The sequence below is a fragment of the Brassica napus genome, chromosome A8 (genome assembly GCF_020379485.1).
Source record: "Brassica napus cultivar Da-Ae chromosome A8, Da-Ae, whole genome shotgun sequence".
Taxonomy (NCBI): Eukaryota; Viridiplantae; Streptophyta; class Magnoliopsida; order Brassicales; family Brassicaceae; genus Brassica; species Brassica napus.
This window is the reverse complement of record NC_063441.1, coordinates 1,773,171-2,057,018: the sequence shown is the minus strand read 5'-3', so window position 1 is coordinate 2,057,018 and position 283,848 is coordinate 1,773,171. Positions and strand designations below refer to the sequence as shown.

General features: G+C 34.7%; 32 protein-coding genes, 1 long non-coding RNA gene, 2 other non-coding genes and 3 pseudogenes across 52 annotated transcripts; 16 read left to right on the top strand and 22 right to left on the bottom strand.

Moving 5' to 3' along the window:
* Window positions 1-872: 872 nt before the first annotated feature.
* LOC111200003 (cyclin-dependent protein kinase inhibitor SMR9) lies at window positions 873-1,792 on the bottom strand. The gene has a single exon (XM_022690692.2). The coding sequence runs from the start codon at window positions 1,549-1,551 to the stop codon at window positions 1,237-1,239; it is 315 nt and encodes a 104-aa protein (XP_022546413.1). The 5' UTR covers window positions 1,552-1,792; the 3' UTR covers window positions 873-1,236.
* Window positions 1,793-26,763: 24,971 nt separating this feature from the next.
* LOC111198031 (protein DETOXIFICATION 42-like) lies at window positions 26,764-30,499 on the bottom strand. Of its 2 annotated transcripts, XM_022689749.2 has the most exons (14): window positions 30,229-30,499; window positions 29,809-29,861; window positions 29,541-29,701; window positions 29,330-29,451; window positions 29,024-29,245; window positions 28,762-28,934; window positions 28,537-28,672; window positions 28,343-28,439; window positions 28,157-28,257; window positions 27,760-27,923; window positions 27,607-27,678; window positions 27,425-27,541; window positions 27,129-27,346; window positions 26,764-27,045 (listed from the first exon to the last, which is right to left on the bottom strand). In XM_022689749.2, exons 3-14 carry the CDS (start codon window positions 29,621-29,623, stop codon window positions 27,003-27,005), a joined length of 1,548 nt encoding a protein of 515 aa, XP_022545470.1. In that variant the 5' UTR covers window positions 29,624-29,701; window positions 29,809-29,861; window positions 30,229-30,499; the 3' UTR covers window positions 26,764-27,002. The 2 variants fall into 2 exon arrangements, with proteins under 2 accessions (XP_022545470.1, XP_022545471.1); XM_022689750.2 differs by lacking the exon at window positions 30,229-30,499 and having other exon boundaries at window positions 29,809-29,959.
* A 1,796-nt stretch (window positions 30,500-32,295) lies between these two features.
* On the top strand, window positions 32,296-38,182 carry LOC106427425 (tRNA-specific 2-thiouridylase MnmA-like). Its single transcript, XM_048738492.1, has 10 exons — window positions 32,296-32,637; window positions 35,692-36,108; window positions 36,183-36,257; window positions 36,387-36,440; window positions 36,521-36,599; window positions 36,675-36,790; window positions 36,919-37,002; window positions 37,103-37,186; window positions 37,268-37,570; window positions 37,644-38,182. Exons 1-10 carry the CDS (start codon window positions 32,608-32,610, stop codon window positions 37,974-37,976), a joined length of 1,575 nt encoding a protein of 524 aa, XP_048594449.1. The 5' UTR covers window positions 32,296-32,607; the 3' UTR covers window positions 37,977-38,182.
* Window positions 38,183-40,357: 2,175 nt separating this feature from the next.
* Window positions 40,358-42,598, top strand: LOC106427463 (annotated as a pseudogene).
* Window positions 42,599-49,354: 6,756 nt separating this feature from the next.
* Window positions 49,355-52,924, top strand: LOC106427464 (annotated as a pseudogene).
* Window positions 52,925-69,663: 16,739 nt separating this feature from the next.
* LOC106427481 (2-oxoglutarate-Fe(II) type oxidoreductase hxnY-like) lies at window positions 69,664-74,972 on the top strand. Of its 4 annotated transcripts, none has more exons than XM_022689746.2 (16): window positions 69,664-70,254; window positions 70,329-70,427; window positions 71,353-71,404; window positions 71,536-71,657; window positions 71,743-71,840; window positions 72,064-72,122; window positions 72,250-72,306; window positions 72,431-72,476; window positions 72,633-72,712; window positions 72,807-72,900; window positions 73,016-73,197; window positions 73,383-73,564; window positions 73,648-73,787; window positions 73,889-74,057; window positions 74,161-74,326; window positions 74,536-74,972. In XM_022689746.2, the coding sequence occupies exons 1-10, from the start codon at window positions 70,116-70,118 to the stop codon at window positions 72,892-72,894; spliced, it is 840 nt and encodes a 279-aa protein (XP_022545467.1). In that variant the 5' UTR covers window positions 69,664-70,115; the 3' UTR covers window positions 72,895-72,900; window positions 73,016-73,197; window positions 73,383-73,564; window positions 73,648-73,787; window positions 73,889-74,057; window positions 74,161-74,326; window positions 74,536-74,972. The 4 variants fall into 4 exon arrangements, with proteins under 4 accessions (XP_022545467.1, XP_013723663.1, XP_022545468.1 ...); XM_013868209.3 differs by having other exon boundaries at window positions 69,665-70,254; window positions 73,012-73,197; XM_022689745.2 differs by having other exon boundaries at window positions 69,670-70,254; window positions 73,056-73,197.
* A 9,590-nt stretch (window positions 74,973-84,562) lies between these two features.
* On the bottom strand, window positions 84,563-89,532 carry LOC106427487 (UDP-glycosyltransferase 89A2-like). The gene has a single exon (XM_022690689.2). The coding sequence runs from the start codon at window positions 86,065-86,067 to the stop codon at window positions 84,697-84,699; it is 1,371 nt and encodes a 456-aa protein (XP_022546410.2). The 5' UTR covers window positions 86,068-89,532; the 3' UTR covers window positions 84,563-84,696.
* Window positions 89,533-95,816: 6,284 nt separating this feature from the next.
* LOC106427465 (homeobox-DDT domain protein RLT3-like) lies at window positions 95,817-100,713 on the top strand. The gene is made up of 14 exons (XM_048738489.1): window positions 95,817-96,251; window positions 96,321-96,494; window positions 96,568-96,627; window positions 96,689-96,887; window positions 96,973-97,073; window positions 97,156-97,242; window positions 97,339-97,470; window positions 97,554-97,697; window positions 98,005-98,133; window positions 98,224-99,015; window positions 99,111-99,674; window positions 99,776-99,880; window positions 99,979-100,196; window positions 100,414-100,713. The coding sequence occupies exons 1-14, from the start codon at window positions 95,988-95,990 to the stop codon at window positions 100,415-100,417; spliced, it is 2,973 nt and encodes a 990-aa protein (XP_048594446.1). The 5' UTR covers window positions 95,817-95,987; the 3' UTR covers window positions 100,418-100,713.
* A 702-nt stretch (window positions 100,714-101,415) lies between these two features.
* Window positions 101,416-104,386, top strand: LOC106411874 (annotated as a pseudogene).
* Window positions 104,273-105,542, bottom strand: LOC106427432 (zinc finger A20 and AN1 domain-containing stress-associated protein 2-like). Of its 9 annotated transcripts, none has more exons than XM_013868163.3 (3): window positions 105,370-105,542; window positions 105,231-105,267; window positions 104,273-104,981 (listed from the first exon to the last, which is right to left on the bottom strand). In XM_013868163.3, the coding sequence occupies exon 3, from the start codon at window positions 104,972-104,974 to the stop codon at window positions 104,438-104,440; it is 537 nt and encodes a 178-aa protein (XP_013723617.1). In that variant the 5' UTR covers window positions 104,975-104,981; window positions 105,231-105,267; window positions 105,370-105,542; the 3' UTR covers window positions 104,273-104,437. The 9 variants fall into 9 exon arrangements, with proteins under 9 accessions (XP_013723617.1, XP_013723615.1, XP_013723613.1 ...); XM_013868161.3 differs by having other exon boundaries at window positions 104,273-104,976; window positions 105,370-105,539; XM_013868159.3 differs by having other exon boundaries at window positions 104,273-104,976; window positions 105,116-105,267; window positions 105,370-105,500.
* Window positions 105,543-120,885: 15,343 nt separating this feature from the next.
* Window positions 120,886-122,828, bottom strand: LOC125577251 (trafficking protein particle complex subunit 1-like). The gene is made up of 4 exons (XM_048738488.1): window positions 122,480-122,828; window positions 122,275-122,389; window positions 121,306-121,424; window positions 120,886-121,219 (listed from the first exon to the last, which is right to left on the bottom strand). The coding sequence occupies exons 1-4, from the start codon at window positions 122,701-122,703 to the stop codon at window positions 121,168-121,170; spliced, it is 510 nt and encodes a 169-aa protein (XP_048594445.1). The 5' UTR covers window positions 122,704-122,828; the 3' UTR covers window positions 120,886-121,167.
* A 9,593-nt stretch (window positions 122,829-132,421) lies between these two features.
* Window positions 132,422-137,758, top strand: LOC106427466 (protein ETHYLENE INSENSITIVE 3-like). The gene has a single exon (XM_048738487.1). The coding sequence runs from the start codon at window positions 134,610-134,612 to the stop codon at window positions 135,711-135,713; it is 1,104 nt and encodes a 367-aa protein (XP_048594444.1). The 5' UTR covers window positions 132,422-134,609; the 3' UTR covers window positions 135,714-137,758.
* Window positions 137,366-137,482, bottom strand: LOC125577514. The gene has a single exon (XR_007315923.1). It is a non-coding gene; the product is annotated as a U5 spliceosomal RNA (small nuclear RNA).
* A 20-nt stretch (window positions 137,759-137,778) lies between the features above and the next one.
* Window positions 137,779-140,676, bottom strand: LOC106427467 (AP2/ERF and B3 domain-containing transcription factor At1g51120). The gene has a single exon (XM_048738486.1). The coding sequence runs from the start codon at window positions 140,218-140,220 to the stop codon at window positions 139,201-139,203; it is 1,020 nt and encodes a 339-aa protein (XP_048594443.1). The 5' UTR covers window positions 140,221-140,676; the 3' UTR covers window positions 137,779-139,200.
* Window positions 140,677-140,847: 171 nt separating this feature from the next.
* Window positions 140,848-142,049, bottom strand: LOC106427436 (protein PYRICULARIA ORYZAE RESISTANCE 21). Its single transcript, XM_013868171.3, has 3 exons — window positions 141,770-142,049; window positions 141,530-141,611; window positions 140,848-141,428 (listed from the first exon to the last, which is right to left on the bottom strand). Exons 1-3 carry the CDS (start codon window positions 141,779-141,781, stop codon window positions 140,998-141,000), a joined length of 525 nt encoding a protein of 174 aa, XP_013723625.3. The 5' UTR covers window positions 141,782-142,049; the 3' UTR covers window positions 140,848-140,997.
* Window positions 142,050-159,949: 17,900 nt separating this feature from the next.
* LOC106427440 (probable histone H2A.1) lies at window positions 159,950-160,686 on the bottom strand. Its single transcript, XM_013868174.3, has 2 exons — window positions 160,431-160,686; window positions 159,950-160,340 (listed from the first exon to the last, which is right to left on the bottom strand). The coding sequence occupies exons 1-2, from the start codon at window positions 160,617-160,619 to the stop codon at window positions 160,128-160,130; spliced, it is 402 nt and encodes a 133-aa protein (XP_013723628.1). The 5' UTR covers window positions 160,620-160,686; the 3' UTR covers window positions 159,950-160,127.
* Window positions 160,687-165,743: 5,057 nt separating this feature from the next.
* On the bottom strand, window positions 165,744-168,005 carry LOC106359652. The gene is made up of 2 exons (XM_048738485.1): window positions 167,524-168,005; window positions 165,744-167,273 (listed from the first exon to the last, which is right to left on the bottom strand). The coding sequence occupies exons 1-2, from the start codon at window positions 168,003-168,005 to the stop codon at window positions 166,856-166,858; spliced, it is 900 nt and encodes a 299-aa protein (XP_048594442.1). The 3' UTR covers window positions 165,744-166,855.
* LOC125577250 (myrosinase 4-like) lies at window positions 167,365-172,555 on the bottom strand. The gene is made up of 13 exons (XM_048738484.1): window positions 172,140-172,555; window positions 171,952-172,012; window positions 171,776-171,834; window positions 171,603-171,678; window positions 171,404-171,481; window positions 171,228-171,315; window positions 170,860-171,103; window positions 170,633-170,751; window positions 170,278-170,495; window positions 170,164-170,195; window positions 169,950-170,046; window positions 169,757-169,859; window positions 167,365-169,672 (listed from the first exon to the last, which is right to left on the bottom strand). Exons 1-13 carry the CDS (start codon window positions 172,326-172,328, stop codon window positions 169,504-169,506), a joined length of 1,533 nt encoding a protein of 510 aa, XP_048594441.1. The 5' UTR covers window positions 172,329-172,555; the 3' UTR covers window positions 167,365-169,503.
* A 3,830-nt stretch (window positions 172,556-176,385) lies between these two features.
* Window positions 176,386-181,455, bottom strand: LOC125577248 (myrosinase 4-like). The gene is made up of 13 exons (XM_048738481.1): window positions 181,040-181,455; window positions 180,852-180,912; window positions 180,676-180,734; window positions 180,503-180,578; window positions 180,304-180,381; window positions 180,128-180,215; window positions 179,760-180,003; window positions 179,534-179,652; window positions 179,181-179,398; window positions 179,067-179,098; window positions 178,853-178,949; window positions 178,660-178,762; window positions 176,386-178,575 (listed from the first exon to the last, which is right to left on the bottom strand). Exons 1-13 carry the CDS (start codon window positions 181,226-181,228, stop codon window positions 178,407-178,409), a joined length of 1,533 nt encoding a protein of 510 aa, XP_048594438.1. The 5' UTR covers window positions 181,229-181,455; the 3' UTR covers window positions 176,386-178,406.
* Window positions 181,456-183,039: 1,584 nt separating this feature from the next.
* Window positions 183,040-186,291, bottom strand: LOC125577249 (myrosinase 4-like). Its single transcript, XM_048738483.1, has 13 exons — window positions 185,872-186,291; window positions 185,684-185,744; window positions 185,508-185,566; window positions 185,335-185,410; window positions 185,136-185,213; window positions 184,960-185,047; window positions 184,592-184,835; window positions 184,366-184,484; window positions 184,011-184,228; window positions 183,897-183,928; window positions 183,683-183,779; window positions 183,490-183,592; window positions 183,040-183,405 (listed from the first exon to the last, which is right to left on the bottom strand). Exons 1-13 carry the CDS (start codon window positions 186,058-186,060, stop codon window positions 183,237-183,239), a joined length of 1,533 nt encoding a protein of 510 aa, XP_048594440.1. The 5' UTR covers window positions 186,061-186,291; the 3' UTR covers window positions 183,040-183,236.
* Window positions 186,292-199,789: 13,498 nt separating this feature from the next.
* Window positions 199,790-199,896, bottom strand: LOC125577524. Its single transcript, XR_007315932.1, has one exon. It is a non-coding gene; the product is annotated as a small nucleolar RNA R71 (small nucleolar RNA).
* A 5,030-nt stretch (window positions 199,897-204,926) lies between these two features.
* LOC111200148 lies at window positions 204,927-205,553 on the top strand. The gene has a single exon (XM_022690839.2). The coding sequence runs from the start codon at window positions 204,927-204,929 to the stop codon at window positions 205,551-205,553; it is 627 nt and encodes a 208-aa protein (XP_022546560.2).
* A 101-nt stretch (window positions 205,554-205,654) lies between these two features.
* Window positions 205,655-208,879, bottom strand: LOC106359486 (myrosinase 4). Its single transcript, XM_013799175.3, is given in 15 exon segments — window positions 205,655-205,954; window positions 206,039-206,067; window positions 206,070-206,146; window positions 206,237-206,333; window positions 206,451-206,482; window positions 206,565-206,782; window positions 206,918-207,036; window positions 207,144-207,387; window positions 207,512-207,599; window positions 207,688-207,765; window positions 207,887-207,962; window positions 208,060-208,118; window positions 208,236-208,296; window positions 208,424-208,492; window positions 208,494-208,879. Coding segments are annotated over 15 exon segments (1,551 nt in total). The 5' UTR covers window positions 208,629-208,879; the 3' UTR covers window positions 205,655-205,785.
* Window positions 208,880-211,046: 2,167 nt separating this feature from the next.
* Window positions 211,047-212,902, bottom strand: LOC106360497 (RNA-binding protein Y14). The gene is made up of 4 exons (XM_013800105.3): window positions 212,575-212,902; window positions 212,175-212,311; window positions 211,597-211,751; window positions 211,047-211,322 (listed from the first exon to the last, which is right to left on the bottom strand). The coding sequence occupies exons 1-4, from the start codon at window positions 212,837-212,839 to the stop codon at window positions 211,277-211,279; spliced, it is 603 nt and encodes a 200-aa protein (XP_013655559.1). The 5' UTR covers window positions 212,840-212,902; the 3' UTR covers window positions 211,047-211,276.
* A 383-nt stretch (window positions 212,903-213,285) lies between these two features.
* Window positions 213,286-215,942, top strand: LOC106359485. Its single transcript, XM_022689741.2, has one exon. It carries the CDS (start codon window positions 213,604-213,606, stop codon window positions 215,620-215,622), a length of 2,019 nt encoding a protein of 672 aa, XP_022545462.1. The 5' UTR covers window positions 213,286-213,603; the 3' UTR covers window positions 215,623-215,942.
* Window positions 215,943-216,144: 202 nt separating this feature from the next.
* Window positions 216,145-218,676, top strand: LOC106360492 (KH domain-containing protein HEN4-like). The gene is made up of 7 exons (XM_013800099.2): window positions 216,145-216,791; window positions 216,885-217,265; window positions 217,336-217,587; window positions 217,658-217,871; window positions 217,955-218,016; window positions 218,090-218,275; window positions 218,373-218,676. The coding sequence occupies exons 1-7, from the start codon at window positions 216,201-216,203 to the stop codon at window positions 218,508-218,510; spliced, it is 1,824 nt and encodes a 607-aa protein (XP_013655553.1). The 5' UTR covers window positions 216,145-216,200; the 3' UTR covers window positions 218,511-218,676.
* Window positions 218,534-221,995, bottom strand: LOC106360494 (mannosyl-oligosaccharide 1,2-alpha-mannosidase MNS1-like). Its single transcript, XM_013800102.3, has 14 exons — window positions 221,634-221,995; window positions 221,417-221,464; window positions 221,179-221,340; window positions 220,959-221,071; window positions 220,817-220,882; window positions 220,487-220,661; window positions 220,188-220,277; window positions 219,914-220,038; window positions 219,760-219,825; window positions 219,572-219,680; window positions 219,392-219,490; window positions 219,230-219,310; window positions 218,986-219,156; window positions 218,534-218,902 (listed from the first exon to the last, which is right to left on the bottom strand). Exons 1-14 carry the CDS (start codon window positions 221,790-221,792, stop codon window positions 218,684-218,686), a joined length of 1,683 nt encoding a protein of 560 aa, XP_013655556.2. The 5' UTR covers window positions 221,793-221,995; the 3' UTR covers window positions 218,534-218,683.
* Window positions 221,996-222,630: 635 nt separating this feature from the next.
* On the top strand, window positions 222,631-224,893 carry LOC106360491 (GATA transcription factor 28-like). 2 transcript variants are annotated; one of them, XM_013800097.3, is made up of 7 exons: window positions 222,631-222,875; window positions 223,120-223,459; window positions 223,537-223,629; window positions 223,766-223,899; window positions 223,970-224,104; window positions 224,227-224,332; window positions 224,444-224,893. In XM_013800097.3, the coding sequence occupies exons 2-7, from the start codon at window positions 223,145-223,147 to the stop codon at window positions 224,591-224,593; spliced, it is 933 nt and encodes a 310-aa protein (XP_013655551.1). In that variant the 5' UTR covers window positions 222,631-222,875; window positions 223,120-223,144; the 3' UTR covers window positions 224,594-224,893. The 2 variants fall into 2 exon arrangements, with proteins under 2 accessions (XP_013655551.1, XP_013655552.1); XM_013800098.3 differs by having other exon boundaries at window positions 222,632-222,875; window positions 223,537-223,623.
* Window positions 224,894-230,240: 5,347 nt separating this feature from the next.
* BNAA08G01890D (protein MANNAN SYNTHESIS-RELATED 2) lies at window positions 230,241-232,360 on the bottom strand. Its single transcript, XM_013800096.3, has 6 exons — window positions 232,044-232,360; window positions 231,697-231,841; window positions 231,540-231,610; window positions 231,382-231,467; window positions 230,732-231,305; window positions 230,241-230,650 (listed from the first exon to the last, which is right to left on the bottom strand). The coding sequence occupies exons 1-6, from the start codon at window positions 232,143-232,145 to the stop codon at window positions 230,372-230,374; spliced, it is 1,257 nt and encodes a 418-aa protein (XP_013655550.1). The 5' UTR covers window positions 232,146-232,360; the 3' UTR covers window positions 230,241-230,371.
* Window positions 232,361-236,982: 4,622 nt separating this feature from the next.
* LOC106359484 lies at window positions 236,983-239,146 on the bottom strand. The gene is made up of 2 exons (XR_001272537.3): window positions 237,908-239,146; window positions 236,983-237,800 (listed from the first exon to the last, which is right to left on the bottom strand). It is a non-coding gene; the product is annotated as an uncharacterized LOC106359484 (long non-coding RNA).
* A 1,534-nt stretch (window positions 239,147-240,680) lies between these two features.
* LOC106359483 (ATP synthase subunit epsilon, mitochondrial-like) lies at window positions 240,681-241,648 on the top strand. Its single transcript, XM_013799173.3, has 2 exons — window positions 240,681-240,932; window positions 241,382-241,648. Exons 1-2 carry the CDS (start codon window positions 240,749-240,751, stop codon window positions 241,408-241,410), a joined length of 213 nt encoding a protein of 70 aa, XP_013654627.1. The 5' UTR covers window positions 240,681-240,748; the 3' UTR covers window positions 241,411-241,648.
* A 5,890-nt stretch (window positions 241,649-247,538) lies between these two features.
* On the top strand, window positions 247,539-248,991 carry LOC106360489 (mitogen-activated protein kinase kinase 4-like). Its single transcript, XM_013800095.3, has one exon. It carries the CDS (start codon window positions 247,732-247,734, stop codon window positions 248,791-248,793), a length of 1,062 nt encoding a protein of 353 aa, XP_013655549.1. The 5' UTR covers window positions 247,539-247,731; the 3' UTR covers window positions 248,794-248,991.
* Window positions 248,992-253,964: 4,973 nt separating this feature from the next.
* LOC106358698 lies at window positions 253,965-255,938 on the bottom strand. Its single transcript, XM_013798514.1, has one exon. It carries the CDS (start codon window positions 255,936-255,938, stop codon window positions 253,965-253,967), a length of 1,974 nt encoding a protein of 657 aa, XP_013653968.1.
* Window positions 255,939-261,599: 5,661 nt separating this feature from the next.
* On the top strand, window positions 261,600-265,141 carry LOC106360487 (serine/threonine protein phosphatase 2A 55 kDa regulatory subunit B alpha isoform). 2 transcript variants are annotated; one of them, XM_013800092.3, is made up of 14 exons: window positions 261,600-261,773; window positions 262,026-262,129; window positions 262,224-262,322; window positions 262,409-262,528; window positions 262,816-262,929; window positions 263,170-263,261; window positions 263,381-263,499; window positions 263,594-263,717; window positions 263,796-263,919; window positions 263,993-264,061; window positions 264,149-264,240; window positions 264,312-264,389; window positions 264,487-264,545; window positions 264,614-265,141. In XM_013800092.3, exons 1-14 carry the CDS (start codon window positions 261,668-261,670, stop codon window positions 264,748-264,750), a joined length of 1,437 nt encoding a protein of 478 aa, XP_013655546.1. In that variant the 5' UTR covers window positions 261,600-261,667; the 3' UTR covers window positions 264,751-265,141. The 2 variants fall into 2 exon arrangements, with proteins under 2 accessions (XP_013655546.1, XP_013655547.1); XM_013800093.3 differs by having other exon boundaries at window positions 261,613-261,773; window positions 262,816-262,926.
* Window positions 265,142-266,325: 1,184 nt separating this feature from the next.
* On the top strand, window positions 266,326-267,583 carry LOC106360486 (dof zinc finger protein DOF1.7). The gene has a single exon (XM_013800091.3). It carries the CDS (start codon window positions 266,658-266,660, stop codon window positions 267,258-267,260), a length of 603 nt encoding a protein of 200 aa, XP_013655545.1. The 5' UTR covers window positions 266,326-266,657; the 3' UTR covers window positions 267,261-267,583.
* Window positions 267,584-268,833: 1,250 nt separating this feature from the next.
* LOC106360484 (ubiquitin carboxyl-terminal hydrolase 6) lies at window positions 268,834-272,719 on the bottom strand. The gene is made up of 17 exons (XM_013800089.3): window positions 272,508-272,719; window positions 272,186-272,331; window positions 272,076-272,111; window positions 271,895-272,002; window positions 271,404-271,504; window positions 271,194-271,320; window positions 271,054-271,113; window positions 270,847-270,965; window positions 270,415-270,523; window positions 270,185-270,273; window positions 270,009-270,078; window positions 269,857-269,937; window positions 269,692-269,778; window positions 269,553-269,601; window positions 269,334-269,462; window positions 269,172-269,246; window positions 268,834-269,059 (listed from the first exon to the last, which is right to left on the bottom strand). Exons 1-17 carry the CDS (start codon window positions 272,515-272,517, stop codon window positions 269,004-269,006), a joined length of 1,452 nt encoding a protein of 483 aa, XP_013655543.2. The 5' UTR covers window positions 272,518-272,719; the 3' UTR covers window positions 268,834-269,003.
* A 2,544-nt stretch (window positions 272,720-275,263) lies between these two features.
* Window positions 275,264-279,836, top strand: LOC106360483 (NADP-specific glutamate dehydrogenase). Of its 3 annotated transcripts, XM_013800087.3 has the most exons (17): window positions 275,312-275,493; window positions 276,180-276,234; window positions 276,343-276,990; window positions 277,065-277,194; window positions 277,287-277,488; window positions 277,560-277,646; window positions 277,729-277,788; window positions 277,867-277,953; window positions 278,055-278,126; window positions 278,220-278,275; window positions 278,387-278,472; window positions 278,646-278,736; window positions 278,808-278,965; window positions 279,055-279,146; window positions 279,270-279,350; window positions 279,438-279,511; window positions 279,598-279,836. In XM_013800087.3, the coding sequence occupies exons 3-17, from the start codon at window positions 276,435-276,437 to the stop codon at window positions 279,671-279,673; spliced, it is 1,908 nt and encodes a 635-aa protein (XP_013655541.1). In that variant the 5' UTR covers window positions 275,312-275,493; window positions 276,180-276,234; window positions 276,343-276,434; the 3' UTR covers window positions 279,674-279,836. The 3 variants fall into 3 exon arrangements, with proteins under 3 accessions (XP_013655540.1, XP_013655542.1, XP_013655541.1); XM_013800086.3 differs by lacking the exon at window positions 276,180-276,234 and having other exon boundaries at window positions 275,264-275,493; XM_013800088.3 differs by lacking the exon at window positions 276,180-276,234 and having other exon boundaries at window positions 275,284-275,470.
* Window positions 279,837-279,911: 75 nt separating this feature from the next.
* On the bottom strand, window positions 279,912-282,146 carry LOC106360485 (RWD domain-containing protein 1). Of its 2 annotated transcripts, XM_013800090.3 has the most exons (11): window positions 281,994-282,144; window positions 281,825-281,890; window positions 281,683-281,750; window positions 281,476-281,512; window positions 281,310-281,379; window positions 281,160-281,217; window positions 280,862-280,990; window positions 280,696-280,787; window positions 280,507-280,585; window positions 280,338-280,419; window positions 279,912-280,249 (listed from the first exon to the last, which is right to left on the bottom strand). In XM_013800090.3, the coding sequence occupies exons 1-11, from the start codon at window positions 281,998-282,000 to the stop codon at window positions 280,191-280,193; spliced, it is 747 nt and encodes a 248-aa protein (XP_013655544.1). In that variant the 5' UTR covers window positions 282,001-282,144; the 3' UTR covers window positions 279,912-280,190. The 2 variants fall into 2 exon arrangements, with proteins under 2 accessions (XP_013655544.1, XP_048594436.1); XM_048738479.1 differs by having other exon boundaries at window positions 281,310-281,512; window positions 281,994-282,146.
* Between the last annotated feature and the right edge of the window lie 1,702 nt (window positions 282,147-283,848).

The window sequence follows — 283,848 nt, the reverse complement described above, 5'->3', positions numbered from 1 at the left end:
AGATAGTATTGTCGGTTGTCGAATTGTCTATGTAATTTTTCCTATATTATAATTGTAAGATCTAATAAATCAACGTTAAAAAAAAATATTAGTGACGTAGGAACGAATAAATAATGCACGGATGGGCGTGAGTTTTTTAATTTCAATCATATGATGCGTGCGTCCTTATGCTAAATTAGTGAAGTTTGAATATATTATAGCAAAATATATTTTTATTCAAAAATATTATTATAAAAATAAATCGAAAGAAATAAAATGATGAGAAAATTAATTGTAAAATTATTTATAGCTATTATGTGGCCTTTTTTTTTTTGGTCAATATTTGGCCTTCTTACCTACTCTATTTATCGATATAATTCTATACAATTCTTCATAACTCGTAATTATTATTTTTTTCCTTAAAAGGAAGTGAGAGGAAAAGAGAGAAAATGATGAAAAATGCCGCACGAGTCATTTCATTGGATTCCCTTCAAAGATGGTATCATCTATTCCAACATTTTGTACATGTTTTAACATATCTTTTTTTTTTTTTTTTGTGAACTTCTTAACATATTCTTTATTGTCTTTTTCACTAACTGAATTAAACCTTTTAAAATTTGCAGTATACATTAATAAAGTAATTTCTTTAACTTTCAGATAGATCTACACAGTACTTATTTCAAATTTTATTAACTTTAAAACCAATATTGGAATCGTTCTTGTAAAAGTTTTCGATTATATCCAATAATCAGAACTTTCGTCTACGTATTTTGCATCCACTCCTTTCCTAACGAACTTATTAAAGATTTAAATTTGAGCTATCACTCTGATAAAAACAGTATCAAGTCAGGACTAAAGCCAGTAAAATTGATGCCTAGCTAAAGCCAGTAAAGTATGTAAAACATCAACCCAGCTCGTCATTAACTCAAACCAAAATACAAACAAAACTGCAAAGCTAACAATCCCGAAATGTTAGCAAGCATCATTCCATTACAGCAAACATAATTTGAAAGTTACAAAATAACTAATTAAAAATAGATAGGGTGTTCGATTAATTATCAGAACCTACCACAAATTCAAAATTATCAGAACCTAGAAAATACCAAAGAGAGAGCGAAAAAAGCAAGTCAAAAAGAAAAGAAGCAAAACATCACACTACACTCCCTATAATATACCTTCAATTATTGTATTTGAACCAAACCATAAGCTTGAGATTGATCATACCATGAGAACATCCACTAAGCCCTAACTATAAACTTAACTTATTTTTTTGATTTGTTGACCATGTGCGAAAAGTAAGAAAAGCTCTACATCTGGAGGAGCAAAGAAAGAGATTTGTCTCCTACTCAAAGCAAAGTTCTGAGCCACCTTTTGCTTCTTTGGCGCCGGCGGACACGTCAGCATCTCCGGTATTCGTGACTTCTTAGATATCGGAGTACAACATCCACTGGCTGGAATCGTCGACGTTGAAGTGACGTCACTACTGATACTACATGGAGGAGATGGGTTCTTGATTCCTTTTCTGCTTCTTGTAGTTGTTCTTCTTATTGGTTTCTTTCCTTTTGATGCCATTTTAAGACCAAACTAAGAGAGAAGAGACGATAGAGAGAAAAGAAAGTCTGTGAAACTATTGTATCTGAGGAGCACATATATGTATTAAAAACATTATTGGAAGTTTTACTTTAAAGCTCTTAATTTTGACTGAAAAAGTTTCTATCAGGAGAGAAGATAAAGCCAAGAAAAAGAGATTGATAAGTATTTGGAAACTAAAGAAAAAGGGTTTCTTTTTTGGTAGAGGATATCAATGCATGTAATAAGTCACTGTGAAGTGTGAAAGGGGTACGCTTTATTTTACTTAAATATTCATAAAATAAAACAAGAGCAAAATAATGAGTATTTTAGGATTATCTCAATTCATGGACATTTTATCAAAACTTGTAGTTCATCACCATGTAACTTTACATGATTTATCTCTTCATGCATGTTATAAATTTATCAATGATTTAAAGTAAACTAGATTCGAACCCGCCCTCAAAGGGCGGGTATATATATTTAGAAATTTAATTTCATATTTATGTTTTTCTTTAAAATCATATTTATGTTTTTCTTTGTAATTATATATGTGTATAAATCTTGACCAAAGTCTATTTTATAAAATAATAGCAATTTAAAAAATTGATCCGACATACACTCGGTTCTTTGTAATAATATGCATGTATGCCCGTTTTTTTTTGTAATCATATGCCGGTATGCCCGTGCGCTTTTAAAGTGTGGATTTATTTCCAAAACAAATCAAATTTATTTGATATAAATTTATATTTTTTTTTATTATTTATATTTATATGCTACAAAAAAATTATTATAATTGTGCAGATTATAATATTTTGACATTTTGACAGAAATAACTTAGATGATGAAATATGTAATTAGGTTTAATAAAATCATGATATTTTACATTTTTAGCATTTTGAATTATTAATATAATTAATAATATTCATACTCGGAAACTAATGTGGAGTCTACCCGTAAGTATGGGTCCCGAATCCGATTAAATCCAACCTATATACTCAAAAATATTAATTTATTGTATTTATCTAAATTTTGCTACATTTAATTTATAATATAATTTTAGATCTTTTCGTGATATTTTCATATTTGATCTGAATCGACTATAAAAATAGTAAATCGAGTGATCTGCATATAATCCAGCTCAGATTTTGGATTAAATTATAAAATTTCTATTTAAAAACTCCATAAATCCGGTTAAAAGCCCAACCCAAAAAAACCAAGATAAATCTAATTATTTTTTATTTTTTTTTTAATTTAAATTTATTTTAATTTCATGATAATTATAATTTATTTATTTAAAGGCGAAATCCTAATTTGGTAGATAAATTAGTCAAATAATTTGCATTTCATGAAAATGAAATAAAATTCTAATTGTATTTGGTAAATAAAAAAATATTTTTATATTAACTATTTCAATGGTAAATAATATTATACTACTATATTATATATTTTATTAAAAGGGCAGGTTAGTAAATATAAAGCATAAACTTAGATTTTAAATATTAGTAGTCATAATCGTAAGAATAAATATGGATATTAATTCACTGGATTAACTAATGTATAATGTATAAGTAAAGTATTATCTATACTATTAAAAGGAAAAGAGTTTTAAAAAATCTACCTATGAAAAGTTGTTGGACCCTTTCATTAGATTTAAATGTTTTTTTGGTCTCACCTTATTTTTCTCTAACTATACAATATTTTTAATGAAATCATTTATTACTTCTCATTGTTTAGGAAACTAAATATAAAATGATATTTATGAATATAAAAATAGACTCTATGAATTTGGTAATATTTTATCAAATTAACTTTCCGTAAATTTTTTTTATCGTATTCTTTGAATATGAAAATTTCACAAACCAATTTTGCATTCTAATATAGCACTACATAATAATAGAAATGTTATTATTGAATTCTATGTTGTTGTATAAAACATAGGTTTCTAAGATAACTTTATCATAACATATTTATTTGTATAAGTTTGTAGACAAGTGTTTGAGCACGATTTATAACTTACATGAATATATAGTCATTCTTTTTTACATATAGATTCAGTAGTATTCTAAAATAATGCATTATTGATAATTGCTAACCTATTTTACCAGCTACAAATTCATATCATGTAAACCCAATTATTATTAATGAAAATTGATGATGAAATTTAAATAATGTATATACAATGTATATATAATATTAACTGACTTTTATACAATTTATATATAATCTTACTAGAAGTGCAAAATATCCTATATTTATATCAAACCAAATATTTCATATAAAACAACTAATTAAATATAAATTTTAAACACTTAAGTTAATAAACAATCATAAATTTAAAAATATATTAGAAGTTTCATTCATCTCTTAAAATATTTTTGAAGATTATTTATTTTTTCTACCAGGTCAACGAAATGTCGGTCACACTTGATTGCGGATTTTTTCGAAGTTTACATGCTTTAAATTAACGAGTTTTCATTAATCCAAACCAGTTTATGTAAAAGTCATCATGTTTACCGGTTCGACCACGGACCCAAACTCGATATAAAAGTATTGTTCTCATCTAATTTAAAATAATTTATTTTAAAATAATAGATATTGAGCCTGATCAAACCTTATAATGTTTAAAAAAAATCAAACGATTAAAAATATAATTACATTAACTAACTAAATAAAAATAAAAATTTTATTTTTTGATATATTACAATTTTGTCACATAATAATGGATAACAACTAACAAGACTAAAATACTAATTCATATCATATATTTTTATCAGAAAAATAACCCGCGCTTTTCAGCGCGGGTCAAAATCTAGTTTGTTGGTTATAACATATATTGTCTGTAACAAAATGTGTAAATGTTTTCAAAAAAGTGATGTAGTTATTATGCAGATTTGAATCAAACGTATATCAATTGTTTATTTGTACACTCTGGTAAACATAGTAGTTATGGATCCTAGAATATAGGAATAAAGGTAAGCAGTTATAAAATATATGGTTTAATTTTTGAATATATTGCATAGGAAAACAATAAATTAGACATAACTTTTTATCAATTGGTCATGTTGCTGTTTTAATAGTATTGATATAGAAGATCTCGGTTCATAATTAACAATAAAATCCTAATTGATTAAAGTCATTTGTAGATCATATATGTGAATGAATGTGTTTGTTGAAAAATATTAGCTACTTTAGTGGGATGTTTAAAAATAAACGTATAGTTTTTTTTTATGTCCCATAATAAAGTAAAAGAAATAAATAGATAAAATCAGTTATCGAAGAAGAAAACCTTTTCCCGAAAAGAGAATATCATAGTACCGAAGAAATTATTTAATTGTGTTGTTGTTTCAAATGCAGTTTTAGATTCGCGGTTAAAGACAACACATAATAATTCATATTTTATTTGCAATTTTTTGTAAGCTATGTACATTCAATGCATGTGAACGTAATTATGCAGGAACATATACGTTAGTTCATTCTTACTATTATACATAGATATTCTGTCACACGCATATACTATTTACAAAAACAAATTCAATTATACACAGATTAAAACATTTAAACATAAGTGTATTGTTAAACTAAAAATAAGACAATAGTCTCCCATTTGATGATGAAGATAATTGTCTTAAAACACTATTTGGAGGTATTAGGTGCAGTATATAATTTTGCTTATTTATCTATTTAGCCTTATGATTTGTTTAAAAGAAAAAATAAATTGCAGAATGCAGGCAGAATAAAAAGAAAACTGAAGCAAAACTTCCATGTAATATAAAAATAATTCACGTCGGATGACATTTAACTTCAATGCAATTCATATACATGCATGTGGATTCCAACTAACACAAATATTTTATAAATTAGAGTAGAAATTATATCACACGACACACATACTATTTACAATAACAAATTATACCCATTTAAAACATCTAAACATACGTGTATTATTTCACTAGACAAGATATATACAAGTCACACATTTATTCTATACTATTAAAAATGAAATAATTAAAAAATCTACAGAAAAGTTACTGCACCTTTTCATTAATATTTCAAAATAAGGCAAGCTAAAATAATATTTGTAACATCTCTTTTAATATTAATCCTATATGTACGCTTCTTATTTGGAATATCATTAATATCCTTAGAATATTATTATAACAATCTACGGCAACTACGTAAATATGTTATTACCTTTTTACTATATAATATAGTTACCATGTAATACACTACTATTTCGCGTGAATTATATAGTAGTATCCCTATTCTAATCCTGACGGACGGCTGATACATAACCAAACCTAAAATTACAGACATAATCGTATAATAATTTATGTATATACACAATTATGAATAAACAGTTTAAGTATGTGCATTTCATTTCGGGTCCTATACATTTAGATTTAATTAGATACTTGAAAATTTTCGGTTTAAGTTTGGATAGTTTCTTTTGGATTCAGTCCATAATTCAAACACCTGTAAAATACAAATAATTTTTGGATAAATAATGAGTCCAAATCGGTTCAGATATTTAAAATCTGAAATAGATTTGAAATACTTGAAAATCCAAAATATTCAAATATCCAAAAGGCCACATTTTATTTGAAATTTGATCCGAAGAACCAAAAATATCTAAAATTTTATCCTAATATCCAAAATATATTTTATAAAATTTGATATTGTACCCAAAATCCAAAACTCTAACCGAAGACCCAAACCTGGAAATAAAAAAATTATCCGTAATACCAAAATCATATTTAAAATATCCAAATATATTTAATATACATAAAATATTCGGGTATTTTGGATACCTGATCGAATCCTGAATAGAACCTGAACTCGACAGAGACTCGCGGATCTAAAAAATACCCAATATGTACTTTGTCCTGGATCTGAACCAAACCGAACATGTACTTTTGGGTAGTTTTGATTTATTTTTTCTGATCCAGGTAAAATACATAGGCTTAAGAAACAATTACACAAAAGTATATATATAAAACTTTAAATAAACTAATTTATAAATTATACAACTTAAAAGAATTACTTTTTGATATAATACGACTTTAGTAACATAATAATCTAAAACAATTATAAAATACTATTTTATATCAAAATTTGTTTATAATCCAAACTCTAGTATTAAAATAAAATAATAATCTAAAACAATTATAAAATACTATTTTATATCAAAATTTGTTTATAATCCAAAATCTAGTATTAAAATAAAACACTATTCCCTTGGATGTATTAGGTGGTATATAATTTATCTTATTCATCTGCTATTTACAATAACAAATTATACCCATTTAAAACATGTATTATTTCACTAGACAAGATATATACAAGTCACACATTTAGTATTAAGATAAACAAAAAACACTATTCCCTTGGATGTATTAGGTGGTATATATAATTTAGCATATTCATCTGTTAAGCCTTCCGATTTTTTCCCTAAAGCAATAAGCAAAGACAAAAACACTTCAGAACGCAGGCAGAATAACAAAATAAAGTTGAACTTCGATGTAATATAAAAACAATTCACGTGGGATGTCATTTAAATTCAATGTATTTTATATATGCATGGTGTTTCTACACTCCAACTAACACTACTCTTTTCATATATTTTAACCGACTCCTTTTGGGTTTAGTTGAGATTCTCTCAGTAAATCAATTCACGTGGGATGTCATTTAAATTCAATGTATTTTATATATGCATGGTGTTTCTACACTCCAACTAACACTACTCTTTTCATATATTTTAACCGACTCCTTTTGGGTTTAGTTGAGATTCTCTCAGTAAATCCTTTAGGGTTTAGTAGTTTCGATGAGTATATACGGAAATATACATATACTATAAAAATGCTAATTCCCTAAAGAAAGTACACAGTAGTCGAGGCTGGATCTTATCATGGGATCCAAACATTGGATTCACTGCACACAAACGGCGACTTAGATCCTGAAAGGCCAAATTACACAATAGTCTTCTTCTTTTTTCTTCATCTTAGTTTAATAATTTATTTAAGTTTCTTCTTAGTTTAAAAACTAATTTATATTTTACTCTTAAAATTTTCAAAGTTAAGATTTTAGTGTTCCAGTTTCTGTTATCTACAGCCAAATGAAGAAAAAAATGAATCTTTGAAAAAGTTTGTAAAATATAATTACCAGAAGAGATTTGGTAAGGTTTAAAAATACTGTCGTTGCAACTTGTAAAGACTCTACAACACTTGTCAATCAAACCAAATATCTCCCATATCATTTTGGTTTAGTGTGAACAATATTCCATTATTTATAGTAAATCTAATTTTTAGTATGTCAAAATGCTGAAACTAACCGGAAATTGGCATAATGGTTAAATCTCTTCCATTACCTAACATGAATTATCACATGTCCGAATAAATACCATATTTTGGAGAAAAAAAATGATAAACTTAAAAATTCAATTGTCATAATTCAAAACAAAAATAATTGTAGTTTGTAAATCCGTTTTCGATCAATAAATGAAAAACAGATAAACTCATGCTTTCTAAGCGCATGTCAAAATCTAGTAATAGTTAAATCTCTTCCATTATCTAACATGAATTTTAAGATCACATGTTCAAGTTCCATTGGGAGATGTATGTTCTTCGTGTAAAAGAGTTAATTATGGTCGGAATCTTACCATAAAACAGAACCTCTTAGTTATTTTGAAAAAAATGCTGAAACTGGAAAGTAATAAAAAAATATAGATACAAAAATCATGTGTCTCTAAAAAAAATATAAAATCAAATGTTACAACAAATTGAAGTTCTTTTTAAGGCAAAAACATATAAAAGAAAAAATGTGGTGGATATAATCTAAGTGTGAGTGTGGCACAACAATACAATCCTTTCTCACCGCTTTCACCTGCACACAGAATCAGACACAATACTGTTTTGTTAACCAAAGCAGTAACTGAAACACAAAATCTCCTTGTCCTATTCTGATATATGAAGAAATGGTAAGCAGATGAATAGATAATCTCTTAGCATTATGCTTTTGAACAGCTCCAATTGCAGTTTCATCTATAGCCAATTCAGGAAACCAAAAATGAGAAGAACAAGCCTGAGAAAGTAAGTATTGGATGCTAAGTGTGTCTGGAACTGGATATATAATCAGTGAACATGATCATAAATTCTAAGGCTCTGTCTCATTTTTGCTACATGGTGAAAACTGACTCAAAGCTAAATAACTATTGATATGTTCAATGCATATAGTCTGTGGGATTGGGTGTAGCAATATCTCTGCGTTTGTTAACTATCACCAAAAGACACTGACTGGCCTAACACGGCTTTGATGCGAATCTACAAGCAAAAAAAGATCGAAGTATAGCTTGAGTATAGGAAACAAGGTATTAAAAAATTGAAACTGCTATAAAGTTTACTTCTTTGTTATGACCTTAACATCAAGGCAGGGATCGTTGACCATGCTTTTTAACTGAAGAATGATAACAGCACTCCGCAGTTTCACATGCCGATCAAGTGCACCAGGACTTGAAGGAATAATGAGGTTTATGATAGTCCAGACTGTTGCTAACCGTAACTGGCTCTCGTAGCTCTGCAAAAGACTTAACCATGAAAATGTCTGATTCAGCTTCCCCTTGAGGAAACGGGTGCAACATAATAGATTCTTTATGTAACTTGGTGCCACTCACCATATTTGTGAGCACATACATTCTCTCTATTGCCATTAGGTAAGAAACCCGTGCGATATCGCACGGGAATTTATTTTGTAAAAAAATACTATGTCAAATTTTATATAAATGGAAAGATACTTACTCATATATTTTGATAACATTTTTTAAAAAATGACATTGTAAAATGAAAAATTACAACCTTTGACATTTATTTGGAGAAAATATACACTTTTAGACATTTAAACAATTTATTTTTAACAAAAGAAACTTCTGAAATGGAAAGACATATCCATATACATTTTAACAACTTCTTTTAGATAAACACAATTCTTAAAATGAAAAGAATATTGTTAAGATGAATAGATATATACTTATATATTTTGAGAACATTTTTTAAAATAATGTCATCGGAAATATATTATTCAATCTACTTATTATAAAGGTTTGGTATAATCCTTCTAAAAAATTTGGAGATAATATTTAATTTTTCATGTTTTACATCTACATAGATGGTAGCCGGATTTTTTTGTCCAAAAAGATGGTATCTGAATTTTTACATAACTGCTGCTCACCCCACAAACCTGCTGTTCACCCAACAAACCTGCTGTTCTTTCTTCTTTTTTTTTTTAAAGACGTGGCTTTTTTTTTTTTGCAATTCCTGTAAATTGTATATTGATTTCAAGTTTACAAAAAACAGATGACTTATCTTAGAACGCGATCAATAATTAAAAAGCAACCACATATATATAAAACATATTTCTATCTATCTCCCTGATCATATCTGTTTTTTTCAGTAACAATATTACCTAAATAGGATTTGATGGCAGAGGAAGCAATGTAACAAGTGACCATTTAATGGCAGATAGAATTTCTGGGATTGTGCACAAACACACATGCCCTGTAATTTGATACAAGTGCCCATTGTATGAACTCACAACCGCTGCAAGGGATGGCATTACAGGATCGCCAGGGGAACCATGAGATACATCCTTCCCCACAATAATAGTAAACTTGGGTTACTAAAGGTGATGTTGGTTAGTGTCCATAGTTAACATGGAACTCAGTCCACCAACTTTGGCATTTATACGTGTACAATCTATACAACATCTAAACACATAAAATCTCTTTGTTTGGAAAATTTTGTAAAATCAGAAAATTTTAGTTGAAAAGCTCCTTCTAATCATTGGTGTTTCTCCACTATGGACGCCAAATCAGTTTGAAAGGTACCTTCTGCTACTATGATAGGAAAAGACTTGTATTGAACTGTGGTTTCTATCGTTATTCTGAATGGGAAGAATAGAAAACTTAACAGGGACAGTAAATTGAGTAATTGCAGATAAATACATCTGAAAACGCAACAGGGGACAGTAAACTCAAACATAAAACGAAAATTGTAAAGGAAGAGATACAACTTTTAATCAAAAGACATTTTAATGAACAAACACAACCTTTGACAAAAATACAATTTCTATAAAAACACACAACCTTTGAAATTAATTGGGATTGCTATTATTAGTAGATTTGAGATTGTGGAGCTTTTCTCAATTGTCTTCCAACAGTATCTAAGATAAGTCCATCTTCTTCAAACACAAACTCAATGGAGTTGATGCATCCATCAACAAGATTACGAAGAAGGGCCAAAGCTTGCTCTTGCACCAGAGACTCAGGATCTGAGTTGCAATGAGTTTTGTTTTGTTGTTATTTGAGAGCATAAGAATGAACCATATGGTTTTGGTTTAGAGGAATGATTTACTACTGATGAGGCAAGCACTTCTTCCTTGAGGTCGCCATTGAGAAAGGCTGACTGCACATCCATCTGATACAATCGCCACTTCATCTGAGCCGCATAGGCAAGTATGGCTCGTATTGTATCATGTCTTGAGACAAGGGCAAATGTCTCAAGGTAGTCAACACCATATTCTTGAGAGAACCCTCTTGCAACTAGTTGCGCCTTGTGCTTGATGTGATTGTCGTTTGCATCGGTTTTGATCTTGTAGATCCACTTCACACTTATCACATTCTTCTTCTTTGACTTGTCCACTAGTTCCCACGTCTTGTTCTTCTCAATCATGGCTATTTCCTCATTCATCGCTTCTCTCCATTCCTTGGTACCACACGCTTCATCATAAGTGTATGGTTCTTCATGTGCATGAAGACAAGCTTCTACCGCTTGAGCTGCTTCATCAAGCTCTACTCTCAGTGCCCTTTCCATGATATCAACTATGGACTTGAACTTCCTTGGTGCCTCAGAAGCTTCTTCATCTCCACTACTAGTACCATGATCATTATTTTGAATGAAAACATGACTGAGAATACCTTCGGATTGTTCCTCAAGGCTGGATGTACCTTCGGTTTGTTCCTCAGGTAAGTGAGAGTCTTCCATAGACAACTCCAATGTCTTCCTCACTTCTTCTTGCCTTTTCCAATCCCACTTCTTGATTTCTTCAAACTTGACATCTCTTGATACTTCAATCTTCTTATTCTCCAAGATGAGAACTCTATAGCCTTTGGATTGGTTGCTATATCTAACAAAGACTCCACACTTTGCCTTGACGTCTAGCTTCCTCCTTTTTTGATCCGGGACATATATGTAGTATATGCTACCAAACATTCTCATGTGTGACACATCTGGCTTGTGTCCACACCATTTCTCTATAGGAGTGAAATCTTCTTCTATTGCCTTTGATGACAGATATTTTTGAAGATATGAAGCAGTGTATACTGCTTCTGCCCATAACTTGAGCGGTAAGTCTTGCTCTGCCATCATTTATCTAGCCATCTCCACCAAGGTCCTATTCATGCACTCCGCTGCACCATTTTGTTGTGGTGAATAAGGCAAGGTGACTTGCTTATTGATTCCTTCTTCTTCACAGAACCGGTTGAATTCTTGTGAAATGAACTCACCACCTCCATCTGATCTCAGCGTCTTGATGGTACAAACCGATTACTTCTCCACCATTGCTTTGAACTTCTTGAACAGTGAGAATGTCTCTGACTTTTGCTTCATGAAGTGTACCCAATACATGTGAGTATGATCATCCAAGAATAGCAAAAAGTATCCGTATGTACAAACTGGTGCTACATCGGCCTACATACATCTGTATGTACAATCTCAATCTTTTCTTTTGTCTTAGTTTGAGATTCTTTTGGAAAGCTTTTATGTGATTGCTTTCCAAGTCTACATGCCTCACACGCTTCCTTCTTGACTTTAAACTTTGGTAATCCCTTTACCAAGTCTTTGTCTTGCATTTGTTGCAACCTTTTGTCGTCTACATGACCAAGTCTCTTGTGCCATGTCTCCATCTTTCCTTTCTCACTAGCGCTCATGGCTTCTTCTTCCTGAGCCGAACACATCATAATTCGATAGCTTTTGTGAATTATAGGGATATCCATTATCCTCCTTCCTTTTGCATCCTCTATGATGCATCTTTTTTCTTGGAATCTCAACCGGTATCCGCTTGAAACAATTTGTGGAACACTCAACAAATTCGTTTCCAAACCCGGAACCAAGAACACATTTTTGATGGTCCTCTTGCCACCTTTAATCATGACGGTAATATCTCCTTTACCTGCTGTCATGAATGTGCTTCAATTTCCAATCTTTATTGGAACCTTGATACTCCTATCAAGCCGTGAGAAGTAATTCTCCTCCTTTGTCATATGATTAGTTGATCAACTGTCTACTAACCAGACATCTTCCATCACTGTTGTTGCTGCTTCGCTCGCACTGAACAACATGTGATCTTCATTCAAGTCTTCTTCGAGACTTAGATGTGCCTTCTCTTTCTTCTTTGAGTAGCACTGATTTGCAAAGTGGCCTAACTGTTGGGGTCAAAATCGGTCACGACGGAATCAATGTCTGAAAGTCCGTAAAAATCAGCATAATCGTTTTTACGAAAAGTAATCTTCGTAAAGATATCTTTACGAACAGCCTTGCAGTAAAATATCGTCCAAATCTCAATCGAACCACTAAATACCGATTGTCCGAAGGCAACGGGCATGTATCCAAATCGGCCGCGGACAAGCTCGAGTATGGAAATCAGACCGCGGACAAGCCAAGCTCGATCGATACGCGGCAACCAAGCATGCACACAGCTCGTTCGCTACGTAGCGACCGAGCTCGAGCCAAGCTCGGTCGCTACGTAGCGACCGAGCATCCGTCTCGCTCGGTCGCTACGTAGCGACCGAGACCGAGCCAAGCTCGGTCGCTACGTAGCGACCGAGCGATCGTCCCGCTCGGTCGCTACGTAGCGACCGAGCTCAGCCAAGCTCGGTCGCTACGTAGCGACCGAGCGATCGTCCCGCTCGGTCGCTACGTAGCGACCGAGCTCGAGCCAAAGCTCGGTCGCTACGTAGCGACCGAGCGATCGTCCCGCTCGGTCGCTACATAGCGACCGAGCTCGAGCCAAAGCTCGGTCGCTACGTAGCGACCGAGCGATCGTCCCGCTCGGTCGCTACGTAGCGACCGAGCTCGAGCCAAAGCTCGGTCGCTACGTAGCGACCGAGCGATCGTCCCGCTCGGTCGCTACGTAGCGACCGAGCTCGAGCCAAAGCTCGGTCGCTACGTAGCGACCGAGCGATCGTCCCGCTTGGTCGCTACGTAGCGACCGAGCTCAGCCAAGCTCGGTCGCTACGTAACGACCGAGCGCTCGTCCCGCTCGGTCGCTACGAAGCGACCGGGCTCGAGCCAAAGTTCGGTCGCTGTGTAGCGATTGAACCTTTCCGAACGTCAATACGACACCAGTTCTTGCATTCTCGTCAAAACCTTCGAATGCTATCTCCCGAAGACCGTAGCAAGCTCAGTCCATGTTTCCCGCCATTCTAATTCATCGATCAAACTTCGCGGATTAGAAACCGCGGAAAACTCGTAGTAAACGTGTCGAGTCGGAAGACGGCCCAAAGGGACCTAAAACACGACTCGAGGCCCATCCTACGATTTTCCTAATCAAAAGCCCGTAAACCACAGCCTGGTTTACGCTTGGTCCACAAGGAAGGATAAATGTCAAGTTTCCGCGGATAAATACGGAAGTTTTGAAGATAATTGTGAAGATCGGGAAAAATGGAATATCTCCATTTTTATGCTATGACGGCTTAAGGGCAGAAGAGTAAGAGCGTAAACCGACCTTGGAGCTAGTATATAAGGAGTCCTAGGCGAGGAGCAAGAGGGAGAACTTTTTAGATTCGGAATTCTCTGCACTTAGAAACTTTAGGCTTATTCTCGACAAGTTCGGTTTCTATGACTGGCACTCAATTACTAGACGAACTCGCCCAGGCAGTTCGATCTCTTGTCCAGCTCTATCAATTGAACTACGTTCGGCTTGATCCTCGAAAGGGGTACGTAGGCAGCCTTTAACAAGGTTCAGTCCGAAATCAATCTAAGCCTTTTAGATATCTTTTTCGTCCTTTGTTATCGAGCTGCGACTCAACTAGGATTAGGGTTTTATGTTGCTAGAACTAGGTAACTCGCTGACGGCCCCTGCGGCCAAAGCCTTTGTATTCTCTTGTAATGATCGCAACGCTCTTACGCGGACTCGAAATAAGATCTACCGTTTTCTCTAAACTCGTTTGTTATCTTTTCATGATTTCCGCATACATTCGATCACTTGTCGTTGGCTCTCGCAGAGATCCGGGACCTCTGGGAAATTAGGGTTTTCCTAGTTTCCTTATTTAAACGGAAATCGACAGTGCGAATTTCGGTTCCCACAGTTTGGCGCTAGAGGGAGGGGGGGTTACGGATTACTCTTACTCATGGCCACAAAACGCTTGATCGAAACGATGTTTGGATATATGAAAGACAAACTCGCAGCACTGACTGCTCCTATGGCCAACGCTTACGCAAACGCCGTAGTTTTCAACAAAATCGAAAACTTAGTCGCGACCTTCCGCCACAGGAAGATCACTAAAACAAGCTCGCGATTCCTCCCTGTAAACAAGAAGGGAAACGATAAATCTTATCAAAATCCCGTAAACAAATCTCGATGCATAAGGGTTTTACCAAAACACGTTTTCCGAAAACATTTCGGAAGGATAAAACTTGTTCTCCCAAAAAAACCGCTGAAAAACCCCTACATTAATCGCGGAAAAAGGAAACACAACAAAACGATTACACAGCTCGGTCGCTACGTAGCGACCGAGCACACACGCTGCTCGGTCGCTACGTAGCGACCGAGCACACACGCTGCTCGGTCGCTACGTAGCGACCGAGCACTCACACGGCTCGGTCGCTACGTAGCGACCGAGCACGAACACGTTGCTCGGTCGCTACGTAGCGACCGAGCACGCACACTGCTCGGTCGCTACGTAGCGACCGAGCACGCACACTGCTCGGTCGCTACGTAGCGACCGAGCACGCACACGCTGCTCGGTCGCTACGTAGCGACCGAGCACACACACTGCTCGGTCGCTACGTAGTGACCGAGCTCAAGCCAACTCTCCACTCGCTACATAGCGACCTGTAAGGCCTCAGAAAGGTCCTCCTTTGGGTTCTCTTTTGAATCCTCGTCGAAACGCTTTTCGTTTCGTCTCAATCGGAGTTTCCGTTGAGATTTTACGACGAACACAAGTGGAATCTTCTCGGCTTGCTTCCACTCGCTACGTAGCGACCTGTCAGACTGTCAGTCGCTACGTAGCGACCTGTAAGGCCTCAGAAAGGTCCTTCTTTGGGTTCTCTTTTGAATCCTCGTCGAAACGCTTTTCGTTTCGTCTCAATCGGAGTTTCCGTTGAGATTTTACGACGAACACAAGTGGGATTCTTCTCGGCTTGCTTCCACTCGCTACGTAGCGACCTGTCAGACTGTCAGTCGCTACGTAGCGACCTGTAAGGCCTCAGAAAGGTCCTTCTTTGGGTTCTCTTTTGAATCCTCGTCGAAACGCTTTTCGTTTCGTCTCAATCGGAGTTTCCGTTGAGATTTTACGACGAAAACAAGTGGGACTCGTCTCGGCTTGCTTCCACTCGCTACGTAGCGACCTGTCAGACTGTCAGTCGCTACGTAGCGACCTGTAAGGCCTCAGAAAGGTCCTCCTTTGGGTTGTCTTTTGAATCCTCGTCGAAACGCTTTTCGTTTCGTCTCAATCGGAGTTTCCGTTGAGATTTTACGACGAAAACAAGTAGGACGCTTCTCGGCTTGCTTCCATTCGCTACTTAGCGACCTGTCAGACTGTCAGTCGCTACGTAGCGACCTGTAAGTCCTCAAAGGGTTCTTCCTTTGCGTTCTCCTTTGAATCCTCTTCGAAATGCTTTTTGTTTCGTCTCAATCGGAGTTTCCGTTGAGATTTTACGACGAAAACAAGTAGGACGCTTCTTGGCTTGCTTCCATTCGCTACGTAGCGACCTGTCAGACTGTCAGTCGCTACGTAGCGACCTGTAAGTCCTCAAAGGGTTCTTCCTTTGCGTTCTCCTTTGAATCCTCTTCAAAATGCTTTTCGTTTCGTTTCAATCGGAGTTTCCGTTGAGATTTTACGACGAAAACAAGTGGGACTCGTCTCGGCTCCCTTCCACTCGCTATAGCGACCGAGATGACATCCTCACTCGCTATAGCAACCTGTCAGGCCTCAAAGGGGTCCTCCTTTGCGTTCTCCTTTGAATTCTCATCGAAACGCTTTTGGTTTCGTCTCAATCGGAGTTTCCGTTGAGATTTTACGACAAAAACAAGTAAACCTCATCCTAAACTCCTTGGCTTGTTTCTGCTCACCCTACCTCCATCTTTGCGTTCACTTTCGAATCTCGATCGAAACGTCTCTTGTTTCGCCTCGATTGAAGTTACCATTGAGACTTTACGATATAAAAAAAAAAACCGCAAAGACCTATTTTCTCGCATGGATTCAGATTAATCGTATAAAACGGCAATGGTTAACTTAACACCTTAGCCGCCTTAACTATACGATTACGTTGGACCTTTTTACAAAAATCGACGTCTTATCTAAGGAGAAGATAACAGTCAAGTTCGGAAGATAAATGTCAAGTTTCAAAGGGTAAACACCAATATCGGAAATGGCGAACATACACGAGAATAGGAAACGGAAATGAGCACGCAAAACTGAGAAGGGACAAAACTGCATCTTCGAGAGAACTAAGGTATTTCCGACTTGAAATTTTTGAAATCAGACTTGGAATTTTCGTAGGAAATTACTTTGAGGCTGCCATAGAACTTTAGGGAACGTAAAACCTAGGCGGATAGTCTAGCGAACTAAGTTTCAAGCGATTTTTCCTGTCTCGATATATTGTCCTATAATTGTTCATCCAAATCTTGCAAACCGATCTAAACTCTCCGAAAGTCGAGAAACGATCGCCACGCATATCAAGCTCGCTTCCTAAAGAGAGAAAAAGTTAGAGACATGAACGTCGTCTTAAAACCGATTCGTTTCTGGCAATTTTCTCGGAACCGACATATCCCAAGTCGTCAACGTGAAAACAACCAAATCACAGTCCAAGCGTCGTCTATAAATCGTCCCGAATTATCGATCATTCCAAACATCAGGAGAGGAAACGTACACAACCCTTCAAAGTATCGGTTCAACCGTTTTTCTTTCGTAAAAAAAAAAAAAGGGGGAGTAGGTACGTATACTATACTCGTATACTCCCAAACTTCAAAAAACTTCTGCAAATCGTCAAGAATAGGCAAACGACAATCTTAATATTCGTCTAAACGCTAGCAACATATCCAGACGATCATGAACATAATCTCAAAAACTATACATCATTTCTTGTCGCAATCATGCGTACAGAAAACTTGTACCAATATCAAACTGAAACTCGACGATTAGCCAAAGTATTGAAGCCTTTTCCGGCTTCAGAAAGCCAGTTTCGTTTTAAACTTAGCGGCGAGAAATCTTCAATCACCAAAGCATTTCTTTCAGTTTCCGTTGTACCAAGTAAGTCACGGAAAAGTATCGAAAACATTTGCGACGAAGAAAACTCGAGAATATATGTAGCATCGTGCACATTAAAAGGAGCACTTTCCTCCCGATGGTTAGCTAGATCCACTTCTGGTTGACCAATTCGTTCAAGAAACAAATGTGTCATGAGAATCCTCTCGAAAAACCTATGAAAAACGTTCCGCGACTAGATCGTATTGAAATAAACTTCGGTAATACTCCATGGGTAACGCCAAGCAACTTTCACCTAAGATCAAAATCACAGCGGGAACGTTTCTCGTAGAACCCGCAGAAACAATGCTACTTTGACATATGTATACATATCACTGATTTACGACCTTCGTAAAATCGGTTATATGATATGATAAATTATCGTATAGCCCACAATCGGAAATCATATGATAAATTCTTCATAACGAAACTAAGTCCTAACAACCAAACGGTTAACGGAAAATCTAAACTTTTCGAAAATTGACCAAGTTCAATACGCTCCACAATTCACTTTAAGCCCGCAACGTTTTAACCACAATACGCGGCATGTAAGGAAAAATTCGTAACAAAGCTTCTAGAGCTATACGAAACATCCTAAAAAATGCACGAAATACATCTCGGAAGGCCAACTCTTCACAAAGCACCATGAAGGAAAACACTTGTTCCCATGGACAAATTTACACGACACCTCAGTCATAATTCCTCGATCGCAAACAAAACTATTAGCATCCGAGCAGGAACAACAATTTTTGGCTGCGAACATTCTTAGTCAAACCAGAATGTTTCTCAAACACAGGGCTAATACTAAACCCTCGCAACATCGCGAAATATCTTCAAAGCCCGCGAACATTTCAAGCACGAAACGTGGCATACGAAAGAATAACAAATCTTCAGCATCGCGAGACGTCGCGGACGCCTGAAGATTAGTTCTTCGACGAAATTTCCTTCCTCGATAAAAACACCTTCATGGAAGACCAGACAGTCATACGCACTAACATCTTCTCAAAACATATTCTTCGCGAAGACTCAAAATAGTAATTTTTACCATTAAGTTTGTTGCTGATCACAACAAACTCTTAACGTCCTAAACAGACTTAGCCATCTCGTAGAAGATGACTCTCTTACATCCGACACAAGGATAATAGCGCTATAAAAGAAATCCGAAATTTTGGTCCAGCACTTCCGGTCTCCGGAGAGATGCTCGATTCCAACCATACAAGTCGTATAAGCCGAGAACCTATCGCGGACTTTAAATCGGTATGGAATCAGGATGAAACTGAAACGGGATACGTAAGTCGAATTAGTCATCGCACCCTCTAAAACCAGGAGTAAACCTAGGTCTTGCCCTAAACCCAGCGCACTGGTCTCTAACATCTCTAGGCATAGTATCAAACACCCTGATACGAGATCCCAAAATTTGTCTCTTTGCCAATATTCGAACGTCTTCAGAAAATCCCGCAAGTTTACACACTGCGGAAAACTCTCGAAACAGATTATGGATATGGCAATTCACACAGAGTTAGATTACGAGACGACAACTCGTAGTCTTCCCTCTACACCCATACAAAATGCCATCGGCAGCAACACGCCTTATAACCGCTACATAAAAACTAGACCATAAAGGTCCTACTGGAAAACTAGTCATAAGAACCTTAACTCCAAGATGAACTACGAAAGGCTTGATCCCTTCAACAAGGGTACGTAGGCAGCCGTCATAAGGCGCAGCCCCAATCTTATCGCGTTTTCTACTTTTAGGAGAGCGAGAAGATCACTTACCACAGACCTTTTCAACCATTAATTCCGCCTAACTCACCTAACTTGCCTAACTTGCCAAGCCACTCGCTAGAACCTCACGCTAGAAGCTCATGATTCTAACGAGCTGGGGGGCTAACTGTTGGGGTCAAAATCGGTCACGACGGAATCAATGTCTGAAAGTCCGTAAAAATCAGCATAACCGTTTTTACGAAAAGTAATCTTCGTAAAGATATCTTTACGAACAGCCTTGCAGTAAAATATCGTCCAAATCTCAATCGAACCACTAAATACCGATTGTCCGAAGGCAACGGACATGTATCCAAATCGGCCGCGGACAAGCTCGAGTATGGAAATCAGACCGCGGACAAGCCAAGCTCGATCGATACGCGGCAACCAAGCATGCACACAGCTCGGTCGCTACGTAGCGACCGAGCTCGAGCCAAGCTCGGTCGCTACGTAGCGACCGAGCATCCGTCTCGCTCGGTCGCTACGTAGCGACCGAGCCCGAGCCAAGCTCGGTCGCTACGTAGCGACCGAGCGATCGTCCCGCTCGGTCGCTACGTAGCGACCGAGCTCAGCCAAGCTCGGTCGCTACGTAGCGACCGAGCGATCGTCCCGCTCGGTCGCTACGTAGCGACCGAGCTCGAGCCAAAGCTCGGTCGCTACGTAGCGACCGAGCGATCGTCCCGCTCGGTCGCTACGTAGCGACCGAGCTCGAGCCAAAGCTCGGTCGCTACGTAGCGACCGAGCGATCGTCCCGCTCGGTCGCTACGTAGCGACCGAGCTCGAGCCAAAGCTCGGTCGCTACGTAGCGACCGAGCGATCGTCCCGCTCGGTCGCTACGTAGCGACCGAGCTCGAGCCAAAGCTCGGTCGCTACGTAGCGACCGAGCGATCGTCCCGCTCGGTCGCTACGTAGCGACCGAGCTCGAGCCAAAGCTCGGTCGCTACGTAGCGACCGAGCGATCGTCCCGCTCGGTCGCTACGTAGCGACCGAGCTCGAGCCAAAGCTCGGTCGCTACGTAGCGACCGAGCGATCGTCCCGCTCGGTCGCTACGTAGCGACCGAGCTCAGCCAAGCTCGGTCGCTACGTAGCGACCGAGCGCTCGTCCCGCTCGGTCGCTACGAAGCGACCGGGCTCGAGCCAAAGTTCGGTCGCTGTGTAGCGATTGAACCTTTCCGAACGTCAATACGACACCAGTTCTTGCATTCTCGTCAAAACCTTCGAATGCTATCTCCCGAAGACCGTAGCAAGCTCAGTCCATGTTTCCCGCCATTCTAATTCATCGATCAAACTTCGCGGATTAGAAACCGCGGAAAACTCGTAGTAAACGTGTCGAGTCGGAAGACGGCCCAAAGGGACCTAAAACACGACTCGAGGCCCATCCTACGATTTTCCTAATCAAAAGCCCGTAAACCACAGCCTGGTTTACGCTTGGTCCACAAGGAAGGATAAATGTCAAGTTTCCGCGGATAAATACGGAAGTTTTGAAGATAATTGTGAAGATCGGGAAAAATGGAATATCTCCATTTTTATGCTATGACGGCTTAAGGGCAGAAGAGTAAAAGCGTAAACCGACCTTGGAGCTAGTATATAAGGAGTCCTAGGCGAGGAGCAAGAGGGAGAACTTTTTAGATTCGGAATTCTCTGCACTTAGAAACTTTAGGCTTATTCTCGACAAGTTCGGTTTCTATGACTGGCACTCAATTACTAGACGAACTCGCCCAGGCAGTTCGATCTCTTGTCCAGCTCTATCAATTGAACTACGTTCGGCTTGATCCTCGAAAGGGGTACGTAGGCAGCCTTTAACAAGGTTCAGTCCGAAATCAATCTAAGCCTTTTAGATATCTTTTTCGTCCTTTGTTATCGAGCTGCGACTCAACTAGGATTAGGGTTTTATGTTGCTAGAACTAGGTAACTCGCTGACGGCCCCTGCGGCCAAAGCCTTTGTATTCTCTTGTAATGATCGCAACGCTCTTACGCGGACTCGAAATAAGATCTACCGTTTTCTCTAAACTCGTTTGTTATCTTTTCATGATTTCCGCATACATTCGATCACTTGTCGTTGGCTCTCGCAGAGATCCGGGACCTCTGGGAAATTAGGGTTTTCCTAGTTTCCTTATTTAAACGGAAATCGACAGTGCGAATTTCGGTTCCCACACTAACTTGCCATAATTGTAACACTCCTTGTTACTTATGTGATCCTCGATCATCCTTTTTCTGTTTCTTCAGACACTCGGTTTCAGTATGGTTGTTCTTCTTGCAGTAACCACACCACTTTTTGCCTCCTTGGTGCTTTGAGTTGTCTTGTGTGACACCATAATTTTTGTGTCTAACACGAGAATCGAATGCTCCTTCACTGGTACTTTTTTCTCTTGCAGCCAGCCTTGCTTCATGAGCCTTCAAAATCCCGATCAACTCTGCCATCTTTGTTGAAGTCAAATCGCTTTTTGCTCCAACACACTGACTATGCTATCGAACTTGGCTGGGAGAGAGATGAGTATTCTCTGTATGAGTTGAACATATGTCTTTTATTCACCATGATAAGTTAATTGATTTGCCAATTCAACTATCTTATCCGTGAAGACCTTAATGTCTTCATTCTCATACATCTTCAGATTCTCGTACTCCCTTCGCAACGTTTGAAATTTAATCAAACGAACTTGAGGAGAGCCTTCATACTCTTCCTTCAATGCATCCCACGCCTCTTTGGATGTTGATGTTGCTGCAATCCGTGAAAATATATGATCCGATACGGCAGTTTGCAAAATTTGCAAAGCCAATGTATCGTTCATCATCGCTTCTTCTCTAAGCGATCTTGCTCTTGCTGTTTCAGGGGTCTAATCCACTTCTGCTGGTGGGGCAGCTACGCCTTCTTAAACCACAGACCATAACTTTCTGGTCTTGAAAATGGTTGTCATTTTGATGCTCCAGAAGTCGTACTTCTCTCCATCAAATATGGGGATTACTTGATTCTTCATCGTTTTGTGTGCTTCCGAAATCGTATGACAAAATCCTCTAGCCTCCTTTTCTCTACGCCAAGTGTTTCTCTTACTAGTGTTTTGTTCTTCGTCCTCTCAATTTTAAAACTCTGATACCATGTTAATCTTTTACCAATCGCTTGTGTTACACAACGAGCACAGTGTGTTACACTCGAGTTCGAGAGAAAGAATAAGATAGACGTTTCATGCTTATAAGCTTTTCTGAAAATACTTTTGTATTATTGAGATTCTGTGATGTTGTTTACAACAAATGATTGATATATATATAGAGATCGAATCATTACAAGTATAAGACACACAACTTTTTATACTAAAGGACACAACATGAAGAGTTACAACTCTTTGTGTAATAACATAAATAACTAACTTATGTAAATGTATTAAGGAGAGATTAGATTATAGTTTAACACTTACATCAGCGTTTTTGTGTCTTAGCGCATCAAATAGAAGGTCTAATACCTAAAGAAAGACGAAATAGATTAAGTAACAGTATAAACAAGTACTAAACTACTCAAAGATGGGAGAAAAACCTGTAATGACAGGAAGGTACACCTGCAATCCTCAAGTTTAGAACTCAGTTCAGCTAAAGACTGAAACAAGCCCTGAAGACGTTTAGGGTGAAGCTCACTTTCTGTCTTCAGGATGTCAACAATAGTCTTGACTGCATTAGCTTCGTAAGCTAGTTGATGTAGATCCTCTTTTTGGCACGGAGAGAAGACAAACACATTGAACATGATCGTTAAGAAGCTCAAGCAGAATAGTTATCAAACTTGATTTGGTTCCCATGTTTAAGAAACAAGACGGACAAGTGTTGTATATATCAACCAAGCAGAGACAAGAGAGCAGCCTGGTCCTTGTATACCTATCCTTTGTTAGCTCAGTTACAAAACTCAGATATCTCCCACCCTCAAGGCCAACAAAGCAAGAAACAACTTCATGATTACTCTTCAAAACCATGGCTAAAGACTCAAGACAAGCTTCTCTTTGGCTTAGAGAACCATCGAGAAGGACAACAAGCTTCTCCAAGACACCAGCGTCGCGGAGTACCTGTTTCTCTGCAGTTGTGCCACAAGCGTGAGCTATAATGCTCGCACCGAGGCCACTAACTATCGTTCTCTCTGTTCACCAAGGAGAAGAGAAACTTCCATGTTTTTCTCTTGGAGGAAGTCATACTTTGGAGCTAATTTAGATTGATATATCATTCTCAGCGAACGGGCTCCCGCATCAGCTACTTAATGAACATGTTAAAGAAAATCAACATACCTACTTAAATGGCCAATGCTTTATCATAGAGAAATGTTCAAGAAATCGATAGGCCGTTTCTTTTAGACCTATTTGGCACAGGCGCAGCCTAAACTGATTTTTAGAACATTGTCACATGGTATATAATCTAAAGATCGTTCAAGCTTTCTTCTCTAGACCCAACAGAACTTTCTAATAGAAAGTCAATAAAGCTAGTATTTGTATAGGAAGGCGCCTAGACTGATTTTTTGAATGCTTAGACTATAGCATAGGCAGACGTAGTCACCTCCTTTACTGTCAATGTTTCCTTTCTATTTCCATACCTTAGAGTATGAACAAGAGAATCATACTGTATACTATGGAGGAAGATTCATAAGTATCTGAATAGCTTGATCCTCATCAGCAACATAAATGTTCAAGCTTGCAAGATCATGAACAAGCTTTAGGAACATGTCTAGATTTTCTTCAATACTTTTACTCTCCACCATTTTCTAGTTTGCAAAGCTTTGCTTCAAATAGATCCAGTTAGGGAGAGTCTTAGTTTGATAGTCTCCCTCTAGAGCTTTCCAAACTCCCAAAACTGTTGTTTCTTTCATAACTTTTCGCAGAACCATATTGGTTAAGCTTGAACAGATCAAGTTCCTCGCTCGAGTATCCTTCTCCTTGGCGAGAGGATCTTTCTTAGCCACTTCTTCAGTCTTAGAGCTTGAGCCTTCTTCAACCTTAGTATCCTTGACAACCTTTTCGTTTATAACGTTACCAAGACCTTGTAGTTCAAGCTGCATCAGCATCTTAAACTTCCACATCCCGAAATCACCAGATCCATCGAATTCTCTATCTCTAATCTCGTATGAACTGATTCCATCGAGATCTGTCAACAATCACAGAACCAGACACACAAAAAGCAACTAGAACACAACATATTAGATCCAGAATCTCAGAGCCGAGAACCTGGCTCTTATACCAAATGTTAAGAACCGAGATTCAATTCCGATCAATCTTAAACACTCTAGTTCAATTGATTACGTGCTTGATATGAATTGGTTTGTGATCAATCTAAAGCAATAACGAAACACACACAAATTTTTTACCTAGACTTCATTTCCTACTGTCTGGGGAGAGATCGAAACTCTCAAGCTTTTTCACTATTGATTAGTATGATACAATAAGGAAGATGATACCGAGATTGATATTGTTTGCTTTTTGCAGCTATTACAAGTTTCTATACAAAACGTACACTGGAGAAGACTATCACAGCGACTACGATGAGGATGACTCTCTGTCCTCCTCTGAGCCTTCCGACACCAAAGACTAGTAGCCTGAAATGGAGAAAGAGCTTGGATCTCAGAGCTATGAACACTTCAGGATTTCTCTATCTTGATCACGATCTTTCTCACCCAGCTGTTATCGTCTCTCACAATATCTCGCTTTTTTCGGATAATTCTCAAATGCTCTATATCGCTTTCTTTTATATGAGAAAGACGACGTTTGTTACTCTCGGATCCCACACGTAACAAACTTTATCCATCTCAGCACGAGCTCGTAAATGAGTGGGCTCTGGCCAGGCCGACTCATTCTTATCGCCTTTCTGTTTCAAATGATAGGCCCAGTATAAGGCCCAAGACCAAAAGAACACAGTATCCCCAGCTTGACTTCGGAGTCAGAGGAAGCTAGACGAAAGAACACGTCAGTTTGACGATTATAGACGAAGGAGGTGGTGATGGTAGGCATGGCGGAGATTTAGCGCCTCCGTGAATTAAGCAATCTCTCTCTCTCTCTCTCCCCGTTAGATTGGAAAGAATGGCAGAGGAGTTCCATAAAGGTTCCACCTTTTTGTTATTTGAGTTCTTTTTTTAAACTAGAAATTTCAGAATAGCTATCAGCCAATCATGTTAAAGAATAGAGTTTCTAAACATAGGTTCCTCCTATATTTTGTTTCTTTCATTATCGAGGATGAACTTTGGATCTAACTGGTGACCATTATAGGAATATTAGGAATGAGTAGGGAAAAAATGCAGAGGAATAAAATTAGATAAAAGAAAAAGAAATTATTCCTTAAACAAATTTGTTCTATATTCCTTTAAAATAAAAAGAATGCAAATGAAAAATTATTCCTTATAAATGGTAAAAAAAAAAAAAAAAGAATAGCAAAGAATGCATTATTCCTTTTCATTTCTTAGTCATCAGTTACACCTTTTTTTTAAATGATTAATTAGCGATAAATTCTCTACCATTTTTGTTTTTGATGCAATTATTTTTTTTGATCTGATTTTTCAAAGACCAATTAATTAGGTTGAGCTGATGTTGGTCTAGATACATGATTTGAAACCAACCATATTTTCTTTATATTTCATCAAATTTAAAATTTAGCCTAAAATTTGTAAAGAAACTAAAACATAAATAAAACGGGAACATATTATTATACAAACTTTTTCTAATTTTTAAGGTAAACATAACATTATGTATTCAATTTAATATTTGTAACTATTTTAAATAATTTAATTTTAATAAAATTTAAATAGTTTGGATAATTTAGAAGAATTACTAGATTTTAAATAAAATAATTTAAAAACTATTTACAATTATGGAATTTTATATTTTAACTAACGGTTTCAGCAGAACAACACAAAATTACTAAAATCTACCAAAAATCACAATTTAAAATACTCTAGTAACAACATTTCTAAAAAAATATTAAAATCACAAGTTTAACAACACTATCTTTAAGAAATTCATGTCTGAATAACAAAAAAAAATTCATCAATCTAAATCTCAAATTTAGTACACCACATCCATTAACATTTTCAAGAATATTACTAACTCACGTATAATTATTTGCATCACCAAATTCATATTCTTTGTTTTTTATTAAACTACAAGCTCATTAGAAAAGGTTTAAAGAACAATTAAAACATGCCCTCCCCTTTTATTCTCCTTCTTTACCTCCTGAGAAAAGACCATGGTCCTGTGGCTGTCCCAATCCTGTTACAGTTCCAATCACATTCTGTTAGAAAAAAGTTTTAACCATTCACTAGAAGATACAGAGAGATTCATAGATTTTTTACCGCCAAAATCCAACGGCTGCTCTAAGACTCATGTAAATGGTGAGACCAAACCAAAGTCCAATAAATCCATGAGTCGACGAGAGTAGGACCAAACACAAAATGCTAACTATAGCCACCATAACTAATGATGCTGCGGCATAACCGAAATCAGATGCTCCAAAGTTAACTCCATCGAATACAAACGCTAAGGCGTTGATTGGTTGTGTCCCTGCCACAAACTTTAGGAACCAAGAACGTATTTTAGCCACAATATCAAGAACATAATCTTGGTTTAAGGTGAAGTTAAAAGTAATCACCGGAAGTCCTATGCTAATGAGGTGCAAGACTTTATCATCTTTCGTGAATAGTCTTGCTCCAAAATGCAATCCTGCTCCAAGTATAATGGCGAGTAGAAACCCAAGAACCAGTCCCAACTGTCACAAGATTCAGTCCTTTAGTTTTTGGTTTACTTTTGTATGCTTAGGTCCTGAGAATGTACCTGCAGTACACGGGAGGCGGTAGCTGCAGCTCTTTTGTAGTCCTTTTTGGCAAACGCACTCGCTAGTATTGCCTTATAAAAAGACACATTTGTTAAAACATAGAACAAAAAAATATTGAATGAGGAGACAGAGAGAGATCTCAAGGGCTAAACCTGGCCAGCTACAGCAAACCCATCTGCAAGAAGTGAAGTTGCTAACCAAACCTGCAAGCAAACTTGGAAAGCTGCCATAGAAATGGATCCTTCTCGCGCAGCTAGTGATGCAGAAAGGGTTACACAGAATGTCACCGCTATTACTCTCATAAGTAAAAGAAAGCCTGAGAGAGAAAAAAAAACGCACAAAGAAAACATGTTTTTTCATCAGAGGTTTCACTATAATATCAAAGTGAGTAGTATAACACGATAGGAATCAAACAAAATGAACCTATTTTATTTTTAAAACCTGATAATTTTAGTTCAAACAAAGCTAAACATGTTTATTACATTAAAATAGGCATGCTTATTACAAAGTTCAATTATATGCAATACGATCAACAAGTATTTACAATACCATTTTTCATGAACCGAGAGAACTGAAGATGTTTGGTACTCAAGTTAAAGATATCAACTTGACCCATCAATTTCCACAAGAGTATTCCACACATAAGGTATCTGAAAATGAACATATAAACAAGCCTTACAGAAAAAAGTATATTTAAAAAGAAAAATAGCCTCAAAAATGTGAAACTAAACTCACTGGGATAGGACATGAGCAGTGGCTGCTCCTGTAACGCCTAGACGAAAAACGAATATGAAGATCGGGTCTAGTATTATATTTGTGGCATCTCCAATCACTGTGGAAGAGATTAATACAAAATAAAAGTTGATCATCATCATCAGGTTTGTTATGTGACAAGAAATTTTGATCATAATAAAGATAAGTCATGTTACCAGTTGCGTATAATGGAGTTGTTGTGTCTTTAAATCCTCGGAATACACCTTGTGTCGCAAGTGAGAGAAGAACAGCAGGTGCACCAAGCGATCTTAGAGATAAATATCTTTGAGCAGGTCCCAACATTGGAGAATCCTGTAAAAATTAAAAAACATGTTCTAAAGATTTGCAATCTCATAACATTCATATATAATTATATTAAGCCTGAACGATCGATTCTGTACGTGTTTAACTCCCATGAAACTCAAGAGAGGTCTGGCGGTGGATATAAGAAACGCAGCTTGAAGAAGGCCAAGAATGGCTCCAATGATTAAAGCAGATGAAGCTGATGGTATGTTTCTTTTCTTGACTGGGGATTTACTAACACTAAAGATACTACTGCTGATTTTAGATTCATCTGGCAAGGAACAAACTAGTGATTAGAACTTTCAAGAAATCAAATAATAAAAGGAGTGCCGATGTTGCAGAGAATATTTTTATATATACCTTTATTAATTTCAGGAATAAGTTCTTGAGTTTCCTCCTTTGTGTTGTTAATACCAGTTTCAATACATTCTTTATGATCTTGGACTGTGTTTTCCTGAGAACTATAAGCATCTTCCTCTGCTACAAAAGAAGTTGTGATGCTAACTAATGGGAAGATAGCGATTCTTGAAACTTGGTTGAACAAAGCAATTGAAACTCCAACTGCAGCAAGCTCTACAGGACCTGTATACATCACCAAAACAAGAAACCAAAGATTAAACAAAACTATCAAATGATAAAGACTTTTTTTGTGGTTGTTGTCAATACCTATTTGGCCTATGAAGGCTGTATCCACAAGAGATGCTATAGGATCAGCCGTTAAGGCAAGTGCTGCAGGTAAAGCTATTCTTGCTATCTCCAAACCGAGCTCATCAAATTTCAAAACTGATCTGATACATCAAAGAACATCCAGTTTCAAGTTTATTCTTGATCACGCAAAGAAAACAAAATTTTACAAAGTAAAAAAACTATTTATTACCTGAAATCACTTAGGAAGATGCAAAGAGGGTTTCTTGGATAATCACAAGGAGTTTCTTTGTTGAAGCCAACATCTTCAGACATCGTTAAGAGATGTTACTGAACTTTTTTTGTGTGTTCTGAGTTTCACAAGTACATAAAATGTGTGTGTGGATACAGAATCTAGCAAAAGTAAATGATTCTCGGTTAAATAGGTGACATTTCATTAGATGCCCCTCATAATAATAGAGGGAGTTCAATTTTCAAGGCTAACCACACATTGCATATACCTTTAGACTTCAAACTCCAATGTAGTATTGATTCTTGTCTTGCGTCCACAAACCTAGAGGGTTCCAAGAACAAGTCATCTTTAATCAAAGACGGACTTTTTCCACATTTTTAAATAGAGAAAATAAATGAAAGAAAATATGAACAAGAATTAAAGATGATAAAGAAGAAAAAAAAATTAATGAAGAGAAATCTGGTTACAACAAATCTTCTATCAATGAATGTTTGGTTAACGTCAATTACCAAAGAAAAAAAATCGACAAGTGACATAAAACTACCCAACAATCTTATGAAATTTCTATGATTTTTCGGATAAAAAGAAAAGTATTTGGGAAATTAACTCGATTCCAAAATGCGTAAGAATTAAACATGTGATTATGGACGAGGAAAGACAAATGTAACGTAAGAAGAGAAGAACACACCTTTTTGTCTGAACCAAGAGAGGTCAATAATGTGTCTTCACTTTTTCTATTTTTACGAAAATAATTTCCCAGCAAATTATAAACCAAGACAACCAAAAAAAAAAAAGTCACGGCAAATTAAAAACTCATTTTTTTTGTTTTGTTTATTTTCTAGGAGTCTGGAGGATGTAAACACACTGTTTTTCAAATAAATTACAGTGAAAAAGAATCAGGTGATGAAATGGTAACGATCAAGGAGTAGGAAAATTGGTTCTGAAAAATAAATGGTTGAAAGAGAGGGAGAGACTGGGAAGCCGAGGCGTCTAGATGGAAGGTGGAACGTGTTTTAAGTTTTAACTAACAGTCGAGAATAATTTTGTTTTTCTTGTAATGGGGACACATTTTGCATTTAGGAAAATATCAATTAAACGCGCGTCTCCCATCGTTCTCTTTACCCTAAAATCTCCGATTGAAAAGGGTGGAGCCACCGCGGATCTCCGGCGGCCTCGTCGGTGTTTGTAGTGGTCTCCCCCTCAACGGAATCAGCACAACGAGACGGAATATGCAAGATCTGGTGTTTCTAGAGGTGTTCTCGCTTCTCGCTGCGACTCGGGAGAATTTTTGAAGCGGAAATTCCTATGAAGCTCCACCGCTCTGGTGATTCGTCGGTGAATGGTTGGAGTCTACTGTTAGAGGACGACGGCGACCCACCGGAACCGCAAGTCAGTCATCGGGGTAGGGGCTTAATCTCCGATGGGAAGGTTTGGTTTGGCAGTGTCGGTGGATCTCACCTCTGTAGATGGCGGTTCTCTTAGGTCCTGAATCTCGCCGGCTCGTCTTCCTCCTTCCTCCGCCATGAAGAGTTGATGAACACACAATACATCGGACCTGTGAGACGGTGAAGCTGTCACGGTTAACGGCGGTTAGGGTTTTGGAGTTGGCTTCTGTATCGAGGTCGACGTTTATGGCCGCGGGACACTCCGAGGGTGGCTCTGTTGAAGGTAACGGGTACGGATCTGGCGGGCCGTTGACACCACCGCCGTGAGAAGTCACTGGAAACTGGATTATGGGGTCACGGTGTCTATCGGAGGAGGGAGTAGTCTTCCTCTGTCTTATTTCCCATAACCTAAGCTCCTCTCTGTTTTGCTTGAGCTGTGTATTAGTCGAGTCCAAATCACTTGTAACCTATGTATTGATGTTTCTCCGGTACACCGGAACTTGTAAGATTCCGATTGCCCTTCGGGGATGATTTATTAAATATATATATTAAAAAAAAAAAAAAAAAAATCAATTAAAAATCGTAAAGCTTATTATAACTTTCAAATAAAATGACTTTGATTGGTAAACTATATGTATTACGATTCTATGACCAAATGGTTTGTGATTTCTTTACATAACTTCATCATTTTATTATATTTTATTATATTTTTCTTGTTTTTACAAGTTTTTGCAGATATAGTCTTTTGTGAGAAAAATTACTAGTCTTGCATGAAAATTGAAAATTGAGTATAGTCTCGATGTTTAGGGGGGTGTTTGATCCATATTAGATTTATGTAGAATTTGTTGATTTTAACAATTGTGAGATTTATTAAATTTGGAAAGAGTTGTAGAGAATTTTGTATATTGTGAAAATTTAAGAAATAAATTGCTATAATACTTTAAGAATCTCATGGATATATGTATATTCTCAAAATTTTGCTTGATGATTTAAATAGTTAAGAATATTATTCCAATAACACTAACTTTAATAACTAATTTTAATAGATTTATGGAATCACTAAAATTCAAACGTTCTGAATAACAAAATTTTTTGTATGGAATTATAAAATCATCAAACCAATAACATTAGATTTTAGTAAAAAAAATTGAGAATTTATAAACCAATAGCACTAGATTCTAAAATTAGAAAAATTAGGAAAAAGAGACATTCTCAACTTAAATATGTCCCAATATGATTCGTAGAAGATTATTTAGATAACGGAGATTTATATTTTTTTTAATACCATTATACCTTTCAATAAACCTAATTAATATTAATATTTAGTAATTGATTTATATTTTATTAAAAAGGAAAAAAAAAGTAAAAACAGAAGGGAAAAAAAAAGAAATCCACGAAAGAGGTATGGCTCATCCCGACCTCTAATCGTTTTCTTTAGCTCCTCACCACTGTGCTCTGCTCTGTGTCGACTTCGTCTCGTCGAATTCGTGGTCATGCTCTGTTCAATCGCTGCGACCAAGCTTCCTCCACGCCACGGCATCAACTCGTGACGTCACTCCTCCGTTTCGTATCCGAAGGCTCCAATCTCGTCGTGCTCTCTACCTCACTCCACTGTCTCCGTTACGTCGGAATCATCAGCTCTTACCGTCGTGGATCGAACGAAAGCTTGTCGAAGAGCAACAATGGCCGGCTTGGGTAATTTTGCAAGACAGGTCCTCAAATATTTGACTAATCACGGATTTTTCCCATAATTTAATGTTAGTACATATTGCTCCTATAATTAATTCCTTTTTTTGTCAACCTCCTAGAATTAATTCCAAAACTTTCAATTGTGAATCTAGACTAGCCAGTATTCTTATTTTTCAGCATTGATCCCTGAATTTTCTGTTGTTTTAATGTTTTCCCCAATCTTCCAAATTTACAAAAATATCCTTATGATTTTGTCTTAAACTTCCAAATGTGCACTTTTGACCCTGTTATATGAAAATTCAATATATACAAATAACCCATAAATTAATCTTGGATTAATCGATGATTAATTTTAAGATTTTTATTATACTTGATAGTATATAAACCCTAGTATACGTATCAAAGCAGCGTGAATCATGTGTTGTCTAGTGGTAAGTGTGTAGTTTTTTCTTGAACGACTCGGGTTTGAGTGAAAGAAAGAACAGTTTTAATGATTTTTTGACTTGGAAGAAAAGATACTGTACGAGATTTAGGGTAGACTTTGTCTGGATTTTGTGTATATTTAAGAAAGATATTAACCGAAATATAGATTTTTTTATATTTTCGTGATTTGGTTATAATATGTATCCTATATTGTGCAGAACAATGTAGAGAAGGTGTGAAGATTATTCTTCCGAAGGTGTACATAAAGTAAAAACCAGAACATGTTATTACACATAGACAAGAAAAGACAAATTATAGGATCGTGGCTATAAGTTGTAATAAAGCCATAGGTAGACTAACAACATTTTGATAGAATATAAGCTAACAAATTATAACTAAAATAGAATATACAAGAAAGTTTTGTTTGCGTTATATATCCAGGATAAATCTATGTATAATATTTAGTATCTGATTTCTAAACTAAGTAGATGACTATAATGAATATTCTATGAGTAGCTAGAACATAAAAATAAAATATGATTCCAGTATTTAAAAAAATTTAACATATACATAGTCATACTTAAGTTTCCAATGTTTTTCATATTTTTTTATATTTTTAAAATTTAGTTTACTATTTTTTCATTGGAAAAGAGTAAAACGTATCCAAAATAACCAAAAGTATCAAAAATTCTATTGTGACAAATAAAAATGGGGAAATTACATATTTACCACTTTCATGATACCACTTTTCATTTTTATCACCGCTAAAGAGACATTTTTAAAAATACATTCTTCATTAAGTGGCGAAAGACTCTTATGCCCTTGTTATTTTTATATATATTAAATCATTATTTAAATAAAAAAATAAAAAATAATTAAAATAAAAATAAAAAAAAGTAAAATTTTATTTTATGTTTTCGAACTATACTTTTTCAAATTCGAATTTTTTTTTCGATTTTTTTTATTTTTTTCTCAAATTTCGTTTTGAAAAACGAAAATTATGTTTGAAACAATTTTTTAAAATTTTTTAATATATTTTTAAGTATTTATTTATATATTTGTTAGAATCCTAAATTTCACATTCCAAAAACTCTATCTCACCTCTCAACTCTAAACACTAAGGGTATGACTGGTTTTCCCGCTACCACGCGCAAACGCAGCTTTTGCGGTTGGTAGCGGTTGCAGGCGTTTGCGGGAGGATAAAAAAAATTATTTTTTTTCCAAAACAATATAAATACAAAAATAAAAAATTCAATAAAAAAATTAAACTGAAATTATAAAAATGCTAAAATATATCAATTAAATTTTAATTAATATTATAAAACTTTAAAATAAAAATATTTTCTATATTTTTAAAAAATTAAAACTATAACTTTCTAAATATAAATTGTATATTTATTATAATATTATTATTTTTGATATTTTTATAATTGTATAAAATATAAATATTGTTAATTTATTATTTAACTGCTGCTGCATTTGGTAGTTAACCAGTCATAAGTATCCCGCAAACGCATAAATTTCTAACCGCATAACCAGTCGTACAAATCTCTTAAAACCGCTAGAAACCGCAACCATCCGCATCCGCAAACTCCCGCAACCGCAACCGCAACCGCTGCGGTTAAACCAGTCAGGCCCTAAGTCTAGATTAGTTAACCCTAAGGGTATAATTGTCTTTTACCTTCATTAAAAGTGGGGGTAAAAGTGGTTAGTGTAAACCTGAAAAGTGGTACTATGAATGCGTTATTTGTGGCAATTTCCCAATAAAAATTGAAAATGTTTCTTTTTTCCGATTCTCCTTTCTAAAAATTCTAGCAATCATATTATATATCTAACACCACTAACTCCTCTTAATAAAAATGTATTTTTGGGCAAATTAGACAAATTATAACAATTTGCAAATATTAAATAAATTTAGCATAGAGTCAAAAATAGTAATGTAATAACATTGTTGTGCTTATAATTTACTAGGTGTTTTTCTGCACCATGTGCAATAAAAAAATTTAAAAGATTTTTTAACAGATAAATATAAATTATATTTTAAAATAAAATTTTATTAATATTGTAAATTTTATTTTTCGTATCAATATTTTAATATAAATTTGATTTAATTAAACATAAAAATTATATTTAAGAATATGCATGTATATATTTGAAATTATAATCTTAGATAGATTTTCTATCTATTTATTTTAATTAAATATATTAAATACATTTGTAAAAGTTGCATAATTACCAAAAATTAAACAATATTTATAAAATTTGTAAATATATAAAAAATAATGATTTTACGATTAAATTTTTATTATTTTCTAAAAAAATTGTATACATTTTTGAAAATTTTAGTTATAAAATTGTATAATTTAAAAATATATAATAAAATTATATTTCAAAATTTATAATGCCATATTTGAATATATCTATTTTAATGATGATTTATGAGTTATTCTCATATTCTAAAAATATTTCTAAAAATATAAATTGACATTAAATATAATATATGAGTTATTTTCTATATTTTAAAAAGTTTACTAAAAATATAAAACTAACATTAAATATAATTGTCCAAGATATAATATATATCATTAATTTTAGTAATGATGTCACATCTGTTTTGAAATTGATTGTTGAAAGAAATCATTTCGCAAATATAGGTAGGGCAAAGAATTTTGCAAAATAGAGCGGCTGAGACAACCAACCCTCCGGCTAGAACTCATCGATTCCCGATGTTCTCGACGGTTATGAAGCCTTTACTGTCTCCGTCACCGTCGCTGTTTCGCCTTCCTCCCCTTTCTTCTTCTCTCTCAGTCCTCTTTCACGTCTTTCCCTTCTCCTCCTCCTCCTCTCCCTTTCATTCTCCTCATCCGATTACGCCTCTCCGTTCTTCCCGCCGCAACTACATTCCCCACCACGCGTCTCTCTCCGACCACTACCTCTCATGTTCCGTCCCTGAGAAGCCCCTTCGTGTAGCCGTCCTCCTCAGCGGCGGCGTCGATAGCAGCGTCGCCCTCCGCCTCCTCCACGCCGCTGGACACTCCTGTACCGCTTTCTACCTCAAAATCTGGTTCCAGGTCTGTGTCTGCTTCTTCATCTCATGTCTCTGTCTAGAAACATGGGGGTTTGTGATGTTTCTAATGTTCTGTAGGAAGGCTTTGAGAATTTCTGGAACCAGTGCCCCTGGGAAGACGACTTGAAATACGCTAAGCATGTCTGTGAGCAGGTACTTGTTCCTGACTGTGACTATGTTCTTGATTTTTATATTATGTTTTATTAGAAAAGGTTCATACTTTATATACTTAGAGCAATGAAAAGAGGATGTTTAATGCTTCTTGTGGTGTCATTTTTACAGGTTGGTGTACCTTTAGAGGTTGTGCATTTAACAGATGAATACTGGGAAAGAGTTGTAAGTTCTTTTTTGTTTCATTGCTTCTTCTTTTTTATTTAGAGTAGCCTAATGGTTTAGGTTTTCTGATGACATGTCAGGTTTCTTACATTATTGAGGAGTACAAATGTGGGCGTACACCTAACCCGGATGTTCTGTGTAATACTAGAATCAAGTTTGGTAAGCTCATGAAAAGACTTGTGCTTTTAGTTGAAGTGTGTGTGCTACTTTGACTAATCAGCTTTATCTTAATAGGGGCATTCATGGATGCAATCAGTGATATGGAGTATGATTACGTAGCTTCAGGTCATTATGCTAAAGTTGCCCATCCTCCTGCTGGTCCATCTGTTTTGCAACTATCACAAGACATGGTACTTCCACAAACACTCATCACTTAATCTGCCTTTAGTTTTCTGATCAGCATGTTTTAGAGAGAATGTTACTTATGTTGCATTTGCATGCTACTAATGCTTCTTAGGTACATTGCTTTTGTTTATAGGTGAAAGATCAGACCTACTTCCTCTCACATCTCTCTCAAACCCAGCTTAAGCGACTCCTGTTCCCACTTGGTTGCGTAAAGAAGGTGTTCAAACCTCTCAGCCATTTTGAAACGTATGAAAAAAACAATTTGTTTTATTAGTGGTTATCTTCATGCTTGCCTGCCTTTGTTATCTGATGCATAGGACGAAGTTCGGAAACTAGCCACACAATTTGATTTGCCAAACAAAGACAGAAAAGATTCACAAGGAATATGTTTCCTTGGGAAGGTAATTGTTCTTCTTCTGGTTCACAACAGCTTTATCCTTAGTGCAAGCTTGAAACATGTGAAATATGGTGTTCTGTAATAGATAAAGTTCAGCGACTTTGTTGGAAGACACATAGGAGAGAAGGAAGGGATTATATTAGAAGCTGAAACTGGTGACTTTCTCGGTAAGCATCGGGGATTTTGGTTTTACACTATTGGACAGCGTCAAGGCCTGCGTTTACCCGGTGGACCATGGTATGTTGTTGAAAAGGACACCAAGAACAATGTAGTGTTTGTCTCGAGAGATTACTACTCAATCGACAAGAGAAGGAGGGTTTTCCGTGTTGGATCCTTAAGGTGGCTTAGTGGGAAACCTTCAGGCAATGTTAGCCAGCTACGTTGCAAGGTAAAGAAAAGGATATGATCGGTTACTTTTTTACAAACAATGGCTACTTGGCACTGATAAGTTGAGTTTATAGGTGAGGCATGGGCCTGGCTTCTACAGCTGCAGCTTTGAAATGGAAGCGGAAGGAGATGTTGCGGTTGTACATCTTGATGAAGATGACCAAGGCTTAGCTGCTGGACAGTTTGCTGCCTTCTATGAAGGAACTGCTTGTATCGGGTCAGGTGTTATACTGGAGTCATGGGACGATCAATGTTTCCCTGTCTGTGAAAAAGCTCTTCAGCTTGCAGCTGTGGAAGACAAATCCAAACTCGGGAAACCTGTTAAAATCATGACGATGCCAGTGACTACATCTGTTGAGGCTGAGCCAGGAGAGACAAGTAGAGAAGAAAAGCTTCTCAACGCGTGAGACAGAGGAAATGGTGTAGTAGTTCGAAGAGTTGAAAACTAGAGAAGCAGATGTTGCTAGAGGATAAGATTAATATTATTTAGGAAAAACACTTTGTAACATTTGATAGTTTTGTTTTGTCTTCTTATATATATGGTGGCCTCATGGGAGATCATGTGTTGGTCATCTTGATGATTGCAACTATAACAATGCAAGTACTTATTCAATTGTCCGAGTCACAGCGTTCACCTCTTGCCAAGAGACCTCTACAAAGAGCAGCTTATTTCTGCATAGGAGAAGAGAAACATCTGTCTAAGCCAGAGATTGAATTGGCCGAGTCACAGCGTTCACCTCTTGTTCAAATAAGTTGTCACATATGTATCAGTATAATCAAAATTACTAGTATTAGATTTATGATTAGTCATACATATGTTAAGCATACATATTTCATGACTTTTTATAGAATATCTATCAGGTCATATGTATTCATTTTTTTTTCCTGAAAGTATTTTTTTTTGCGAAACTAGACAATATGACCAACAAATGTTACAATTATAGAATATCTATGTCATATGTCCAACAAACACTTTTTTTTGTCAACTTCCAACAAACACTTTGAACATAGAATATGACCAATTAAATTAAATTAAATTAAATTACTAGTATTATATTGGTCATTTTGAATTACTATAATTGATTACTACAAATGTTACAATTTGACCAAGAAACATTTTCAGGACAATACTTTTTATAGAATATCTATCAGGTCACTATGTCATATGTTTTCTCTACATGTAGACAATATATTTTGTAAGAAAAAAATAATATATATATATATATATATATTTTACATAGTAATCAATTATATGTCTAAGAATTCAAAATTACATTTTCATTAACTATCTTAATATGTGTGTGTGAATTTTTTTTTTTTGCGAAATTCCCTAAGATAGCCATTTTTAGTTTATTTTCACAAAATATATCTCAAAGAAGAAAATAACCAAAATAGGTTTTATTAAAGGGTAAATATGCATTTATACCCAAGAGTTAACTAATCTAGACTTAGGGTGTGGAGTTTTGGGATATGGTTTCAAAATTTTAAAAATAAAAAATAAATATTAAAAATTTTCAAAACAAAATGTGTTATTTTGATCATTTTATTTGTTGAGTGCTATTTTTGTGACAAACTTAAAAAGACTATATGAGAAAATTGCCTTTTTTTAAAAAACTAAATACATAATTTATTTAGTAAATAAATTATTTACATAATAAGCAATTAAGGTTACTTTTAATTGCATTTTTGTGCTAATTCATTAATGCACATGTCTGCATGTGTTTGGCAACAAAAACAGAGTATTTTCTCTACGAGTTAAGCAAAGGTTGTTCAAACAACTTAACTATAACTTCACCGAAAAGATTATGAAAGTTTGGCATCTTCTTCTTGTTTGTTTTCTGTTTATTCTCTTTTTCAATCATGGCAATCTTTGCGACTTTTGTTATTTTTTTTTTTGTTGAAATGTTAAATTTATTTGTCAACAAAAGAAAAAAATGTTTACAATACGGGAAAAATTGGAAAAATAGGTAGAGGCATTAGCTTAGGAGAAAAATAATAATTGATAAACTAAGTGGTTCTTCTCATCCACTCCATCATCACAGTGCTATAGAATGCCGCGTTTTTGCTGCGCAGGGACGAGACTCTGTTCCTGATCATCTTATCTATCTGTCGGATGAGTTCGTGGGCAGAGCGGAAGAGGCCGTTGTGTTTGCGACTGTTTCGTTCTCTCCAGACACTGTGGAGCACAGTTTGGAAGGAGAGACGTAGGAGGCAAGTTACAGTGGCGGTTCGTCGGCGAGAGAGGAGCATCGTGATAGTGATGTTCCAATCTGGGTTTGGTCTTGGCAGCAGTGATCCTATCGTCTCTGTCCATACAGTATATGTATACGGACAGGCGAAGAACAGGTGATCTCGCGTTTCCTGTGGCTCACCACAGAGGCGACAGTGTTGGTGTTCTCCCCAAGCTTGGGTGCGGTCACCTGTAGAAAGACGATTCCTAACTGCGAGCCACGCGATGAAGGAGCATCGAGGAATAGCTTGTGGAAACCAAACTAACTCGCTCCAAGTCACTGCAGGACTTCTCACTCGTATCTGGTCCCAAGTTCTAGATGAAGAAAAACAGGCCTTGTAGTCGTCCTCCCGATGTCGCCATAGCAGCCTGTCGCTTTCTGCGTCCACTACCGGAGCTGGAATATCATGGATACGAGCTATCATCGCCCGTAGGTGATAGCTGCGGCATCGTCTAATGCTCCATTGTCCAGACGTGGCTGCATCAGCAACAGTTGCATAGCGAGTAATACCGAGGAGCTGTGTACCAGAGTCACCTGCCACATCGATCAGCTTCCCCATGTTTAACCAATTGTCAAACCAGAATAAAGTTGTCCTCCCATTGCCGATTTCAGACCGGAGAAATGGTGCTGCTTGTTGCCGGAGCTTGAGAAGCTTTCGCCAAATCCACGAGCCAGAACCTGTATCGGTGACGTCCCAAAAGCATCGCTGACACAGAAGATTCTGTTTAGTCCAAGCGACCCACAACGAGCCTGAGTTCGTAAGTAGACGCCATATTAAACTGAGAGCAAAGACCCCTGAAGACTTTTGTTATTGTCCCTTTTGGTTTGCTCTTCTTGGTGTCAGGCCTCATCATCAACCTCATTCAGGTCATTCACTACTTACATAAAAAAATATATTTATTTTAATTTAAATGACTTCTCAATAGAAGAGACTGGTTGATACGTGTTTTCGAACACAGCTTGTGTTATTCATCTTTGTTCGTCCTGTCTCAAGAAATGTGTATAGAAGAACCAACACAAGTGTTGTAGAGTTACTTTGGTTGCAGCTCATATGGCTCGTTGATTGGTGGGCCTTTATGAAGGTTTGTTGATTCGTTTCAGTTTCTTTATCTGTTCTTTAGTAATAATGTAGTGATTGTGATGTTTTGATACTCCAGATAAATTTGTATGCTGATGCAGAGGCTCTTGAACTACTTGGTAAGATGATTATGTAATTCGGCTTCTTATAAGTCTCATGGATATTTAAGCGTTCATGATTATTACAACACCTTCAGGTAAAGAACATGCACTTGTCTTAAGCAACCATAGAGGTGACATCGACTGGCTCGTCGGATGGGTCATGGCTCAGGTCTTGAAACAATACTTCTTCAGGACATTTCTTGATTTCTGTAAAACTCTAGGAAAATCTCTATTCCTGTCTCTGAAATATTGTATATCATTACGATGACAGCGCTCAGGCTGTCTGGGAAGTACTCTAGCAATCATGAGGAAAGAAGCCAAGTATTTTCCAGTGAGTTTGTTTCATAAGTGAGCCTTACTCAAAAAGTTATAAGTTTATTCTTTGGTTTACTGAAACACCTCAATTCTATCACAGATAGATCATAGGTTGGTCCATGTGGTTTTCAGAATACATCTTCTTGGAAAAAAATTGGGCTAAGGATGAAAAGATCCTCAAGGTTAAGATATGTTTCATGTTATTGATTTTTTAATTGAGCTAAAACAATTTTGTGACTTATGTAACTGAATCTAACATCACGATTTTTTGCAGGCAGGTTTTAATCAACTGAAGGACTTTCCTACCACATTATGGTTGGGTCTTTTTGTCGAAGGAACTCGTTTCAATCAAGCAAATCTTGAAGCTGCTAAGAATTATGCATCTCTAAAAGGCTTACCAACTCCTCGCAGTGTTTTGATTCCTCGTACAAAAGGTGAGTTTTACCATAACTCGTGCTTCCCTTCAGGTTATTTTATGAGCTTTTGCTTATATTTACTTGCATGGTTTGTAACATCAGGGATTTGTTTCAGCGGCAACTCACATGCGCTCGTTTGTTCCTGCGATCTATGACTGCACATAGACAGTTGATAAGAAACAGACCACACCAACACTGCTTAGGATGTTCAGTGGCCAATCATCTGAGGTAACAAAAGACTTTATCAATGACTCAATGTGTCAGTTATATAGCTCTTGCTTTAGATTGATCTACTCTCACTTATGTTTCTTCTTTTTCTCTGAAGGTGAATTTGCAGATGAGACGTTACAAAATGAGCCAACTGCCAGAAACCGCAGATGGCATTGCACAGTGGTGCCAAAATCTGTTTGTCGCCAAGGTTTGACAAATTAAACAAATCCTCATCATCAAACTTTTTTTCATATGGTCTCTCATCTCTTTTGTAAAAGCAGGATGCTCAACTTGAAAACTACTTCACAAATGATGTGTTCAGCGACTTGGACGTTCACCAAATTGGCCGGCCAATCAAACCACTGATCGTAAGAACCTATCAGATTATTTGAAACTGTTGCTAGAACTAACCATCTCTCTCTTTGTGGAACCGTCTGGAAACAGGTGGTGTTAACTTGGTTCTGTCTCCTCATATACGGCAGCATCAAGCTACTTCAGTGATTCTCCATGGTCCAGATCATCTGTTTCTTTGTCTTTTTCTTGGTGGTTGCAACTTCAACAGTGGGACTTCTAATCCAATCTTCCTAATCAAGGGGCACAGTTCCTAACAACCTCTACCAGAACTCTCCCCTCCAGACAGAGACTTCACGTTGCCTTGATTATTTTTCTATCAAATAAATAACCCACATGTATATCATGTATATTATTTTATCTCACATAAGCCATCATCATGAAGACACGTAAGCTTTTAGCAGTTTTAGTCAACAAGCTTTTTAGTTGTTTCATTCAAAGTAATGTCATGTCAAGAACTGGACACGCTTTTAGTTGTTTCATCATGTCTTCCAAGACGATGTAAGCAATCATAGATCTTCTCAGACTCTTGTCTCGACCATGTGTCTAGCGATGAATCTCAAGTAAACTCCATTAACCTCAATGAAGCTGCAAGAAGTGTTCTCTACGCCTCTCTCATTCATCCTCCTCCATGCTCCCTTCGCATCTTCCCACATATTAAACTCTCCTGTATGCGTCCACAGGCAAAAGATATTTTGAACCCTTAAAATGTATCTATCCTATTAAAATAGAAGTCATGACTTATTTCATGTGTGATTTTTTTATTTAGACCATCCTTAAATTTTTTATTAAATTTTAAATAACTTAATTATAATATCTTTTTATTTTATTTGAAATACTAATAAATATCTTAAAGAAATGTCTAAGAAATCTATCAAATATCTTTTAGAATCTTTTTAAAATATATTTTCGAAATTAATTAATTAAAATTTTAGTTAACTCAAAGTATAATTAGAAGCTAAATTTTAGTTTAGTTTTGATTGTAATTTTTTTATTAATTATATAAAATACTTTTAATATATTTTAATGATAATAACAATTTTAAATTTATTTAATTTTCAAAATTAAATTTAAGAAGTATTTTAAAAGATGTTTTTAAAAAGCAATATTCATTTCTATTTCTAATTTAAAAATAAAAATTCTTATAGATTAAGCACAGAAATTATGACTTATTTCATATGTAGTTTTTAAAATTTAGACCACTTAAAAGCCACACCTTTAAATGTTTTTACCATGTTTAACTAATTAACTTACACCTTTTTTCATGGATGAAACATTTGATCTTTATTTATATCGTATATGTAAGACTTTACTCTACTGCTATTAATGTCTGTATACTCCATGAGTTAAAAAACAATTGGGTTTATTATTTAAACAACTATACTAAATTGGTTTAATTAATAACTTAATTTAATTTCTAAATATGTTTCAAATTTAGAAATAAAACAACAATTATGCAAATCATTATTTTTACATAATAATGTTTCAAAATAAATTTTGTTGCAAAAATACAAAATTTATAAACTTTATAATAGTAATATTATTCGTCACACAATTATTATTATATAATTAGATAATATATAACGCCAAGTTATATTAATTTATTGATATATTTTATTGCATAATCTAAAATATATTAGTATTAAAAAAACGCACGGTTGTGCGGATCAAGATCTAGTCTATATTATTAAAACTAAAGTACACATTGAAATTGTTTGGAAACATGAATAGCAGTATAAATGATAATTGTTTGAAAAACATGGATTGCAATATAAAAGGAAGTATAATGTACTTTTAGTAATTTAATTAATATAATTACATTAATTATTTTTCTATATTCCATTCAGTTTAACAATTTCATTAATTATATTACCTTAACAATATCATTAATTATATCACTTATTAGTTAATCGACATTAACTTTGCGTTAAGGATTTGGAGATCCTACTTATATGGAGAAGTCGTGGAAGTATTCACAGATCATAAGAGTCTCAAGTACTTGTTCACACAGCCTGATCTAAACCTCCGACAAAGGCGATGGATGGAGTTTGTGGCGGATTACGACTTGAAGATTCAATATCATCCAGGCAAAGCTAATGTTGTCGCAGATGCACTAAGTCGTAGAAAGTTGGCGTCCGATGTTGGAAAGGAAGTGGAAGCGTTATCAAATGAACTCAAGTTGATGACGTTACAGGCAATTGAAGGAGAACCAAGTGAGTCCTTAGGCACGCGTGCCGTAAACCAAGCAGGTTTACTCGCACGGATCAAAAAAGAGCAAGAATGTGATGAAAAGCTAAAGATAATCATCGAGGAAGTCAAGAATCCTGAAGGTACAAACCCAAGTGGTTATCATGTGGCGGCAGATGGTACACTTTTACTTAATGGGAGGATATCAGTACCACAGGGAGAAGGGCTACGAGATGAGATTTTGAAGTCGGCGCATCACTCGTTACTCAGTATCCATCCCGGGAGTACGAAAATGTATCGAGATATCCGAAAGTATTATCATTGGCCAGGAATGAAGAAGTCAGTGGCGCGATGGGTGGCTCAATGTCAAACTTGTCAACAAGTCAAAGTCGAGCATCAGATTCCAGGAGGATTATTACAAAGCTTACCAGTACCTCAGTGGAAATGGGATTCCATATCCATGGACTTCATCACTGGGTTACCGCCGGCTAGAGGAAGATTAAATAATGCAATATGGGTGATTGTCGACAGATTGACAAAAGTGGCGCACTTGTTACCTATGAAGGAAACCGATAAGGTAGAAGTATTGGCAGAGATGTACGTGGATCAGATTGTGAAGTTGCATGGTGTGCCAACAGATATAGTCTCTGATCGAGATCCTAGATTCACCTTAAATTTTTGGAAGGCGTTACAAAAAGCAGTGGGAACTAAGTTGTTTATTAGCACCGCGTATCATCCCGAGACGGACGGCCAAACCGAAAGAACCATTCGAACCATAGAGGATATGATGCGGATGTGTATATTGGATTGGGCGGGAAGCTGGGAAAAGCATTTACCATTAATCGAGTTCTCCTACAACAACAACTTTCATTCTAGCATAGGTATGGCACCATATGAGGCGCTTTATGGGAGGCCATGCAAAACACCTTTATGTTGGACCGAAGTTGGAGAAAGAAGAGAGTTTGGACCCGAAATTGTTGAAGAGACGATGAAAAAGTTGGAGATCATTCAAACCAATATGAAAAAAGCGCAGGATAGACAAAAGAAGTACGCCGATCAATCAAGGCGAGAAGAGGTGTTCAGTATTGGTGATTGGGTTTATCTGAAAGTGTCAGCTCAGAAAGGAAAAGATCGATTCGGGAAAGTCGGGAAACTTGCGGTAAGATTCATTGGGCCTTACCAGATTGAAGAACGAATCGGAGATGTTGCTTACCGTCTCAACCTGCCCGAAGAAATGCGGATACATCCGGTGTTTCACGTATCAATGCTACGGAAGCATGTTCATGATCCCAAAGCTATTGAGACGGAGCAAATTGAAAACTTGCAAACAAATCTCACTTATCCACAGGGACCGATCCGAATAGGTGAACGTCGAATATGAAAACTAAAGAACCGAGAGATTCCTCAAGTCCAAGTCTTCTGGGGTAAGCGAAACCGTGTAATTGTGACCTGGGAGGATGAGTCAAGATTCAAAGCATCGCATCCAGAATTCTTCCATGAAGATGTAGTGATGGAAAAAAAGGGATCATCCTAGAGAATTCGGGGACGAATTCTAATAAGGGGAGGAGGATGTAATATCCCGTCTTTCTGAGAAAGATTTATTTTTAAATAAATAATTCAACATAATAAATTCTCAGAAATAATTTTTTTTTTGGAAAGAAAAATACAAAGCTAAACACAAGAAGTGATCGATGCATTGAAAGTAAGTTAGTAGTTTAATTGGATAATTAAGCTATTTCTTTTAAAAGGAGAAAAGTGATCGATGAGAATGGTGTTTTGATTACTAAGTTTGGGTTAATTAATCAAGCTGAGAAGAAAAGAGGAGATAAAGAAATATTTTATATTTCTTATAGCTTGGCTGCAATCAACGTGTTTGATAGGAAAGAAAGAAGAATGAATCATACAGGCTTGCTTTGTCATCATCAGGTGTCTAAACAAGAAAGGAAGAAAATAAATAATATGCTTACTCATGTTTATGAGTATCACGTGGCCAACTTGAAAGCAAATGACTTCCCTGAGTCATTGTCTTGGAAACGTGGTCAAAGATGGGAAGGAGAGAGTGTGATACTTGTCACCACCTCATAGATCTTAGTTAACTATAAAAGGAAGGTCAACCTCTTCCATTTCTCCACTTACGTGATCAAGAGAGAAGAAACGTGATCAAGAGAGAAGAAAGGAGAGCAAGAAGAGAAAAGAAATAAAGAGAAGAAAGAAAAGAAGAAAAGAAATAGAAGAAAAAATAATAATAATAATAAATAATTTAAGGAGCTGCTTGGAAAGGCAAGACGTGTTACAAAATTGCGGGATTAACGGTACAGAATCAAGACGAGGATTTGGAAGAATAAAAAGGGTTTGGTCAGTTTCCGGAATCAGAAAGTCAAGCCACATCGGTTAATTACTGTGAGTCACGGTTAATTGTTTGTTAACAAATTTTTAATGCAGGTTCTTGACATCGGAGACGGTTTCCGAGCTAGGATAGCCGGACCGGTCTAGGTGTCAGTTTGTGGATCCGAGGCTTGAGACGATATTTGGGCTAAGTGGATAGCAAGACTAGTCTAAGCACCCGGATTATTGTGATTGTGTGATTATTATATGTTGTTATAGTATGTACCTCGTGTTGGTACTGTTGTGTGAGAACCTCGTGGTGGTTTTAGTAGTAGTTTGCAGGTCATTGCTTTCTCAAACGGTACCACTAAGCCGGTCGTGGTCCGGAAAGTGGTGGGCTCGGTTTAACTTGGCTTGATCACCAAGGCCGAGTGTCACACGTGGATGTGACAGCCCCCGGCGAGTCCGATAGAGGACCGGGGCACGGCGATTCCGATTGAGGACCGTGACCGGGTGATTTCCGAGCGCCTACGTCTGTGTGGTGTAATAGTGAAGGGATTGCCGGTGTCCTATGTGGAGGAAGAATGATTCTGTTGGGCCCTAGGAGTACATGTATATGGTTTATTGAAATGACACTCATAAAGAGTGTTTTGATTTAATATGGTTTAAAGCTTTATTGCTTAAATCGGTATTGCTTTACGATCTTGAATACTGATTGTTGAACTACCCGTCTTACTTGTGTTTGGGGTTGGGTTTAGAATGACGGGTAGTTATATATGCTAGATAGGGAACCCTGGCTCACTGAGTGAAACTAGTTCACTCACTCCTCACATCCTTTTGCAGGTGACCAGTAGAAAAGACCGTAGCACTCGCGGAACTGTAGGAGCTTGTGTAGATTGGACATCTTTTGCTAAAGACTCGTTTTCAAGATATATGAATGTATGTTTTACTTTCGACTGCGTCCATGGACCATATGTATAATATTTTGGGCTCGTGAACTTCATGTTTTATATATATGAAATAAAGTATGTTTAATATTCGTGACGTGTTGAGTCTGATATTAGGTTAGTCCAACCTAACACAACTCTATGACTCGGTACGGGTTGCAAAGCCTCAGGCCGAAGATTAGAGGAAACGAGTTTTGAATGGATATTCTGGGTTACAGAATTATGTTTTGTGACTTGGAAAGTTTATTCTAAACCCGTTGTGACACTTCCGGACTTAGCAGAGGAAGGTCGTTCGGGCATGTTCTTATTTGATTGTTGCCCGACTGACTGACCAATGTCTAAAATGGTTCGGGGGTGTTACAGTCACAATGACAATGAAGCTGCATTTTAGAGAGAATGTCACGTGTTGGGTGTAATGTGTGCATTTGTGCCTAGTGTTGTAGGCTAATAATGCTTCTTAAGTACATTTCTTTGGTTTTTAGTAGCTCTACCATTTAATGTGTGTTTTTCTTTATTTTCAGGTGAAAGATCAGACCTACTTCCTCTCACGTCTCTCAAACCCAGCTTAAGCGACTCCTGTTCCCATTTGGTTGCGTAAAGAAGGTATTGGAGGACGTTCTATATTTGCAAAACTATGAAAGATTTTTACTCTACTAGTACTACCTCTCTTCCATTTCAAAACGTTTGAATTAATTTGTTAGTGGTAATTTTCATGCCTTTGTTATCTGATGTACAAGAAGAGGTTCGCAAACTAGCCACACAATTTGTTTTGGTAAATAAACGGTGACGCTCTATTCTACTCCCATTGAGGACCGTGACCGGGCGATTCCCGAGCGCCTACGTCTGTGTGGTGTAATAGTGAAGGGATTGCCGGTGTCCTATGTGGAGGAAGAATGATTCTGTTGGGCCCTAGGAGTACATGTATATGGTTTATTGAAATGACACTCATAAAGAGTGTTTTGATTTAATATGGTTTAAAGCTTTATTGCTTAAATCGGTATTGCTTTACGATCTTGAATACTGATTGTTGAACTACCCGTCTTGCTTGTGTTTGGGGTTGGGTTTAGAATGACGGGTAGTTATATATGCTAGATAGGGAACCCTGGCTCACTGAGTGAAACTAGTTCACTCACTCCTCACATCCTTTTGCAGGTGACCAGTAGAAAAGACCGTAGCACTCGCGGAACTGTAGGAGCTGGTGTAGATTGGACATCTTTTGCTAAAGATTCGTTTTCAAGATATATGAATGTATGTTTTACTTTCGACTGCGTCCATGGACCATATGTATAATATTTTGGGCTCGTGAACTTCATGTTTTATATATATGAAATAAAGTATGTTTAATATTCGTGACGTGTTGAGTCTGATATTAGGTTAGTCCAACCTAACACAACTCTATGACTCGGTACGGGTTGCAAAGCCTCAGGCCAAAGATTAGAGGAAACGAGTTTTGAATGGATATTCTGGGTTACAGAATTATGTTTTGTGACTTGGAAAGTTTATTCTAAACCCGTTGTGACACTTCCGGACTTAGCAGAGGAAGGTCGTTCGGGCATGTTCTTATTTGATTGTTGCCCGACTGACTGACCAATGTCTAAAATGGTTCGGGGGTGTTACAGTCACAATGACAATGAAGCTGCATTTTAGAGAGAATGTCACGTGTTGGGTGTAATGTGTGCATTTGTGCCTAGTGTTGTAGGCTAATAATGCTTCTTAAGTACATTTCTTTGGTTTTTAGTAGCTCTACCATTTAATGTGTGTTTTTCTTTATTTTCAGGTGAAAGATCAGACCTACTTCCTCTCACGTCTCTCAAACCCAGCTTAAGCGACTCCTGTTCCCATTTGGTTGCGTAAAGAAGGTATTGGAGGACGTTCTATATTTGCAAAACTATGAAAGATTTTTACTCTACTAGTACTACCTCTCTTCCATTTCAAAACGTTTGAATTAATTTGTTAGTGGTAATTTTCATGCCTTTGTTATCTGATGTACAAGAAGAGGTTCGCAAACTAGCCACACAATTTGTTTTGGTAAATAAACGGTGACGCTCTATTCTATTCCCACCCCCCCCCCCCCCCCCCCCCCATTGACCATAGTTCCATTTCCCCATCAAATAAAAGTTCAAATCCTATTTTCACACCAATATGAAAGTTCGAATTCTAATTCCACATATATTAGAAGTTCTAATTATATTTTCACACAAACGTAGGTTAACTACGGTTTACTATTTACCAATTAAACCAATTACTTGTTTTATCCAATAAAGTAGCCAATTAAACCGAAATGATCCAATATAAATCGGGTCTTAACTAATCTGACCCGATTTAAACCCTTGTTTACCCGGAAACAAAATTCCATTTTTTTACCTTTCCCCCTTTTGAAACCCTAGATTCAGAGCAGTAAAATTGACGAACCTCCAAATGAAATTCGACGTCGATTTCGAAGGGATTGTTTGCTTATAGTCGAATTAAATGGATGTTACTAGTGCTCAGCAGGATCCATATTTTTCGTGAAGAATCCAATGACGAAGAGGAGATGGAGATAAACGCTTTCCGCATTGAAGAAGCTGTAGTTCCGTTCACCGTCGAGCCTCATATCTGACACTATTGATGATCCACTCAAATCTCCAGAGACATTACTCATCCTTCCCTTCAATCTCTGGATTTTCCCAATTCGATTTTTGTTTTGGGGTTCGTATGTTCTTTGAGATGAGATTAGGATATTTTAAGGGTTGAAATAGGTCGGATCAGGACAATGATTTTGAGTAGGGGTGGGCACTTTACCCGAAATCCGAAGTGGCACCCGAACCCGATCCGAAAAACCCGAACCGAAATCCGAACCGAAGTAGCAAAATATCCGAACGGGTATTAAATCAGGAGAGATTAGATATCCGAACCCGAACGGGTAATATCCGAACCCGAATGGATATCCGAAGATAACCGAACATATGTATAATTAACCTTATATTTTTAATTTACATTTTTCATTTTATATAAAATATTTATATTGATACTACACATACTTTAAATTCATATGATATACATACAATTACGTAGAAGATAATTTGCTATGCACTTAAAATACATGTCAAACTTTTTATTTCAACAATTAACAAAAAGTTACATCCAAAATTTAAAAACAATAACCAAATTAATGTCTTTTTAGTTTGAAAATGTTATGTCCAAATCTAATAACCATTCAATCTATTAAAAATACAAAAAAATAGTTAAGTGAAAGTTATATATTTAAATACAAGAAATTTGAAAAATGAAAATTTTAATTTTTTTTTTCAAAATCTAAATATCCGAACCCGATCCGAAATAACCGAAACCGAACTAAAAATACCCGAACCCGACCCGAAGTACAGAAATACCCGAACGGGTTCTACACCTCTATACCGAAATACCCGAAAATCCGAAATACCCGATCCGAACCCGAACGGGTACCCGAACGCCCACCCCTAATTTTGAGAACTGAATCGGGTTTGTTATTGGTTTGGTTTTGTCCAAATCGGTTTAAGTACGGTGTAATATTAGTTGGCCTAGATTAACCAAAAATATCGTATATATGTGGAATTAGAATTCGAACTTTCATATTGGTGTGGAAATAAGATACAAACTTTCATACGATGGAGAAATGGAACTATGGTCAAAGTATGTGTAGATTTGGTGATATATGATAGTTCTGGGGAAATATAGAGCCTCACCCCGCCAAATAAGGACATAAAACATTCACAAAGAAAATGTTTCCTTGGGAAGGTAATTGTTCTTCTTCTGGATTACAACAGCTTTACCTAGTTAGTGCAAGCCTGAAACATATGAAAATATGGTGTTCTATAATAGATAAAGTTCAGCGACTGTTTTGGAAGACACATAGTGTTGGGATTTATTAAATTCATGTCCAACTCTATACTGTTTGATTAGTACAATATCGTCCACTTTATGGCCCTAGGCAAGCCCGCATGGTTTTACTTTTGGTTTCCTTTCCAAAAGGTCTCGTACTAATTAGAGTTGGACATCTCTCTATATATTAGACATTACTTCGTCTAACTTCCAATGTGGGACATTCTCCCCCTAAACTAAGGACCACACTATTCTCGTTTGTTTTTTTCTTTGAAAATTCTTCTCCACAACGTCACAGGTACCATGATCTTCTGACTAGTCTTTGCCAAACCTCCATTTCCATCTTGAAGGGTCCCCATTCTTACTTAAATGGTATTTTGGTCTTCTTGCAGATCTTCGTCAACCTGGGGCTCTGATACCAATGTTGGGATTTATTAAATCCATGTCCAACTCTATATTGTTTAATTAGTACGATATTTTTTACTTTGGACCTTAGGCAAGCCCGATGGTTTTACTTTTGGTTTCCTTTTCAAAATGTCTCGTACTAATTAGAGTTGCACATCTATTTATATATTAGACATTACTTCTTCTAACTTCTAATGTGGGACTTTGTTTGATATCTCACACATAGGAGATAAGGAAGGGGTTATACTGGAAGCTGAAACTGCAAACTTTCTCAGTAACCATCGCGGATTTTGGTTTTACACAATTGGACAGCGCCAAGGGTTGCGTTTACTGGGTGGACCCTGGTACGTTGTTGAGAAGGACACCAAGAACAATGTTGTGTTTGTCTCGAGAAACTACTACTCAATCGACAAGAGAAGGAGGGTTTTCCGTGTTGGCTCTTTATTAGTGGGAATTAGACAATGTTAGCCAGCTTCTTTGCAAGGTAAAAAGAATATCATTTGTTAGTTTTCTACACACGATAGCTACTTGGCACTGATAACTTGAGTTTTATAGGTAAGGCATAGGCTTGGCTTCTTCAGCTGCAGCTTTGAAATGGAAGCAGATGGAGATGTTGAGGTTGTACATCTTGATGAAGATGACCAAGGTATAGCTGCTGGACAGTTTTTTGCCTTCTAGGAAGGAACCAATTGTACCGGATCAGGCGTTATACTGGAGTCATGGGACGATCAGTGTTTCCCGGTCTGTGCAAAATCTCTTCAATTCGCGGCTATGCAAGACAAAACTAAACTTGGGAAATCTGTCAAAATCATGACCATGCCAGTTACTACATCTGTTGAGGCTGAGCCAGGAGAGACAAGTGAAGAAGAAAAGCTTGTCAACGCCTCACTACAAGAAAACATCGGGATACTGAGGGAAAAAATCGTCGTTATGTCGTCGGAATAACGCTATTCCGACGACATACCGACGAAAAAAGTCCTCGGAAATATCTCCTCGGAAATTCATACTTCCTCGGAATTCCGTCGGAAATTTCCGACGGAATTCCGAGGAAACAAAATTCCGAGGAAACTCCGAGAAACATATGTTCGTCGGAAGGTTCCTCGGAATATACCGATGGAATTCCGATGGTCAAATCCTCGGAAGTTTCGACAAAACATTCCTCGGAATGTTTATCGGAAAATTCCGAGGAACATATGTTCCTCGGACAATTCCGAGGAACATATTTCCCTCAGAATTTTCCGAGGGAATGGAGTTCCTCGGAAAATTCCGAGGGAGTTTTGTCCCTCGGAATTTTCCGAGGAACTCCATTCCCTCGGAAAATTCCGAGGGAAATATGTTCCTCGGAATTTTCCGAGGGAAGAAAGTTCCTCGGAATTTTCCGAGGAACTCCATTCCCTCGGAATTTCGAAAAAATTTATTTTTTTAAAAAAAATTTAAATTTTTTAAATTTAAATTTAAAAATTTAAAATTAAAATTAAAATTGAATAAAACATTAAATAAAACATAGTAGATAATATTCAAAGTTAAATAAAACATTCAGAGTTTTTGGTAAAAAAAAAAAACTACGGGTCTTGGATGTTCGGGAACACCTCGTTCGGGTACATCCTCTTCATCATCTCCATCATCTGCTCGTTGAGCCTCTTCTGGGTCTCATAGCCCGCCTGTTGAGCTGCCATCTGGGTCTCCAACGCAGATATCCGATCATCCTTGTCCTTCAGCTGAGCCGTAAGAACTTCCGGATCAACATATGGCGGTGGTGCAGAAGAAGGAGCAGCCGACCGGGAGCGACGACCCAAACCGACCATACGTCCCTTCTTCTTTGGAACCGACTGAAATATAAAAAACCAAATTTAGATAATATAAATTGATAATAAAATAAAAATCAAGAAATAAATAAATTGAACTTTAAAAAAAAAAACTTACCGATTCAACGATTTCGTTGATTCGAACCCGGGACAAGTTGGTCGAAGCCGTCGAATCGTCATCATCGGTTTGAAGCTGAGACACTTCGTCGTACACCTGAGTTTGGACCAGGTCGACCACGTCCCTCACAAGACCATCATCAATCTGACCGGTCTTCTTGTTGGTATACGCCCTTTTCATTAGGGCGAGATCATCAACCGGCTCGCCCTCATTTTCTTCCGCCTTGAAAAAAAAATAAATTAAACAAACATTAGAAATTTGAAAAAATGCATAAAAAATAAAATTCTGAAACTTAAATAATTAAAGAAAAAGCGGTTGAACTTACCATGCGATCCGCGAGAGTGGCAATAGATTGGGCACCCAAGTTATGCTTGTAGATGCCCTTCCCTTTACGGTCGCTCCTGCGGTTGTTGGAGTTGGTGGAAGAAGTTTCTTTCGTCTCTTCCTTATCCCAATGCTCACACAACTCCTTCCATACCGTGTCGTTCATCGACTTTGGGACCTTTTAATTTTTTTAAAAAAAAAGTTTAATAATTTAAAAAATAGTTTAATAAATTAAAAATTGTTAATAAATTAAAAACTACCTTGTTTACTTCCCACTTCTTCTTCCACTCGTACATCTGCTTCCCATAGTTGTCCATAACTTTATCGACAAAATGGTTATAGATAGAGAGCGTATCATCGGAATTCCAGTTGAATTCTTGCTGAAATAGTTTAAAAATAGTTTTTAAGCACAAAAATATAAATAGTTTAATAATTACAAAAATAGTTTTAATAAATAAAAAATAGTTTAATAAATATAGAAAATAGTTTAATAATTACAAAAAAAAGTTTTAATAAATAAAAAATAGTTTAATAATTAAAAAAATAGTTTTAAAATATTTAAAATGTTTAATAAATATAGAAAATAGTTTAATAATTACAAAAAAAAAAGTTTTAATAAATAAAAAATAGTTTAATAATTAAAAAAATAGTTTTTAAAATATTTAAAATGTTTAATAAATATATAAAATAGTTTAATAATCACAAAAAATAGTTTTAATAAATAAAAAATATAAGTAAAAAATTTGAATTCTTACCGCAAACTGACGAAACCACAGATGCTGCTTCTCGACGGGGAAGTGAGTGAAAATCGGATGTCCCTTGTCGAGGGCAGAGTACATCATACGGTTGATCCATGCGCTGATCCCGTTCCCGGATCGGTTGAACCTAATAAAAAGAACAAATTATTAATAATCAATCAAATTTTAAGGAAAAAAAATAAAAGTTTAATTACCATGTTTGACCATGTCCATGTGGATACTCAGTGAGATAGGGAAGATGGTCACGACCGGGCTGTCGAACCAACTCCGCAACACTCATCACTCCCGGAGGACCCGTAGGAGCAGGAGCGGGTATAGCAGCGGGAGCGGGAGCAGCAGGAGCGGGTAATGGAGAAGGAGATGTATGGTAGGAGCTGTGGGGCGAAACGGAATCCTGAACATGGCTGGACGAACCCCGAGACTGGCTCCCCATACCACCCCGGCTACGACGCTGGCGAGGCCGGATCTGATCATCATTAGACCTGTAAATTAAAAAAAAAAATAGTTTTAATTAAAAATAATTTTTAATCACAAAAATATAAATAGTTTAATAATTAACAAAAAAAGTTTTTATAAATAAAAAATAGTTTAAAAATTAAAAAAATAGTTTTAATAAACCCCAAAAACAGTTTAATAATTACAAAAAATAGTTTTAAAAATATTTAAAATGTTTAATAATTACAAAAAATAGTTTTAATAATATTAAAAATGTTTAATAAATATAAAAATTTATATTTTATATATAAAATACATAAAACGTTTTATTACCACAAAAAAATGATTTTAAATATTATATATATATGATTTTTAATCACAAAAAAGTTTTATAGATTTTAAAAATCATTAATAAATATATAAATGATTTTAAAATGCAAAAAATAGATTTTATATACAAAAAACGTTTTGAATATATACATATATAATTACAAATTCGATTTTTATAACCACAAAATCAATAAAAACCAAAAAAAAATCCAAATCAAGTGAAATACATAATCAAACTCGATTTTACACAATCCTACCATTCAACCTAACAAAAATCTATAAATCTCATTCCAAAATCATCAAATCTACTTCAAAACCATACAAATCTACCCTAAGAGAGTGGGATAGGGTTCTTACATGATTATGGGAGTGGAAATCGCGAGGGAGAAGAGAGAAATCGCCGGAAATCGCAAGGGAGAAGAGAGGAGTCGGCGGAAATCGCAAGGGAGAGAAAGTGAGGCGGAGAGAAATGGGGAAGAAGATCGCGTTCGACCTAATAAAATGACGCGTCCGACGGAAACTATCCGTCGGAATTTCGTCGGAATTATTTAATGCATCCGTCGGAATTTCCTCGGAATTCTTTGATTCAATTTTCGCGAAATATTTGGCGGCTTGGTTTACCCGGTTAAATGAAAATATTCCGAGGAACCATGATTCCTCGGAATACCCTCGGTAATTACCGAGGAAATTCTGAGGAACCAGGGTTTGGGGTTTTAAAACATCGATTATTTTCGCCGTATTTCATTTCTTATACAATTATAATGCATACCATTGAGGATTCTTTGTATAGATGATCATAAACCATGAAATAACACAATTTCAAAAATAATTGTAAGTATTCCCTTTACCGTTTATTAAAGTGTATAAGTGTTTCTCTTATGTTGTGTGGTTTTCCTTCATGGAATCGTAAAAGTGTTTGTTATTGGATAAAACACCAAAGTTCCTAGTTCCAAACATCATAATCTGGTTAAGACACTTAATGAAGGTTATATACATGTTATTCAATCCGTAAAACGTTGTTTTCGGTTTAAAACCCCAAGTTCCTCGGAATTTCCTCGGAAATTTCCGAGGGAATTCCGAGGAAACAATTATCTTCGTCGGGATTTCCTCGGAAAATTCCGAGGAGATTCCGAGGAAAAAGAATCTATAATCAAATCCCCATGTTCCTCGGGATTTCCTCGGAAATTTCTGAGGAAATTCCGAGGAATTCCTTACTTCGTCGGAATTTCCTCGGAAACTTCCGAGGAGATTCCGAGGAAAAGGAATCTATAATCAAGTCCCTAAATCGAGAAGATCTATTCCGAGGAAATTCCGAGGAAAACCTATCTGTCCTCGGAATTTCCTCGGTATTTATATTTAAAAAAAAATAAAAAAAGTCGACGCTAGTCTGTTTCCGAGTCGTCATCACCAGATGAATCTGAATCTGGATCTTGGTGAAACTCTCCAATCACTGGTTCATCCTCTACGTGAACGGCGGCTTCCTCTCCGAAGTCGGTTAAATCGACTGCAAGGCCAACTCCACCTAAATCTTCTGCTGCACTTAAGTTGCCGGATGTGCTTGGTTGTAGTGGGTCTTCCAGCTCAGAACTTCCCTGAACTCGGCCTCTCGGGTTGAGTCTTGTAACAGTAACCCATGGATCATCTCTGTTCCTTACCCGGGGGTACTTGATATAACAAACCTGATCGGCCTGAGAAGCAAGAATGAAAGGATCATAATATTGCAGCTTCCGTCTTGAATTTACTGATGTAACACCAAATGCATCTGTTCTCACACCTCGATCTGGAGTGTTGTCGTGCCAATCACAATAGAAAACAGTACAGCGCAATCCAACCATGCCCAAATACTTGATTTCCAAAATCTCATTTATGTGTCCGTAGTATACATCATCTCCTGATGCAGAACAAACACCAGCATCGTAAGTCGTACTCGAACGTCTCCTCTTCTGAGTTGTGAATGCATATCCTCGAGTACAAAATCTCGGATATGACTTCACAACAAAGTTTGGTCCAACGACCATCTCGCGTATCCAATCGTCAAATGTTTCACCTCTTGCCAAACCATCACTCACATAAGTAAACATCCATCCACCAAATTCTCTCTGCTTCATTTCTTCTAGTTCGTCCTCTGTGGCGTATCTATATTCGAACCGCTTTTCTGCCATGAAAATCCTTTCATATTGAAGAACATCTTCGCAGTTGGTGAGTAAATATGTTTGCAAATGACTGCGCTCCTGATCAGTAAGTCGACGGTCCTTTGGTTTTCCGCTAAGTCGTCCAACGTCTGTGAAAATGTCTGGAACCTTCCAATGATATGTTGCCCGTTCGCCTCTATCATCATGCCGAGCAGGTCTTCTGTTTTTGGTCTGAACTTCTGCTGGAAAGTAGTACTCGGCAAAGTTTGAAGTTTCTTCATTGATCATCTGTGCGACTATAGACCCTTCCACCCTACTTAAATTTTTCACCATCTTCTTCAAATGGAACATATACCGCTCATACAGATACATCCATCTATACTGCACAGGACCACCAAGTTCCAATTCTCTTACCAGGTGAATAACAAGATGCTCCATAACATCAAAAAATGAGGGAGGAAATATCTTCTCAAGGTTGCACTGAATCACAGCTATGTTAGTCTTCAAATTTTCAATACCTTCAAGAGTCACTGATCTTGTGCATAAATCGCGGAAGAAACCACTTATCCCTGCAATTGCTTCATGAACATTTCGTGGTAATAGTTCCTTGAAGGCAAACGGAAGGAGGCGCTGCATCATTACATGGCAATCATGGCTTTTCAAGCCAGTAAACTTTCCTTCCTTTCTGTCGATACAGTTACGCAAATTAGATGCGTAACCGTCTGGAAATTCCACATCGTTTGAAATCCAGTCAAAGAACGCATCCTTTCCCGCTGCATCAAGTCGGTATATGGGAAAAGGAGCCCTACCACTCTCATCAACATGAAGTTCTGAACGATCACATATATCGACTAAATCCAGTCTTGACTTCAAATTATCCTTTGTTTTACCTTGAACATTAAGGATCGTGTTCATGAGATTGTCAAAAAAGTTCTTCTCAATATGCATGACATCTAAATTATGCCTTAGTAGATGATCCTCCCAGTATGGCAGATCCCAAAAAATACTTTTTTTGTGCCAGTTATGTAGGTTTCCAACACCATCTACCGGAAAACGCTCATGTCCACCGACGTCTGGCGTCCTTTCTGCACCAAAATCTCTAAGTTGTGTCTTCAAATCTTTCCCACGAATTTCCGGAGGTGGACTGTCAAACACCCTCTTGTTCTTCGTAAACAAATTCCTACTTCTACGATATGGATGATCTGGTGGTAGAAATCTCCTGTGACAGTCAAACCAACACGTTTTCCTTCCGTGTTTTAGTTGGAAAGCATCAGTGTTATCTTGACAATATGGACATGATAGCCTTCCATGCGTTGTCCATCCAGATAACATACCATATGCTGGAAAATCACTTATTGTCCACATTAGTACTGCCCGCATTTGAAAGTTTTCTTTACACGAAACATCGTATGTTTCAGCACCTTGAGCCCATAGTTGTTGCAACTCATATATTAGTGGCTGAAGAAACACATCAAGTGATCTCTTAGGATGCTCTGGTCCGGGAACGAGAATCGAGAGAAACAAAAACTCTCGTCGCAAGCACAAGTTTGGGGGTAGGTTGTATGGTGTAAGAATGACTGGCCATAGAGAATACTGTCTTCCACTCTTGCCAAACGGGCTGAAACCATCAGTACATAATCCAAGGTAGACATTTCTTCTCTCATACGCAAAGTCGGGATACTTTGATTGGAAATGCTTCCACGCTTTTGCATCTGAAGGATGTCTGATCTCACCATCTGTTGAGTGCTCCGCATGCCATCTCATTGGTTGCGCTGTGCGTTCAGACAGATACAGCCTCTGCAACCTTTCCGTCAAAGGCAAATACCACATCCTTTTATATGGTACTGGAACTCTTCCACTCGTATCTTTATAACGAGGCTTCCCAAAATTTGCATGAAACCCGCTGTTCATCCGCCCTCCAATAAATCATGCAGTTGTCTCTGCATACATCTATTACCTGATACGATAAACCAAGACCAGCTACGAGTTTCTGAACCTCGTAGTATGAGCCAGGAGCTACATTATCTTCGGGTAGAATACCTTTTACATAATCAGCAATCGCATCCACACAGTCTTCAGCCAAATTATAATCCGTCTTAATGCCCATCAATCTTGTAGCAGATGATAAAGCTGAATGACCATCTCTGCAACCTTCGTACAATGGTTGCTTTCCAGCATCCAACATATCATAAAATCTCCTAGCTTCGGCATTGGGTAAATCTTCCCCTCTAAAATGATCATTTACCATCTGCTCAGTACCTACACCGTAATCTACATCCGTTCTAATTGGATCTTCTAATCTAACCGCTGGCTGAGGTTCGCTAGTACTACCATGTTCATAATCAGTTTCTCCATGATGATACCAAATTTTGTAACTTCGTGTAAACCCACTCAAATATAGATGAGTCCAAACATCCCATTGTTTAATAACTTTTTTATTTTTACAATTAGAGCAAGGACATCTTAACATACCTGTTTTTGCTTCCGGTTGTCGGTGAACTAACCCCATGAATTCGGTTATACCTTGTTGGTATTCTTCCGTAAGCAATCTCGTGTTCGGATCCAAATGAGGTCGATCGATCCAAGAACGAAAATAATTTGAAGAAGACATGTTTTTTATGAATCAAATTCGTGTGTAAAGAAAGTGAGAGGGAGGATGAAGATATGGAGTGAATGAAGAGGAAGAGGGGTGCTTGTATTTATAGTTGAAATCCTGTCGACGGTCCGAGGAAATTCCGACGGAATTCCGATGCAAACGGCTAGTTCGTCGGAATTTCCTCGGAATTTTTAAAATCCCCCAACGGCTCTCCAACGGCTCTCTAACGTCTATAATATTTCCTCGGAATTCATCGGTTTTTTCCGAGGAATACTAGTTTCCTCGGTATTCCGTCGGAATATTCCGACGAGATGTATTATCCTCGGAATTCCGTCGGAATATTCCGAGGAAATTCCGAGGAAATTCCGAGGAAGCTAAATTTTGTGTTTCCTCGGAATTGCCTCGGAAATTCCTCGGTATATTCCGAGGAATTCATTTTCCGTCGGAACGTCCGTCAGAATACCGCTGTTTTCTTGTAGTGCCTGAAACAGAGGAAAAATGGTGTAGTAGTCTGAAAAAGCCACTTGAAGAGTTAAAAACTCGAGAAGCAAATGCGTAGAGTAAGGGATTAGATAACCAGTACTCCCTCCGTTTTGGATTATAAAAGGTTATAGAAAGTTTGTGATGTTTCAATATGTAAGATGTTTTCATATTTTTAGGTAATTTTTAAGTTTATTAAAATTTGTGTAACCAGTATTTTTTGTGCATTGTAATTGGTTAAATAGTTTTTAATACATATTCTAGTGATATTTTTAGGTAAAAAGTAAACTTCTTAATACTTGTGCATATGTTTAAAACATTATAAATTTTGGAACAAAGGGAGTAGTATTTTAGGAAAAACAGATGTATCTATTTGATGGAGTTGCATACACAATTGTTGTTATCTTTAGCTGCATTTTATTCTACTTCTTGGAGAGATTTACATGCGCACATGTCTCCATGTGTTTGCCAACTAAGAGATTCAGCTTCATTGTCTTCTCCATGGAAGAGACACTCTTTTGTTGTGTTCGTTACAATTGAAAACAATAAAAAATTCGGCAACTATGTGGTTTTGGATAACATTTTTATATATTTCCACATTTGTCTTCTTCATCATTGTTCGTCCATTCTGGAGCAGTTTATATAGAAGAATCAACAAACCCGTTGTTGAACTACTCCGGTTGCAGCTTATATGGCTCATGTGCATAATCAAAGTCCTGTGAGGGATTTGGTTTCAGCCATATTTTGTTATACAAGCACAAGAGGTCGCTTAAGGACCACGTCAAGGCCTTTGGGAAATGGCAATGTTTCATGTGGATCGATAGCATTGGAGAAATCACGAGGACTACTTGTTAATTATACTTTTATAAATCTATGTCTAGGCAATCTAAATTTAATTTAATTCAACACTAATAATATTTTAGAAAAAAACATACTAACCTTATCCATATTTTTATTAAACTTAGATGCGATTAATCCACCAATTGATTTTTTCTTTCCTTTCCAAGTTTTTAACACAATTTTTTTATGTTATAATCATTTTATGTGGTTTTTAAGATATCTCACTTTACATGTCTCTTTATATATTGACTTAAATACACAACCAAAAGAACCACTTAATACTGTCACACATGTGTCTTTACATATATCATATAGAACTCTGCATAATATCTATATATACTTCAATACTAGGTATTTTGCCCGCGATGCGGGCTTAAATATTTTCATAATTTTTGAAAAGTTATTTGTACACTATATTCATTATACTAAAATAAATCTTAAAATAACTTAATATTATATTTTTAATTATATAATTAAAAAAATTATTTGATTTCTATTTAATTATGTAATTTATGTTTTTAACTTTTTACTAAAATACTTTTTCAGATAACAATACAATATATATATATATATAGAATTTTTTTAATTATATTTTTAGATTTTGGATAATTCAATATTTTATTTTAAATTATTTAATTAATAATATTATTAGATTAATATTTACTTTCATAAATCATGTTTTTAACTTTTTACTAAAATATTTTTTCAGATAACAATACAATATATACATAAATTACTATTTTTTAAATTATATTTTCAGATTTTGGATAATTCTTACTATTATTAATTTTAATCAATTATCTAATCAAATAAATTAAAATTTCGTTTTTATTTTTTAATTTAGTTATACATTTTATTCATTAAGGGTATAAACGTTATTAACCGCTCTAACTTTTAACGTGAGAGCTCGATTCCAAAAATTTACTTCGCAAATAATAGTATAGATTATGTTAGGAAAGATGATTATCAATAAATCCAAATTACAATGACTTCAATGATATCATATTAAAGTTTAGTGTGAACTTGATCTTGATAATTAAACCAAAAGACACACATATCAAATAAGAATATAAAATATTTTTATATTCTCCCACTTGACCTTTATGACCTTAAAAGTTCTATAATTTTACTGTACACATTTAATCGAGTTCACTTGATTTTACTAAAATTAAAACTGACTGAATTATGGTGGTTGTATATCATTAATCGACACAGTCCCTTCCATGTATCATAAACCAATTCCAATTTTATATTTATTCTATTAAAATTGAATCACCTTTTAAAAATAACCATTTATTCATCTTAATAATTACAGCTTCTACCACTAAATTGATAACTATTAATTAATTAATCACAAATCATTTATTTTGTTAGATTATCCTTTAACCAGACTTACGATTATTCTCTAACCAATTTACAATAAAATTAAATATTTATTTAAAATGTGACATACAAACTTTAGTTTTTATATATTCATGTATATTATTATTATTTCATTTCACATAAAAATATAAACTATAATTCTTTTATTAAAACATATATAATTATTTTTCAAATATTTTTTTTGATGATTAGGATAATTCACACAGATATATTTGAATCATAAGAATACAACAAATAAAAATTTCAGTTTAATATTTTGTTCAAAAATAACACATAAGTGGGATTTATTTTGAATATTAAAAACTTAGAGAAACATATATCTATCTTATTAAAGCATAAGTATATTTTATTTGGCATAAAATATTTTATTTTATAAAGCTAATTTATTGATATATATATAAACATACTAATTGATGTTTTAATTTACGTAAATATGAATATTTTATTTTTCACCTTAAAATAGAGTTTATAGTAAAAATGGTACATTTGTACTCTACTTTTCATGCTGTAAACAAACGCGAATCAAATCGTAGAAAGCAAAAGAGAGAGAAAAAACGAATTGAGGCAAATATCCATCTTAGGTTTGTACATTATTGTGTGAATAATAACTTTACAATCTTTAGATCCATATTTATAGTAGTCTCAAAACTTGATTTTCTTATCACTTTTAGGAATACATACTTATCTATAAAAGGTAAATTTTCCTGATCCTTTATTTTTGGAACACAAATTTTCCTAATCCCATAGGTTTATCTTACCGCAACGGTGGGTTTTTACTGGTGCATAGAGATTTAAGACAGTTCTAGATGCAACATTTCACTATATATAGTAAAAAATGGTTTACTCTATTTAGACTATTTCCAATGCCACTCTATTATTTATCTAAATCTTATTAAAACATAAGTATATTTTATTAGACATAAAATATTTCATTTTAGTAAGCTAAATTTTTCAATATACATAAATATACTAAATGATATTTTAATTTAGAAAGAATTACATTGAGAGACAGTTTTAAGTTTTTTTGTATAACATAATAAGGAAGTTTATGCTACCAATACATTTTCTTTGAACAACTTCTTTTTTTCATAAACAAACTACTCAATTCACAACTAAACTCATGACTAACCAAACCAGTGTATTCACGGGAAATAACCTCAACCACACATCTATCTTCCCACTCCACGGCCCATATATCTATTTTTTTATTGGCAGGATTTCATCACAACCCTCCATTCTTATAAATAATCTAATGGTCAAGCTGATCATAGACAAAATGGGCCCCTCTACCTTTCTTCCTCGTCTTCTTTTTCCCAACCATTCTATTTTCTTTTCGAAATTGGAATCTGATTTTTCAGATTATTTTTTCAAAAGAACTTGCATGTAATTATTGTCTCTGTTGCTCAATCTATCTTTTAAAATAGGTCAAGGTGCATCTCCGATGATGGTTTAATAATGGCATATACGAAAACGCCATCAACGGCAGAGACATTATCAACTTTGGTGTAGCAACAACAAAGACATAGACGACGGTGGAGCAATTTCGACGGCAAAGACGATGCATAAGACCCGACATCCACCATGGAACAGAATATGAAAATCAAGAAATTCATCCACCAGGACCACCACCAGCGAGAATCGTGACTGTTTTATTCCGGAAATTTTGATTGACTCACAATCTCAAACCATAACGAGCATCTTTGTCTGTAGTATCAAACCGCAGACCACCTGCCTGAGCCGCTACACTCGTCGTCGCCGTCAAGCTCCACTCGCATTCACAAAGAGAAAGCTCAATCAACAATGGTCTACTCTCTCATAATTGCATAATTCCGTTATTTTTAGGTTAAATTTGATTTTGTCCCAAACACTCTGATTTGCATATACATCCTATCTAATTGACCCTAGATTTTCGAATATACAATTTAGCTCTTGTTTGATGGAGAATCTTGTTTTTTTTTTGAACATTTGACCCCTAAATTGTTGCAGCATTTTGTTTTTGAACCCAAAAACTTTCAAATTTGCATTTGTATCCTTTACGATATGCAATGAACAAACATATTGGAATCATAAATGATAAGTAGACAGTCATGCGTTAGACATATTTGAATCCACAAAACTGCATTTTTCTATTGTTCATGTGTGTCCACATGCACGCTGAATTTACATTATCCATGTGTACAAAAAACCATGTGTACACCTAAATCCCGTAAGAGACTAAGCTGCAAAATTAATATAAAGTGATAGAGAGTTTTTTCAAACTGAGAACGTTGGAGCTAAGATAGTGAGACAAGCTGCTTTCAAACTAATGAGATAGCTAGTGATCGAACAATGACTTTGGTTGTTCTTGCACTAGGTCGCATGCTGAAAGTGTAAGAATTTGTAATTTTGAATGCAGATGCATGTCTTTGTGAATTATAAAGATCGTTGATTGGTTGGAATGTGATGTTTAAATTGGATGTTTGTAAAAAGTGTCCATGTAAATGTTTGTAAAAAGTATCCATGTAAATGTTTTGTAATCAACGAACACATTATTTTTTAAGTCGATGTACATGTCGAGTCAAGCTCGTGTACACGTGGACTATCTCGTCAAGCTCGTGTACACGTAAATGTCTATGTTTGTGTACACGTAAATGTCTTTGTTTGTGCACCGGTTCTCCGTGTCAATCTTAAACTTTTATGTACACCAAAACCTATCAGCGTCCATTCGTGAAACTGAAGTCTTGTGACACAAAATAATTTAGACTTTGCTTTGAATTCTCAGGCAGCATAGATTTTTTTGTACATATATATACACTATTTGATCATACACTGTTGAAGCTTGTAAATCCATGTTAGAAATTTGTAAATGTCTAACTGAAACCGAAGTCTCGTACATCCGGATTTCAAAATATTTTCTACATTTGTAAAGCCACATTTGTAATCTTTTTTTATACATCCACTTTACATAGTTTCCGGTGGACAACAATATCAGAATGTATAAATTTACTAAGATGTATCCGATTATACAATTTCCTTCTTGATGAGCCACTTGTATATTTTTTTTTAAATACATCCAGCTTACACAATGTATCCATCATAGTGTACATGTGGACACTGTGTATCCCAATGTACACTAGTGCTCATTTCTACATTTGTAAAGCGGCTTTACAAATGTAGAAATGAGCACTAGTGTACATTGGGATACACAGTGTCCACATGTACACTATGATGGATACATTGTGTAAGCTGGATGTATTTTAAAAAAATATTAAAAGTGGCTCATCAAGAAGGAGATTGTACATTTGGATACATCTAGTACACATATACATTCTGATATTGTTGTCCACAGGAAACTATGTAAGGTGGATGTATAACAAAATATTACAAATGTGGCTTTACTATTTGTACATCCACCTTACACAATGTATCCATCATAGTGTACATGTGGATATTATCAATAAAGTGTACATGTGTACACTGTATCCAAATGTACACTAGTGCTCAATATTTCACATCTAAATCATTTTATTTGTACATGGTACACAAACTGAGTGATATCTCATGATTTTAATGGTACACAAGTTGAGTGATACCTCATGATATTTAACATCTATTGATATTTAACATCTCATGATATTTTCAAATCATAAACATTTGGGGTATAAACGAAATGAAACAAGACAGTAGGGACTAATGATGTAAAATCGGAATATTCGCTGGTCTAGGTTGTACAATTAAAAATATTGGGAATAATTGTAAAGACACTTGAACATATTAGAAGTTTGAGATAAATTGGAGAATAACCAAGAGTTGGAGGACCATATGTTGTAAATAATAAAAAGTTCACCATTGTTGCTCCTATCAAGCTTTCTCTTGGATCTGCGGCTGAAGCGATGACGATTCCGGCAGCCACAACTACGATCTCGAGCATGACGACCATGGCGAGGAGGAGACACGTTGACCTTTAAACGTATTATCGTAAATGGAGCTCATGGTTTACATTGGCTTGATGTGGAGGAGACGGAAAATCTTGGCTTTTGATTCGCTGTCGTACATCCGCGTTCTCCTCTGACCATAGCTTTCTGAATTTACTTGTCATCTACATCCCATTTAATCAAAAACGAAAACAGTTTTTTTTTTCTGGGAACTTATTTTATCTTAATTAATACATGTAAGAGATAAGATAAAACAGAAGAAAAAAAATTGATAGACTTTGGTTGTTGTCGAATCTCTTCGGGTCCACCACTGATTTTTAAATTTTAAAAAATCAATCAAATGAAAACCACCTAACTAAACTCTAGGCCTGGGATTTCGGGTATTCGGATCGGTTCCGGGTAAGATCCGTTCGGGTCCGGATATTCGGTTATTTACAAATTGTATCCAATGAGTACTTGGAACAGTTCGGTTCGGTTTCGGATCGGTTTTCGGTCGGTTCCGGGTCGGTTCCGGATATTAAATTATTAAACCAAAACTAATATTTTTATGTATTTTATATTTTCTATTTTTTTTTTTTTTTTTTTTAAAATAGTTTAATCCAAATCGGATATATATGTATAGTTTGAAAGTAACTACAACGAAATAGAAGTGGTGCAGTGGTAAAAGTTGATGTACTTTCAACTTTCCCACCCGGGTTCGAAACCCATGAGGTGCAAATCCATGTTTTTTAAACATTATTTCGGTTTAAACGGGTACCCGATCGGATCCGGATAAAAACCCGAACCGACCCGATACCCGTGGATATTCATAAACATTACCCATCGGTTAAATATGCCTTATCCGAAACCGATCCGAACCGGTCCATTTCGGGTCGGATCCGGTTCGGTATTCGGTTCCGGTTAAAAAGTCCCAGGCCTACTAAACTCAATGCACTGGTTACACTTTTTTAGAAGGGTAAATTGAGTTTTTTCACTCAAAAACTACCCAAGTAGCACAAACTGTCATAGGGGTTACTAAAACTTGTAAATTGTCTTAGAGCATCTCCAAAAAAGAACTCTATTTTGAAGTTTTCAAAAATCTATATTTGAAGTTTTAATGTGTTCTTCTCCAAAAGTAAAACTTCAAACCTAACTTCAAAATTATTTATATTTTACACTATGGTCCTTATATTTGTCATAGTTGATGTAAATTCATAAAACTTCTATAAATAACTAGTATATATATATATATATAAATATTACAGAAATATTAATTAAAAAAAATCTTACACTAAAATATAAAATTATAAATAAAAGTACATAATTAAATATTAAACTGCAAGCAGATATTACATTATTCCATAAAATTATTTTCATAATGCTCCCATATATGATCAATTAGTGCATTTCGAAGTAAGAAATGATTCTCTTTATTTTTTATTTGTAGATTACGTGCCAAAAATTGTTGAAATCGGATATCCTCATAATATGGCTGCTGATAGTTTGATATCATCAAACGAAAAAATCCTTGATCTTTTAAACGAAAGTATAACAAACAGGGAAAAATGTCATGAGATGATTGAATTACGACTGCAAAATGAAGCAAAAAGTTAGTTTTTAAAGAAGTAAAAAAAGAAAATAAAATATTGCTAAAAAAACTTAGCTTCTATCGATGATGTTAATATTCGTGAATACATTCGATCTGAACAAGAAAGAATCATACGAAAAATGCGTCAAGAGCAACAACAACAATCATCTTCGGTTACAAAAAATTTGTTTGGACAATATTTTGGAGATTTTGGAGGTTCCGGAGCAAATTTACCAGGCTATAGTGTTGTTATAATATTTAAATTTGAGTAATATTTATGTCTTTATGTGTCTTTTTAATAAGTTTTTATTATGGTTTTGTGTAATATTCTTGTTGTTTAATTCTAATTTTAAAATATTATAAATCTTGTTTTAATTTTTTTATTTAATTTCATGTGTAAAACTTAAATTTATAAAACAAATTTGAAATATTTATGAGATATAAAAGTTTTAAGGATTAATACAATAAACAAAAAATATTTAAGAATTATAAATATGATGTATTATTGTAAGGACCAAAATGCAAATAAAAAGATTTGAAGTTTTGAAGTTCCTTTTTGGAGAGTAAAAAACTCTATATTTGGAGTTATAAAGTTTCTTTTGGAGATGCTCTTAGAGTGTTAATAACTCTTTAATCTATATATAAAGCCAATGGTACTAACTGATGTTTTAATGGGAAAAGGAAAAAAGTCGGTTATAAATATAGAAAGCCTAATTCAAAGCAAGGAAATTCACATAATCACATGCATTTAGAAGTCGGCACAAGATTACAATTTCCATAGCACCTTGTTTTTACCGAGTTCTTGTCTTTAATCGAGTTTGAAATTACAGTGAATTATGCATGTTATGCTACCATAAAAACAGTTGAATAAAAACTATGTAAGCACTTATTGATGTAGAGATAAACTTGATTCAGAGTTAGGAGAGTATATCATACAAGTTCTAGAAAGAAGACAAAATGAATTTCTTGAATCTCGAAAAAATCTTGATTTATTTTTATTATATATGTGGGATGAGACAGTTTTTCATAATTCAAGAAATACATCCAATTTATCCCCGTATTGAAATCGTGTTTTATTAAATTAATGTAGTTATTACTTTTTGTTTTCATAATTCATGCAATTAGGTAGCTATCCAGCTAATATTTAGGTACCCAACTCGACCATAAATAGAAGCATTCTAAAAGACATTTTAGTCAACAAGCCAAACAAAGAAATGAACGAAATGGAGACTAAAACTCAGGTGGAGGATTCGATAATCCAAGAATCATTGCTTACTTGCATTGATCTCGCAAACTCTGATCATCAATCAGTTCTTTCGCTCAAGCAGGACTGAGTCCATTTATTAATTTATTTCTTTTTGTAACAACCAATGATTTTGTTAGGAGAGTTTCTTGTTTCAGGCATGTCTGGATAGTGGGTTTTTCTATGTTATAAACCATGGAATAAGCGAAGAAGTCATGGACAAGGCTTTCGAGCAGAGCAAAAATTTCTTCGCTCTTCCTTTGGAGGAGAAGATGAAAGTGTTGAAAAATGAAAAACATCGTGGCTATACACCGTTTTATGATCAGATCCCTGATCCTGAGAATCAAGTCCAAGGTACGTGTAACAAGTTTCTCACTTCAAAACGTTTTGTTGAGTGCTCTCACTCATACGTCTTTTTTATTTTTAAGGGGATCACAAAGAAGGTTACTACATTGGATCCGAAGTTCCCAGAGATGATCCTCAGTGGGATTATCCATTCTATGGCCCCAACCCTTGGCCTGATCCTGGTTAGTGAGCTCTTTGTTTGGTATACCTGAACAAAAATAGACTTTGGTGTTCTGTTTTAGCAGATTACTTCCCTTTCCTTCTTTTATACGTTCCATTAGACTTTGTTGTTCTGTTTTATAAGATTAGTTCCTTTTCCTGCTTTTATACTTTCCATTTTTCTTGTATATAAGATATATACTCCTTCTGTTCCATCATGATAGATTGATTATACCTTTCACACATATTCCCTTTGTTTCACTTTAAGTGGTGTTTTAAAAAAATAATTGTTTCATTTTAAGTGATGTTTTCAAGTTTCTATATAAAAATAAATGAAATTTGATGTTTAAGACCATTTATATTAGTATGATTTTTATTGGTTGAATTAAATGTTGTTTTAGGCAAAAAATAAATAAAAGTTTATAATTCCTTAATCGGTATGCAAAAACTTTTAAAACTAACTATTCAGAAACAAGAGAGTATTAGAAATGATTAATGCATAACGATAAATATCTTGATTTATGTATAAAGGAACTTCCTATAACTTTAAATCAATAGTTTTAGTTAAAACTTCTTAAAGCTTCTTAAATGGTTAACATCCGATTTTCCTAAGAAGTATTAATATCATTGAGAGGTTGGCATATATACAGTGCTTAGGCAACTTCTTAAAGCTTTCTTTGAAATATATATCACCTTCATAGTGAAGCAAGCGCAAAGTTGAAATATATATCACCTTCACTGTATATATGCCAAACTTCTTAAATTTAACAATTTAATTTTTTAACTTATTAAATATGCATAGAAAATTTTAAAAATTCATCTTTGTGAAACAAATTTTTTTTCCATAACATTCATCTTTGTGGAACGAAGGGAATACATGTCTTTCAATTTTTTTTATTGCGATGCATTTAATGCCGGTTACTTTAATGGAACTTATCTTTTCGGCAGATGTTTTGCCTGGGTGGCGAGAGACCATGGAGAAATACCATCAAGAAGCATTGTAAATCTCATTTATGGTTTTCCCTGTTCATGTCTTCACATTTGTTTATAGTGTTGCGTTCGACCATTCTATCTATAGAGTCAAAACTTTTTGTTCCATAGGTTTCGCTGAATGTATATCTTCTGTAACAGGAGGGTTTGTAAGGCTATTGCAAAACTATTGGCCCTGGCCCTCGACATGGATGCAGATTACTTTGATAGCCCTGAGATGCTTGGAAAGCCTATTTCAACTTTGCGCTTGCTTCACTATGAAGGTGATATATATTTCAAAGAAAGCTTTAAGAATTTGCCTAAGCATTGTATATATGCCAACCTCTCAATGATATTAATACTTCTTAGGAAAATCGGATCCCTCAAAGGGAATATATGGAACTGGAGCACATTCGGATTACGGAATGATGACGCTCATAGCAACCGATGGTGTATTGGGACTCCAGGTATTGCTTATAAGATGTGAAGGATGATTATTATTGAGATGTACACTACACTTATATACAAGCACAGATGATCCTAGAATGGAAAGCTATAATTACAGAGAATCACCAATATACAAAGTATCAATTGAGATATCTTCTTTACATTGCTCTGAGAAAAAAAAATCGAAATCACATTCTATTTTCTACACATGTACTTTTGAAGCAATTGTATAATTTGTGGCAGATATGCAAGGATAGAAACGCTAAGCCTCAGAAGTGGGAATATGTACCGTCGATTGAAGGGTACAACATGATAATGCTTAATTTCCTCTATACCCTTGTTAAACATATATTTCTTCAGTGATGAACTTGTATTGTTCCTTATTTACAGTTTTGGGGGGACTGATATAGTTTGCTTTTTTGTCTACAGAGCACTTGTTGTGAATCTTGGTGATATGATGCAGTGTTGGAGCAATGGTCTTTTCAGGTAATATTTTCCTCTTTGGGCATAGTTGATATATTCTCATTATGTCATATATATTCTTTGTAAACTCCAAGTAAATTTTTCTAGCTGACATTTGTCTAACAAGCTTCTTTTTTAAACGTTAAAGATCCACGATGCACAGGGTTATTTTAAATGATCAGAATCGATATTCCGTAAGTCTTTTACTAATATCCAGTTTACATTAATGTTTTATCAGTGTTTAATTATTATCATTTTCTCAAAACATTTTGTGTTGAACTTCTTTAGATTTGGGTTAAGCAAATAATTAAAATTAACAATAATATTGCATCTAATCTTTACCTTCACAGATTCCATTTTTCCTGGAACCGAATCACGACTGCATAATAGAGTGTCTTCCTACGTGCCAGTCCGAAAGCAACCTTCCCAAGTAATTAAGGCTTTAACATTTTATCCTTGTTATATTCAGACCTTCTACCACTCATAGTGTCTTAATTATCTTTATGGCTGTATTTAATGAATAGATATCCAGCAATCAAATGTTCGACATATATCACCCAGCGTTACGAAGAAGTGCATGCGAATTTCAGAAGCTACCAAAAACATGCTTGATTGAAGGTGTGGTCCACCCCTTACACTATCCGTTGGATTTCTAGTTCTGTTGATTGTTTTCTTATTATTATTTTGGGTTTGGTTTGTTCTGTTGTTCACAATCTATATATATAAAAGACAGTTTGCTTCTCTCACATGCCTCCACGTCATTGTCCACATAGGAAAATTGCGCGTCCTGGAGCCGCCACATGTCCCCTTCCTGAAAAACTCACCGTTTCATTTAATTGAGATTGCAATTCTTGCGGGCTTATCTATGTCTCGGGCCTTATGTGAGTTAAACCCTAATTCACAAAAGTCAAACCCGTAAGTCGACTTTTCTTTCTACGTGAGAACTGAGAAGCTGCCATTGATTAGTAGGTTCTTCATTTACTGCAAACAGTGATTAGGGCAAACAATAATGTAGATCTTACATATCATGCTCATTGTTTTGATCACCACACCATTGAAAAACTACTACAAATAATATTACAACTTTAATCTTTTGGCAGTCGTGATCTCCCTTGATCGATCGGGTGTCTGTTTACATGCCTCCCTATAATCTCCCGTTACCAAAATCTCGCATTTGTTTCGTTTCGGGAGCATTAGAAGAAAAAAAAATCTCACTAGATGAGAATCTTCGGTTTTGTGTGTTTCCAGGGTTCAAAAGATTCATGTATTGAGTGAAAACAAAGTAACGACCTTTACTCTCTAATTAGCATCTTTTGATTTTCTTTTATTTGTTTGTGAATTCTAAATCTTTACTTTTTTCCACAGAGACAAGTTTGTGCTCTGTATTTTTGGAAATTTAGTAAATAACTTCATAGCCATCAATGGAGAACGGAGGCTCCCCGGGATCATCATCATCTTCCCTTCAAGCCTCTATGCAAGAATTCAATCTCTTTGAGACTCAATCAGTACAATACTACTTCCACTTTCCACCTTTTGATCGAATCGCTTGGTTAATTTGTAGCTAACATGAATACATTGATGATATCATATATTTTTTTCTTTTCAGAATTTATATATGATTGGTTGGAAGTGTATAGAGTACTAAAGATAGACCGTCTTCATGCGTCTGAGCTTAATCTCAGTGAGGATTCCACTGCCTATACCAAAAAAGATACACGAAGGCAACAAGGCCACAGGCGGCCTCAAACTGGTCACTCTCTGTTATGGCATCATTGGTATTGTGTCGGTTATGTTCACTGAAATGTACATTGTTTTTATTTTTACATTGTGTTCTCACAATTTTGTTTTTTTTTGTGCTCCCCATTTATGTGTTCTCAGGGTTCATTAAGTTTTTGGGACCATACTACATCCTGGTTATTACCGAGAGAAGAGAGATAGGCGAAATTTGTGGTCACAGGGTCTATGAAGTTTCCAAGAGTGAGATCATTTCTTTGCGTAATCCTAGCGTGCTTTCCAACATTCCAAATTCAAGAGACGAGAACAGGTGTTTGGATCTACCTTATACTACATTATGCCTTTTTTTTTGTTTGTTCCAAGCTTATTGTTGAAGAAAGTTTCTGTTTTTCCTTTCTGTTTGGTGAAAAGAGAGTGAGTACATGTGTTTATTTATTACACCCTTCGACCTTTGTATAAACTGAAGTCATTTAACCCTTACGTTTCTTTATCTGGTGTTTCCCACATGTTGATAAACAGGTACAAGAAGCTCCTGTGTATGGTGGACCGTGGACCTTACAAAGGACTTCTTTTTCAGCTATTCTTTCAATATAATGCATAGTTTCCAGAAGGATATATGCGACCATGAGAGTGGTGCTACTCTCTGTAAGAAAATGTTTGTGTGGAACGAGTTCTTGACTTGGGGAATTCGACATCTTCGGAATACCGTCTGGACTGTAGCATTGGTGTATGGTTTCCTTAAGCACGTACAAATTTGATATATTTTCTGCTCCTCACTGCCAAAGAGAAGAACGTTTTCTCGGATTCCTTTTTTTGTCACAGCAGTAGTTTTGTTATTTGTGCACCATTTTCTTTGGGATCATTATATTGCTTCCCTATATCATGTTTTGTCTTGCACCAAAAAGTCTGCAAAGAAGTACTATTGTTTTTTATAGCAATGTATAAATTTTGATGTTCTTGGCTGGCTCTAATAATAGCTTTCTCATTTTAAACAAATCACAACATCATCAAACGACTAAATACAAAATCACCATACCATTGGAGAATTACTACAAATATAATTATCTTATCTCATAACTCTAAGTACTATTTCTAGATCAAAACACTAAGTGCTAACTTAAAATTAGTTTTTAAACAACAAAGATGAAACCTATTCGACGTAATAAAATAGTTTTTTTTATTATAACTTCCCGCCCGTAGGGCGGGCCGATCCTAGTGTTATATATACTAGAGATTTTTTCCGCGCTTCGCGCAGATTGTGTCTTATAAATTTATTTTATTTATAATATTTATATGTTTATAATTTTTATTTTTCTTGTTGTAGATGGAGAATTATATTTTTTATTGATGGTTTTTTGTATGTGACATAAACTTTTTGAAATTTTAAAATAATGTTATATATAGTACGATTAACTCATTAAAGAAGAGAAACATATTCAGGCACATTTTACACAGGTTTTATATGCATAATTTTAAACATTATATATGTATATATTATAAGTTTGAAACATGTAAATGCTTTCTAAAGCTAAATATTTGTTCTGAGTTTACATAACTTATCGAAAGTTTTATCTCTTCTTAAATTCAAATCACAGAAAAAAATATCAAAAAATCAGTATAGATGGGTTTTTTGGGCTTTTAAATCAACACTGAAAAATTACATGAATCAGATAACAACAGTTTTACAAACAACTAGATATAATTAGACCGAGCCAAAGATTTTCACACAATATATTCTTTCTTCTTCAAATTGCGAAGAGCCTATAGGCACAAGAAAAAAAATCATAATTTTTTTTTGTTTTCACTTATATAACATTTTTTCTCCTTTACACACATAGTTTATTACACTGCTATAAGCAATGGAGAACTCTATTCATATAAGATTCACATCTATGCATTTTGACAAAGAAGAATTTTAGCCATCTTTAGTTTCAGAATGGACCAACTTCAGTCATATACACTATATTTTCTCTATGATTCAAATCTTACAATTTTAATATATGTACAGATTTCCATGTGAAAAAGCACGCACGCCATCTATCATTCAACCTATTACTTTTTCCAAAGTAAACACTATAATCCTTGTTTGGTTAGCTCCACAAACTAATCTATTTGGATCAGTTTACTAAAAAACATGGATACTAATCTCAGAAAAGAATATAAACACTATCAACAATAAATATTGGCACAAGACTATTTGGTTCAAGAAACATATTCCACGTAATGCGTTTATATCATGGCTGGATTTGCGGAGAATACTGCCAACCAAGGATCGCTTAAGGCGTTGGGGGTTAAATGTCTCAGGAACGTGCGTCCTTTGTAATCTGGAAATAGAGACTCACCATCATCTCTTCTTTGAGTGCTTTTTCTCTCGCTTGATATGGGAGCCTTTTGCTGCTGAAGTTTGGATTTCTCCTCCAGCTGATCTAAACTCTGTTGCAGCCTGGATCAATCAACCTCGCGTCAACGAAGATGCGCATGCTACTCCAGTCATCAAGCTTTACTTTCAGTCAGCCATCTACCTGCTGTGGAAAGAGCGTAATGCTCGTGTGTTCACAGCTGTCTCCTCACCTTCATCAGTCATCCTTGCCTCTCTCGACCGTATGATGTGTGACCGTCTCCTCTCTTACCCGGCAAGTTCTTCTTTCTCCTCTTCTCTACTTCTTTTTATCTTTCTTGTATAAGACCTCCTTAAGGCTTTTTTTTACCTTGAGTTGTTGTTGGTTGTTTTTGTTTGATTGCTGTAATAAGTTGTTTAAAAACAACAGTGTAATCTTTCAGAAAATGATAATCTTAACATCTTACCAAAAAATAATAACAAATATTGACTTATTTATGTGAATATATATTTTATTTTAAATCATTATAGTGGACGAAGAAAGTACCATAATTTGCACAACAAATTTTCTTAGATTCACCTCATCATACTCACCATTTTACCATTTTAATTACATAATTTTACATGAGCTTCTTCACCCTCTCCGGTTATTTTCTCTTTATTTATAACTACAATATAAAGCTATAAACTATATATATTATAAATTAATTATTTATTTACCCTTGAAGTCTAACGATTAAAATAGAACATAATTCAATATAGATATATGATTCTATTACTAAATTAGCAGTTACAAATTTGAAATTTCTAGAAATATCAAAAGTCGTATGTTAGTTAATTATCTTCTAAGTGACATCTATTTCTAATTCTTTTTGGATGAGAATATTTTAGCTGAGGTGGATAGTCCCAAAAGCCTTGAATTTAGTCCTTTTTATATAGTAGGATAAGTTGTTTAAAAACAACAGTGTAATCTTTCAGAAAATGATAATCTTAACATCTTACCAAAAAAAAAACAAATATTGACTTATTTATGTGAATATATATTTTATTTTAAATCATTATAGTGGACGAAGAAAGTAACATAATTTGTACAACAAATTTTCTTAGATTCACCTCATCATACTCACCATTTTACCATTTTAATTACATAATTTTACATGAGCTTCTTCACCCTCTCCGGTTATTTTCTCTTTATTTATAACTACAATATAAAGTTATAAACTATATATATTATAAATTAATTATTTATTTACCCTTGAAGTCTAACGATTAAAATAGAACATAATTCAATATAGATATATGATTCTATTACTAAATTAGCAGTTACAAATTTAAAATTTCTAGAAATATCAAAAGTCGTATGTTAATTAATTATCTTCTAAATGACGTCTATTTCTAATTCTTTTTGGATGAGAATATTTTAGCTGAGATGGATAGTCCCAAAAGCCTTGAATTTAGTCTTTTTTATATAGTAGGATAAGTTGTTTAAAAACAACAGTGTAATCTTTCAGAAAATGATAATCTTAACATCTTACCAAAAAAAATAACAAATATTGACTTATTTATGTGAATATATATTTAATTTTAAATCATTATAGTGGACGAAGAAAGACCATAATTTGTACAATAAATTTTCTTAGATTCACCTCATCATACTCACCATTTTACTATTTTAATTACATAATTTTACATGAGCTTCTTCACCCTCTCCGGTTATTTTCTCTTTATTTATAACTACAATATAAAGTTATAAACTATATATATTATAAATTAATTATTTATTTACCCTTGAAGTCTAACGATTAAAATAGAACATAATTCAATATAGATATATGATTCTATTACTAAATTAGCAGTTACAAATTTGAAATTTCGAGAAATATCAAAAGTCGTATGTTAGTTAATTATCTTCTAAATGACGTCTATTTCTAATTCTTTTTGGATGAGAATATTTTAGCTGAGGTGGATAGTCCCAAAAGCCTTGAATTTAGTCCTTTTTATAGGATTTAACCTCTGGAGTTAAAAAAATTTATTTGCTTCAGTTTTCTGAAAATAAACCCAAAGTTTTTTTTGTCTGATTAATTATGCTATTACAACGATAAGAAATATTACATAGACAATTCTACAGCCGACAATTCTACCATCATATGAGAATGCATGTCTGACTGCATCACTTCGAACCACCCTATGAGATCCATGTTCGACGATAGGCCTTGCACCATGCTAAAAATCTCTTGTAAATTTTTTTTCTCCATAATCTGTGCATAATTTGCGTTTCTGGGGTTTGAACCCCAGACCTCCTGGTGTAAAAATATTAATGAACCATTAGTCAATTCACTAGATTAAGGGGGCTTCCACAACTTAAGAGTTTAACATGCAAAATATAAATAAAATCTTAGAAAAAAAAAAGAAAATCATAGATATTTTTTGACTTCAGCATATTTTATAGTGTTGAAGATGGATTGATTATATCTTTAGGCAAGACTCGTCTATTAAACTGAACTCGACTCATCTGACAGAGAGACGGTCAAGGAAATACGTCAACTTGATGGGAAAAAAGAAAAGTGTCGGTTATAAATAGAGAATACCTAACTCAAAGCAAGGATATTCACAATCTTAAAATCAGCGCAAGATTAATTACCATGTTCTTACCGAGTTCTTGTCTTTCAACGAGTTTGAAGTGACAATGAATTATGCATGTTACAGGATGCTACAATAAATATTGTTGAATAAAAACTATGTAAGCACTTATAGCTGTAGAGATTATTTTGATTCAGAGTTAGCGGAGAATATAAACAAGATCTAGAAAGAGACGAAATGAATTTTTTGAATCTCGACAAAATCTTGATTTAATTTTATTATATTAGTGGGATGAGTCAGCTTTTCGTTATTCAAGAAAAAAAACAGCAAATTTATCCACATTATTAAAATGGTCTTTTTGTTAAATTAATGTAGTTATTACTTCTTGTTTTCATAATTCATGCAATTATGTAGCTATCCTGCAATTATATAGGTACTCAACTCGACCATAAATAGAAGCATTGGCTGCATTGCATAAGACATTTTAGTCAATAAGCCAAACAAAGAAATGAGCAAAATGGAGACTAAAATATATGGTTCTTTGAAGTTGTGGCAGTACATTCTGTCTCGGCTTCTTAGATGACACAGGCGTTTCACAGTTTGAGGGCTTATCTTGAATCTAGAAAGTGTCTTGTTTATTTCTACAAATCAAGTAATGTACAATTTAGATAGACTCTTAGAGCATCCTTATCCCTGCAGTTTCTCAAAAGGGGTTTTCATCAAATGAATATCAATATTTTATTGTAATTTGTTTATTAATTACAACTTGTTATATTTTTAAATGCTTACTGTATAAAAGAAACATGTCTCTCAAAGTATCTAAAATGGATGTTATAAGAGCATCTCCAATAGGGGTTCTTTCCATTGGAGTTCTTAATATATGTGTTATATATATATATATATATATATATATATATATATATATATATATATATATATATTACATATGTATAAGTAATTGTGGGGTCCATAATTTTTGTGGAACCCAATAGATAAGGGTTCTTAAAAGAGAGTTTTAAGAATCTTAAAATTTTTTTTTTTTTTTTTTTATCAGATTAAAAAAAAATTAAAAGGAGACCAATCGCGGACCACCATGTGTCAGTGGGGCCCGCAAACAGTACAAGAAACTAACCAAGATCCATCCTTAATTCATTACTTTTGTAACCGACTCTTATGCTTTGTGGGGTCCAAGTCCTTTAAATCCCCCTAAAGACCCCTTTAAATACTTCGATTAAAAATGGTCTTAATAACTTTTATTTATGGAGTTCCACAAAAGTTGTGTACCCCAAAATTATTTACACATATATAGTATATATATATATATATATACATAATACATATATTAAGAACCCCAATGGAAAGATCTTCCATTGGAGATGGTCTAAGTTATGTTTTGAGAACTTTTCTTTTCATCTTTCATCCACTTTTCCTTTTTTCTAATTATTTTATTTCTAAGATACTCACTTAAAGCCTATTGTTTGACATGCTCTTAGAGCACCCGCAACGAGGGATGAAGAGGAATCCTTAGCTCTTAATCCTAGGTTATTAGCAATATAATTACAATATAAACACTTAGTTAACTAAGGATTGGTCCGTAAATAAGGATTTTAAGGACCAAATCCTTATAGACGTGGCGGCTTGGCATTGGGTGGGGAGAGTATTGTGTTTCGTTTGGAGAGAAAAACATTTCATTCTCGACTCAACACGAGAAATTTTTTTTGCTCTCGGCGACAAAGGGGCGATTGTGCAGTTCTTGATTTCTCTTGGCGAGAAAGGCGACGAAGGCGAGAAAAAAAGCTTTCCTCTCGGCGAGAAAGGCGATTGTGCTCTTGTTGATTTCTCTTGGCGACAAATCCGACAAAGGCGAGAAAAAACAATTGTTCTCGGATAATCAAGGTAAATCGAAGCCTTCTCTTGTTGATTTATGGATTTAGATTAGATTGCATGTTGTTTTCCTCGCAAATTAGGGTTCGATTTTGGGTTTTCAATCGATTTGGGGATCTTGTCGTGTGAAATTAGGGTTTGAAAACGAAATGGGTTTCAATCGATTTGGAGATCTTTTCGTTTGTAGTTAGGGTTTCAAAACGATTTTGGTTTCAAACGATTTTGGTTTCAATCGATTTGGGGATCTATGACTCTGTTGAGCTTAGGGTTTCCGATTCTTTCTTAAAGTTGTGATTATGTGCTCTGGCTCTGTGATTATTGTGGTTTAACGGCATGATTGAATCATCTGGGTTTGAGATTGTATAGGAGAACAAGTTCTTAACTTTTCATGTCTAATATTAACCTTGTCAATTTCTTTCAGGTTAACGAAACATGGGACAAGATTATAGCTACAGCCAGCCTTCTTCATCAGACGAGTATGACATAGGTTTAACCTGCCTCCTTCAAGCAAAAGCTGATATGTACGCGGATGAAGCTGAGAGTAGCTACAATATTCAGGTTCCGGTTCAGTACCTACCTCAACCTGAGGCTGATGATGGAATCCCGAAGACATGCTATTGTGGTGGTGAGCCTGTTGTTGCAACATCTTACACTAGAAAAGATCCAGGCAAAAGGTACTTCACGTGCGAGAATGTTGCTGATGGAGACTGCCATGTTTGGAAATGGTGGGATGTGGCGGTTATGGAGGAGATGAGTGACTTTCAGACACAACTTAGGCAGCTTAAGGATCAAGGTAATGAGAGTGAGCAGAAGCTGGTTAAGCTAGAGAATACAGTCTGTGAGTTATCTAAGAATAAATCAGGGGCTACAAATGGATTTGAATTGGTTGTTTGTCTAATGGTTTGTGTATTAGTTTTAATAGGTTTGGTCGTCATGTTTCTGCCTGGTTAGTTTCTCTCCTTCTGCTTTTGATCGTGGTTTCTTCATTTTTAAAAAACTTTTTGACTTTTTAATCTCCTGTCTGTTCAGGAGGAGCTTCAAAGACTTAAAACGGCATGTCTCTGACCTCGCGAGTGTCTGTAAGGTACTGTAGAAACTACTTCCTAGTCTCATTTCTTTGAAGAATAAAAAAAAAACATATAGTAGTTGTATGTATAACTATATTGAACATATAGTAGTTGTATGTGAATAACTATATTATGATTCAAAATGTTTAAAGTCGGGAATAACTGAAAATGAAAGTGAAAATGTTATAAATGCTAAAACTCATTTACTGTAAGACTTTCCAACTGGTCAGATTTGATTGGTGTTAAATGCTACTAAATTACTTTCTACCTTCCTAACTTCTCAGATTTGATTATTTTTAATTGTTACTTTGTTATAAATCGGTTCCCAAAGGCTCTGTGTTGCTAGTAGAGTTCTCAGACCATTCTACTTAGTCAGATTAGATTGGTGTTAAATGCTAATGAATTGCTTTCTACCTTCCTAACTGCTCAGCTTTTATTGGCTTTAAATATTTCTTAGTTAAAAATCGTTTGCTTAAGGCTCTGTGTTCCTAGTAGAGTAACACAGACCATTCTCTAACCATGGATAGCAATACTGGTTTTGTGAACCTCCTGTATAGTCACATGTATAATTTGGCAAGACAGTATATATCCAAAATTGTCAACATTTATCTAATCAATATCACTTCCTCAAGGTTCTAAAGCTGAGTTATTTGCTAAAGTTCAAGAAGCAACCCGAAAAGATGTGGAGTGGACTTTTGGAGTATTGCAAGCTCAATTTGCGATTGTGAAAAACCCGGCTCTTTCATGGGACACAGAAAAGATAGAGAAAATTATATGAGAGCATGTATCATACTACACAATATGATAGTCGAAAATGAACATGATGGATACACTCAGTACGATACATCTGAATTTGAAGAAGGAGACGTCACCAGAAGTTCACGGGTGGATATGTCTTATAGTACCGACATGCCTTCAAATCTCAGTAATATGCTTGGCGTTCGGATTCATGTTCGCGATAGGCGTATACATGAGCAATTGAAAAATGATTTAATTGAAAACATTTGGAACAAATTTGGTGATGAAGATTAATAATTATTGTGTCTTAATATTTAACTAGATTTTGATAATTTTTAATATAAACTTTTATATAAGATAGTTTATAAGTTTGGCCATATTATCCGGAACCGAATAATCAACCCGTACCAAATTGAAAAAATGAAACCAAAACTTGAACCAAAATTTATAAATAACCGAACATATCATATATCTCTAGAACCAAGATAAATGGATACCTGAATTTTTAAAATAAAAATTATATACCTACAAATATTAATTATATGTAATTTCTAAATAACCAAATATCTTAAATATATTATTTATAAGCTGAATTATCCAATAAAAACAAATTACTCAAACATTTTTTTCAAATATTAAAAAAAATATCTTAATAAATCCTCAACATTCAGTCTAATTTTCCACTAAAAGGAACCAAAACACCAATAAGTGATATCCACAGTCAAACCAGTAAACGCAGTCACCATATATAATCTAGTTTCAATTTAATAAAAATCCATTATTTAAAATCCTTTAAAATCAAAAACCCATATTAACTCGTGAATCTATACCAGATGACATGGTAAAAATCTAAAATAACATGATAATATTTTTCAAAATTTGATTAAATTTCTCATATAAATTTTACTAAGATATAAAATTGAATAAACTACATTTTTTTATGTTATACATTCTAGTTTATAGGTTTTATAATGACTATATTAAGATTAAATTTTTGAGATTTAGAAATACAATTATTATTAAGTTGAGTATAGTTGAGTTACCTATAAATGTTAAAAATAAATAATTTATTTTATTTAAACATAAAAAACATTCTAAAAATGCTATAATTTTCTGAGAAAGTATTTATACAAAACCCTTTCTCCTAATAAACCCAATTGTAAAAGATTTTCATCACAAAAATAACCTAGGAAGGTTTTCAAAGAAAAAGTTATAATTTTAAAATATAATTAAGCTTGTTTGTTGTATTGTGAAGTATTTCTCTAATCGTAATTGGAAGTTAATATGTTTTGGCCGTCGAATGGTATCATGTTTTTAACTTTCTGTTAACCGTACTTGCATCATGTTTTTATGTTAGTTTGGGTCATAAAACATTTAATATGAATTAAATATGGTATTGTTCAGACTTTAATTACCAATAAATCCAAATGTTTTTATAGTAACTGCTTTTGTTAAAGAAAAATGATCGTGAGTTGTATGATTATTAAATCAGTTATAAAATAATCTTTTTTTAATAGGTTTAGTGGCACAAAAGTAATATTCCAAAGAAAAATAGAGGTAAAATATATCAATGATTTTGAATTAATAATATTGATGTATAAATCTTTGGTGTATTATAGTAAGTTGAGTATTAAATAAGAGCATTGGTTATTTTATAGTTAGAGAAATATAAGGTAATTGATTAGTGTATAGTTAGAGAAATATAGGGTGAAACCAAAAAAATAGTTAAGTCTAGTGAATAGGTCCAACAACCTTTCATAAGTAGATTTTTTGGGACTCCTTCCCTTTTAATAGTATAGATCATGTAATAAATAAAATTTTAAATCTTACATGTTTTTAAATTTTATATTTTTTTATTGCTAAGGACTTAAAATTGGAGAATACCATTGGACATACTATTTTGATTAGAATCTTTAACTATTTTAAAAAAAAAAATTCGTTTAATAATCATAAAGACTCCAATGGTGGTAATACCATCGAAGATACTCAGAGTCTTAACTAAGAAGATATGATGCTTTAACAATAAAACACTTTTTATTTCCATAAACCGTTTTAGTCATTGCAATCATATCTTTATAGAGAGCCCAGTTCTTTAACAAGTCTTTCCAAATCAATAGTAGAGCTTCCTCTTACTTCTGTCGCAGCACGTGCCTTCTTTCCCATCTCCTTGGCCCGAACACGTAGCTCGCGTCCTTGCTCACCCATACTTTCAGCTATGACCCGACCTAACTCATGTGGGTTCGGCACAGTCTTACCCCCTTCACAGACACTAACAGCTACACCTGTATACTCCACCAGCAACTTGGCATCCACAAATTGGTCTGCTTCCATAGGCCAAGCCAAGATCATCGTTCCACTAGCTACCGCTTCCAGCACCGAGTTCCATCCACAATGGCTTAAAAACCCACCAACGGCCACGTGACTCAACACAGCCACCTGAGGAGCCCACCCTCTAATAATCATTCCTCGACCGGCGACCCGATCCTCAAACCCATCGGGTATCGGGTCTGTCTTAGCCACCCAAACGAACCGGGTCAGGCTCTTTTCAAGACCAAGAGCCAAAGCATCACACTGCTCTTTAGTCAACACTTTTTGACTACCGAAACATATGTATAGCACGGATCCATCTGGACATCCGTCAAGCCAACTAAACAAGGTCTTCACGTCTACATTGAGTTCTGATTTTCCCTTACCTAAACCGACCGAAGAAACCGGACCAACACCAAAAACCCGGTTATGACCCACTTTCAGCTTCAAATACTCCATGTACTCCTCTTCCAGACAGTTGCAAGAATTGAAAATACAACCATGGCTAGAGAAGTTCTTGGTCATGTCTCTAACGATATTAACATCTCGCGACAAGGGAGATTGCGGGGTTAACGGTAGATGCTCTGTCTTAAAAACAGGGGAGCGAGGAAGATCCGAGATACAGACAGGCTCAGTTTGGTCATAGAGATGACGCTTGTCGGAGACATAATGTAAAAGCGAAGCAAAGAACGCTCCAGAACTGAAGAAAGCAAAGCGAGGAACACCGAGATCGTTGGTCCATCCGAGGAAGAAGTCAGAGATGAGAGCAACGGGAGGATTTGGATGAGAACGTAACCACTTGATGATAGGCTCTCGAAGCTGACGAAGAGAAGCCATGATATGAGGAGTACAGCCAAGGTCTTTGACGTTCTCAATGCCGGAAGGACTGTGAGGGAGAGGTAGAGTGACGGCGGAGACGGCGGATGGATGAGCGGAGAGAAGAGGGGAGAGGTGAGGAAGGTTTTTAGGTGTGACGATGATTGAGACAGTGACGTTGCCATGAAGACAGAGTTGATGAGTTAAGTCCAGAAGAGGAAGCAAGTGGCCTTGTGCTGGATATGGAAACACCATGATATGCGGTTTTAAACGGTTGCGTTTTGACTCCTGAGGTGTAGGCGAGAGCATTTCTCCAGCCATTTACAAGGTTGAGTTTGTTGTGATTGGTACGTTCATTGGCATTTTATATATCTGTTCCTAGGGTTTTGGAAGCCTAAGATGATTGCAGAAAAAAAAAACATAACACTTTGTGTAAGAATATGTATAGTAATAAAATGTATATGTTTCGTTCAGAAAAAAAAATGTATTTTGTAAAATATTAAAGGTGGTTAACAATATTTATTTATAGGATATACTGTACTGTATAAAAGTTAGAAAATGGACCCCTAAAAGTTTACATTATCAAGAGGTTTTAGACATGTTTTTTGTTTCGGTTTTGTTTCGTTAGACATGGCCCTGTATCTACATTGTGATAATATTTACTAATAGAAATTATTCTAGATAATAGAAATTATTGTTCAAAAAAAAATATTATTCTAGATAAAACTTACGACTAGTTTAGATTATTTTCTACCTTTTTTGAACGTATATAGTTGTTTTTAATATATCTAATTTCTAGATAAGTTGCTAACTTTTAGAAAGTAAAGGGAAAAAAATCTCGAGATTCACATTTGGTAGTAAGAAAACGCGCAAATATCCCCCCGTGACAGTGAGTTGTGTTATTGAGCTGAAATCAGACGAAATTAAGGACAAGCGCAGTGACAGTATCCCTAGGGTATCTGGTGAATAAAAGAAACCAGAAAAAAACAAAAGAGAATAAAAAGGAGAGAATTGAAGATACATCTTTATTGGGAAAGATTTTAAAAAGTTTTTGAGAAATTCTCAGGACAAATGATCAGGACCGGCTCTGAGATTTTGGGGACATTGGGGACATGTGGCTGTTTCTATGTAATTTTCTTTTTTTTTTTACAAATTTAGAGGCTTAAAATTTTTTTTGAAAGCTTATTTAAATGTAATTTTTTTAATGATCAGGACCGGCTCTGAGATTTTGGGGACATGTGGCTGTTTCTATGTAATTTTCTTTTTTTTTTACAAATTTAGAGGCTTAAAATTTTTTTTGAAAGCTTATTTAAATGTAATTTTTTTAAAAAAATTTAGGGATCTATTACAATGTTTCACCTAGCATGATTCAAGACCGGCCCTGCAAATGACAACATTTTAATTGCTATTGATAAATTATTGGTATGTTTATGTTATTTTTAATCATTTTTTAAAAATGATAAAGCATTAATGAAGAACTCAGATTTTTTAATGGCTATTGACAAATCATTGGTATGTTTATTTTATTTTTAATCAATTTTTTTTAAAAATGATAAAGCATTAATGAAGAAACTCAACTGAGTTTCTACCTAAGAAAGAAAAAAGCAAAGGACAACTGCAACCTAGCACGTGGCTTTAGAACACGCGCACATGCAGACCCGTTAGAAGTAGTCATGCTGTGATACCGGTTAGGTTAACTTTGCTTCTTCTTCTTCTTTGGCCACCAAGTACGGGTTCATGTAATGACGTTAGATTTGCCTGTCCAAATCTTCTTTTGCCCCTTTTAATTTAATTGTTTTCAGTCCAATTTATTTATTTTCTACCCTATTCGAACACTTTGAACGGAGGTTTTTGACATAAGTTTCTAAAATTAAAAATAATCAATTAATAAGAAAAAATTAGGAAAAGTGTCAGAAAAAGTTCTAAACTTCTATATTTCAAGGACTTTATAAAAACCTACAGACTCATGTGTCACTTTTATATTATTTTAAATTCAAAAAGATAAATAAAAATTAATTACTTCATTTAATTAAAATAAAATATTAATAATTTGTTTACTTAATGAGGTCCCAATGGTTGTTGATGCTCTAAGACAAATTATAAATCTCTTTATGTAACTAACCATTTTTGTTGGTATTTATTGAGAAATACCAGCAACGTATAAGTTACTTTTTAGCTACTTCACTATCACCTTTGTTCCATATAAAAATGCAAAACCAAAAATATAGTCGACATAAAAAATTTGAAATCTTTTATCAACAATGATTCTATAACGCTTCGACCGTCCACGGGTAATGGGTCATCTACACCCGTTCACTCGGTTCGTGGGCTCCATTCTGTTCCAACGGTTGGTGCATTAATTTTTTTGAAAGTTCAAAATCATTGTTTACTGACCCTACAATCACCATCCGATCTTTCCACGTGTTTTGACCTCACTCGCACGGTATCGCGATCCCGATAGGTTACCCATCCTCTCACTACTCTAACCCAAGCACGCTTAACTCTGGAGTTCTAAACGGATGTGTGATGGAAAAGTAAGTCAACTTTGGTGACATAGGTAGCCAAATCAATCATCTTAAGCCTTTCCATATATCACAACTCATGATGTCACAATTCACCTCCTTTCAAAGAACGCAACGTCCTCGTTGCGCCCCACGACATGTCTCAAGACGGCTTTCGGACCAGAACCGAGATGGCTAACCTGGCTTTGATACCACTTATAACGCTCCGACCACCCACAGCTAATGGGCCACCCTCGTCTGCTCACTCGACCCGTGGGTCCCATCCCGTTCCAACATCCGGTGCATTAATTAATTTTTCTGAAACTCGAAATCATTGTTTATTGACCCTGTAATCACCACCCGACCTTTCTCCGTGTTTTGACCTCACTCGCACGGTATCGCGAATCACTTCCCGATGGGTCACTCATCCTTTCACTACTCCAGCCCAAACATGATTAACTCTGGAGTTCTAAACGGATGTGTGACGGAAAAGGTAAGTCAACTTTGGTGACATAGGTAATCAAATCAATCATCTTAAGCCTTTCCATATATCACAACTCAGGATGTTACAGATTCATGTAGATCTAATTCCATCGGTTAGGTTAGCGAACCCATTTTAGAAATTTTCAGTTATAAATCTCAGCTCATATTGTCCTTAGGTCTCTTCTATAAATGTTACACAAACACATTTAAACCGTTGCGTTTTTAGTCCTGCGGTTTAGACGAGAGCATTTCCCAGCAAATATGCTTAGTAAATAAAATTCATTATGCATTTTGTAAAAAATATATTAAAAGGTGGTTAATTCTTTTTTCTTAATATGTGAGTTATAAACGTGAAATAGATTTACAAACTCAAGAAATTGACACTAACAATACTTATTTTTAGGATTCCAAACTTGAAATAGATTTATAAATCTATTTCACGTTTATACCAATTAAGTTTCGTGTCCGCATAAGTTGGATCTTTCTATGCTATCCTTTCAAACTCATCCAATTCCACTGAATTGATTTGTGGAGGTCCATGAACCATCCACCGTACAAATATTACCCAAGCTTAAAGCTTGTGTTTCTTCAACAATTTGCGCCCGTGGAAGAACATTTATAATATCCTTTGTATTGTACTAGGCCTGACATTCACTCTCTGCATATTTGACTAACTCTAATGGGTCTCTTTCTATACTTCTGAATAACTTGTCATTCCTCGCCTTTCAAATATATCAAATAATCCAAAGATAAGAGTCTCTATCATCTTTTGGCTCCATAATAATTCCAATGGTTTGGGTTTTGTTTCATTAGACATGACCTTGTATCTACATTTTGATAATTACTAATTACAACTATTCAAGATAAAAGTTACAACTGATTTAGATTCTTTTTTACTTTTTTGAACGCATACAGCTGCTTTTAATATATATATATACACATATATATATGATGAACTATTCTAGATTTATTTCTCTATTTTTCATATATAATTAAACCAATTGAAAGTTATAATATATCTCGAGATTCAAATTTTGTATTAAGAAAACGTGCAATATATAATAGAATTGTTACCACAAGTTGACAAAAAAAAAAGAATAGAATTGTTACAAGAAAATCTAGTAGATCTCTCCGGTGACAGTGTAGTGAATGGTTGTCTAATTTAGCTGAAATCAGTCGAAACTAAAAATGAACCATCCCGGCCGCCTGAATGTTCTTCCCTTTGAAATTCTCACTTTGCTCTCTTTATTTTCTTGTATTTTGTCTTTCTTGTAATAAGTGAGTTTTCACAACTTAAAAAACTTAAAAAGACCTGGTATAAATCTTAACATTTACACCCAAAAAAAAAATTAAGAATGAAAAAAGCATAGGACAATCCATGCATGTGGCTTTAGGTCACTCGCAGAGGCAGACACACTCTCATGCAGAGCTGGTCCTAGTGTATTGGAGGCTACTAGCTAAAAATAAAAAAAAGTGGCCAATAACAGTGAATTAGACCAGGAAAGCTTCGAACCATTGTCCCCTTGGCAAGTTAAATGCTGTTTCAACCTCTGGACTACACAAGTTTTTATTAATTTTGTGACTGGTTTAGTAGATATAAATTGGTGGCCGGAAGCCCATACTTCATCAGCTTGGGCCCAGGGCCAGCACGTTTGTTAACTTTACTTTTTTTTTGTTAGTTACGGCCTTACGGGTAACGGGAAAGAAACAAGAAACCAAAACAAGCTAAATTCTCAAGCCTTAATGTGCTGAACTTTGGCATCTTTCACTGCCGTTTTTGACTTGAAACCGTTCAAATCAATGTGGAAAATCAAAGTGAAGGTTATCCTGTGAAAACAATATTCGGCTGGTTAACTTTTATTTATTTAGCAAAAAAAAAAAACAATATTCGGCTGGTGGTGGTCTCAGTGAGATGGTTTTAGTTGATGTCAACGTTAATGTACTTCATGATTTCCTACTTTTTTTATTAGAATGAGTAGCTTTCAACATGTTTTCTCTATCTATCATGAATACATTTGGATTTTGTTATGTTTTTATTCACATGAAAATAAAGATTTAACGCAGGTGTAAGCCATGAAAGTTGAATGCATAATTAGTCTACGGTTGCTTCATTTATTAATTAGATGTGTAAATGATATACATTTTCAAGAATTGGTATATTATATCTAATTCAGGTGTAACCCATGAATCTGAAAAATTTAAGTTGTTATAGAATTATATTCCAAAATTGTAAATAATCTATTTGATATTTGATAGAATTATAGTATTATATGATTTTTAAAGCCATATAAGTTATGTTGATTAGATATAACTCGGATACAATTCGATAAACTGAAGTTAAATTCGAAAAACATAGTTAAACAAGATTGTAAAACTAACCTCTGTTTTGTGTCATCAATGATGTTGTTCAAAGATATAACAGAGAAAACTGATATATGAACACTGATTTCCAGTATGTTGCTTCCCCGATTCAATCGATTTGTTGTTCTCGAGAAGCACCCATGAAATTTGTTTTAAAAAAGACAAAACAGTGGTCAGTTTAGCATATACGAAATCAAAAGAACGAAGATTATATGTTTAAGAAATGAAATCACCTGCACTTGGGAGACAATCAACAGAAATCACCTGAAACCCTAATCCCCATTTTTATCGCGTAGATACTTTCTCCTTCGACATTTTTTGTTGTGCGTGCTTGTGGAAAAGATGTATAGACCACAGCATAAGAAAACCAATAGTAAATACAATGGACTTTTAAAATACTTTGAATAAAATGATGAAAGCCTTTTACTCAGAAACTTTATATAAAGGTTAACTATGATACATAAAATAGGCAGGTTATGTGAAATTATTGTTTACATTAGTCAGCAGTATTGTATTAAACTTTCATCCAGTGCATGCACACAGGTCATCATGTAGTATAGATATAAAGAATAATATATCTACTACAGCGCACGGGTGACAAATTCACAAGTATTTGGTTCAGTGGTTTTGGTAGTATGTGGCGAGGGTGAACCGATCTATCCGGTTATGCACATTGGTCACCATAAACCGGGGAAAGCTAAGCTCCTGAATCTTCATCGGGGCAGTTAGCCAGATGTTAAAGTTAATTGACTTCACAGCACTTCCATAGCTCACCAAACAGATAAATGAAAATGAATGAGAGCCTGACCTAAAACCTCCAACGTAAGACAATCACACGCTTTTAAAGAAAATATTCAATATATAGCTACAGATACAGTCTCATTATTAAATGATGAAACATAAACAAACCATAGTGCTCATGATTGTTGACAGAAAAAAAAAATTTTAAGCAACTTTTATGATTGTTGGGATAATGTCTCTAAGACCTCTATTGATATGAAAATTAAATAACAATAAAAAACTATTAAAAATTCTTAAGATAATTCTAACTGAATAATATAAATACTAAAATAGGTGTAAACTAGATAATAAAAATATTTAGAATATATCCAAATATTTTTCTGTATCATTCTCTCCGGGTTAGAGAAGATTTGTCCTTGAATCTTAACTGTGATCTTCAACCCCAAAACCAGACTTGAAATCTTCACATGAAATGTTATTCTTTTGCAACTCTTCCATTCGTATCTCTTCACCTTCTTATTTATTCATCTCCAAACAAATAATAAGACATGTATTGCCTTTAGCCAAAATTTCCATAATTTGCATGAAACCTCCTTTTTTACTCCAAAACTCCAAGGAAACACATCTGATTGGCTTCTAGTGCTGTTGAATATATATGTGACAGTGTTTTTAAAACCGGACCGGCAAGCGAACCGGAATTGTTTTGGGTCATGGTTCATTGTGATTCGACCGGGTCTGAACCGGGTTCGATCGGATTTACTTAGATTAAACTAAATTTAATGGTATATTATAAATAATATGCATATTTTTTTAAAAAAATATATCATATCAAATAAAATGTTTAAATAGTCATAATGTGTAGAAAAACTTAAAAATTAAAATTAAAATCAAAAATCAATATGGAAAGCACATTTAAACTTTATTCGCAGATCTTATCACTCTACATCTTCATCACCTTTAAAAAAATTATATACACATTAGGTAAAAGTTATATTTTGAAATACAAATTTCAAAAAACGAAAATGTTTCAATGAATTAAAGTTTTCAAAATAAGTGATCATGAAATAATTTTTTTTTTAAAATGAGAAATAGACAAAAACAATATCTTGACATGAATATTAAACTTTGTGAATCTTGTAATTTATGAGTTGTAGAGAAGATAAAACAAAAATATGAAAGATGATACTTTATTAATCTTTGATAAATCTTATTTTTACTAAAAAAAAGAAAAATTAATAACAAATTTTGGCTTATATACGAACCGAAGTTTGGCTGATTCATTGGGTCGCCGGTTTCTAAGTTTTTGACGGTTCAATAGGGGTTTTTAGATTATTTTTTGTTCATGGTTCAACCCGGTCTGATCGCCAGTTCGGTTTGGATTTAAAAACACTGATACGTGACGTCTTCTTTTGTCGATATGATATGGAAATTTTTTGGTAGTAGTTCTATCTTCCGAGACAGCCACCACATGTCCAACAATATTGATATAAACGGTGTCTTCACTTTCAGAAAACAAATTTTCTTTTGCGAAAAAATAAATGTTTCCCTTCAACATTAAGAAACCAAAATACCAACTTTGATACTACTTGAGGTAGCAGAAGCTACTATGGGCCTGACTGGTTCAAACGCAGCGGTTGCAGTTGCGGTTGCGTGAGTTTGTGGATGCGGGCGGTTGCGGTTTCTAGCGGTTTTAAGAAATTTGTACGACTGGTACTGCGGTTAAAAATTAGTGTGTTTGCGGGTGACTTATGACTGGTTAACTACCTAATGCGGGAACAGTCAAATAATAAATTAACAATATTTACATTTAATATAATTATAAAAATATCAAAAATCATAAAATTATAATAAATATAAAATTTATATTTAGAAATTTAAAATTTTAATTTTTGAAAATTTATTTAAATTTTTTTTATTATAAAATTTATAATATTATTAAAATATAATAGATATGTTTTAATATTTTCATAATTTCAATTTTAAATTTTTTATTAAATATTTTTACTTTTGTAAATATATTTTTTTTTTTAAGAAAAAAAATTTACCCTCCCGCAACCGCAAACGCTAGCTGGAGCCAGCTTTTGAATTTATGAGATTCGGAGCAGTTTAAAGCGGTTTGAAGCGATTTAGAGCGATTTGAGTGATTGTTGCAAATCGCCGACAACCGCTACCAACCGCAAAAGCTGCGTTTGCGGGTGGTAACGGAAAAACCAGTCGCCTCCTATAACTACAAAGATTTTTATTTAGTCTAAGATGTCTATTTATATGAAAACTAAATAACTATAAAATTATTAAAAATTCTTAAGATAATTCTAACTAATTAAGATAAATATTAAAATAAGTATAAACTAGATAATAAAAATATTTGGAATATATCCAAATATTTCTCTGCATCAATAAGTCGACAGAAAAAAAACACAAAAGGGCAAATCAAAATTGAAAAAAAAATCGAGACCCTAACCCGATATAACGATATCAAATAAAAATAAAAAGAAAGAAAGAAAAAAGTTTCGGCTATTTAGGCTTTCTTTCTTCGATATTTTTTTAAAGATGTTTTATATTTTATTCACACCGTTTGTGTAAGAGTCGGCTATACAAGTGTATGTATCTAATTGTCTGATTCTTTGATTTTTTTTCTCTTTTTGCTCATTTCAAATTCTCAATTTCTTTTTAGTTATTAAAATATGGTTAGATATTTAAATTCAATTTTAATATTTTATTAATATGTAATTATTTAAAAAGATAAATCAGTTAAAACAAACATATTTATCATTTATCTTTTTATTTTATTTTGGTACTTTTTTAGTGTAAATATATTCCCAGAGATATTTGGATTTTTTATTTATTTATTAAGGGGATGATTTGACGTTGACGAATGCGTCGAGTGTCATGCGCCTGGTTTTGATTGACGAACATCAGAGTTCTCAATTTTTTTTTAAATTTTATTGGATACGAAGAGGAAATCGCGAGCTTAACTTCAAGTTCTGGAAGCTTTTTATTTCGATACCAAGCCGAACCAGTTTTTTTTTTTTTCCGTCAATAGTTTTTTAAATTTATATAAACGGGTCCAGCCCAGAAACTGATTACAATATAAGCCCACTAAAACTACCGGGCCAAAACTCGTTACACAATTGGGCCCATTTCCAGCGCCCACCTTGAGAAACCCTAGAAACAAACACGAGAGCGAAGCGCGGCCGCCTCGCAGATAACTCTTTTCGTCACTTGGACACGTGTCAACATCCTCGGCGTTGAGGGTCACGTGTCGCGAGATCGACGCATCGCACCTGCTTCTCGTCCTCGCCGGAGATCCATCCATCGGATCAACCAGCCACACCGGAACTCCGAAGTTCCGAACCTCTTCACCGTCAAAAGCTTATGGGACTCTAATATCGGAGAGAATCAATCGCCGTGGCGAGATCTCATCCACCCCCGTTCACCGCAGCCGCCCAAAGCCTCGCATGCAACCTCACTCTTTCCGTCGGAGATATTTCTCTCCTCCGACGCGACCAGAAACCACTCCAAACCAACGAATAAATACCGAAATAAAAACAAACGGAAAAAAATAAACCCTAAAGGACTAGGGGACTGAAGCCGGCGACGTAAAGCTGTGGTAGCCTTTACCCCCGGAAGCTAGATCCGACGACGGCGGAACTAAGGGAGCTTCCCCACCGCCAGTTAATCGTTAAGGGAACTAAGGGAGCTTCCCAAGCCGAACCAGTTAATCGGAGATTAAACGTGGATTAGTTGTGGGGAGTTTTTGAAATTTTTTTATAGGTTTAGGTTAATTGCTAAAAAGCGTTAGTCTGGAAAGCCAGAATTTAGTTAGTGCAGTGGCTGTTCCGATCTCTCACTCTTTACTTTACCCGGGCACGAACATCAAATCTGTAATATTAATTTATTTTCTTTTTTGTAAAAGGTTTAAAGAAGGGTGAAAGAGTAATTTTGTATTCATTTCTATCTCCTCCAAAACCCTAAAACCCTCCACAAAATCTCATTTCTATAGATATATCTAAGAAAAAAGTAGCATCAGATTTTTCTGATACAAAAGGTGAAGATCAGAGCGAGTCGTTCCCGAGTCGATCCAAAATCGCGGCGGTTCTCTTACCGGCTTCCGCCGTGTTTGAACAGGGGCAGTTCGTCTTTACCTTACATGTGATGAATGCAGAGAAAATGCATCCGAATCCTGGGGAAATGGATGAGAGAAGAAAGAAATCCTCCGTGGCGGCGGCGGTGAGAGCGAAGATTCCTCAGCCGAGGGGCTCTGCTCTTCGGAAGATCAATTGTCAAAAGCTGTTGACCTCACAGTACATTTTGGCTAAGGTTTTTAGAAAAGACGGCCCCTCACTTGGTTTTCAATTTGACCATCTTCCTCCTTCATCATCATCTCTTGATCAACAGAGAGTGGGGAGAAAGAGAAAGGTTAGTGGAATCATCTTTCATTATTGCAAAAGAGAAAGGTTAGTTACTCTTTATTTTGCTTTTATTTAGGTTTCCGAGCAGCACACTAGCCAAGATGATTGCGTTGTTGTAAAGAAGAAACAATATGGTATTGGCAAGGGTTTGATGACAGCGTGGCGTGTTATGAATCCAAATAGCCACGAAAGAGCAACCTTAGCTCAAAGCAATCCCAAGAAGACCAAAACACAATTAGCATCAATACTGGTACTACTTGTTTTTACCTCTTTTATTGCCTTTTTGAACTTATTGTTAATTGCAATTGTTTTGCTTTCTTCAGAAGCAGAAGCAGAAGAAGAAGAAGTCGATGGAGAAGAAGAGGACTTCTATAAATACAGAGGTAGCTTAGATTCAATAAGCCAACAAATATGATTTGATTAACTCTTGCTTGCTTGCTGTAGACTACGGAAGAATTAAACAAAGATGAGACGGTGGGATTTAGTGAGAAATGTGAGCTCGGGGAGGTATTTAAAGAAACCTGTCAAACAATTTCGATACTAGTTGATGATGAGGAATTGGAGAGACAGGAAGGGCTAGTGAATCCTCCGTTAACTTGTTCATGCCATACTGCTACTTGTGGATCTTGTTTTCTATGCAAAGGTATGTGTCTTGGTTCAATCCTTGAGAGAGTGAGTTTTCGTTCTCAAGTACCTTTTTTTACATCTATTTTGTTGTTTGTTTTCAGATTTATTGCCCAAGTTTCCCCCAAGTTCTGTTGGCATGAGGCTGCCTTTTGCTTTGCATCCATGGAATTCTTCTCCAGAGTCTGTCAAGAAACTTTTTAAGGTGAGCACTTGGTGATTGATTTCTTCTTAAAATTACCTTTCTTTCTTGGAACTGACCTAGTACTACGTATGTCTGTTGACAGGTTGTCCATTTCCTGTATACTTATTCAGTAACTCTTGACATATGTCCCTTCACTATCGACGAGTTCACACGGGCATTTCATGATAAGGTGCTCTCTCTTATTTGATAATAACAAATAGTTAAATCTCTTATGTTGCTGAAGGAAACTGTTTCTTAAAATAACATATTGCATTTCCTCTTTCAGGACTCCTTGCTCCTTGGTAAAATTCATCTTTCCCTGCTGAAGTTGCTTCTGGTTGATGTTGAAACCGAGCTGCAAAGGGGATCTTTTTCAACCTTGAGTATATCATGCAAGTTTCTAGCCCTGCTGCAGTCGGTATGTGGAGCTATCTATTTTTTTCCTTGGCATACTTCCGTTTGAGAGACAGGTTTTGACATTCTCCCTGATATTTTTTTTAGGTGGAGAGCCAAATTCGTATTCTTGATATGTGGAAGGATTCATTAAATTCTCTTACATGGGCGGAGATATTGCGTCAGATATTGGTTGCAGCTGGTTTTGGTTCTGTAAAGCGGGCTGCTGGTCAATCAGAGGAACTAAGTAAGGTGCTGATTTCGTGCAACCCTTTTGATTCGTTGAAACAACCATCTGTCTACTCTATTTGCTTGGCACCGAAAATATAGTTCATCACATGAAATGCCTACAAATGCTACTTCTCTTGTCCTTTTCATTCGTATCAAAGTTCCATATACTAGCATGCTTTGTTTATTCTTGAAGATGGGTTAGTTGCGTGTGGAATACTGAAGGTTCTTGCTCAATTTTCTTTTATATCCTCCTGTGCATGCTCTATGTCGTTTATAGGTTTTTTCTTTAATTTTCTGACGCATTATTGGTTGATGTTACCTCCTGTAGGAAAGGAGACTCATGAAAAAGTATGGCCTCCGTCTTGGAACATTAAAGGGTGAATTATTTAGGATGCTTAACGAGCAAGGCGGCAAAAATGGCTTGAAAATATCCGAGTTAGCTAATGCAGCAGTAGAGGTAGTTTTTTCTGAAATTATTATCAGCTTCTTGTTAGTAAATCCTAAGATTATTATATCTAATAGAATAGGGTGCTGGTTAATGTTATAGGTTGCTGGGCTGAATCTTGCAACTGCATCAGAAGAAGAACGAGAGCGTTCAATATGTTCAACGCTGGCAAGTGATATTACACTTTTCGAAAAAATATCTGAATCTACATATCGTGCACGTGTTAATTGTTTCTCTGAGGACCATGAGTCTGATTCGGGCGAATCTGGAAGTGTTGATGATGATGAATCTGGTGATGAGTTGGGGCGTGTTTCAGAAAGTTTTGTATTTCGAAAAGCCAAGTGTAGGAAAAGGCGGAAGCAGGTGTTGGAAGTATGCAGTGAGATTGATGAAAGCCATCCTGGAGAAGCATGGTTGTTGGGGCTAATGGAGGGGGAATATTCAGACTTAAGCATTGAAGAGAAGTTAGATGTTTTCATCGCTTTGATTGATCTTCTTAGTTCTGGTTCCACTATTAGAATGGAGGATTTACCCAGAGCTATGGTTGACTGTGCCCCTAGTATCTATAGTCATGGTTCTGGTGGAAAAATCAAGAGAGCATCATCCTCTAATCATCCACGCGTATCATGGGTCCATGGAGGAGAGCGAATCGAAAAGCTATCTAAACCGTCTGATTCTCATCCAGTTGATTCATCATCAATTGTGGGGGCTGATTTTGCAAAGCTCGCTGGAGACAATGTTCACCCTATGCAATCTGTATACCTTGGTTCTGACCGTAGGTTCAACAGGTACTGGCTTTTCTTAGGCCCATGCAACGCGAATGACCCTGGTCATAGGTGTGTCTACTTTGAATCTTCTGAAGATGGTCACTGGGAAGTTATCAGCCACAAGGAGGTGATGTCATTGTGCACAAATTAAATGAAAACTTGTATTGTGTAAGTTGGATTGATTCCTTGCCTAACATTTCCCTATTTTTTGGCTTGGTGCAGGCTTTGCGGGCACTGTTGTCAGTGTTGGACGATAGGGGTAGACGGGAAGCTCGGCTTATTGAGTCATTGGAGAAACGAGAAAGTTTTCTCTGTCAAGCCATGTTAAGAAGAATTGACCATGTAGTCAGAGAGGACAGTTCTTCTTCACCGGTTTCTGATATAGACAACAACAACCTATGTCTCAATGAGATTGCCAATGATCAACAAGCAGCTATAGTATTTGAGAAGCGGGGCAACAGCCTATTATGGAGCCTTGTTCAGGAGTTTGATGAATGGATATGGGATAAATATTATCTTAATCTCAATGTTGTTAAACACAGCCGAAGATCCTACCTTGATTCGCTTACTAGGTGTAAGAGTTGTCATGATTTGTATTGGAGAGATGAGAAGCACTGCAAGATTTGCCATGCTACCTTTGAGCTTGATATAGATCTTGAAGAAAGATATGCGATTCATGAAGCCACATGCAGCAGGAAGAATGAAGAGAGTAGTGATTCATTTCCAGATCACAAAGTTCTTTCTTCCCAGTTGCAATCACTAAAGGCTGCAGTGTATGCCATTGAGGTCTGTCGAGATAGTCGTTTTTGCTTTACTATTTTTAATCTTTTCCGTCTTTCTTGGTTTGTGTTAAGAAACTGCTCCCTTTCTTGGTTAACATTTTTCAGTCTGCAATGCCCGAAGATGCCTTGATTGGTGCATGGAAAAAGTCAGCTCATAGGTTATGGGCAAAAAGGCTTCGACGAAGCTCAACGTTGTCTGAAATTACGCAGGTTTTCATTTTTATTATGCAAAGCTCCCTTTTTCCTTATTTTAGTCCGAAATTGATTGTTCTCTAACTTACCTCTTGTTGCTAAATCATGGTCTGAAGGTGATTGGGGACTTTGTTGGAGCAATCAATGAAGATTGGTTATGGCACTTTGGTGAGGAGGAGGAGGGAGAAATTATAACTAGCTTCCCTTCTATGCCTCGAACAACTTCTGCGATTGCTCTCTGGTTGGTAAAACTGGATACCTTGATTGCTTCTTATGTGGTGGAAAAAGCTCCTCAACCTGAAGGGAATCAATTGAACAGGACCAGAAAATACAAGTATGAACTTACTTCTCTATCATCGTCATCTGTTAGTGTACTAAAGTGTTTCTTGTCTATAGCTCGCTTTCTGTTTCATCTGAGACCAACAACCACTTCCCGTTTTCATATTTTGGTCATCTAATAATTTAACATAGCTTGTGTGTTTTCAGTTAATAATATGCCTTCCTGGATTATTTGAGTTTTTTTTTTCACTTACCTGGACTTTTCTTTTCAGGTAGGTGAACGTATAAGCAGTAGTTGTAGCTCTCATCACGGAAGGGGATACGTAGGAGGAAAATTTTGTACAGAGAAGAGATGTTTTGTTCCTGCATTAAGTGACTTTTTGATAAAATATATGTATATAGACATTTTAGGAAGTCATTCGGTTTTAAATTGTTCTGGTTTCCTATAATTCCTAAAATCGTTTCTTCATTGTATGGTAAAAACGTAGTTTTATGTCCTGGTGAACATTTTGGGGTTTGTTTTCTGTAAAATAAAACGATCACCATTGTGTTTATGTGGTGATCTAACAATATATCTAGCGTTTGACCCGTACAAATGTTTTTTATAATTATGTGTATTTGGTTTGTGTCAAAATGAGCAAATATATTATTCAGAATTTGATATTTATAACGTTGTTCTTGTACTTTGTTTTAAACTATGTATAATGGTTTATATTTGTAAGTATCTATCTAATAATAAAGTTGAGTTTTCTCTCACCTCAGCTCTCCACATCAGCACATAGCATGGGGCTTTTGTTGACAGGTGGCATGATCTTTTCGATCATTAAAAATGTTCTTTTCTGTTTCAGTGGGCTTCGGTTTTTAAGTATCAATCAGTGGCTCACTAATTTGTTTCTCATGTTGGACCTGGATTTATCTAGGGTTTCTTTCAATAGATGTTAGAGGAGTGCCCCTTTGCATCTCACCATATCCCAGCAACGTTTCTGTGACGTTTGCAGTTTCCGTTTTCACTTCCATTAATCATTTAAGTTATTTCGTTTGTTTTCTGTATAAAGCGGCGTCTCTTAATCCATTCATATCCAAGCTTCGTCATCGAAAACCCAGTTTCTAGATCTTCTATACCGAGAAGAAAGTCCAAAGGAGTTTAGATCTTGAAGCTTTGATATATAGATTACGATTAAGAGTGTAGAGTCAAGAACCAAAAGATGAGTGAAACAGAGGGGGCCAGGAATGATCTAAGATGACCTTTCATACACACAAGGAGTTGGTGTCAGATGGGTTCAAGAGAGTCGCGTATGATGGGTTCATCTAAAGTTATCAGCGACAGCTCTATCTATGTTTTTGCATGTGGTCTGATCGCTGCTCTTAGTCATATTCAATTCGGTTTCACTGTAAGAAGAAAGTTCAACCCTTTCAACTTTTGTTCTTTTCCATTTGTACAGAGTTGTGACTGATTTGTATGGTTTGGGTCCGGTGTGATTATTATTCTCCAACAGAAGCTGCGATCACTAAGGATCTCGGTTTAACTATTGAATCTGAGGTAATTAACCAATCTTTCTGTCTAGAACTGTCTGGTTTATTCTTTGTCTGACTTTGATCTCTTGTCCATGTATTAGTACTTAATGTTTGGTTCTCTATCCAATGAGGGTGGTATGGTTAGTGCAATTGCCAGTGGTCAGATCGCATAATACATTGGATGAAAAGGGGTATTGTGTAGTTTCCTGAGTATTAAATTACTCTGTTTGAATATTGATCCAGCTAATGACAACTTCCTTGCTTACTTAGCCCTTTAATTGTGTGTTTTCTTGGATAGTCTCTGATGATTATTGGTTGGTTTGCATATCATTTGCAAAAGTGAGTGTTTGTTGTTTTTCAGTTTCTTTATTTGACCTCATTCTGAAATTGTTAGATTGGCCTTACATCATACTGGTTTTGTAGGATACTTTTTTTCTTTATAGGGAAGACATTTAGACGGCTTTGGTGTTGGGATCATTTAGTGGATATTAGTCCTTAGATCTGGCTTACTTAGATCTCAATGGAACATCTATCACTTGCTATAGTTTTTGTATCGCTCTAACACAGGCGAGAGGTTTAAAGAAGCATATGAAGAGGCTCAATGCTCCTAAATATTGGATGCTTGACAAACTTGGTGGTGCATTTGTTTATCTTCTGCTACGAGAACTTCTGTCTTATCTATGATACCAAAGGACGTTTCCGTCTTCACTCCCATCAGGGACGAGGAATCTAAGGTTTTGATCTCTCTTGCTCTTGTCATAATTTAGAGTAATGCTTGACATGAATGTGTACCACCAAGATTTGTTTTTTTTCTTATCTACAGTTTAAGTTTTGCAAGCTTAGAACTATCCAGTTCGAACAAAAGGGCATCCCTTTCCTGAACACATACAATGGTCGCACAATAATAATGAAACCATTAAGATCGACTTGGAGGAGAACAAGATTGTTGAGTTCATCAAGTTTGATGTCGGGAATGTTGTGATGGTGGCTGGGGGTAGAAACAGAGGGCGTGTTAGTGGGATTAAAAACAGTGTGAAGCATAAGTGAAGCTTTGAGACTATCCACATCCAAGACTTATCAGGACATGAGTTTCCAACAAGGTTGAGGAATGTGTTCACCCTTGGCAAAGGGTCAAAGCCGTGGGTGTATACGTAAGGGTAAGGGTGTTAACCTTACCATCATTGAAGCAGCCAGGCAAAGGCTCTCGCTGGCCAACATGCTGCTTAAGTTTGTGACTTTGAGCTATTTATTATGTCTTTTTTAGATGACTTTTATTTCACACACACTTTGTATCTTTCGGTTTGCTTATAAGTTTGAAACTTGTGTTTTTTTTTCTTAAATCTATTTCAAGTATTAAAAATGGATCCATGAAAAATCTCTAAATAGACCGACTCTGCGTATGTTGGTTTGCTGCTCCGTTTTGAATCTTACTTTATTTTATCAAAAGTTTAAAGGTGTCAAACATTTATGTAATTTAATTGATTTGCAAAATAATCATGTACTAGCATGTGACATCCAAAGACAACTTATGCTACGCCCGGATTTTCTTATATAAATTTTAATATATTTAATCTATTATATTACTATTAGAATATATAAAAATCATCTTATTTATTTTTACAAAAATATAAATTATAATTTGAATTTTAAATTATTAGAGTGCAAACACTAATAATATTGATATGTATATATGTGTATATATATATTATATGACTTAAAAAGTATATGTTGTTTATTTATATCTTTAAAATAATTAAACACTGAATTTGTTTTTTATAAGTTTTATTAATGCTTTAGATGTACCTTTCAATTAATTTTATTATTCTATTGCGATAAAATCGTGTAGAATTACATGTTTCAATAAAGTTAAATTATTTAATTGGTTCGAGAATGTAAACTTTGGGCTTTGTTAATTTATTGTGTTTCAATTTTTTTTGCAGCATCCTTTTGTAAGATACTGACCTCTCACCCAAATGAAATAGGATGTAAATAAATAGATTGTATATTTATTCACCGTCACTATTTTGTTGTGAAGAGAAAAGAGTGATTTAATAGATACTGAACTAAATGTTTGAATTTAATTTATGATGTTTCAATTTCTGTTTTTTCAGTAGAATAATAATAATTTATTTGAAAAATGTAATTTATTTTTTACTTTTAAGAATATAATTTCTTTTTTCTTTTTGAGTTTTCTATATTTTGTTATATCATATTGTAGAAGATAAATATAGTCTTCATGATTTTAGCTCCAAATATTTTAGTTTCAATATGTTTTTTTGTTGTTCAGTCTCTTAAATTTCTGGTGCACAAAAAACAGTCTCTTAGTTTTATTTTGCGTAGTAGTAGTAGTCATGTTACTAACCACTACCAACTAAAAAAAAAAACAATTTTGAACTCATTAGAAAATAAAACATACAAACCCGGCGCTACGCGCCGGAATACCACTAGTACTTTATAAACCTTTGTTAACATGAGAGACACCTCTTGAATCAGGTGCAGATAGGAGAAAGGGAACTTTGTGATAGACGCCTCTGGGCAGTATCTATCAATATGCTATTTATTCAAGAAGCTGACAAACTCCTCGTTTATTAGATTTAGAGGAGACAACTCCGTTTCTTTGATCTCTTAATGGATGATTTTATTAGAATCAAATGTCTCCCTCTTATAGGAGTAAACACCTTAGTAGGCAATAATAACAAATATGTAAAATTCTAAACCTTCTTTTCCAATTCTAAATGCTCCTAAGGAGGTCGTAGTCTATCACTTTGGTGTTTGAGTTCTTCAGATTTTGTCAAGCTTCTCTGCCTTCACAACCGGGTTTGCTTTAGCTATAGCTTCTTGCGCAGCGGCATGGTAATTGAAGGAGCAGTTGTGTATGTCTGCATAGCGGTGCGTCCCGCAGAAGAGGTCACCGCAGCGACATTTGAATCCAGTCAGACCAACCCGTTTATTGCAAGTAGCACATCGGCTTGGTCCTTCCTTTGGTATTGATGCAGCTGCTTCTGGAGCTACTACCTCTGCGACGACGACTTGGACAGAAGATGGCTGTAAAGAGACAGCCACCGGCTCAACGGATTTGGTTTCAGCATCAACCAGCGCGGTAGCAGCAAAGGTTTCCTTTAAGATGTTGCTGGATGAAGATGTACCACCAGACACTGCAGATGCAAACCTAGCCCCCTGTTCCTGTTGAAACAGGATAGCCTTGTGACACTTGGAACACATGTTCATTGTGGCAGAGCTTCCGAAGAAACCGCAGTTGTTGATGCATAGCTTGGGACCTTCAGGTGGGCTTTGGCATCCTGTCTTGTCGTGGTCCATTTCTGCACTACAAAACAGACATCCTCAGTACCACGTAGGAAAAAGACATTTTTCGTTACAATAACTTCAATTAACATTTATATCAGCGTAAAAGCTAAGAACTTTACAACAAATAATTTTAAATTCGTAAAATATACAAACCACATAGTTTAATCTCATTCTCATCCAACACTACCTTCCTTCTTAGAAATGAACCTTCAATAGCAAATCTGTAAAACATACAAAACCCACATAGCCTAATCTCACTTCTATTCACCTGTTTGCCCGAGAAGCCTTGATTGATCAAACAGTCCCTAATCAATTGACAAAAGGGGAAATCGAAATTGGAATCGAAAGCCGAGACCCAAACCCGATATATCAAATCGAAATAGAAAGGAAGAGAAGAACACTTTTACCGTAGGAAGGATCGTCTCTGCTGGAGAGATCCAGCAGAAGCTGAGAAAATTGGAGACGAGAGAAAAAAAGGTTTCGGCTCTTCTCTCTTCGATATATTTTTATATTTTCATTCACACCGTTTGTGTTAGAGTCAGCAACACACGTTTTCGTATCTGATTGGCTGTTTCTTTTGATCTTTTTTTTCTCTCTTTTCTCATTTCAAAATTTCAGTTTCTTTTTGAGTTATTAAAATATGGTTATATATTTTAAAAATATCTAATTAAATTAAATTTTAATATTTGTTTATATGTAATTATTAAAAATAAAAATTAGTTAAACAAACATATATCTCATTTATTTATTTATTTATTATTTTTTTTTTACAACAAAAACTAGAGATAAACTAAGTAGATTTCTGATCCAAAAGCCACCTCGCGGAAATCGAATCAACATAAACCATAGCTGCAGGCTGATTTCTAGCACCTCGTGCTAGCTTGTCCGCCATTGTATTATGTGTCCTCGGAATATGCTGAATAGTAAAGGGATGAAAAAATTTCTTACATCGCAGAAACTCCTCCATACTATCTCAAATAAAGATATGGTTATAGATTTGGTATTTTTGAAAACAGATTCAATGAAAATGAATGCAGCTGTCAAATGTTAACTCACTTTTAAAAAAAACAAGATAAGACACTACAAGTTTTAAGTAAATTTGAAAATGACATACGCTTAATCATCATAATATTCATCACTGGTTTTCATGAATTTATTTTTTGTCAACATTCATATTATAAAAATAGTAAATAATCGAAATTATGATCCACTTTGTTACCAAACACTGTCCTTTTTCCGTCTTGCAAAATAATAGATTGTCATCCGCAAAAGAAAGATGTAAGATCATAATATGATTTTCACTTTTCTCCGTTTAGGAGGGAGATCAGAGCTTCAGTGCACAAGATGAGCATAAAGGGGATAATGAGTATCCATGTCTTAAACATGTCGAAGGAATAACATATCCTATGGGTTGCTTTGAGAAGGTGGCAATGCTATGTTCTGCTGAGATGGGTCACCATTTCCTTATGCGCTCATTGACTAGTTATTTTTTAGTCAAACATTACTGATATTAATCTATAAAGAGTTAGCCTTCACTGAAAGAAGGAGGGTCTGCTACACCAAGAGCTGATTTTGCCACTAAATCAGCTTCAAAGTTCTCTAAACGAGGAATAGTCGAAATGAGATGGTATCAAAGACATTACTAAAGTGATAGATGTCAAACAGTATCCCAAAAAGCGATGTCTTTGATTCATTGGTCTTCAGCATAGTGATGAGGACCTGAGAATTTGACACACCGTAAGCGATTGAATTTGAAAGAAAAAATAAAGTAAAATTTCAAGGAAAAAATAAATAAAATTAAGTAAAATTTAGGGAAATGCCCTAGGATACTAAAAAAGTTTCTATCACAAATATAGACTCTAAGAATCAAAATGACCAAAATGTTTCACTAAAAAGGTAAATATACACTTATGCCCTAGGGGTTAACTAATACAAACCTTCGGATTTAGAGTTAAGGGGAGGAGATTTGGGTTTGATGTTTAAAATTTTATAAAATAGAAAATAAATATTAAAAATTTGAAAATAAAAATTTTAAAAATAGTTTCAAAAATTATTTTTGAATTACAAAAAGAAAATTAAAAAAAAATAAAATCGAAATAAAAATTCAAAAACAAATTATAAAAAAGTTCGAATTTGAAAATATATAATCTAAAACTATAATTTTTTGTTTTGTTTTTAATGTTTTTATATATCTAGGGTATTAGTGTCCTTTTACCTATTAAATGAAACATTTTGGTCATTTTCCTCCTTGTGGTCTATTTTTGTGACCAAAACTTGAAAATGGTCTATTTATGACAATTGCCCTAAAATTTATTAAAATTTATTAAAACTTTAGAGATTTTTCAAATCATCATTTTTTTTAGTTTTAAACATTCCTACAAATAATTACTACATTTATTCAGATGATTTTAAATATGACATATTTAGAATAGCCGTAATAAATTATTTTTTAAAATCTAATTATTTTTCCGTAAAGACTTAACAAATTCTCCACAAAACATGGTAAAAATACAAACAATATGACATATATTTCACCTATTAGTTACCAAAACAAATATATATTGCTGAATCAGATATATATATATATATATATATATATATATATAAGAAATGAGAAAATCATACCCATGTATTCTGGTGCCTTATAACCTACTATTCCAACACACTTGGTATTCATTGATTCTCTATTTTCCGTTGTAGTCCTGGCAAAACCAAAGTCTGAAATTTTGGCTCAAAAATCTTCTTCCAGAAGATCGTTTGACGATTTCAAAGCTCGGTGGATGTAGATTTAACTTTGACTAGCTAGCGTATGGAAATACTCTACTCTTCTCGCCACATCCAACACATCTTGTGGCATGTACTTGTAAACAAACAACCTCTCATCTCCTTGGACGAAATAACCGTGAAGGATCACATGGTTTCTGTGATGAACGCTAGGTAGAACACTAACCTCAGCTTCGAACTGATCACTGCAGCCTTTACCACTAGTAACAACCATCCTCTTGACTGCAATCTATGTTCCATCTTGCAGTTGTCCCTTATATACAGATCCAAACACATCTTTCCCTAGCAAATCGATAATGTCAAAGTCTTTTGTAGCTTCCCTAATAATTTCCAGTGAAAAATATTTGCTCTCATACTCCATTGCGTTATGCGATGAGACTGTGTCACCATTCGTGGCAATGCTTTGAGAAGGTGGCAAGGCTACGTTCTGCTGAGACTGTGTCACCATTTCGTTATGCACTGTTTGACTAGTTCTATCAGCGATTTTTAGTAAAACTTTAAATTTGAAGGAAAAAACAAGTAAAACTAAATAAAATTTCATGAAATAAATAAATAAAATTAAGACAAATTTATTAAATTTTAGTAAAACTGTAGAGATTTTCCAAATCATCAATCACTTTAGTTCTCAAACATTCCTACAAAACATTCCTACATTTATTCATACGATATTTTTAAATAGGGATAATTTGAAAAATACCCTATTTATGATCTGAAATTTGAAAAACATTCCCCAAATTATTATCTGTGTTTGTAACGTTTCGAGATAAAAATATGTTCATGTTGTTGATTCTTAGTATCTTTAGTAAAATGATGAATGAATTGAATCATACATATTTTTAAGAACAGTGAAAAAGTAGGTTACAAAATTATCTGCAACTGGAAGAGTTCTTCCGTGCTCTAGCTTCACAAAGTTCACAAAATACCTTTTCTTCCCTAGAATTATTGTGTGTTAGTCAAAGAAAAATACTGTACGAAATAAATTGTGGTAAAAATAGAAAAGATACACCAATGCACCATTTACGTCTTATATTTTATCTGGGTTTGTTTCATGTGTGTCTAATCGTACATCGGAACAAAAAAGTCTTTCAATCAGAATAAGTGATTATATAGATATTGCTAAATCTTAAGAACAAGAATACGAGAAATTTGCTTAAAAAAACTGAAGGGCATTTTGCTTGGCAAGGAAGAGTTTAAAATATGCTTTTTCAAACGCATCTGATTCAAAATTTATTTGTGTTTTTATTTAAAAAATAATTTAGATGTAAAATATTTACAAAGATTTCAATTGGATAGTTTGGTAATTTGACGTATGAGTAAGTGTAGTTTTCCAAAATATTATATAACGGTATAGTTTTCAAAATAAAATCTTATATGAAGGTATTTTCCCAAATTTTCCCTTTTAAATATGACATATTTAGAATATCTGTAGTAAATTAATTTTTTAATCTAATAATTTTTACGTAAAAGATTTAACTAATTCTCCATAAAACATGGTAACAAATAAATTTACAATTCAGTTAATATCTTACACTATCAGTAGATTAAGTAATTCTGTCAATATTAAGTATGTTATATAATGACGTATGATAGAGTTATGAACATGTTCAGTACTTAAATAGTAACTTTTTATCGGTAGATAAAAGTAAGACTTTAAATAATAAATTAGATAAATTTGTTATCTTTTATTTTAGTCGTTATATTTATCCACATATAGTAATAATTTCGCATATATAATAAGGGCATCGATTACTAACATTATATAATTATAATTATAGAGTTATAAAACAAAAGTTGGATTAAATGGATTCATTGGTTCATAATAAAAATGAGTATGATATTTTTTTGATTAAAATAATTTTACAAATCATAAAAATGTAAATAATTTAAATATTAAGTTTCCTATAGTATATTTTATTATAGTTGATATATTATTTACTATATCATGTAAACTAAAAATATATCAATGATTATTAGAAATAGGTATACATAAGTAGGTGTAATCAACAAAAATAAAAATAAAATTGCTTTGATAATATAAATTAAATAATATGGAAGTTGAATTAATTTCGAATTCCACAAATAAGAATGGAATTCACCAAAATTAGGATATCAAATTACGATGACCTCCCTTCCACATTAGATACAATAATAGAATTGACAGAAACGTTTAGAGCGTCCAAGCTTTTTCTGGTAGAACTAGAAGTATCTACATCTGTTTAATATGAAACTGTGTATTGAATAAGAGCACGATTTCAATGGTAAGTTATTTAAATGACATTTATTGATGATTAATAAGACGATTGCAAAGAAATCCGACCAAGAACTAAGAAAAGGATGGTGTTTTCGGCAAAAAAAAAAAAAAAAACATTTATGCAAAGGAAAGCCTAGTCCTTATGCCGAAAATATGTGTTGTGAATGGGTTATTCGATCTTCTCTTTATATAGTTGGTATCTTGCTTTTTCTATCTCTAAGACAGCGTAAACCCTTACCCACTTTCAGCCGGACCGAATTCTATTTGCTTGATAACCTTGTCTGAGGAATATAATTTATATCCAATAATAAGTATATAGAACATTTATAGAAAAATTAAATATTTTCGTAGGGTTAACCCATAGATTTTGAGAAAAATTCAAAAAAATGAAAATTTTATTTTAATGCATAGTTACATCATTCACTAACATATGATGAATGTCAAAAACGTTTGAAACCTTTGTTGTCTCCGTTTTTCTATGGAATATTGGTTTTATAGTAGTTAGTCAACCAATTTAGGGAGTATTATGAAGTTTTACTAAATTAATTGACAAAAAATTTAAACGACGCCCATCATGTAGGGGTGGGCGTTCGGGTATATGTTCGGGTTCGGGTCGGGTATTTTGTATTTTTGGTATTTCGGTATAGAGGTGTAGAACTCGTTCGGGTATTTCTGTACTTCGGGTCGGGTTCGGGTATTTTTTAGTTCGGATTCAGTTATTTCGGATCGGGTTCGGATATTTAGATTTTGAAAAAAAAATTTAAAACTTTCATTTTTCAAGTTTCTTGTATTTAAAAATATAACTTTCTGTTAACTAATTTCTATTTTTAATAGATTGAAAGGTTAATAGATTTGGACATAACATTTTAAAACTAAAAAGACATTAATTTAGTTATTTTTGAAAAAAATTTGGATGAAACTTTTTGTTTATTTTTGAAATAAAAAACTTGACATGCATTTTAAGTGAGTAGCAAATTATTTTTTTCGTAATTGTATGTATATCATATGAACTTAAAGTATGTGTAGTATCAATATAAATATTTTATATAAAATGAGAGATGTAAACTAGAAATATAAGGTTAATTATACATCTGTTTGGTTATCTTCGGATATCCATTCGGGTTTGGGTATTATCCGTTCGGGTTCGGGTATCCAATCTCTCTTTATTCAATACACGTTCGCGTATTTTGCTACTTCAGTTCGGATTTCGGTTCGGGTTTTTCGGATCGGGTGCCACTTCGGATATCGGCTAAAGTGCCCATCCCTACGCCCATGTACCATTAAATAGAGTTTAATATACATTAATACAAATGTAAAATGTATTTAAAAACTTTAAAACTACAATAAAAATCATAGGCTTCAGTATATAGAGAATTTACCGAAATATTAAATATTTTCGTAGAGGTCAATCCATAGATTTTGAGAAAAAAATGAAAATTCTATTTTAATGCATAGTTGCATCCTTCACTAACATATGATGAAGGTCAAAGAGGTTTGGAACCATTGTTGTCTCCGTTTTTCTAGAGAATAACGATTTCATAGTGGTCAGTCAACCAATTTAGAGAGTATTATGAAGTTTTACTAAATTAATTGACAAAAAATTTAAACTATGCACATGTACAATAAAAGAGAGTTTAATATACATTAATACAAATGTACAATGTGTTTAGAAATTTTAAAACTACATTAAAAATCATAGGCTTCAGTATATAGAGAATTTACCGAAAAATTAAATATTTTCGTAGGGGTTAGTTAACCTATAGATTTTGAGAAAATTAAAAAAAAAAATGAAAATTCTATTTTAATGCATAGTTGCATCTTTCACTAACATATGCTGAAGGTCAAAGAGGTTTGGAACTTTTGTTGTCTCCGTTTTTTCTAGTGAATATTGATTTTATAGTGATTAGTGAACCAATTTAGGAAGTATTATGGAGTTTTACTAAACTAATTGACAAAAAATTTAAACGATGCCAATATACCAATAAAGAGAGTTTAATATACATTAATACAAATGTAGAATGTGTTTAGAAATTTTAAAACTACAATAAAAATCATAGGCTTCAGTATATAGAGCATTTACACCGAAAAATTAAATATTTTCGTATGGGTTAACCCATAGATTTTGAGAAAAATTAAAAAAAAGGAAAATTCTATTTTAATTCATAGTTACATCATTGACTAACATATGATGAAGGTCAACCAATTTAGCGAGTATTATGAAGTTTTTTTAAATTAATTTACAAAAAATTTAAAAGATGAACATGTACCATTAAAGAGAGTTTAATATACATTAATACAAATGTAGAATGTGTTTAAAGTTTTTAAAACTACAATAAAAATCATAGGCTTCAGTATATAAAGCATTTATCGAAAAATTAAATATATTTGTAAGGGTTATACCAATAGATTTTGAGAAAAATTCAAAAAAATGAAAGTTATATTTTAATGCATAGTTACATCCTTCATTAAGATATGATGAACGACAAAGAGGTTTGAAACTTTTGATGTCTTCGTTTTTCTAGAGAATAGCGATTTTATAGTGGTTAGTCAACTAATTTAGAGTTGTATTATAAAGTTTTACTAAATTAATTGACAAAAAATTTAAACGATTCCCATGTACCATTAAAGAGAGTTTTTTTTTGAATGAATATAAAATTTATTCAATCAAAACTTTAATTACATCAAGTGCTACTGTTTTGATCTCCATCTACATATCAATAAACTCTTAAATCTCTACTATTATGTACTTCAACATATGATGAATGTCAAAGAGGTTTGAAACCTTTGTTGTCTCTGTTTTTCTAGGGAATAGCGTTTTTATATTGGTTTGTCAACCAATTTAGAGAATATTATCAAGTTTTACTAACATATGATGAACGTCAAAGAGGTTTGAAATCTTTGTTGTCTCTGTTTTTCTAGGGAATAGCGATTTTATAGTGGTTAGTCAACCAATTTAGGGAATATTATCAAGTTTTACTAAATTAATTGACAAAGAATTTAACAATTCTCATGAACAATTAAAGAGAGTTTAATATACATTAATACAAAAGAGTATAATATGTTTAGAAATTTTGAAACAACACTAAAAATCATATGCATTTACCGAAAAATTACCGAAAAATTAAATATATTCGTAGGGTTTAACCCATAGATTTTGAGAAAAATTTAAAAATATGAAAATTATATTTTAATGCATAGTTGCATCCTTCACTAATATATGATGAAGGTCAAAGAGGTTTGGAACCTTTGTTGTCTCCATTTTTCTAGGGAATAGCCATTTTATAGTGGTTAGTCAACCAATTTAGGGAGTACTATAAAGTTTTACTAAATTAATTGAAAAAAAATTTAAGAGTGCCCATGTACCGTTAAAGAGAATTTAATATACTTTAATACAAATGTAGAATGTGTTTAAAAATTTTAAAACAACACGAAAAATCATAGGCTTCAGTACATAGAGCATTTACCGCTATATTAAATATTTTCGTAGGGGTTAACCCATATATTTTGAAAAAAATTCAAAACAAAATGAAAATTCTATTTTATTGCATTGTCGCATCCGTCACTAACATATGATGAAAGTCAAAGAGGTCTGAAACCTTTATTATCTCTGTTTTTCTAGGGAATAACGATTTTATAGTGGTTAGTCAACCAATTTAGAGAATATTATCAAGTTTTACTAAATTAATTGACAAAAAATTTAAACGATTATCATGAACAATTAAAGAGAGTTTAATATACTTTAATACAAAAGAGTATAATGTGTTTAGAAATTTTGAAATAACACTAAAAATCATAGGCTTCAGTATATAGAGCATTTACCGAAAAATTAAATATATTCGTAGATTTTGAGAAAAATTAAAAAAAAATAAAAATTCTATTTTAATGCATAGTTGCATCCTTCACTAACATATGATGAAGTTCAAAGACGTTTGGAACTTTTGTTGTCTCCGTTTTTCTAGGGAATAGCGGTTTTATAGTGGTTATTCAACCAATTTAGGGAGTATTATAAAGTTTTACTAAATTAATTGACAAAATATTTAAACGGAGCCTATGTAGCTTTAAAGAGAGTTTAATATAAATTAATACAAATGTACAATGTGTTTCAAAATTTGAAAACTACAATAAAAATCATAGGCTTCATTATATAGAGCATTTACCAAAAAATTAAATATTTTCTTAGGGGCTAACTCATAAATTTTGAGAAAAATTCAAAAAAATGAAAATTCTATTTTAATGCATAGTTGCATCCTTCACTAAGACATGATGAAGATCAAAGACGTTTGGAACCTTTGTTGTATCCGTTTTTCTAGCGAATAGTGGTTTCATAATGGTTATTCAACCAATTTAGTGAGTATTATGAAGTTTTTCTAAATTAATTGACAAAAAATTTAAACGATGCCCATGTACCATTAAAGAGAGTTTAATATACATTAATACAAATGTAGAATGTGTTTAAAAATTTTAAAACTACAATAAAAATCATAGGTTTCAGTATATAGAGCATTTACCGAAAAATTAAATATTTTCGTAGGGTTAACCCATAGATTTTGAGAAAAATTCAAAAAAATAAAAATTCTATTTTAATGCATAGTTGCATCTATCACTAACATATGATGAAAGTAAAAGACGTTTGAAACCATTGTTGTCTCCGTTTTTCTAGGGAATAGCGGTTTTATAATGGTTATTCAACCAATTTAGTGAGTATTATGAAGTTTTACTAAATTAATTGACAAAAAATTTAAAACATGTCCATGTACCATTAAAGAGAGTGTAATATACATTAATACAAATGTAGAATGTGTTTAAAAATTTTATAACTACAATAAAAACCATAGGCTTCAGTATATAGAGCATTTGCCGAAAAATTAAATATTTTCATAGGGGTTGTTAACCCTTAGATTTTGAGAAAAAATCAAAAAAATGAAAATTCTGTTTTAATGCATAGTTGCATAATTCATTAACATATGATGAATTTCAAAGACGTTCGAAACCTTTGTTGTCTCCATTTTTTCTAGGGAATAGCGGTTTTATAGTGGTTATTCAACCAATTTAGGGAGTATTATGAAGTTTTTACTAAATTAATTGACAAAATATTTAAACGATGCCCATGTACCATTAAAGACAGTTTAATATAAATTAATACAAATGTAGAATGTGTTTCAAAATTTTAAAACTACAATAAAAATCATAGGCTTCAGTATATAGAGCATTTACCGAAAAATTAAATATTTTCGTAAGGGTTAACCCATAAATTGTGAAAAAAATTCAAAAAAATGAAAATTCTATTTTAATGCATAGTTATATCATTCACTAACATATGATGAAGGTCAAAGAGGTTTGGAATTTTTGTTGTCTAGGTTTTTCTAAAGAATAACGATTTTATATTAGTTAGTTAACCAATTTAGGGAGTATTATGAAGTTTTACTATTAATTGACAAAAAAATTAAACGATGCCCATGTACTATTAAAGAGAGTTTAATATACATTAATACAAAAGTATAATGTGTTTAGAAATTTAAAACTACAATAAAAATCATAGGCTTCAGTATATAGAGCATTTACCGAATAATTAAAAAACATTTGCAGGGGTTACATCCTTCACTAGCATATGATGAAGGTCAAAGAGGTTTGGAACCTTTGTTGTCTCCGTTTTTCAAGAGAATAGCGATTTTATAGTTGTTAGTCAATTAATTTAGGGAGTATTATGAAATTTTACTAAATTAATTGACAAAACATTTAAACGATGCCCATGTACCATTAAAGAGAGTTTAATATACATTAATACAAATGTAAAATGTGTTTAAAAAATTTAAAACTACACTAAAACTCATAGGATTCAGTATATAGAGCATTTACCGAAAAATTAAATATTTTCGTAGGGGGTTAGGTTAACCCATAGATTTTGAGAAAAAAAAACAAAAAAAATGAAAATTCTATTTTAATGCATAGTTGCATTCTTCACTAACATATGATGAAGTTCAAAGACGTTTGGAACATTTGTTGTCTCCGTTTTTCTATGGAATCGCGGTTTTATAATGGTTACTTAACCAATTTAAGGAGTATTATGAAGTTTTACTAAATTAATTGACAAAAAAAAATAAAAGACACCCATGTACCATTAAATATAATTTAAGATACATTAATACAAATCTATAATGTGTTTAAAAATTTTTAAACTACAATAAAAATAATAGGCTTCAGTATATAGAGCATTTACCGAAAAATTAAATATTTTCGTTAACAAATAAATTTTGAGAAAAATTTAAAAAATGAAAATTCTATTTTAATACATATTTGAATCATTCACTAACATATGATGAAGGTCAAATAGGTTTGGAATCTTTGTTGTCTCTGTTTTTCTAGATAATAGGGGTTTTATAGTGGTTAGTCAACCAATTTAGGGAGTATTATGAAGTTTTACTAAATTAATTGACAACAAATTTAAACTATGCCCATGAACAATTAAAGAGAGTTTAATATACATTAACACAAAAGTAGAATGTGTTTAGAAATTTTTAAACAACACTAAAGATCATAGGCTTCAGTATATAGAGCATTTACCAAAAAATTAAATATTTTTGTAGGAGTTAACCCGTAGATTTTGAGAAAAATTCAAGTAAAAGAAAATTCTATTTTAATGCATAGTTACATCCTTCACTAACATATGATGAATGTTAAAGAGGTTTGGAACCTTTGTTGTCTTCATTTTTCTATAGAATAGCGATTTTATAGTGGTTAAGTCAACTAACTAAGGGAGTATTATGAAGTTTGACTAAATTAATTGACAAAATATTTAAACGATGCCCATGTACCATTAAGGTGAGTTTAATATATATTAATACAAATGTATAATGTGTACAAAAAAATTAAAACTACACTAAAACTCATAGGCTTCAGTATATAGAGCATTTACCGAAAAATTAAATATTTTTCGTAGGGTTAACCCATAGATTTTGAGAAAAATTCAAAAAAAATGTAAATTATATTTTAATGCATAGTTGCATCATTCACTAACATATGATGAAAGTCAAAGAGGTTTGGAACCTTTGTTGTCTCCGTTTTTCTAAGGAATAGCAATTTTACAGTGGTTAGTCAACCAATTTAGAGAGTACTATGAAATTTTACTAAATTAATTGACAAAAAATTTAAACGTGCCCATGTACCATTAAAGAGAGTTTAATATACATTAATAAAAATGTAGAATGTGTTTAAAATATTTAAAACAACACGAAAAATCATAGGCTTCAGTATATAGAGCATTTACCGATATATTAAATATTTTCGTAGGGTTAACTCATAGATTTTGAGAAAAATTCAAAAAAATAAAAATTCTATTTTAATGCATAGTCGCGTCCTTCACTAACATATGATGAACGTCAAAGAGGTTTGAAACCTTTGTTGTCTCTGTTTTTCTACGGAATATCGATTTTATAGTGGTTAGTCAACCAATTTATAGAATATTATCAAATTTTACTAAATTAATTGACAAAAAATTTAAACGATTCTCATGAACAATTAAAGAGTGTTTAATGTACATTAATACAAAAGAGTATAATGTGTTTAGAAATTTTGAAACAAAACTAAAAATCATAGGTTTCAGTATATAGAGTATTTACCGAAAAATTAAATATATTCGTAGGGGTTAACCCATAGATTTTGAGAAAAATTCAAAAAAATAAAATTTCTATTTTAATGCATATGATGAGGTTCAAAGACGTTTGGAACCTTTGTTGTCTCCGTTTTTCTAGGGAATAGCGGTTTTATAGTGATTATTTAACCAATTTAGAGAGTATTATAAAGTTTTACAAAATTAATTGACAAAATATTTAAACGGTGCCCATATACCATTAAAGAGAGTTTAATATACATTAATACATATGGATAATGTGTTTCAAAATTTTAAAACTACAATAAAAATTATAGGCTTCAATATATAGAGCATTTACCAAAAAATTAAATATTTTCGTAGGGGTTAACCCATAGATTTTGAGAAAAATTCAAAAAAATAAAAATTCTATTTTAATGCATAGTTGCATCCTTCACTAACATATGATGAAGGTCAAAGATGTTTGGAACCTTTGTTGTCTCCGTTTTTCTAGAGAATAGCGATTTTATAGTTGTTAGTCAACTAATTTTGGGAGTATTATGAAGTTTTACTAAATTAATTAACAAAACATTTAAACGATGCCCATATACCATTAAAGAGAGTTTAATATACAGTCATACAAATGTAAAATGTGTTTAAAAATTTAAAAACTACACTAAAAATCATAGGCTTCAGTATATAGAGCATTTACTGAAAAATTAAATATTTTCGTAGGGGTTAGGTTAACCCATAGATTTTGAGAAGAAAAAAAAATGAAAATTTTATTTTAATGCATCCTTCACTAACATGTGATGAAGTTCAAAGACGTTTGAAACCTTTGTTGTCTCAGTTTTTTTAGGGAATCGCGGTTTTATAATGGTTATTCAACCAATTTAGGGAGTATTATGAAGTTTTACTAAATTAATTGACAAAAATATTAAAAGACGCTCATGTACCATTAAATAGAGTTTAATATACATTAATACAAATGTAGAATGTGTTTAAAATTTTGAAAACTACAATAAAAATAATAGGCGTCAGTATATAGAGCATTTACCGAAAAATTAAATATTTTCTTTAACCCATAAATTTTGAGAAAAGTTTTAAAAAATGAAAATTCTATTTTAATGCATATTTGAATCATTCACTAGCATATGATGAAAGTCAAATAGGTTTGGAATCTTTGTTGTCTCCGTTTTTCTAGAGAATAGGGGTTTTATAGTGGTTAGTCAACCAATTTAGGGAGTATTATGAAGTTTTACTAAATTAATTGACAACAAATTTAAACTATGTCCATGAACGATTAAAGAGAGTTTAATATACATTAACACAAAAGTAGAATGTGTTTAGAAATTTTTAAACAACACTAAAGATCATAGGCTTCAGTATATAGAGCATTTACCGAAAAATTAAATATTTTCGTAGGGGTTAACCCATAGATTTTGAGAAAAATTCAAGTAAAAGAAAATTTTATTTTAATGCATAGTTACATCCTTCACTAACATATGATGAAGGTCAAAGACATTTAGAACATTTGTTGTATCCGTTTTTCTAGGGAATAGCGGTTTTATAATGGTTATTCAACCAATTTAGTGAGTATTATGAAGTTTTACTAAATTAATTGACAAAAAATTTAAACGATGTCCATGTACCATTAAAGAGAGTTTAATATACATTAATACAAATGTAGAATGTGTTTAAAAATTTTAAAACTACAATAAAAATCATAGGCTTTAGTATATAGAGCATTTACTGAAAAACTAAATATTTTCGTAGGGGTTAACCCATAGATTTTGAGAAAAATTCAAAAAAATAAAAATTATATTTTAATGCATAGTTGCATCTATCACTAACATATGAAGAAGGTCAAAGACGTTTGGAACCTTTGTTGTCTCCGTTTTTCTAGGGAATAGCGATTTTATAATGGTTATTCAACTAATTTAGTGAGTATTATGAAGTTTTACTAAATTAATTGACAAAAAAAATTAAACGATGCCCATGTACCATTAAAGAGAGTTTAATATAAATTAATACAAATGTAGAATGTGTTTAAAAAATTAAAACTACAATAAAAATCATAGGCTTCAGTATATAGAACATTTACCGAAAAATTAAATATTTTTGTAGGTGGTTAACCCATAGATTTTGAGAAATTTTTTTAAAAAATGAAATTCTATTTTAATGCATAGTTACATCCTTCACTAACATATGATAAAGGTCAAAGAGGTTTGGAACCTTTGTTTTCTCTGTTTTTCTAGAGAATAGCAATTTTATAGTGGTTAGTCAACTAATTTAAAGAGTATTATGAAGTTTTACTAAATTAATTAACAAAATATTTAAACGATGGCCATGTACCTTGAGAGTTTAATATACATTAATACAAATGTCGAATGTATTTCAAAATTTTAAAACTACAATACAAATCATAGGCTTCATTATATAGAGCATTTACCGAAAAATTAAATATTTTCGTAGGGGTTAACCCATAGATTTTGAAAAGAATTTTAAAAATGAAAATTTTATTTTAATGCATAGTTCCATCCTTTACTAACATATGATGAAGGTCAAAGAGGTTTGGAACGTTTGTTGTCTCCGTTTTTCTAGAGAATAACGGTTTTATAGTGGTTAGTCAACCAATTTAGTGAGTATTATGAAGTTTTACTAAATTAATTGACTAAAAATATAAACTATGCCCACGAACAATTAAAGGGAGTTTAGTATACATTAATACAAAAGTAGAATGTGTTTAAAAATTTTAAAACTACAATAAAATCATAGGCTTCAGTATATAGAGCATTTATCAAAAAATAAATATTTTTGTAGGGGTTAACCATAGATTTTGAAAAATATTCAAAAACATTAAAATTTTATTTTAGTGCATAGTTACATCATTCATTAACATATGATAAAAGGTCAAATAGATTTGGAACCTTTGTTGTCTCTGTTTTTCCAGAGATAGCATTTTTATAGAATAACTTGATTTTTCCAATCTGCTCCGTGTTTTTCATCTACTTTTTACTAAAGACATGTCTTTAATCCGTAGATGTTTAAGGAAAGAAAAGAAAAATAGTTACATCTTCCAAACAAGATATCTCCGGCGAATCAAGTCATGCTGGTGATCTAACTAAAGACATGTTTTAACAAAACGCAATTCCACCATCCTACAACTCACGGCATGGAGAAAGGGACAAAGACTCTTTGCATAGATGACGAACTTAATAATTTGATTTTGAAAAAAAAATCTTTCATAAAATAATCAAATTAAAAACAGAAGAAACAAAATAAAATAATTAGAGAAAGAAAAAGAAAGATAAAAAAGTGTTTAATGAGTAGAAAATCACATTACAGCCCCCAAAGTGCATGGGATCGAATAAATCATCTTGATAACAATCCAATGAAACAGTAACTTCTCATCACACTATGTTAAAAAGGGTAAGCAAAACATACATTCGCAGAGAAAAACAGTCTCGACACGAGATTGATCTTTCTATTAAAAGTCTCTCTTCTCCGTAGAATTTGTTCAAGACAAAAGTTATGTGAAGCAGTCAGAGAAGTTCCAATTGCCAAATCTTGTAATGCACAACACTATGAGATACTCCTCACATATTGGTCAAGTGCAGTGTTGAACAACTCTGACCTTTAAAGACCCAACGAAAACATAGTCAGAACAAATACGGTATGCTGCTAGACGCAACAAGAAGAGCGTTATTCATTGAAGCTTACTTGATTGGAGATCCTGGGTTGTAGATAGGATTTTTCACCACGTATTCAACGTATAAACCGTAGATGTACTTTAGGGACTCGCGTAAATCTCCAGTCTTTGGATGAGTTACTAAGATAATCTGCAAAAAAGAATATAAACATGGTGTGGTTTAAGCATCTAAACAACTCTGGAATCTTCACTCATGAAGTTTGCTTCAATCTAATATCTCATCTTGAAAAGCCCATCCATGTGTATGTATGTATATCCATATAAGTGAATCAAGGCAGCAATCAAGGAATCAACAATTAAGTTTTAAGTCATATATTAATTACATTTGAAACTAGATCCTAAAAGCATGAAACCTTGGTTATGCAAAAGCAGCAATCCCCCAAGATACATCTTGACCCTCATGCTTGTTCAAACATATCAATCTTTACACAGACATGAATCAGCTCAGCTAGTTTTTATTTAAGAAAACAACTTACTGACCCCATTTCTCATACATACATTATGTCTCAGCTTACAAGATGATCTACAAACATATCAATATCTATAGAGACATGATACAGCTCAACTCTTAATAAACAATTTACTAATCTCATTTCTCAAACAAGACAATTATGTTTCACATTCATCTTCTTACTTCCAATATTCTTACATAGAAACTCCTTAATTTACTTCATGTTCTCTAGGTAGACACAAAGACAATGACTTCGGAGTTAAATAACTTCCTCATGCTTGTTCAAAAATATCAATCTCTATAGAGACAAGATCATTTCAGCTAGTTATAACTCTTTAACACCAATTCTCATACACGACATTATGTTTGACATCTGTCTGATGAACACTCTGGTTTTTCACATTTATCTTCTTAGTTCCCATATTCTTACACATGACACCTTTTAGGCTCTTCACGTTCTCTCACATAGACACTAAAGACAATGACTTTACGGTTGAATTAACAAGAGAGACAGTGGTTGAAGGCTGACCTTAATACCAGAGGGAGTCTCCATGAAGCTAAGCTTGTAAGTATTAGTTCGAAAACTATGGAAAGAGCACCCTTGTCCTGGCAACTGTGGAACACCTAGATTCCCCTTATCCGCACTGCAAACAATCAATCACACAGATAGATAGATCCAAAATTGATCAAATCCACAAGTCAAATCCATCAAAAGGGATGATGAAATCACTAACTTGACGGGATCCATCTTGGCGGTGAGTGATTTGAGGGAGAAGAGAAGACCGAACATGAGCTTGTGGTCTTGCTGAGGGTTGAGCGTGTGAAGAGGCCTGTTCCATTCTTTGTAGAGGAGACAGACGCCGTTACGGTTGAAAACGTACATCATGTGCGCGTTGTTTCCACTCGCCGTCGGAACCTGTGGCGACGGATTTATCTCCGATCCACCGAAGAACTGCATTTTTCCGTCGCCGTCTCCGTGAGATCAGAGGAAAATGTGTGCAGCTTCGATTCAGACGAAACAGAAACAGTTCATGTCTTCACTGTTTTGGGCTTTTAATTGGGCCTTTGTGATAAAAATAGGTTCGTAGTGGGTCAAGAGTCTTTCGAACTCTCGCAGATTTAAGTAAAAGCAGTAAAAAACTTGAAGCCATTGGAAGCTTCAAAGACTGCGAGGGGTCACTACGGCTGTGATTGGAGATTTGACTTTGCTCCGAAGACTTTACAAGTCAGTAATTTTACCAATCACAATTTGCCTCTCCTAAAATCTCTCAAAATCCCTAAAAACACTCAAAGCCTCAACTTCCATTTTTCCTTCACGTTTTTTTACTTTTTCTATAAACTAGAACTTGTGACTTTTAATTTTTTTTTAAAGCCACAGCTATAAAAGCCACGACCAATATTTTTTGTAAAGTCATACCTTATATCTCTATTATTAAAAGAGAAGTACCTATTAGAAAATACCCTTTAGTTTTTAAATTTAATTACACTTCCATGCCAATAAGAATTAAATTGAATTTCATATTTTAATGCTTATCTTTTTCAGTTAGATTAATGTGTTTTCCTTATTCAAATATAAACTTAATGTCATTAAATGAGTCTACCTATTTTAATGTTTGTCTTTTCTAGTTAAATTAATGAGTTTTCCTTAATCAAAATTAAACTTAATGTCATTAAATGAACCTAAAAATACATCATATTTAACGTAGCTTATTACGGACGAGTACAGCCCAATAATGAACTTGAATTTTATTTTTACGAAAACGTGAATCACTTGACATATGTAATATTTAAAATATATTAACTACAATATAACAAATGCATATAACCTAAATATACTTTAGTTTGAAATGATCATGCTCAAGTTTTATATAGTCAACTTACATTATGCATCTATCGATGTACAATATTCAAACCACCTATAGTTTTCGTTTTCTTTATAGGATGTATCAACCAACCAATCATCCTATTGATTTTCTAAGCATTATAAAAAAAAACAAATCAATAAATACAAACTCAAAATCCAATATCTTTTATTAATCAAAACAGAATATCTTCAATGTCGTATCTTTAATGTACCTATTAAATATAGAAACTGTAACCATAATTACACTAATAAGAATATATTTGATTCCAACCAATTGATCTATTACTTTGGTAATTGATAAGAATAGATTTGATTCCAACCAATTGATCTGTTACTTTGGTAATTGATTTGCTTGCAGAATAGAAAATAATAAATTTAGAATTTGTAAGAATATAAAGATATAGTGATTCCAACCAATTGCCTATATTTGCGTATGATTTTCGCATAATAAGCTTCAAATTGAACATTGAAAAAGATAGAGAGATTTTTTTAATCTCTTACCGACACAGAACTTAAACAAAACGAAGAGTTAAAGGTATTTTTTTTTGTTACACTTTCCGGAAAAAAATGGTTACCACATGGGCTTTCATAATACGGTCTTTTAACATATTAATGTTATGGACATTTAATAATTATCTTGACGAAAAACAAAGACTATAAATAATTTATTATTAATAAAATTATGAAATTATTTACAATTTGATGACTAATTCATCGCCCTTTTTATATGTTAAATTTTTCATAGAAGTTTAAAAATCATTGTGTTTCATTTAAACATGTATAACTGATTTATAATCTTTTATGCCATACTAAGTCATAATATAATATTTCTTCATATTTTACATTAATAACCATTGTTTTTATATATCGTCTACAATTCTCTAATTACGTCTATTTATTCAATTTTTTATATGATATTGAATATTCGTCGTAAATAGATGGTTTAAGATGCCAAAAAATATATTTTTTTTTTTTTTTTTTATAACATCATACTTTATTAATCATAAATGTACGTTTACATAATCTTCATGTAGAAGATTTGTTATTGTTACAGGAACATAATTATGAAAAATAAAAGAAATTGTTTGTGAGCTTGTCTTTGCAAGCTTATCAGCCACCTTGTTTGCTTCTCTTGATATCCAACTAAATCGAACATCTTCAAATTTTCGGGACCACCATGTGATGTCTCTAATCCAGTTGTAGCCTGAGAAATACAAATTCTTATCTCTCAAAAACTGAATGGCTTTTAAACAATCACTCTCCAGGATTATTTTCCTATAACCTTTCATCCAACAGTGTTGAAGCGCCATTAATATAGCTTGTAATTCTGCATCCAAAGCATTTCCAACCTTTGCTCCCACCGCTTGTACTGCTCCATTATAAGTTCCAAAATCATCTCTTATTACCCATCCAGCAGTGCTTTCTCGTTCCGAACTTATATAAGAACCATCAACATTACATTTCATATATCCTGAGGGCGGTAAAGCCCATCTTTTAAGAGCCTCTACCTCTCTTCGCTGGTATGATCTTGATCTGTCTGCCATAGCATGTGCTCCTATATTTCTCCATTCATTTGCATCATTCCTCGCATATCCAAGAATAAAGTTCCATGCTGTATGTTTGTGTTGAAAAATTAACCTATTCCGACTTTTCCATAGTCTCCATAAGATCCATATTGGTAGGTCATTGTAATGTTGTAGCCGCACTGAAGAACTAACAAATAGACAAGCCTGTATTCTCTCCTCCAGTGTTGCATTAGAATTATCAATCGTTGTATTTGCAATTCCAGAGGCTCGCCAGATTTGCTTAGCATAATCACAATCAAAGAAAAGATGAGATTCTGTTTCCTCTGTTTGAAAACATCTCTTACATATCACATCCCTTGTAATGTGTCTCCTCCTGAGATTATTACCAGTAGCTAGACTACGAGATAATAACTTCCAAAGAAAATGTTGTATTTTCGATGGTATCTTTGTTCTCCACATTTTTTGTTTCAGTAGCTGATTCCCATTTGTAGGTTGAATCACTGTGTTTTCAGGTAAGTGCATTGCCACCCAATAACCTGATTTAACAGTATAAATACCATCTTGAGTATAGTGCCATCCAACAAGATCTTGTTGCGCAACCGGGCTGATTTTCAGAGAGACAATAACCTCAAAATCTTCCGGTTCAACTACTAGTCTCAGTTTGTCCAAGTCCCAACCAGTATTATTACTATGGAGGTACATACTGACTTTCTCTGCCTCATCCACTTCAGTGATTGGTCGTGGTGGACGTGGGGGATGTACCGGTAACCACTGATCCGTCCACATATTTGTAAAAGAGCCATCACCAATAAGATGTCTCATTCCTTTCACAATCAACTCCTTGCCATACATGATAGATTTCCAAAAAATATATTTAGTTGGTGAATATAATACATAAAATATTAAAATACATCATTTAGTTAAATAAATAACCAAAAACCAAAAATTCATACCCGCGTGCGGGTCAGAGTCTAGTATTAATTGAGAAACATTACAACTTTAAGTGTAACCACGTGTATGAAATTCAGAATCCTTAGAAAATATGTTGGTCCAATTAAGTATATATTATAATTTTCATTAAACTAATCATAAAATTAATTAAAGTGTACACTTACTATTTTCTTTTCTTTCCTTAAATAAAAGCTACGGAATTATCAAATATGACTTATATATATGACAATTAATGATTCTAATAATAAAGATTTAATAACAATTTATATCTCATCCACAGTTTTGTTTAATTTTATATTATTAAAATAATTAAACAATCACATTAGCTATAAAATTAAAATATAGATTTTTTTTTGTATATGTTATATTTTGAATTTTAAAAAATGACAAAATTACAAAACTGTTAAAATTATTATGTTAAAAATTAATGATCAATGGTTTAACATCCCTTATATATTAATAGAGAAACTTTTAAAAAGTTTAGAACATGTTGTTTGTACTAATTAAAAAAAATATTATGCTGAGTTGTCACGTAATTGGAATGTTAATTTGTTTACGTGGCGGCTTGAAAATCAATTGAGATTTTTGTTAGTCCAAAATTAAATTATTAGGAAATATTATATTATATAGTATGTCTATTATGGACCATTCATTTATCAAATTGAAATTTATTATATATTGTTTCCTTAAATATAACCAACGGAATTACCCAATGTGATTATGATATATATAGTAATTAATAATTTTAAATAATGAAGATTTGCCAATAATTTGTATATTTTCTATCATTTTTGTTTAATTATTTATTATTAAAATAAATTACACAATTACATTAATCATATATTAAAAATTTAGATTTTTTGTATATGCTGTATTTTGAATTTTTCAAAACGAGTATAAATTACTAAAACTGTTAAAAATCTCAAAATTAACTTTTGTGATGTTTATTTCTTTTTCTATAATAAGATACAACGATAATTAAATCATACAAATAAATAATTTTATTTTAATAGGTGTTTATGTTAATATATATACATATATATATACTCTATATAGTTTAAATTTAATTATATATCATAAACTATAGATAAGATTGATTGTTTTGATTTATTTATCCTAAAAAGACTGTGAATAAACAAGAGCAGTCATTTGATTTATATGTCCAAGGCAATTAATTACATAATAATAATTGATCTCTTAGTTATTTAATATATTATTATTATTTTATTATTTCATAATATGCAGAAAAATATTATATAAGTAATAAATATAAAATATTTATTATGCACAAGGCGCATATCTTAACCCAAATATGTATCTCTTTAATAATTTTGAATCTTAAATATTTTCTAAATCTTAGGCAAAAAAAAATGAGAATAAACTCAAAAGTCAATATTTATATCGAGCAATAACCAAAATGACACAAAAAGGAGAAAAATATCAAAGATAGATAGGATTGGCGCATGAACGTAAACTTCTCATAATCATAATTAACTTTTAAATTGCTAAATCATGATATAAAACCGAGCTGACATAGTTTCATTGTAACCAAATTGTAGACATGAGATTCTTCAGCCTAAACGTTAGGTTTTTATGCGATAAATAATTTTTTGACCTAAAATATTTTAAAAAATGGGATCAGTTCATTAGTAAATAAATTATGTAATTAACAAAAAAAATTTAAAAATTTTGTTTAAGGGCCAAAAATATTTATTCGATCAATAATATAAATTTTATTTTCCATACGATATTTCTTAAATAATTTCCATATAAATTTATCATGCGCAAGGCGCATGTCTTATCCTAGTTAGTTTAAAAGCTATAGCAGTCAAAATCCTAAACAATTTATGAATGATGATTACTATATGTCAAGTCTATTAACATGAAGCCATTGGAAGCTTATTAACATGATGCCATTGGAAGCTTATTAACAATCAATTAACATGAAGCCACAACTTTTTAGTTTATTAACATGAAGCCATTGGAAGCTTCAAAGACTGCGAGGGGTTACACGCATGTTAGGTCCATGTATACTTTGATATGTTATAATCGATGTTATTGTCATGAAATGCAGGATCAGCTATGTCCGAAAGCTTGCCGGGGCCCGAAACAATAGTTGATCGTGTTTTTTGTGTTGAAACAATTTATCAGAACTTGAATATGGAAATAAATTCTTATTATGATCATGATTGCTTTTAGAGAAAGGAAACATATTTATTTGTAAAAACTACAAACTTTCTTGAATTTTGGTTTCTTCCTTTCCTTTCGGGTATTTGGGGATTCGAGCGGGAGGTGATTTTCATCGCTTCCCAATTTGCTTTTGATGTACTTGTGGATTCGGTCCATGAATGGCTCGTAGAGGGAGAGGTCACTTCCTATTTGTCGAAGAACGTAATCTGAAATCGCATGTGGCCAGGGCGGTAAGTTGTCATAAGTCTCGATCTCTTCCGCGGTTAGTTGTGCATTGAAATCGATGGAGGGAGATGGTAGTGTGAGAGACGGAGAGGCTGGGGGCTTTAGTGTATAGATCAAAAGATCATCTGGATGAGGTGAAGAATCCGTTGAGCTCATGATATTCTTTTCGATATAGTTGAAGTCTTTGGAGGCTCTTTGGATTTTTATAGGGGCTGAAATTCGGGAATGACGAAATGCTTTAATTTGCACATTTAATGGCCAAATCTTTGTAATTTCGGTTGGGATCATGATTCAATTGTTTCTTGGAAATTTATAAAATAATAATTATATGCATGCATCCATAATTTTTCATTTTTTCATGAAAATCACTAAATTAACGCATTGAATTAATTTGCATTCATATCTTTCTTTATTAAAAGAGAAGTACAAAAAAGCTATTGTACAAAAGTCATAAGAGGACCATTTCATTAATCATTTGATATAACATATTTTATTATTTACATTAATCAATCAAATATATATTATTTCTAAAAATAAAAAAAGATAAAAAAAAAGGATATTAATAAAATCTTCTCTACTAAAAGAAGTACAAAAAAATCTATTGTACAAAAATCATAGGATGAACATTTCCTTAATCATTTAATATAAAATATATAATATTTTATTATTTACATTAATCAATCAGATATATACTATTTATAAAAAAAATAATCAATAAGGCTACTATTATTATATTATCTGCTAAAATAGAAGTACAAAAAATCTATGTAAAAACCTCTTAAGAGGACCATTTCATTAATCATTTAATACAACATATTTGATTATTTATATTAATCAATCAAATATATATTATTTTTATTAAACTTAATAATCAATAAAAATATTAATAAAATAAATTTTGACTATAAATTGAAATTTAATTTTTTTAATTATAAAAAAAATCTGTTGAGAAAGAATCTAACAAGATCTTACTAAAAACTGAATATTTTAAAACAATTAAATCTTAATTAATTTTTTAATTAATAATCTAATATTATTATAAATTAATTCTAATTAAAATAAAAAAGTATATGTTCGAATTTATAATTTTATAATTATATTCTATATTATATTAAAATAGCAATACCATAGAAATAGATATAACAAAGTTAAATTAAATTGGTAAATTAACCTTTTTATTTTAAAAAGTGTTTCCATTTAAATAAATAAATAAATAAATATCACTCACTGTTAAGAAAATTAAAATTTGTAAATCATGTAATATTTTATACAAAACAAATTGTAAACATATAATTTTTTTGCTCACAACAAAATAAGATTTAAAAACAATTATATACTATTATTTTAATTATTTTGAAACTCACAACAATGTATTATATAAAAATATTTATATACAAAATATAAATTATATAACTAACATTTATTTAATGTGTTATTTAAAAAATATGCTATTAGAAACCTTTGAAGTGTTAATATTAATTTAACATATTAATAACAAATCAATTTTAACAATAAATTATTTTTTATTTATAACTATAACAAAATCTGTTGAAAAATATAAACAATTTACCAAAAGTTTCAAATAATGTTTTTATAAAATAATGCATTAATTTAGTATCAAAAAGATTCAAAAGTCATATAATCTTCCAAAATAAAATAGTTGTCTAATTTTCTAAATTTCTCTTGACCAAATATACAATTTTGGTAATATGTATTTCAAACTCATAATGATAATATTCTACATTTACGAAAGATAAAATCATAGATGTTAAAGTATATTTTTTTACAAAACGAAAAAAAAAACAGCTTATGCTGTAAGAATTAAAACAGTTATGATATTTTGAAATCTTAATTTAATACCAAAAAGATCAGAAATCTTAATACCATAACATCAAAAAAATCATATATTAATAAATTTTACTTAAAAAATATGACAGATGATACTGTGTATAAAATTTACTAAAATAATAGGGATGGGCTACTTAAGCAGAATAATGTATTTACTTATAAAATCATGTAATATACTGTATTCGTAGATGCTAAATATACTTTTCAAATACAATATGAAAACATAAAATATCCTAAAAATATCATTTATATAATATAATTAAATAAATTTTAAAATGTATTGTATGCAAACTGAATAAATATTTTAAAAATATTTTATACATGATTTTCTATTTGATTATTTCAGATTCTGAATTTACGATACCAAAATGGAAAATATATTAATATGTAATAATAATCAATAACAAATTTTATTGAATACAACAAATCATTATATATTAATAGTGCCCAATAAAGAATTTAAAACAATAAGATTACAGAGTTATATAAAATATAAGACTAATATGTAAATCATATATTTAAAATATTCACAGTAATTATTAAAAATATATATTTACAATAAAAATAATACATGCACGACGTGGAGGTCAAACCATAGTATTTATTATTTTATACATTTAATTTTGTTCTGCTACTAAATAGCTGAATGGTGACAAAATACAATATAATATGTATTATTAATGAACTGCATAATGTGAATTGGTCATGCATACCAATTCAAAGCATTAAGTCTCCACCAGGGCTCTGGATTTATTGTCAATATTCTATTACTAGGTTAATATTTGCGCCTTGACTTGCGCAGAACAAACATTCGTTATACAAATTATTTTACGTACACATTATTTATTTTGCAGTTTTACATATTATAAAATAATAAATGAAACCACAGTGTGGTGGGCTCTATGGCCACGGAATGCTATACGATCTCCCTAAGTTTAAAGTTAATCGCGGCATTGGTGTTGGGTCCTTGGGTAATGGGTATTAGTGCCGGCTGGTTCCGGGCCAGGGAGATTAGATGGTTGGCAATCGGAAATCACGTGCATACTACGGGCCTTTGGGCAAACGAAAACCACGTGTGGATTATGGGTCACCTTTGAACCTCCTGTTAAAAAAAAATAATAATAATAATAAATGATAAGTATATATTGAATAATTGAGACGATGTAACTATTACATATATAATTAAATTGATACAAACAAATAAATCAAAATAATCACTCTCTATATAAACAATTTATTATGATAAATAAGCCGAAACAATCATATTTACCTATTTTCTTTGGTATATAGTTAAATTTAAAATGATATTAACTTACATATATAATATACTTTTTAATATAGTTATCTATTAAATAAGATTTCATACTCATATAATTTTATGATTATTTGTATTTCACATAAAAAAAAATTAAACTGCTGAAAACAAAAATTTCAATGTAAATTTTCCATAAAATTTTAGTAATTTATAATCGTATTTAAAAATTCAGTGAAAACTGTGAAACTAAAATATTAAGTTCTCAATAATTGTTCAACATAAATTAAATAACTAAAATATTTATTTTTATATAGTCTATGATTAAATTTAAACAGTGTTAAAATATTTATACTTTTAATATATATATATATTAAAAGAAAATTTATATTCATATAGTTTTATGATCATTTATATTTTGTTATAAAACAAAATTTAACCATTGTTCATAATTTTTATAATGTGAGACTTTTCAAAAAAATAATTTAAAGTAATTTTTAAATTAAATCAAATATAACATATATTATATGGTGAATATGATTGTTTAATTTATTTTAATAATATAAATTATACAAAAATGATGTAGGATATATTTTTCCCAAACATTTATTATTCAACATAATTAATTACAATATATATATATATATATATATATATATATATATATTAATCATATTAGGTAAATCCGTACCTTTTATTTAAAGGACAAAAAAAAGAAAAAAATATTTTTGAAAAATAATAATTAATTTATGATTAGTTTAATAAAAATTATAGTATATGTTTAGGTGGACTAACTTAATTCTTAGTGATTATAAGAATTATTTTACTGATGACATATGTCATATGTAAAAAGTTATAATGTTTCTCATTTAATTGATGTAACCGGTTTATCATAGTCACATACCCTCTGCGATTAATTTTTAATTATCCGGATGAACTAATTTGATTCTGTTGAATTAGGTTTTTTTTTAACACTCATAAGTTGTGGTTGAAAAAAGATAATAATCTGATGTAAAAAGTGACCATTCTATTGAAAATTTGCATATTTTTGCTATTAACTTATAAATAAAAAGTATACTTGTTTGGTTGGTGGTAGTGGGAAGGAATTTTGCTGTAATTGCCTCTGAGAAAGTAATTTTGTTGTAAATGCCATTTTTAGGTTATCTAGTTTTGTAATCAAAATGTAACTGAGTTTAAGCCCGTTTTAACAACGAATTTATATGTTTATTTCTTATTCTGAAGTAAGATATATTTTAAATGTGTAAAATCATTATTTTATGTATATACTTTTTTTTTTAATTTCAACCCGTATGAGTACAAAAAAGTCATTTTATTTTTAATTTATTATTTATGTATATAAATATACTTTTAAAAATCAGAATTTGAAATGTGTCGATATATATATTAAATGTATGACAGAAATATCATTTTGTTATATATAAGTCATTTTAGTTTACATAAACATAATTTTACATTCATAATTATGAAATATGCTAATTCACAAATTACTCTACTTAGAATTGATAAATTTATTTGTAATATTTAACGGCTTAGCCCTAAAAGTTATTCTCACTATTTATGAAGAATTGTATGCCAGATATTTCATACTATAAGGGAGAATTTTGATTTGATAAACACAACCATACCCTCTAAATACTAAATTATAACTCTAAATCCAAATGTTATAATATTTGTGATCGAGTCTCTTTTTGAAAAATGTTATCCAACTTAGTGTATTTCAAACAATTTTTCATATTATAATTAGAAGAAATAATATTAAAAAGTGAAATCTAGTTGTATTATATTTTTTTGCAAAAAACTTTGCATTTTTTAAAATATATATGCGGTTAGTATAATATCGTTTTGTATAATCTTTCTGATAATTACATTTTTAAATAAATTAAAGTTACATATATCCAAAATTTAAAAGTGCATTTAAAAAAATATATATATGTGAGGTTAGTATAATATCGTTTTGTATAATCTTTCTGATAATTACATTTTTAATAAATTAAAGTTACATATATCCAATATTAAAAAGTGCATTTTTGAAAATATATGCGGTTTGAAATCATAGCATATATTTTTAGCTAGATATTATTGCACGTCGGGTTCATACTCTCAAACATTATCCGGTCTTTTTCAACAAATTAAAAATTATTGAAAAGCATAATCCAAAATAATTTGATTGCCAAAAAAAACTTGATTAGAGATTTTTATCCATATCTTTCATGAATTTTTTATTATTAATTTTTTTAGTGTGACTAACCAATAATACTACATTATTATAGCTAATACTCACAGCTAATATTTTAAAATTTACAATTTTATCAGAAACAATTAGTAAGAAATGCAAAAAAAAAATATTTAAAATAAAAATATAAAAAATTTATCAGAAACAGTAAGTTTTTATATTATAGTATCTCATTAACGAAAAACAAAAAACAGAAGAAATGATAAACAAAAGGATTCTTATCTATTTAATAAATCATGAGAAATTCATATAAACTAATATGATATTCATGTCTTTATGAATGGTTTATTTTATTTTAAAAAAAATTATATTAAGATGTTGAGATATTTTTGGATTTTTTAACTTATAGAGAGAGTCTTTAAGTAAAAGAATTTAAATATGGGTATACAACTTTGACCAAGATTGTTTTGGATAATCTCTCTTTTAATGTTTTTCCAAGGAAAGATATATACCAAAATCTCTAAGCAAATTTGTAACCATGAGAGTAAATACAAAATCCTCTAGTTATGTCATAACTATATATGATTAATAATTTGATCAGGTGAACTAATATATATGCACATATATATATATATTTTTTTTCATCAACAGAGTGGCAGAGACAACACACTCTGAGGTATATCACTCGGTCTCGGCTCCTCTTGTTCCTTATGTGTATTGTGGGTTTTGTCTATTCAAAATTCTAGTGAGTGTTTCTCTTTGTGTATTGGTTCTATTAATACATTTGTCGAGAGTTACAGTGGTGTCCAGCGAGATGGGAATGCGTAGCAACACGGGCTTATTCTTCTCACAGCCGCAACTAATCATCGATGATGATGGCCACACCGATGATGAGTTTGATGTGGATAAGCTTGAGAAGAGGATATGGAGGCAAGGAATGCGCCTACAACGTCTTAAGGAACGTAGCAAGAATAAAGAAAGAGATGATGAGCAACTGATCTCGAAGTGCATGTTTAAGATGATGGAAGTGTGTAACGCACAAGGCTTTGTTTACGGGATCATTCCCCAGAACGCGAAACCTATAATAAGTGCTTCTCATAATCTTCAAGAATGGTGGAAAGATAAGGTCAGGTTTGACCTTAATGGTCCAATTGCTATAGCAAAGCACCAAGAATCAAATAATATGGTTTGTGAGAGTAATGAAGAGGGTAACAATATTGCAAATCAACTATCTCAAAAATTGCTAAGAGATCTTCAAGATCCGACTCTTGGATGGCTTTTATCAGCATTGATGCCACATTGTGATCCTCCACAAAGACGGTTTCCTTTTGAGAAAAGAGTTAGACCGCCATGGTGGCCTACAGGGGAAGAGTATTGGTGGCCAAAAGATCAAGGTCCGGCACCGCCTTATAAAAAGCCTCACGATCTGAAGAAGTCATGGAAAATTGGTGTGTTGACTTCAGTTATCAAGCATTTGTCTCCTGGTACAATGCGTGAGATTGTTACTCAAACTAAAAGTTTGTGGAATAAGATGACTACTAAAGAAAAGGACATTTGGTTTAACGTAATTGACCAAGAAGAGGCCTCAAAACATGAGAACATGTTAAATACTTCAAACTTTGAGATTAATGTTGGATTTCAAGACATGAATTCAAGAGAAAACAACCAACCGATTTGTCGAAACCGAAATGGCCTTTTTGCATCATCAAAGTTCCATGTGATGCCTATGCACGACAGAAACATTAATGGGAACCAATCTTGTTTAGTGGAGGGAAATCAAAGCGTGAACCTTCAGCCAGAAGCTCAGAATCATCAAGAACATTGGCATTTCGGTAGAACTGAAGGAAACATTTTCGAAAGGAGTTCTGTGGAAGACTTAATGAAGTTGTCAAGCAACAACAACAAAAGAACGGTTTGATTTAATGTTTGGTTCTCCACCGTTGAATATGGCATCGTTCGACGGTGGACAGAAGCATAAAAACTTATATGGTTCGTCTTAAATTTTACTTGATATATATGGTACGATCTCTTCTTCTCATCTTTACCAAATAAATGGTCAATTACTGTTTTCAGAAATAAAACTTGAGTTTTCTGAATATAATGCAATCACAAATCTTGTTTTTTGTTTGTTTTTTTAATTTTCTGTAAAATTATCACATATCTTTAGTTCTCACTTATTTAAAACAAAACAGTTGTACTTTAGACTATTCCATTGCTGATTAATACAATCGAATATTTTAAAAGGCTTAATTAACGATAAGCCAACTAATACAAAACATTTAAGGAAATTTTGAAATGTTTCAAAGCTGCCCTATGATACCCTAATTTGGCCATGAACATTCGGTTTTCGGTTCGGTTCCAGTTTGTTTCTTTTGATTCTCGGTTCGGTTCTAGTTTGTTTATGCCGGTTCTAGAGGTTTAGGATCCGTTACGGAATTTAGAAAGTTTGGTTTGGTTCTGCTTCGGTTATTTTAGTTTTCGGCTCGGTAACAAAATTGAAAATCAGCTTATATCTAAAGTAATACCAGACCTATTTGGTTCCGGTTTTTTGGTTAAATTTGGGTTAAAAGGCAAAAACCCAGAATTTTCTGGATTAACAATCAGATTTTTTGGGTTTTAAGAAATAAATTCAGACCATTTAAAATATTTTGGGTAAAAACTATCTTAATAATTCATTTTTTGGATATTTTAGCGTATAAACAATATTTTTAAATTATTTGGTTATTTTAAAACTATAGTTAATATATAAACTATATTATAGAAATTAAGGTATCTATTCGGTTTGATTTTGGTTCAGTTTGGTTCTGGTTCTGATTTTTTGGTTCTATAGATATGTTTTCGAAGCACTTATTTTTACACTATTTCGGAAACAAAAAGTTGTGTAGTAATTCTTGGAATATTAATAATATTTTTCACGAGGTACGACTATCAATTTGAAGTTACTTTTTTTTTTACTGAATCGACCATAGACCAATCGCCCTTGTTATTTGGGAGTATTGTATTTCTAATAAGTTGTTTAATAGTTGGCATACGGAATCATATAAATAATGGGCTGGTTTAGATGGGTTCTAAGCGGCTAATTCTGAATTACTTCTCTTCAAGATTCTCATCAATATAAAAACTACTCCTTCTGTTTTAAAATATAAGTAGTTTTACTTAAAAGCACTAATATTAAGAAAGTTGTTAGTTTTTAAAAAGTATCATTTAATCAATAAATTTAACCAATTATTAAAAATCTAACATTATTTCATTGGTCACACAATATCCAATAAATAGAAAAGATGCATTGAAATATATAAATTACTTATATTGTGAAACAAACTTTTTTTGTTAAAACTGCCTAACTTATCATGACACCAGAATGGTTTTCACAAATAATTTAACTATTATGTTTCATTATACTTGACGACTTAATGGTAGTGAAAAAAAAAAGAAAATGGGAAAATTGTTACATATGTTTGAACCTACCGCGGAATTGGTTCAATCAACTGAAATTTCCTAAGTATTTAACTGGAACCGGTTGATAATTTATATCTTAAACCGGATGAAATTTTAACTTAGTTGTTGTTGGGCCCACTCAAAAGCGGGACCCTCCAAAAATAGGCGTATGCCACTTAGCATGGAGAGCACACGGTATTCTTTAGTAAAAGGCGAAAGAATAGTTCGCTTTGTGCTCACCACATGGCTGCGTGATTTCCCATGTGACAATAAGCCTGTATTTATAACGCGACTTCTTTCTACTACTTGCTCTAAATGTTTCGATGTGGGACTCTAAAACAAAAGATCTATAGCGGTTAGTGCTTACATATCTAAAACTCTTCGTGGGCTGTATTGTGCCAAAATAATCTTGGGCTTAAATTTAAACATAGATCGTTGTCTTCTTCTGTTTGCTAATTTGCTAATTGGGGCTTTATCCAGCTGAGTTTGTTAATGCTTTGGTCAATGAGTCTCGTCTTCTTTAGCCTTTAGGGAATAGAGATTGGTGCTGATGAAAATGCCGCAGTGTCCTGGGCTTGCTGTCTGGTCTACAGTTTTGGCATAATGTGGCTGTTTCACAATGTGAGTTCTCAACATTTACTTTGCTAAAAGCTGAGCATGTTATGTTTTAACTACATGTTTGTTTTAAACACTTAGCATGATCAGATTGGGACCTATGGACACTGAATTGAAGGGAAAAAGGGCAGTCTACAGGAAACGTACAAGGCCCGGTGAAGGCGTCTAACACAACTCGTCGACAGTGGTGTCCAACGTCCCAATCCGCTGAAGCGATTCTTCCAATCTCGTCATCGTCTCGATCGCGAAGTCCGAGCGGCTCACCGCACCAAATGATAAAAGATTATAAGTGTTTTATTGAATTTCCGCCCAACCTCCCACTCTTGTACTCTACAGATCAAAGATACAAGCCAATACAAGATCTTCTCAAGACGTCTCACACGTCAAGAGCCAACGATCAAGACCTCTAGTCTTTGATCCAACTACACAATAGTCAAAAGCCCCCCCTTATTCCTTTTACAACTCTTATTTATACTCCATGATATGTATAGACTCCTAACGGATTATAACGGTTTCATAACAACTCTCAATACACGTCAGCAGTCATCTCCTCTTCTCCACCTCTCAACACATTCTTCTTCTTGCGATAGTAAACTCCCAAGGCTTATCAGGCGTCCAGCCAGAGGAGGTACAAAACGTTTTGAAGACAGTGGCGGAGCTAGACGAAAGTTTTACCGGGTGCAGTGTAAAATTTATCTTCAATTTATACGGGCAGTAGAAGAAAATTCACCATTAAAATCATATAATTCTCGAATAAGCAATGAAAAAACAATTATTTGAGATCCTCATTTTTTTATGACCCGGTCAACTAGGCTATAAAGACCTGACTAATCCCGGAGGCCAATGACAAGAGTCGGTTCCGTAATCTTTATCCAGCGGGGATCAAACCCAGGGTACTGAGCTTCCACAGAACCACTGGGCCACTGCGTTGGTACAGATCCCATTTTTGTTTGAGAATTAATATGAGGTCCAACATTTCTTCTAGACTTCACATCTTTAACTTTCCACTCCTTAGCTAAGCTTTTTCAAAAGCATATCTCAGTCAGAAGTGTCTTGTAAGAGTCATTTGCTTGGTGTGAAATGTTGTATATATATGTCTCTAACATTGTACTCTTTCTTCTGTTGATTGGTTTGCTATGGTTCCCTTTGTGAATTGTGATGCAATGCTTTGTCTGGAACTTGTTGATTGTTATTTAGTTAGATAAGAAACAAAAAAAAAATCTGATTGTAGTACTTAACGTTTAATATCAAAACCAAAACACCAAGTTTCTTGTAAATCAAAAGGCTACGTAATAAAATTCATGACCAAACTATAATTAAGTTACTAAAAAAAATCCCTAATACCAAAGTAGCTATTGGATCCTAACACCAAACAGCATAAACCCTCCTTTCTTCTCCTCTTGCTTGGTTTCTTCATCTTCTAACTTCGAGTTAAAGAAGTTTTCTGTTTTCATTTCTCCCTCAGACCTATTATGAACCATTTTGTTTTCTTCCTTGGGAGCCACGAAACCCTTGTGATCAACATCAATCATCAAGAACTTGTCTCTTTGCCCTTCTAATCTCCTGACATTACTCGGTACATCGCAAGAGTAAAAGACAATAACATCTTTCTCCTTGAGATTCTTCTCCTTGACGAAACCGTTCCATCCTCTGGTGAAGACAAAGCTCTGGCTACTTCTCCAGTAACAATACCTAAACTTCCACTGTCTCATCGTACTGTCGTAAAACACAACCTCAACATCGTCCACGGCTTCACCCTCTTCTTGATCGTCGCTTATGAAAGGTAAATGCTTCACTGCATACTTCTTTGGTATCACAAGCCTATTCAGTTTACCAACATCGCTCGGTGTCAGTTCCTTGTGGAAAAGTTGCGTGCAAGAGAAACACTTGTTTGATTCTTGTTTTGATTGCACCATGTTGAAGTTGGCCATCCGAGATCTCGACATGACATGATCTCTGAACTTGTGATGGTAAGATCCGTCTCTGATCATGTTCAACACAGCTTCTGTCGTGTAGAGGATTTGAAAGTCCGGTTCGTGGACCGTGAGTTCAGACCAAGGGAAGTTTCGGTGCGAGTTAGCGTCAAAGCCTCGGAGCTTGATAGATGCGCTATCGTAGGCAGCCGCGGCTTCAGCAGCGGATTTGAATGTCCCGAGCCAAATCCTTCGGTGTTCTGCGTATATCTGAGCACCCCAATGACCGTTCTGCTGCTGAACCACACCCTTGTATTTTGTTGTCGCCGTGTTGGACAAGGCAATTCTTGTGGTTGTAGACACAGTAGGTTTCGTGGCGAGACGCAAGAAAGAGTTACTTGAGCCTGAAGTCTCCGTTGTGGTCTTGGCTTCATTGCTTATCTCGTGGAGGATAACCATAGCGAGAAGAAACAAAAACAAAACAAATCGAAGAGGCAGAGAGGTTTTTAAGGCAGAAAAGCAAAAAGAAAATAGAGTATTTGAAGACGAGATTTGAAGGCAATATTATGTTTACATGTTGTATCATTATCGTTGATTCTTTAGAAGGTTACAGTTTCCATACTTGTTCTTGTTTCTAGTTTTTTGACAGAGTATTTTATTACACCAGAAGCTATTAGTGGTAAGTTACCTTGTTAATCAGATTCGTTTTTGTCAGATTTATTTTCTTGCTAGAAAAGTAAAATTTCCTTAAGGATTACGACAGAAAATATTGATGTTAACAAAAAAAATTTGTCTTAATTTAGAGATTTGTAGCTGCTCTAATATCATCATATCATGTTATGTGGTTTCTTGTTTTTTTTCTGGTTCTTGTTACATCTGAAAAAACCTATTGATCAACATTTGACAGTTTCTTTACATGCATATTATTCAAGTACGAGGAGCATTATATTCAAATTTAATGCGATAATGTCTTCTTTTTTTATTCAGTTAAAAAAAAAATGTCTTCTTTTATTCCAACCAAGGGTAAAAGGAACATCAAAGCAAAGGGTATATCATAGATTATAAGTTATAACCAGAAACGAAATATAAACAAGAAAACAAAACCATATATTGTGTCATTGTGTGTACATATATGAAACATGCCTCGAAAGATAAATATTACTACAAGACGAAGAAATTAAAAACAACTTCGTGTATATAGTTGTTGGTATATACTGTGGTCTCTAGGTTTCACATTCACATGATGGAGCAGCTTTGTTGGTACGTGACTTCGTGACAACAGTGTGGTGGGTGTGGCCCACCTCCCCAGCTTTCGTTGACGGGCCTCCAGGAATACTCGTACTGTTGGGCCTCATAGTACGGCCCACAATGATACGCACTAATTGGCATCAGTTGGGGAGCCGGAGCCGGAGCCGGAGCTGGAGCCTGAATAAAAACTCGAGTTGGGGCTTGAACTGGAGCTGGAGCTGGAACCTTCTCGGGCTCTTTGGGCTTCTCAGAAGGTTGAGCCTGGGCTGGAGGCGGCTTAGGTGGTTCGAGGATCACTATGGACTTAATAGAACGGTCTCCTTTGTAGCAGAGTTTGTTCATAAGCTTCTCAGGATCGTAACAAACCACCTTGATGATGATTGTATTAGTCTTCTCATCGTACAATTCGTCTCTTATTTCTTGTTTTTATTTTTGCAAATCAACCAAAAAATCGTATTATTGATGGAGTTTAGACCATTTTCAACCACAATATAATTCAAAGAGGTAGAGTGAAACTCACGAGGGAATTTTCGGATAGCTTTCTTGGCTTTTTTGTAGCATTTGGAACATGCTAGATCGACCGTCAACTTCATTATCGTAACCTGTTATTGTTCATCATATATATTTGATCACTATTAGTTTTTTTGGATCACTTTTACTAGTTTTTTTTTTTTGACTAAATCACTTTTACTAGTTTATAAGAAATAAGAGAAGTAATATGAAAATTTCAGATCCGAAAAAGTAAATTAGTATAAAGTACCTTCTCCGCCATAGCTTGGGAGTCTCGAACTCACAAGAACGAAAGTTTTATGCGCATATTCTGTCCTGCAGGATTTTCAATATCACTATATAAAGAGAAATATTTTGGGGAGAAAGAGAGAGAGAGAAGTTTATTTCTTTCTTTCTGTTTTATCAAAATATCTTTAATATTTTACCAAAAAAAAAAAGAATATCTTTAATATATTTTGACGTGTATTTTGTATGGAAAATATATTTTCGAAGTTTCTGAAAGCATAGTGTCTTTTTTTTTTGTCAAAGAAAGCATAGTGTCTTCAATGTTAGAAGCCGACATTCTTATACAACCGACAATTACTAAAGTAGCCTCGGTTTTTCAGAGTAAGACCACAGACTCAGAGCGTGTCCTTGGAGTGGTCCAATTCCTCTAATAGTATCCATATGTTTCTGTGGTGCTAATGAAATACGCCGACGTCGATGAAATGGCTGTAAAAGGACTGTTTAAGTTTGATGTTTCCATAAAGATTCTACTTAACAAAGAAGGACGAGTTGATAGAATCCAATTTTGTGACCTGAAATTTTTAAAATAAAAAGTGAAATGATATAATTTGACACTGAGATCATTCTTGGATATTTCTTGCTTTCTTTATTTTGAAAGCATTAGTTTATGATTTACTAGGGTCGGCCCGCCCTACGGGCGGGTTAGTATATGAAATAATTGCATAAATTTATCATCAGTTATAGTAAATATTTCAAAATACTTAGCTTATTTTAATTTAAATTCATCTTAAATTTCACTATATTTTGTTATTTTTATTATAGTATATGTATCTTAATATTAAAAGGAATGAATTACAATTTCATTCATATATAAATTTTAGTTATGTTTTATAGCTAATTTTATTTATTATATTTTATAATATTTTGTTTCTAAATTACTTTTTAAAAATATTTTAAAATTAAGTTATTCTTCTGTTTTATAATATTTTGTTAGTTTATCATATTTTTTGTATTTTGCACCGAATATTTGTTTTGTACAATACATATATTTTTGAATAATTTTTATATTATTGAAAATTATTTTATAAGTTTTTTACAATTTTTTTAGTATTGTTTACAATTAGGTTATTCATTATTTTTAGAATTGTATTTTTGTTAGAAATATTTTCACGACTGTGACTAAGAAATTGTATGTTGTTAATTTTTAATTTAAGAGTAGTTAACCAATATGGTGTTCTGATATGTATTAAGTTTGATGTATATTTTTATTGAATTTGTTTTCTGTTAGCTTATTATTTTATTGTGTAGAATTATTATTTTTTCATTTTAAAACAAAAATGTATTGGTCCTTATTTTTATTTATTTTTAGTATATATTTCATTATTACCTTTTCACTATTTTGTGTATAAAAGCATAATGAAAACATTCGTAATTTGATATATTAAAATTAAGTGTTATATATAATTATATAATGGTTTGAAGATACATTATGTGTTATACTATTAATTCATTATAAAAGATATTAGTAACCATTTCTGAAACTGGAAAATATGTATCAAAGATCTGCAATATACAAATCGTTAAGGTTTTATTCAATATATTTAACTTTTTTTTGTTTTTGTTTTTCTTTTGTGCAACAGTCAATATATTTAACTTTGTTTGATAATATTTTGACTGCAATTTTTTATATACAGTGTAATTCTAACTTAAATGATTTAATATATATATTTGTCATTTGGGCATCATGTGTGTTGTTTAGTTGTGTCAAGTTGTGTCAACTACCACCTGATGAGTCTTTCTCTGCAATTTTTTTGGATTCGTTGTATTCAATATACACAATGTCTATCTAAAGTCGAAACAATCCAGTTTTTTTTTGGATCATGCATGGTTAAAGTTTACAATCTTCGTTGAAGTTAAATACCGATTAGTATTTTTCTTGTTGCAATAAGAAATAACTCTGTTCTGTGTTGAAATACTGGACAATGTTGAGTCACTACTGGGTCAATGTTTTGGTAAAGTTACTGCAACAAGTGTTGCTATGCTGGTTAGTTTCGGCGAGGTTATTTCTAATGGAAAGAAATCACCAGAGATTTTTTTTTGTTCTGTTAGATATTTATGAACCAGTGAGAGGGTCAACCTGACCGAATGTTTTCTATCTCTCAGAATGTTTGTTCTGTTAGACATTAACGTGTCACATCCAGATGTATCATATTCAAAGACTAACAATAACATTAACTGAAAATATAAATTGAATCCTGGTGAAAATTTACCATAGCAAACCATCCCAAATCCTCATTATTCATAACTCATAAGCACATGATACATATGGATATGGTTTTTCATCTATTAGTGACATTCCCATTATGTTGAATTAGTGTCCGAACCTTAATGCCATTTTTTGAAAAAAAATCTCCATCAAATTGAACCCTAGCTTCTTCTCCTCTTTCCTCACTTTCTTCAGAAAATATGATTTGGATTTGTTGTTAATGGCGTCGACTGATCCACCACTGTTGATTAAAAAACAGAGCCATGTGCCTTTCGATGTAGTCCAGCATCTCCTTCTGCCTCATGCCATCGAATTTGAGCAACTGCCTCATGAGAAGCTCATCAGTCATGTCAGACTCCCCCACAACTTTCATCCCTACATTCACAGAAACTTTGAACCAACAACTTATTTCTTGCAAAACAAAATCAAGTAAAAAAATGATTGTATCTCCTGTAAACTCACCATGTCAAAGAGACTGTCGACCTCTGATGTGACAGTTTGAACTGCAGAAATAGATTTTCCCATCTCTCTCACACTCTCCATCGCAGAACATGTTCCAGTGATACTGTTGCTTTAACAGTTTCTCATCTGAGCGCACCTCGACAATGGAAGAGCAATGTCAAATCATCGAGAAGAATAGATGTGAATAACCTTAAACCAAAGAACTACGGTTGAGAACATATATCAAGTGTTCCATAAACGTAAATGGAAGCTCTGTATGTTGAGAGAAAGCCTGCATCAAAATTTGATTGTCAATAAGATGCGTTTTAATATGCAGAAAGGTTGAGGTTACCACACTGACAATAATTGATCTTCCTCAACGCCCCCGGCTAATAAACAAAGCACCACGAAAGCTCTCCCCAGAGGTTCACCGACGCTAATGGAGTAATTTTCTTGAACCGTCGATCAATTTCTTCGAAGAGAAGTAAGAACTCTCATCTTCATCTCCTCATAGAGAATCTTCGCCATAGCCTTTCGACAAACCCCGCTTCACAGTGAACGGAGGCAGCAAAGATCTTCCACCACCATGTGGCTTGTGTTGAGACAACTGTAGATAAGACAAAAACTATCAAAAATAATTCAGAAGTGTTTATCAAACGATCTTGGGGGAGAGGAGAGACGAAAGGACAAACAAAATCTACAGTTTTATAAACACCAATGAAAAACTACTAAATAGAACTTTTCTTAGGATTTGTGAGGATGATGTTCAAGGAAAGGATGCTAACCGTTATATAGTGTACATATACCGCCTTGCAGAGGAAGACGTGGAGTTAAGAAGTGTGATAATGGCGAGGGATCAGTAACTCAAAACGTTACGGACGGATGAATATAACAGAAGCCAAAACGGCGCTACTCGAAGATTCACACAGAGCTTCTTCAAATCGGTTCGACTCACTCAATATCTCGAAACGCCATCAGAGAGGGATGAAGAACGTAGCTGGTCTCGGAGATCTAAGCAAAACACGAACCCTAGATTTTGGTGCCGGTGACTTTGGAGAAGACAAACGCTAGGAGAAAACGCGGCGTATCATAATGACAAAATTGATACACCGGACTGGGCTGGGCTGAAACAAAAGCCCTTACCAACACAATATAAATGATACGGCAAGTTTTGGAATAGACGACATGTGTCAGCATCTCCTTGCACTATTTTCTTACGTGGCAAGAGGAGAAGAGAGTAGTGCTCTTCTTTATATTATAAGATTTTAGTTTTTTTTTTAATTCCAAACGGGTGGTTGCTATGAAGTATGTTTGCGCTAATAATGGTCACAGCAACCTTAACTGGTTCAGTTAATTAGTGATGATGTAAAATTAATTACGAATGTGGCATTTACGTCTACGATATCGGAATGTGGCATTTACGTGACCTGTAACAAGGAAGCTAAGTTCACTACTCTCAGGGGGAAATTACGAAAGTGTATTCTTTTTCCTTTGTCATGGCTTTTGTCACAATGAGTTTTTCCATGACCAAATTTTCAACGAGGCACTACGTAATAGAAATTAGATAAGCAAGGGAGAGTATTAGATAATGCTTATCTATTAGAAAATATCTATAGAATATATTAATTAATGTTTGTCATTTTGTTGATAGTCGGTTTATGAACCGACTTTGGAGTTCTATAAATAGGACTCATCTCACTTTACTTTTGACATATATCAACATCAAGAATCTCTTTTCATAATATCATCTCTCTCTTACGTTTACATCACACTCTCTCTCCATAGTATTATATATAATACCAAATAATAAAATCATGGGAAATTGGGGTGTATAACGCAAAAAAAAGAATAATTTACTAGATGGCCATTTGACTTAACTTTTCGATACATCCAATCCATTTTATGTAATAATGTTATTTTGCCCTTGAAAACAACCGGTATAACCTACAAAGAAACAAATAATTTAAGCTGCAATTATTGACTATGCAAAATAAAATGTGGCCATTTGTTGCTCACACACTTTCAGTAGATATGTTTTTCATTGCTTATATTTGGAAAAGTGAATAGATTCTTCCGCAGATTTGAACGATGAAGACGTTACGGTCTGTGTTCCCGGAGAAGTTTTGCGGAGGAGAAGGCCGGTTTAGGAGGTTTAATCGGTGACAAAAAGAAGAGGCTTCTCGGATTCTAAAAGCGACAGTCACGAGGACTCCGAAACATGTATGTATATGAATTTGAAGTAAATTCAAGTCAAGTGTGGAAGAAGATGAACAGTTTTTTGTTATTGTGTTCTATTCCATTTGAGTTCCACCAATATGTTCTATGTCATTTATTTTTTTACATTCTATTTGGTTTTAGGGTTTATATTTGGGTTTAAGGTTTATATTTGGGTTTAGGGTTTATATTTGGATGAGGGTTTAGTGATTAGAGTTTAGGGTTTAGTATTCATGTCGCATGTGGAAGAAGATGAACAGTTTTTTGTTATTGTGTTCTATTCCATTTGAGTTCCACTAATATGTTCTATGTTATTTATTTTTTTACATTCTATTTGGATTTAGGGTTTATATTTGGGTTTAGGGTGTTGGATGAGGGTTTAGTGATTAGAGTTTAGGGCTTAGACCATCTCCAATGGCTTACTCTATTTTTTACTCTAAAATAGAGTAACTCTATAATAGAGTTTGAGTTTGCTCCAATGGTACTCTATTTTAGAGTAGAAAATAGAGTGATGAACAAAAAAAAAAAAAATTACTCTATATTTGGAGTAAACCTATTTTTCACTCTATTATAGAGTGAGAAATAGAGTATCATTGGAGCATTTTTTACTCTAAACTCTATTTTAGAGTGGAAAATAGAGTGGGGTTGGAGATGCTCTTAGTATTTAGAACGTGAGGGAGTTTGATTGGGGTCAGCATTAACTTATTCCATGCAATCATTGACATTAATATGTACTATGTTATTTATTTTTGGTCCATTTTATTTTGGTTTTGAGTTTATTATTTGATTTATGGTTTATATTTGGGTTTATGATTTATTGATTAAAATTTAAAGTTTAGTATTCAGGGGTTGGGGTGGGTTTGGGTTGAAGTTGGGATTTAGGTTTAGTATTAATTTTATGGGTAGGAGATGGATAATGTTTAGTATTAGAGGTTTTGGGTGAGATCATAATCATATAATACTTTGTTGATATGGAATAGAATAATCGTTGCATATATATATATGGTCAATTAATGTATAACGTGGATGACTCTTTTTTCTTTCATATGGAATATTAGAGATCCACTCTTAACCATATGCTCTTACTCTCGCAACTTGAAACGTCATCTCTTATCATACATGTTAACTGAAAATTTGTTAGGGGAAGGGGTAAAACCGGTTGGGAAGTGGTGTAAATATCTGACATTAAATTATGTCAAAATCAATGCTGGTTCCCTAATTTACACACCATATATGGCTATTAGGCAAATTAGCCCTAAAATCATCTCTCAGTTTTTATTATACAACACATACGTTTTAAACCAAAATCCAATCTGAAGCGCTATTATAAAAAAATTGGTTACCATGGTGACAAGATTTTGTCTTTTCCATTTCGCTTTAAACCAAAATCCAATCTGAACCGCTATTAAAAATATATATAAATTATTGTATTTTCAATTGTTTAATTTATCTGAATAGTTTAAAGAAAATTGTTAAAATTATTGAGAAGATGAGATCTAATGTTTTATATTGTTCGGACATAAGGTTAATTATAATATTATTTTGAAACATGGATAGTAATATAACCAAATGAGTATTAGTGATTTAAGGTATGTTTAATGATAAAGTAGAAAAATATATTTAATAAGAGAGATTGCAATATATTTTCGGTAAAACCATAAGTTGTTTTTAGGACAAAGTCTACCTAATGTCAAATTATGTAGTTGTCACTTGAATTCATATTCAATGTTGACCTTACAAACCAATTCATATATCTTAAAAGCTTAGTATATATAATCTTCTGGATAATACGTACTAAAGATGTAGGTATAAAACCTAACACACAAGGATTAAACATGTGACTACGACTATGACCATGTCCTTGACTCTGAGCATGTCCTTGACTCTGAGCATTGTCTGTGACTCTGAGCATTGTCCATTATCTTCACCGGCTGTGGAACCTGAGGTGGGTTAGTGCATCTAATCAGAGGCCAATTAATACTCTGAAAAAACAGATGCTGCTTAATCTCAGTAGCAGGATCGATATGATCGCTGATGAATGATGCCATAACAACTACGGTTGCCATAACACCCCACAGACGACCCAAATATGTCTTGACTGTTGACTTGATAGGAGCAAGATCGACACTTGCTGTTATGTTGCAATTTTGTATTGTGAACCCGGATTTGTGGTCTTGAGTTTAGCGGTTTTGAGCTGTCACCATATTTCTTTGTCCTTGATTTGGCTTATGTGCCACTATCTGACACCTTCACAAAGAAACATCTGCAAATTTGAGTTGTTTTAGAAGGATTATTACATATTTAGGAAATATATCATGAATAATCTTAGAACCATCTAAAAGAACTTGAAGAATCTGCAAAACGAGTTGTTTTAGAAGGTTTAGTACATAATTAGGAAAGCTATCATTCAAACACACAAAAACAAAAAGATGGATTTTTGGTTCATTAATTGTATGTTTTGCATTACTATCTTGAGAGATAAATAAATAATTGGCAAAAAATATGAAACAAATTAGGAAAATATTAGCAAAAATTAATTTAAAACGCGAAATGATAACGAGAAAAATAAAAAGAGGTCGAATAATATGCATAATATCTGTTGGAGAAGTTAATGTGATAATTACATATACAATTCCACAAATATTTATTATTATTAAATATTCATCAGTTAATTTTATATCAAACTAGTGGTATTTTGGCGCTACGCGCCGGGTTCGTATGTTTTATTCTTTAATGAATTCAAAATTGTTTTTTAATCAATATGATAGTGGTTAGTGATTAATCGATTCAATAAAAATAGAATAAATAGCTGATAGTTGCACCAAAATAAATATAGATGACCTTAAAACATAAAGTAAAATCTATGTTTCAAAAGAAAAATATGTAAATACATATGTTTGTTTTGTGATTATCTTGTTTGAAGGAAGATAACAAAAAAATTCATATTCTTAAAGTAGTAATAATCCTTGCATGCTTTGTCCATGCCATGAATGTGACAATCTGTTAGGAGTTTCATTGTGGACGCATTAGTTAAATACTTTGTTTTCAAAATGATATTGAATCCCTGTTTATTGTGTTGCATATTTTGTTTATTTTATTTTGTAAATGGAGTTGTGTATATTGTAAATTAAGACTTGGACTTCTTTTTTCCAGATTGTTCCATTTAGTTTACTCTTAGGATGGATTAAATTGTTTTGTCGTTTATTAGTAGTTTTTCAGTTTGTTATATTTGTCTAGGCTAGTGCTTACTTGGCCGGCAAGGAAGGGTTATACAAATGTGTGTTCATAAATGTGCCTAATATAGTTTAATCGTACTGCTTACATTGTCGTACTGTTTTCCATTTAGAAATATAGTTTTGGGCATCCATGTATTTAAATTAGACTCTTTTAATAAGATGCCAAGTGGCTAATTAAGTGATATGTTTGGGCTATTAATCGGTGTCACAGCATTGTATGCGGTCGTTGTTGTGTGATCAACAAAACTGGCAAAACTGAAGAACACTCAGACGTGTTCAAAAAAAAAAAAAAAAAAAAGAAAGAACACTCAAACATTTTCTGAAATTTTTCTTGTGTTAAAAGCTTTTGACGAACTGAAGGTCGACTTTGGATTCGCACTCAGTTAAATGTTCACCCAGCTACGTTCTTATGTTTATATCCCCAAAGTTTAAAAAAATGTTGTGTTGGCGAGAAAAGCTATAACTTGCAGAGTCAATTTAACGGGTGTTTTTCAAAACCAACCCATATTTTCAAGTCAAATTCAAAACCAACCCCTTTTTTTTTGTTCATACTATTCATCAATAAAATTTTCATACTATCCTTATGTTTTTGAATTATTCACAAAATTGCCATTTTTATTTATTTTTTTATTAATTTCGGAATTAACAAAAAACCAAATACACTCTAACCATTTCTTCTTATTTACAAAAATGTCATCATCATCAATTTTTTCAACCACCATGAACCACCATTTTTTAGCTCTAAAGCTCTAGAATTCAATTTTCAACTACTTATTTTCTCATTCTAATCAAAAAAACTTCATTTCTTCTCATCTCCTCTACATTTCCATCTAAAAAACTCTCATAACTATCATTTTCATAATCACAAACTTCATATTTTCGAGTTTCTTCATTAGTGAATCGTTAAATATGCTTCTTTTTGCTCATATTTAGAGTTTGGACGGTTGAAAAGGTTGGAAACGAGCTTTACAGAGGAAAAAAGTAACTATTTACATGGTTTTCGTTATTTTTCAGATCTGTGTCGCGACGGTAGATTGTTTTGTATGTCTACGCCTCCGTGGAGACTTACGATGCAGTCTATTTGTCAACGCACGGGTTAGTTTTGCAATTGACCAGACAAATTTTTTTTCTAACGCAGACTTCCCCAGTAGTCTTCGTCTTTACCTTTGACAACAAAAATAAAATTTTCGGTAGACTTACTAAGACGTCTACCTAAAAGAGGTTAGTTTTTCATTTGACCGAACTTTTGACTTTTCAAAATAGACTTCAACGGAAGTCTACAAAATGTAGACTGCCAACGAAGTCTATAAAAGGTCAGTTTTGCATTTGACCAAAACTTTGACTTCGTGGAATATGTTAGTTTTGTGTTTGACCAAAAAAGTTTAAAAAGCAATCAAAAATTTATTAAATTGTAGACTTCATATGCAGTCTTCTTATCTTAAAAAAAAAATGTAGACTGCGTATAAAATCTACTTTTTTATTTTGGTCAAATGCAAAACTAACCCGTCGGATTTGAGAGTAGACTTCACAAGAAGTCTACACACCTGTAGACGTTCATTTCAATCTACTGATTGGAAGTCAAACTTGGTCAATTGCAAAACTAACCTCTTTAAAAAAAAATCAAACATGTAGACTACATATGAAGTCTAGTTCTGAAAGTCAAATCTTGGATGAATTCTGGTCAATTGCAAAAAGTAACTTTTTTAAATTGTTGACTGAAATGAAAGTCTACATGTACAAAATCACAACTTTTATTCAACTATAGAAAGCAACCCGTAAAATGGTCAATTGCAAAAACCAACCCAAAGAGTAGACCTATTTGACAGTCTACGTCTGTAAACTGAAAAGAACGTCTACATCTTCAGAGACTGAATATTAAGTCTGCATAGAAAAATCTATAAAAATGTGATTTTGTGTATTATTCATTAAATTTTTTCTAGTTTTTTTGTTTGACAGTGTGTGTTAGTTAATCCTAATGGGTTTGAGTGATTTTCAAAAGAATTTTTTTTTATAATTATGAAGGTATAATTCATTTGATTTGACAATGTTGTTAGCTAATAATTGTAGACGTATTTGTAAGTCTTCGTTTATAGTTTTACTAGTAAGGCTGAGCTTGTTTCAAAGCTGAAATCAGTGGCTGTGGAATATAAATTTACATTCTCAGCATATAAGACAACGAAAAATCTGTATGTGGCTAAGTGTCGTGTTCAAGGATGTGGTTGGAAACTTAGAGCGAGTGTGAAGCATGGCCAAAGACATTTTGGGTGACAAAATATTCGAAAAGGATGAAGAATCGGAAAAGTTGAAGAATGTTCCTTGTGCATGATGGCTGTATACATGGTAAACTTCTTGAAATGACACAAGAAAATTATGATCTGGACAACAAAATTGAGAAGATGGTGCTAACCTATTCCTTACCAAACATCATTTAAAACAAATGACTCCGAATAGGCAAATACTCCTCTTATGCCTGTCACGAATAATCGACAAGTACGGAACTTGATCGAGTTATCTAAGATACACTTTGTACGCCTTTGTGTATCAAGCCTGCGCCAAATACACTAGAAATTTTTGGATTGACTATATGTTAGATAATAAGTGTAGACGTTTTTGTAAATCTACAAATGTAGACTGCAGTTGAAGTCTACGTCGTAAATTCTATTAAAAGTGTATTTGTGTATTATTCATCATATTTTTTCATGATTTAATTATTTTACAGTGTATGTTAGTAAAACTTTAATGGTCTTGGGTGAATTTCACAATTTAATGTGTTATAATTATACACTTGATACTTATTGCAAATTGTTTTGATTAGTGTTACTCTTGAAAATTTTTGGGAAAATTTTGTATAGATTTTCTTCTTCTCACATGTGTGTTAGTTATTATTCTAGATTATGGTGGTTTTACTTGTTTGGTTGGTTAGATCTTGTGAAAAAATGATATCTAACAAAAAATTAATAATATCATACAAGTGAAAACAACTAAAAATGAATACAATGTTTATAGATTAGGCATTAAAAAATTATTTAAAAATTAATATTTTATTATGAAAGTTATTACAGAGCAATATATTAAAAAGTATTCTTGAGTATGTTTGATTTTTCATAATCTTGATGCCTCAAATAAAGTTTTGGAAAAAGTACCTGCAAAATAAGATAGAGTTATGAGAAAAACATAAGATAAAAAATGAAATCATATTTTAGTAGACTTTTTATTAAGTCTACGTAAAATTGTTTAGTAGACTTTAGTTGAAGTCTACACTAATGGAAAATTTTCATATCTAAAAGTGTGCATTTAGAAAATTTGAAAATATTTTGTTCTGGAAAATATTTCAAAAATAGTTTTTTGTCATCCTTGTAACAAAGCAAAAAGACAATGTATGAATCTATAAATTTAGTTCATTATAAACACAAAATATCTTATAATGAATATATGGAAAGCTTACATTTTTGGGAAGATGATTTGAAAACATTGGAAGAGAATACCTGCAAAATAAAATAAAATTATGAAAAATAAGATAAAAATTAAAATCATATTTGAGTAAACTTCTAATGAAATATGCTTACAAGTCAAGGCTAGTAGACTTCATTTGAAGTCTACCAGCCGTAAGTTTTAAGTAGATTTCAAATGAAGTCTACTCTATCAAAAAAAAAATAGATCTGAAAAATAAATACATTAAAAATATGAAATAAGTTTAAATCTAAAAAACTTTTAAAAATATGATTTAATAGACAAAATAGTTATAAATTAAAGACATATTAATATGAATTTTAATATGTAACTTTATTTGAATATAAATACTAGAACACATATTTTAAATCTATAAATGTAAACCTTACATTTCTAGGAGGAGAAGAAAACAACTATGGAAGAAAATACCTGCAAAATAAGATAAAATTATTAAGAAACATAGAAAAAAATTAAATTCATATTTTTGTAGACTTCCAAAGAAGTCTGCTTAAACTTTGTGGTTTAGTAAACTTCATATGAAGTCTGCAAGCTTTAGTAAACTTCTTTAGAAGTCTACACTGTCTGATAATTTTCAGATCTAAAAAAATCTATATATTTTGAAATGTGAAAATAATTTTAAATCTGAAAATACTTTACATAATAGAATTTATAAGGTAAACTAGTAGCAAATTAATGTAGAGAGCTTGATTTATAAATTTATTTGAATATAAACATGTAAATACATATTTAAAATCTATTAATCTAAAACTTGCATTTTTAGAGGAGAAGATGAAATCTATGAGTGATAATACCTACCAAAAAAAGATAATATTGTGAGAAATAAATAACATAAAAATACACATTTAAAATCTATAGATCTAAAACTTACATTTTTTAAAGGAGAAGATGAAAACCATGAATCATAATATCTAAAATGACAAGATAATATTGTGAGAAAGACTTGAAAAAATTTTAGAGAGAAAGAAAATGAGAGAGTTTTAGAAACAATTGAGAGAATTTTAGAGAGAAGAGAGAGAGTTTTAGAGAGAAGAGAGAGAGTTTTAAAAACTTGTGCAGCCACTTTAGAGAGAGACTGTATAAATTTTGTTTATATAGGGAGACAAAAATGTAACTAGGTTAAAATTTACGATACTGTAGACTTCGTTTGAAGTCTACTAAAATTAAAATTTTGGAGTAGATCTTACCATAACATAGTAGACCTTTTTGGAAGTCTACTATAATAATTTAATTATTGTTGTTTATTCTTTATTATTTTAATAATTTTAATATATGATTATTAAATTTATTTCTTTATTTTTTAATAGATATAGTATATGATTTCACTTTTTTATTCGTAAGGAACTTAACTTAGTTTAAATATAATGATTTTTTGTAAAACAAATTGAAAAATATAGACTGAAAAGGACGTCTTCAGATAAATAGACTTTATTGTAGGTCTACGAAACCCTAAACCACAAATCTCAAACCCTAAATGTTTTGTTTGATAATCAAAAAGTCTCATTTATACAAAATATAAACTACTAAACATTAATATACAGATTTAAGTTAATAAAACAAAAAAAAAAATCTAAAATCTAACCCTATGAAATCAACTACTAAAAGACATAACATGGTAGAACCTTTTGTTTCTAAACTATGAACATTGTCTAACACATGATAACCAAATTAGTATATATTCTTCAAAATTATTCGATTATATGAAATTTTAATTTATTTACTTCATATTATCTATTATATTGATGATTAGCTAAAAATATCACAATAATTATTTTTATACATTTTCAAAATTAAATTATTAGATCAAATTAGAGTGTAGACTACAAAACAAGTCTATAAGGTAGACTTCGTAAGAAGTCTATAAGGTAGACTTCGTAAGAAGTCTATAAGGTAGACTTCGTAAGAAGTCTATATATATGTAGACTTCTTTTATTACGTGTAGACTTCCAAAGGATAGAAACGTAAAATACATTTCTGTTTTTTGTTTGGTCATAAGGGTTAAATAGTACTTTCACTACTCCTTTAGGTTGGTTTTGCATTTGACTGAAAGTGAGGTACACTTTTACATTTGACTTGAATATTTGGGTTGGTTTTAACAAATGTCCCCAATTTAACTTCGATGAAGTGTGTTTGGAAGAGAAAATAAGAAGCTGAGAAATATTGTTTTCTTCCCGACTCACTTAGAACAACACTATTGGTGGGATGAAGAGAGAGAGAAAGAGATGTTTCCCTCGGAATTGGGATGTCTGGTCGTCCGTAATGTTATAGGTGTTCTGTTGGAAATTTGAAAGCTCATGTATAACTCTTTATTCTCCGATATAGTCTATTTTGGATCTAAGAATCTAACCACATAGATTTATTTTAGGTTTACTTTTCAAAAATTCTCGTACTAATTAAAAGTGGACATCTCTGATTTTCTCCCTCAAACTAATGACCATACTCATCTTGTGTCCACATACCTTCCATTTCTAACTCGATAGGTACCAATTCATATTTTGAAAGGTATTTTGGTTTCCTTGCAGATTTCTCGTCAATCTGGCTCTGATACCAATTGTTGAAAATTTGAAAGCCCATGTCTATTTTTTTATTGTCCGATTAGTACGATATTATCTACTTTGGACCAAAGAATTGGTTCACATGGATTTACTTTTGGTTTCTTTCTTAAAAAGTCTCGTACTAATTAGAGTTGAACATCTTTTTATATATTAGACTCTCTTTTGTGTAAACTTTCTACGTAGTACTTAGATTGACATCTCTCATGTTATTCTTTTTGGAGGAAATAATGATTTTGAAACTGAAGATAGATTCGACAAAGTAATTTTGTCCAGAAGACATGTTTCCGATAGATTTTTGACGGATTTTTCTGTCGAGAACAGCATGTTTTCTTGTAGTATAGGCCATAAGCCTTGATCAACTGTCCGACTCACGCTTATGGTAAATCCTGACACAAATTAGAAGTATAATATTATAAAAATATTAAAAATTTAAGATCTTAACATGTTAGAAACCATGAGAAGAGTCTTTGGAGTTCGTATTGACAAATATACATATCCAAACGTTGAATGTTTGACATCAAAAAATAAAGTTTCAACTCTTATTTACAAATAAAAATATAAATATTAAAAATATAATCAAAATGAAAATAACACTTTTCTTTTCACATCCAAATTTTAAAATATTTAAATCAAAAATAAAAATTATGCACATGGGCTAATAAGAATCTAGTAAACCCTTAAAACTTAAAAGTAAGAAGGTCTACACAACGTGTTCAAAAAAAAAAAAAGAAGGTCTACACAAATCTTGTTTTCTCCTTTTTTTCTAGCTGAGAGTGGAAAAGGGAAAAAATTGTGAACATATAACTGAAAAACATATTCTGAATAGGATTAACACTGCGATATCATCTCTATAAATACAAACACAATTATATTGATAGAGAGAGTAGAGTCGTGAATCTGTGATAAGGTTAGCTCATTCACTGATCGGGTTTAGGGTTTCTTCTTTGATTTTGATAATCCGGCTATTGTCAAAGCAATGGGTGATAAAATTCGAAAGAGCGATTTAATCTGTGAACTTCCAGATGAGTTGGTGTTAAAGATACTGTCTTTGCTTCCTAGTAAAGATGTTGTAGCCACGAGTGTTTTGTCGAAACGGTGGCATTCTCTTTGGAAGGAGATGAAGACATTCAGATATAATGACGAACTTCGATGTGGTATAACTGTTTCTAAGTTTACGCGATTTATTAGTAGAAGATCAAGAGTAGAGATCTTGCAGCTCAAGCTGAACCCATGTTATGAAAAGCCAATCAACAAACGTTTGGTTAACAATGCAGTTGCTCGCTCTTTGAGAGAGCTGAGATTTTGAGATGGTTTACAATTCATTCGAGTTGCCTGAAAGCTTGTTTTCCTGTCCACAACTTGAAACCCTAATACTCGAGAAACTAAGTCTTGTGGATGTTCCACCTAATGCTGATTTGGCCTGCCTCAAACATCTCCACCTTTTATCGGTATGTTTTCATGCGAAGAATCTGTGAAAACGCTTCTAAGCATATGCCCACGTCTTGAAGAATTGGTTGTGAGACGAAGCTCCTATACAAATGTGAAGATATTTGTCATCAATGTCCCTACGCTGAGGAGTTTGTCTATCGATAATTTGTCTGGGAAATCTAGGCCTAAAGGTGTTCACGGGTTTGTGATTAATGCACATTCTTTGAGGGTCTTTTAGCATTAGAGACAGCTTCAGCAACTATTTACGGTTTAGAAATATGCCAAAGCTGGTCAATTCTACTGTCAAGGTTGTTTGTGACATTATGATATGAACCTTTTCAAATTGATAGGTTAAGTTTTCACTCAATCCTAATCTCTTTCAGATATTAAAGTTATATTTTTTGAAAATTATTTTCTTAATAATTGATACAATCAAGTTTTACCTTCAAAGGTATAATATAAGTGTACAGTAACCACATTTGTATATTTCACTTAAATGATTTTAGTAAGCTTGGGCGGGTACCCGTTGGAGTTTCAGTCAGATATTTCTGATTTTGGTTCTAAACTGTATCACATATTAGTTCTCATTCTAGTAAATTTGTAAGTAGAGCTTGGGCTCGGATATCACATCGGTTTTTGTTCTAATTTGTACCACATCCTAAAAACTATAAAGTAAGCACATATCGTTCGGATTCAGGTTATATCAGATCGGTTTAACATACCTGAAATAAAATTTAAAAGAAAAACATAAAAAATAAATATTTATTTATATAAAATTGGATATTTAAAGTATTTATTTAAATTTAAAATATTTACTTTTAGATATCATATCAAAATAAATATAGAATTAAATATTCCAAGCACATATTTATGTTTCAAATATGTACATTGCATATTAATTTGGACATTCAGATATCTCTTTTAGATTTTTTTTTGGGTTTTTGGGATTTTCAAGTTTTTCGAGTTATTTGTTTAGGTTCGGTTAATAACACTTCGGGCTCGGATATGATTTGTAATAATACCCTACAAAACTCATTCTGATATTTTTACATTTTATACAAAATACGGATATGATTTTTCGATTCGGATTGGGTTACGGATCGTAGACCCGTGCCTAGACCTTCTAGGAAATCAAAATGGGCAGAATGGATAAATTTAATCACAAATATGATGTATGTTTTGGGAATTGAGATGTATGTTTTAGGTGTTCTTTTGGGAAGAAACAATGCTTTTGAAGCCGAAGGTTAAGCCTTTTTACCCTTTGAAGTGGAGGAGGATTAGAATGGAATGGATTATTGTGGAGGGTGAGTCAATAACTAATCGATTTAAATCGTGTCAAAAGGAAGACACAACTAACAACGGTTACTTGTCGTTCATGACACACATCAATGGATCAATTGCTTTTTCTTTTTGTTGACAAAGTACAGAATTAGAATATGTAACAATGAGTTTGTGAGTGGTATTTTTCCACAATCCTTACCCTGCAACAATATCACTACCCACTACCATCTTCACAATCTCATCATCATCTTCATCTTTCTGACTAAGAAGAACTTCTTCAGCTAACGCATCTTCCCAATTAATCAACCTAAACCCTTAATAACAAAACTTTAGATTCTACAGAGAGGCAGAAACACGATCATAGATTGTAAAAGAGACAATGAAGATAAGATCCAGTGCTTGATTCACCATGCCAACGGCATCATCATTGATAATATAGCAACCTTGTCTGTTTTTGGAGCTCTCCCAGGTTCCAATATTGAACACAATTCAGTAAACCTATAATCAATGCACAATACTAGAAGTTTAAGAACATAAGAGACTGAAGAGAAAGCAAGAAAACACTTGTCATTTAGCCTTATCATGTCTTTGTTCGAGCTAGAACCAGCGTAAGATTCCGAATTGATCCTGAAGCAATAAGAACAAGAACTAAAAGCTAAACCAAGTTTGATCAATGCAGTTCAGTACCCTCTTACTGGAGCCTAGTTCTTTGATCACATTTGAATCATAAAGGAACTTCAACACTGTGAAACAGAGCACACTAAAAGCAGAGAAACAAAATATATGAGAAAGAATCGCAGTTACAAAGATTACAGCAACTTCGTGATAGAAAACAAAAATCCCAACTTGTAGAAAATCTAAAGTAAAAGTAGATTCGTCTCTACTACTTTAGGAAACAGAGGAATGCATGCAAAAACAATAAAACATAAATAAAAAAAGCTTCGACTGCAGTTTCTTAAAAACCATAAGTCCCCTTCTTTACAAGAACCAACTCCAGATACTATAGCATTCTAAAAAGTCCAAAGCCGAGTCACAAATTAAAAAAAAGTGAGAAACTCTGTGGGGCTTGTGTTTGAGAGAAAGCAGCATCAAAGGGTAATCACCGAACCAGTTCGTGTTCCTAGAATGATTATCGAAATAATAACGATTCTCTCTCGTTTTAATAACGAAAAATCATATCTTTACGCAAATCTTCGATAATCAACCAAACACCAAATCTACTGTAATTTAAAACATTTGAATTTTACAATTATGGGTTGACTTTACTTGAAAAGTCGAATCATCTTGATTTTGATTTGATCCGAAATTACAAAAAAAAGAGAAACCCACTGCAGTCTATGATTTAAAGAACAAGAATTTAACAATTCAATTGAAAATCCCAAAAACATTGAAGAAAAAAGAACCGTATGAATCTTGAATTCATTAGAAACTGAAGCATATGAACATTCACTCTGATCTAGAAAACGAAAAAGAACAACATGATTGATTGATTGATCAATCGTCATCGCCAGATGGCTTCGACGAACCGCCAGCCTTCTTGGGCAAAAGAAGGTTGTGAATATTGGGCATCACGCCTCCATTAGCAATCGTCACATCTCCCAGCAACTTACTCAGCTCCTCGTCGTTCCTCACCGCCAGCTGGATATGCCTCGGAACAATCCTCGTCTTCTTGTTGTCCCTCGCCGCGTTTCCAGCCAATTCCAATACCTAATTTCAAATGTCCCCCAAAAAAAAATTAGGGTTTTTTTTCTAATTACAAAATTAAACAATAAAGATCGAGAATTTAAGATTACATACCTCAGCGGCGAGGTACTCGAGAACGGCGGCTAAGTAGACGGGAGCTCCGGCGCCGACGCGTTCGGCGTATTTGCCTTTCTTCAGGAAACGAGCGATTCGACCCACCGGGAATTGGAGGCCGGCTTTGCTACTCCTCGTTGTGGCCTTCTTCGCAGCCGCGGATCCGAGAGTTTTGCCACGACCCGCCATTGAGAGAGATATGAGTCGAACTATGCCTTCCCCCGAAGTTTAATATATACAGTTCTAGTAGATTCGCCTGAACCAATAGAATGAAAGTACGCGGATCGATATTTAATACCCTTGGATTAGTTTCTAAATTGACCGTGGAGATTCCAGCTGAAATTTTGATTTATTTTTTTTTAGCAGCAACTTAAATAAATTCATTTAGACTCTGTAAACCAAACTGATGGTTGTTTTTTTGCATTTTGTGCAACACTATCCACCTTTGAATCTTGTGTATGTGGTATATGAATGAGTTATGAGATGTTGAAACTTTTTTCAAGAATTTTATATCCTCCAAATAACTTGTAAATGCTGGTAATTCTTCTGGTTCTAAAACCATTTTCACCACCAACGGAGAGCAATTTGTTGCAAACATAACAGTAACTGTCTTAAATTCTTCAGCATCACCATCTTCCAAAATTGTTTCCCCAACATAGTTGTATTAAAGTCTGTGAGATCTTTGAAACCTAAGCCTCCATAGTCCTTGGACTGCAAAGTTTATCTCATGATTTACAATGCATACCTTTAGTTTTGCCACCTGGACTCCATCAAAATTGTGCCACTGCATTCGTAAGCTTCTTCGTTACCGCCTTTGGTACACGAAAACAAGACATTACATGGTTTGGCAAAGCCGTTACCACAATTTTTATAATCACATCCTTTTTCCTCTTGGTACAAAACTTGAAAGTACATCCATTAACCCTATTGTTTAGATGATCTTGAATAAACCCAAAAACTTGTGGTTTTGATCCTTCCAAATTTTCAGGGATTTCCAAATATGATCTTATTTCGCCTAAATTATTTATCTCTAAAATGTCATGTAATTCTTGTCTAATGGGTTTTTCAATCTTGTGACCGAATTGAATCAAAGATTTTTCAAAATTTATTAAGCTGAAAAATTGATTAAATTACCAAATTATTAATATTAATTCTCATGTCTGAGAGACAGACCAATACTCATTTTTGTGCTTCTGTGTGTTCCTTTCACGCCAGATGCTGTGAATTGTTGCTTGGAAAACCAAACGCAAGAGGGAAGGTCTAGCTTTGGAACACTGTTGGAGAGAAGGAAAGAGGCTGTGTCAGTACAGTCAGGAGTATCCCTCGTGTCAAGAAGGTACCCCACCAGCTCAGTCCACAGTGTGTACGAGAATGGACATGCGAAGATGAGATGGTCGCTTATCTCATTTGGCTCACCGCAGAGACGATAAGATTGGACAATGCCCCAGCTTCGAGTGCATTCACCAGTGGACAGCTTATCTTTGAAAGGTAGCCAAGTAAAGAACGAGAAGCGTGGAACTGCATGCGTAAACCATATAAGCTTGCTCCAAGGTACACGATGATGGTGCTCATGTGTCAGATTCCATGTATTGGTGGCAGAGAAAGTTGGTCAAAAGTCTTCGTCGCCATGACGCCATAGAGGAAAGTCTGCTTCAGCTTCATCTACCGGGGACGGAACAGAGTGGATTCGATCTATCATCGCCCGTAGGTGATATCCTCAAGTCTGACGAATGTTCCACCTTCCAGACGATGCTGCCTCCACAAATGTGGCATAACGGCGGATCCCTAGAACTTATGTACCAGATGGACCTGCAATATCAAGTAATTTTCCCATATTTAGCCAATCATTAAACCAAAAAAAGAGTTGATTTACCATTACCAATCCTTGCTCGAAGGAACAGTGCTGCTATATCACAAAGCTTTAACAGCTTACGCTATCTAGGAGCCAGCATACTTGTCGTCTGCATCCCAGAAACTATGTGTTTGCAATAGATAGGCTTGTGTCTAAGGTACCCATAAAGAATCATAATTCCTAAAAGGCGCCATATCAGACTTAAGGCAAACACTGGGGACAAGTCACTCAGTCAACGAACGCCAAGCCCCCCCCCCCCCCCTCTGATTTTGGCTTGCAAATCTCCTGCCATACAACTTTTGCCTTTGTGTGAATGTTTGGTGAGCCAGACCAGAAGAAAACACTGCACATGCTCTCAATGGTATCTGAGTGCAGACCGCAATATCTACAACTCCTTTACGGGCTCCGTAGCAAGACATTATATATTATGTTAAAGACAGTCATTCGCGTAAATTGCTTTGAATAGGTAAATCAATCATTTGTCTTTGGGGATCCGACATTAATCATCTCATACCTACTAATTGATGTACTTGAGATTTATTTCCTCTAGCTCCTGAAAAAGATATCATATGGACTGGATTGAAAGGGTCCGTCATCCTAAAATTAGGATTCATTTCCTGTCGCAAATATTCACTTGTAGCATACCATATCTTAATAGATTGGCGTAATTTTTCTACCGCATGTACATTCCCATAATGATGGTGCAACCTTACTAGGCTCACTTAGAGGGAACTGACCGGAAGCAACTAACTGACCAGCAATAAGCAATCCTACTTGCACCTTAACAGGCTTTGCTCCTCTGGTTGTAAGAAAATGTATTGCATTGCCCTTCTCAATCCGGCAGAGAGCTCATCCCTGTCTCACTCACCTGGAACCCAACACCCCTGACCGATTTTGATTAAGACCGAAAACCTATCTAAAATGAAGCCTAGTTTAAGCTGTCAAACAAATGATAGAATTGAAATTATAGAAAATATCCCGGAAAGAAATATAGATAGAGTTTTGCTCAATAAAGGGAAGATTCGTATAAAGGGATAAGTTGTTTCGCTAAGACTGCAATCTTTCTAAAGAAACAAGCGAGAAACTTGACTTTGAGAAAAAAAAGGTGATTGTTGCCAGTAAGTAAGCTTGTTTTATATCAATAAAGGCGAAAGTTTTTTGAATATTATAAAGACGCGTTAGCACTTTCGTTTTTAATATGTTTAGGCTTAACTAAGGAGTGCGAAAGGGCTTGTTTGTTAATTAGGGTGCACTGGTTTAGAACCCTATATACAAACCAAAACTGTGGAAGACTATAAATATACATTTCCAGTTGAGGTGTGATATCATTGCATCGCGATGCCTCAGGACACGATCTAATAAATCGTTGTATCGATTAGTTTGATCATAGTCTCTTACCATAAAAATGGCTGCATGCGCGCAGCAGAACCAACTATGAGAAATCCACCAATCCACATGTGATGTGTGAACAATGATAGTTGTGTAGCATAATCAGTAGCTAGATATGGATAAGGGGGCATGGTATACATATGGTGAGTTACAACAATAGTTAAAGAGCCTAACATAGCCATGTTAAGAGATATAATATATATACATACTTGGAATTTAAAATAATTTCAAAAGTAAATTTTCAATTTTAAAATAAAATTTTGAAAAAATAAATTTGAAAAAATATTGAAAACATTAAGAAAAATCAAATTCAAAGACATGTAATTCAAAAACTATCTGTAAACTTCTTTTACTCTTTTTACTATTTATTTAAATTATTTATTTATCTTTATATATCTATATAAGGGTCTTTTACCTACTTAGTGAAACCTTATACTTTAGATATTTGTAAAAATATTCCTCCAATAAAGGTAAATATGAAAATAGTACAAAAATGAGGTAAAAACATAATTTCTCCATTCCAGTTTTAATAAACTGCATAGGTGGAAGCACCTGGAATACCCTCACTAACTTCTTACAGTTTGATTATTTGTTTTTAGCCCAAACGTTTACGACGAGACAAGAGCTCCAATAAATTGAATCGTTGAGAGATTTTAGTAAATACTGAATCAGGGTTCTTCAATTTATCAAGTTGCATACTTGCATGTGTTTTCTATTTTACATGGGAGACAATTAGATGATGCATAAAGACAACACTAAGTGCATTGAAACTCCATGGGTGTTTGAATTATCAATTATCTAGTGATTCAGCCATCCGCTCTGATCATTTTCACTACTCACAAATTTGGAACATCTTGCAGTAGGCCCATCGGATTCGGTTCGGCTGATCCGGACTTTCAGATTTTTTGTACTATACTCATAAATCTCATCTGTGGTCTACTATTTTTTGCACCAGATTATGTTCGGGTCGAAATATAACCAATGTCTGAAATCAGCCAAAACTATTTTAAAAACATTAAAAACAAAATAAAATACTCAAAATATATAAATTATTCTCCAACTGCCTAAACTAACTAAAACGTATTTAAAAAACAAATACAATAAACTATAAAAACATTTACAATTTTAAAATACTCATAAGTATCTAAATTACCTTGAAACCGTCTAACAAATATAAAACATTAATATATTGAACTAATTTTGGATATATTCAGATCATAATTCAGATTTCGTTTTTAATTGTACTTCCCGAAGAATATTGTAGTCGTTTATCTAATGATCTTCATGCCAGAAATATCAACCTCACTTAATATTTGGAAATCGGCTAAAGTCGGGTAAGATAATATTTTCTAAAAATTGAAAATAAATGAGAGGAGTAAAATAACACAAAATGATATGATTTGGCACTTAAATTAGACACTATACCCTGGTTTGGCTATTTTGTTAAAAAATGTGGTAATGATCAAATAAGAGCATGTCGTAATTTTTACCAAAACAAAAAGAGAGCATGTCGTAGATGATTAGATGTTATGCTTGGGAAAAGTAAATAAAACAAAGTACAAGATATAAGTACAAAGCACGTCATATAAATGCTTTTATTTATTTATGATTTGGCCAAGAGTTAAGGTCCAATTATTACAACATTATTAACAACACACAGCACATAAGCTTTTATAATTTGAAGAAAATAATTTATATTGTCCAGTACTTAATGGATTAAAGGTTGGATACATATGGGGTTGATTTTTGTCTATCAATTCCCCTTATTTTGCGACGAACCTAGAATACCATTTCCCAGAATCTTTTTCTCTTCGATCCGCAGGATTAGTGAAATTGACCCAATTCATACCAAACTGGAGAGTGTAACCAATTCCAAATTCATAATTGTCCATCAATGACCAAGCAAAATAATCTGCTACGTTGCAACCATACCTGTAATATATTTGAATAATTTTAGCGTATCAAGATATATATAGTATGTATATATATATGATAAAGTAGGAATAATTGTAACTCACTCGATGGAGCATTTGAGACATGAAAGATGGCTGCAATGATTTTGAATTCGTCCGTTATCGGCAAGAGCATTTGCTACCGTTAAGTTTCCATAATCAGCAACTCCTGAAATTTTAACACAAACATCTTTTGCAAACCGACAATGGAATAGAACATGACCAATGTCTTCCTGAGCAACTCCACACGAAGAACAAGTAGTATCTAACTGAATGCCCCGAGACCTCAATCTTTCCTTTACCGCCAGAGCTCCAGATAACGTACGCCACAAGAAATGTTTAAGCTTAGGGGACGTATTGGTCTTCCACAGGTCTGTCCATAATTTATTTTCTAGTGGCGACGTGTTAGATGTGGGTTGAGTCGTCTCCTCCTCTAGCGCCTCCAGCAAGGCATATCCACTTTTTGAGGTATACTCCCCGTTTCTAGTCATACCCCAAATCATCTTATCTTGGCGATCAAGTTGAGGCTTAATTTTCAGGATGGTCTCAGCATCTCTTAGACTGAAGGTGCTATAGACCAGTTCCCGATTCCAAGCCCCTGTTTGTTGGCTCAAAAGATCAGAAACCTTCACAGAAATATCAACCTCTGATCCTGGTCTATAATCTGGGGTTCTTGGTTTTGTATCGACAATCCATTTATCTCACCAGACTAAAGTATCCGCACCATCACCCTTTGATTTCAGTAGACCTTGTTGTAAGAGCTCACGCCCGTGAAGAATGCTCCGCCAGGCAAAGGATGGTCGAGCTCCTACCCTTGCCTCCATGAACGACCTATTACTGAAATAGCGTTGCTTGAGAACCTGAGCCAACAGAGAGTTCGGGTTGTTCATGACACGCCAGGCTTGTTTGGCCAGCAGTGATTGATTGAACTTTTCCAGGTCTTTAAAACCGAGACCCCCTTGGTCTTTTGACTTGCACATTTTTTCACTAAATTTTAAACACAGATTATATAATAAGAACACGTAGGATTCTTATGGTTAAGAACACGATTAACTATTATTATAACATCTACGAGCATGATATTCTCGTTTTATAGTAAATAAATATCTAAACCAAATTTATTGCTTGTATTATGTTGAAGTTAGTTTTGTTTTAAAAGTAAGTTTCAATAGGAATTAGTGAATTCAAATGTAAGCTTTTTTTTTTTTTGTCAACGGTTTCATTTCATAAACTCAAAACAGAGTACTTGAAGAACAATGTTTGGGGACAACACCCTTTGCGAAAACAACAACTAAACATAAGGTAGTAGATAGTTTAGAAGAACATGAAAACAGAGTGACGAGAGGGACAAGGTTCTTGGCGATGAAGAAACCTGTAATCTCAATCAAATCCAACCCTGAGCGCAGGGCAAAGAGGGAGACAATAGAGTCCGAAAGAATCTGAAGACATGAAAGTCCAGATGATGCTGTTGAGCGAGGAGCTTTCTGCAGCGTTACAGCCTTGGTGCTTAGAGCAGAAATCTCAATCCACATTCCATTAGCCGAACAAGTCGGGAAGTTCTCAACATAACCGACTGTGGAGGACACATCAACGACCTCAGAGGCGACCAAACACCTCTTTTGAAAGATTGAGTGCTGTAAAGCGAACCACCTTCCCAAAATAGATAATCCTGAAACATTAGCATCCATAGCCACAAAGGCAGAAGTCCAGATAACAGAGAGCTTAAACCTGAAGCTCAAAAGGTTTGTAACATCCTCAATACGAGGTAAAGAGCCATTCAAAAACAGCATAATCTCTTGATTATCAAGAAACAGGGATCTCCTACTAAGACAATTACAGTCTACACGGCAGCAATGATCGAACAAGAAAGACTCACTCCAACAAGATATGAACACCATACCTTGCGGAAGCATGAAGCAAAGGGAGATGGGTCCAACAACATGTACCAGAGATTTCAAATGAAGGATAGGCTTTGACTGAGAACTCCAATATTTCACCATTTGAAGTCCAGTCCTCGAGAACTTGAAATGATGAGCAATGAAGGGAGGTAAGCTTGCACTTTGCTATCAGAAATCCCAAAAACCTTGCAACAAATAACTCAACAACCCCCGCCTCTGCATCTGAGCAGAGAAGCTTGAGCGAGAAACTAGTAGAAGCGCAGAGAAACCATGGCAACGGAGCTTCCGGTTCTCTCTGATGGTGAGGGGTGGTGAAAGACAACGAGATCTGGCGGATAATCGCACAACCTAGGAGAACCGGTGGAGGGTCGGGGGGGACTGGAGGAACAGGAGGAACCACCAGGAGCATCACGTCGATATCCGGATCTGGAGGTTCAGGTTGCAGGAGAGGAGAACCAGACGAAACAGCTTCAAGAGACTCCATTGACAGAGAAGAGGAAAAGCTTCGGGATGGAATGTGAGGTGACTGCAACAGCGGAGGAGAGGCTCGTGGTTAAGAGAAGGAGGAGCTGCACCGGAGAGAGATCTTCATTCTGGCGGAGAAGTATGATGAGCGGCGGCTGTCTTGGACTCCGTGCCTGGGAGAGAACCAGCTAGGGCGAACAAAGTATTCAATTCAAATGTAAGCTTATTTTTGATTATTTTGAAAGAAAATTTCAAAATTTTGCACCATATATTTTAATCATCGATCAAGGGTATACATTTGCAATAGGAAAAAAAATATGTTCAGGTTATTTAATCATCTATAAACTATTGTTTTTGCATATACATAGCAGTCAAATGATTTATAATTGAGTAAATTATTGATTTGATATGAGCTAATAATAGTATTGTATTCAAAATAGGTTTAAAACTGAATATCACGTATAATTATTTTTCATTAAATTTTAGATAATTTTACTTATTATTTATACTTATGTGCTATAAGAATAATTTGCACAATATATGTTATAATAAATTCTCATATGATATACCACATATAATATATATGTATTAGTTTGAATAGGTGAAATGAAAGTTCATTAATTTGGTAGGCTGAAATCTATAAAAACATTTATATATACACATATATATAAATGAAAGTTTTAATCAATTAGACTGTTTCATAGAAGGATGTCGTCTTCTCTTTGAAAATGTTTCTTCACAAATGCTTGAGGTTTTTAGCCATAAGCATGAACAATTTTTGTATACACATGGCTGGGAAGACACATAATGATCATTTTTTTTGAACTTAGACACATAATGATCTTCATGCCAGAAATATCAACCTCATTTGAAATTCTTATTGACTAACTCCCACGATATTTAGGACTCCCAATTACAATAAGAAGCATGAATAAAATTACAAGCCGTTAGTATTTCGGGACGGATGCAACTTATACAATCAATTAATTTTACTAGCATGACAAACTTTTGGCACACTGTTTTAACCTCCATATTTCATGTCTGGAAATAATGGAGAAGCTATGCGTGACGTCGTTTCTGTGGTCGGGTAAAATAATATTTTCTAAAAATTGAAAATAAACGAGAGGAGTAAAATAACACAAAATAATATGATTTGGCACTTAAATTAGACATTATATCCTTGGTTTGGATATTTTATTAAAAAATGTGGTAATGATCAAATAAGAACGTGTCGTAATTTTTACCAAAACAAAAAGAGAGCATGTCGTAGATGATGAGATGTTATGCTTGGGAAAGGTAAATAAAACAAAGTACAAGCTATAAGTACAAAGCACGTCATATAAATGTTTTTATTTATTTATGATTTGGCCAAGAGTTAAGGTCCAATTATTACAACATTATTAACAATACACAGCACATAAGCTTTTATAAGTTGAAGAAAATAATTTATATTGTCCAGTACTTAATGGATTAAAGGTTGGATACATATGGGGTTGATATTTGTCTATCAATTCCCCTTATTTTGCGACGAACCTAGAATACCATTTCCCAGAATCCTTTTCTCTTCGATCAGCAGGATTAGTGAAATTGACCCAATTCATACCAAACCGGAGAGTGTAACCATTTCCAAATTCATAATTGTCCATCAATGACCAAGCAAAATAACCTGCTACGTTGCAACCATCCCTGTAATATGTTTAAATAATTTTAGCGTATCAAGATATATATAGTATGTATATATATGATAAAGTAGGAATAATTGTAACTCACTCGATGGAGCATTTGAGACATGAAAGATGGCTGCAATGATTTTGAATTCTTCCGTTATCGGCAAGAGCATTTGCTACCGTTAAGTTTCCATAATCAGCAACTCCTGAAATTTTAACACAAAGATTATATAATAAGAACACGTACGTAGGATTCTCATGGTTAAGCATGTTTATATTGGTATGTATGTAGATACCGTTTTCGGTGATGTAGGTAAGTGGGTTTTGGTAGTTGTCTTTGATATGATTTAGAATCTGACGAAACCCTGGAGGATAGTAGACAAAGCTTGGAGACTGGAGAAGAAAAAAGCAAAAAAGGAGAGACTCATTAGTTACTATATAAATGTGGCAATCTCTTAAAGTAGATACATATATATAAACATGTTATTCCGAATTAAAAATGATACTAGCCTCAACACCGATAGGTACTCCATTGCGATAATCTGAAACACAATAAGAGAATAATGATTGATCTATGAACCGAAACATATGTATAAAACTAAATACGAAAAAGGTTTCACATACATCCAAGAGTAACTCGTGGATCGGTTAAGACGCTAGGGTGTGTCTGAGGAGGAGGAGATGCGTCGCTTGCATATTGTGTAACATAATAGTTCAGCCCTAGAAAATCAAGTGATCCCTTAACTAAATCTGATTCTTGCGGTGTGAATTTTGGCAATCTGTCTCCAACGAGTTCTCTCATTATCGTTGGATATTCTCCGTACACCAATGGATCCAAGAACCTTCATATATGCAAGAAGAAATTTTGTAACTTAGTGATGCAATATTTTTAAAAGTCTATATGATCGTGACAGAGGCTTTAAGTTGCTACATATTTGTGCGTCTTGAGAGTCAATTCATTGAGAATATATATACGTACCATCCAACGAAGAATTGGAATGCTCGTCTTGCAGCAGCCTGGTCGAGATCGCTAGTTTCGTTTAGCGGGGCAAACCATCTCCCGATCAAGGTCGTTCCTATCTTACCACCTTGAAATTTCTGCATAATATTTTTAAGATTATAGAATAAGAATATACCACACAAAAAAAAATTGAACTAATCAAGGAAAATAAAAAGAGATTCATAATAGATTTATTTTAGATGAACCTGATATCTTTTTCGGTATAAAGATACAGCTTCTGCATGGGCTAGAAGTTGGTGATGCGTGACTATATAAGGTTCGGTTCCAGAATCACCTCCAAATTCACAGCCAGTGCACCTTCCCGGTGGATATGATCCATCTCCATAACCTTTGGATGAGAGAGAGTAAGGCTGGTTTAGAGTGATCCAAAACTTGACTCTGTCTCCGAATCTTTGGAATAGAAGCTCCGCATAGTTCTTGAAGTCCTCTCTGTTCGTGTATCATACATATTAAATTATAGATAGATCTGATCATGCAATGTACATATATATAGAACCTAATTAAGTGAAAGAAAGACAAGTTTGGAAGAAGAAAAACTAGTTATTGCACTTACACTATACGCGGGCTTAAGAAGCCTCCGTACTCGTCTTCTAGAGTTTGGGGAACATCCCAATGAAATATAGTCACAAATGGCTCTATGCCTGTAATCACGTACGAAAGTTAGTTAAACGTCCATATATACCACAGATATAATCAAATGATTGAGTAGTATTTATATTTTCAATTTACCATTAGCTTTTAACTCGTTAATGAGATTGTTGTAGTATGCTATCCCGTTCTCGTCCACTCCTCCAGTCAGTCTTCCCTCTAAAATTTATAATCACAAATTTCACGAGTCAAATATATATAGAACGTAAAACTCTTAATTTTGCCAATTATATAAATTCATGACTGAAAAAGCGACGTATGTTTGTGTTTCTGTATTTACTTGGTAAGACCCTTGACCAGGCTATGGAGAGTCGGTATGCTTGAACTTTCAATCTTTTCAGTAATTTGACATCCTCCTGTTCAAATTATATATGAATTTTTCCAGAGTTAAATAATATTTCCAAATTGGAACAACTGTCTCCTATATGTATACACAGATATATAGCCTCTCACCTTGTAAAGATCATACGAATCACAAGCAACGTCTCCGGAGCTGCGATCTGGAACCCTTTCTGTACCATAACAAACAGAAAAATGTGAGCATGTCCAGTCTTTCTAATATTTATATATACACTCTCCCATATGTCCAAATGAATGTTGATCAATAGGGTAATTAATTGGTTTATAACCTGGATATCTATGAGTGTAGTAGTCCCATCCATTAAGGGCTCTATGTGCAGCACCCTCAATCTGGTTGAACAAATAAAAAGCGATTGTATTGGAAATTTTTTTTCTTTTTGAAAATATTCTTTTATCTACAAAAATAAGAAAACAGTATGCCCAAGAACGGTCATGAGGAAGATATATAAATTTATACCTGGTACGCGGAAGTAGCTGCACCGAAAGTAAAGTTCTTTGGAAATCCAGTTCGGTTGAAGGTAAGAGAATTATCGCAGTTGAAGGGTTCTTTAGCCTTGCATTCTGGATTGCAGGCATTTTGGCAATTTGAAACGACAAAGAGAATGACAAGGATGGCTAGAGAGTAGTGAGCTTTTGGAACTGCCATGGTTGAGAGACTTTGTAGTTTGTGTAATGGCTAATTTGATTATGACTGGATGATGAACTTGGAGGGGTTTATATAGAAGGGTTTGAGTGCATGGGACTTGCATGGGGTTCAAGTAAACTTGTTACGTAAATATATATGACTTCAATTTGATCTTGCATGCATGTTCTCCACCTCACGCTGTCTTGTTTTCTAATAAAAATATTAACATATCCCTAATAAACAAATAGATAACTAATGGAGTTCTACGGCATGCTCATCATATTTCCCTTATGTGTATAATACGCATACAGAGCTCCACAAGATTGTAACATCCCGAGTTGTGATATGTGAAAAGGCTTAAGAGAATTGATTTGGCTACCTATGTCACCAAAGTTGACTTACCTTTTCCGGAGCACATCCTGAAAGAACTCCAGAGTTAAGCGTGCTTGAACTGGAGTAGTGGAAGGATGGGTGACCTATCGGGAAGTGATTCGCGATAGCGTGTGAGTGAGGCCAAAGCACGGGGAAAGGTCGGGTGGTGATTGCAGGGTCAGTAAACAATGATTTCGGACCTTGGAAAATTAACGACCGGCCGTCAGATGGGATGGAGCCCACGGGCCGAGAGAGCTGGCGTGGGTGGCCCATTAGCCGTGGACGGGTCGGGGCGTTATAATTTGGTATCAGAGCGGGTTCCGTCCCGGCTCTGACCCGGGATGGCGATTTGTTGGGACGTAGTTTCGACTCGGTTTTTAATCGGTTTTAGACATTTTTAAAATATTTATGGGAATATGGGAATTTTAAAAATAAAAGTAAATAGCACCTTTCTGTTTGGTATTGTGTCTAGAATCGTTGGTGTTCGGTTTCGGCAGAAGTTTATTGAGGTGCTTTTTCCTTTCAGATGCCGCCGCGTAAGAGAGTTGTTCGCACTCAGTCCGCTAGTGCTTCACGAGAGGGTGGAGATGAGAATGTGCCGCCACCGGCTCCACCGATTGATCAGGATGCCCTTAGGCAGATGGTGCAGGATGCTGCCAGACAGGCTGCACATGAGGCAGTTCAGCAAGCTGTCCAGGAGGCTGCTAGAGTAGCTGCACAAGAAGTGGTTAGGCAGATGGCTGCAGCTCAGCAGGTTCCGCCAGTTCAGGTTCAGGGGCATCAGCAGCCCCCTATTCAGCCGGTTCGACCAGTTCAGGTTCAGGGGCAACAGCAGCCCCCTATTCAGCAGGTTCCTGAGGTTGATGAGACGCTTATGCATGTGATGAAACAGATGAAAACTGTGGATTTGGAGACTTTTGGGGGAACAGTAGACCCTTTTCAGGCTTATAATTGGAAGCATAGATTAGCTACGTGTCTGCAGACTATCAATTGTCCGTTGCGCCTTTGCCTTAATATCGCAGAGTTGTATCTGCGTGGGGATGCATTAGTATGGTGGGATGGAGTGCAATCGATGCGTGATGGCGATATGACTTATGAGGATTTCCTCATTGCGTTCGACAAGAAGTATTTTCCTAGAGAAGCATTGCACAAGAAGAAGAATGCTTTTGAGCATCTGAGGCAGGGTACTAGGAGTGTCAGAGAGTATGAGCGGGAGTTTTGCCAACTCCGCTTGTTTGCTGGTAATAATTTTGATGCGGAAGACTTGATCAGGAGATTCTTAGATGGGATGCGAGTTGATCTTCGCGGGAGGTGCAGTATGGTTACTTACACGAGCTTGGAGGATCTGGTAGAGAAGGCTGCTGTGCAGGAGGCATGTATTGCAGAGGAGCAGAAGTACTCTAAGGCCCAACCTAAGACTGAAAGAACTTCAGAGTCACCGAACATGGCAGGGGATCAGTCAGGAACACCCAGTTGTGAGCGCTGCCATCGCTACCATTTTGGAGATTGTGTGATGTGTTTTGCATGTGGGCGGTTAGGCCATGTGGCCAAGTATTGTCGATTTACAAAAGTGGATGGTACTGGTACCGGACAGGTTACAGCACCAACGACACTAGCAGCGGCTTCAAAGAAGTGTTATGGCTGTGGCCAGCCTGGTCACATTTTCAGGGATTGCCCGAGGGGGGGACGTGTAGAGAATCCATCCCCAGCTAAGCGCCAGGCTATCGCACCACGAGTAGCAAGAGGCAACGAGAGAGTTGAGCCGGCTGATGGTATGTATCTTTTCACTTTGGTAGTTTACGTTTGTGCATGTTGTCTTTTGCGGTTATCATGTGTTTAAAAAAAAAAGTTGTGCTTAAGATCAGTAGCGGCTGAGTATGAGAGATTTCACCTTATTTGATATGGGAGGACCACATAGTTTGGAGTGTCTACAGCGAACAAGCGTCTTTATAACAAAGTTAACTCATGCTGAAGACATCTTATTCCTTTTCTCGACTCAGGATTTGAATTCGGAGACGAATTCCTTCTTAGTGGGGAAGAATTGTAACGACCCAGATTTTTTCTGGTGGGCCAGTTTGGCCTTTATTAAAAATTAAAGTCTAATTCTCTCTTTTTACTTTGTCCCACATTGGATGTTTAGAAAACCTACCTCCCTTCCCTTCTCCTATATAAGAAACTCCATCCTTTCTCTTTATTCTCATCAAGTCAAAGTATTTCTTTGCGTGTGACGAGTTGTTGTTGAATTATTCGACGACCAGTCACTAGTGAATTTTCCGGTAGGATTTCCGGGTGAGCTTCCGGCGAGATTTCTGGACGAGCTTCCGGTGAGATTTCTGGACGAGCTTCCGGTGAGATTTCTGGACGAGCTTCCGGCGGGTTTTCTAGTAAGTTTGTTGCCTTCTTATTTCTAGTTATGGGAATATTTTAGGAAAGTTTCTAATTTAGGAAATAAGTTATATTAGGAAAGTTTCTATTTTAGGAAAGTTGCCATTTTAGGAAAGTTGCTATTTTAGAAAAGTTTCTATTTTAGGAGAGGTTTCATTTTAGGAAAGTTTCCATTTTAAGAAACTTATTTCCAGAGAAGCTGAGCTTAAGTCGTTGATTCTCGTGTTGCAGTTGACCTCAGCTGACCGCATCTTCCGTTGTTCATTTCAGCCTGTGGCTAAGGTGAGGGCTATCCCATTAAATCCCGAGCTAGTTTAGTACTACTATTATGGAAAGTTTAGTTTCGAAACATGATCCATCTCTGTGAATTGAGTCTGTTTGAGAGTCTTGTTTGTTTATTATTACTATTGATTGTTAAACCGGAAATAGGATAATAGAGGATTCAACGGTTGACTGAATTGAATGAATTAAGAACTGTTATTTATATATGTATATACATAAGTCTGTTATGAGATTGCGGGGCACAAAGATGTTGTGCTAACGGCGCATTGTGTGGAGATTGCGGGACACAGAGACGTTTGTGTTAGCGGCGCATTGTATGGAGATTGCGGGGCATATAGACGTCTATGCTAGCGGCGCATTGTATGAGGGATTGCGGGGTACAAAGACGTTTGTACTAGCGGCGCATAGGTGATTGCGGGGTACAAGGATGGACTCTTGTACTAGCGGCGCATAGAGTTATATATTTATATCCGTATAAGGAGAATGCAGGGTGTGTGATCTAGTTATGCACTATCAGCGCATTTGATGTTTTATGTGGTGTATTAGACACTGTGTTTGTTTCATGCTAGAGCTAGGCCTACATAGTCGTAGTGCTATGTACTGAGTCAGTGGTTTGTGGTTTAGCATCCCATACCTCACGGAGTAACTCCCCTGTTACTCACCCCTCTTTCTTCCCCCTTTCAGGTGAGACCGACGAGCATGAGTGATTACTATCGGATTGGTGCTTTGGGAGTTTTATCTCTTTAAGTTTCAGACTTGCGGTTTTTATGATTTTATCGATATTTTCAGGTTTTATTATATTATCTGGATTTACGACTTTGGAGTTGACTTTAGAGAAGTAATAAATGGAGATTTCGGACTTTATATTTATTTATTTTATTTTGGAAAATACGGGTGTTACAATTTGGTATCAGAGCTGGTTAGCTATCTCAGTTCCGACCTGAGAGGCGTCTTGAGACCTGTCGGGGGCGCAACGAGGACGTTGCGTTCTTTGAGAGGGGGTGAATTGTAACATCCCGAGTTGTGATATGTGAAAAGGCTTAAGAGAATTGATTTGGCTACCTATGTCACCAAAGTTGACTTACCTTTTCCGGAGCACATCCTGAAAGAACTCCAGAGTTAAGCGTGCTTGAACTGGAGTAGTGGAAGGATGGGTGACCTATCGGGAAGTGATTCGCGATAGCGTGTGAGTGAGGCCAAAGCACGGGGAAAGGTCGGGTGGTGATTGCAGGGTCAGTAAACAATGATTTCGGACCTTGGAAAATTAACGACCGGCCGTCAGATGGGATGGGGCCCACGGGCCGAGAGAGCGGGCGTGGGTGGCCCATTAGCCGTGGACGGGTCGGGGCGTTATAAAGATATGTACCTGTAGATATATGCTTCAGAATATATGTTTCTTAGCTATAGTTAATATTGTAATTTTTTAATCGGATCTAAGACTACGTATCATCTATTGTGCAATTCGATTTACAAGATTTCTTAACGAAGTTCTGATTCAGGTTACGTTAGTGTAATGTATACTACTCATAATTAATGCCCCAATCTTTGTTTCCTAAGCAAAATATGATTTGTCGAATACAAAACTTCAAACCCTATTCTAAGGGACTGTATTAGTATAATTAACGTTTAACTATTATTATAACATCTACGAACATGATATTCTGGTTTTATTGTAAATAAATACCTAAATCAAGTTTATTGCTCGTATTATGTTGAAGTTAGTTTTGTTTTAAAGTAAGTTTCAATAGGAATAAGTTAATTCAAATGTAAACTTAATTTTGATTATTTTGAAAGTAAATTTCAAAATTTTGCACCATCTATTTTAATCATCGATCAAGGTATACAATTACATTAGGAAAAAAATTGTTGAGGTTTATATTTAATCGTCTTTTTTTTGGAACACAATATTTAATAACTATTGTTTTTGCATATACATAGCAGTCGAATGATAAAAATTGAGTAAATTATTGATTTGATATAAGCTAAAATCAATAGTGTATTCAAAATAGCTTTAAAACTTAATATCACGTATAAATAGGTTGAATAAATTTTAGATAATTTTACTTATTATTTAAACTAATGTGCTATAAGAATAATTTGCACAATATATGTTATAATAAATTCTCATATGATATACCACATATAATATATATGTATTAGTTTGAAAGGTGAAATGAAAGTTCATTAATTTGGTCGGCTGAAATCTATAAAAAAACATTTATATATACACATATATATATAAATGAAAGTTTTAAACAATTAGACTGCCTCATAGAAGGATGCCGTCTTCTCTTTGAAAATGTTTCTTCACAAGTGTTTGGGGTTTAGCCATAAGCATGAATAAAATATTTTATACACATGGCTGGGAAGACACATAATGATCTTCATGCCAGAAATAGCAACCTCACTTGAAATTCTTATTGACTAACTCCCGCTCAGATATTTAGGACTCCCAATTGCAATAAGAAGCATGAAGAAACTTACTAGTCGCTAGTATTTCAGGACGGATGCATCTTATACAATCAATTATTATTAGCATGACAAAATTTTGGTACACTGTTTCACCTCCATATTTCATGTCTGGAAATAATAGAGAAGCTATGTGTGGCGTTTCTGTGGTCGGGTAAAATAACATTTTCTAGAAATTGAAAATAAACGAGAGGAGTAAAATAACACAAAATGATATGATTTGGCACTTAAATTAGACAGCATATCCTTGGTTTGGCTATTTTGTTAAAAAAAAGTGGTAATGATCAAATAAGAGCATCTCGTAGTTTTTACCAAAACAAAAAAAAAGAGCATGCATGTCCTAGATGATGAGATGTTATGCTTGGGAAAGGTAAATAAAACAAAGTACAAGCTATAAGTACAACGCACGTTATATAAATGTTTTTATATATTTATGATTTGGCCAAGAGTTAAGGTCCAATTATTACAACATTATTAACAACACACAGCACATAAGCTTTTATAAGTTGAAGAACATAATTTATATTGTCCAGTACTTAGTGGATTAAAGGTTGGATACATATGGGGTTGATTTTTGTCTATCAATTCCCCTTATTTTGCGACGAACCTAGAATACCATTTCCCAGAATCTTTTTCTCTTCGATCAGCAGGATTAGTGAAATTGACCCAATTCATACCAAACCGGAGAGTGTAACCATTTCCAAATTCATAATTGTCCATCAATGACCAAGCAAAATAACCTGCTACGTTGCAACCATCCCTGTAATATATTTAAATAATGTTAACGTATCAAGATATATGTAGTATGTATATATATGATAAAGTAGGAATAATTGTAACTCACTCGATGGAGCATTTGAGACATGAAAGATGGCTGCAATGATTTTGAATTCGTCCGTTATCAGCAAGAGCATTTGCTACCGTTAAGTTTCCATAATCAGCAACTCCTGAAATTTTAACACAAAGATTATATAATAAGAACACGTACGTAGGATTCTCATGGTTAAGCATGTTTATATTGGTATGTATGTAGATACCGTTTTCGGTGATGTAGGTAAGTGGGTTTTGGTAGTTGTCTTTGATATGATTTAGAATCTGACGAAACCCTGGAGGATAGTAGACAAAGCTTGGAGACTGGAGAAGAAAAAAGCAAAAAAGGAGAGACTCATTAGTTACTATATAAATGTGGCAATCTCTTAAAGTAGGTACATATATATAAACATGTTATTCCGAATTAAAAACGATACTAGCCTCAACACCGATAGGTACTCCATTGCGATAATCTGAAACACAATAAGAGAATAATGATTGATCTATGAACCGAAACATATGTATAAAACTAAATACGAAAAAGGTTTCACATACATCCAAGAGTAACTCGTGGATCGGTTAAGACGCTAGGGTGTGTCTGAGGAGGAGGAGATGCGTCGCTTGCATATTGTGTAACATAATAGTTCAGCCCTAGAAAATCAAGTGATCCCTTAACTAAATCTGATTCTTGCGGTGTGAATTTTGGCAATCTGTCTCCAACGAGTTCTCTCATTATCGTTGGATATTCTCCGTACACCAATGGATCCAAGAACCTTCATATATGCAAGAAGAATTTGTAACTTAGTGATGCAATATTTTTAAAACTCTATATGATCGTGACAGAGGCTTTAAGTTGCTACATATGTGTGCGTCTTGAGAGTCAATTCATTGAGAATATATATACGTACCATCCAACGAAGAATTGGAATGCTCGTCTTGCAGCAGCCTGGTCGAGATCGCTAGTTTCGTTTAGCGGGGCAAACCATCTCCCGATCAAGGTCGTTCCTATCTTACCACCTTGAAATTTCTGCATAATATTTTTAAGATTATAGAATAAGAATATACCACACAAAAAAAATTGAACTAATCAAGGAAAATAAAAAGAGATTCATAATAGATTTATTTTAGATGAACCTGATATCTTTTTCGGTATAAAGATACAGCTTCTGCATGGGCTAGAAGTTGGTGATGCGTGACTATATAAGGTTCGGTTCCAGAATCACCTCCAAATTCACAGCCAGTGCACCTTCCCGGTGGATATGATCCATCTCCATAACCTTTGGATGAGAGAGAGTAAGGCTGGTTTAGAGTGATCCAAAACTTGACTCTGTCTCCGAATCTTTGGAATAGAAGCTCCGCATAGTTCTTGAAGTCCTCTCTGTTCGTGTATCATACATATTAAATTATAGATAGATCTGATCATGCAATGTACATATATATAGAACCTAATTAAGTGAAAGAAAGACAAGTTTGGAAGAAGAAAAACTAGTTATTGCACTTACACTATACGCGGGCTTAAGAAGCCTCCGTACTCGTCTTCTAGAGTTTGGGGAACATCCCAATGAAATATAGTCACAAATGGCTCTATGCCTGTAATCACGTACGAAAGTTAGTTAAACGTCCATATATACCACAGATATAATCAAATGATTGAGTAGTATTTATATTTTCAATTTACCATTAGCTTTTAACTCGTTAATGAGATTGTTGTAGTATGCTATCCCGTTCTCGTCCACTCCTCCAGTCAGTCTTCCCTCTAAAATTTATAATCTCAAATTTCACGAGTCAAATATATATAGAACGTAAAACTCTTAATTTTGCCAATTATATAAATTCATGACTGAAAAAGCGACGTATGTTTGTGTTTCTGTATTTACTTGGTAAGACCCTTGACCAGGCTATGGAGAGTCGGTATGCTTGAACTTTCAATCTTTTCAGTAATTTGACATCCTCCTGTTCAAATTATATATGAATTTTTCCAGAGTTAAATAATATTTCCAAATTGGAACAACTGTCTCCTATATGTATACACAGATATATAGCCTCTCACCTTGTAAAGATCATACGAATCACAAGCAACGTCTCCGGAGCTGCGATCTGGAACCCTTTCTGTACCATAACAAACAGAAAAATGTGAGCATGTCCAGTCTTTCTAATATTTATATATACACTCTCCCATATGTCCAAATGAATGTTGATCAATAGGGTAATTAATTGGTTTATAACCTGGATATCTATGAGTGTAGTAGTCCCATCCATTAAGGGCTCTATGTGCAGCACCCTCAATCTGGTTGAACAAATAAAAAGCGATTGTATTGGAAATTTTTTTTCTTTTTGAAAATATTATTTTATCTACAAAAATAAGAAAACAGTATGCCCAAGAACGGTCATGAGGAAGATATATAAATTTATACCTGGTACGCGGAAGTAGCTGCACCGAAAGTAAAGTTCTTTGGAAATCCAGTTCGGTTGAAGGTAAGAGAATTATCGCAGTTGAAGGGTTCTTTAGCCTTGCATTCTGGATTGCAGGCATTTTGGCAATTTGAAACGACAAAGAGAATGACAAGGATGGCTAGAGAGTAGTGAGCTTTTGGAACTGCCATGGTTGAGAGACTTTGTAGTTTGTGTAATGGCTAATTTGATTATGACTGGATGATGAACTTGGAGGGGTTTATATAGAAGGGTTTGAGTGCATGGGACTTGCATGGGGTTCAAGTAAACTTGTTACGTAAATATATATGACTTCAATTTGATCTTGCATGCATGTTCTCCACCTCACGCTGTCTTGTTTTCTAATAAAAATATTAACATATCCCTAATAAACAAATAGATAACTAATGGAGTTCTACGGCATGCTCATCATATTTCCCTTATGTGTATAATACGCATACAGAGCTCCACAAGATATGTACCTGTAGATATATGCTTCAGAATATATGTTTCTTAGCTATAGTTAATATTGTAATTTTTTAATCGGATCTAAGACTACGTATCATCTATTGTGCAATTCGATTTACAAGATTTCTTAACGAAGTTCTGATTCAGGTTACGTTAGTGTAATGTATACTACTCATAATTAATGCCCCAATCTTTGTTTCCTAAGCAAAATATGATTTGTCGAATACAAAACTTCAAACCCTATTCTAAGGGACTGTATTAGTATAATTAACGTTTAACTATTATTATAACATCTACGAACATGATATTCTGGTTTTATAGTAAATAAATACCTAAATCAAGTTTATTGCTCGTATTATGTTGAAGTTAGTTTTGTTTTAAAGTAAGTTTCAATAGGAATAAGTTAATTCAAATGTAAACTTAATTTTGATTATTTTGAAAGTAAATTTCAAAATTTTGCACCATCTATTTTAATCATCGATCAAGGTATACAATTACATTAGGAAAAATATTGTTCAGGTTTATATTTAATCGTCTTTTTTTTGGAGCACAATATTTAATAACTATTGTTTTTGCATATACATAGCAGTCGAATGATAAATAATTGAGTAAATGATTGATTTGATATAAGCTAAAATCAATAGTGTATTCAAAAATAGCTTTAAAACTTAATATCACGTATAAATAGGTTGAATAAATTTTAGATAATTTTACTTATTATTTAAACTAATGTGCTATAAGAATAATTTGCACAATATATGTTATAATAAATTCTCATATGATATACCACATATAATATATATGTATTAGTTTGAATAGGTGAAATGAAAGTTCATTAATTTGGTCGGCTGAAATCTATAAAAAAACATTTATATATACACATATATATATATAAATGAAAGTTTTAAACAATTAGACTGCCTCATAGAAGGATGCCGTCTTCTCTTTGAAAATGTTTCTTCACAAGTGTTTGGGGTTTAGCCATAAGCATGAATAAAATATTTTATACACATGGCTGGGAAGACACATAATGATCTTCATGCCAGAAATAGCAACCTCACTTGAAATTCTTATTGACTAACTCCCGCTCAGATATTTAGGACTCCCAATTGCAATAAGAAGCATGAAGAAACTTACTAGTCGCTAGTATTTCAGGACGGATGCATCTTATACAATCAATTATTATTAGCATGACAAAATTTTGGTACACTGTTTCACCTCCATATTTCATGTCTGGAAATAATAGAGAAGCTATGTGTGGCGTTTCTGTGGTCGGGTAAAATAACATTTTCTAGAAATTGAAAATAAACGAGAGGAGTAAAATAACACAAAATGATATGATTTGGCACTTAAATTAGACAGCATATCCTTGGTTTGGCTATTTTGTTAAAAAAAAGTGGTAATGATCAAATAAGAGCATCTCGTAGTTTTTACCAAAACAAAAAAAAAGAGCATGCATGTCCTAGATGATGAGATGTTATGCTTGGGAAAGGTAAATAAAACAAAGTACAAGCTATAAGTACAACGCACGTCATATAAATGTTTTTATATATTTATGATTTGGCCAAGAGTTAAGGTCCAACTATTACAACATTATTAACAACACACAGCACATAAGCTTTTATAAGTTGAAGAACATAATTTATATTGTCCAGTACTTAGTGGATTAAAGGTTGGATACATATGGGGTTGATATTTGTCTATCAATTCCCCTTATTTTGCCACGAACCTAGAATACCATTTCCCAGAATCTTTTTCTCTTCGATCAGCAGGATTAGTGAAATTGACCCAATTCATACCAAACCGGAGAGTGTAACCATTTCCAAATTCATAATTGTCCATCAATGACCAAGCAAAATAACCTGCTACGTTGCAACCATCCCTGTAATATATTTAAATAATGTTAACGTATCAAGATATATGTAGTATGTATATATATGATAAAGTAGGAATAATTGTAACTCACTCGATGGAGCATTTGAGACATGAAAGATGGCTGCAATGATTTTGAATTCGTCCGTTATCGGCAAGAGCATTTGATACCGTTAAGTTTCCATAATCAGCAACTCCTGAAATTTTAACACAAAGATTATATAATAAAAACACGTACGTAGGATTCTCATGGTTAAGCATGTTTATATTGGTATGTATGTAGATACCGTTTTCGGTGATGTAGGTAAGTGGGTTTTGGTAGTTGTCTTTGATATGATTTAGAATCTGACGAAACCCTGGAGGATAGTAGACAAAGCTTGGAGACTGGAGAAGAAAAAAGCAAAAAAGGAGAGACTCATTAGTTACTATATAAATGTGGCAATCTCTTAAAGTAGATACATATATATAAACATGTTATTCCGAATTAAAAATGATACTAGCCTCAACACCGATAGGTACTCCATTGCGATAATCTGAAACACAATAAGAGAATAATGATTGATCTATGAACCGAAACATATGTATAAAACTAAATACGAAAAAGGTTTCACATACATCCAAGAGTAACTCGTGGATCGGTTAAGACGCTAGGGTGTGTCTGAGGAGGAGGAGATGCGTCGCTTGCATATTGTGTAACATAATAGTTCAGCCCTAGAAAATCAAGTGATCCCTTAACTAAATCTGATTCTTGCGGTGTGAATTTTGGCAATCTGTCTCCAACGAGTTCTCTCATTATCGTTGGATATTCTCCGTACACCAATGGATCCAAGAACCTTCATATATGCAAGAAGAAATTTTGTAACTTAGTGATGCAATATTTTTAAAAGTCTATATGATCGTGACAGAGGCTTTAAGTTGCTACATATTTGTGCGTCTTGAGAGTCAATTCATTGAGAATATATATACGTACCATCCAACGAAGAATTGGAATGCTCGTCTTGCAGCAGCCTGGTCGAGATCGCTAGTTTCGTTTAGCGGGGCAAACCATCTCCCGATCAAGGTCGTTCCTATCTTACCACCTTGAAATTTCTGCATAATATTTTTAAGATTATAGAATAAGAATATACCACACAAAAAAAATTGAACTAATCAAGGAAAATAAAAAGAGATTCATAATAGATTTATTTTAGATGAACCTGATATCTTTTTCGGTATAAAGATACAGCTTCTGCATGGGCTAGAAGTTGGTGATGCGTGACTATATAAGGTTCGGTTCCAGAATCACCTCCAAATTCACAGCCAGTGCACCTTCCCGGTGGATATGATCCATCTCCATAACCTTTGGATGAGAGAGAGTAAGGCTGGTTTAGAGTGATCCAAAACTTGACTCTGTCTCCGAATCTTTGGAATAGAAGCTCCGCATAGTTCTTGAAGTCCTCTCTGTCCATGTATCATACATATTAAATTATAGATAGATCTGATCATGCAATGTACATATATATAGAACCTAATTAAGTGAAAGAAAGACAAGTTTGGAAGAAGAAAAACTAGTTATTGCACTTACACTATACGCGGGCTTAAGAAGCCTCCGTACTCGTCTTCTAGAGTTTGGGGAACATCCCAATGAAATATAGTCACAAATGGCTCTATGCCTGTAATCACGTACGAAAGTTAGTTAAACGTCCATATATACCACAGATATAATCAAATGATTGAGTAGTATTTATATTTTCAATTTACCATTAGCTTTTAACTCGTTAATGAGATTGTTGTAGTATGCTATCCCGTTCTCGTCCACTCCTCCAGTCAGTCTTCCCTCTAAAATTTATAATCACAAATTTCACGAGTCAAATATATATAGAACGTAAAACTCTTAATTTTGCCAATTATATAAATTCATGACTGAAAAAGCGACGTATGTTTGTGTTTCTGTATTTACTTGGTAAGACCCTTGACCAGGCTATGGAGAGTCGGTATGCTTGAACTTTCAATCTTTTCAGTAATTTGACATCCTCCTGTTCAAATTATATATGAATTTTTCCAGAGTTAAATAATATTTCCAAATTGGAACAACTGTCTCCTATATGTATACACAGATATATAGCCTCTCACCTTGTAAAGATCATACGAATCACAAGCAACGTCTCCGGAGCTGCGATCTGGAACCCTTTCTGTACCATAACAAACAGAAAAATGTGAGCATGTCCAGTCTTTCTAATATTTATATATACACTTTCCCATATGTCCAAATGAATGTTGATCAATAGGGTAATTAATTGGTTTATAACCTGGATATCTATGAGTGTAGTAGTCCCATCCATTAAGGGCTCTATGTGCAGCACCCTCAATCTGGTTGAACAAATAAAAAGCGATTGGATTGGAATTTTTTTTTCTTTTTGAAAATATTCTTTTATCTACAAAAATAAGAAAACAGTATGCCCAAGAACGGTCATGAGGAAGATATATAAATTTATACCTGGTACGCGGAAGTAGCTGCACCGAAAGTAAAGTTCTTTGGAAATCCAGTTCGGTTGAAGGTAAGAGAATTATCGCAGTTGAAGGGTTCTTTAGCCTTGCATTCTGGATTGCAGGCATTTTGGCAATTTGAAACGACAAAGAGAATGACAAGGATGGCTAGAGAGTAGTGAGCTTTTGGAACTGCCATGGTTGAGAGACTTTGTAGTTTGTGTAATGGCTAATTTGATTATGACTGGATGATGAACTTGGAGGGGTTTATATAGAAGGGTTTGAGTGCATGGGACTTGCATGGGGTTCAAGTAAACTTGTTACGTAAATATATATGACTTCAATTTGATCTTGCATGCATGTCTCCACCTCACGCTGTCTTGTTTTCTAATAAAAATAATAACATATCCCTAATAAACAAATAGATAACTAATAAACAAATATATATGACTTCAATTTTGATCTTGCATGCATCTACTGCCCCTAAAGACCCTCAACAAGGAACCATCCAGATCTATAGGCCAATTGAGAAGGCAAAGGAAGCTCCTAAGGATAACCAGGGAGTGTTTGAGGTAGGAGGTACTAGTGGTTCCTCTCAGCAGGTTGATTCAGTAAAACCAATTGGTTTCCTCTCTCGGGCATCTAGCGCTACTTGCTCTGATGTCGAGCATGACTCCTCCGACGTTGACTCATCTGATTCAGATAAAGAAGAAGGTGAAATCTTGGAATATGAGACAGAAACAACTCTGAAACTGAAGAACCGCCATACAGGGAGGAACCATGCTGGGGGCAAAACCCCATCACACCTTTAGTTATGTGTAAAAACCTTTTTTGTTGGAACGTGCGAGGGTTTAATAAGTACAGTCACCGCACTGGTTTCAAGAAGTGGATTCGGAAAAATAAGCCCCTCTTCGGTGGCATTGTGGAAACTAGGGTCAAGCACCCGAAAATTGGGAGATTTATAAACTCTCTACTCCCAGGTTGGTTTTTTGAAGATAATTATAGTTTTTCGGATCTCGGTAAAATTTGGATTCTTTGGCACCCTAGTGTCAAAGTGGTGGTCTTGGCTAAATCCTTGCAGCAAATAACTTGTGAGGTCTTACTCCCTGATCATACCACCCCTATTATTGTCACCATTGTCTACGCAGCAAATTGTCCTGCACTCAGGTCGGGGCTTTGGGTTGAATTAGAATCTATGGCTGCTTCCTCGCTCACTGCTGACAGGCCATGGTCAGTTTTGGGAGATTTTAATCAAACGTTGCTTCCGCAGGAGCACTCTTCTCCAAAATCGTTGAATGTTGACAAAAGAATGCGAGAGCTTGGTCAGTGCTTCCTCGATGCTGAGCTGGTGGATCTTAACTTTAGAGGAAACACTTTCACATGGTGGAATAAGCAGAAAGCAACACCAATAGCCAAAAAATTAGACAGAGTTTTGGTTAATGAAAAATGGCAGGAATGTTTTCCCAACGCTATTGCCTACTTTCAAGACCCTGATTTCTCTGATCATTCCTGCTCAACGGTCTCTATTCAGCCCGATCTGCAGAGAAAAAAGAGACCATTCAAGTTCTTTAACTATCTTCTTCAGAACCCTACTTTCCTTCCAACTGTTACTGAAGACTGGTTCTCCATCAATGTGACAGGGTCTGCTATGTTTAGGATCTCAGAGAAGTTGCGCTTACTGAAAAAATGTATTCGAGACTTCAGCAGGGAAAATTATTCAGACTTGGAGAAACGAGTGGCTGAAGCGCATGAAATCTTGTTGTATAGGCAGAATGAAACTCTCAGAAACCCAAATACTTTAAATGCTGAGATGGAGCTCGATGCTCAGCTGAAATGGCAAGAGCTAGCAGCCGCTGAAGACGCCTTCCTCCTACAACGCTCCAGAATTCTTTGGCTTGGCAAGGGTGATGCGGGCACTGCTTATTACCACCGAATTGTTGCCACTCGTCGTGCTATTAACCATATCCACTTCTTAACCGACACTGCTGGTAACAGGTTCGAAACCCACACAGAGATTGAAGCTCATTGCGTAGAATATTTTGCTGAATTGTTGGGGGGTGAGGTCGAACCTAAGATGTTTGTCCAGGATGATCTGAACTTGCTTTTCGATTTCTCATGCTCTCAAGAGGATCAAGCCAGGTTCTCTGCAGGGTTTACTGCTACAGAAATTAAAGATGCCTTCTTCTCCCTGCCTAGGAATAAAACGAGCGGACCAGATGGTTATTCAGCTGAATTTTTCATATCTTGTTGGCAGATTATCGGCCCCGAGGTAACAGAAGCAGTTCAAGAATTTTTTAAATCAGGACAGTTGCTTCGCCAGTGGAATGCAACTACTCTTGTCCTTATTCCGAAGATCACTAATGCGTCATCCGCTACTGATTTTCGCCCAATATCTTGCTTGAATACAGCCTATAAGGTAATCTCAAAGCTGATTGCGAACAGACTTAAAGAAGTCCTTCCCCAAGTGATATCTCAAGCTCAATCAGCCTTCATGCCGGGGAGACTTTTGGCTGAAAATGTTCTCTTAGCCACTGATCTAGTCAAGGGGTATAACACCAGCAGCTTGGATGCTCGAGGCATGCTAAAAGTCGATCTGAGTAAGGCCTTTGACTCTATTAGATGGGATTTTATCTTGGGTATTCTGAGAGCTATTTCGATACCGGCGGCTGTTATCACTTGGATTTCACAGTGTATCTCAACAGCTTCTTTCTCAGTTTCTGTAAATGGTGCGAGTGGTGGCTTCTTTAACAGCACAAAGGGCATAAGACAAGGTGATCCGATGTCTCCGTATCTATTTGTTCTTGCGATGGAAGGTCTATCTCGACTTCTCAGATCACGTTACGACTCGGGTTCCATCGGCTACCATCCTGGAACGTCTGATCTTAAAATCTCTCACCTGATGTTCGCTGATGACGTGATGATCTTTTTTGATGGTACCAGTGACTCTCTTCATGGCATCACTGAATGCCTCGACGACTTCGCTTCGTGGTCTGGCCTCAGGATGAACCGCACCAAAACAGAGATATTCACTTCGGGCTTGAACACTAGTGAGATCACTGCGGTTGCAGCGTACGGCTTTCCTACAGGTACTCTACCTGTCAGATATCTAGGCCTTCCTCTGATGAGTAGGAAGCTTCGTGTATCAGAATATGAGCCCCTCATGATAAAGCTCCAAGCTCGCTTTAGTTCCTGGGCAGTCAAGGCATTATCTTTTGCTGGTAGGCTACAACTAATCGCAACTGTCATATATGGAACTGTAAACTTTTGGATGTCCACTTTTATTCTCCCAAAGGGGTGTATCAAGAGGATTGAGGCTTTGTGTTCGAGATTCTTGTGGTCAGGAACTACAGATATAACAGGGAAAGCTAAAGTTGCATGGATCACGGTCTGTCTACCGAAAAAAGAAGGAGGGCTTGGACTGAGAAACATGTCCATCTGGAACAGGGTGCTGTGTCTACGCTTCATTTGGCTCCTATTCTCAGGAAGCGAATCGCTTTGGGCGCAATGGCATAGACACCACCATCTCAACGGGAGAAGCTTCTGGGCTGTCGAAGAAGCATCTATGGACTCATGGGTCTGGAAACAACTCCTAAAGCTGCGACAAGTGGGCATAAAATTTGTCAAGCCAATTCTCGGCAGTGGACGCAGTATCAGCTTCTGGTATGATGTTTGGACCCCATTTGGGCAACTCATTCATTTTCTGGGACAGCGTGGACCCTCCCAGCTTCGGGTCCCGATAAATGGTCTGGTGGCAGATGCCTGCTCCCCTACGGCTTGGTCGCTGCCTTCTCCTCGATCCGACAGGGCGGTTGATCTCCATATCTTCTTAACCTCCATCCAATGTCCAGCCTACTCAACAGATGCAGACACATATGAGTGGACAACCTCTACTAAGCAAGATGCAAAATTCAGTGCCCAAAATACTTGGCAGGATATGCGCCTCTCAGCTCCGGTCCAACCGGTGGCAGAGACCATCTGGTTTAAAGGAGCAATACCAAGGAACAGCTTTAATATGTGGATAGCAAACTTGAACAGATTGCCAACCAGAGCAAGACTAGCAGGTTGGGGCCTTCAAATAAATAAAGCTTGCTGTCTCTGTTCTGCTTTCGAAGAAACCAGGGATCACCTCCTTCTCTCTTGTGCTTATAGCATGGAGGTGTGGCGACTCTCTATCGGCAGGTTAAACCCACCGAACTCACTGTTCAGAACTTGGGCTGAGCTTCTATCTTGGATTAGAGGTAACTCAGTTGCAGCGCCCTCTCTCCTGCGGAAGCTAGCTGCCCAATGTATCATTTACCACCTTTGGAAGCAACGAAACAATGTGCTGCACAACCACACTGTTCTACCACCTACCACCATATTCAGGATCGTTGATAAGGAGATGCGCAACACAATTACAGCAAGAAGGGAGAGGAAGCACTTCATCAATCTTATGGTCAAATGGATGCGATGAACTACGTTTATCTCATATTCAACTTTGTTACATCCTTGTTTTTTAAACTTTTTGCCAAGGTGTAACAAAACTTAGATCTACATTTCTTGTAAATCTTTTTTCATTTATATGATATTTACCTTTTAGCAAAAAAAAAAAAAAATAACTAATGGAGTTCTACGGCATGCTCATCATATTTCCCTTATGTGTATAATACGCATACAGAGCTCCACAAGATATGTACCTGTAGATATATGCTTCAGAATATATGTTTCTTAGCTATAGTTAATATTGTAATTTTTTAATCGGATCTAAGACTACGTATCATCTATTGTGCAATTCGATTTACAAGATTTCTTAACGAAGTTCTGATTCAGGTTACGTTAGTGTAATGTATACTACTCATAAATAATGCCCCAATCTTTGTTTCCTAAGCAAAATATGATTTGTCGAATACAAAACTTCAAACCCTATTCTAAGGGACTGTATTAGTATAATTAACGTTTAACTATTATTATAACATCTACGAACATGATATTCTGGTTTTATAGTAAATAAATACCTAAATCAAGTTTATTGCTCGTATTATGTTGAAGTTAGTTTTGTTTTAAAGTAAGTTTCAATAGGAATAAGTTAATTCAAATGTAAACTTAATTTTGATTATTTTGAAAGTAAATTTCAAAATTTTGCACCATCTATTTTAATCATCGATCAAGGTATACAATTACATTAGGAAAAAAATTGTTCAGGTTTATATTTAATCGTCTTTTTTTTGGAACACAATATTTAATAACTATTGTTTTTGCATATACATAGCAGTCGAATGATAAGTAATTGAGTAAATTATTGATTTGATATAAGCTAAAATCAATAGTGTATTCAAAATAGCTTTAAAACTTAATATCACGTATAAATAGGTTGAATAAATTTTAGATAATTTTACTTATTATTTAAACTAATGTGCTATAAGAATAATTTGCACAATATATGTTATAATAAATTCTCATATGATATACCACATATAATATATATGTATTAGTTTGAATAGGTGAAATGAAAGTTCATTAATTTGGTCGGCTGAAATCTATAAAAAACATTTATATATACACATATATATATAAATGAAAGTTTTAAACAATTAGACTGCCTCATAGAAGGATGCCGTCTTCTCTTTGAAAATGTTTCTTCACAAGTGTTTGGGGTTAATTTAGCCATAAGCATGAATAAAATATTTTATACACATGGCTGGGAAGACACATAATGATCTTCATGCCAGAAATAGCAACCTCACTTGAAATTCTTATTGACTAACTCCCGCTCAGATATTTAGGACTCCCAATTGCAATAAGAAGCATGAAGAAACTTACTAGTCGCTAGTATTTCAGGACGGATGCATCTTATACAATCAATTATTATTAGCATGACAAACTTTTGGTACACTGTTTCACCTCCATATTTCATGTCTGGAAATAATAGAGAAGCTATGTGTGGCGTTTCTGTGGTCGGGTAAAATAACATTTTCTAAAAATTGAAAATAAATGAGAGGAGTAAAATAACACAAAATGATATGATTTGGCACTTAAATTAGACATCATATCCTTGGTTTGGCTATTTTGTCAAAAAAAAGTGGTAATGATCAAATAAGAGCATCTCGTAGTTTTTACCAAAACAAAAAAGAGAGCATGCATGTCCTAGATGATGAGATGTTATGCTTGGGAAAGGTAAATAAAACAAAGTACAAGCTAATTATGAGGTTCTTAGAAAAAAATAAGAGAGCTTTTGTATAAAAATTCTCTCCCAGGCACTAGAATCGAGAGAGCTCTCTACCCACTAGCTCCAACGATCACCTTTCTCTGATACTACCTTTTATCCACTGTACTTTCTGCAGAAAATTCAAATTGTTTCCCGATTCGGGATTATCTTCCGGTCCGTCCAACGTCCTGCAGAATTACACACCGGGTTCTTCCCCCGACCTCGTCGGAGGGACCGCCGTCTCTACCATCTCGCCGGCCGACGATGACTCCTGACTGATGAAAGAAGGCTCTTCTGGTTTTCAAGACCTCTGCAACCAGAAAGTAGTTTCTCCCTCTAGAAACAGATAGGAATCTCTCAGCTTCAACGTTGTTTTTTGGCTCTATCTCTGTTGAAAAACGAAATTTTCTCTGGGGTTTCCTGGATAGCAATCTAGTTTCCGTGAGTTTTTAGCAACGTTAAACAGAGTTCAAGCCTTTGACTTCAGGGGATTCCCTTAAGCTAAGGATCTTGTACCTCTCTAACCACCATAGTCTCACAGAAACAACTAAAGATCCCATTTGAGCTTGAACTATGGCTCATAGAAGAATCTCATCGGCTGAAAAGGGAAAAGGTTTGGAACTGGAGAAACAACAACCGGCGCGCTCTGCTCGCGTCAAAGTCCCACTCCCTGACAACTCAGATCTGCTCCGCAAGCACTCGCTCACTCTTATTGGACGAGTTACAAACAAGTCAGCTCAAAAGGTGTGGTCTTTGATCCCCTTCTTCACTGAGCACTGGAAAACGGAGTTCAAACCTGTGGGCTCTGACCTAGGCAACGGAATGTTCCAGTTCCAATTCGAGCTTGAGTCCGATTTGCTATCAGTACTAGAGCAACGGCCGTACCATTACGCCAGATGGATGGTAATTGTACAGAGATGGGAACCAACAATATCTCCCACCTTCCCTTCCCTAATACCGTTCTGGATCAAAGTGCAAGGGCTTCCGGTGCACTTATGGACTGAACCTACTATAAAGTGTATTGGGAAGGACATCGGTGTCTATGAAAAATCAGAGATTTCGCCTCTTACGGTGAGAATGAGAGTCCACATTGATGGGCTTCTCCCCCTTATTAAACACTCAGTAGTGGAGTACCCAAATGGAGATGAGGTCCCTGTTACTTTGGTCTATGAGCGCCTGGACAAACATTGCACTAAATGCCTGCGATTGGATCACGAACTTAAAGAATGCCTAATGGCTAGAGCAGAAGAAAAAGCTGCAATCGCAGAACGTGAAGGCTCAGATATAAGAGCAAGAGCTACCTCAGATAAAACAGGCGAATCAGACAGAGGACAAAGCCATAACTCCAATCGATTGAATCAGACCTACCAAGAAGGAGAACAGAGATCTCAGGCTTTCCGGTTCTCTGCTACAAACCGCGAAGTCAGCCAGCGACTTCGAAGCAACCAAGAACGCAGAGAGCACTCAAAACAGAGGCCTCCAAAGTATCAACCTAGAGTCTGGCAAGAAAGAAACTCATCCAGACAATCTTCTCAAGCTAAAGAAAGGGCCAGATATGACAATGAGAGAACGTCACGACCCTCTCGTGATCACCCTAGCTTCCGAAATCTACCTGACCCCCCCCCCCCTCCCCGCAGTTTCTATAGGGAAGTGGCACGGAGGACTCCAGAGAACAGAGATACTGGATCAAGTGCTTCAAAGAGCATTCTGAAATCTTCAGGCAGGGGGTCCCCCCTGCAACAAGACCAAACGCTGATCCCTCATGAAATACTCAATGAAGCTAGAGATGAGCTAAGAGAGTACATGGTGCAATACACTAAAAGTGCTGACCCGACTGAACGAGAGGCTCGAACAGAGAGAATGCGACTAGCATAGGAGAAAGGGGAAATGGAAGAAACAGCCATTCAAATGGCTAGAACTGCACTTAGTGCAAGCGCAGAAAGACAGAGGAGAGCTAATGAGGAAACAAATGTGGAGGAAACCACTGAGAGAGTTCCAGCCACGCTACGATTAGGACCTGCTTCCCATAGACTCTCCACAAGTGGAGGGAAAAACACTGCTGCCTCTGGCTCTCAAACTCATGAAAGACTTCCAGCATCTCTCCGATTGGGACCTGTACCTCCTCATATCTTGAGTCAGGAGGGAGATGATACAGCACAGGAACCTCTTTCTGGTGAAAGACTATCAGCTACCTTACGATTGGGACCTATGAGGCCATCTCCTCCGAGCAGAGAAAAGAATGCTGAAGCTGGAGTGATAGCTAAGAGGAAACCTGGACGCCCCCCGGGGAAAAAAGCAGCAGAAAAAACGAACCAGGACCAAGCACCAGAGACAAAGAGGAGAAGAGTGACACAGAAGAAGAACTCCCCTATTCGTAGGAAACTGCCTCCTAGATCAACTGCTCCCTCGAGTTCTAAAGCGAAAGTAGGTACATCGCGTGGGGGTGATCAGGCAACCTCAACGACAAGTTCGGAAAACAGACCCATTTGTCAAATGATCCCAGCGACGGTGAAGAAGAGGATGGATTTTCGAATCCCATCCGATCTCGGTCCTTAAAGATAACAAGTTGGAACTGTCAGGGGTTAGGGAATCCCCAGACAGTTCTTCGTTTAAAGGACATGAATCGCTCCATCTCTCCGGACATTCTGTTCTTATCTGAAACCAAAAATCCCGACCCTTTCGTGCTCAGCAAGACAGAGACTTTGGGGTATGAAAACAGACACCTGGTTCCTCCTACAGGACACGGCTCGGGAGGCCTTGCGCTATTCTGGAAAGCAACCGTGAAGCTACACATTCTCTCATCAAATGCGAATTTTATTGATTCCCCCATTGAGGTGGAGGGAAAATCATTCTTTGCAGCTTTTGTGTATGGAAACAATGATAAAAAAGAAAGAAAGTTATTTTGGGAACAAATGGTCTCTCTCATGAATGCTCGCGACTCCCCATGGTTTATAACTGGCGATTTCAATGATATTCTCAGTAACTCAGAGAAAGATGGAGGTCCGGATCGAGCTGAGGGCACGTTTCTTGACTTAAGATCATTCTACTCAGAAGGAGATCTATTTGTTCTGCCACATTCAGGCGACATGCTATCTTGGCGAGGAGTCAGAGGAGATTTCCTTGTGAAATGCAGACTGGACAGAGCAGCAGCCACAAACTCCTGGGCAGAGTACTTCCCATCAGCCAGAAGCCAATATCTCCCATTGGAAGGCTCTGATCACAGACCTTTGGTCTCAGTTTTCGAAACAACTCTGAAAAAGAGGAGAGGCATGTTCAGATACGATAGACAGTTAAGGGACAACCTTGAGGTTAAAAAGCTGGTGGAGGAGGTGTGGAAGGAAGCAGAAGGATGCCCGATCAGAGAAAGAATTGCCCAAGCCAGAACGGCGATTGCAGCTTGGAGCAAAAACCAATATAGAAACAGTCGACTCCTCATAGAAGATAAGCGACAGGAGCTAGATTCAATACTCTCAAGCCCAGTGAACGATGCAGAACGGATAAAGAAAATTAATGGCGAAATTATGGAAGCTTATAAGTCCGAAGAGGAGTATTGGAGACAAAGGAGTAGGCTCCTGTGGCTAAAATTGGGAGACCGCAATACAGGTTTTTTCCATGCAGTTTCGAAGAATCGGAAGAGAGCAAATTCATTCTCCATCCTTGAGGATGAGGATGGTCTAATGGTCTATAAAGAGGAACAGATAGCCCAGGTCATAATGCGTTATTATACCTCCCTGTTCACATCGGTGGAAGGTGACAGAGAGCAGACAGTCAACCAAGCTATCCAGCGAATGGTCTCAGACGAAGACAATGAGAAGCTCACTGCCAGACCAACACCAACGGAGATACACGAGGCTGTGCTAGCAATTCATGCTGATAAAGCACCAGGCCCGGATGGATTTTCTGCTAGCTTTTTCCACTCCAATTGGAGCACAATAGGCCCGGACATTGTCATTGAAATCCAAGGCTTTTTCGACACAGGGGTTTTACCACCGAGGATCAACGAAACTAACATCAGGCTGATCCCGAAAATTCCCAATCCTCAGAAGGTAGCTGATTACCGGCCTATTGCCCTCTGCAATGTATACTACAAGATCATTGCGAAGCTTCTTACCAAGCGGCTACAGCCCATTCTCTCATCCATCATCTCCAAAAACCAATCGGCATTTGTACCGGGAAGAGCCATAGTGGATAATGTGTTGATAACACACGAGGTCCTCCATTTTCTAAAAACCTCGAAAGCGGAAAAGAGAGTCTCTATGGCGGTTAAAACCGATATGAGCAAAGCTTATGACCGGTTGGAGTGGGATTTTATCGAGTTGGTGTTACTGCGCCTAGGATTTGACCGACAACTGGTTTCTTGGATTATACAATGTGTATCCACTGTTACATACTCCTTCCTCATTAACGGCTCGCCTAGAGGAAGGGTCTCACCGAGCAGAGGCATCCGTCAAGGAGACCCTCTTTCACCATACATTTTTATTTTGTGTAGTGAAGTCCTCTCGGGACTGTGTAACAGAGCAAGCGAAGATGGATCCCTGAAAGGGATTCGGGTGACGACAGCATGCCCTCGAGTCAACCACTTACTCTTTGCCGACGATACTATGTTCTTCCTAAGAGCCAACAAGGAAAGCATCCAGACACTGAACCGTATTCTCAAACAGTATGAGGCAGCTTCCGGACAGTCCATAAACACCGAAAAATCGTCCATCACTTTCTCAAGACGAGCGCCAGCAGATCTAAGGAAAAAGGTCAAAGATGAGCTACAGATTCAAAAGGAAGGCGGGGTGGGAAAGTATTTGGGCTTGCCGGAACACTTTGGAAGGAAAAAGAGGGATCTCTTTACCTCCATTGTTGACAAAATTCGTCAAAAAGGGAGCAGCTGGTCCAATAGATTCCTGTCTACTGCCGGGAAAATGACAATGCTGCAAAGTGTCCTATCTCCCATTCCGTCCTATGCCATGACAGCCTTTAAGCTTCCTGTCTCACTGTGTAAAAGAATCCAATCCGAAGTGACGAGATTTTGGTGGGACGATAGCACCGGAAAGAAAAAGATAGCTTGGACCTCATGGGAGAAAATGTCTAAACCAAAGGATATTGGAGGCCTGGGATTCAGAGATTTTCAAGCCTTCAATGATGCGTTCCTGGGAAAATTAAGTTGGAGAATTCTAACTAACCCCGACTCTCTCTTATCTCGAGTTTTACTTGGGAAATACTGCTCTAAGGAAGGCTTTATGGAATGTACAAAGAAAGCATCGGCCTCCTATGGATGGCAGGGGATTTTGATCGGAAAGGATCTACTGGCAGAGAATATGGGCTGGGTAGTAGGTGATGGAACCTCCATTAAGATTTGGTACTCCCCGTGGCTGAGCTTGACGGAAAAGGAAGGACCAATGGGGCCAGCTCGAGAAGCAGATATGAACTTAACAGTTTCGGATCTGTTCCTACAAGGTTCTAACGAGTGGGACGAGGAAAAGCTACAAAATATGCTCCCTCACCTAAAGGAGAAAATCAAGGCTATCAAACCAAGCCTGTCGGGAGCACCGGACAAGAGAGCCTGGTTGGGAACTGCAACAGGAGAATATACAAACAAATCAGGCTACAAAGCTGCCCTGAAGCTTCGGGAGAGAGAGAATATTATTGTGATTGAACAGCAGGGCTGATATCTTGCATATTTACATTGTTTTATCCATTCATCCATGAGCATTTTCATCATATAGATTAGGATTTAGACATGTTTAGGTTGCATTTTGCATACATATGTCTCTATCAGGTATTTGAGTACCACATGGAGTTTCTGGAGATATTTGGGTGCATTTGGAGCTCAAAGGAGGTGATTAGAGTGGTCTTTGGACGAGCACTGCCTGGAGCGACTTCTCGGAGCGACTACATGAGGTCGCTGTGCACCACATCCCGGAGCGACTCATCCAGAGCGACTGCACGAAGTCGCTCGCGTTTTCACATCCGGAGACACACATATTTGACCCTGGAGCGACCTCTCAGAGCGACCTACCAAGGTCGCTCCCGATCCAGAGCGACCCGTTGGAGCGACACACCAAAGTCGCTCGCGACCTCTCGCCCGGAGACACCAAAAATCGGCCCTGGAGCGACTTCCCGGAGCGACACCTGCAAGTCGCTCCGCGTTATTTTGCTGCCGAAAATCATGATTTCTTAAGGACCTTTTTGCAATTTATTTTGGACGTTTTGCACTTGGAAAAACCTATGTTTTAAACATCTTTTGTAGCCACCAGAGGCAGATTATCTTTTATCTTTTGATCTATTGAGAAATACACAAGAACTCTCTTGAGAAGTTCATCTCTTGGATTTTGATTGTTATGTTCTTGTGTTATTGTTGATTTCTTATCTATTTCTCTACATGATTAATCTGAAATCCAATATGGGTTTAAGAGGAATCATGGAGATTAGTGAGTAATCACCTTTGGAATTCATGGGTTAGGGAGATTAAGGGTGATTAGGTTAGAGCTAGGATGTTTTAGTGTAGATCATTCATATTTCCTTGCTAGTAGAGTAATCATAATGCATCTTCTGAGTTGGCCACTCAGTTGTTGATCCTTAGGCATTTCTCACCCGAAAGGTGTTCGATGAAATGCCCGAGACAACTCTCCTAGGCTTTTAGTATACTTTGCCAAAGACATTTGTTGTTAAAGATGCTAAGATAGCTAATAGACTTGTTAGTAATGATTGCTTTCATATTATTCAACCAAAGACATTTGATGTTTGAGATATGTTAGCAAATGAGCATTCATCTAGACATAGAGCTTGCTTAGAATTGTGTCTAGGCTTAAGGTTGATAGTTTGATTGATCATTTGCCATCCTTAGTTCGATACTTGATCACCCAAGGTCTAATCCCTATGCCCATGAGTTCTCTTTTCCTTTAGTCAAGAAAGTATCATTCTGTTATTGCTTTCTAGTTTTAGTCATAGTTTAAAACCCATCTAAATCATTGGTTGCACTTAGATTAAGTGAGTACTTGCATTCTCAGTGCTTTGATATCCCTCAGAACTGGTTCGACAATCTTTTATACTACAACATTTGTCTTAGGAGCCTTGAAAACTCCTAACATCAAATTGGCGCCGTTGCCAAATTCTGAGTAGATTTGAACATTGAGATTTAGTCACTTGCTTGAGACTAAGTCATTTTTATTTTCTTTTGTTACTGATTCTCTTTCTTCACCTCCCTTTAATCTACAGGTGTATGAACTTGAGGAGCAGGGGTCCATCAAACCTAGTTCCAATAGCTGTAGACATCAGAGCTTTAGAGAGAGAGTGTGCTAGAAATAGAAGAGAAGAAGAGCAACAGACTCACTTGCAGAGATTGAGTGCTGATATGGGAGACATACCTCAAAACCAACAGCGAGCAGCTCGACCCATTGGCACTTACGACCGCCCCAACATTCATGGTCATAGATTGGGAATCCGAGCACCCGCTGTGGCAGCCAACAACTTTGAGATCAAATCAGGACTCCTCAACGTGATCGAGAACAACAAGTATCATGGCTTGGCTCTAGAGGATCCATTTGATCACTTGGACAGGTTCGACAGCTACTGTGGGTTGTCAAAAACCAATGGTGTGTCCGAAGATGCCTTAAAGCTCAAGCTATTCCCTTTCTCTTTGGGGGATAAGGCACGTCAGTGGGAGAAGTCTCTACCCAGTGACTCCATCACTACTTGGGATGACTGCAAGAAAGCATTCTTGGAGAAGTTCTTCTCTACTTCAAGAACTGCTAAGCTGAGAAACGAGATTTCCAGCTTTCAACAGAAGAACTTGGAAGGCTTCAGTGAAGCCTGGGAGAGATTCAAGGGCTACCAAGCTCAATGCCCACACCATGGCTTTTCTAAGGAGAGCTTACTGAGCACATTCTACCGTGGTGCTCTTCCTAAGTACAGAGCCAGACTGGATACAGCTAGCAATGGGTTCTTCTTGGGGAGAACTGAGGAGGATGCAGAAGAGCTGGTTGACAACATGGTAAAGAGTGATGCAGTCTACAGTGGAGACCACGACAGAGGCAGTAGAACAGATGATAAGCAGACGAGGAAAGAGATCAAAGCTTTGGAAGACAAGATCGACCTACTCATTGCTGAAAAAGCAACCCAAGAGCAGCTGAAGTTTGTTGGTAACTCCAAGCAGGAAGATCCACTTGCTGTCAATGAGGTTGAGGGTTTGGAAGGTCAAGAGGAGTTGTGTTTCATCAACAACAATGGTAGCTGGTACAAAAAGGAGCCCAATTTTCAGTACAACAACTACCAACAGAAATCTTATCCCAACAACCAACAGAGTGGTTATCCGCCTAGAAACAACCAGCAAAGCAGCTATCAGCCTCAGCAAAACCCCTTGTCTGTTTCCTCTGCTCCTCAAGAGAGCAGCACTGATACCTTACTGAAACAAATCTTGGAGTCTCAGACTAGAAGTGAGAAGCACGTTGGTTATGAGTTGAAGAACCTTCATTCCAAGATTGATGGGAGCTACAATGAGCTCAACAACAAATTCTCACACCTTGCTTCTACAGTCAAGAATTTAGAGAATCAGTTTGCTTCCATGAACACTCACCAGAATCGCCAGCAAGGATCTCTACCTGGAAAATCTGACCCAAATCCCAAGGAGGCCAAAGCTATCACCCTTAGGAGTGGTAAGCAGTTACCTCCTAGAACCCTCACCAAGGATGCTGAGAAACTAGGTGAGGGGGTTGCCATCAACATAGATGATGAAGTGGTGATTGTTGATGAGAAGATCAATGACGAGATCTTGGAGAAGATAGTGGAAGCCAAAGGTAAAGGAAAGGTTGGGGAAGAGAAGAAGACAGTAAAAGATGGTGAGGTTGTTACTCCAGCAAGTGAAAGTTCTTTTGTTCCTCCTCCCTATGAACCCAAACTTCCATTCCCTGGTAGATTCAAGAAGCAGCTGCTAGAGAAGTACAAGGCTCTGTTTGAGAAGCAAATGAGTGAAGCTCAGGTTGCAATGCCCATCATCGATGCTTTCATGTTGATTCCTCAATACAGCAAGTTCTTGAAAGATACTGTAGCTGCAAAGAAGAAGGAGATGGAAGGCATGATGATTCTTACCCATGAGTGCAGTGCCATCATCCAGAGGCTTGATGTTCCCGAGAAGTTAGAGGATCCAGGAAGCTTCACACTACCTTGTGCTCTTGGACCTATGGTATTTGAGAAAAGTCTCTGCGATTTGGGAGCTAGTGTCAGCTTGATGCCTTTGTCTGTTGCAAAGAAGCTTGGATTCACTCAGTACAAGAAGTGTAGACTCTCTCTGGTGTTAGCTGATCGTTCAGTGAAGTACCCTGTGGGCATCTTAGAGGACCTCCCTGTGAAGATTGGAAGGTATGAGATACCTACAGATTTTGTGGTGCTTGAGATGGGTGAGGAGGCTCAAGATCCATTGATTCTAGGAAGGCCATTCTTAGCTACAGCAGGAGCTATTGTTAATGTGAAGGAGGGCACGATTGATCTCCATTTGGGTAAAGAGAACATCCTCCACTTTGACATCAAGGGGAAAATGAGGAAACCAACTGTGTTCGGGCAAGCCTTCTACATTGAAGAGATGGGCACTCCTGCTGATGAGCACCTTGAAGAGTTACCACCTGAGGACGACGAGGAGGGAGCATCTCCCTCTACTCATTCCCTATAGAAGGTAACCCACCACACTCCCTTGTATATACCATTTCATTTTTGCATATTAGTCTTCTTTTCGGTATCTCTCTCTACTTGACGACACAGAGACTGTGTAACTCAAGTTTGGGGGAGGTACCAAGTATTTGATCATGTTTGCTTTGATGTTGTTTCATTGAGTCATGCATGGCATACCTATTTGCATAGATAAAAAAAAAATCAATCATTTAGTTTGCATCATTTGCATTTTTAGGAGAGTCTAGAGCATATAGGTTGCATTCACTTGCATTGGGAGCAATGATTTTGAATGCCTTGTAAAGAACACTACGTTGCACTTGACTAGCTTTTGCACCTCTCAAAAAGACTTGTATGTTTCGAGCCTTGAAAACTCTTCCTGAAACTTGTTGATTGCTGAAACTCAGTCTTTGAAGCCAACTACAACCTTATTTGAACTGAACGAACTTAATGCTTCTTGCTCATGGTCCCTTGTGTACTGAGTCATGGCTATACACACTTGAGTTGTCACATCTTTTATACAAATCTTTTTTGACAAACTCTAGTGGTAGACCACTCCCAAAACCTTTTCCTCCTTTTAAGCTTTCATTGTTTGATGAGTGAGGCCTTTTTCGGAAAGTCTTACATGTGCATAATGTTGAGAGTATCGGGAACGACAATGCTTGATCTTCATTCTTGCTAGATTGGAAACTCTATTGTCTAGCTATAGGTGGGGGTGAGTGTTGTGATTATGATTTGGGAGAAATGAAAAAGGAAAAGAATAGACTCTTTGTGCTTAAGTGAATTGTTTTATTGGGACCAGTATAGAAGCCTCTAGCTCAAGTTTTGAAAAATCTTGGCCCCCAGCCTAAAAAAAAAAAAGAAAAAAAAAGAAAAAAAAAAAAAAAAGAGAAAAGAAAAAAAAAAGAAAAAAAAAAAAAGGGGCTAGCAAAGTTGTTAGGAGCTAAGAAATGTTTTGAGGTTGTGAAAAATCCCTTGTAGATTTCAAAGAAAAGGAGTTAAAGTTCTTAGGATCTTTTGGTGAGAGATGTGAGTTGGGTTTGACATTTGGGAATGATTGTGTAATTGTATGTTTGGGAAAAGGGTAGAACAAAGGAGATTGAGCATTGTATGCATGAGTTGGTCCCTTTCTTAGATATATTATGTGCAATGTCAAGGCTACTTGTTTTGAGAGTAAACCACCTTAAAGATCATATGTTTTGAACCTCTTGAATCACTTGAATAAAAGCCTTCCCTTACCCAACCAAATGACTTGGACCAACTGACCATTTGCAAGTATTCACCTGATGTTTTGTGCTTAATGAATGTGAGAGTTGGTTGATTTGAATGTGTGGATGCTTGATGATGAGTGTAAGAACAAAAAGAGTTAAGATAGGCCTAGAGAAGCTAGAGTATAATAAGAGAGTGTGCTAGTTGTGTTTCTTTTGGCTATGTGCTCTCTCCTTCAACCTCTCTCCCTATGAGTTCTAGAAAGTTCACTTGTGGACAAGTAAAAGAACAAGTTTGGGGGAGTTGATATCTTGCATATTTACATTGTTTTATCCATTCATCCATGAGCATTTTCATCATATAGATTAGGATTTAGACATGTTTAGGTTGTATTTTGCATACATATGTCTCTATCAGGTATTTGAGTACCACATGGAGTTTCTGGAGACATTTGGGTGCATTTGGAGCTCAAAGGAGGTGATTAGAGTGGTCTTTGGACGAGCACTGCCTGGAGCGACTTCTCGGAGCGACTACATGAGGTCGCTGTGCACCACATCCCGGAGCGACTCATCCAGAGCGACTGCACGAAGTCGTTCGCGTTTTCACATCCGGAGACACACATATTTGACCCTGGAGCGACCTCTCAGAGCGACCTACCAAGGTCGCTCCCGATCCAGAGCGACCCGTTGGAGCGACACACCAAAGTCGCTCGCGACCTCTCGCCCGGAGACACCAAAAATCGGCCCTGGAGCGACTTCCCGGAGCGACACCTGCAAGTCGCTCCGCGTTATTTTGCTGCCGAAAATCATGATTTCTTAAGGACCTTTTTGCAATTTATTTTGGACGTTTTGCACTTGGAAAAACCTATGTTTTAAACATCTTTTGTAGCCACCAGAGGCAGATTATCTTTTATCTTTTGATCTATTGAGAAATACACAAGAACTCTCTTGAGAAGTTCATCTCTTGGATTTTGATTGTTATGTTCTTGTGTTATTGTTGATTTCTTATCTATTTCTCTACATGATTAATCTGAAATCCAATATGGGTTTAAGAGGAATCATGGAGATTAGTGAGTAATCACCTTTGGAATTCATGGGTTAGGGAGATTAAGGGTGATTAGGTTAGAGCTAGGATGTTTTAGTGTAGATCATTCATATTTCCTTGCTAGTAGAGTAATCATAATGCATCTTCTGAGTTGGCCACTCAGTTGTTGATCCTTAGGCATTTCTCACCCGAAAGGTGTTCGATGAAATGCCCGAGACAACTCTCCTAGGCTTTTAGTATACTTTGCCAAAGACATTTGTTGTTAAAGATGCTAAGATAGCTAATAGACTTGTTAGTAATGATTGCTTTCATATTATTCAACCAAAGACATTTGATGTTTGAGATATGTTAGCAAATGAGCATTCATCTAGACATAGAGCTTGCTTAGAATTGTGTCTAGGCTTAAGGTTGATAGTTTGATTGATCATTTGCCATCCTTAGTTCGATACTTGATCACCCAAGATCTAATCCCTATGCCCATGAGTTCTCTTTTCCTTTAGTCAAGAAAGTATCATTCTGTTATTGCTTTCTAGTTTTAGTCATAGTTTAAAACCCATCTAAATCATTGGTTGCACTTAGATTAAGTGAGTACTTGCATTCTCAGTGCTTTGATATCCCTCAGAACTGGTTCGACAATCTTTTATACTACAACATTTGTCTTAGGAGCCTTGAAAACTCCTAACATCAAGGGCATAGACTGGTTCAAGAGCGTTTGGAAGCTGAATATCTCGCCCAAAATCAAGCTCTTCTTATGGAAAGTATTCCAAAACGCCATACCTGTTGGGGAACTATTGGCAATCAGGAACATAGATGTTGAAACTCGTTGCAGGCGCTGTAACTCTCCTGAATCTATAAATCATCTCTTCATTCACTGTCCGTACGCAAGAAAGGTGTGGGAAGCCTTACCTGTGTCACCGGAAGTGGATTTGAGCGGAACTCTAGATTTGTCGGAGGTTTGGCTGACCTTATGTGGAAAGATGTGTCTCCCCCCTACAGGACTTGCAGCGGGACCGCTGGCTCCATGGATCATGTGGCAACTTTGGATCTCAAGAAACAGTCTCTGTTTTTCGGACAAGCACATAACAGAGGAGGAAACCATTAGCAGAGCTCTGAAAATGGCGAAGGAATGGACAGATGCCCAAGAAAAGAAAGCTACGCCGCAACAAAAGAAGTACCTTAGAGAACCATCCCCTCCGAACTGTTCGGTGTTGAGAGCAGACGCTGCTTGGAGAGCTTCATCTCAACAAGCGGGATTTGGATGGACTATCAAAAGACAAGATGTTGTTGTTGCTAGTTTTTCTACAGGTAGCTCGGTGGGATCAGCTCTTACAGCAGAAGCTATGGCAATGAGACAAGCAATTCAAGAGGCTCGAATCTTGGGACACAAGCGACTGGTATGTGAGGCGGATTCGCTGCAACTCGTCAAAGCCCTCAATGGAGGGGAGGTCCCTCTAGAAATTTATGGCATTGTGGCCGATATCTTCGTTTCTTCGGTTTACTTTGATGTAATCGCCTTTGGTTGGATTCCTAGAGACTTGAATGCTGATGCAGATGCTCTAGCAAAGCAAGGCCTTGTAGAAGGTACCTTAATGGCCAGCACCTAACTCTTTTATGGTATTAATTAAGTTGTGTTTCAAAAAAAAAAAAACAAAGTACAAGCTATAAGTACAAAGCACGTCATATAAATGTTTTTATTTATTTATGATTTGGCCAAGAGTTAAGGTCCAATTATTACAACAGTATTAACAACACACAGCACATAAGCTTTTATAATCCAGTACTTAGTGGATTAAAGGTTGGATACATATGGGCTTGATTTTTGTCTATCAATTCCCCTTATTTTGCGACGAACCTAGAATACCATTTCCCAGAATCTTTTTCTCTTCGATCAGCAGGATTAGTGAAATTGACCCAATTCATACCAAACCGGAGAGTGTAACCATTTCCAAATTCATAATTGTCCATCAATGACCAAGCAAAATAACCTGCTACGTTGCAACCATCCCTGTAATATATTTAAATAATGTTAACGTATCAAGATATATGTAGTATGTATATATATGATAAAGTAGGAATAATTGTAACTCACTCGATGGAGCATTTGAGACATGAAAGATATGATGGCTGCAATGATTTTGAATTCGTCCGTTATCAGCAAGAGCATTTGCTACCGTTAAGTTTCCATAATCAGCAACTCCTGAAATTTTAACACAAAGATTATATAATAAGAACACGTACGTAGGATTCTCATGGTTAAGCATGTTTATATTGGTATGTATGTAGATACCGTTTTCGGTGATGTAGGTAAGTGGGTTTTGGTAGTTGTCTTTGATATGATTTAGAATCTGACGAAACCCTGGAGGATAGTAGACAAAGCTTGGAGACTGGAGAAGAAAAAAGCAAAAAAGGAGAGACTCATTAGTTACTATATAAATGTGGCAATCTCTTAAAGTAGGTACATATATATAAACATGTTATTCCGAATTAAAAACGATACTAGCCTCAACACCGATAGGTACTCCATTGCGATAATCTGAAACACAATAAGAGAATAATGATTGATCTATGAACCGAAACATATGTATAAAACTAAATACGAAAAAGGTTTCACATACATCCAAGAGTAACTCGTGGATCGGTTAAGACGCTAGGGTGTGTCTGAGGAGGAGGAGATGCGTCGCTTGCATATTGTGTAACATAATAGTTCAGCCCTAGAAAATCAAGTGATCCCTTAACTAAATCTGATTCTTGCGGTGTGAATTTTGGCAATCTGTCTCCAACGAGTTCTCTCATTATCGTTGGATATTCTCCATACACCAATGGATCCAAGAACCTTCATATATGCAAGAAGAATTTGTAACTTAGTGATGCAATATTTTTAAAACTCTATATGATCGTGACAGAGGCTTTAAGTTGCTACATATGTGTGCGTCTTGAGAGTCAATTCATTGAGAATATATATACGTACCATCCAACGAAGAATTGGAATGCTCGTCTTGCAGCAGCCTGGTCGAGATCGCTAGTTTCGTTTAGCGGGGCAAACCATCTCCCGATCAAGGTCGTTCCTATCTTACCACCTTGAAATTTCTGCATAATATTTTTAAGATTATAGAATAAGAATATACCACACAAAAAAAATTGAACTAATCAAGGAAAATAAAAAGAGATTCATAATAGATTTATTTTAGATGAACCTGATATCTTTTTCGGTATAAAGATACAGCTTCTGCATGGGCTAGAAGTTGGTGATGCGTGACTATATAAGGTTCGGTTCCAGAATCACCTCCAAATTCACAGCCAGTGCACCTTCCCGGTGGATATGATCCATCTCCATAACCTTTGGATGAGAGAGAGTAAGGCTGGTTTAGAGTGATCCAAAACTTGACTCTGTCTCCGAATCTTTGGAATAGAAGCTCCGCATAGTTCTTGAAGTCCTCTCTGTTCGTGTATCATACATATTAAATTATAGATAGATCTGATCATGCAATGTACATATATATAGAACCTAATTAAGTGAAAGAAAGACAAGTTTGGAAGAAGAAAAACTAGTTATTGCACTTACACTATACGCGGGCTTAAGAAGCCTCCGTACTCGTCTTCTAGAGTTTGGGGAACATCCCAATGAAATATAGTCACAAATGGCTCTATGCCTGTAATCACGTACGAAAGTTAGTTAAACGTCCATATATACCACAGATATAATCAAATGATTGAGTAGTATTTATATTTTCAATTTACCATTAGCTTTTAACTCGTTAATGAGATTGTTGTAGTATGCTATCCCGTTCTCGTCCACTCCTCCAGTCAGTCTTCCCTCTAAAATTTATAATCACAAATTTCACGAGTCAAATATATATAGAACGTAAAACTCTTAATTTTGCCAATTATATAATTTCATGACTGAAAAAGCGACGTATGTTTGTGTTTCTGTATTTACTTGGTAAGACCCTTGACCAGGCTATGGAGAGTCGGTATGCTTGAACTTTCAATCTTTTCAGTAATTTGACATCCTCCTGTTCAAATTATATATGAATTTTTCCAGAGTTAAATAATATTTCCAAATTGGAACAACTGTCTCCTATATGTATACACAGATATATAGCCTCTCACCTTGTAAAGATCATACGAATCACAAGCAACGTCTCCGGAGCTGCGATCTGGAACCCTTTCTGTACCATAACAAACAGAAAAATGTGAGCATGTCCAGTCTTTCTAATATTTATATATACACTCTCCCATATGTCCAAATGAATGTTGATCAATAGGGTAATTAATTGGTTTATAACCTGGATATCTATGAGTGTAGTAGTCCCATCCATTAAGGGCTCTATGTGCAGCACCCTCAATCTGGTTGAACAAATAAAAAGCGATTGTATTGGAAATTATTTTTCTTTTTGAAAATATTCTTTTATCTACAAAAATAAGAAAACAGTATGCCCAAGAACGGTCATGAGGAAGATATATAAATTTATACCTGGTACGCGGAAGTAGCTGCACCGAAAGTGAAGTTCTTTGGAAATCCAGTTCTTTGGAAATCCAGTTCGGTTGAAGGTAAGAGAATTATCGCAGTTGAAGGGTTCTTTAGCCTTGCATTCTGGATTGCAGGCATTTTGGCAATTTGAAACGACAAAGAGAATGACAAGGATGGCTAGAGAGTAGTGAGCTTTTGGAACTGCCATGGTTGAGAGACTTTGTAGTTTGTGTAATGGCTAATTTGATTATGACTGCAGGATGATGAACTTGGAGGGGTTTATATAGAAGGGTTTGAGTGCATGGGACTTGCATGGGGTTCAAAGTAAACTTGTTACGTAAATATATATGACTTCAATTTGATCTTGCATGCATGTTCTCCACCTCACGCTGTCTTGTTTTCTAATAAAAATAATAACATATCCCTAATAAACAAATAGATAACTAATGGAGTTCTACGGCATGCTCATCATATTTCTCTTATGTGTATAATACGCATACAGAGCTCCACAAGATATGTACCTGTAGATATATGCTTCAGAATATATGTTTCTTAGCTATAGTTAATATTGTAATTTTTTAATCGGATCTAAGACTACGTATCATCTATTGTGCAATTCGATTTACAAAATTTCTTAACGAAGTTCTGATTCAGGTTACGTTAGTGTAATGTATACTACTCATAATTAATGCCCTAATCTTTGTTTCCTAAGCAAAATATGATTTGTCGAATACAAAACTTCAAACCCTATTCTAAGGGACTGTATTAGTATAATTAACGTTTAACTATTATTATAACATCTACGAACATGATATTCTGGTTTTATAGTAAATAAATACCTAAATCAAGTTTATTGCTCGTATTATGTTGAAGTTAGTTTTGTTTTAAAAGTAAGTTTCAATAGGAATAAGTTAATTCAAATGTAAACTTAATTTTGATTATTTTGAAAGTAATCAGAGCCATCTATTTTAATCATCGATCAAGGTATACATTTACAATAAGAAAACAAATGTTCAAGTTTATATTTAATTGTCTTTTTTTGGCACACAATATTTAATCAACTATAAACTATTTTTTTTGCATATACATAGCAGTCGAATGATAAATAAATGAGTAAATTATTGATTTGATATAAGCTAAAATCAATAGTGTATTCAAAATAGCTTTAAAACTTAATATCACGTATAAATAGGTTGAATAAATTTTAAATAATTTTACTTATTATTTAAACTAATGTGCTATAAGAATAATTTGCACAATATATGTTATAATAAATTCTCATATGATATACCACATATAATATATATGTATTAGTTTGAATAGGTGAAATGAAAGTTTATTAATTTATATATACACATATGTATAAATGAAAGTTTTAAACAATTAGATTGCCATTTTTTTTATTGGGGACTATTTTGTGACAAAAACTAAAAAAAAAAACTATTTGAGAGAATTGATATTGTTAACTAAATTTAATATAAATGAAGATATTATAAATACTTAACACAAACCTTAAACTTCAAATATTACAAGATTAGTTTAAATATTTATTTAATATATTATCCATTATAGGTTTTAAGCAATAAATTTTAAATATGAATCTATGTGCATTAAAGTCTTTATTCATTAACACACATTTCGTTTATGACATGTAGACTGACTATTTCATTTCGTTTGTTAAACCGAATTGTAAACGGTTATTGTATCTTTTCATTCATTCATTCATTCAGACACTATAATTCAAACATATCAGTTTAATCTCTAGCAAATCTTTTGCTATCTAGATATTATAAGCATATACCACAACAGTATCTATCATATTAACTGAAATCATAAAAAATTAATAAATTAAAATTTATTTAGATAGTACGTCTGGGTCGGGTTCGGACCGGTTTATTTCGGATCCTAAACATTTAGACCTAATTAAAAAATTTTGGTTCGGATTCGGGTCGGTTTTTCTCGGGTCCGTATCGGTTTGGGTCTATAATTAAACTACTCATAAAATATCCGTAATTTTTCGGGTCCATATCGAGTATTTAGGATCTGAAAAGAACATGACATACCCAACTCCATCAAATTTAGTCGATATTTGTCATAAATATCTACAATTTTACAAAATAACTTAAATGAAACTATTAATAATTAAAATGTAACATCTTAAGCTCTAAATTTTACATTTTAAAGCTTCATATTACTTCAAAAGTGTTACAAAATAATAACAAATGTTATTAACAAAAAATATTTCAACTAAATCATAAAATAATATATATAAATTAGAACACAAAAAATCATAATTTTGGATATACATGTTTTTAAATCGGGTACAAATCGGTTCTTACTAGATCGGGTCTATCTGGATCGGTTCTTTTTGAGTCTGGGTCTATTCAGGTCAGTTCTTTTGTCAAATGACATGGAATAACAAAAAAAATACTACAACTTATACATAAATTTTTGGAATGTAAAAAATTAATATTTTTATATATATGAAATTTAACCATGCAGTTACGGATCAAAAAGATCTTGTTCTTGTACAACTTTTAAAGTCTGGTTCAATTTTATTTTTATAGTAAAGGAAGGTCTTGTTCGATTTTCACTTTTTTCAGCCATATATGAAAAGCAATAGAGATAATGAATTAAAAGCATCTTGCTCAACCAATGTTTTTCATCTTCTCCCAAACCAGAATTAAAACATATCTCATGGTGTTAAAAACACAACAACCCATATGCATAAGATTACACAACGTTGAAAACAACCAAACCTACTTAACCAATAAAAAGAAGAGTCGAAACACTCTCGAGTTACAGATAGAGAATCCAAAATACAGAGAGATGTGGAGACAACTCTAAATCATACAGTCAGAAACGTCTTCTCGGGCTTCGTGACCGTTGTGACCTCCCCGACCTGTAAACCCAACAACATCGATCAAAGGATGCAATGAAATATAAGGTCAAATAACTTAAGAACTCACATACTAATGACTGAAAGATTCGATATACACAATCTTATACTCTATACAATATTAAAACACTACTCTCTCTCACTCACTCACATCGGTAACTAATTATAGTAACCTTTGATACTTGTAAGAAACTCGACTTCATCTCAACCAAAAAAATATAGCAACCAAAGTGTACAACTTTATTATGAGATACAGAGAATAGTTTAGAATACAAACCTCATGTTCCTTCTCCTGTAAGATCCAGCATTGTTTGGTCCATTGCTAAAGGCCCAGTCAACGCTGACATTCTTGGTCAGAAGCTCAGCACCATTCATTGCTTTGATAGCACTCTGCGCTTCTTCACTCTTCTCGTATTCAATCAAAGCATAGCCCTGATCAAGAAGCGATTAAAATTACTACAACTTACATAAGATATATTCACAAAATCTGCACTCGTAAACTCCCATTCTAAATCACAGAAGAGTATGTCAAAGAGGAGTGTCATCTGAGATAAAAAAGAATAGAATTGGACTCCACAGAATATCATAAGTCTAGTATCCATCATGACAAAGGTCTACACTCCCATTCTGAAACACAACTTAATCGTTTCTGATACCCTATTGGTTAACACCTAGATGTATGTCAAGGAGGAGTGTCATCTTGGACCAAACAGTAATCAGAATATCACAAAGTCTAAAACCCATCACGCCAAAACTCTAAGATAGCAAAAGAAAATAAGATTTTTGATACAGCAAAGCCTACTAAACTATCAAGAGCCAGCCACTAAAGTCGGAACAAAAGGAGAAACTCCAAACCTTGACAAAACCAGTACGGCGATCGAGATTGAGATGCAGACTCTTAATCTCGCCAAAATCACCAAAAGCATTGGAGATATCATCCTCCTGTGCTTCCTCATGAACTCCAGTGACCAAAACAATCCACCCCTCAATGGCTACACAACACAACAAAACATCAACTTTACACCTTCTCTTACTTGCAGAAACTATCTTAGCTTAAAATCTATACATTTGAAGTATACAGCCAGTGGAGAGAACACAGCAAGTAACTAACTTTCTAGCTCAAATCCAAGTATATAGTCAATTGAGAGAACACAGCAAGTAACAAACTTTCTAGGTCAAATCGAATCCTAACCAAATGGGTACTTAGAGAAACCCTAAAAAAAACAAATCAATTACACGCGAATCGAGAGATTACATCGCTGCGGGCCGGGACCGCCATCGGAACCGAGAGATTCGAAGTCGCGGGAGGAGAGGCGGCGCTGGCGATCGGAATCTTTCTCCTCGCGAAATCCGCGGCCTTTGGTCTTCCTATTCGCTGATTCGTCGTTTGCTCCGGAGATTGCTGACCTAAGCTTCGGATGACCAGCGCGTGGGGAGAGATCAGATGCTCCGACGTCTTCGTCCATGAGGTCGTCCTCCTCAGGCTCGAAATCGACTGCTTCAGCTTCTATGTTCGCCATTACTTCCGCCGCCGCCGTCGTCGATGCGATGCCGATCGAATCTCTTCCCGTTTTTTTCTATCTTAATTATTTTAGGGATGTAAATTGGGCCTTTAGTGGGCTTGTATTGGGCCTTCGCTTTCGATTTGTTTTTCTAACTTCTTTTGCCCTTTTGCATATGTACAGAACCTTTTTTTTTTTTTTTGGTCAACTGCATATGTACAGAACTTTTTAGTATTGGAATGAAAAGTCAATAGTTTTGCGTTAGGTGCAGGGAAACTTTGAGGAGATGTCACATTCTCTATTCCAAAACAAGAAACTTTTTTTTGGTAAAAAACCAAAACAAGAAACTTGAAAGTCATGGCTTCATATAATTTTAGTTTGCACAGTTTGGCTTCATTAAGCTTGTTAAAGAAATTAAGAATTTTGAATCATTTCAAAAATTCAAGTCCCATTTACCTTTCAGTTTCTGCATGTTTTCCTAAAATGTGTCACTATTATAAAAATCACTGTTTTTATTATTCTTTCTTGCATGCTCATAAGAGATAATAAGAACACAAAATGCCAGACAATGAATGAAGCATTTAAGAAAATATATTTTATGCTTATTGATCAATTAGTTTCTTTCTAATTATCCCAAAAAGGAGCTGTTGCACTCCAGCTGTAGCACCATCATCTCTCCAACATTATTTTTTTCTTCAGACGTTAAATCAAAGAAGAAAAGTACAGAGAGACAGAAAGAACAAAACTTTCATCTTCCATCTTCCATTGACAGACCTGAAGCTATGCGTTCTCATCAAAACCGTTCACCATCTTCACCTTTGGACTTAGAGTCTTTGTCTTTAAGCGTTTCCTTCAAAGGGTGGAGGCTCCCGAACATAAAGTTCAAGTCTTGGGCTCTCAAAATGTCATCTTTACACAAACCCACATGGATACAAGCTGGCGTTTTCGAAGCAATCATGGCATCCACCAAAAGATTCGTTAAAAACACAGATCTCCTTCTGGGTATCGCTGAGAAATGGTGTCCAGACACCAACACTTTTGTCTTCCCTCGGGGTGAAGCAACCATAACACTAGAACACGTTATGTTCCTTCTAGGCTTCTCCGTTCTGGGCTCTCCTGTTTTCGCCGCTCAAAATGAATCAGGAGAGAGGGTTAAGGAGAAATTGGTGAAAGAGAGTCTGAGGATCAAGAAAGATAATAACTTTGTGTTCGTAAGTCAAGTAGAGTGGATGAGAAGATTCATGAATGATGATGATGATGGCCTTGAGCATGTAGATTTCCTTGCGTTGTGGCTAAGCTATTTTGTGTTTCCGTCTGCTTATTATCATATAGATGAAGTTGTTTTCTCAGTTGTTGTTCATGTATCAAGAGGGACTAGGATTGCTCTTGCTCTTGCTGTTCTTGCTCATCTCTATGCAGACCTTACTCTCTTGAAACGCCACATTAGAGAGTTCATCACCATAGAGGACAAGATTGAACTGAAGGGATTGTTTAAGTTGGTTCAGGTTTGGACATGGGAGAGATTCAAGGAGCTGCAACCCGAAAAGGCTAACCCTTTGCTCAAAGGTGAGGCGAGATTGAGTATTTGGTGTGATCTGACGCAGAAGAGACGCAGCAATGTGAGGGAGGTTCTTGAGGAGTCGAAAGTGGAGAGCTTTGAGTGGCGTCCTTACGCGAAGGCTTTGGAGAATTGGAGGTTTCCTCGGTTTTGCCCTGAGGAAGCAATGTGGGTTCCTGTTGATAATGATCTTGACGATGAGTTTGTCTCTTTTGCTCGATGTGTCAAGGTGTCTAAGCTTGTTGGGATTGATTGTGTGGAGAACTACTTCCCCAATAGAGTGGCTTCACAGTTCGGTTTGCTTCAGGATGTTACTTGTCATGTGAACAAGAACAACAAACTCTCGAAAGAAGCAGCTTGGGATGAGTACAACAAGCCTCTTGATGAGTTGACATTGTATATCCCTTCTCGCTGTGTAATACCTTGGTGGAAGAAGTCGTCTTCTGAGTGGTGGAAGAAGTTGTCTCCAGAGTCTCAGCATACTCCCAAGGAGAATCAAGCTGTTGAATCAGCTGAATCATTGACACCAAGAAACATCATAGGTGATGATGATGATGATACATCTGATTCTGCTTCTTCAGGTTGTAAGAGATGGAAGTTCATGAAGCGAGTTTATGAGGATGATGAAGATGATAGCCTCACTATTGCTCAAGTAATGAAACTTAGAAAGAAGGATACTTCAAAGGTAACACTAAGTGAAGTGCTTAAAAAGATGGGAGATGGGTTTCCTGAAAAGCTCAAAAGATCTAGATATATTAGAACAAGGAGAAGTGTGAGATCAGAGATAGAGAAAGGCAAGATAGGAGATTGCGGTGGATCAGCTTCAAGAGGAGTGCTACTTGGTGACTTGTTTGATAAGGAACTAGTGAAGAGGAAAAGTGAGTATTTGGGAAACAAGCGAGCTCGTGAGGAAGATGATGAGAGTTGTTATGATGTCATTACCACTGCTGAGATGATCAGATGTAGAGAGAAAAGTGGAGGAGATGCTTCTGAAGATGAAACTGTTGTAGCAACACGAGAAATCAAGCAAGAAGAGGCAGATACCAGAAGCAAGGCAGCTAATGAGAACAACTCCTTAGATCATCCTCTGGTGAAAACTGTAGTGTCACCACCAGAGACTAGGCAAAACTGTGATGATGAAGTTGATTTAGTTAAAATCAATGCTGAGAAGAAGAAGAAGAAGAGGATTATGGTTGGTGATGGAACCAAGGAAGCAAAGTGTTTGCTCCATAAAGATGGATAAAAGCAGAATAAGATCGAAGATGATGATGAAACTGATGAAAGATTGAAGCAAAGAAACAATGCAATGAAGGAGCTAGCATTAACACTAGAGGCACGTATGATGAAGGTAGAGAAGACTTTGACAAAGATTAGAGAATGGAAAACAATAGAAATAAAGGTGGCCAAAAATAGAGTTTCTGCTTAGAAACAAATACAAAAATATCACACAATATCAATCTTTAGTGTCAAATCTTTTGATCTCTTTGCATAATTTTATGTGTTTTTGTGTTTAGTAAGTAAGGCGCTTTTGAAATATATGTATGACCTGTTTGGTTCGGTTTAGGTGACATTAAGTTCCATTTAATTAATTTGGGTTTTAATGGTTCAACAACAGCATATACAAAAGGTTAATAATAGTTTAATAAAAGTTTTTGTGCCATTATCGCAAGTTCATCAAACGTACAGCTAATATCTGCAAATTCATCAAACTTAGGGTCAGTTCTGTAAATTGCTCAACTTCTCCTTCTCAATCATATTCCACAGTGCATCTGTTATTAAACTGTAAACTCAAAACGACGCCGTTAACCTTCATTAAACTAAATGGATTTCTCCTCCTCAAAACGTCCGGCGACGGCTTCGGCGGAGTCAGTACAGTTCCGCCTCCTATGCCCCGCCTCCCGAACCGGCGCCATAATCGGAAAAGGCGGCTCCGTAATCCGCCACCTCCAATCCCTCACCGGCTCCAAAATCCGCGTCATCGACGACATCCCAGTCCCTTCAGAAGAGCGCGTGGTGTTGATCACCGCACCCAACGCAACAAAGAAGGACGATTCATCGAACGCATGCGATCCAGAGAACCCTAGCTCCGATCAGACGAAGCCGCCGGAGACTGCCGCGGCGGATAAGCCCGGCGAGGAAGCGCCGCCGCCGCCGTCGTCTTCGGCTTTGGTTAGGGTTTTGGAGAGGATAGTGTTCGGCGACGACGCCGCGAATGGAGACGGTAGTGAGCTGGACAAAGGCGAGTTCGAGGGTTTGTGTAGGGTTCTCGTGAGAGGCAATCAAGTTGATTACTTGATGAGTCAGGGAGGGATGATGATGCAGAGGATAAGGGATGAGAGTGGAGCTAGCGTTAGGATTGCTTCTACTGATCAGATCCCTCCTTGTGCTTTCCCTGGAGACGTTGTGATTCAGGTGATGATTACTTGTAATAGCTAATTCAAAGTTTGAGTCTTTAACTGATTTGGTTATGTTTTTGTGTGTGTGGTTGTGTGTGTGTGTGTGAAGATAAATGGGAAGTTTTCGAGCGTTAAGAAGGCGCTGTTGATGATTACTAGCTCTCTTCAAGAGAGTGGTGCACCTCCAACATGGGAGGAGTGTTCGTTTCCGCCGCCTGGTTATCCTCCGGATTATCATTCCATGGAGTATCATCAGTGGGATCATCCTCCTAATCCAATGGCTGAAGACGTTGGACCCTTTAACAGGCCACCCATTGTTGAAGAGGAGGTGGCGTTCAGGCTGCTGTGTCCGGCTGATAAAGTTGGAAGCTTGATAGGGAAAGGTGGAGCTGTGGTTCGCGCTTTGCAGAACGAGACTGGTGCGTCGATCAAGGTTTCGGATCCGACTCATGAGACAGAGGAGAGGATCGTTGTGATATCTGCACGAGAGGTAATTGTGGAATATGGTTTTTTGCATTGTGTGGATTGGTTGGTTTATTGATTTTACGTTGTTGTTGTAGAACTTGGAGAGACGGCACTCTCTTGCTCAAGATGCTGTGATGTGTGTGCATAATAGAATCGTTGAGATTGGATTTGAACCTAGCGCTGCTGTTGTTGCCCGGCTTCTTGTGCATTCGCCGTTTATAGGACGTTTGTTGGGGAAAGGGGGTCATGTGATAAGTGAAATGAGGAGAGCGACTGGTGCTAGCATCCGAGTCTTTGCAAAAGATCAAGCTACCAAGTATGAATCTCAACATGATGAGATTGTGCAGGTAATCTCAGTATGGTTCGTTAAGTTTTTTCAACTCGACAGTAACTGACAAAACTTTGCTGCATTGTCAGATCATTGGCAATGTGAAGACTGTTCAAGATGCTTTGTTTCAAATAACAAGTAGGCTTCGGGAAGCAATGTTTCCTGGAAGAATTCCTTTTCCGGGAATGGGTGGTCCACCTCCGCCGTTCATGGGTCCGTATCCAGAACCGCCTCCTCCTTTTGGACCGAGGCCATATCCAGCTTCTCCAGATCGTTACCATTCTCCTGTAGGACCATACCATGGTATTTTCATCAGATCCCAACTCCTGATCAACAGTTGATACATGCATCTATCTCAGCTCTTTATAATGTGTATGATTACACAGAGAGGCATTGTCATGGTCCTGGATTTGACAGACCACCTTCCCCAATGTCTTGGACTCCACAGGTATGTGAAATCAATCTGTGTATGATAGCTTGGTTACAGCGCAAATGGCTAGTTAATATTTCTTAATTACCAGCCACCTATCGATGGCCATCCCGGTGGTATGGTTCCTGATGTGAATCACGGGTTTGCTTTGAGGAATGAGCCCATTGGCGGGGAGAATCTGCCAATGACAAGCGCAAATGTGGAGATTGTGGTTCCTCAAGCATACCTAGGCCATGTATATGGTGAGAACTGCAGTAACCTGAACTACATCAAGCAGGTACGTTTTAACTCATCCAGAAAATGTGTGCATTCATAGAAGGACGATTGTTTTGAAAGGAATCAATCTATATTACTTTGTAAACGGATACAAACAGGTGACAGGTGCAAACGTGGTTGTGCATGATCCAAAGGCAGGGACTACAGAGGGACTAGTGGTGGTCTCAGGTACATCAGACCAAGCTCATTTCGCTCAAAGCCTTCTTCATGCTTTCATTCTTTGTGGTCAAAGTTGATTGCTCTCTTTTAAAATTAGAAGAAGAAAACAGTGAGTACTTTAACTAATTGCTGTTACAAAAAGGTTCTCCATCTCTTGTTCTTTATCTATTATCCAAACTAATACAACAATGTGCCTCAAACTCTGTTGTATTATATAATATCAAATTACATTTGAGCTGTAAACTGTCTATTAACCCTTAATAATCCCACCAAACCGCCTCTGTCGTAGTGTTATAGTTGGCTTACGCTGCTCATTCCGTGCCACTATCTTAAGCGGATGAGCTTCTGTGTTGAAAACCCACTCATCTAATGAAATAACCGATGGAGGCGAAAAGAGAAGGTAAAGATACTTGAGAGTCTCAGCTAAGAAGAAGCTTTGCATCTTGTTGTCTTTAGCACCTGTATTGACCTGAAAAATGAAGAAAGAAACGTTGATGATGTAAAGGTTTTTTTGAAATATGGAAATGGGTTTTTGGATAAGAAGAAACTTACATCCTTCAAGCCTACATATCCAGATTCTATACGAGAATTCTTCTCAAATGCTTGGAATATATTCCATCCCCACTCTTGATATGTCTTGTTACCAGTTAACCGCCAGAGGTAGAAGAGTGATTCAACAGTTTCTGGTCTTAGAATGTTCCAAGATGTTCCAACACTCATGTCCTGAAACGATCATGCGTTATGTGGGTTTAACCAAGCCAAGCAAGCAAAATAAACCTGTTATTTACCAACCTACCTGTCCTGCATTGAAGAAATAATTCTCTCCAGCGAGTTTCGTTGGTGTTGATTGGTAAAAGTTATAACAAGTCCAGGCAAGCTGCAGTAAAATGGAGGGGAGAGAGAGCAATAAGCAGAAAGCAAAAACTTCACTAAAAGCTCTAAAGAGATTCTAATGTACCTCTTCAGCAAGTGTAAGAAACTTTTTTTCGTCATCAGGACCATAACCTGATGCTCCTAAAGCCAACATCCCAGGAGCAAAGCATGCCAATTCATCCATCTGAATATAACAAGAGAGAAACAATGTCAAACCTGCAAAACACTCAAACTCGAAGCGTTGACATTAGATGATGACTTTTACCTTATCGATAAAATTATTCCCATTTTTCTCACGTATATATGTAAATGATGAAGGTGTTGATTTGTTGATCAAGCTTAATAAACCTTTCATTGATTTCTCCCACATTTCTCTGATTCATTGCCACGAAAAAAAAACTAAGTCTTTTTCATTTTTGCTAATACTGAAATACAGCATACAGCTTTACTTACCTATAGAGCTTCACTTCTGACGTTTTGTTCCCTTGCACCCAAACCTTTAGCAGATACTCGTAAAAGCTACAAAAGAAAAACCAAAATATTAGCAACTGCTATAGTGCAAAGTCAAGGTCAGAGAACCCAAGCCACATCTGGTTGAGGAAATTACCTGTCTCCCATGGCACCAAATGTTGTGGTGGAGTAAGATGGATTGCCATTATCAGGATTTATATAGATAGGGAGTAAACCATCCGCAGGGAAGTTCTTATTCAGTTCCGTTATAACCTTCTCTACCTGAGAGACGCATGTTAACAAACGAATCAATAAACCAAAGCAAATGTTTTCTCCTCTTTAACACCTAGTTAGGATATAACAAATATGTATTGCACAATCTCCCATTAGCTTATCTATAAACCGCACATGAAAGTTACAGAGACATGTACCTTCTGCTGATATTTTGGGTCCCCTGTCCTCTGGGAAAGGGCAATAAACTCAAGCTGCTCAGTGCCAGAATCTGCAAGGATACTGGCTCCCTAGTACATACAATACTTGTAACAATTAGCTAGAACTGACAGACCAAATGTACTCACTCAATGATACATATCTAAATCTAGTGACACTTGGTGACACAGATAAGAAATAAAGTATAAGAAACTATAGTGACAATCAAATCTACAACCATCACCATACAAGATAAGAAATGCAAACTGTGCTATAGGATTTAAAAGGATCTAGGACTCACCCCAGCCGCCCACGAAGGGTTGTGAGCACTTCCACTCCTCAAGTTGATGATATTGTAAGGTATGCCCGTTGGAGTGTTCCATGCAGGTAATAATCTGTCTGCGATATCCTTAGCCTTGTCGAGGAAAAGTTTGTCCCCTGAAAGATCATACGTACTGAGAAGTCCCCCTACAACTCTGGAAGAAAATAAAGAGAAAGAACATAAGAAGATGCAACAAATCAACACCCCACATCTTATATCAACCAAGAACTAGCTAATAAAATCACAAATGGTTCTGACTCTTCCTATGACAGATACAGATAACAACCAAAGTAAACCTGTTAAAGCAACCTTATGGTTGTCTCAAACATACTGGCGTCATAGTCCTTGTCGAAATCCAATGAGGTTGCAACCCACCTGCAAATAAAAGACAATGAGCAAATAAAGATTGGCAAAGATAATTATCATGAAGAGCCTGGAGCTAGATACTCACTCTCTGGCTTTTTGAAACTGCTCATGTAGACCCATTATATAGAGTGTATCTAAAGAATCTATCATAGTTGCTCCGAGGCCACCAAAGCTATCAGTGCCATCTTTTGTCCGAGGCTGACAATAAAGAATGAAATAAATAAAGAACAACTTCAGATTTGTAGAGCCCCCATTGTCACTAGATTATGTAATGAACAACATTTGGATTATAGTAAATTTAATACCTGAAGCTCATCTTTTCCCCAAGCATACTTCTCATATGAGCTCCAAGCATGGATCATTGCCTCTTTTACTTTCTGCCTTCGCTCCATATCAACTGGATTTTGTGGAACATCCTTCTGAGTCATCAAAGTTTTACCATTGCCAACACCTTTAAGCTCTTCTAACTAGCACAATATATTACTTAGTTAGCTAAAGAAAGCACTGAAGGCAATAGGATGAGAGGGGAAACATCTATCTTACCATCTGCTCCAACCGTGAAACTTCTTCATTTAACTTATAAACTTCAACCTGAAACAAGACAGAAACTTCGTTAAACCCATCAGAAGGATGATCACAAGAAGAGTCATTCACTTCCTTGAAACAAAAAGTATCATTACTTTTAACATTAGCTACTTTATGCTTATGAATGTCTCTAAGACAGAGCTCTGACTAGATTCTACGAAGAGACAAGACATACCTCATGTTCTCTGGCGAGATTCATACGATCCCAGACCACCATGGAAACAGAGACGAACACGAAGAAGAGCAAAGCCAGACGCTTTGGCCTTCTGAGGTAATACGCTGGATTCAAATATCTCCATATCCCAGAACTAGTTATCGATCTACCTCTCGCCATCTCTCTCACACACACACTCAGCAGAAACAGAGACGAATTGAGGGATCAGATTCCATGAAACAGAGGAAGAAGAAAGCGTAAAGGTGTCAACTTTCGAATCCTCTGATCGGAGAATGAGTTAGAAGAGATAGAGATGAGCTTCCTTAAAAGAATCCCAGTTATATTATATTATAGATCCGATCAAGGTTGACGAAGACGAAGAAAGAATAAAAGAAGAAAACAACAAACATCAGAGAGAAAATAATAAATTATTTATTTATTGGTCCCTTAGCTTTCTTTTTTTATTAAATTGAGTCTCTTTGTCTCTCTTGGTTTATTTTAGAGGTGTTCAATTTGGGTTTTTGTTCGGGTTTAAGTTCAATTTTTTTGGGTTTTTGATTTATAAAAAATAATTACACTTATCACAGTAAAATCATATATACTTTTAATTTTTCTGGGTTAAATATAATTTATATTTATAGCTTATATGATTAGAAATCAGATTAATTAAAATATATTTCTGTATGGACAATTCTTATAAATAGTTATTTTTAAGTTTTTGTCACAAAAATATCACTAAAAAAATAAGCAAAATAGTTTTTTTTTTTTTAAAATTATATTTATTTTTCAAAATCTGAAACTTTATCCCAAAACCCTCATCTTTTAATTCATTTTTATTATTTAATAAAATTTATTTTGTTCATTTTCTTTATTGATAGCTATTTTGGTACAAAAACTAAAAAAAAATAGTCTTATGGAATTTCTCTTATTCTAAATTTTAAAGATAATATTTTTCTCTTATTTAATTATTAAAAATAATTAGTAAAAGTTATTTATTTATTGATCCGTTAGCTTTCTTTATTTATTGTTATCCTGATAAATTAATAAACTGAATCTCTTTGTTACCCCATTGGTTTAGTTCACCGCTCTTTCTTTCTCTAATCGCAGGTGTTCCGGTTCTTCGTCTCTGTTCTCCTTTCTCAAGCGTTGTTCATCGCTTCCAACCTCCCCAAGTTGCCATCTTTCACCGTTGCTCGTCGCGCTTGTTGGGTCGTCCGACATATTCAGTCTCCTGTTCTGTCTTGGTGTTGATTCCACGAATAGGTACCTCATCCAAACTATTGATCTCAAGTGGGTTCTCGTTTGAAATGGTCTGTGTAAGGCTTAAAACGTGCAAAGGTAGAGTCTTTGGTCGGATCTGATTGATCCAAGTTTAGGTTTAGGTTCAAAGTTAAGGTTTTTAGGATGTTATCACTTGAGAAGATTCTCTGCTCTAAACCCCCTTTCTGTTTTCTGTAACCTTATACTTATGGAACTTCTAGTTTTAATTATGTAAGTTTGTTAACAGTCAGGTAAATTGATGAGAAGCAACCATGGATGATGATGAACTTCATGGAAGCAATGGTCGGATGCACATTGGAGAAACTCAAGATCCATTGCATCATGTCCACTACGGACACCATGCTTTGCAACACATCCACAACGGAAGCGGCATGGTCGATGACCATGCTGATACTGGTGGTGGTGGTGGGATGAGTGATGGGGTTGATACCGACGTTCCTTCCCACCCTGGAAACATAACTGACAACCGTGGTGAAGTGGTCGACCGTGGTAGCGAACAAGGAGACCAGTTGACGTTGTCCTTTCAAGGCCAAGTCTACGTTTTTGACAGCGTCTTGCCTGAAAAGGTGGTTTAAGTTGCCGCTGAGTTGGTTCTTTGATTCTCTCCTTGCATTTTTTTAATCTGTTTCAACATCTGCTGCAGGTTCAAGCTGTGCTTCTGTTATTGGGTGGAAGAGAAGTACCTCAGGCACCCCCTACAGGCTTAGGAGCATCTCATCAGAACAATAGGGTATTGGTTAGATTTTGCCTTTGTGATTGAACCTGTCCCTATTGTAGTATACTAGAAAGAGTTTGACGTCGAGCTCCCTTTCAGTTAGAACATTTTAACCATAGTATGCATCAGTGCGGTTGCTGATTAATCAATGGGACAGGGTCTACCTGGAACTCCTCAAAGGTTTAGTATGCCACAGCGGTTAGCTTCTTTGGTCAGATTCCGAGAGAAACGGAAAGAGAGGAACTTTGATAAGAAGATTCGGTATACAGTTCGCAAGGAGGTAGCTTTGAGGTACATTCAACAACTTGGTCCACTTATACATTTTTAGAATTTGCACCTTGATTGCTTTCGGTATATGCAGGATGCAACGCAATAAAGGTCAGTTCACATCTGCCAAGTCCAACAATGGTGAAGCTGCAGCTGATGGATCTAGCTGGGAGTCCAGTCAAACGTGGGCTATAGAAGGTAGCGAGGCTCATCATAATCAAGAAATCTCGTAAGTTGATCAATGCTTTTTAACTTGGACTTAACCTGAACTCACTTAGTGTAGAGATGTTGTGATGAACTAGTATTTGTTTCTTTGCATATCTGACTTTTCTTTCTTTGGAACCTGTAAAGATGTCGGCACTGTGGAATCGGGGAGAAGTCAACTCCAATGATGAGGCGTGGACCTGAAGGGCCAAGAACACTTTGCAACGCATGTGGACTTATGTGGGCAAACAAGGCAAGCTAACACTTGATGCTTAACTGATCAACTCTCTCTCTGTCTTACTCATTTTATAGCTCTTTTGATTCATTGATGTTTCTGTGTAATGACAAGACTTATAATGTTTAGGGTGCTCTTAGAGACTTATCCAGAGGAGCTCCTCAAACATCCCAAAATCTTCAAGTAAATAATGAAGTAAGCAACATGCAGGAGGAGGCAAATCTTGAGGCTGATCAAATGATGGGAACAGTAGCCAATGACATAAGCAACTCACAGTGAGGAAAACACTTTGGCTCTTTGCCATTACACGCAAGAGAAAGATCTCAAACAGAGGCTTGATTATCTCTCGTGTGCTATGTAGCTTTATCATTTCCTTTAAGAGAATCTGATTCGGTTTAGGTTTAACCGGATTTGATCAGTGACAATGTAATAATATAGGTTATAATGCTCTGCGATGTTTGGTTATCTCTTTTTCTGATTCTAAAATGCTTCTTAGTAAAACTGTTGTTGAATTGGTACTATACTATGATAGCCTGATGTAATTTTGCAGTCTGTTAAAAGACAACTAACTTTATTTAAGAGCTCACCAAAATAGTGTAAGCGTTGTCCCAATGTGAAGTGAACCATGTTAACTACCAGGACGGGTCTGAACTTTACCACAATAATGAAAGTAGTAAGGTCACCAAAACCTTTTTTCCAACACATGACCCTTTTATTCTCCTCGTCCACCAAGAAACTCATTACCCTCGTCATACCTTGTGTAACTTAAGTGAAATCCACTACTAAGAACACGCTCCACGACAAGTCTTTGGCCTCATCATCAGCCTTGGTATTGGTCACCCATATCTTCATCTCTAATGGTTTATAATGAACAGATTTCTCAAGTAACAAGGAAAGTTTCTCTTCTCTGACAACAAATAGAACCCTGTGGGATAAAACACGACCCACTTCAGAATCATCAAACCTTAACATTTTGAAGCTATCACATGATTTGTTCTTCTTGTTTCCATATCCTAGAAAATACTTATAGTACATGGTGTAACCGTTACAATGTAGCCTTGGTTGGATCCACCTGGTTTGACCAGTACAAGGGTTCCAAACCACCAGTCTATTGTCTTGGGTCGCACATCACAATAAACCTTCACAGTGGAAGATTTCAGATATATTAACATCTTCTGAATCATCTAGGCTCAGAAGCTTTCCTGTAAACGTAATGAACTGATCGTACCTAGTGTGAATTCCCTGGAAATTGAAGATGAATGAATAAACAGATTCATCATTCTTTAAGACCATCTGTGTGTTGCTGCTTTGCCCAAGTGCTGAGGAAGCTGTAACGGATTCAGGAAGTGAAAAAATAGACCGGTTAGAGAAAAAGATCCAAGAGCTTGTCTGATGCAGCGGCATCCCTAAGTTTGGCGCCAACATAACGACTGCAAGGATTCAAATCATATTGCTTCTAGGATTTGGTTTTAGTTTTATTTTAAAGATAATGATGCTTTATTTCTTTATTGCTTTAATCTTAAGTTTCCTATTCCCTTAGGGTTTGTCAAAGGGAATAGCTATATATACGACTCTAGTCGTCTTGTTTTAGGGACGTTTGATTTTAATAAGAAGAGCTTTGCTTTTATCCCTTGTTTAGATTTGATTAAATTCATCAAAACAGGAAGTTGGTCTCAAAGAGCTATCGAAAGAAACCTTTGATCGATCCAAGAACAGGTCTCGAAGAACCCTAAATTCTTAGATCGACCGTTCACCCATTCGTACGCTGCGCCAGGTTGGTATCAGAGCTTTGCTACGCTCCGAAACTTTCTCAACCCGCTACGATGGTTCGTACCTATCGCCGTTCTCAGCAACAAACTGATGACGACACCCCAGCCACCAAACAATCTATCGCCGATCTTCAAGCCCAAATCGCGACTCTTGTGACCACTGTGACAAACTTAGTCACGCAACGTACGGCCCCTGCAATCTGTCGTGAACGCCTTAAATATGAGGGTAATAACGGAGCCGCAGTGGGGGACAAGAATTCGTTTACTCCAGTTATTCAGCAGCAAGCTCGCAGTCTCAACAACAACAATGATTCAGACTTGGATAATGAGTATGAAGATTTGGATGCAAAACTTTCTGACACTAGAGACAACGAGAACTGTTATGATGTTTTAGTTGGTGGCCCAATTTTTGACGAGGACAGAGAAATTTTTTCTGCGCATATTGTTGATCCAAGTTACGGTTTATTCAACGAAGACGGCATGCAATATAATGAATATTCTTTCATTGGTGAGATTGGTGACCCAATATTCGATGTGATTGATAATGACGATGCCGAAGTTGTTCCAATTTATGACTTGTACGATGAGGATGAGATGAAACAAGTTATGATTGAAAAAGTGGAAGATGAAAGCTTAACTTCTGGTGACCCAGCTAATGTTACGGATACCCCAAAGCTCTTACAAGAATCATATATCAATTCATCCATATTGACACATGAAGATTCTACGACAACTCATGGACGAGAACATGTTGAGAGAGACGACGACCGATATGTGGAGACGCAAAGGAACCAAAATTTTTGTGATGTTTGGAGTAAGGATTGTAAGCGACAACTTGACCGTGAGCCACCAGATCGAAACATAGATAAAGCATATGCAGATCATGGTGTAACGGAGAGTGTTGTAGTTCCAAGATGCAGTAACGCCAAGCTTTTCCAAGAGGATACACACTTTCTCAAAGAAAAGATCATTCATCTTCAGAAGGAACTTGTGTTAGAGCAAGAGAAAAATAAGTTTTTGGAACATGAGCTGCATGAAACACACAAGAAGATCCGTATGCTAAACACGGGATCTGCAACCTTAGACAAGATTTTGAGTATGGGAAGAACAGAGAAAACAACTAGTGGTCTCGGTTATCAAGGACATTCAACTAGCTCACAAACTATGTTTGTACGAGGTTTGTCAGTTGCACCAAAAAATCTTTTATTAGAGGTTCCTGAGGATCAAGATGTGGAGATTTTAAACGTCTCAAAGGTGAATACTCGCTATAGTGAAAGAAGTTTATCTCAACGTCAAGATCATTTATATCGAAGGTGTATGACAGAAGTCACATTTGATATTCATGAAAATCATGGAGGTGCACTCATTGACAAGTTTATCGATTTTATGAGGAAAGATAACGACACAATTGAGCAAGAAAGTTTTACGCTGTCAAGGGAATCAAGCATTGGAGACAGTGCTATGTTACCGGTAATGTGTGTCTCTGCCGCAGATAAAAAAAAATATTTCCGGCCTTCATGGAATTGCGGTAGCTTGAAAAACTTAGTGTTTCGACAAGCATGGCAACAATACACAGATGTGATGCACAATGAACGGAGTAATGAATTGAGTTTTTACTTTGTTAATTTCCGAACTTTGGTGGTAGGTGCTCTGAATTTCTCTCCATGGAGATTGTCAGTTATTTCACCGCTTGAAGTGAACCAAAGCGTAGATTTGAGAAATTTTTCATCGACATACGGGATGAAGTTTATCTCTTGTGCAAGAAAGGATCATTCTGATCTTTTTAAAACTATGAGAAAGAAGTATGACTTTTGTGTCGTTGGGAGGTTGATCTTCAGCCGTGTGACATTTTTTATTGGTGCTTTAGTGGACTTGTTGGAAGTGGAGCCTGCAAGACTGCAAAAAGTTCCTTTTGTCATCGCTTTTCATCAGTGCATGGTTCATTCGTTTTTCTCTTATGTGATCATTCTCACGTGGGATGTGGAGGAGTCTGAGTTTTTGTATCAACTATTAGATCATAAGCCGTTTGTGTTCCTTCCTTCCATGTTTACAACAGTTCTACTAGAGTTCATGTATGCCGTTGGATTGCACTGGAGACCTTATCAAGAGCGGCTAAGGTTCATGTGTATCATAACATTTGGATCATCCGGTGATGTGACAGTCATTCTTACTGCCGAGGTGTCACAGTTTGTTAGACCTGTATGGCTCATGATAATCTCGCGTTTCTCACCTTTGCTCTTACGGCCGTATTGTTCGTTTCACCATGTTCTGTCCAGTATAAGTTTCGTGAAGGTGCTTATACGTATAGAAGCGGAGCTGTGTGCTATCCACATTGGGAGCGTGTGTGTTCAGCCAAGGCTAATATTTGTTCTTAAGTGGTGCTGTGTAACTGTTTTAAAAGCACACGAGCTGATATGGGTCAGCTTGCGGTTTGAACTTTTGTGTTGTCTAAAGAGCAAAGAGCAGAGTTTGCGGACAGTAGTTTTTGGAGAAATATTGGCATATGTTTACATTTATGACAATCATCTTCCGTGTGTGATATCTGACCGTACGGAAGGGGTGTCTCTTATATTGATTCCACATGAGTTAGTGATGACCTTTACCCTTGATGGCAGAGAAGATACAAGGTTGTTTTCAAGTGGAATCGTTATGAGTTATCTTCAAGTGTCTCCGAGTTTATGGGTGCTGATCTTCCCAATCTTTTTGCTTCCAACTGTCTTGCATTGTGAAGCTTTGACGCTGAGAAAAAGATCTTTTCTTCCCCAACAGTTCGGTTCTAGTTGCACCACACACACGACCTTAACTTGGTGGAGTGACGTTACTTGCACGTCAAGCAAGCTTTTGTGTGTCTTGGATGAAGACGTGTCTTTCCGTACGAATACCTCGTTTTCATGGAGTGGTGCTTTTGAATGTGTTCACATCTTCTCACATAATATGGTGGATGGTAGGGAGCTTACGATGCTTCGTCAACGTCTCGAGAAGTTCTACAAAATCTCTTGGTTATGCGATGAATTCTTAACCTGTATTCAAGTCAGGTGGGCTACACATGGACATATTAAATTTCTTGTTGAGGACGTGGAGAGTTCAGCAGAGAGTGTAGCTGCAAGAAAGAGGATGCTTCTATTGGAAGTTTGTGAGCAGATATTTTCTTTGAATGATTCTACGAACGCGCCTGCAGCAGCTGTTCGTCGCAGGCGCCTTGTGTTTGACGTGGGAGATTTGGTGTGGGTGTATTTCACTCGTGATCGTATGCCAGCACACACCTATAACAAGCTGAAATCTGTACAAGTTGTTCCACTTGAAGTTACGGAGAGAATCAATGATAACGCCTATCGCTTGAAGCTTCCTGCCGATATCAATACTTCCGATGTCTTCAATGTTAAGCATCTGTCTCACTATGTTCCCGCCAATACCGGTTCTGATTCGGGGTCGAATCCTTCTAACCCGGGGAGTCCTGATGCAGCGGCATCCCTAAGTTTGGCGCCAACATAACGACTGCAAGGATTCAAATCATATTGCTTCTAGGATTTGGTTTTAGTTTTATTTTAAAGATAATGATGCTTTATTTCTTTATTGCTTTAATCTTAAGTTTCCTATTCCCTTAGGGTTTGTCAAAGGGAATAGCTATATATACGACTCTAGTCGTCTTGTTTTAGGGACGTTTGATTTTAATAAGAAGAGCTTTGCTTTTATCCCTTGTTTAGATTTGATTAAATTCATCAAAACAGGAAGTTGGTCTCAAAGAGCTATCGAAAGAAACCTTTGATCGATCCAAGAACAGGTCTCGAAGAACCCTAAATTCTTAGATCGACCGTTCACCCATTCGTACGCTGCGCCATTGTCCCTGGAATCCAGCACGTTGACATCGAAGCACACGTTTCCATAGACCAATCTCTATAACCTGTAAAAGTTGCTTGTCAAGGTCTGAGTGCATTATCTTGGCCGCAAGACATGGAGTTATGAGGGACCAACAACAGGTAGCTTTGGATACAACACAATATTATATGTTCCAAGAATGTCAACTTAGAGTTTTTAACGTTCAGACATGTTTGAAATCGAACAACGTCTCGCCATATCCTCTATGTTCCTCCTGACTACAGCTTTCACCACTAGACAATGGTGATAAAATGAATGGGATGCAAAAGCTATAAGCTCTGTAACTCAACAACAGTTTTCACTAAAAATCAAATTGGTATGGAACTAACTGCCTTACACTTAGTGAGAAAAGACCCTTTTATAGATTTGGTTGGCAAAACAATTCCCTCATAATAAATTACACCACAAAAGTTCAGCAAAAGCATGAATACGCCAAATGATTCTTCTTCGAGATATAAGGAGAGATGTAATCAGTAGAAAGACCAGACGTCCCTGAGATCTCTGCCGGAACAAGAACTTGAGGCTTCCCTAAAGCTATCCTTTTCCCAACAGTATTGGCATAAAACAGACCAGGAATGGCTGGCACAAACACATCACTCCTCGAACTTATGTAGAAGTCAATAACATTTTCATACTCTGAGTTCTCTAACTCAAGGTACTTAGACTTCTTCTCTGCCGGCATTATCGCCTCCTGCCATCATATATATAAAAAAGAAAATCAAGATTCACTTCAGAGACTAAAAGAATGAATGATCTCATCTCACACACACACCTTAGTAAACGTTTTAGGGAAGATGTCCTTGAGAATGTTGAGGCTGCTCTCCCACCTAGGCTGAGTCAGGTATATAGTCGTGTCACCATCAAACCCAAGCTTCCTCAAGAACACTGCAATCTCTTGCGCGTTGTAACATGTTTTGGACCCCCCTGCACCTGTCTCACGGCAGTTTTTCTTCTCAAGTATCTCAACCCTCAAGTCTATGGCTATGAACCGACCATTAGATTTCTTCTTGAGCCTCTGGATCATGGCCTCCACCAGTTCATTAACTCCAGGCTGCAGCTCCAAGGAGCCAAACATCGCCAAGCAAGAAACAGGGTCTGTCTCACCACCATCCAGAGAAGACTTCCTCAGATTCACAGAAGGGAAGTAGGTTGTGACTCTGATGTTTCCTTTTGATTTGAAGATGGGGCTGATGTGCTCCTTGATGTAGTCTTCTGCAACTCTGGTGGGGACTTTAACAATGGCGATGTCTCTTAGAGAAACGTGGCTTGGCAGCTTCTTCACAACTTTGATGACGCTTTCGAGGCTTTTAACGAGTTTATCTACATCATAGATGTCTTCAAAGTTCCTGTATAACATTCATCAACCACTAAGAGAAACAAACAAACCATAATGTTTAATGAAAAATACAGAAACTAACTAACATTTCATCACCAGGTTTGCTTCCTCTTATGTCAGGGAGCACAAGCGTTGCTCCAAGATGCTTAGCCACCATCACAGCATCAGTTATCTAAAGAAAGATGATGTGACAAAGTTAAACAACATAGAAACAAAGAAAAGGCAAAAACTTTTAAAGGATTACCTGAGAGACATGGTACTCAGGACCATTGGTTAAGGAGAATGTAACATAACCCTTTGAAGATACCGCTTCATCTACAACAAAACATTGAAGCAAATCAGATAGAAAAAAAAAACACAGAAGATTTAAAAATAAAAAAAAAACATAAATGGTCTAATACCAGATTCAGATATTGACCAACAAGATTTAAGATCATTGCTATCCTCCATCCAAGGCCCTTTAGTCCCTTCACTTGATCTAACAAGTCCATCTTCCAGAGATACTTTTGATCCATGGAACTCAATATCATGTGCATCTCCTTGAACCTGCAAAAAGCACAAACACACAAAGACAAGCATTTGGAGTTTTTAGCTAAAGGTTGAAACTTTCAGAATCATTCTCTCCAAAGTTTGAGTCTTTAACAACAACGCAACATCCAAACTCGACCCAGAATGAATAAAACTCTAATCAACCCTAAGACTTGTATAAACCAGATCTGACATTAACAGACACATTTGGGTTAAGTACCTGATTAGCATCAAAGTAATCTCTATGAAGCATTTGTCCGAGCATTACGAACATGGTAATGGTGAGGATTCCAGCCACCACTTGTCTCAAATCCACACCCATTGTGTTCTTCTTCTTCTTCTTCTTACACTCTCCCTTCAATTGAGGAGAGATTAGGGACTGGTTTAAAAGGACAAAAGAAAGAAAAAAGAGACAAGATTTCACGAATCTGAGTCCCTTTTGATGATTTTGTCTAAAAGATATTTTGTTTTTTATATAAGTGAGTGTTTAAGTCTTTGCCTTACGCTCTCTCTATCTACAGACCCGTAACACAGCCACCGACACTCTCACCGTTGATTATGGTATTTAAATCAACTAGTTGATTTTGATTAAACCGGACCTGTACCGATTTTGATTTCGGTTAAACCAGAATTGTATCATATCAAAACCAAAACTGTAAACGAAAGCTTATCTTCAACTATTACTTACCAAGTGAGGGGTGTTGAAAAGCAAATTTTGTCAAAATCCATTTGTAATATTTCCTTAATTTTTTATAAATAATTATTATCATCTTGTAAATATATATCTTAATTTACTAATAGAATCTTGCATTTATACTAGCTTTTTATTCGTACTTCCAAAACACGGGATAACTTTTTTTGTACTAGAGAATACAATAAGTTTTTTTTTTTGCATAAGCCACCATGCATTTATCAATTCTGTAGATGTGTTAAAGATGTAGATAGAGTTTAGAAAAATCAAAAACTAGACTGAAAATATTTGACAAAAGCATATATGTCTTCTATTATATGCTCTATTCTATCCATTTATTATATTTCCTTAATTGTCCTAAATAATTAATTATGATCTTGTAAATATATTTCTTAATTTGCTAATAGAATCTTGCATTAATGGTATATAAAATTTGACAATTGACTCGGTGTCTGTAGTAATCAAGTTTGCATTATTTGAGTACAATTAAGTTTTACTCAAAAAATATTTATTTATTGCACCAAATAAATACCAATGAATAGTATACAAAAAAAAGTTAGTCTTTTTTAGAGCTGGGCAAAAAAAAAAAAATTTGAATCCAAAGAACCGAACCGAATCCAGTAATAATGAATCCAAACTGAAATTGGTTAAATATCCTAATGAATTCAAAATTTTGGTATCTAAAGAACCGGATCCGAATCCGACCTGATCCGAAGAATTTTGGTAACTAAATGTATATGAAATAGAAATATATACTTAAATATGTTAATTATTTTTAGATTTAATATATATAAAATATCTAAAGTATGTATGATATTTTGAAATTGTCCAAATACTTAAAAGTATATATAAATAGTCTAAAGTAAATGGCTAAAATAGCTAAATAATACGTAAAATACCAAAAATACTTAAAATATCTAATGATTCTCAATCTAAATATTCAAGACAAACCAATTATATGTTAATTTTAGGTAATTTTTTGCATATATTATTCAAATTTATCAGAAAAATATTATTTTATTTTTAGGTTTTAAAATAATTTAAATGGTTATCCGAACCTGAAGTGAACCCGCAAAGATCTGAAACGAATCAAATATGAAATTTGTAAATACCCGAATGAGTCTAAAATTTTTAATCCCAAAAATCTGAAATCTGAATAGACCCAAACTAAACTTGAATGGGTACTCGAACGCGGAATGCCCTCACCTAGTCTCTCTATTACAAAGTGTAGGTAATTTTGATTAAAATCACAAGTATTAAGAAAGGTATCTTTTGTTTTTAACATTTAATGAAGTAAAAAAAATGACCAATGATAAATTATATTTTTGGTTTAGCTTTTTTTTTCTTTTTTTGTTTAAATATTATTCTATTACATTATTTTGCATTAGGCTTTGAAAACAATTTACATTGTGAAATATTTCTTTTTCAAATCACTTGTATTGAAAAAAGAAGGATATCAGATTTTATTTGTACACCAAATTAAAAATTCGTTATATAAATAGATATTCCACCTTGACCAAAAATAATAATAAATATACCACATTTACTAAAGTATAAATTATATAACATAAAGTATTCCACAAATTGAAAAGGGGAAGATTAGATATGTATACCACATTTACATACAAATATGTATATATAACACAAAAAGTTACAAAATGTGAATGTAAAGTTGAATCATTATAGTTTTTTCTTAACATACAGTGATTCGTTGAAATTTTACAATTATGAATATATTCATTCTAAAACAATCCGACGACACTAAACTTGTATGGCCACATAGATTTAAATCATGTTGTATGCCTCATTTGAATATCCAAATATGTGACCTATCTGTGGATTGTATCTCATTTTAGAGATTAATTTGGACCATTCTATAAATTTGGAATACTCGTATGTTAATAAAAAAAGTATCTACCTTGTGTAAGGTGTCACATATACAAATACACTATACATCTATTCAAGTTAGGCATGACCGCAAATTAAGTACTTATATTTTTCTTTGTCGTACTTGTTACTTGATTTGTCTCTTGTAAGTATTCAAATTTTTTTATTGTACTTGTACTTTATTTAATTAGTCGAATACTTGCATATATTTTAAATACTTACAAATTATTTCTTAATATTTGATATTTATTTAGGCTTAATATTTCAAAACTAAATGTACAAAACTTATAAGTACAGCTGAATGTGGAATAAATATACTTGTTACTCCAACTAGATCATTTCTCCGCGTTACGCGCGGATAATATATTTAAATTTGTTAGATTTATCATTTTTATTTGTATGTGAATTTTTGTATATTAAATTTTATATACTACTTTTTAAATTTGATTCTTTTTTATATTTTTAGTTTGAAGTAAGTATTTCTATTTTATGTAACACAATTACCTCATAAAATATGAAGAATCAAGTCCTAGATTTTAAAGTTATGTAAAAAATATATAATTATATATAGAACATAAATTATCTTAGTTTAAAAGATCGGAATCTCATCTCGAATAAATTCACGAAAAAGAAAAAAAATACTCCAATAACCTAATTAAAATATAAAACCCTCTTTTTTCTAAAAAAAAAAGCGTACTTAATAATATTTTGTTTACATGTAATAGGTTATTATATAAATACAATTTTCATTTATTTTTTTAAATTAATTATTTTATTTCTATTTATTATATTTTCTCAATTAATTTTTAAAAGTATTTTAAAATTATGTGACTTATTCTATTTTTATAATATTTTGTCAGTTTCTCGTATTTTTTGTGTTTCACGCAGATTTTTTATTGTAAATTACATTCTTATTTTCAGAATTATTTTTATGCTATTGAATTATTTTAAAAAAATCATACTCTTTACAATTAGGTTATTAGTTATTTTTAGAATGGTATTTTTTGTTTGAGATATTTTTCAATTGTGGCTAAAAACTATATGCTTTAAATTTTTCTTTTAAGAGTAGTTAAATAATATGGTGTGCTGTATGTTTTGAGTTCGATGTATATTTTAATTGAATTTGTTTTTCTGTTGACGTATTTTTTGTGGAATTATTGTTATTTTCATCTTAAAACAAAAGAAATATATTGGTCCGAAAAATATTTTCATATTAGTATAGGTTGTCTTATTAACTTTTCATTATTTTGTTGTAAATAAAACATGATGAGAACTTTTGTAATTTGATTTATTAAAAGTTACCTGTTAAAGATAATTATGTGTGCAGAGCCAAATAAATTATAAAATTCTCTATTAACTTTTCTATACTATCACCTCTGTATACTTTATAACATTTAATTTATGCACTTACCTCTTTAAGTATTTAGAATGCACATTTGGTTAATTTACTATGATGTTTCCATTTATGAATAAAATTTGTGTTTAAAAAAAAATATAATACTGTTATATCATCTCAGCTACATCATTCACAATTTCCATATTGTAAAATATGTATATATCTCTGACAAAATAATTTTCTTGTACTTTATCTTGCCGCAGAGAACCATATAAAACTCTCTGAATTACACATCTGAATTGATCTTGGGTCTTAACACGGAGAGCAAAGCAAACCTGCAATTTCACAAAAAAGTGCAGATGTTCCCTTCATGACTTGGAACAAATTAGAAGCAGTAAGGTAGTACACATCATTTTGTTCTCAGATCAATCATATCACAAATGAATTATAGAAGATGTAAGCTTGGTTTTTGATCAGAAAGTACAAATCATTTTGTCCTTTTCAAATATATATATATATATATATGTATATATCTTTTAAAATTTATAGAAGTAATTGATCTGAATGTATACTCAATTACTTCTATATTTGAGTTAATATATAAATTTAAATTTTTCGCTACGCTCAGGATGTAAGCTTCCTTAAATATTTGATTTGATTTTGTTTTAGTAGATTGGTTATATATTATGTTTGAACAATTATTTTGATGAATTATTTACTTGTATATGCTCTTTAAATATTATATATTTGTTGTTAATATATAAATTTAAACTTTCCGCTACGCTTTGGATATAAGCTTCCTCAAATATTTGAGTTGACTTTGTTTTAAATTGGTTATATATTATGTTTGAGCAATTATTTTTATGAATTATTTACTTATATATGCTCTATAATATTGAGAATCAAAGGTGTTGACTAATTTGTATAATACCATGCATAGTTATGATTCTTTGAAGAAAACAGTATTTTTTTATTAAGAGAGTAATTAATTTATTTTATATGCTCTTTTTTATTTCATATCGAATTAGTGTGTATTGCTGTAACTTTTCAGCTATATACTTTAATCTCCATTATTACATCTCTTGCTTAATTATAATATATAAAAAAACTACATCTGTTTATTGTAATATATTGTTTTTTTATCGTAGCTATATAATTTTAACTGCCACAAATATGCTTTTTAGTATTTGTTAACCATATTTTTGGGTTCGTATTGTTAACCAAATACTAAACAAACTACATCTGTTCTGGTTAACAAAAAAGTTTTATATCAACATAAATACTAAAATTACCATGTGTACCAATTGTACTTGAACAAACGAAACCAGAACTGATTAATTAAGAAGTTGAAAGACAATGACTTATTCAGTAAATTGTAAATACTTGGGAACTGGAAATGGAATTGGGAAACTTTTGGCCAGCTTCATTGTCTCCATAGTTGGAGTGATCAGGATCTTTTATAGTTTCTTAAGATCTGGACCTTGTCTCCATAGTTGGAGTGATCAAGATCCTTTATAGTTTCTTCGTGTTGACCAGCGGAACAGTTTGCGGAGGAATCGGTTTGGACACTTCTGAACAGCCTTCGATGGTTGCAGCAGCATCACACCTGTTGGTGTTATCTGGACCAATGTTGTTTACAATTGGGTTTGAGTCCAGAGAGAGATTAGCAGCCCCTCATCATATGGATGGTCCTCACCACCCTACCAACAAAGCTTGTTTGAGTCTAGTATTAGGAGATGTAAAAACAAAACTCAAAGCAAACAAACTAAACCATTGATTATATATATGATATCATCTCATTCATAGATTAATGTTTATAGATTAAAGAAACACTATCCTGCACATCTCGTCTCGAAAATAAACTAAGATTCTCATGTCATCCAGACAGTGATTCATCCTAGATTCAGAGTGTTTTATTATGCACTGATAGTCCATCAGTGTTTCTTCTCTTGCAGACCATTGTACTTCCAGATCAAGAAACTCAGACAAAACAATTCCTTCTACTACGGGTGCCTTAACTCCTATGCTTGATCCATTCGTTTCCTTTATGGCTCTACCTTCTCCTGCATATAAAATCGTTTCATAAATTCTCCTGCTTTACAATAGCAAACAGAATGGGAGTATTTATCAGCAAAAACATTGCATGAATGATGAGATTTGATGTTTTCACCTATCCATCTAAATTAAGAGAGCTGAGAAACCGTTTGTAGAGGGAAGTGGATAAAAGCTTGACTGGATCAGGAGGACTATAGCTGATCTGTTGTTGCTTGCCCCTGAAAACGCAGAAGACTCGATCTCTCGCAGAAGCATTTCTTTACAGTTCTGGCAACAGAGGTAAGGAGCAGAAGCATAATTAAGTTGATTGAAATGCACTCCTAAACCATCACGCCTTGATAGACCAGAAGTGGTGAAGTGAATATCGAACGTCACGGCAACGACTCTGTCTTCACGCAATGATGGCAGGTGAGACACGGTGGATTGATTTCAGATCGGATGAAGAGATCGTGATTGATGCCCATCGTGCAATCGATCAAAGGTACCACCCAAAACAATAGCACCGAACGAATCCGCCGTGGTAATCTTCGAAGCTTCCACTCCTCGCACCTCGTCTTCCCCATGACCTCGCGGCGACGGCCTCTCAGAACTCTACCGAGATCGATGTGACCAGTAATGTTCATTTGCGGTTGGTTGTAGTAAACTCAAGATGTTTCCTTCGTTTATCTGCATAACCCTGTTTTGTTTTCTTGTCTCTGTCCTGACAGAGGAATTATGAAGCTCAAAGGGTATTAAAGGAGAACATGGGAAATAAGGAGATGTAGATCTCTTTGTAACTTATCGTGATTCTCCTTCTCTTGTTTCTTTTTTTTTTGTCTGAAACGCCTATAACCCATTTCTCATGTGTTCGCCATCTTACAACTACGAAAAACAAAATTCCAATTTCCAAAATCATAAATCCAGAAATAGGATTTCTAAGAGAACCACACAAAAGTCGACTACATAATAAGAGTTCACATGCCTAAAGTTTTTTAAAAAAGTGACTTTTGGGTATGGTAAAGGTTTTGTAGAGAAGGAGAGAAGAAAGGAAGAGGAATCAATGAGCTGACTTTTGAATAGAAAATCAAAAGTTGAGAATAGATTTTGCAGAAAAACTGAGAAGAAAGAGAAAGGAATCGATTTTGCCGAATGTTAATGTGTTGACCTAATGACATGTCATAAAACTTGTGTTTGATTGGTCAAATATATTAGCCTACGTGGACAGGCTAGAAACACTCCATATTCACCTTTTAGTATAGGATAAATGTTTAGTCCGTTCAAGTAATATGATTAAGTGAGTGTACATGATTCATATGAAATAAGTACATATTACATTAAATACCTAAAACAAAATTTTATTTTATTTTATTACAATATAATTAGTAAAACAAATATTTCAATGAGTAACACATATTTTTAGGGTAATACATATTTTCAGATTGAGTAACAAGTAATGAAGTAAGTAACAAACCAAATATCATACAATAGTGAAATTTGATATGTGACTTATACTTGCAAGTAATAAGATTTTCAGATTTATTACTTGTCTTTTCAAATCAGTACGAATCAAATAGCGAGTATAAACCAATTAATTTCCTAGGCCTGATAAAGGGAAAAATGGACACTTTATTTTCCTACTTTAATATTCAAGTATTAGTTGCGAAGAATTGTCCTCCAACTAAAAATTGACTGAGCAAAATTGAGAATAAAATAGTCAACCATTAACTCATTAACAGAAAACTAACGGTTTCCGTCATCTTTTTAACGATCAACAATTCTAATAATAGTTTTGTGCAGTAAATGATTTGTTAAGGAATAAATATTTACATACAATACTTCAGTTTTTATTTTCCGATTGTAGATACTTGAGAAATTAAAAACACCAATCCATTAAAAAACACAAAATGAAATTTTTTCTCAAATTAGATAAAATAAATATACAAGATTTGTACCTTCAGAATGAGATTTTTGAGTTTTTTACAATGACATATAAAACAATACAAAATAATTAATGTTGCATCTTATTACTGATGTACATCATGTTTATAAAATCGTCTCTAGATGATTTCGTTTGGTTTAGGCAATCATATGTTGTACATTGGATCTCAAATTTAGACAATTATATGTAATTATCTTTACTTTAGATAATCATATGTTGTGCATGAGCAATACAATGCAAATGTAATTATCTTATATTATTTTATGTGTCTTTAGATTAGATATCTTTTATAATGGTTTTATATAACTTGAGAATCTTTTTAATTAAGATTTATTTTAAAAATCTAGAGGTGATTTTATAACATAAAGTACATCAACAAGCAATATATCGTAACTATAGTTATTTTGTATTGTTTTACATGCCATTGTATAAACTAAAACATCTCAAAAATCTCCTTCTAAAGGTAAATATATCGTTTATTGGTCATATCTAACTTAACATTTTTTTAAATTATGATTTCTTAAAAGAGTTTAGTGTTCAAGACTTTAAATCTTATTAAGAACATAACAAAAATAATGAGTTTTAATTTCTCAATTATTTGCAATAGGTAAATTAAATACTCAAGTATTGTATTCGCATATTTATTCTTCAACTAATGGTTGACTACGGAAAAATTATGATTTAAATAGTCAATTGTTAAAATTTGACGAAAACTGTTAATTTTTGGTTAATCAGTTAACAATTGACTATGTCATTCTTAATTTTGTGCCTGCAACTGTTAGTTGAGAAATATGCGGATCGAAAATACTTAGGAAATAAAATGCTCAATATCAATAATCTTTGTTCAAAAAAAAAGCTACTAATAATCTCTTTATGGATTTTAGTGGTTGATTATATTATTTGATTAATGCCTAATGGGCTTAGTACAAGTGAAAGGATTGCTATTAATAGGGCACAAGAACCAGTCTATATATATCTACCTATTTTCCAGAAACAGAAGGATCGGGACGAAGTAAGATAAAAGGAAGATCGGAGGAGATGGCATCGAGCGCGGCGGTTCCGTTCTGGAGAGCGGCGGGGATGACTTATATAACGTACTCGAACATTTGTGCGAATCTGGTCAGGAATTGTCTGAAGGAGCCTTTCAAAGAAGAAGCCCTAAGTCGCGAGAAGGTTCACTTCTCTATCTCCAAATGGGCTGATGGAAAGCCTGAGAAACCAAGTATGTCTCTTTTCTTTCTAGTTGAATCATGTTGTGATGAGTATATCTGCAATTTTATCTCCGATTACAAAGTTTTAAAACATTCATGTTGATCTGATCACATGCTGTCTGATCAAATTCAATATTTTGTTTGAATTTCTCAATTTCATTTGAGAAGCGAAAACATGAAAAAGATTATAGTAAAAAGAAATTGCGGATATCTTGCATTTTAGATTGAAGCTTGAATGAAAGTTATGCTTTGTTTTTATTTGAGACAATGGTTTTGTCAGTTTTGTACACATTTATGTCCTATCTGAAAATGTATCGTTTCACAAGTTCTTTATTTTTCTAGTGACTATGATTTTGTTATTTATATTTGTAATTCAACAAATCGATCTGCAAATGTATCAGCTTTACCAGCTCTGTATTAGTCTATCCATCATTCTCACATGTTTGCTTTTTCTTGACAGTTTTGCGTTCAGACACACCTGGAGTTTGAAATTTTTAACGTTTAAGGTTAATAACGGTGCGGGAGCAAGAAACTGTTGTGTTACCTCTGCAACAAAGATGATTTTTTTCTATCTACTTTGAGATTGTTAGCAATGGCAATGAAGGTTGAGTGAGATACCCTCATTCCTATCTTAATAATCAAAGGACAATTCTTTATGTTTATCCTTTTGTTTTGCGTCCAAAACTCTTTGCATTTTTTAAAAATAAAAATTCCTACTCTTCTTATAGCTAAAAGGCAAGTTGATGAATGTGACAGAACCGTTAAAAGAGCGTAGGACTCAGCACATGAGAGTTTAACCAATACACTCTCGTCATAAGTTAATAGAAAAAGGTGTTACTGAACCAAAAGCACGCATATATGTTTTGTTTTGTCCAAGAATATAATCATACGTTATATATACTAATTCATACCATTAAGATTTTATTTGATTTACCAGAAACAAAGAAAGAAAAATTATTTAATTAGAAAGAAAAAAAATTACAATTGTTCCAAAAAAACAATTGAGCTTTGGCATATAATCTCAAAAAACATTTAAAACGGGGATGATTCACAACGTTAATAATGCACTACTGTAATGGATTTTCCCAAAATGTTCGTTTTTATTTAACTATAATGCACCTACCAAGACTGGAATGCTATAATAATAGTTCAAGTAAATATTTTATAGAGAAACGATTTGCTTAGGATGTTAATCTCTTCAAAAAAAAATTTTATTTAGAGTTTGCAAAATTCTATATTTGAAATTTAAAAAGAAAATTTCATGTTTACCATTTTCATGGTACTATTATTCATTTTTACACCGTTAAATGGACATTTTCAAATCAAATTTTAATTAAGTGGCAAAATAGTCTTATACCCTTGCTTACTCTATATATAATACATAATTAGTTAAAATAAATAAAAAGGTAAAAAATGATGATTAAAAAATTATGTTTTCAAATCATACTTTTATTAAATTCGAATTTTTTTATAAATTTATTTTTTCGAATTTTTTATTTATTTTGTTATTCAAAATTTATTTTTGAAAATAAAACATTATGTTTGAAACTATTTTTTAATTTTTTAAGTATATATTTATATATTTATTAGAATCATAAATTTCACATTCCAAAAACTATATCATACCTTACCTCATCTTTCAACTCTAAACTCTAAGTTTAGATTAGTTAACGATAGGGTTAGGGCATAAATGTCTTTTACCCTTCATTAAAAATGATGGTAAAAGTGATTAGTGTAAACATGAAAAGTGGTACTATGAATGTGATATTTGTGACAATTTCTCAAATTTAAATGTGTTCTTAGAAAAACTTTAACTTTAGTTTCAAAATTATTTGTATTTTATACCTTAGTCCTTTTATTTGATAAAATCAATTTAAATTCATAAAACTTTTATAAATAACTAGCACATGTATAAAAATATTACAGCAATATTAATTAATTTTATTAAATATACAATTTTAAATATTAATATTAAACTAGAAGCAAAATAACACATTATGTCATAAAATTATTTATGTAATGCATATATGATCAAAATCAAATACTGCAAGTAAAAATGACTCTTTATTTTTACTTATATAATACTATTATATTTTGGAATATACTGTTAGTAAAGTTAAATTTGAATAATAACTAAAGGATAATATTTCGGGAGTAGTGTGCACCAAAATTGATAAATTCAAGGGGAAATTTCATGTTTACAACTTTTATGATATCACTTTTCATTTTTATCACCACTAAAGAAACATTTTCAAAAATACATTTTTCATTAAGTGACAAAAGACTCTTATATCCTTTTTCTCTATATATATAATAAATCATTATTTGTGGCAGTTTCCCAAAATTCAACTAATATAAGAAAGAAGATATCACTTGATTGCAGTGGATTTTTGACTTGCAAACCCCACTATAAATATTTAATTATTAAATATAAATAATAAGTAAATGAAAAATTTAGAGAATACATTGTAACTGCTTTTTAACTAATAAATCTTATTATAGATACTTAAAGATTATTATAGATTATAAAGAAAGAAAAAAACTAGAGAATAAGTTTCAAAATCTTTTTGAATATTTTATTTTTCATAGACATTAGGTATAAACAAAATAATCATATAAAGCATGCTACAAATATCACATTTTAAATTTATAATACATTCATGAAATAGTAAGAATATAAATTATTAATCTAATATGGGAAATTGTCAAAAATACCACATTTATAGTATCATTTTTAATTGGACATTTTACCCGATACCCGAACATGTATCCGAACCTGATCCAAAGAATCCGAACCAAAATAGCAAAATACTCGAACGGATATTGATTTAGGAGAGATTAGATATCCGAACCCGAACGGATAATATCCGAACCCGAATGGATATCCAAAGATACCAAACATATGTATAATTACCCTTATATTTCTTGTTTACATCTCTCATTTTATTTAAAATATGTATATTGATGTTACACGTACTTTAAGATCGTATAATATGCATATAATTACAGAGAAAATGATTTGTCACTCAATTAAAATGTATGTCACGTTTTTTGTTTCATGTATTAACATAAGTTACATTCAAAATTTCAAAACAATAGCCAAATTAATGTTTATTTATTTTTGAAATGTTATATCCAAATCTATCAATAATTCAATCTATTAAAAAATAAAAAACCAGTTAAGTGAAAACTATGTTTTTAAATAGAATAAACCTAAAAATGAAAAAAATAATTACTTTTCTTTCAAAATTTCAATATCCGAACCCAACCCAAAATAACCAAACCCAAACTAAAATACCCGAATCCGACCTGAATTATAGAAATACCCAAACATGTTTTATACTCATGTACCAAAATACCCGAAAATTTGAATACTCGATCCGTACCTGAACGGGTAACGTCTAACGCTAATTGTAAGTTTACCATAAATACTTAATTATTTCCTTCGTTATTTATGGTTGGTTCTAAAGTTCGAATTCATTTTTTTGTTTGTTTCAAGTATATTCTTAACCAGCCGATTTTTTAAAGATTCTTAATATACTTGATATTTTTATCTAGGATATCAATCATTACTAGATTTTTTTATTTTTATTCTTAAATATTTTAGTTTATACTCCCTCTTGATATAAATATATAATGTTTAAGGTTGTTCACACATATTAAAAGAAATTAAATATTTATTTTTATCTATTATTTTTTGGTTTTTCTTTTAGTTAGAAAATATTAAAAAAAATTATTTATTTGTATTCAAATAAAAATATAAAGTATTACATTTAATTTATGTAAAAGTTGATAAAATTTTAAAGAAAGTTTGTTAATGTTAAACCGTCTTACCAACGTTAATATTAAACCGTCTTAAAGAAAGAAATTTTAAAATCTTTTAGTTAGAAAATATTAATTTATTTGTATTATATAGTTTGTTAATGTTTTTGATCAAAAAAAATAAAAGTTTGCTAATGTTAAACCGTCTTAGCAACGTATTATATTTTTGAACATAAATATTTATAATTATGAAAATAAATTATATATAAATTTAATATAATTTACCATATTTAGCTCAATATAATAATTTCCTTTTGTATGATTGATTATGATTATATAATAGATAAAAATATGATATAACTTTTATTTTTTGTTTTATAAACGATAACTGAATATACTAATTTATAATAATGTTTCAAAATTAATTTCAAAATTAGTGTAAATATTCATATTTAATTTTTGAAAACTAAGATCTGGTTAAAATATTTTTAAACAGATTTTTTAGATTTTTAATACATATTTTATATTTAAAATATAAAGATATCAAAAGATATATGATTAAAGTAATTCAAAGATTCTATGTGCTATTAGTTTTAATAAAATACATTTAATAAAAAAATTAAAGGTGGGTCCAAACTAAACAATCACACATAAAAGAATTCATGACTTCTATTTTAATAGAATAGCTTATGCTAAGTATCGAAATCTATACTATTTTAAAAACTTGGTTACAAAGCAATATCATTCAATTCGAAAATTTAAACTAATTTATATACCTAGCGTGAAAATTGGAGTAAACCCAAAATATTAATGTGTACATGCCATGACAAAAAAAAAATTAATGTGTACATGCATGAGTCGACAATCTCACTTTTGAAACCCATTCCAAACGTTTTTAATCTGTTTTAAGAATAGAAACAAATAATTTTATACTTATATTTTAAAATCTTAAAAATTAATTTCTATGTGTATCAGTATATTATTTTTTATATTATGATTCATGACTATATGAATATTTTTCAAAATTGTAAATACATTAGATCATCTTATATAGAAACACATAATTTTATCATTAAAAATACTTTTAGAACTTTAAAATGAAATAGATTATGCGTTTTCGAAGATGCATGTCAAATCCTAGTTAAATATATAAAGGATGTATATCATAATAGATATTCCCAAAATTGATAGATTTATTTAGTTATAATGAAATACTAGATTTTGACCCGCGCAGGCGCGCGGGTGTATATTTTGAAAAATATGTTAATATTTGTTTTTCATGTAATTATTAGGATTTGGAAAAATGAATCCGAAGAACATAACCGATACCGATCCAAAAATATAGTACCAAACCCGAACATAAATTGATTAAATATTCGAATTATTCAAAATTTTGTTATTTAGAGAACCGAATCTGATCCGAACCGAAGTATTTGGATATCCAAATTTATCTAAAAATAGATTTATATACTTATATATATTAATTATTTTTAGATTTAACGTATATGAAACATCAAAAATGATACTTTTAAATTGGTTTAAATACTTGAAAATATATATAGATAGTCAAAAGTAAATATCTGAAATAGTTAAAGTATACTCAAATCACCAAAAATACTTAAAATAATTATTGATTCCGTATCCAAAATTTTAAATCAAGCCAATTGATATGTTAAGCTTAAGTATTATAACGTATGTTATTCAAATTTATACGTAATATATTATTTTATTTATACATTTTGATTTTAAGATTTTAAAATATATAATGATTTAAGATTTTAAAAATAATTTAAATTAGTTATCCAAACCCAAACCAAACCCGCAAAGATCCAAATCGAACTCAAACCAAAATTTAGAAACATTCTAATAAGGCTGAAATCTTAGACCCCGAAAACCCGAAATACAAACCGATCAGAACCAAACCCGTAAGGGTACCCAAAAACCCATCCCTAGTCATTATTATATATCGTATTTTATCATCATATAATTAATCGTATTTTATATGTACCATCATATAAGTAATCATATAATTAATAGTATTTTATACATACTATCATATAAATAATTACATATATTATATTTTTTAAACTTAATATGAAATATAAAAACCATAATTTGAGTTGGTATTTCAAATTAGGCTTTGTATTATATTTTTCTTATATATATTGACAATATTTTTTTATAATGGTTATTGAAAAATAGTTTAGTAAAAATCTATTTTTGAATATATGTATATTTCTGAATCAATTTTTGATATAAATCAAATTTGAATTATTATTTTGATTTGAAATATGTATATAAAGTTTAAATTTTGTTTTATGGTTAGTTTAGAAAAAAAAATTAGGCAATTAGATTGACCCATTTTGGTATATTTTAAAAGTGGCCTAGATAACTTTCAATTTTCTTAAAAAACATAAGCCCATTACTTTTTTTCTTAATACTACTATCCTTGTTTTCAAATAAAAATATTTTTTTTTAAAAGACTGCAATCCATGTTTCCAAACACTCTAAATTTTTTAATAGTCCTATTCAAATCTCCAAACACTCCAATTTTGTACTTGAGTTTTAATAAGATAGATATATAAGGGATGTGTATCATAATGTATTTTTCTAAAATTGGTAGATTTATTTACTTATAATGCATATATACCAATAATGGAATGTTTATTGAGAATTGCTTCTTAATTTTTTTTATCATAAAACTAGAAAAACAACGTGCAAGTAAAACTCAACAAAGCCAGTGGCCAGTGCTTGCAAGTGCCTCCCACGCGCTCACGCATCGCGTAGATACCTTTTCGTCGACATCATTGTCTCTCGATTTTAACAATTTTAATTTCCCAAAAAATTAATAATAAAACGTTCCTTTTCAGTGTCCTCTCACTTTCTTTCGACGAAGGAACCTTCACTCCCTTTTCGATTTTTGATCGCTGCTTCGAAGAACCAATCAAAACCCTAGAAGACGACGAAGAAGACGACGACGACTCCTTCTCCTCCTCCATCATAACTCTCGAATCTCCGGATCGCGAAAACCAGCGCTTAACCGAAGCGATGAAACCGGTTCAATCCGCTCCGGTTAAGAGCCGTCCCCGCCGCCGCCCAGACCTCTCCTTACCTCTCCCTCAGCGCGACGTCTCCCTCGCCGTCCCTCTCCCCCTCCCACCGACATCCTCCGGCTCCTCCTCCTCCGCTCCTTCCTCCGCCGGATCCTCCGCTCCGAAAAACTACTCAGATCTAGAGCGTGGGAACCGGATCGGGAGCGGAGCAGGCGGGACGGTGTACAAAGTGACACACCGTCCCACCTCCCGCGAGTACGCGCTCAAGGTGATCTACGGAAACCACGAGGAGAACGTCCGCCGCCAGATCTGCCGAGAGATCGAGATCCTCCGAGACGTGAACCACCAGAACATCGTCAAGTGCCACGAGATGTTCGACCAGAACGGCGAGATCCAGGTCCTCCTCGAGTTCATGGACGGAGGTTCTTTAGAGAACCGCCACGTGTCGAACGAGCGTGACTTGGCTCACCTCTCTCACCAGATCTTGAACGGCCTAGCGTATCTCCACGGCCGCCATATAGTCCATAGAGATATTAAGCCCTCGAATCTGCTCATCAACTCGGATAAAATAGTCAAGATTGCTGACTTCGGAGTGAGTAGGATCCTGGCGCAGACCATGGATCCGTGCAACTCCTCCGTTGGCACGATTGCGTACATGAGTCCTGAGAGGATTAATACTGATTTGAACCAAGGGAGGTACGACGGTTACGCTGGGGATATCTGGAGCTTAGGTGTTAGCATTCTTGAGTTTTACCTTGGGAGGTTTCCTTTCAATGTGAGTAGGCAGGGGGACTGGGCGAGTCTTATGTGTGCTATCTGTATGTCGCAGCCGCCGGAGGCTCCGGCGACTGCGTCTCCGGATTTTCGGAATTTTATCTCGTGCTGCTTGCGGAGGGAGCCGGCGAGGAGGATGACTGCGACTCAGCTTTTGCAGCATCCGTTCATACGGAGGGCTGTGAGTCAGGGGCAGAACAGGTCTCCGCAGAATCTGCATCAGCTCTTACCTCCTCCTCCTCCTCGTACTCTGTCTTCGTCTTCTTCCTCCCCAACGACGTAGCGTTCGTCAACTGGTTGTTGCCTTGTTGGTCAGTGTCTTTGTACTTTTGAGTTCTTGGTTTACTTTGTTCTTGAATGTTGTCCAATTTTTGCGTAAGCTTTGCGTAACTTTTATCAAGAAGGGCAATGACTTTTGCTTTGTATCCCAAACTGTAGCTTTTGTTGAATTCTCATAAAGGTTTTATGTCTTTTCTTTGTTCTTTTGCCATTTATGCTTCTCGGTTTGGATCTATCTATGTATGGTTAATGGCTTGAGTGATCAGGGTTTAGTTTTGTCTGATAATGTTCCTACACTAAAGCTTGATCAGACGAACTATGTCATTGGCTTGTGTGTAACTGAAGGCAAAGCAACTCGTAACTCCTACTCATGTTTTGATTCTATGTTTCCCTCTGTGTTGGGAGAGTCATTGGTTGGTTCTAAGAAATCATATGTGCAATCCTTGACCATCCCGAATCCTACTAATAACCATGTCTCTGGCTTTTTGTACTCTGCACTCTCTAAGCTGAACTAGTTTAATAGTACTTGTTTTTCTGGCAAAGTGTTATGAGAATAATGAAATTTTGATAATATGACAATGAGTGTTGAGGAGTTGATTATGTCTTGTTTGACAGTCTCACTCTCAAGAGGACAATCGTCTATAACTAAAGACTGTATAAACAAAATCGCATAATCCGAGTAGCTTATTTTGTGGAGAAGGTCTGGTGGTTTTCTCTAGTACAAGTTACGTGAAACCCAAAATAACCACCTTTGTTAGTTGTTACAAAGGCTCAATACATGAATCAAAATATTACAAGAACAAAAAAAGGAAACAGGCATTAATTGATTCGTATGAGTTCATCTCCTTCGTTGGGGCCAAACAGTCGTTTGTATATACACACTAGGGATTAACCCGGGCTACGCCCGGGATTTTTTTTTTCTTTAATTTAAGTTGTTAAATTATTTATATTTAGGTTATGATATATATTTATATAAATGTTAAGATGCATGTCATAATTAAAATTTATTTTTAAATTATAACACATTAAATTAACATATTTTTTACTATTTAAATATTTTTTTGAATTTTGTTGGCTATCTAGTTATCATATTTATCAAAACTATCTGTTGAGTGTTGGAATAAATGTTTTAGAAATTTAATCAAACTGCAGAGTATTTTCGGATCGACCACATGCTCAACAATCGATCGATCCGTAAAAAGATGGTCGATCTACTTAGCCAGGTAAGTACAAATTTAGCAAAAATATCTTTGATTTTTAAATATTACTATTCTTTTGAATATTGTTTTTTTTTAATTGTATTTTCTGATTAAATCATTGTATTATAATGTTTATGTAAATATTTTTTTGTGATGTTTGAATTTGTGTTGTTCGTATACTTAACCTAGGTGATATTGATGTTTAACAATTTATTGTTTTCTGGAAATAGAAAATAATGATATATCAAAACGTATGTAATACTTATTAAATGATAGTATAATGTAAATTATATCCATTATTTGAAAATACCATTTGTTGTTTTTATTTTATTTTTAAATCAGAAATGATTTTTATTTAAAAACATTATTCATATATAATATAATAGTTTAAGTTTGGAAGATTAATATATATATATATATAAATTATGTATATTTTAAAAATAATAATTTAAGATATTATATATTGAGTAACTGAATAAAAGCTGAATTTCTTATTTTGAAAATCAAATATTTATATTTTTTGTCTTCATGTTATACTCACCAATCCATCATTGATATTTATAACTCAGTATGTTTAAAAAAAAATAGTTTTAAGTAATAAACAAATTTAATAAATTAAATTCATCACCTATAATGTTATGTAAACTATATTTGAAAACTCTCTAAAATTGTATTTTAAGCATAATATTACTATTATTTAATTTAAGTTATTTTAATCATAAAAAATGCTAAACCAACTTAAATTATATTAACAATAGGACCATCCTAAACCGGTTACTAAACCAAAAACAATACTAAACCAACATGATGTAATGGTTTCGGGATAAACGCTTGAATAGTTATTAATTGTAATGGTTTGATCATGAAAGAGTTAGTATGAATATTAACAATAAAATTATTGATTAGATTAATTTAAATTTGTAAGAATACCTTTGAGTCTATGAAAAGCAATTCAATTCCCATGAATAAGTTTGGCTTTTGGAAGTTGCGGGTTTTCCAACAATGAATCCACCTAACAAAAAGTTCGTTGTTATAAAAAATCTCCTTCAAGGTCATTAAAAGTTTTTGGGACGGCAAGAGTTGATGGTGAAACCATTTTTTTGCTCGAGTGTTTTGAAGTTTTCCTTGATAGTGTGAGGTTGATGTTAATGGAATAGTGAGTTTTATAGAGACTTTCTTGATGTAAAACTATACATTTTTATTTTTTTTGTTTAATATGGTATTTCCATTTTTATATAGTTTACTACCATTTTAAAATAGATGTACATTTTAAGATAGATGTTTAAATTTTAATGTACTTTTTCCATTTTTTTAAATGTTTATTTCCATTTCTTATATTTTTTATTTACATAATATCTATATTTTATATTTTAAAATAGATATTTAAATCTTAATGTACATTTTCTATTTTTTTAAATTGTGTATTTAGTTTTATTATATATTTTACATTTTACATTTTAAGATAGATGTTTAATGCTTCATGAACTTTTCCATTTTTTTAAAAAAATTGTATATTTACTTATTATTATTTATATAATTCATATATTATATATTTATATTATTTACTTATTATTTATTTTCCTGTATATGTATTTCCATTTCTTGTACTTTTTATTTACTTAATGTCTCTATTTTACATTTTAAGATAGATGTTTAAATCTTAATGTATGTTTTCCATTTTTTTTAATTGTATATTTCCATTTGTTATACTTTCTATTTACGTAATATCTATATTTTAAATTTTAAGATATATTTTGAAATCTTAATTTAATGTTCCATTTTTTTAATTGGGGATTTACTTATATTATATATTTACTTAATATTTATTTTTCTTTATATTGTGTATTTCTACTTCTTATACTTTCTATTTACTAATAATTTTATAATTTAAGATAGATTTACATTTTAAGATAGATGTTTAAATACTAATGTAATTTTTCCATTTTTTTCAAATTGTGTATTTCCTTTTCTTATACTTTCTATTTGCGTAATATCTATATTTTTCATTTTAAGATAGATGTTTAAATCTTAATATACTTTTTCCAATGTTTTTAAGTTGTGTATTTCTTTTTCTTATACTTTCTATTTACTTAATATCTATATTTTACATTTTAAGATAGATGTTTAATATTTAATGTACTCTTTCCATTTTTTTAAAATTGTGCATTTACTTATTATTGTATATATAATTCGTATATTAATATATTTATAATATTTAATTATTATTTATTTTTCTATATATTGAGTATTTCTCTTTCTTATACTTTATATTTAGTTAATATTTATATTTTATATTTTAAGTCTTAATGTATTTTTCCATTTTTAATGTAAAACGGTAATATTTAATAGAAGAACTTGGACAAATAGTCAAATAGTTATATTTATGTTTTTTTATTTTTTTTATAAAATGGTAATGTTACATTATGGAGATAAGCCGTTTTTTTAAGTGTAAAATGGTAATATTACATATGTTTAATGTAGTATTTTCATTTTTTTATCTTGTATGTTTACATATTATTTATTATTTTTAAAATTATATATAATGTTTTTTTTACAAAATAGTAATGTTACATTATGGAGATAAGACGTCTCTTTTTTAGTGAAAAATGGTAGTCTTACATATGTTTAATGTAGTTTTTCCATTTTTTATATTGTATGTTTACATATTATTTATTTAAAATAAAAATGTAAAATGGTAATCGTACATATGTTTAATGTAGTATTTCTATTTTTTATGTTGTATGCTTACATTATATTTATTATTTTCCAAATTATATATAATGTTTTTTATTTTTTTTATAAAACGGTAATGTTACATTATGGAGATAAGCCGTCTTTTTTTCAAGTGAAAAATTATAATCTTACATATGTTTAATGTAGTTTTTCCATTTTTTTATGCTGTATGTTTACATATTATTTTTAATTTTCGAAAATTAGTAATATTAAAATGTAAAACTATATTTTATGCCATGTGTCATCTTACGGGAGAAGTTTTTTTTGCTGATGTGGACGCTTTATGGAGCCTCAAAAGGTCCCTTTTATTAGTAAGGATTGAAACATGTTTTGTTTTTCTTTCTTAGTTCGTCAACCCATATGCTAATTTTAAATTAGATCTTTCCTCAATATTTTCCTCGATGGAGCTTTAGGAATGTTATCATTGAAGGACACCTTTGTTTGTTTTCTTGTAAACCACAACCTGTATGATAAACAAATTTTGCATTAATTCACGCGGGGGCGGACACAGAGAGTGTAAAATCGAGATACAGCGAAAACACAAGGCACAAAGTAATTCCAAGAACTCGTATATCTTTTATTAGAAATTCTTTACACAATCTCTTACAGATTTGTTTGATCTGAATTACACAACTCGACACGGATCAATTTCTAACAAACCCAACTTACTTGACTCAACACCTGTTGATCAAGTCTACCAATTCACTCAGCTATGAAACCCCAAAACCCTTTGTGTTTCTCTCTGAGAATTACAACGTGAAAGCTCTAACCCTAATTTTAGGTAAAACCACCATATATATTAAATAATATTTTCCTATTATCTAATATAATATTTCCTATATTTTAGCATCACCAAATATTTCAATTTGTGATCTAATAACATTCCTTTAATGCTTATTTTGTCAACCAAGCATATGGAAATATCACACATCATCGCATCTTGACGTTTCCTTTTTATTCTCCGAAGCATGTGTCACACATTACTCTTTATGTGTAACACATGTACACGAACCAAAACTCCACCACAGCAGCAACCTATCAAGCTCCAAGTTCTTGAGCTTACATTCTCTCCCTTTTTCACTGAATTTTACAACTCAAGCTCAATAACCTCTAAGCACAATATGCATCATACATCCTATCAAAGTATTAACTTAAACTCCCCCTGAATCAAGTACCATCTCCCCCTGCTTGAGTGGAAAACTCTGTGAAAAACTTCATGATACTTGTTGGACCATCAAAACCCTCAACTCCTTCTACGCCATCGAACTGGTTCTTCAAGTTCAGTATATTGATCAACCATTCGAGTGTATGACACATTGGTATGCTCGTGTGACACACCTTTCGTAAATTTGGGATACAGATCCTTCTTAGCTATCCATACATATCCATGCCTTCTAGGTTTCACATAACAAAGGTTCATCCTCCAAGCTCGCTTAATCTGGTGTCTTCGAGAATAACAGAAATCAACCTTATGACCATGATTCCCACAAAACAAACAACCATTCCTCCTATTTATTGCAGGCTTTGGAGAGTGTAGTTTTGTCTGAGCATTAGGTTCTTTTTTCACAGGTGTAGATGTATGTCTTTTCTCAGCTTTCGAGCTACTTTCAAGGTTAGATGGAGTACCTTTTACAAACTTGATAACATCGACTGAAATAGCTTGATCTTTTGGAGCAGCACCCTTGTATCCTAAGCCCCAATTCACCTTTGGAGGTTGTCCAACTGATAATATCTGATCTAAAGTTTCAGATCCTCTGTTCAACATCCTTAACTTCTTGTAATTTTCACTGAGTTCTCTTTGCAGCAGCTGACTTTTCTCGCGTTCCTCATTCAATAGATGTTTCGTCTGATCATATTTAGTCTCCATACTCTTTAGATTGTAGGCCTGCTCAGAGATTTTCTTCTGTGAACTATGTGGATCAGACTCCTTCTCTTCTTTTGACACTCCAGTCTCAGATTTATTGTTGGTTTCCAACTCTAGAATGTTCACTTTTGCTTTCAGCATTATTGTATCTTTGATCAGCTGAATATTTTCTTCACTGAGTTTAGCAAATTGACCAAACAGAACCTGATACTCAGCTAGAAGATCCACATCTATATCACTTTCTGCATCACTATGTGACACATCGGTGTTGGTGTGTGACACACACGACGCACGAAATTCACCTTTAGTGATGTCTTTTTCAGACCCCATAGCTCCATGAAGAGCCACGAAATTTAAAGCATCTTCTTTTCTTTCTGGCTTTTTATCATTGCAAATTCTCCTCATCTTCATCTTCTTTGTGTTCACACAATCTGATTTTATGTGCCCATAACCATTACATCCATTGCACTTGATTTTGTTTCTCTTGAATGATGGACAATTTGTTTTGACATGTCCAATACCATGACAGTTAAAACACACCGCTCCCTGCATTTTACTTTTTTCTTCTTCTCTAGGCAGTCTGTCGTTGGACATCTTATACAAGAGATTCATGGTTTCTTCAAGTTTCTGAATCATCAGGTGAATAGATTCTTCAAGTTTTTGAGCTCTTTGGATGTCTTCATCAACTGTAACTGTAGAGTCTTGAGCAGGCTTTGAAAACTTAGGTTCTAGTTCCATCTCCTCAGCCTTTAATATCCCTACTACCTCAGCAAACTTGAGTTCATCAGTGTTCATCGTCAAGTTTATTGCTGCTTTATGTGCTGCAAACTTAGTAGGCAAACATCGCAAAAACTTCTTCACCAATTTTGCATCTTCGTATTTTTTACCTAAAACTTGTGATTCATTGGCTATGGAGCTAAGCTTTGCACAGAAATCTCCTATCTTCTCATCATCAGTCATCCTTATGTCTTCAAATTGTGATGCAAGCAAATCCAATCTTATCCTCCTAACTTTCGCAGTACCCTCAAAAGCATTTTGTAGTATATCCCAAGCCTCTTTAGCTGATTCACATCCCTGTATAAGCTCAAATTGCTTTCCATCTACAGAACTAAAGATTGTATCCAGTGCTTTCGCATTAAACCTTGAAAGTTTTTTCTCTGTTGTAGTCCACTTTGTCTTCGGTTTAAGTGTCTTCAAGCCATCTTCTTGCATCACACACGGTTCTTCCCATCCAGATTGAACAACTGTCCAGATATCTTCATCAGCTCCACGTAAGTTTGCTCTCATTCTCACTTTCCAGTACCCATAATTCACATCATTCAGCAACAACATATTATTTGCCAAAATCGCCATATTCTCTTCTCAGGATCACACCTTGGTTCGAAGAACTCTTCTTCGTTTAGATGTCCCGCTCTGATACCAAATTGTAAAATCGAGATACAGCGAAAACACAAGGCACAAAGTAATTCCAAGAACTCGTATATCTTTTATTAGAAATTCTTTACACAATCTCTTACAGATTTGTTTGATCTGAATTACACAACTCGACACGGATCAATTTCTAACAAACCCAACTTACTTGACTCAACACCTGTTGATCAAGTCTACCAATTCACTCAGCTATGAAACCCCAAAACCCTTTGTGTTTCTCTCTGAGAATTACAACGTGAAAGCTCTAACCCTAATTTTAGGCAAAACCACCATATATATTAAATAATATTTTCCTATTATCTAATATAATATTTCCTATATTTTAGCATCACCAAATATTCCAATTTGTGATCTAATAACATTCCTTTAATGCTTATTTCGTCAACCAAGCATATGAAAATATCACACATCATCGCATCTTGACGTTTTCTTTTTATTCTCCGAAGCATGTGTCACACATTACTCTTTATGTGTAACACATGTACACGAACCAAAACTCCACCACAGCAGCAACCTATCAAGCTCCAAGTTCTTGAGCTTACAGAGAGGACCTAGGTGTAGCATTTGCCCCACACTAACTTTTGTATTTTCTTCAATAATTAGCTTACAGTTTATCTAAATGCCCTTATTGTATTTATTCTTTATAATGGGTGCCCCATATTCAATATGTTGTTGGATCCACCCCTATGTTCACTCGAGCTAGTTAACCACCAATCTAGCAAAGGCCAACGGATGGACACGAGTGTGAATGATCTGCGCTCCTTTTCGGTACTAATGCGTAAGAGAGCCAAAGACAAGAGAGTATAAAGAGAGCGAATACCTGTTGATGCGTTAAACAGCAAAAGACTGACTGTGCCTCCATACAAAATTGATGTTTAATCAGATTGAATATTTAAATAAAAAACAATTTACATTGGCAATAACCAAAAAATCAAAAGATTTCCGAGTCAAGACATAGTTATCATATTATTAGTGTCTTTTTTTTTTAATTAGTCTTTATATACTCCATATCAAAAATGTGGAAATAACTGCCTATTCATGTGAGAAAATGAACATTTCCACTGATATAAATGGATAAAAACAACTGAATACTGTGAAAGAAGAATTCTAAGAACACATCCAATGATTAGAAACTTTCTATGAAGGTTTCTAAAATAATAAATTATTAGTATTATAATTATTTATTTACGTTTTATTTACTTTAAATTAGTTAATCATCTATTTGGATGACATGTTTTTTTAGTATCTCATAGTTTCTTAAGAACTCATAAATAAGAACTTTTGCTCATTTGTTCTTTTAATTTCATTTTTATAAATACTAAAAATTCCTCATGATACTGCTATTGAAGATGCTTAAAACAACTAAAATTTAAAAAAAATCTGTATCCACTAAGTTTATTTATATATTTTATTGTCACATTAGTCATATATACGGAGAGAATGGTAAGTTTGGACATAAATGTGATTTTTCTGCATTAAAAATGTTAATTTCTAATTTTTAAAAGAGAAAAAGACTAAGATAGCATCAAACCAAGTTTTTGTTCCCAAAGTAGCACTCAAAGCTCAAAGTCACAAAAATATGTTTCATTAAAGAGGTAAATATACACTTATATCTCTTGGGTTAATTAATCCAAACCTTAGGGTTTAGAGTTAAGGGGTGATATTTTGGAATTTAAAATTTTACAAACAATAAATACTAAAATAAAAATTTCAAAAACGGTATTTTAAAATTATAAAAAAAAATAAAAAAAAATTGAAAAAAAAATAAAAACAAATTTCAAAAAAAAATTATAAAAATTTCGAATCTGAAAACATATAATCTGAAACTATAAAAAAAAAAAATTTCATTTTTTTATTTTTTTTATTTTTTATTATTTATTTTTGTTTGTTTATTTAATTTTAAACCAAGGGTATTATGGATATTTTACCTTTTAATGAATGTTATTTTTATGACTTTCTTCTTCTAGTACCATTTTTGAGACATAAACTTCAAAATGTGCTATTATTGACAATTGCCTTTAAAACTACAAACTCCTTCCATATAAAGCATAAAACCAAAATATCCACACTTGATAACATGTGTTGAGAGAGAGAGAGAGAGAAGAAACAGTGGTGTAGTGATTTTATTTGTTTTGTCGATATCAGGGAATCATCTGATACTCTCTTCTTCGATTGATTCGCTGCATCTGTAATTCCTCACAGTCCTGATCGTCGGATCACCCATTTAGCTTGACACATTGATAAACCCAGAGATTGAGCTTATCTGAATAGAACAGAAAAGGGAGAAGATTGACGAAGAGCAGAGGTAGAAGAGAAGTTAGAGAGGAAGAATTAGGGATTTACCCAAATGTTTGTTTATGATCGTAATCGATAATCGTTTCTGGTACAATATAGAAGACTTAAATAGACTAATAAAGCTTATGGACTTGATAATTCAGAAGCCCAATAACCATCTCCCGAGGCCCATTAGTGCTTATCAATACTCCCCCGTTAGAGATCCGACTTGTCCTCAAGTTGGCAATGCGCTAAGTCATTCTTGTAAGTTGATACTTGATTCCACTTGAACAGACGACATGTTTCCGGGGGTCTCGGTGATTGGAACCAGTCATTGATGAAGTTGAAAGTCCATCTAAAAATCACCTGCATCTTCAGTATTGACAGACTTGTTATAGCAATCTTCATAGCATGAGAACCCTCAAATAGATCACACGTTTGAGAACCCGTTACTCTCACGCCTTTAGTGTTTATAAAGGCCATGAAATTAGCTTCAAGAACTGCAGACAGAAACTCAAACATTGGCCAGAACGTAGCAAACTCCGTCCCAAAGAGCTGAGTAGGCAAATCTCGGTTTCCACAACCCATGACACATCTCTCATTGTTCCACGCCCTTCTTGAGCAACCATCTTTTCCAGTCTTATCTCTCATAACCTCCATCAGTATGAAAGCTTCGACAGTCCTGACATCTATACTTATCAATACTCCCCCGCCGGAGATACCACTTGTCCTCAAGTGGACCAGAACAAACGCCGTATCCAACTTCTTTATTCTCGAAACAGTGTTGTAATCCTTAGTTGTGGGCACTGGATTCACGTCTGATATGAGTTCCGGACGGAAAGCATAAGTAGTAGCCTCCTCACTGACAATTCCAAGCACAACAACCAGCTGCTCCGGCGGTCTAGGAGGTTGGAACCAATCATTGCCACTGACCACCATGGTCAGTTTTCTGGTCGTTGCAGAGCTATTCCCCTCTTCGTAACAGACGTTTCTTATGAGAATTCCAAGCTGCTTCTCTCTTCGTACATATTCAGACCGTACTGAACCATCCATCTCGTTCTTCTTCTTTGGATTGCTCTTAAACATGGTTCTAGCTTCAAGTATCTTATTCAGCTTGTAGTCGTCTCCGCAGTGGTTCATGGAACCGACAGAGAACAGTGGTTCATCCCTTGTAGCTAGCTGCTTCTCGAGACAAGACTCCACCATATTATACTTGTTCCCCTTAACAAGTACAAACCTTCTCAGAATACCCAGTCTTGCATGAAGAACATTACTTTCCCATGAAACAGCCACCGCATTGTGTGAAATAAGACGGTTCTTAACCAACTCGGTCGCACACTTCAGTTCTGTATTCTGAGCATTCACCAATCTTAGTTCTTTCTTCAGAATCATTGCTGTGAAATCTGGACTCTTAACAGCGAACAAATCTGCCTCGCAATCTTTATACGCAAATCCAGACAAAGATCCACTGGAAACACATTCTTCTCCTAGAGTTCCTGGTTTCATCACCTGAGAAAACTCTTGTGAAATTCCATGGAAATTGCTTTTTCTGACCTTTTTCAGGAGCCTATAAGCTCTATCACGTGTTGAGATTCCACCAGGTTCCCATACTTGAATTGCCGAGTAGAACCCACAAAGTTGCTTCCTAAGAGAAGTCTTCATGAACCACCATACCCACATCTTCACACTTCTTGAGAATCTGAAACTCGTAAACCCAAACCCATGTCTCATGTGCAACTTTATTATCCTCAGACCATTCCTCCAATAGTGAATCTGTCCTAACTCATCTTGCGGACTGTTCTCCTGGCATGTTACAACTGGATCCCACACTCCAAGCTCACGAACAGGGACTAACTCGTCACAATACTCAACTCCATTGAGCAAGTGAGCCACTGAGCATCGAATAACGTTCATCCCCTTTAAGCTATCATCAACGAAACTCCATAAGGGTGGAGCCTTCTTAGATAACCTGCCTGGCTTCCACAAATGGTTGGAGTGAGAAACTACACATGATCGTTTCTTTCTTCCACCATCAGGTAGTTCCATATTCCTTCCACTAGCGTTCTTACCAACTGATCCTTTGTCTAACTGTCTCAATGCCTTGGCGGAAATGTTTAGACTAATCAGCTCCTTCTTTCTAGTCTTGTGATAAGACCAGTTTACTGAGTGCTTTTTCTGGAGCACAAGACGTTCTGTGTAAAGAGCTCTCCGGTGACGTCTTCCTTTGAACCAAACCTTGTGAAATCTTCGTTGCTCCTTCTGTTGTTGAAACTGAGAGAGTTCAACTCGGATCTTATAGTTGCTCGTTACCTCTGGTTCTGACTCCAGTACTGTTTCATCCTTCACAGACTCTATCGCATCAGCATTATCATCATGTTCTAGCGCTATAACCTCCTCGGCGAAGATGCTTTGATCTCCTATCCTTGTATCAACATGACAATCTATCTCCGTAGGCTCATGGGAAGTAAACTCATACCAGAAGAGATGAGTCTCTCGCCTCACTCCTGCGTCGATGATCTGCCTTTTAACCACACCGATCTTCGTACAGTCTTTTGGATCTCTAAAACTTGGAGAGTCTAGGAACATTCCCAAGCTCTTACAGGCTTGCGCAAGCTTCACCTGAATTGTTCTCTTCTTCTGATGGTATTGTTTCTTCATTCCCAAACTCTTCACACCCAATCGCAAAGAGCTTGTTGATATCTCATGTTTTTGTGTAACCGACGGATCGCAGTTTTCTCTCATCTGCCGTCTTTTCCGTTTCTTAAACCTAGACTTGTGGTACATGAGCTTGATCGGAATCCTTCTGAGCCTGATACCTCCGTTAAGCTTTAGATCTTCAAACCTTTTAGGGATGAAAGCCTCATAAGGATGAGATTCACCATACGGCCGCTTCCGCCGCTTCCGATACTCCTCACGGAACTCCTCATGCAGTCTCTGACTGTCCATTCGAAGCTCCTCACGCAGTTTCCGATCCACATCCATCTGTTTGAATGATTGTAGTAGCTTCTCGAGCTTCTCACTGAAAACCATTTTTTTTTTTTTTAACTCAAGGTCAAAGGAACTTGAGCTCTGATACCAATGATAAACCCAGAGATTGAGCTTATCTGAATAGAACAGAAAGGGGAGAAGATTGACGAAGAGCAGAGGTAGAAGAGAAGTTAGAGAGGAAGAATTAGGGATTTACCCAAATGTTTGTTTATGATCGTAATCGATAATCGTTTCTGGTACAATATAGAAGACTTAAATAGACTAATAAAGCTTATGGACTTGATAATTCAGAAGCCCAATAACCATCTCCCGAGGCCCATTAGTGCTTATCACACATACATAACCCAATCAAGGAGTGTGTGTGTGGATCATAGAGAGAGAGAGAGGGAATGAACGGTGAGGTCGTCTCGGCTTCAGCAGACCCATCTCCGCCTCTGGAATGGAGATTCTCCCAGGTCTTCGGTGAACGAAGCGCCGGCGAAGAAGTTCACGAAGGTAAAAAGAACTCAGCTATCGATTTTGGATCGTTGAAATTAGGGTTTTTGAATTTGGATATATGGGTCTTTCGATTAATCACGTTTTCATTGATAGGTCATTTGAAAGTTTTGATTTTTTGTGTCTTAATGGTTATAGGATGCTTGTGAGTTGTGGCTAGATTCAGTTTTGTTGGTTCGTTATGAGTGTGAAGAAGCTATTCTGAATTGTAGTTGAAATGCTCAAAACTGTAGCTGGTGTTTTGCTCTGCAGTTGATGTGATTTCAGCAATCCAGTTTGATAACTCCGGCGACCACCTTGCTACTGGGGACCGTGGAGGAAGGGTTGTTCTTTTCGAGAGAACCGATGCCAAGAATGTAATGTCTCTGCTTCTTGCCAGTTGTAAGCGATTTTTTTTCCTGAAAGATGGGAAAAACTTGACGTTTTTGTTGCATGCTGTATCGATTACAGAGCAGTGGAGGAGCTAGAAGGGATCTTGAAGAGACATATTATCCACTGAGGCACCCCGAGTTTGGTTATAAAACAGAATTTCAGAGTCATGACCCTGAGGTATTATGATCTTCTTACTCTGTTTTCATAGTTATGCATTATGTGCTAATACATATGTTCGTGCTTGATCTTTCTTTGTCTACCAGTTTGATTATCTCAAGAGTTTGGAGATAGAGGAGAAGATAAACAAAATCAGATGGTGTCAAACAGCGAATGGCGCTCTTTTTCTCCTATCCACAAACGATAAAACCATCAAGTTTTGGAAGGTGAGCACATCCTTTATTTATTTGTTGGACTCTGAATGACACAATGTTTGTTTCTGGAAATGTAGGGTGTACAATGATAAATCTGATAAATTTAATAGTCAATCTTGAGAATGTTGGAATATGAACGCTCTGGCCTGTTTGTTGGGTTTGCTTACTATATATAGGATGTAGTTCTAAATCCTTAATGTTGTAAAGAGTTTCTGTTTGAATTGTTTTCTGTCAGTAACCTGTTGAAATGAGTATGTAGAGTTGATTCTATCCTCTTCTTGCTTATTTGAGTTTAACAGGTTCAAGACAAGAAGATCAAGAAGATTTGTGATGTAAATTCAGATCCTTCAAGAACGGTTGTGAACGGAGAAGTACCTGAAGTGAACAGCTCATCGCTGTGGTTGCCAGTGGTAGTTGTACACTACTCTCAACAATTTGTCTTGCACATTTAACATTCTAGTATTAGCACGAACTGCATCTGATTCAATTCGCTCCAATTTACAGTTCATTGGTGTTCGACTTGTGCTTTTTAGTACTAACCTCCCCTGCATTTCCCCGTTCCATGACCTTTGATTAGGAATTTGATTCTTAAGTCATGCAAATTCACTTAATATTGCTCATGTGTGAACTAATAGTTCATTTGATATATACAGGTAACAAGCCATGAGTCGACCCCTTTGGCTAGATGTCGGAGAGTATATTCCCATGCTCATGATTATCATATCAATTCCATCTCAAATAACATGTAGGTTATTCATATTCACCCATTTATAATTCTAATTGATTCCTTCTTGATATATTGGCTTTAGATATATAACTTCCATTGTAAATGTTTTGCTCCTAATCATCTTCTATTAAAATCAGTGACAGCGAAACATTTATTTCTGCTGATGATTTGCGAATAAATCTTTGGAATCTGGAAATTACCATTCAAAGTTTCAATATTGTTGATGTCAAGCCTGAGAAAATGGAAGACCTATCTGGTAAACCATGGTTTATGCTATTTTTTCCGTCCATCAAGCAACTGAATCATGTGTAAGTTACACAGTGTAACTACTACTGCATTCTTTTTTGCAGAGGTTATCACATCAGCAGAGTTTCATCCTACGCATTGCAACATGTTAGCTTATAGCAGTTCGAAAGGCTCAATACGCTTGGTTGATTTGCGCCAATCAGCTTTATGTGATTCACATTCCAAATTGTAAGTTTTTTTTAGACTGGCTATTTCTGAAGAGTTGTCTAGCAGCAAAAGGCTTAACATTGTTTTTGTTTCTGTAAGGTTTGAGGAACCAGAAGCAGCTGGTTATAAATCGTTCTTCACTGAGATTATTGCTTCAGTGTCAGACATCAAATTTGCAAAAGAAGGAAGATATCTACTTAGTCGTGACTACATGACACTTAAGGTTTCAGATTTAAAGCTATCAATGTCTGGTTTCAGATTCTTCTTAACTTAAGGTTTGTGTTTTTGCAAATCAGTTATGGGACATTAACATGGATTCAGGTCCGGTATCAACTTTCCAGGTTCATGAACATCTGAAACCGAAGGTAAGTTTCATATACTTTGAGAGAGATACAATTAATGAGTTGATGCATAGCTGATTGGTACTCCTCTTTCCGTTTGCCATTTTGCAGCTCTGTGATTTATATGAAAATGATTCCATCTTTGATAAGTTCGAGTGTTGTATAAGTGGCAATGGATTGCGAGCAGCTACTGGTTCTTACAGGTATGCCCTGAAAAAGCAGAGCATATTTTCTGTTCTTGAGTTTTCAAAAGACTGATTCCTTCTCTATCCAGCAATATGTTTCGTGTGTATGGTGTTTCCCCGGGAAGCACCGAGACTGCAAGCTTAGAAGCAAGCAGAAATCCAACGAGGTAAACTTGAGTAAAGCTGTGAAGAGCTAATGTGCTCGATCTTCTCTTTTTACTCAATCCTGATGAAAAGGAATTGTTTGATGTTGTTTTATCATAGGAGACATGTCCCAGTTCCCTCGAGTCCATTCAAAGCACTAAGCCGTGTTGTAAGTAGAGGTTAGTGGCTCTCTTTCTCTCCTTTCTCATTTAAGAAACTGACATCAAATGAGTAATGGTGAAAGCAGGATCAGAGAGTCCTGGAGTCGATGGGAATAGCAATGCTCTTGATTACACAACAAAGTTGCTGCATCTTGCTGGGCATCCAAGCGAGAACTCAATTGCCTGCGCTGCTGGAAATAGCTTGTACATGTACTATGCTTAACACCCACACTCAGCCAAAAAAACAGATAAAAAGGAGCAGTCTCTGTTTTTCTAGGTTCCTATGGTGCTTGATGGGGAGTGTGCTATATGCATCATCATTATTATTATCATCGGTCACATAAACTCTGTAATCATCTTGTTGGACTTTTGGGAAAATGACAGGCAAGCAGTGAAAAGTGAAAACCAATCTTTGAAGTGTACAAATTCACTTGTGCACCTTGGAAACTACTTTATAGGCAAAGAAAAATGTAAAAATCCGATTTGAAGAAATCGTGATTTTAGTTAAGCTAATCGTATATGACTTTTGGATTGGAGACATATTAGTTTGGTTACAATCTTTTTCTGATCTTGGTGTAATCATTGTTTTATTGATTTTTTTGTTAGACTTGTTTCTCCTTTGTTCAGTAAAACCCTCCAAAGTAGCACTGTTCAATTCATTACTAACGTATTTTCTTATTTATCATTTTGGCTTATAAATTTTTTGAATATATAAATAAATTATTTCAGTTTTCCTCCTAAACAAATACTCCATATGTTTTATGAAAAATGTCATTTTAACATTTTTTACATACTAAAATGATTAAAATGCATGTTTTATTAGTTAAATTTATTTAACTGATTATATTTGAGATAAATAAAATTATTTATAAGATTAAAATAACTAATATTAAGTTTAAAATTAATATAAATTGCATCGAAAATTCTAAAATTATTTTTTGTAAATCATTAAACAAATAAGGTAATTAATTTCAAAATAAACATGTGTGGGACAAAAAAAAAACATTCAGAACGGGGAGAAGATCAAATGGATCTTGAAATGGACATGCATTCGCTAAAGTCAACACGAATCAGATTCTCATTCTGTTGTCCAGAGCCAGAAATCGTAGCCGTATAAGTGACGTCAGTAACGGTCACCGATAACGGCAGCTTAACGTGAGAATATGAATGGTCAAAAGACTCAAAACTGGTTTCAGACACTTGTGCGGCTCTGGTTCAGTGTATCACGTTTAGAAAGTGACGGTGGTGCTTATTAGGATACGGTTTCAAGTCTAATGATTCTTCTTATCCTCCCTTTCAAAGTAAAAGAGAACTTTGCTTGTCGAGCACGCTATCTGTGTTTTTTCATTGTCTGTTAGTGGGACAAGACTCAAGTTGCATCACCTCGTCTGCGTTTGTGTGTTATTTTTTGTAAATCCTAATTAATAAAGATAAATATGGTATTAATAAAAATTTGAAGAAAAAATATGATAAATTTCCTCTACAAGATGACATCAAAACTATAAGATATTCATATTAAGCCAAGTCAACAAGTCAATAGCAAAGTCCAACGCGTGAATTTTTGTCAATGAAAGGGACTGGATGAAATGAAAATTCGAAGAAACTTCGCTTTGTTCCTACTTCCTAACCAGTTTGTTTGTTTTTTTGCCAAAAGAAAACAAATAAAATAGTGATGTTTACCCCCATAACCAAAACTGTTAAACTCAGCTAAAACTTTGTGCGCAAAAAAGCTTTATCACAACACATTTCTTAACATTTAATATATAAAAAGTCATGTATCACTACTGAAAAATATGCATTCTTGTTACAAATTGATAACAATTCTCAGAAACAGTGATCGAATTTATGTCACTGCAACTTTAAAGGTTAAATTTTGTATTTTCTAATTTACTGATAATATCAATTTTAAAGGTTAAAAAACGCAAAATTATTGGCATACTTACAGAAAAAGAGACAAAATAAAGACAACAAAACATTAAAACATCAACATAAACCGATGTAAGAAAATCTAGAAAGTGTAATATAAACGCAAGTCTCTCTCTATAAATAAACCCACCAAATATCTCCACTCCGCATCTCTCTTTCTCACTTACCCATTCATACTGAAAGAGCCCTAAGACCGACGTCAAAATGCAGGAGGATCTGACGTCAGCAGCAGCGTATTACCACCACCAATCGATGATCATGACGGCGAAGCAGCAGCAGCAGCCGGAGTTACCGGAGCAAGAGCAGCTAAACTGCCCGCGCTGTGCCTCACCCAACACCAAGTTCTGTTACTACAACAACTACAACCTCTCACAGCCACGTCACTTCTGCAAAAACTGCCGTCGTTACTGGACCAAAGGCGGTTCCCTCCGTAACATCCCCGTCGGCGGCGGAACTCGCAAGAACAGCAGCAAACGATCCTCTGTCGGATCGTCTTCTTCGGCTCCGTCGAGCAGCAGTCCCAAGAGTAAAACGGTCGCTGTTTCCGACCAAGAGAGTAGAACCACGGGGAATTCGGGTCAGGAAATGGATCCGACCCGGATGTTATACGGGTTACCGGTTGGAGATCCGAGTGGTGGGAGGTTCAGTTCCCTGTTGGTTTCGAATATGCAGCAGATTAGAGGGGTTAACTACGAGACCGGGTCGGGTTGGTATCCGGGTATGGAGTTGGGTTTGGGCTCGGGTATTCGGAGGAATGATGACGCCGCGTTGACTGATCTAGCTATGAACAGAGTGGAGAAGAATTGAAGAATCTGGAGGGTAATTTGGTAAATTCCGTATAGATGTATATTTTAGTCGTGCCGTAGTCCAATATAAACGACAAATGATGTCGGTCCATATAAGTGATACTATTCTCACTTATTTTCTTTATTTTCCTGATTGGCTTTTGGGTAGTGTTATATGATTTCATCTTTAATGAAATTATAGAATGCGACTGATAAATTGATTTTACATTTATCTGATTAGTCTGTCATTGCTTAATTATCTAATTTATGGTATCAACTACCAATGTATTTGCAAAAAACCGAACCTTAATTTCGGTATGCTATTTATAATCTTTTTAAGTTGTAGTAGTCGGAACAAATTTCTAATAGTTTCAATGTGTTTTTAAGAATTTATTTTAGATTTTTTTTTATAATAATATATTATAATATCAACTTGTTTATTATTGTTTTAATATATCTGATTCAATGAAATAAATCTGAAGGTAAAAAGAAAATTTAGTTCGGAACTACATGTATTATCATCATTGATTTGAAGCTGAGAGAGTTGACATTATTTGTTGAAAAAAAAATCCACGCGTTTACATAGATGACGATCACAAATCTATCCATAGTCATTGATGACTCTCATAATCAATCATGTGGGCAAGAAATATTGAAAAAAAAATTATGAAAGAAGTAAGATTGTGGTCCAGATTAGATGGATAAGTCTCTTAACTCATAAGAAATGAGAAGTCCACTTCATAGATAGGCTGTGAAATTTGGGCGAGAAATGATTTGAAATGATGACTGATGAGTTGTTATCAAACAAAGGGCTTAGTTTGATATTTTTTTTTGACAAAAGTGAATTTAACTATATTTGTAAAAAGTAGGGGTGGGCATTTCGGTTTAGTTTCGGGTTCGGTTTGGCTTCGGTTTGGTTTGGGTAATTTGGGTTTTATAAAACTCAAACCAATTAAAACCAAAGTAGCTTTGGTTTGGGTTCGGTTTGGGTTTAATTCGGTTCGGTTCAGTTCGGTTTGGTTTAGATTTAGTTCGGTTTACATTATTATGGTCTAGTTTGGTTCGGTGTAGTTCAGGTTGGTTATAAAATATGAAAACATCAGTTTTATAGTTTTATTAAAAAATAATCAACTCATAAACGATAGAGTGAGAATATAAAAACTTATGCTACATAATTTTATATATAATAGTATTATTTGAATCGTATTTATAATTTTTTTTTAAAGATACGGAAGCTATGAAAAAATGAAAAACGAAACTTTAACTAAAATTTGCAATATGTTAATACATATATATATATATATATATATATCATATATATTTTTACTATATATATATTGGATTATCGGTTTGGTTCGTTTTGGTTCGGTTTAAACCCAAACCAAACCAAACCGTTCGGGTTGAGTAAAACATGAACCAATTGGATTACATAAAGAGCACGGTTTGGTTTGGTTCGGTTTAACTTCGGTTTGGTTGGTTCGGTTCGGTTCGGTTTGGATTTTTTGCCCACCCCTAGTAAAAAGCTTATCATCCTACTGATAGGGAAAAGGAAAACATTCTTTTTATGGCTAGTTTTGATTTTATGGACCACGTTATGTTGGCTAAAAATGAATGTAACAAGATGAAACATGTCTTTAACAGTATTGCTACAAAAACAAGTCTCTTAACAATGTAATAAAAAACATGAAATCTCTGAGGTTTGAACCATATTGAATGTTTCAAGAACTTAAAAAATCAACCAAAGAAAGAGAGAGAGAGAGAGAGATCACATGGAGACGAAGCGGGCTTTGTACATAATGATGTACGCCATATGCCAATCACCTGTGTGTAAATTATAATAGTAACACCCAAACACAAAATGAAATAAGAAACTGTATCAAAATTTAAAACGCAGTAAAAAAACAATGGATTAAGGTATATGGGGGGTTGTTACCTCCTCCGGAGAGCTTTGTGATGTCTTCTTCGCGTTGTACGCTTGGGTAGCTATCATCATACTGAATCCATTTGCCTGTTGTCATTATGCCAAATTTTCTTTGTAAAAATGAAAAGGCAGAGAGAAGGAAGTAAAGTTTTACTAGAGAATGGGGAAACTAACCACTCTCTTGCTTGACCCATGCAACATAATGACCAGAGTCTGCACTCCTACCCTTGTGGGTCAGCACAGAGACCAAGTCATAGATTCCAGTCATGTGAGTCCCTTTCTCAGAAGAAGAACCACCTGCACCTGTGTTATAGCAACAAAAGAGTAGTCTGATTAAACTAGAACAGGACAAACAAACAATCATCCAAGTAAAAAGAGTCTTAGATACAGTACCTTCCTGTTGGGCAGCGGTGGATGATTCTCCACTCTCATTTGATGGCGCCTGCAAACAAATACATAGCAAAACAATTTCTTAAAAGATTGTATACTTAAACATATGATTTGTATGAACAAAATTGATAGAGGTGTGTACCTCTGCATCCGTCATTTTCACATCGCCGTCCTTTGAGCTACTCTTAGTTTGCAGACCTAGCTTTTTACCTTCCTCATCTCTCAATTTCTGAAAAGAAACAAATATCAGTTGATTTGGTTACACCAGCTCATACAATTTGAGCTAACCACAATAAACAGTGCAAACCTGGCGAGGAGCTTCCAGCTTCTTACGGAGATCCTCAGAACACAGGTCATAAATATCCAATTCCAGCGGATAATCCACTTTCTGCAACAGATTAAACAAATTGGTATTTTGACCAATGGTTAAAGATTTAAAAAACAGAAAGCAAAACGTACCCTGAGAATCTTAGCTTTCTGATTAGTCTCCCTTTTCCAGAAGAAACGCACAAACTGAACCGTCAAGTACCTTCAAGATCAGGTATAAGAGATTGGAACTCACTTAATTAGTCAAGCATGCCACAAGAGGATTACATAGGACTGGAAGTCACAGACGAAAAGAAGAGAGTGATTACCTTGGCAATGAATCTATAAGTGACTCCTTGAGGTAAACCGCAGTACGGCCCAGAGCAGGAGATGTTTTTTCAAGTTCTCCTTTAAGTCCCTATAGTCAGAATTGGGGTTAGTCTATATATCCAAGGTTTTACGCAAGCAGATAAACCCAACACTGTCCTACTATTTATATAATATGTTGCAGACATACAAATCAATAAAAGTCTTCACTGGAATGATAAAATTTACTCACATGTTTTAGTCCTTCATGCAGGTGGTTCACCTCGTGTGATATATGACATTTTAGAGAATATACAGACTCCGTCTCTGAGCTTTCTTCCCCACTCTCTTGGCAGTGCACCCTACAGAACAGAAACCAGTTACAACACAACTGAATATACAAAATCAAGATGAAGAAAAAAGAACTCAGAAATCAACATCTTCAGTTGTCAATTTCACATGAACAAGTACATCAATAAAAAATTCCACTATGATATTGCAACGTGGTCTGTAAATTTTCAATCACCCCTAATTTAATCTTTCACGAGATAGAAAAAGAGTATGTGGACTGCTGTAACTAGAACTTTTCAAGGATTTGACCTTCTACAGATTTGGCATTGTTTACAGAGACACAAAACTAATTACATGGATGATCTACACAAATCATATCAGCCACATATGATACCTGCTCCGAAGATTGACACCAAAAAGAGCTTTTACAGCGTCAGAGTCTTCGCTGGAAGTTGGTGCTTTTAGGGACTGAGAAAGAGTGTATAACAGTTGCGTCCAACATTCTTCAGCATCCTGTCAGAACAATTTAACAGCAAGGGATAAACAAACAGAAAGGTTACAGGCTTAAATAATGCAGCCGAGTTTGCAGCAAGAAACAAACCTGCTGCATGTGCATTCCATTCTGCAACTGACTAAACTGAGGGAATTTTTTTCGTAGCACCTGCATCAAAAGACCAACGTTGATATATGAGCCAAGAACTAGAAACTTCCAAATCTTATGATGAAGTATGGACAACTAACCATCCAGAACTGCGTAGGGGAAACAGCATTGACACTTCTATCAAGATCACCAAATAGCTCACGCGTGGCAACTGTGAGCATGTGGGAAGTCTGGTCCACATCATTGCTTCGTCCAGCAAGTGAGTAACTGTTAAGAAGGAAGCGTTATATGAGATTGAGATGGCGTTTATTGAATAAAAGACAGAGAAGGATAAGATGAGATGAACCAACTTGGATAATGCAGATTTCAACTCTGGAACAGATTTTAAGCACTGCACCGTGGAGTTCATGTAACACGTGTTGCCCAGATTGACAAGTCCCGCACTGTAACCCTGAAATCAATTGTAATTGTTAGTTAGTTGATAGGACATGTTCCCAAACTCCTGAATATACAAACAAAACATGGCAGCAGAGTTTAACAAAATTACAATGCCTAGCAGAAACATGAGTTTATCTTATCTTTTGTTACTTCAACTCTATGAATGTGCATTGTCCAGGTCCTAAGCATTTTAAAGTTAGCCACAGCTACCAAACCCCACAAAACACACTGATAAGGTATATGCCTGTTAGTATACTGCAGAACTGTTACCACTTACTAGCCTAGGTAGTTTTGTTCTAGACTGAAGTTGATAGCTGAGAAAGCTGGCAGTTAAATGGTAGCTAGGAGGATGTGTGTGAGGTCTAGAGTTACACTTATAATCAGCAATAAAAAAAAGATTTACCAGATTGGTGGCTTGCTCTTCTTCAGGCAGATCCTCAGCAAAAACAATAGCCTTTTCAGGAGCCTTCACTATCTCATCAGCAGTTCCCATCATCATCAGTTTTTGACCCTATCCACCAACAAAACTAACGAATAAGCATCTTTACAAACAAAAAATGAGTAAGAAAAGAAGAGAGCTTTACATCTTTCACTCCAATGGCGGACCAATCTGCATCATCCTGCACCCAAATGAAAGGAATTGTCACCAACATTGAAATAAACAATCTGGTGAATGAACACACAGATCCTATACCTTCAAGAGGCCACCTTTGACCATGATCTTTTGCCTCTCGGGTGGAACACCAGTCAAATCATACAGCTGAGCCTTGAAGACATAAGGAGGCAGAGTCACATCAATCTCGATACCTTCAAACACCTTCTTCTGCCACTTTACGCTTACTGTAAAACAAAACCCATCACAAGATTAGGTCAAAGATTCCACCTTTAACACTCTTTTAATCACATTCGTTCTCACAGGGAGAAGACAAAACAAGATCCGGTTCCAAACTAGAGTACCACCGACAAGAACAGATAACATCATCGATTAAGGAAGAAATCGAAAGAGAAGAGAGAACCTGTGAGCATCTTGAACTGGGAGGCTTCTTGCTTGCTTGATTGCTTGGAGAGAGGGCAAGGAGACGAGTTTATATTCCCATGTTTCTTTTGGGTTCTTCTTCTTCTACGGAGTTCGATGGTGCTCTTGAAATATCATATGTCAGCGGCTCTTTTCTTTTGGAAGGGGCTGGGTTTACAAACCTTTGGGTCGGGTCGAGTCGGTTCCGGCCGGGTTTTTTTTTATATAGTTTCAATTAATAATTCAAAAACATTTTCGTGTTTTTTTTCCCATTTTATGATCCTTTCCGACTAAAAATAAATATATTTGTGGGGTGGTAGAATCCACATTATAAATTCAGAGTTTTTTCTGTTGCACCCAAAAAAAAAAATTATTTAGATATTTATAATTCGATTGTGTATAGAAATTTGAATAATTGGAGAAAGAGTGATTATAAGAAATACATTAATGGAACAAACAAGAGTTTTAGTGGAATACTGTAAAATGAAGGTTTCATTTTTACTAACAAAAATTAGAAGTTTCAGAAAACCCCTAAATGGAAAATATTATCCTACATACTGTAATAAAAAACATGGAAGTTTTTTTTTTGGTTTTTAATTAATTAAATTAGTATAAAATTAGTACTAATTCTTACTTCTTTCTTAGGTATTAAGAAAATAAGCTTTTTGATTTAGTAATATATTATGTTTCATTTTGGATTGGTATGTAATATAATTGCGCTCTGTCCTTTTATATATTTTATATAGATATTGGATGTTTTAGTTTTTTAATATTAAATATTAAATTATTTGATTAATTATTAAAATTAGATATATAGAAAAACAACAATTTTATGATTTTTCACTAATATTACTACTTAATTTAAAAAAATTTAGATTAATTTATATTTATTTAAATTGATTTAGACTGTTTAGTCCATTTAAAACAGTTTAGATTGATTTGAGTTATATAAATTTAATTTTTATTAAATTGTTTCGGATATGTCACTGTCTAAACAAATTTTTAGAACACTTGGTTTAGTATATTTTGAAACAATATCCTAAAATGAAAAAAAATATCATTTTTATATATTGCAATTGAAAAAGCTGAAGACTTTTTGGTTTTTAGTTAATTAAATTAGATCAAACCCTTAATTATATAGTTTCCACTTCTTACGTATTAAGAAAGAAAATACTTTCATTTGGGAACACTATCTATTATATTAAAATAGAAGTCACAACTTCTCTTCATGTGTGATTTTTTTAAAATGGACCTTCCCTAGAAAATTATATTTCATTTAATTCTAATTAACATTATAACATCATTAAGATATCACATCTTAAATAACTGACATATATAACAACTCACCTATAAAATTGTTTTATTTTTTTTTAATAAAAATATGTTGAGAAAAAAATCTACAAAATCTTATTAGATATTTTAAATATTATTATATAATGAATCATTGACTAATTTCGTGAGTAGTACTCAAATATTATTATAAATTAATATTAGTTAAAATTTTATTATAAAAAAAAATTGTATACTATTTTCTTAAAATTTCTAATTATAGTCTATATTATCTATTAAAATAGAAATATTGAATTCTTTCCTGTATTGTTTTATAATTTGGACCATCCTTTAATTTTTTTTATTAAATATATTTTATTAAGACTAATAATATATAAAATTTTAAACTACATTAATCACAAAATCTTTTGATATCTTTTCATTTAAATATAAATATATATTTTAAAATTTTTAACAAGTCTGTTTAAAAGATTTTAACAAGATCTTAATTTTCAAAAATTATATGTAAATATTTTCATTAGTTTCGAAATTAGTTATGAAATAATATTATACATTTATATATTTTATAATATTAAAAATATACTACCATTTTATCAATTATATAATCATAATCAATCATTTTAAGAGAAATTATTAATTATTATATTGTGCTAAATATGATTAAATTATTTTAAATTGTTAAATTTATATATTTTATCTTTTGTAAGTTTTTATATTCGAAATGTAATATGTAGGTAACACGTGTTAATATTAGAAAACTATATAATACACGTACATAAATTAACATGTATTTCATCAAAGTTAATAATACAAATCATTTATGCATGGTATCTTTTTATTTTAAATATAAATATAAATAAATATATACATATATATATATGTATAATTTTTTTTAACAAACCTTTTGAAAATATTATAGCATTATCTTAATTTTCAAAAATTTTATGTAAATATTTCAACTAATTTCGTAATTAGTAATGAACTATTATTATGCATTAATATATATATAGTAATCATTTATAATAAAAAATTACCTTTTTATCATTTTATAATAATAATAATAATAGTTCATGTTAAATGAGATTATTATATTGAACTAAATATGATAACATTATATTAAATTGATAAAATTGTAAAAACAGATTTTATAAATATAAAATATTTATGCTAAAAATATAATACGATGATATAACGTCTTAACATTCAAAATCTATATAATACATGTATAAAAATCGACATATCTTAGAATTTTGTATATATAATAATATATTATCTGAAATAAATAAATGTAAAAATATTGCTAATAGAAAACTTAGTTTTCAAGGTCAGTGGGTCAAAACTGAATATAATTTTAATACAAAAATAATATTTAATATGTTTTTTAATGCATATATTAGTTTGTTAAATAAATATATATACCACAAATGATGTAAAAAAATATTTATGTAAAATGAAAATAAACACCCGCACGGTTCGAAATCTAGTTGTGTGTTTCATTTTGGTTTGGGTAAAATGTAATATAATCGCGTCTGCAAACAATAAGCTTTGGTCGCATCTCTTTATCTTTTTGCTCAAAGCCTTCTTATCACCATCACAATCGGCGACGCAAAGTAAAATTATCGGCAGAGTTGGAGAGCAGAGCATCTTCTCGTCTCCTTACTGACAATTGTCTTTGTGGGTTTCTCCTTCTCGGCAAAGTAAAGTTGCAATCTTTTCTTTTCTCAGCTTAGCTTTTTGGACTTGGATGAAGTAATCTGCTGCAGGGTCTTGGGTTTAGACATCTGGGCATCCTTTTGAAATGCCAAAGTCAGCTTTTTGATTTTGTGATAGATGTTAGATTTGATCACTGCTGTGATTGAAGTATCTTGGAATTGGTTTCTGTGGCAAAGACAAAAACTTTTCGAGTATTGAGTCATGGGTCTTGATGTTTGGATGATGATTCTTCACTATATCATCAGGTTCCTTATCTTGCTTGATAATTGATGAATAATGTTCACTAGCTTATAGGAATCACTTGCAGTTCTGGTGGATGATCAAAAGGGTTTAACAGATAGGATATGGTCTCTATTTTCACAGAATTTTACATTGCTTAGGAAAATTCCCAACTTTAATGTTCATGTTACAGCAGAGATTTGATCTCAGATTTGTCTGGATGCCCTTTTATTTTTTATTCTCATCCTGATGTGTTTTTATTTGCTTGATGCCTCTATTTTGTGCATTTTATTGGTAGATGAAGTCTAGTGATACATGTCTGAGGAACTGAAGTGTTGCTGCTGGTCTCTTGTATGATGATTGCTGAATCAGAGATTTGATTTGAGATTAGTCTGGATTTCCTTTTATTATTTTTCTTCTGAACCTGATGTAATTTTCGTTTTTGTACTAGCTTGATGCCTCTATTTTCAGCATTTTATTGGTAGATGAAGTCTAGTATCCCATTGGTATGTGGCTAGTGGTTTCTTGTGTGAGAATTAGCCTTTTACATCTAAATTTATTTGTTGGGCCTTCTTGTCCTAATCGTGGTATCGTTTGTCTCTGTTGCTCACTAGGTTGTCATCTCCGGTGTTATACCAAGTGTAAGATACAGTTGCTGCTAGTCAGCAGAAGAGAAGCTACGGTGGTGTTAAGACTGTGATGCTGAATGTTTGGTGGGCTGGGGATGAATCCTTCAATGGATGATATTAACTTAATCCAGCAGGCGCAAAGGCACCAGCTTGTTGTCACCAATCTTGGAGAAGAGATTGATTTAGAAATTGGAACTGCAGAGGATGAAGCCGCTTTCGCCACCAATTCATTGATCAGCGGGACTCCAAGGGAGCCCTCCGCCGGGGAACATGATGAGACAAAGCATATGGTTTTGGTATCCGATCTTCCCGGTGAGGATCAGGATATGTCTAAGGGGCAGCCGTCGGCGAAGAGAAAGAAGAAAGTTGTTAAACGGTGGAGAGAGGAGTGGGCTGACACTTACAAGTGGGCTTATGTGGATATGAAAGAAGGAACGGCGAGGATCTTCTGTTCCGTTTGCAGAGAGTATGGTCGAAAACATCGGAGGAATCCGTATGGGAATGAAGGAAGTAGAAACATGCAGATGAGTGCGTTAGAAGAACACAACAATAGTTTGCTACACAAAGAGGCCCTCCGTCTTCAAACAGCTTCCAAGGATAAGATTGTTGTTGAGAAGCCCATTTATGTGAAGAGTAAGTTTATTTACAATGTTATCTTTCCTTTGCTTATTGTTATGTTAACTGTTTGTACTTCTCTCTCAATGAAGCTCTTATGTCGAAGAGTGCTGGTTCAATCGTTGAGGGAGCCCTGAAGCGAGATCCTAATGAGGTTGAATTTATTCAGTCTGTACAAGAATCTGTGCATGCTCTAGAGCGGGTAATTGCAAAAAATTCTCAGTAAGTTTACGATATGCTTTTATCATCTTTGTGAACTAGTTTTCAGCAGATTGCGTCCAACTCTTAAGGTTTTGCATTCTGATTCGTTTCAGTTATGTCAACATTATGGAGCGGCTATTAGAACCTGAGCGTATGATAGTGTTCCGAGTCCCATGGATTGATGACCGAGGTGAAACACATGTAAACAGAGGCTTTAGAGTGCAGTTCAATCAAGCACTGGGCCCATGTAGAGGAGGTATTCGGTTTCATCCATCCATGAACTTAAGCATCGCCAAGTTTCTTGGCTTTCAGCAGGTACAATGTCATCCATCAGTTATATGTATGATTTTGAATTGTTAGTTGTAATGATTTGTAATCCTTCATAGACGTTGAAAAATGCTCTGTCACCATATAAACTTGGAGGGGCTTCTGGTGGAAGCGACTTTGATCCTAAAGGAAGAAGTGACAATGAGGTGACACCTTGCTTTTTTTTTTTGCTTCACCACAAGTGATCTTCTACAGATGTTCTGATGTACTGTTTTGCTACATTAACAGATTATGAGATTTTGCCAAAGTTTCATGAATGAGATGTATAGATATATGGGCCCTGACAAAGTAAGTACATCATGGTCTTTTTCCTTTAGCAAGTATATTTTTTGCTGCAATGGTTTTCTAATCTATTACGCATGCTAGGACCTTCCGTCAGAGGAGGTCGGTGTTGGTACTCGAGAAATGGGATATCTTTTCGGACAGTACAGACGACTTGCTGGTCAGTTTCAGGTACTTAAATGTCCAGTAATCATTTGTTTGCATCAGTTTTTGCTGTTGGGAGATTATAAAGAGTTTTGGCTGTTATACCTTTGTGTCAATTACTTATGCAGGGAAGTTTTACAGGACCACGGATATATTGGGCTGCTTCTAGCCTCAGAACTGAAGCTAGTGGCTATGGCGTGGTAAGGATCTTTTTTTCCAAGTGCACACACTCTACAGTTGCTGTTCACATGGTTTAACTACAAATGAACTCGCATTCATTTGATTTCTTCCAGGTTTACTTTGCACGACTTATGCTTGCAGATATGAATAAAGAAATAAAGGGACTAAGGTTTCTTTCTTGATCATTTTTGAACATGTGCTCTTACATTGTATTCTGCTAGCTAGCAATGTTTTTGTCTGGATCTTAGAGCTTACCTAATCAGCAAGAAATTTATTTCAGATGTGTTGTGAGTGGTTGTGGGAAGATCGCGATGCATGTTGTAGAGAAGCTAATTGCTTGTGGGGCTCATCCTGTTACAGTTTCAGGTGATTCACTCACCTAATTGTTTCAGATACAAAGCAACCATTATGTGTAGCTTTTACGCCGTTTTGTTTTTGTCATCAATCATCATCTCATGCTTCTCTAAGGCGCATTTTAGTTGAGCTAGTAGAAGCCCGGTTCTATGTCTGAGGTTCTGACTGATGCAAACTTTTTGCAGATTCAAAAGGATATTTGGTGGACGACGACGGGTTTGATTATATGAAACTTGCGTTCTTGAGAGAGATAAAATCCCAACAGAGAAGTCTGAGGTACATACTTTTCCACAATATTACGTGGTAAAATTATATAGAAACCAACTGTACACTCATCTGATGTGCAGAGACTATTCAAAGACCTATGCAAGAGCCAAATACTTTGATGAAGTAAAGCCATGGAATGAAAGGTGTGATGTGGCGTTCCCCTGTGCTTCTCAGAATGAAGTTGATCAAGCAGATGCGATTAATTTGGTCAATGCAGGCTGTCGCTTACTGGTAGAAGGTAGAGGTTTCTTATACTATTTTGAGCAAATAGTTTTCAGAGCTTCTCGTTTCTTTTCTAAGTAGTAAGAATGTATTTTTTTTCTGCAGGTTCAAACATGCCGTGTACAGCTGAAGCAGTTGATGTTTTCAGAAAGGCGAATGTTCTGATTGCTCCTGCCATTGCTGCTGGAGCTGGAGGAGTGAGTTCTTCTTTAACTCATCTTACATTTACCTTTACCTTATTAGTCTCCCACCATTAAGTACACAGAGTTATTAGATTGTCTAAATGATGATGATAGCTAAATTGTATAAGTTTATTGAAGGTTGCTGCCGGAGAAATTGAAGTACTTCGTGAATCTAATTCAATGCAATGGTCAGCAGAAGATTTTGAGTCTAGATTGCAGGTAGCAACAGCTCTCACGTTTCTTTTGGAAGTTTTGGTCTCTGTGGTAATTGCCGATTAAGATAATTTCTCTGGTATTTGATGACAGGAAGCACTGAAGCAGACTTATGAGAAAGCTCTTAAAGCAGCAAATGATTTCGGTTACCAGAAAGAGAGTCCTGAGTAAGTTTGTCTAGGATGCTTTGTACTATTGTGAATTCAGAAGGTTAAAAAGTGTTTAATAAGAAATGTTTTTTTTTCTTGTCCAGGGCTCTTCTGCACGGAGCAACAATTGCAGCTTTTTTAAACATAGCTCAAGCTATGACAGACCAAGGTTGTGTTTAGCTATAGAATGATCCTGCATCTAAGAGTCCCGGCAGGATTTGTCTTAAAATCTATCAAAGAAAGCGTATTGGACTCTCTGTAACATATGTCATTATTTAGAAACTATATACTTTGATAGCATTAATATTTATCAGCTATATAAACATGGCTTTCGATTGCTTTATATGGTGTTCTTTGACTTCATAGGTAAAAAGAATGAAACTTAGTAATGGCTTATTCTTCAACAAGTTTTTCTAAATAAGATTCAACTGTTTGTCTTTTAGGATTTGATCTGATTTGCGCTGATCCTAAACAAAAGAAGTTACAAAAACAGTAGCATTCTCTTATAATTTGTTCTTATAAATGAACAGACGGTGATTTTATAAGATAAAGACAAATGTAAGTCTCCAGGTACTCTTGAGCAGATCAAAGCTGGGAAAAAACTGTGGATATGGAGATTGAATGCTGGTCAGTCTCTTGCATCATGATCTCTATCCAGAAAAGAGCTTTAACAATCATTATATAAGGCTCCCTAGCTTCAGGCCCTTGCATCAGATTTCTCCGCCAAATAGTGCTCAAGCATATCTTCTTCATCATCTGTATCAAATAAACGAATATGATCATTGAGAAACATTACTTGTTTGTGGAATAACTGGCGTGTAAACCAAAAGAGAGACCACTTTACCTTCAAAGTCTTCGTCTTCAAAGTCAATGTCTTCATCATCTTCGTCCTCCGATTCTTGATCAGCAGTGACCACTGTTCCTCTCTGAAAATTGGCACAAGACATATAGATGGCTATCAACAACGCTATCTGTTTAGAAAAAGTAGTTGCAATCAAGACTCTGAGAATTACCGCTTTGCCACTCTCGAACCACTGTCTTCCTGTAAGCTTCTTCTCCTTAGGAGCCGTAAGAGCAGACTCTGGCATCAGCCTTGGAAGTTTATTCAAAAGGCCATAGATTAAATGTTAGTAACTCTAGAAACCAATAACAACTAGCGAATAAGCGCATGGGAACAAGAATATAGAGGAAAAATTACTCACTTGGCTCGCTCAAGTGCAAGCTCTGCCTCATATCTCTCTCTCCATGCCACAAATGTCTCCAGCGTAACAGGTTCTCCATGAGGAACGATAACCTGTATCAAGAAATTTAGTGAGAGAGAGAACAAAACAGAAGAACGCATAGCCCATGAAGAGCAGCCTGCAATACCTCATCCTCTTTGGCGGCTTCTTCCTCGGCATAGTCATCCCCATCATCTTGCCCATAGTGTTCAGACAACCAGTCTTTGGCTGATGAGGCCAATGTATACATCATGGCCATACCAAGATTTTCAGTTGCCTGTGTAAACGGTATCACGAAGTTCTTAGTTCCATTGATAACCCAAGTATCAAAAACTAAATAGCGTAGAGAGTCTATGATTCAGGAAGCTATTGACCAGAGACGTTTCCATTTTCACTCTTCAGGCAAAGAAAATTATAACAAGCTATAAAGTTGTCAGAGATGTTACCTCCTGTTCAAGCTTCTCTTTTAAGATGGTGAGGTCACCAACATGGATTCCTCGAATACTGGAAGAACATTCTACCCACATGAGTCTCATCATCATATATATATATTATATATATGTATAATAAGTTCGGTAAAAATGGTGTAACCTTACCTTTTAACATCCAAAAGAGGTGCCTCGTCCGGGTAGTTTTCTGTGTGGGAGAAAACCAAACCCAGCTGAACTGCAAGACAAATTAAGAGATCTAAGACTGAGAAAAACCACAGAAGAAGCATATGATATAGCAAAGGGATCTTATTCTTAAAAGAGTAGTAGTAACCTGGTGGAATTGATGATGACTCCTCTAGATCATCATCCTATTGAGAGATAAAAGAAAGAAGCAGAGAATCAGGAGAATGGCAAATTACTGAAGCAGAGGATATTTAAGTTGAACAAAGAAGCATTTGTCTAATACACTTAGAACAAACAAGCCTTTCCACACATACAGCTAAAGAAAAGAGATGAAGGGTGTGAGATCTAATAATACCTGAGGAGTCACTGTAATCTGAAAGCATCGGTTTGAAGTATTAAGCCCACTTTCACTAGAATGAATCTCTGTTACAGTAATAAAGAATTCAATTTTCGATGATGAAGATACAAAGGAAGCTAAAAATCTTAAAAGACAAAACCTTTGAAGTCATCAGCAAGAATAGATTCGAGAGCTTCAATCTCCATCTCCTGTTCCTCCTTATACTCTACAAAAAGAGATACACATACCAAACAAATTCTAAATCTAATTTACAAGGAATTAAGATCAATTCAAATCCAATTGATCTTCCATGGAGGTATCGAACTTACCCGTCATGATGCCCAAATTTGAAAGCTTCGAGATTTTGTCTGAACTATCGAACTCCACACAGTGAGTCGCCGTGGCGAGAGAGAGAGAGAGAGATTGACCTAAAGCAGAGAACTTTACGATTCTCAAAACGGCATCGGTTTCCAATTTTGTAAACGATATCGTTTTAGTTTAGATCCGAAACGGCGGCGTTTTCATTATTTTGAAAACGCTACCGTTTTCTGAAAATTAAGAAAGGAAAAGACCTCTCTCTCTACCCTCGCGTTCCCAAACACTCTTCTCCTTCTTTCAAGCCAAAGAAACGAACAAGAGTTTCTTTGGGACTTTTAACTCAATATGCCCTTCTTAGAAAAAACGATGAGCATTAATACTAGAAAAACTGTTAGTTCCATTGGGTGTGACTCGTTCAAGTGCTTCCATAGCGATTCATGAGACTGATCCATATCGTCACACTACTTTCTTTTTTTATTATTCCTTTACCAGAAAAATATTAAAACCCTGAGTTTTTCCTTAAGCCATGCATCAGGAAGAAAAAAATAATATGGGCCTGTTTGTTTCTCCGTTTAGATGGATCATCTGGATGAAAATGAGAGTTTTGTTTGTTTAGGCACTAAAAGTGCAATTCATTCAAATGGATCATTCGGATGACTTTTGAAAATTTCGGCTTAATTTTAAAGTTCATTCAGCTAACCCAATTTGGATCATTTGAATGGAGATGGGTCATTCAAAATGGTATAAAGTCTATTATGCCCCTAATGTAATTCACAAATTACAAACCTAAATATAATATTATTTTTGTCACAAACGAAAACTGACAAAACTACCAACACTTTTTCCCGTGCTAAAAACTATTTTTTCACGCCAAAACCTCAAAACACATTTTCCCGCTAAAATTGCAAAAAAAATATTTTCCCGTCAAAATTGCAAAAACGTTTTTTCCCGCAAAAACCGAAAACATGTTTTCATGCACAAATCACAAAAAAAAATGTTTTCACACCAACACCCCAAAATACATTTTCCGCCAAAACACAAAAAACATGTTTTCCCGCCAAAATTGCAAAAACGTACTTTCCCGCCAAAACCAAAAAAACGTTTTTTCCCGCCAAACAAAAAAAAACGTGTTTTTCCGCCAAAACCGAAAATTTGTATTTTCCCGCAAAAACCAAAAAATCTCGTTTTCCCGTGAAAACCGTAAAAATATGTTCCCGCCAAAAACATGTTTCCCGCCAAAATCGCAAAAACGCGTTTTCCGCCAAAATCGCAAAAGCGTGTTTTCCCGCTAAAAACGCAAAAACGCGTTTTCTCGCCAAAATCGCAAAACCGCGTTTTCCCGCCAAAACAGCAAAAGCACGTTTTCCCGCCAAAACAGCAAAAGCACGTTTTTCCGCCAAAATCGCAAAAATGCGTTTTCCCGCCAAAACCGCAAAAACGCGTTTTCCCGCCAAAACCGCAAAAACGCGTTTTCCCGCCAAAACCGCAAAAACGCATTTTCCCGCCAAAACCGCAAAATACGTTTTTCCGCCAAAATCGCAAAAACGTGGTTCCCTCCAAAACCGCAAAAACGTGCTTCCCGACAAAACCGCAAAAACCTGTTTTCTCGCCAAAACCGAAAATTTGTATTTTCCCGCCAAAACCGAAAAATCTCGTTTTCCCGCCAAACCCAAAAAATCTTGTTTTCCGCTAAAACCAAAAAATCTTGTTTTTCCGCCCAAACCGCAAAAAAAGAAAACTTGTTAATTTTGAAATAATTCTAATGTAAATATATTAAATTAAATAATTAAATATAATATAGTTAAAATTAATATCAAACATATGATTAAATCACCATAAGGATATTTTGGTAATTTGTTTGCTAAA

Excerpts from the sequence above, each read along its gene's own strand:
- LOC111200003 (XM_022690692.2), bottom strand. The coding sequence starts at position 1,551 with ATGGCATCAAAAGGAAAGAAACCAATAAGAAGAACAACTACAAGAAGC.
- LOC111198031 (XM_022689749.2), bottom strand. The coding sequence starts at position 29,623 with ATGTCTGAAGATGTTGGCTTCAACAAAGAAACTCCTTGTGATTATCCA. Across the intron at positions 28,935-29,023 it reads TATTCCTGAAATTAATAAAG|ATGAATCTAAAATCAGCAGT; the intron begins GTATATATAAAA and ends GTTCCTTGCCAG. Across the intron at positions 27,347-27,424 it reads TCATTAGCATAGGACTTCCG|TTTGTGGCAGGGACACAACC; the intron begins GTGATTACTTTT and ends TGGTTCCTAAAG.
- LOC106427425 (XM_048738492.1), top strand. The coding sequence starts at position 32,608 with ATGGCCGGCTTGGGTAATTTTGCAAGACAG. Across the intron at positions 32,638-35,691 it reads TGGGTAATTTTGCAAGACAG|GTAGGGCAAAGAATTTTGCA; the intron begins GTCCTCAAATAT and ends TCGCAAATATAG. Across the intron at positions 36,258-36,386 it reads CTAAGCATGTCTGTGAGCAG|GTTGGTGTACCTTTAGAGGT; the intron begins GTACTTGTTCCT and ends TCATTTTTACAG.
- LOC106427481 (XM_022689746.2), top strand. The coding sequence starts at position 70,116 with ATGGACAAGGCTTTCGAGCAGAGCAAAAATTTCTTCGCTCTTCCTTTG. Across the intron at positions 71,841-72,063 it reads ATGGTGTATTGGGACTCCAG|ATATGCAAGGATAGAAACGC; the intron begins GTATTGCTTATA and ends AATTTGTGGCAG. Across the intron at positions 72,307-72,430 it reads TGGAGCAATGGTCTTTTCAG|ATCCACGATGCACAGGGTTA; the intron begins GTAATATTTTCC and ends TAAACGTTAAAG.
- LOC106427487 (XM_022690689.2), bottom strand. The coding sequence starts at position 86,067 with ATGGCTGGAGAAATGCTCTCGCCTACACCTCAGGAGTCAAAACGCAAC.
- LOC106427465 (XM_048738489.1), top strand. The coding sequence starts at position 95,988 with ATGAATGCAGAGAAAATGCATCCGAATCCTGGGGAAATGGATGAGAGA. Across the intron at positions 96,495-96,567 it reads CACAATTAGCATCAATACTG|AAGCAGAAGCAGAAGAAGAA; the intron begins GTACTACTTGTT and ends TGCTTTCTTCAG. Across the intron at positions 96,628-96,688 it reads GGACTTCTATAAATACAGAG|ACTACGGAAGAATTAAACAA; the intron begins GTAGCTTAGATT and ends TGCTTGCTGTAG.
- LOC106427432 (XM_013868159.3), bottom strand. The coding sequence starts at position 105,194 with ATGTTTTACAGATTTGCTATTGAAGGTTCATTTCTAAGAAGGAAGGTA. Across the intron at positions 104,977-105,115 it reads GAATGAGATTAAACTATGTG|AAATGGACCACGACAAGACA; the intron begins GTTTGTATATTT and ends TTTGTAGTGCAG.
- LOC125577251 (XM_048738488.1), bottom strand. The coding sequence starts at position 122,703 with ATGCAGTTCTTCGGTGGATCGGAGATAAATCCGTCGCCACAGGTTCCG. Across the intron at positions 122,390-122,479 it reads GCCAAGATGGATCCCGTCAA|TGCGGATAAGGGGAATCTAG; the intron begins GTTAGTGATTTC and ends GATTGTTTGCAG. Across the intron at positions 121,425-122,274 it reads AGACTCCCTCTGGTATTAAG|ATTATCTTAGTAACTCATCC; the intron begins GTCAGCCTTCAA and ends TCTTTTTTGCAG.
- LOC106427466 (XM_048738487.1), top strand. The coding sequence starts at position 134,610 with ATGGGAATGCGTAGCAACACGGGCTTATTCTTCTCACAGCCGCAACTA.
- LOC106427467 (XM_048738486.1), bottom strand. The coding sequence starts at position 140,220 with ATGGTTATCCTCCACGAGATAAGCAATGAAGCCAAGACCACAACGGAG.
- LOC106427436 (XM_013868171.3), bottom strand. Across the intron at positions 141,429-141,529 it reads AGCTATCCGAAAATTCCCTC|AAATAAGAGACGAATTGTAC; the intron begins GTGAGTTTCACT and ends AATAAAAACAAG.
- LOC106427440 (XM_013868174.3), bottom strand. The coding sequence starts at position 160,619 with ATGGCGGGTCGTGGCAAAACTCTCGGATCCGCGGCTGCGAAGAAGGCC. Across the intron at positions 160,341-160,430 it reads TCGAGTACCTCGCCGCTGAG|GTATTGGAATTGGCTGGAAA; the intron begins GTATGTAATCTT and ends ATTTGAAATTAG.
- LOC106359652 (XM_048738485.1), bottom strand. The coding sequence starts at position 168,005 with ATGGAGTCTCTTGAAGCTGTTTCGTCTGGTTCTCCTCTCCTGCAACCT. Across the intron at positions 167,274-167,523 it reads TTGCTTCATGCTTCCGCAAG|GTGGTTCGCTTTACAGCACT; the intron begins GTATGGTGTTCA and ends TATTTTGGGAAG.
- LOC125577250 (XM_048738484.1), bottom strand. The coding sequence starts at position 172,328 with ATGGCAGTTCCAAAAGCTCACTACTCTCTAGCCATCCTTGTCATTCTC. Across the intron at positions 171,316-171,403 it reads TAACGAGTTAAAAGCTAATG|GCATAGAGCCATTTGTGACT; the intron begins GTAAATTGAAAA and ends ACGTGATTACAG. Across the intron at positions 170,196-170,277 it reads TCCACGAGTTACTCTTGGAT|ATTATCGCAATGGAGTACCT; the intron begins GTATGTGAAACC and ends ATTGTGTTTCAG.
- LOC125577248 (XM_048738481.1), bottom strand. The coding sequence starts at position 181,228 with ATGGCAGTTCCAAAAGCTCACTACTCTCTAGCCATCCTTGTCATTCTC. Across the intron at positions 179,399-179,533 it reads TTCCAATTCTTCGTTGGATG|GTTCTTGGATCCATTGGTGT; the intron begins GTACGTATATAT and ends GCATATATGAAG. Across the intron at positions 178,763-178,852 it reads TACCTACATCACCGAAAACG|GAGTTGCTGATTATGGAAAC; the intron begins GTATCTACATAC and ends TTAAAATTTCAG.
- LOC125577249 (XM_048738483.1), bottom strand. The coding sequence starts at position 186,060 with ATGGCAGTTCCAAAAGCTCACTACTCTCTAGCCATCCTTGTCATTCTC. Across the intron at positions 184,485-184,591 it reads TATACCGAAAAAGATATCAG|AAATTTCAAGGTGGTAAGAT; the intron begins GTTCATCTAAAA and ends AATATTATGCAG. Across the intron at positions 183,780-183,896 it reads GAGTACCTATCGGTGTTGAG|TCTCCAAGCTTTGTCTACTA; the intron begins GCTAGTATCATT and ends TTTCTTCTCCAG.
- LOC111200148 (XM_022690839.2), top strand. The coding sequence starts at position 204,927 with ATGTGTCTCCCCCCTACAGGACTTGCAGCGGGACCGCTGGCTCCATGG.
- LOC106360497 (XM_013800105.3), bottom strand. The coding sequence starts at position 212,839 with ATGGCGAACATAGAAGCTGAAGCAGTCGATTTCGAGCCTGAGGAGGAC. Across the intron at positions 212,312-212,574 it reads CGGTCCCGGCCCGCAGCGAT|CCATTGAGGGGTGGATTGTT; the intron begins GTAATCTCTCGA and ends TGTGTTGTGTAG. Across the intron at positions 211,323-211,596 it reads TACAGGAGAAGGAACATGAG|GTCGGGGAGGTCACAACGGT; the intron begins GTTTGTATTCTA and ends TTGGGTTTACAG.
- LOC106359485 (XM_022689741.2), top strand. The coding sequence starts at position 213,604 with ATGCGTTCTCATCAAAACCGTTCACCATCTTCACCTTTGGACTTAGAG.
- LOC106360492 (XM_013800099.2), top strand. The coding sequence starts at position 216,201 with ATGGATTTCTCCTCCTCAAAACGTCCGGCGACGGCTTCGGCGGAGTCA. Across the intron at positions 217,266-217,335 it reads TTGTGATATCTGCACGAGAG|AACTTGGAGAGACGGCACTC; the intron begins GTAATTGTGGAA and ends TTGTTGTTGTAG. Across the intron at positions 217,588-217,657 it reads AACATGATGAGATTGTGCAG|ATCATTGGCAATGTGAAGAC; the intron begins GTAATCTCAGTA and ends CTGCATTGTCAG.
- LOC106360494 (XM_013800102.3), bottom strand. The coding sequence starts at position 221,792 with ATGGCGAGAGGTAGATCGATAACTAGTTCTGGGATATGGAGATATTTG. Across the intron at positions 219,491-219,571 it reads GGAATAATTTTATCGATAAG|ATGGATGAATTGGCATGCTT; the intron begins GTAAAAGTCATC and ends TGTTATATTCAG. Across the intron at positions 218,903-218,985 it reads GATATGTAGGCTTGAAGGAT|GTCAATACAGGTGCTAAAGA; the intron begins GTAAGTTTCTTC and ends TTCATTTTTCAG.
- LOC106360491 (XM_013800097.3), top strand. The coding sequence starts at position 223,145 with ATGGATGATGATGAACTTCATGGAAGCAATGGTCGGATGCACATTGGA. Across the intron at positions 223,630-223,765 it reads ATCAGAACAATAGGGTATTG|GGTCTACCTGGAACTCCTCA; the intron begins GTTAGATTTTGC and ends TCAATGGGACAG. Across the intron at positions 223,900-223,969 it reads CGCAAGGAGGTAGCTTTGAG|GATGCAACGCAATAAAGGTC; the intron begins GTACATTCAACA and ends CGGTATATGCAG.
- BNAA08G01890D (XM_013800096.3), bottom strand. The coding sequence starts at position 232,145 with ATGGGTGTGGATTTGAGACAAGTGGTGGCTGGAATCCTCACCATTACC. Across the intron at positions 231,842-232,043 it reads ATTACTTTGATGCTAATCAG|GTTCAAGGAGATGCACATGA; the intron begins GTACTTAACCCA and ends TGCTTTTTGCAG. Across the intron at positions 231,468-231,539 it reads CTGAGTACCATGTCTCTCAG|ATAACTGATGCTGTGATGGT; the intron begins GTAATCCTTTAA and ends ATCTTTCTTTAG.
- LOC106359483 (XM_013799173.3), top strand. The coding sequence starts at position 240,749 with ATGGCATCGAGCGCGGCGGTTCCGTTCTGGAGAGCGGCGGGGATGACT. Across the intron at positions 240,933-241,381 it reads TGGAAAGCCTGAGAAACCAA|TTTTGCGTTCAGACACACCT; the intron begins GTATGTCTCTTT and ends TTTTCTTGACAG.
- LOC106360489 (XM_013800095.3), top strand. The coding sequence starts at position 247,732 with ATGAAACCGGTTCAATCCGCTCCGGTTAAGAGCCGTCCCCGCCGCCGC.
- LOC106358698 (XM_013798514.1), bottom strand. The coding sequence starts at position 255,938 with ATGGCGATTTTGGCAAATAATATGTTGTTGCTGAATGATGTGAATTAT.
- LOC106360487 (XM_013800092.3), top strand. The coding sequence starts at position 261,668 with ATGAACGGTGAGGTCGTCTCGGCTTCAGCAGACCCATCTCCGCCTCTG. Across the intron at positions 264,062-264,148 it reads ATGAACATCTGAAACCGAAG|CTCTGTGATTTATATGAAAA; the intron begins GTAAGTTTCATA and ends GCCATTTTGCAG. Across the intron at positions 264,241-264,311 it reads GCAGCTACTGGTTCTTACAG|CAATATGTTTCGTGTGTATG; the intron begins GTATGCCCTGAA and ends TTCTCTATCCAG.
- LOC106360486 (XM_013800091.3), top strand. The coding sequence starts at position 266,658 with ATGCAGGAGGATCTGACGTCAGCAGCAGCGTATTACCACCACCAATCG.
- LOC106360484 (XM_013800089.3), bottom strand. Across the intron at positions 271,114-271,193 it reads CCCCTACGCAGTTCTGGATG|GTGCTACGAAAAAAATTCCC; the intron begins GTTAGTTGTCCA and ends CTTTTGATGCAG. Across the intron at positions 269,602-269,691 it reads TGAAAATGACGGATGCAGAG|GCGCCATCAAATGAGAGTGG; the intron begins GTACACACCTCT and ends ATTTGTTTGCAG.
- LOC106360483 (XM_013800086.3), top strand. The coding sequence starts at position 276,435 with ATGTTTGGTGGGCTGGGGATGAATCCTTCAATGGATGATATTAACTTA. Across the intron at positions 277,789-277,866 it reads GATATATGGGCCCTGACAAA|GACCTTCCGTCAGAGGAGGT; the intron begins GTAAGTACATCA and ends TACGCATGCTAG. Across the intron at positions 278,127-278,219 it reads AAGCTAGTGGCTATGGCGTG|GTTTACTTTGCACGACTTAT; the intron begins GTAAGGATCTTT and ends GATTTCTTCCAG.
- LOC106360485 (XM_048738479.1), bottom strand. Across the intron at positions 281,751-281,824 it reads TCTTGCTGATGACTTCAAAG|AGATTCATTCTAGTGAAAGT; the intron begins GTTTTGTCTTTT and ends TTACTGTAACAG. Across the intron at positions 280,586-280,695 it reads CTTGCACTTGAGCGAGCCAA|GCTGATGCCAGAGTCTGCTC; the intron begins GTGAGTAATTTT and ends TAAACTTCCAAG.